The following is a 269,358-nucleotide window of genomic DNA, read 5'->3' on the forward strand; positions in this document are numbered from 1 at the left end:
ACCACCCAGCACCCTTGTGGCTGCCCCAGCACTGGGCTGGGCAAGGTCCTGGCTGGAGGCTCAGCTGCTCCAAGCAGGCTCAGCCCCAGTCCTGAGGCCCTGGTGGGATGGTTACCAGCTCTCTGCTGTCCACACACAGAAGGGGGTGAGTGCTAAAGCACAGTGGGTCTGTACCCCCTGCACTGCTTTCACCCTGCACTGGCCCATGGGCATGGAACTGAGCAGGTCACTGGCACCTGTGAGGTCCCTGCACATCCTGGCTCTGGCCTTGCTCATCACCAAAACTGGGATGGGCCCAGCAGCCCTTGGTGAGACACAGCTGGCTGTGGGACTGAGCTGTTCCCAGGGTGGTTTGGCAGTGATGGGCAGTGAGGGTCAAGGGGGAAAGGCTTTCCCCCTCCAGCCATCCCTGTAACTGGATCATAGAATCATTCATTAAGTTGGGTTGGGAAGGACCTTTCCAGCTCACCCAGTGCAAGCCCTGCAGCCAGCAGGGACAGCTGCAGCCACAGCAGGCTGCTCCCAGCCCCAACCAACCTGCCCTGCACTGCTGCCAGCCATGGGGCAGCTCCCAGCTCTCTGGGCAGCCTGGCACAGGCTCTCCCCACCCTCAGCACCAAACCTTTCTCCCTTCTCTCCACTCTCAGTCTCCCTCTTGCAGTTCCAACCATCCCCCCTTGGCCTGCCCCAACAGGCCCTGTTCAGCAGTCTGTCCCCAGCTCTCTTCTGTCCCCTTGAAGCCCTGCAAGGCCACCAGGAGGTCTCCCTGGAGCCTTCTCCTCTGCAGGCTGCACAACCCCAACCCTCCCAGCCTGGCCTCCCAGCAGAGGGCTTCCAGCCTCCCAGCACTGCTGTGGCCTCCTCTGGCCCTGCTCCAGCAGCTCCCTGGCTGTGCTGAGGGCTCCAGAGCTGCCCCAGCCCTGCAGGGGAGGTCTCAGCAGGCACAGCAGAGGGGCAGGATCCCCTCCCTGCCCCTGCTGCCCACCCTGCTGGGGCTCAGCCCAGGCCAGGCTGGGGCTGGGCTGGCAGCACTCAGGGCCAGCTCTGCACCCCCAGCACCCCCAAGGCCTTCTCTTCTTTTGCTCTAAGCCCTTCCCCCCCAGGCTGGATTTGTGCTTGGGATTGCCTTGCTCCACGTGCAGGACCTTGCACTTGTCTCGGTTGAACCTCGTGAGGTTCACCTCTTCCCCTTCTCCAGCTTGCCCAGGTGGCTCCGCACGGAGCCCTTCCCCCGGGTGCGCCCCCTGCAAACGCGCTGCGGAGCCTCGGTGCCACTGCCCAGGTCATTGGTGGAGAGGCAGGAGAGAGCTGCTCCCAGTACGGGCCCGAGGGACACCACTGCTCTGGACCTGCAGCCGGCAGTGGAGCTGGGGGCTCTGTGGGGGCTCTGAGGCTGCCCTGTGGGAGCCGTGCGGGAGCCCTCAGCGGCAGCGCCGCTGCCACACAGCGCTCCGGGGTCAGGTCCCGCTCCGGGGTCAGGTCCCGCCACGGCCTCGCTGTCCCATCATGCTCCGCGCCGCAGGGCATGCTGGGACCGGCGCTCCGCCCCCGGCCCCGCCCCCACCGGCCACCAGGCCGCACCGGGGTGTGGCCATCTTTGATCGACACCTATCGGAACCTATGGAAACAACACGCCCGCGCTGGGGCGTGGCCAACCTTGACAGACGCGTTTCTGAGCCTATGGAAGGAGTTCAGCTGTACCGGGGTGTGGCCAGCTTTGACAGACGCGCCTCTGAACCAATGAGAGCGGCGGCGGCCGGGCGGGGGACGGTCTGTGCCACCGCCTCTCCTCGGCCCTTGCGGGCGCTGCGCGGAGGCTGCGGCCCTGGAGGGGCTCCGCGGCGCGGCCCGGCCCGGCCCCGGTCGTCCCGGCCCTGAGGTGGGTGAGCGGGCGCGGCCGGCGCTGAGCTCTGGCCCGACGGGCTCGGGCCGCGGGGCTGTGGCGGGGCGGCGGCGCTTTGTGGGGGCGGGCGCGGGGGCTTTGTCAGCGGCGGGGGGCGCTGAGGAGCCGGCGGGGCCGGGCACCTTCTCCTCCCCTCCTCCGCCGCCCCATCTCCTCCTCCTCCTCCTCCCGCCGCAGGTCCCCAGCGCGTCCCTGGGCGGAAGATGCGAGGCGCGGCGGAGGGCCGGCTGTGAGCTGCGGCGGGGGCAGAGGCCCGGCGGTGTCCCCGGAGCGGGGCCGGAGCCCGCCCTCAGGCCGGCGGCCGGAGGATGCGGATCGAGCCTCCCCGCCGATGAGAGGGAGGATGGGAACCCAGGGCAGCCCGGTGAAGAGCTACGATTACCTCCTCAAGTTCCTGCTGGTGGGGGACAGCGACGTGGGCAAGGGGGAGATCCTGGAGAGCCTGCAGGACGGCGCCTCCGAGTCCCCCTACGCCTACAGCAACGGTAAGGGGGGCGGGGGGGGGGCAGGATCCCACCCACCCGCGGCCTCACGGGGGGCCCCGGGCCGGACCCCAGCTGCGGCACCGGGGCCTGGCGGCAACGGGGCCCCGTGCGAGGGGTCGGTACCCTGGGGGGTGCCGCGGCGGGGTGGGAGGGCTCGCTTCGCTTTTTCCTTTGTTTGTTGCGGCTCCCTGGGGGCGCAGCCCGGATTCCCGGGGGCTCTGCGGTGGGGAAGGCCGGGGCTGTGCCGCCTTAACGTCGTCAGCCTTTGCCGGGGGAGGCGGCCGGTGGGGCGGGCGCCGGCGTCGCGGCCGGTGTGATGGCTGGCTGCCCGCATCCCGCGGGGCAGCCGGCCCCTGCCCGGGCAGAGCTGCGGCCGGGCGCCCTGCTGCCGGGCCCGCGGCGGGCGGAGCGCCGGGCCCGGGGCTGCACCGGAGGAAGCCAGGTCTGTAAAACAAAAGAACTGGAGCCTGCCGTCCAGGCCGGAGCGCCTCTCGCTCGCTAGCTGCCTCCCGCGGGCCGCCTCCCGCAAACATCAAGGTTTCTAATGGAGCCCCTGACAGACCATTAACTCCGGTGTCACAAGACCGTAATTAAGAGCCAAGGAGTGGCGCTGTGCTATTTCCTGCGTCCCCTCGCCGCGGCTGAAGCATGACATAGCCTGGCGGGGTGCGGGTCCTGGGGTGGTTTTCAATCTGTCATCCTTCCTGCCCTCCGCCCCCAGCCCTCCGTACCGTCCCCAGGGGCTCGACAGAAGCCGTCCCCTTCGGCGCCTGCATCCTCGCCGGAGCAGGTGGCGCTCAGCGCTGCCTGCAAGCGGCAGGCTGGAGCCAAGCGGGGTGCTGGTCGGCGCTCTGCCTCGGAGCCGGCTGGCTGCGGAGCGGGGCTCGGCTGCTCGGCCTCGGCTCGCTCCTCGCAGCTACTCCCAGCTCTGCGGGAGCTGATGCAAGCAGGCACCTGCTCCGCAGCGCTTCCCCGGGAGGGGGTGACTCAGGAGCCAGGCTGCTTGGGAAATGAGAGCAGCCGAGGTGGGAGCTGGGAGCTTGTGGCAGCGTTCGTCCCCTCGGGTGTGCGGCTGGGCCGCGGTGCTTTGCCTTCCAGGAGGCGCTTTGAGGCTGCCCTGGAGAGAGATGGTGGCTGCGAGGGAGCTGCCTGCGCTGGGGGCTGTGGGGCTGCTCTGGGGGTCAGGGTGGCTAAGCAGAGAGGGGTGAGGAGCGGGGTGGCTGCCAGTGAGGAGTCAGAGCTGGAGCTGGCGGTGGCTGGGGGCGCTGGGCTGATGCGGGAGGCAGCGGTGAGCGCCGAGGGAGTTGGCGGTGGCCTCTGTGGTACCTTCCTAAAGCTTTGCCTCTGTGCCAGCTGGTTTATGACACAGTGCCCCCAGCCTTCCTCTGGGGCTGGAAGGCTCAGTGCACTCCTTTGCAGAAGCTTCTGTGGGCAGCTGACCCCCTTGCTGACCGGGGCAGGAGGTCAGAGGCTGTGTGCTCCCAGGAGTGACTGCTGCGGTGCCCTCTGCTTCTGGTGCCCCTGGGAAGCCTTTGGGACAAGCAGAGGGAGTGGCTTTGAGATCTGTCTGACGCTGCTGATGGTCCTGGCAGCCCTGGCAAGCGAGCTGCCTCCATCCCTGGCACAGCTGGGATGTGTGCAGTGACAGGGCATGGGGCTCTGCCAGCCTGCTGTCAGCCAGCCTGGGCAGGGACCATCCCCAGGCCACTGAGACCCAGTCAGCAGCCTGTGCCTGGCTTCCTTTATGAAACTGTCCCTGAACTGCCAGGGGGCAATGCCACCCAGGGCCTCTTTTACTGCTTGTGGCCAAGGGGGGCAGTGGTCTCCTGGGGTGCATTAAGAAGAGTCTGGCCAGCAGGTCAAAGAGGGTCCTCCTTCTCCCCTTCTACTCTGCCCTGGGGAGACCACATCTGGAGTGTTGTGTCCAGTGTGGGTTCCCCAACTGAAGAGGGACAGGGATCTGCTGGAGAGGCTGCAAGAATGAGGAAGGGACTGCAGCATCTCTCTGGGGAGGAAAGGCTGAGAGCCCTGGGGCAGCCCCAGAGGGGCTCTGATCAATGCCTATAAGCATCTGCAGGGTGGGGGGCAGGAGGAAGGGGCCAGGCCCTTTTGAGTGGTGCCCTGTGACAGGACAAAGGGCAGTGGATACAAACTGGAACCCAGGAGGTTCCACCTCAACACCAGGAGAAAGTTGTTTGGGGTGAGGCTGCTGGAGGCCTGGAGCAGGCTGCCCAGAGAGGTTGTGGAGTCTCCTGGGGTGGAGAGGATTCAAGACCCCTCTGGATGTGTTCCTGGGTCACCCTGCTCTGGCAGGGGGTGGGGGGGGTCAGGCTCGACCTTCAGAGGTCCCTCCCAACCCCCTCCCATTCTATAACTCTTGAGTGCATCCTCAACCCCTTCCAGACCTCACATCCCAGTGTGAATTAACTTTCCTGTCATCTACTACCTGTTGGATCTGTCCACTGTGTTCCAGCTTGATGCTGTGATTGGCACTGAGTGCTCCCAGCCCAGCCCCAGCAGGGTCCTGGCTGATCCCCTGCAGTGTGGGCAGCAGGGAGAGGGAGGGGATTCTGCCCCTCTGCTCTGCTGGGGCCAGCTCTGGAGTGCTCAGCACAGACAGGGACCTGTTGGAGAGGGGCCAGAGACCACCACAGCCCTGCTGGGAGGGCTGGAAGCCCTCTGCTGTGAGGCCAGGCTGAGAGAGCTGGGGTTGTTCAGCCTGGAGGAGGCTCCAGGGAGAGCTCCTGGTGGCCTTGCAGGGCTTCAAGGGGTCAGTCAGAAAGCTGGGAACAGCCTTTGGAGCAGGGCCTGTTGTGAGAGGACAAGGGGTGATGGCTTGCTCTGAAACCTGGAGCCATGGTTTAGTGGTCAGGAGGTGCTGGGTGACAGGTTGGGCTGAGCTGATTGATTCTGGGAGTCTATGACAGCTCCTGTCAAGCTCAGATCCCTGCTGGGGATCTGCTGTGCCCTCTCTGTCTCCTTGGGCTCTGCTGCTGGGGCTGCTGGCCAGTTCCAGCTGTTGTCAGCCAGGGCTTTGAGGTGACATCAGGCAAGGGCTGCCCTTCCAGCTCTCCCAGGGTGAAGCCCTGCAAATGGAGCTCTGCAGTCTTGCTCCTGGCCTCTGGAAAAGGATTTGAGGAGTCTGCAGGGTGGGCACTGGGGTGCTGGAGCAGTGGGCACAGAGGGTGAGGCAGCCCTTGTCCTGCCAGCACTGCCAGCTGCCAGCCTCAGCTTGCTGGAGCCCAGCACCTCAGAGCCTGGCACCCTTCAGGCCTCACAGATGCTTCTGGCCAACCTCTTTGCAGGTCCCTGAGCACCCAGCCCAGGCTGAGAGCTCAGCACCTCCTGCTGAATCAGGCACATCTCAGAGTGGACACTGTGGTTCCTGCTGGCTGCAGCAGGGCCTCACCTGTGGCCTTACTTAAATGCCTGGCAGAAACTCAGCTGCTCCAGAGGAGCTTCTGTGGCCAAGAAGGGCAGTGGTGGCCTGGGGGGCATGAAAAGGAGCGTGGCCAACAGGGCAAGGGAGGCTCTCCCTTTTTACTGTGCTCTGGGGAAGCCACAGCTGGAGGTCTGGGCCCACTTCTGGGCTCCCCAGTTCAGCTGTGGGGTCTCCTAGCTCAGTGTAACCCCAGGACAGGACCAGAGGCAGGAACTGAGACACCCCAAGTCCTGTCTGAGGAGCCCAGAGCTGGACACAGGACTCAAGGTGTGACCAACCCCCAGCTGGCTCCAACCTCCCTGCAGGGAGTTGCAGAGAGCAAGAAGGTCTCCCCTGAGCCTCCTCTTCTGCAGGCTAAGCAACCCCAGCTCCCTCAGCCTCTCCTCCCAGGGCTGTGCCCCAGACCCCTCCCCAGCTTTGTTGCCCTTCTCTGGACACCTTCAAGTCTCTCAATGTCCTTCTTGAGCTGAGGAGCCCAGAGCTGGACACAGGACTCAAGGGGTGGCCTGAGCAGTGCTGAGCACAGGGCACAAGGACTTCCCTGCTCCTGCTGGCTACAATCTGCCTGCTGCAGGCCAGGATGCCCTTGGCCTTCTTGGCCCCCTGGGCACACTGCAGGCTCCTGTTCAGACAGCTGTCCATCAGCACCCCCAGGTCCCTTCCCTTCCCTTTTTTTCCTCTCTCTTGGGGAAGAGGAGGAGGGAAGCAGGGGAAGGATTCTCAGCCTTGCCCCCATCTGAGCTTTTAGGCCCCAGTTAAGGCTCAAATCCCCACAGGGTCCTATGGTGCTGAGCTTCACCTGGAACTGAGTCTTTGCTGCCCCCCCACTCTGGTGGCTTTTTTGTCCACTGGAAGCTGCACTTCTGCCTGGAGCCCTCAGCTCCTTCCTTCCTTCACTGTGCTGTTAATGATGCTGATGTACTCACAGGGCTTGTCAGGCTGGGGCTTGGCTTCCACACTGGAGGTTCTCTGAACAGCTTCCATTCCTTTAGCCACCCATCCAAGCACACTGTGCTGGTGGGCAAGCCCTGGGCTTGGAACCTCTGCCCTAAAAGCCTAAGTAAGATCCATCAGGATTTGCTGCTGCAGCAGCCATGCTGAGGGTAGCTGCTCTCTTCCAGCCCTTCCCAAGCCTTAATGCAGGGTGGGGCAGAGCAGTTCTGCTCTGAGCCCCTGCAGCCTGGCTAAGGACAGGACCTTGCTCCACTCCTGACAGCATCTCACCTTCCTCTCCTGAGCATGCAGGGAGCCAGTGCTGGCTGTAGCTGTGTGCTCTGAAGCCTCAGCTCTGGTGGCTGTGGGGCAGGCTGGGGATGTGCTCTGCCTGCACCTCAGCAAGGCCTTGGACACTGTCCCCCACAGCCAGGGAGCAGTGCTGGGCCCTGTGCTCTTTAAGATCTTCATTGGTGATCTGGAGGAGGGCATTGAGTCAGGCATCAGCAAGTTTGCAGCTGACACCAAGCTGGGAGCAGAGGTTGGTCAGTGAGAGGGCAGAAGGGCTCTGCAGAGGGACCTTGCCAGGCTGGGCAGGGGGGCAGAGGCCAAGGGCAGGAGATTGAACACATCCAAGTGCCAGGGGCTGCACATTGGCCACAGCAACCCCAGGCAGTGCTACAGGCTGGGGGCAGAGTGGCTGAGAGCAGCCAGGCAGAGAGGGACCTGGGGGTGCTGGTGGACAGCAGCTGAACATGAGCCTGCAGTGTGCCCAGGGGGCCAAGAAGGCCAAGGGCATCCTGGCCTGCAGCAGGCAGAGTGTGGCCAGCAGGAGCAGGGAAGTCCTTGTGCCCTGTGCTCAGCACTGCTCAGGCCACAGCTGGAGTCCTGTGTCCAGCTCTGGGCTCCTCAGCTCAAGAAGGACATTGAGAGACTTGAAGGTGTCCAGAGAAGGGCAACAAAGCTGGGGAGGGGTCTGGGGCACAGCCCTGGCAGGAGAGGCTGAGGGAGCTGGGGTTGCTTAGCCTGCAGAAGAGGAGGCTCAGGGGAGACCTTCTTGCTCTCTGCAACTCCCTGCAGGGAGGTTGGAGCCAGCTGGGGGTTGGGCTCTGCTCCCAGGCAGCCAGCAGCAGAACAAGAGGACACAGTCTCAAGCTGTGCCAGGGGAGGTTTAGGCTGGAGGTGAGGAGAAAGTTCTTCCCAGCAAGAGAGATTGGCCCTGGGGATGTGCTGCCCAGGGAGGTGGTGGAGTCCCCATCCCTGGGGGTGTTCCATAGGGGACTGGATGTGGCCCTTGGTGCCATGGTTTAGCCATGAGGTCTGTGGTGACAGCTTGGACTTGGTGCTCTCTGAGGTCTCTTCCAGCCTTGGTGATGCTGTGTTTGATGTCATGAAGGTGCCTGAACCTCCCCTTCAGCCTCTGCTGCCCCAATGCTTTGCCCTCCCCGTGCTGTGCCAGCTGGGTCCCCGCTCTGCATCGTGCAGCCCTTGCTGCTGCAGTGAGATGTGTGTCCACTCCAATGCCCATCCCTGCTCTGCACACAGAAGTTTGCCACTGGCTTGGGGCACTCAGCAGGCAGAAAGCTTGGCCTGAGCCTCTCCCATGCTTGTGTGGGTAACAGCACTGCTTTGCAGCTCTCCTGGGCCCCTCCAGCTCCCCGGTGCTGGCTGCAGGCTGCCAGCCCTGGAGCCCCACGCTTGCCCTGGGCACCTCGTGGGCCTCACCTGGGAGCTGCAGGCCCTGCCTGTGCCCCAAGTGCCCTCTGCCCTCAGCACACCTTCCTGGTGCAGGGGGGGCTGCCCTGGCCCCTCTGCTGTGGGCTGTGCTGTCAGGGCTGACTCAGGGCAGCGGTGCTGGCCGTCCCTGTGGCTCTGAGTCAGGCACTGGTCACTTCCATGCTTCAGCTGCCCCCTGGGCTCTGGCCTTCTCCATCCCCAAGTGCCAAAGCAGGCCAGAAACACAGAATGGTTTGGGTTGGAAGGGTCCTGAAAGACCCCATGGGCAGGGACACCTCCCACCAGCCCAGGCTGCTCAGGACCTCATCCTCCCCTACCTCCAGGGAGGAGGCAGCCACAGCCTCCCTGGGCAGCCTGGGCCAGAGCCTCCCCAGCCTCCCTGCAAAGGATTCCTTCCTCCTCCCCACTCTCAGTCTCCTCTCTCCCAGCTTCAATCTGTCCCTGGTGGCAGGGGGGGGTTGGACCCAGAGGTGTGGTGGAGCTGTGTGTGGCAGCAGGGAGGTGTCTGTGCCCTGCAGGCCCTGGGGCTTTGTCCCATCCCCTCTCCAGCACCCAGCCCTCCCTGTGCTGAAAGGAGCTTGCCCAGCTGGTTGGTTGGCTTGGCTGGGAGCTGCATGCAGGCAGGGTGAGTCAGGAGGGGACTCCCCCCCCCGGGGGAAGCAGGCAGCAGGCACCGAGGGGCAGTGCCCAGAGCAGGCCCAGGGCTGCTGCTGCCACCGCCCGGCCCCGAGGCTGCTGTGCCCCAGCCTCTGCTGCCAGCCTGCCCCCCCAGGAGGGGAGCAGGGCCTGCCAGGGGCAGAGGAGAGCATGCTTCTGAGCTGGTGGCTTTGGCTGCCAGGGGGGTGGATTCTTTGCTAGGGTTTTCCCCCACCACCACCACCCCCCCTGTCCTCAGCTTGTCTGGAGAGAGCGATGAGGACCAAGCCTTGTGGCCATGCTCTGAGCTCCTAGAGATAGAGGAAAGCCTTACCCTGCCCCAGTGCCTTGTTTCCACCCCAGGCCTTAGTGCCTTTGTCACAGGGTGGTAGTGGTTGGAAGGGACCTCTGGAGAGCCCCCAGGGCAAGCCCCTGCCAGAGCAGCAGCCCCCAGGGCAGGGCACCCACAACACATCCAGGGGGGTTGGAAGCTCTGCACACCAGGAGACTCCACAGCCTCTCTGGGCAGCCTGCTCCAGGCTCTGCCACCCTCACAGGGACAAAGGTTTCCCTCCTGGCCCTCTGGCAGCTCCTCTGCTCCAGCTTGCCCCCACTGCCCCCTGTGCTGTGCTTGGCCATCCCTGAGCAGAGCCTGGCTCCAGCCCTGCACATCTTTAGCCCCAGCACTGAGGGCAGCCCTCAGGCTGCTCTGCTCCCAGCTCCCAGCCCCAGCTGCCTCAGCCTGGCCTCCCAGGGAGATGTTGCACTGCCTGCAGCAGCTCTGTGCCTCTGGGCTGGACTCTCTCAAGCACTTCCCTGAGGTCCTTCTGGAGCTGAGGGGCCCAGAACTGGACACAAGATTCCAGAGGTGGCCTCAGCAGGGCAGAGCAGAGGGGGAGGTGAACCTCTCTGACCTCCTCACCACACATTTATTGAGGCACCATCCTTAGAGCCTCTGCTACCCCTCTGCTACCCACATCCCAAGGAGGCAGTGGGCTGAAGGCAGTGGCAGTGTTTGGTTGCAGAGAGCTGCCAGCAGGTCCTGTAGCTCAGCTCCAACCTGGATCTCTCCCAGGAGCTCTGTCCCCACAGCAGCAGTGGAAGGAGTTCTGCTGTTGGGTGCTGGGCCCCAGCTGTGCAGGCAGCAAGGGCTGGGCCAGGGGAGCTTCCTGTCCTCTGCCTGGCCAGAGAGGTGATGGAGGGCAGCTCAGTCCTTGGGGCTGGGCAGGACCCTCCTCCCCACTGCTGTTCCATCACCAGCTGCTCTGTTGCAGTGACCCACACCTCTGGGTGCCTTTTCCCTGGGGTGGGTTCTGTGCAGCTGTCTACATGTGGAGCTCCCTCAGCTCTCCCTTCAGAGGCTCTTTGCTATCACTCTCCTTACCTCCTGTGACCCCCCCCACAGTCCCCAGGGTGCAGCCAGAAACAGCACTTGGAAGGCTGCTCCCCTTCCCCTCCTCTCCCCCCTTCCCCTCCTCTCCCCCCTTCCCCTCCTCTCCCCCCTTCCCCTCCTCTCCCCCCTTCCCCTCCTCTCCCCCCTTCCCCTCCTCTCCCCCCTTCCCCTCCTCTCCCCCCTTCCCCTCCTCTCCCCCCTTCCCCTCCTCTCCCCCCTTCCCCTCCTCTCCCCCCTTCCCCTCCTCTCCCCCCTTCCCCTCCTCTCCCCCCTTCCCCTCCTCTCCCCCCTTCCCCTCCTCTCCCCCCTTCCCCTCCTCTCCCCCCTTCCCCTCCTCTCCCCCCTTCCCCTCCTCTCCCCCCTTCCCCTCCTCTCCCCCCTTCCCCTCCTCTCCCCCCTTCCCCTCCTCTCCCCCCTTCCCCTCCTCTCCCCCCTTCCCCTCCTCTCCCCCCTTCCCCTCCTCTCCCCCCTTCCCCTCCTCTCCCCCCTTCCCCTCCTCTCCCCCCTTCCCCTCCTCTCCCCCCTTCCCCTCCTCTCCCCCCTTCCCCTCCTCTCCCCCCTTCCCCTCCTCTCCCCCCTTCCCCTCCTCTCCCCCCTTCCCCTCCTCTCCCCCCTTCCCCTCCTCTCCCCCCTTCCCCTCCTCTCCCCCCTTCCCCTCCTCTCCCCCCTTCCCCTCCTCTCCCCCCTTCCCCTCCTCCAGGCTCTGCTGACTGCTGCCCAGGGCCAGCACAAGGGGCAGGGGGTAGCAAGTGTCAGGCAGGAGGTTGGAGCTGAGCAGGAGGAGAAAGTTGTTTGGGGTGAGGCTGCTGGAGGCCTGGAGCAGGCTGCCCAGGGAGGCTGTGGAGTCTCTTTCTCTGGGGAGATTCCAAACCCACCTGGCTGTGTGCCTGTGTGCCCTGCCCTGGGTGAGCCTGCTTGGCAGGGGGCTTGGCCTGGATGATCCCCAGAGGTCCCTTCCAGCCCTTCCCAAGCCTTAATGCAGGGTGGGGCAGAGCAGTTCTGCTCTGAGCCCCTGCAGCCTGGCTAAGGACAGGACCTTGCTCCACTCCTGACAGCATCTCACCTTCCTCTCCTGAGCATGCAGGGAGCCAGTGCTGGCTGTAGCTGTGTGCTCTGAAGCCTCAGCTCTGGTGGCTGTGGGGCAGGCTGGGGATGTGCTCTGCCTGCACCTCAGCAAGGCCTTGGACACTGTCCCCCACAGCAAACCCCTGGCCAAGCTGTCAGCCCCTGGCTTGGGCAGCAGCTCTCTGAGCTGGGTTAGGAACTGGCTGGAGGCTGAGCCCAGAGAGTGGTGGTGAATGGTGCCACAGCCAGCTGGCAGCCAGGCACCAGTGGTGTGCCCCAGGGAGCAGTGCTGGGCCCCAGCCTGTTCAATATCTTCATTGATGATCTGGAGGAGGGCATTGAGTCAGGCATCAGCAAGTTTGCAGCTGACAGCAAGCTGGGAGCAGAGGTTGGTCAGTGAGAGGGCAGAAGGGCTCTGCAGAGGGACCTTGCCAGGCTGGGCAGAGGGGCAGAGGCCAACAGGATGGCTCTGGGAGCAGCAAAGGCTGAGAGCCCTGGGGCTGAGAGCCTGCAGAAGAGCAGCCCCAGAGGGCAGCTGAGCAATGCTCAGCAAGAGCTAAAGGAGCTGTGGGGGGCAAGAGGCTGGGGCCAGGCTCTGCTGAGTGCTGCCCAGGGACAGCACAAGGGGCAAGGGGCAGCAAGTGTCAGGCAGGAGGTTGGAGCTGAGCAGGAGGAGAAAGTTGTTTGGGGTGAGGCTGCTGGAGGCCTGGAGCAGGCTGCCCAGAGAGGTTGTGGAGTGTCCTGGTGTGGAGAGCTTCCAACCCCCCCTGGGCACTGTGCTGCTGGGCAGGGTGCTGTGGGTGCCCTGCTGGGGCAGGGCTTGGGCTGGGGCAGCTCCAGAGCTCCCTTCTGATCCCCCTGTGCTGGGATTCCTTCTCTGAAGGGCACTGGGGCTGGGTTAAAGCTCTCTCTGAGTGCTTTGGGGTTTGCTAAGTTCCCTGTTCCTTTGGGGAGAGGTTTCTGGGCCTCACCTGGAGTGCCTCCTGCCCCAGATCTGGGAAGCACTCCTTCTGCAGGCCCCTGCAGAGGCCAGGTGGAGCTGTGGGTGGCAGCCTGCTGCAGCCCAGCCTTCCAGGAAGGTGTCAGCAAAGCCTGCTGAGGGCTTGCTGTGGGCTGGGCCCAGTCCTGCTCATCCCTCTGTGCCCTTTGTGTGGGTGCAGTGCAGAGGCTCTGAGCTGGGGCTGGCACCCAGGGGGTGCCCTTGGCTTGGAGCAGTCCCTAGCCTGCAGGCCTGGCTCTGGCACCACACAGAGCAGGGATCACTTCCTCCTGCACCAGGGGAGAAGCCCCTTGGAAAGCTGGGGGGGGGGCACAGGCTCCTGCTGCTCTGCCTGCTGGGAGCTTCTGCTCACCTCTGCCTTGCCCAGGGAGAAACAACCTTCTGCTGCTCTGCTCTGGGCTGGGGCAGAGTCTGTTTGAGAGCTCCTGAATCACAGCATGGCAGGGGGCTGGAAGGGACCTCTGGAGAGCATCCAGCCCAAGCCCCCTGCCAGAGCAGCAGCACCCAGGGCAGGGCACACAGCTGCACACCCAGGTGGGGCTTGGAAGTCTCCATCTTCCTCACTGGGAGCTCTGGAGCTGCCCCAGCCCTGCCCCAGCAGGGCACCCCCAGCACCCTGCCCAGCAGCACAGTGCCCAGGGGGGGTTGGAAGCTCTCCACACCAGGACACTCCACAACCCCCCTGGGCAGCCTGCCCCAGGGCACTGCCACCCTCACACCTGAGAAGTTTCTCCTCCTGTTGAGGTGGAACCTCCTGGGCTCCAGTTTGTGTCCATTGCTCCTTGTCCTGGCCCTGGGCACCACCAAACAGAGCCTGGCCCCCTGCTTCTTGCCCCCCCCACCCCCTCCCATGTTGGTAGACACTGAGCAGATCCCTCTCAGCCTTCTCCTCTCCAGGCTGCACAGCCCCAGGGCTCTCAGCCTCTCTTCACAGCAGAGGTGTTCCAGGCCCTTCATCATCCTCAGAGCCTGCCTTGGACTCTCTCCAGCAGTTCCCTTTTGAACTGGACCCAGCATTCCAGCTGTGGTCTCCCCAGGGCAGAGAGGGGCAGGAGAGCCTCCCTTGCCCTGCTGGCCACACTTGATGCCCCCCCAGGATCCCACTGCTGTCCCACGGGGAGCTTTGCTGTCCACCAGCACCCCAAGGGAGGTCTTTCTCCATGCAGCAGTTGTCTCCTTTCCTCTAAGCCAGAGCCAAGGATCTGCTGTGCTGGCAGCAGCCAATCTTTCTGGGGCCTCCTTCCCTGGGGGGAATCTGTCTCCTGGAGAGCCCAAGGGCAGCATGGAGCACAACCATCCCTCCTGGCTCTGCCTTTCCCCTCTGCTTTCCCTGCCTCTGCTGGCCTGCTGCCTCCTCCCCCCTCAGGCTGTGCTGTTCCTCCTCCCCAAGAGGAGCCATGGAAGGGATCTCTGCAGCCTGACTTCCACCTCCAGAGCAGGGCTCATTCTGCTCTCCCTTTGCTGGCAGGGTTGTGTGGTGCCAGCAGGGAGCACAGCACAGCATCGGGGAGTGCCAGGCTGGAAGGGACCCCAAGGATCATCTGCTCCAACCCTGGAGCCACAGAAGGGGTTGGGTTGGAAGGGAGCTCCAAGGCTCAGCCAGTCCAACCCCCCTGCAGGCAGCAGGGACACCCTCAGAGCAGCTTGCTCAGGGCCTTGGTGAGCCTGACCTTGATTGTCCCCAGGGCTGGGGCCTCAGCCACCTCCCTGAGCAGCCTGCTGCAGTGCTCCAGCAGCCTCCTGGGGCAGAGCTGCTTCCTCACATCCAAGCTCAAGCTGCTCTGCTCTCATTGCCTCTCACCCTGCCTCTGCAGGCCCTTGGGAGCAATGTCCCTCTGCAGCCTTCCTGTAGCTCCTTTCAGCTCTGAGGTCTCCCTGGAGCCTCCTCCAGGCTGAGCAAGCCCAGCTCCCCCAGCCTGTCCCCTGCATGTCCATCCTCATGACCAGGCTTACAGAACCAAAGCACAATCCTGGCCTGGTGGAAGTGGGGAGGGACCTCCAGGAGCTGATCCAGCCCAAGCCCTCTGCCAGAGCAGGAGCAGCCAGGGCAGGGCAGCCAGGGACACATCCAGCTGGGGCCTGAGGGTCTGCAGGGAAGGAGACTGCAGCAGCCCTCTGGCCAGGCTGCTCCAAAGAGCTGTGTGGTGCTGGAAGAGAGCTGCTTGCAGTCTTGCAGGGCTTCTCCTGTCCCCACTCACACCAGGGGGGACTGTGGGCTGGAGCTGGAGCTCAGCTGAGCTTGCTGGGGGGTTCCTCAGCTGCTCCTGGGGCAGGCTGGTGGGGAAGAGGTCAGAGGCTCCTGGAGCACATCCTGTGCCTTCCCATGGGAAAGGGGCTGGCTCTCTGGGGGCTTCCTTTCACCAACTGGCAGGAGACAAGAAAGGTTTGGAATTCCCTTGGAGCCTTGCCCAGGAGTGTGCCTCCCAGCCCTGCAGAGGGGAGGGGAGTGGCTGGCAGCCCCCCAGGGCTGTGCAGGGCTCCCTCTGCCAGCTCAGCTCCCAGCTCCAGAGGGAGAGGCAGTGGCAGTGTGAGGAGGAGCCCAGAGCAGGGCTGGGATCAGCTGAGAGGCTGAGGGCACCAGGCTGAGTGCTGCTGTCCATCCCCCAGGAGGGCATCCAGAGGGACCTGGGCAGGCTGCAGAGGTGGTGCCCAGGGCAAGCTCCTGAGGCTCAAGCAGAGCAAGGGCAGGTCCTGCACCTCCTCACTGTCAGCACAGGCTGGGGGAGGAGGGCAGAGAAAGCAGCCCTGAGGAGAAGGCCTTGGGGGTGCTGGTGGGGAGAAGCTGGCCAGGGGCAGGCAGGGTGAGATGCAGCACAGGAGGCCAAGGGCAGCCTGGGCTGCACCCAGAGCAGCATTGCCAGAGAGCCAGAGAGGAGATCCTGGCACTGTGCTCTGCTCTGGGCAGACCTCCCCTGCAGGGCTGTGTGCAGGGCTGGAGCCCTCAGCACAGGGAGGACCTGGAGCTGAGGGAGAGGCTCCAGAGGAGGCCAGGAGAATGCTCAGGGGCTTGGAGCAGCTCTGCTGTGGGGACAGGCTGAGGGGGCTGGGGGGGTTCAGCCTGCAGAGGAGAAGGCTCCAGGGAGAGCTCAGAGCAGCCTGGCAGGACCTGAAGGGAGCTACAGGAAGGCTGCAGAGGGACTGCTCCCAAAGGCCTGCAGGGACAGCCCCAGGGGCAATGGCTTCAGAGCAGAGCAGAAGCAGATGGAGCTTGGATGTGAGGAACAAGTTGTGCCCCAGGAGGCTGCTGGAGCACTGCCACAGGCTGCCCAGGGAGGGGGCTGAGGCTCCAGCCCTGGTGAGGCTGGAGAGGGCTGTGGGCAGGCTGAGCTGGTGGAGGATGTCCCTGCTGAGGGCAGGGGTTTGGGCAGGAGGAGCTCTGGAGCTCCCTTCTGGCCTGGAGCATTGTGCTTTGTGTCATGGAGGGGCACAAGTGGCTGACCTGCATCAGCAGCCGCAGAGGTTTTCCATCCTGCTGCTCCAGGACTCTGAACTTCACACCAGCTGAAAAGGAACAAAGCAAAGGAACTAAATCCATGGGTGGAGAAGAGCCCAGGCTGTGCTGCTCAGCTCTGAGGGGCTGGAGCTGGAGCCTGCAGCCTCCCCTTCACTGCTGAACCCTTCCAACCTTTGCAGCAGCTTTGCAGGGCAGTGAGAAGTGATTTGGTTTCTTTGAGCTCCAGCAGGTCAAGGGAGGTTCTCCTCCCCCTCTCCAGGCCTCACCTGCAGAACTGGACCTCAGCAAGGCCTTGGACAGCAAACCCCAGGCCAAGCTGTCAGCCCCTGGCTTGGCCAGCAGCTCTCTGAGCTGGGTTAGGAACTGGCTGGAGGCTGAGCCCAGAGAGTGGTGGTGAATGGTGCCACAGCCAGCTGGCAGCCAGGCACCAGTGGTGTGCCCCAGGGAGCAGTGCTGGGCCCCAGCCTGATCAATATCTTCATTGGTGATCTGGAGGAGGGCATTGAGTCAGGCATCAGCAAGTTTGCAGCTGAGACCAAGCTGGGAGCAGAGGTTGGTCAGTGAGAGGGCAGAAGGGCTCTGCAGAGGGACCTTGCCAGGCTGGGCAGAGGGGCAGAGGCCAACAGGATGGCACTGAACAAGTCCCAGTGCCAGGGGCTGCACTTTGGCCACAGCAACCCCAGGCAGAGCTACAGGCTGGGGGCAGAGTGGCTGAAAGCTGCCAGGCTGAGAGGGACCTGGGGGTGCTGATGGACAGCTGCCTGAACATGAGCCAGCAGTGTGCCCAGGGGGCCAAGAAGGCCAAGGGCATCCTGGCCTGCAGCAGGCAGAGTGTGGCCAGCAGGAGCAGGGAAGTCCTTGTGCCCTGTGCTCAGCACTGCTCAGGCCACCCCTGGAGTCCTGTGTCCAGCTCTGGGCTCCTCAGCTCAAGAAGGACATTGAGAGACTTGAAGGTGTCCAGAGAAGGGCAACAAAGCTGGGGAGGGGTCTGGGGCACAGCCCTGGGAGGAGAGGCTGAGGGAGCTGGGGTTGCTTAGCCTGCAGAAGAGGAGGCTCAGGGGAGACCTTCTTGCTCTCTGCAACTCCCTGCAGGGAGGTTGGAGCCAGCTGGGGGTTGGGCTCTGCTCCCAGGCAGCCAGCAGCAGAACAAGAGGACACAGTCTCAAGCTGTGCCAGGGGAGGTTCAGGCTGGAGGGGAGGAGAAAGTTCTTCACTGAGAGAGAGATTGGCCCTGGGGATGTGCTGCCCAGGGAGGTGGTGGAGTCCCCATCCCTGGAGGTGTTCCAGAGGGGATTGGATGTGGCACTTGGTGCCATGGTCTAACCATGAGCTCTGTGGTGCCAGCTCTTGATGCTCTTTGAGGTCTCTTCCAACCTTGGTGACTCTGTGAACTGTGTCCAGTGCTGGGCTCCCCAGCTCAGGAAGGACAAAGAACTGCTGGGGAGAGTCCAGCACAGGGACACTGAGCTGCTGAGGGCACTGCAGCAGCTCTGAGCAGAGGCTGAGGGAGCTGGGGCTGGGCAGCCTGCAGAAGAGGAGGCTGAGAGGGCTCTGATCAATGCTTACAAACATCTAAGGGGTGTCAGGAGGCTGGGGCCAGACTCTTCTCAGTGCTGCCCAGGGACAGGGCAAGAGGCACTGAGCCCAAACCTGACCATAGGAAGTTCCATCCAAAGGTGAGGAGGAACTTCTGCCCTGAGAGGGTGGCAGAGCCTGGAGCAGGCTGCCCACAGAGGCTGTGGAGTCTCCTTGTGTGCAGAGCTTCCAACCCCCCCTGGCTGTGTCCCTGGGTGCCCTGCCCTGGCTGCTGCTGCCCTGGCAGGGGGCTTGGCCTGGATGCTCTCCAGAGCTCCCTTCCAGCCCTTGCCAGCCTGAGCCCCTGCTGGCAGAGCAGTTTGCTGCAGCAGAGGAGCAGCCCAGGCTTGCTTCCCAGGCAGCATCACTGCCTTGCTTCAGGCTGGATGTGGCTCCACAGGGAGCTGGGCTGGCATCAACCAAGCTGCCAGCCACAGTGGTTCCTCTGCCCCCTGCCCCGGGGCCAGGCAGGGCTGGGGAGGCAGCTGCTGGGGTGGGGCTGGGCTGGGCCTAGGGCTGGGGCCAGGTTGGGGCTGGGGCTGAACTGGGGCTGGGGCTGAACTGGGGCTGGGGCTGAACTGGGGCTGGGGCTGGGCTGGGGCTGGGGCTGGGCTGGGGCTGAGCTGGGGCTGGGGCTGGGCTGGGGCTGGGACCAGGCTGGGGCTGGTTTGCAGGGGCTGGGGCTGGTTTGGGGCTGGGACTGGTTTTGGGGCTGGTTTGCAGGGGCTGGGACTGGTTTGGGGCTGGTTTAGGACTGGTTTGGGGCTGGTTTGCAGGGACTGGGGCTGGTTTGGGGCTGGGACTGGTTTTGGGGCTGGTTTGCAGGGACTGGGGCTGGTTTAGGACTGGTTTGGGGCTGGTTTGCAGGGGCTGGGGCTGGTTTGGGGCTGGTTTAGGACTGGTTTGGGGCTGGTTTAGGACGGGTTTGGGGCTGGTTTGCAGGCACTGGGGCTGGTTTGGGGCTGGTTTGCAGGGGCTGGGGCTGGTTTGCAGGGGCTGGGACTGGTTTGGGGCTGGTTTGCAGGGGCTGGGGCTGGTTTAGGACTGGTTTGGGGCTGGTTTGCAGGGGCTGGGGCTGGTTTAGGACTGGTTTGGGGCTGGTTTGCAGGGGCTGTGGCTGGTTTAGGACTGGTTTGGGGCTGGTTTGCAGGGGCTGGGGCTGGTTTAGGACTGGTTTGGGGCTGGTTTGCAGGGGCTGGGGCTGGTTTAGGACTGGTTTGGGGCTGGTTTGCAGGGGCTGTGGCTGGTTTGGGGCTGGTTTAGGACTGGTTTGGGGCTGGTTTGCAGGCACTGGGGCTGGTTTGGGGCTGGTTTGCAGGGGCTGGGACTGGTTTGGGGCTGGTTTAGGACTGGTTTGGGGCTCGTTTGCAGGGGCTGGGGCTGGTTTAGGACTGGTTTGGGGCTGGTTTGCAGGGGCTGGGGCTGGTTTGGGGCTGGTTTAGGACTGGTTTGGGGCTGGTTTGCAGGGGCTGGGGCTGGTTTAGGACTGGTTTGGGGCTGGTTTGCAGGCACTGGGGCTGGTTTAGGACTGGTTTGGGGCTCGTTTGCAGGGGCTGGGGCTGGTTTAGGACTGGTTTGGGGCTGGTTTGCAGGTGCTGGGGCTGGTTTAGGACTGGTTTGGGGCTGGTTTGCAGGGGCTGGGGCTGGTTTGGGGCTGGATTGCAGGGGCTGGTTTAGGACTGGTTTGGGGCTGGTTTGCAGGGGCTGGGGCTGGTTTGGGGCTGGTTTGCAGGGGCTGGGGCTGGTTTAGGACTGGTTTGGGGCTGGTTTGCAGGCACTGGGGCTGGTTTGGGGCTGGTTTGCAGGCACTGGGACTGGTTTGGGGCTGGTTTAGGACTGGTTTGGGGCTGGTTTGCAGGTGCTGGGGCTGGTTTAGGACTGGTTTGGGGCTGGTTTGCAGGTGCTGGGGCTGGTTTAGGACTGGTTTGGGGCTGGTTTGCAGGGGCTGGGGCTGGTTTGGGGCTGGATTGCAGGGGCTGGTTTAGGACTGGTTTGGGGCTGGTTTGCAGGGGCTGGGGCTGGTTTAGGACTGGTTTGGGGCTGGTTTGCAGGTGCTGGGGCTGGTTTAGGACTGGTTTGGGGCTGGTTTGCAGGCGCTGGGGCTGGTTTAGGACTGGTTTGGGGCTGGTTTGCAGGTGCTGGGGCTGGTTTAGGACTGGTTTGGGGCTGGTTTGCAGGGGCTGGGGCTGGTTTGGGGCTGGTTTAGGACTGGTTTGGGGCTGGTTTGCAGGCGCTGGGGCTGGTTTAGGACTGGTTTGGGGCTGGTTTGCAGGTGCTGGGGCTGGTTTAGGACTGGTTTGGGGCTGGTTTGCAGGCGCTGGGGCTGGTTTGGGGCTGGTTTGCAGGGACTGGGACTGGTTTGGGGCTGGTTTGCAGGGGCTGGGGCTGGTTTGCAGGGGCTGGGGCTGGTTTGGGGCTGGTTTGCAGGGACTGGGACTGGTTTGGGGCTGGTTTAGGACTGGTTTGGGGCTGGTTTGCAGGGACTGGGGCTGGTTTAGGACTGGTTTAGGACTGGTTTGGGGCTGGTTTGCAGGGACTGGGACTGGTTTGGGGCTGGTTTAGGACTGGTTTGGGGCTGGTTTGCAGGTGCTGGGGCTGGTTTAGGACTGGTTTGGGGCTGGTTTGCAGGGGCAGGGGCTGGTTTGCAGGGGCTGGGGCTGGTTTGGGGCTGGTTTGCAGGGACTGGGACTGGTTTGGGGCTGGTTTAGGACTGGTTTGGGGCTGATTTGCAGGGGCTGGGGCTGGTTTGGGGCTGGTTTGCAGGGACTGGTTTAGGACTGGTTTGGGGCTGGTTTGCAGGGGCTGGGGCTGGTTTAGGACTGGTTTGGGGCTGGTTTGCAGGTGCTGGGGCTGGTTTAGGACTGGTTTGGGGCTGGTTTGCAGGGGCTGGGGCTGGTTTGGGGCTGGTTTGCAGGGGCTGGTTTAGGACTGGTTTGGGGCTGGTTTGCAGGGGCTGGGGCTGGTTTGGGGCTGGTTTAGGACTGGTTTGGGGCTGGTTTGCAGGTGCTGGGGCTGGTTTAGGACTGGTTTGGGGCTGGTTTGCAGGGGCTGGGGCTGGTTTGGGGCTGGTTTGCAGGGGCTGGTTTAGGACTGGTTTGGGGCTGGTTTGCAGGGACTGGTTTAGGACTGGTTTGGGGCTGGTTTGCAGGGACTGGTTTAGGACTGGTTTGGGGCTGGTTTGCAGGGGCTGGGGCTGGTTTGGGGCTGGTTTGCAGGGGCTGGTTTAGGACTGGTTTGGGGCTGGTTTGCAGGGGCTGGGGCTGGTTTGGGGCTGGTTTAGGACTGGTTTGGGGCTGGTTTGCAGGGGCTGGGGCTGGTTTGGGGCTGGTTTGCAGGGACTGGTTTAGGACTGGTTTGGGGCTGGTTTGCAGGGGCTGGGGCTGGTTTGGGGCTGGTTTAGGACTGGTTTGGGGCTGGTTTGCAGGGGCTGGGGCTGGTTTGCAGGGGCTGGGGCTGGTTTGGGGCTGGTTTAGGACTGGTTTGGGGCTGGTTTGCAGGGGCTGGGGCTGGTTTAGGACTGGTTTGGGGCTGGTTTGCAGGCGCTGGGGCTGGTTTGGGGCTGGTTTAGGACTGGTTTGGGGCTGGTTTGCAGGGGCTGGGGCTGGTTTAGGACTGGTTTGGGGCTGGTTTGCAGGCACTGGGGCTGGTTTGGGGCTGGTTTGCAGGCACTGGGACTGGTTTGGGGCTGGTTTAGGACTGGTTTGGGGCTCGTTTGCAGGGGCTGGGGCTGGTTTAGGACTGGTTTGGGGCTGGTTTGCAGGTGCTGGGGCTGGTTTGGGGCTGGATTGCAGGGGCTGGTTTAGGACTGGTTTGGGGCTGGTTTGCAGGGGCTGGGGCTGGTTTAGGACTGGTTTGGGGCTGGTTTGCAGGCACTGGGGCTGGTTTGGGGCTGGTTTGCAGGCACTGGGACTGGTTTGGGGCTGGTTTAGGACTGGTTTGGGGCTGGTTTGCAGGGGCTGGGGCTGGTTTAGGACTGGTTTGGGGCTGGTTTGCAGGTGCTGGGGCTGGTTTAGGACTGGTTTGGGGCTGGTTTGCAGGGGCTGGGGCTGGTTTGGGGCTGGATTGCAGGGGCTGGTTTAGGACTGGTTTGGGGCTGGTTTGCAGGGGCTGGGGCTGGTTTGGGGCTGGTTTAGGACTGGTTTGGGGCTGGTTTGCAGGGGCTGGGGCTGGTTTAGGACTGGTTTGGGGCTGGTTTGCAGGTGCTGGGGCTGGTTTAGGACTGGTTTGGGGCTGGTTTGCAGGTGCTGGGGCTGGTTTAGGACTGGTTTGGGGCTGGTTTGCAGGTGCTGGGGCTGGTTTAGGACTGGTTTGGGGCTGGTTTGCAGGTGCTGGGGCTGGTTTAGGACTGGTTTGGGGCTGGTTTGCAGGTGCTGGGGCTGGTTTAGGACTGGTTTGGGGCTGGTTTGCAGGCGCTGGGGCTGGTTTGGGGCTGGTTTGCAGGGACTGGGACTGGTTTGGGGCTGGTTTGCAGGGACTGGGGCTGGTTTAGGACTGGTTTAGGACTGGTTTGGGGCTGGTTTGCAGGGACTGGGACTGGTTTGGGGCTGGTTTAGGACTGGTTTGGGGCTGGTTTGCAGGTGCTGGGGCTGGTTTAGGACTGGTTTGGGGCTGGTTTGCAGGGGCTGGGGCTGGTTTGCAGGGGCTGGGGCTGGTTTGGGGCTGGTTTGCAGGGACTGGGACTGGTTTGGGGCTGGTTTAGGACTGGTTTGGGGCTGATTTGCAGGGGCTGGGGCTGGTTTGGGGCTGGTTTGCAGGGACTGGTTTAGGACTGGTTTGGGGCTGGTTTGCAGGGGCTGGGGCTGGTTTAGGACTGGTTTGGGGCTGGTTTGCAGGTGCTGGGGCTGGTTTAGGACTGGTTTGGGGCTGGTTTGCAGGGGCTGGGGCTGGTTTGGGGCTGGTTTGCAGGGGCTGGTTTAGGACTGGTTTGGGGCTGGTTTGCAGGGGCTGGGGCTGGTTTGGGGCTGGTTTAGGACTGGTTTGGGGCTGGTTTGCAGGTGCTGGGGCTGGTTTAGGACTGGTTTGGGGCTGGTTTGCAGGGGCTGGGGCTGGTTTGGGGCTGGTTTGCAGGGGCTGGTTTAGGACTGGTTTGGGGCTGGTTTGCAGGGGCTGGGGCTGGTTTGGGGCTGGTTTGCAGGGGCTGGTTTAGGACTGGTTTGGGGCTGGTTTGCAGGGGCTGGGGCTGGTTTGGGGCTGGTTTAGGACTGGTTTGGGGCTGGTTTGCAGGGGCTGGGGCTGGTTTGGGGCTGGTTTGCAGGGACTGGTTTAGGACTGGTTTGGGGCTGGTTTGCAGGGGCTGGGGCTGGTTTGGGGCTGGTTTAGGACTGGTTTGGGGCTGGTTTGCAGGGGCTGGGGCTGGTTTGCAGGGGCTGGGGCTGGTTTGGGGCTGGTTTAGGACTGGTTTGGGGCTGGTTTGCAGGGGCTGGGGCTGGTTTGCAGGGGCTGGGGCTGGTTTGGGGCTGGTTTAGGACTGGTTTGGGGCTGGTTTGCAGGGGCTGGTTTAGGACTGGTTTGGGGCTGGTTTGCAGGGGCTGGGGCTGGTTTAGGACTGGTTTGGGGCTGGTTTGCAGGCGCTGGGGCTGGTTTGGGGCTGGTTTGCAGCAGCTCCCTGGCAGGGCATGCAAGCATGCCGTGGCAGGGAGTGGATGTCAGCGTGGGGCTGAGCTGTGCTCGGCTGTGGGCCGATCTCCGGTGGGTCAGCCCCTGGCAGCCGCAGCAGGCAGGGTCTCCAAGGTCCCCCTGGCCGGGTGGTGCTGCCTGCTGCGGGCAGGCCGAGGAGCGGCCCCGGGGCCGTGCCGCCCGCAGCCTCTGTGCGCTGCTGCCACCTAGTGGCTGCCGTGGCTCTGTGCCCCCGGGGAAGGCAGTGCTGAGCCGCAGCTGGGGGGTGGCCCAGGGAAGCACACCGGGGGGCTGCTCAGCTTCCTCACCAGCTGCCCCTGCGGGAGCAGCTCCTGGGCCACAGCTCAGTGGGGCCAGGAGGCTGAAGAGGGCAGCAGTGGTGACTGCCACCGGGCTGGGGCCAGGGCTGGCAGGAGCCCCCTGGCTGAGGCAGCAGTGAGCCAGGAGCACCCTGCACAGCTACACCACCACACAGAGCTCAGGGCCGGGAGGGAGCTCAAGGCTCAGCCAGCCCCAACCCCCTGCCATGGCCAGGGACACCTCACACTGCAGCAGGTTGCTCACAGCCACCTCCAGCCTGGCTGCAAACACCTCCAGGCAGGAGGCTTCCACCACCTCCCTGGGCAGCCTGTGCCAGGCTCTCACCACCCTCCTGGCCAACAACTTCTTCCTCACAGCCACTCTCCAGCTCCCCACTTCTAGTTTTGCTCCATCCCCCCCAGTCCTATCCCTCCCTGACACCCCAGAGCAGAGGGGCAGGATCCTCTCCCTCCACCTCTGGCAATGGGCACTGGCAGCCCAGAAGGCTCAGCTCAGCTGCCCTTGGCCTTCTGGGCTGCCAGTGCCCATTGCTGGCTCCCTGTGCCAGGCCTGAGTCCTGACCCCCTCAGAGGTGTCCCAGACCCCTATCCCTCCCTGACACCCTTGCAGCCCCCTGCAGCTCCTGGAAGGCCACAATGAGGTCTGCTGGGAGCCTTCTCCTCTCCAGCCTGCACAACCCCAACTCTCTCAGGCTGTGCTCAGAGCAGCTCCAGCAGAGCTACACTTGAGAGCTGTGTCCTGCTTTGAGTGCTGAGCAGCTGAAGAAAACCTGACCAGAGACAGCCAAAGCCTGAGGCTCAAGAAGGTCAAGGGTGAAGTGCTGCACTTGGGCTACAGCCATGAGGCAGAGGCTGGGGAGCTGTTGGATGGAGAAGGCCCTGGGGGTGCTGGGTGCCAGCAGCTGGAGAGGAGCCAGGGGGTGCCCAGGGGGCAAGAAGGGCAGCAGCAGCCTGGGCTGGAGCAGCACTGGGGTGGCAGCAGGAGCAGGGCAGGGATTGTCCCCACTGGTGAGGCCACAGCTTGAGTGCTGGGTTCAAGTCTGGGCTCTCACTGCAAGAAGGAGATTGAGGAGCTGGAGCAGGGCCAGAGAAGGGCAAGAGAGCTGGGGAAGGGTCTGGAGAAGAGGGCTGGGGAGGAGCAGCTGAGGGAGCTGGGGGTGGTGAGCCTGGAGAAGAGGAGGCTGAGGGAGACCTCCTTGCTCTCTGCAGCTCCCTGAGAGGAGGCTGCAGCCAGCTGGGGCTTGGGCTCTGCTCCCTAGGCTCAGGGGACAGAAGCAGAGGCAATGGCCTGAAACTGTGCCAGGGGAGGGTTAGGTTGGAGAGGAGGCAAAATGTCTTTGGTGGCAGAGTGGTCAGGGCCTGGCAGAGGCTGCCCAGGGAGGTGGTGGAGTCCCCATGCCTGGAGGGGTTGCAGCAGCTGTGGAGATGGTGCTGGGGGCCATGGCTCAGGGCTGAGCCTGCAGTGCTGGGGGCAGGGATGGGCTGCAGCAGCTGGGAGCTCTCTGCCAGCTGCATGGATGCTGGGGCTGGGAGAGCTGAAAGAGTTCCCCAGCCAAAGGCATTCTGAGATCTGACTGCTCCTGCCCTGGGCTGGGCACTGGCCCTGGGCTGCTGGCAGGGAGGGTGCTGAGGGCTCAGTGCTGGCAGGGAGGGTGCTGAGGGCTCTCTGCTGGCAGGGAGGGTGCTGAGGGCTCAGCGCTGGCAGGGAGGGTGCTGAGGGCTCAGTGCTGGCAGGGAGGGTGCTGAGGGCTCTCTGCTGGCAGGGAGGGTGCTGAGGGCTCTCTGCTGGCAGGGAGGGTGCTGAGGGCTCTCTGCTGGCAGGGAGGGTGCTGAGGGCTCTCTGCTGGCAGGGAGGGTGCTGAGGGCTCTCTGCTGGCAGGGAGGGTGCTGAGGGCTCTCTGCTGGCAGGGAGGGTGCTGAGGGCTCAGCGCTGGCAGGGAGGGTGCTGAGGGCTCAGCGCTGGCAGGGAGGGTGCTGAGGGCTCAGCGCTGGCAGGGAGGGTGCTGAGGGCTCTCTGCTGGCAGGGAGGGTGCTGAGGGCTCTCTGCTGGCAGGGAGGGTGCTGAGGGCTCAGTGCTGGCAGGGAGGGTGCTGAGGGCTCAGTGCTGGCAGGGAGGGTGCTGAGGGCTCAGTGCTGGCAGGGAGGGTGCTGAGGGCTCAGTGCTGGCAGGGAGGGTGCTGAGGGCTCAGTGCTGGCAGGGAGGGTGCTGAGGGCTCAGTGCTGGCAGGGAGGGTGCTGAGGGCTCAGTGCTGGCAGGGAGGGTGCTGAGGGCTCTCTGCTGGCAGGGAGGGTGCTGAGGGCTCTCTGCTGGCAGGGAGGGTGCTGAGGGCTCTCTGCTGGCAGGGAGGGTGCTGAGGGCTCTCTGCTGGCAGGGAGGGTGCTGAGGGCTCTCTGCTGGCAGGGAGGGTGCTGAGGGCTCTCTGCTGGCAGGGAGGGTGCTGAGGGCTCAGCGCTGGCAGGGAGGGTGCTGAGGGCTCAGCGCTGGCAGGGAGGGTGCTGAGGGCTCTCTGCTGGCAGGGAGGGTGCTGAGGGCTCTCTGCTGGCAGGGAGGGTGCTGAGGGCTCAGTGCTGGCAGGGAGGGTGCTGAGGGCTCAGTGCTGGCAGGGAGGGTGCTGAGGGCTCTCTGCTGGCAGGGAGGGTGCTGAGGGCTCTCTGCTGGCAGGGAGGGTGCTGAGGGCTCTCTGCTGGCAGGGAGGGTGCTGAGGGCTCTCTGCTGGCAGGGAGGGTGCTGAGGGCTCAGCGCTGGCAGGGAGGGTGCTGAGGGCTCTCTGCTGGCAGGGAGGGTGCTGAGGGCTCAGTGCTGGGAGCTCTGCAGTGTGAGGCTGGGGAGCCTCCAAGGGCCTCCTGTCCCAGCCCCTGCAGGCAGCAGGCACAGCTCCAGCCAGAGCAGGCTGCCCAGGGACACAGCCAGGCTGAGCTTCAATGGCTCCAGGGATGAGGCCTCAAGCACCTCCCAGGGCAGCCTGTGCCAGAGTCTCCCCAGCCTCCCTGTGCAGAGCTCCCTCCTGGTGTCCAACCTCACTCTGCTCCAGCTCCAAGCCATTGCCTCTGGTCCTGTCCCCACAGCCCCCTCTGAGCAGTCCCTCCCAGCCTGCCTGGGGGTCCCTGCAGGTACTGAAGTGCTTCTGAAGGGGCTGAGGCTCTGGCTCAGCCCCAGGCAGGCAGCCAAGGCTGTCCCTGGGGGGAATGCTGCAGCCTCTTGCATCTCCTGCAGCTTGGCTCCTGCTGCCTTTGCCCAGCACTGGAGGGGGAAGCAGCAATGCAGGGCAGGAGGGAGAGAGCTCCACAAGAGCTTTGCCTTGAAGCAAAGGTCTCTTCCTGTCAAGCCTCTGAGGCCCTCCTCAAGCTTGCAGCAGAACAGGGCAACAACTCCACCAGCTGGGGCCACTTGCACCAGTGGAAGGTGCTCTGCTGCCCAGGGCTCTGGCAGAGGCTTTGCAGGTGGTTGGCTGCATGCCACAGAGCTGCCAAGCAGCTCCCTGCAGCCCTCAGCAGCTCAGGGATGTGCTGAGCTCCACTTGAGGCTGGAAGCTCCTGGCTCTGTGCAGGGGGCTGAACTCCTCAGCCCAGAGCTGGGCTGAAGGCCCTGAAGGGGCTGCAGGAGGGCTGGGCAGGGACTTGGGACAAGGGCTGGCAGTGCCAGGATGATTCTGCCCCTCTGCTCTGCTCAGCCCCCACCTGCAGCACTGCCTCCAGCTCTGGGGCCCCCAGCACAGGAAGGACCTGGAGCTGCTGGAGAGGGGCCAGAGGAGGCCACAGAGATGAGCAGAGGCTGCAGAACCTCCCCTGTGGGGCCAGGCTGGGAGAGCTGGGGCTGTGCAGCCTGCAGAAGAGAAGGCTGCAGGCAGACCTCAGAGCAGCCTCCCAGTACCTGAAGGGCTCCAGGAGAGCTGGGGAGGGACCTGGGACAAGGGCTGGGAGTGCCAGGCCCAGGGACAATGGCTTTGAGCTGGGAGAGAGGAGACTGAGAGTGGAGAGGAGGAAGGAATTGTTTGCAGTGAGGCTGGGGAGACTCTGGCACAGGCTGCCCAGGGAGGCTGTGGCTGCCTCCTGCCTGGAGGTGCTCAGGACCAGGCTGGATGAGGCCCTGAGCAGGCTGTGCTGGTGGGAGGGGTCCCTGCCCATGGCAGGGGCTGGAGCTGGCTGATCTTGCAGGCCCTTTCCAACCCCAGGCACCCCCTGGCTCTGTGGCACCAGCTCTCCCCTGCTGCCCAGCAGCTGGCAGCTCCTCCTTGAGCAGCCAGGGCAGGAGAGGCCCCAGGCTGCAGCAGAGGGCTTCTGCCTCCCCCTGTCCCCCTGCCAGCCCCCTGTTAGGGCCAGCACTGCTCTCCTGCATTCCTGCTAAGAGCTGAGACCTCTTGACTGTGGTCCCAAGGGGGTGCTGAGCTGCAGTGCAGAGCAAGAAGCTTTGGCTTTCTGCCCCTCAGCCCTGCAGGTGGCAGCTGGGGGCTGCTCTGCCTCCTCCAGGGAGGCTGTGGCTGCCTCCTGCCTGGAGGTGCTCAGGACCAGGCTGGATGAGGCCCTGAGCAAGCTGTGCTGGGGGGAGGGGTCCCTGCCCATGGCAGGGGCTTGGAGCTGGCAGATCCTGAAGCTCCCAGCCCAAGCCCTGCTGTGACTCTGTCACCACAAAGTGCTGCCTGGGGGTGGGCAGAGCTGCTGTGGGCTCCAGCTCTGAGGCCCTGCCCAGGCTTTGCTCAGCTGCTTCTTGTTTGCCTTCCAGGGATTGACTACAAGACCACTACTATCTTGCTGGATGGCAGGAGGGTCAAGCTGGAGCTGTGGTGAGTGTGGGGGGTCGGCTTTGGCTCCCAGAGCAGGGGTGCTGAGCGCTGCTGGGAGCTGTGCTGAGCTGTGGGGAGCACAGAGCAGCCCCAGGCATGCAGTGGGGCTTGCTGGGTGATCCTGCAGTGAGGGCAGGGCAGAGCACAGCAGCCATCTCACCATGAGGAAGGACTCCTTGCACCTCAGGGTGCTGGAGGCCTGGGGCAGGCTGCCCAGGGAGGTGCTCGAGCCTCCATCCCTGCAGCCACCCCAAAGCCAGCAGGATGTGGTGCTGGGGGTGCTGCTCAGGGTGAGTCAGGCCTGGCAGTGGGGCTGGGCTGGGGGATATCCAGAGGCCCCTTCCAAGCCCCAGCACCCTGAGACTGTGCAGCCAGATCCCTTTCTGCTGCTGGGGCAGCACAAACAGCCCTGCAGTAGGGTCATGGACTGGGCTGTGTTGGAAGGGACTAGGAAATTCACCCAGTGCAAGCCCTGCAGCCAGCAGGGACAGCTGCAGCCACCCCAGGCTGCTCCCAGCCCCAACCAACCTGCCCTGCACTGCTGCCAGCCATGGGGCAGCTCCCAGCTCTCTGGGCAGCCTGGCACAGGCTCTCCCCACCCTCAGCACCAAACCTTTCTCCCTTCTCTCCACTCTCAGTCTCCCTCTTGCAGTTCCAACCATCCCCCCTTGGCCTGGCCCAACAGGCCCTGCTCAGCAGTCTGTCCCCAGCTCTCAGGGGCAGCAGGGGAGGAGCAGCAGGGGAGGTGCACAGGGGAGGTGCAGAGGGAAGGAGCAGCAGGGGAGGGGCAGCAGGCCAGCTGCAACAGGGGAGGTGCTGCAGGGGAGGTGCTGCAGGGGATTCAGCTCTCCTCCCTTCACAGCTGTCCCTTTCCTCTCTGCAGGGACACCTCAGGGCAGGGAAGGTTTTGCACCATCTTCAGATCCTACTCCAGGGGAGCCCAGGTGAGTGCTGCCCTCAGTGCCCCTTGGGGCTTTTCCTTTCAGCTGTGAGAACCTTCCAGGAAGCAGCCAGCAGTGGTGACCCCCAGGGAGCAGTGCTGGGCCCCAGCCTGGTCAATATCTTCATTGATGATGTGGAGGAGGGAATGGAGTCCATCAGCAGTGAGTTTGCAGAGGACACCAAGCTGGGGGCAGGAGTTGATTTGTTAGAGGGCATAAGGGCTCTGCAGAGGGACCTGGACAGGCTGGGCAGATGGGCAGAGGCCAAGGGCAGGGATTGAACACACCCAAGTGCCAGGGGCTGCACATTGGCCACAGCAACCCCAGGCAGTGCTACAGGCTGGGGGCAGAGTGGCTGAGAGCAGCCAGGCAGAGAGGGACCTGGGGGTAGTGATGGGCAGCAGCTGAACAGGAGCCAGCAGTGTGCCCAGGGGGCCAAGAAGGCCAAGGGCATCCTGGCCTGCAGCAGGCAGAGTGTGGCCAGCAGGAGCAGGGAAGTCCTTGTGCCCTGTGCTCAGCACTGCTCAGGCCACCCCTGGAGTCCTGTGTCCAGCTCTGGGCTCCTCAGCTCAAGAAGGACATTGAGAGACTTGAAGGTGTCCAGAGAAGGGCAACAAAGCTGGGGAGGGGTCTGGGGCACAGCCCTGGGAGGAGAGGCTGAGGGAGCTGGGGTTGCTTAGCCTGCAGAAGAGGAGGCTCAGGGGAGACCTTCTTGCTCTCTGCAACTCCCTGCAGGGAGGTTGGAGCCAGCTGGGGGTTGGGCTCTGCTCCCAGGCAGCCAGCAGCAGAACAAGAGGACACAGTCTCAAGCTGTGCCAGGGGAGGTTCAGGCTGGAGGGGAGGAGAAAGTTCTTCCCAGCAAGAGGGATTGGCCCTGGGGATGTGCTGCCCAGGGAGGTGGTGGAGTCCCCATCCCTGGAGGTGTTCAGGAGGGGCTTGGATGAGGCCCTTGGAGCCCTGGGTTAGCTGTCAGGAGGTGCTGGGTGACAGCTTGGACTTGATGAGCTCTGAGGTCCTTTCCAAGCTCAGTGACTCTCTGATTCTGTGAAGTTAAGAGCTGTGGAGAGGAGCACATCAGGCATCAAAGGAAAGGCTCTGTGTTAATGCCAAGAGGCTCTGGGTGTCACCAGTATGGGATGAGGGGAGGGAAGGGGCTGAGGTGGGTTGAGAAGTGGCTGAGGGACAGAGCTCAGAGTGCAGCTGGAGGCCTGCAGCTCCTTGTGTTCCCCAGGGACCAGCACTGGGTTTGGTCTTCTTCAGCATCAGTGAGCTGGCTGGAGGCACAGAGGGGACCCTCAGCCTGTGTGCTGGTGGCACAGAGCTGGAAGGGTGGCTCAGGCTATGCTGCCATTCAGCATGACCTGGGCAGGCTGAGAGCTGGGCAGAGGGAACCTCATGAAGTTCAAGCAGGGCAAGTGTAGGCTCCTGCCCCTGGGGAGAGCAACCTCCTGCAGCAGGGCAGCTGAGGAGAGACCTGCTGGGAAGCAGCTCCAGGGAGAAGGAGCTGGGAGTGCTAGGGGACAGCAAGCTCCCCAGGAGTCAGAAATGTGCCCTAGGGGCCAAGAAGGCCAAAGGTGTCCTGGGGGCATGAGGAAGAGTGTGGCCAGCAGGGCAAGGGAGGTTCCCCTCCTCCTCTGCTCTGCCCTAGCAAGGCCACATCTGGAGCCCTGGGTCCAGTCCTGGGCTCCCCAGTTCAGGAGGGACAGAGAAGTGCTGGAGAGAGTCCAGGACAGGCTGCAGAGCTGCTGAGGGGCCTGGAGCAGCTCTGGGAGCAGCAAAGGCTGAGAGCCCTGGGGCTGAGAGCCTGCAGAAGAGCAGCCCCAGAGGGCAGCTGAGCAATGCTCAGCAAGAGCTAAAGGAGCTGTGGGGGGCAAGAGGCTGGGGCCAGGCTCTGCTGAGTGCTGCCCAGGGCCAGCACAAGGGGCAAGGGGCAGCAAGTGTCAGGCAGGAGGTTGGAGCTGAGCAGGAGGAGAAAGTTGTTTGGGGTGAGGCTGCTGGAGGCCTGGAGCAGGCTGCCCAGAGAGGTTGTGGAGTGTCCTGGGGTGGAGAGCTTCCAACCCCCCTGGGCACTGTGCTGCTGGGCAAGCTGCTGGGGGTGCCCTGCTGGAGCAGGGGCAGCTCCAGAGCTCCCTTCCAGCCTCCCCCTGCTGGGGCTCTGTGAGGGAGTGCCAGACCTTCCTAGGCTGCTGTGGGAAAAGCCTCCTTGGGGCTCTGCTCAGTTTCTGGAGCAGGACTCAGAAGCTGAGGGCATGGAGGACAAGGCCTGGCCCTGCCTGCCCCTCCCTGTCTGAGCTCCTGCTTTGGGAGCTTTGTCAGGTTGGTTGGATTGGGGCTTCCCCAGGGGAGCTCTTCCAGCTTGTGTTGCCTTCATCAGCTCCAAAGGTAGGAAGTCTCCTCCTTGCATGGTGGATGCAGACTTCAAACTGGAGCAGCTCCTAAAGAAGGCTGCAGAAAACAGCAGACAGAGTTGGCCATTTGGAGCCTCTCCTTGGGGCCCTGCTCCAGAACAGCATCTGAGCAGCAGAGCAGCTTCAGAGCCAGCAGCTGCTGGTGGCTGACAGAACCTCCTCACTGTTGTGTTGTCATCCTTGCAGGGACCCTGACAGAGCTCCTCTGGGACACAGCTGCCCTGAGGAGGTCAACTGCTGCATTTTCCTTTGTGGTGCAGCACTGCCTCCAGCTCTGGGGCCCCCAGCACAGGAAGGACCTGGAGCTGCTGGAGAGGCTCCAGAGGAGGCCACAGAGATGAGCAGAGGCTGCAGAACCTCCCCTGTGGGGCCAGGCTGGGAGAGCTGGGGCTGTGCAGCATGGAGAGGAGAAGGTTGCAGGGAGACCTCAGAGCAGCCTCCCAGCACCTGAAGGGCTCCAGGAGAGCTGGGGAGGGACTTGGGATAAGGGCTGGGAGTGCCAGGCCCAGGGCCAATGGCTTTGAGCTGGGAGAGAGGAGACTGAGAGTGGAGAGGAGGAAGAAATTGTTGGCAGTGAGGCTGGGGAGACTCTGGCACAGGCTGCCCAGGGAGGCTGTGGCTGCCTCCTGCCTGGAGGTGCTGAGGGCCAGGCTGGATGAGGCCCTGAGCAAGCTGTGCTGGTGGGAGGGGTCCCTGCCCATGGCAGGGGGCTGGAGCTGGATGGTGTTGAAGCTCCCTTCCAACCCAGCCCAATCCATGACTCCATGAGCCTGTCCCTGACACCTTCACACTGACAATCAGCAGGAGGTTCTGGGTAGAGGCTGAGGCTCTGCAAGGAGCTTCCCACCAGGAGCACAAGGGGGGCTTGGAGACTGAGTTTCCCAGGAGGGCTTGGGCAGGTTGCCTGGGAGGGCAGCAGGCAGGGTGGCCTCAGCAGGCTGGCAGCTTGGAGGGGAGAGCAGCCCTGGGCTCTGAGCAGGCGCTGCTGGGGAAGGGCCTGCCAGGGAGGGCCTCACGCTCGGCCTTCCCACACAGAGCTGAGTGTTCCTCCAGGGCAGTGTTGGACCTCCTGAGGAGGCTGCAGAGTGGCAGAGCAGTGTGCAAGCACAGAGCACACCTCCAGGGGAGCTCTGCTCTCCTCCCCAGCACAGCCTCAGGCTTTGCCCAGGCTGGGCTGCAGGCTGGGCCCTCCCCAGCCAAGCGACTCCTGCGGGGCACTCGATGCCTTCCCCAGCACTGCCTCCCCCCCAGCTGCCTGCTCACACAGCCACAGGCTCTCCCTGGCCAGCAGGAGCTTCCTCCTCTCCAAAACAGCTGGAGGCAGGCAGCTGGGCGGGGCGGGGCGGGGCTGGGCTGGGCAGGGCTGGGATGAGCTGGGCTGGGCAGGGCGGGGCTGGGCTGCACTGGGCGGGGATGGGCTGGGATGGGCGGGGCGGGGCGGGGCTGGGCAGGGCTGGGATGAGCTGGGCAGGGCGGGGCTGGGCTGGGCTGGGCTGGGCTGGGCTGGGCTGAGCAGGGCGGGGCTGGGCTGCACTGGGCAGGGATGGGCTGTGATGGGATGGGATGGGCGGGGCGGGGCGGGGCTGGGCTGTGCTGGGCAGGGCGGGGCTGGGCTGGGCTGGGCAGGGCTGGGCTGTGCCAGGCTGTGCTGGGCTGGGCTGGGCCGGGCTGGGCCAGCTTGGGCTGGGCAGGGCTGGGCTGGGCAGGGCAGGGCTGGGCTGTGCCGGGCTGGGCCGGGCTGGGCTGGGCTGGGCTGGGCAGGGCTGGGCAGGGCTGTGCTGTGCTGGAGGAGCTGGTGCAGAGGGGCATCAGTCTCTTCCTGCAGCTCTCTCTGCCTCAGGAGCTGCTGTCAGGAGCCCTGATCAGCCTGCCCTGCCCTGCCCTGCCCTGCCCTGCCTGCCCTAGCAGCTCCTCTGTCTCCTCAGTGATGCAAGGAGCTCCTTGCCACAAGCCTCCCCCCTGAGGCACACTGCAGTGCCTGTGAGCCTTCTCCTCTCTGATCATTGCTCCCCTGGCCTTTGGATTTCCCTGCTCCCATCTCTGCTGCTTTCCTCATCCCTTCTCTCCTTGGGTCTGCTGGGCCAGCAGCTCCTGACCAGGTCACTCTTGACTCACAGAGTGCCCTGGGCTGGGAGGGAGCTCCAAAGCTCACCCAGCCCAACCCCCTGCCCTCAGCAGGGACATCCTCCACCAGCTCAGGCTGCCCACAGCCCTCTCCAGCCTCACCTTGATCTCCAGGGCTGGAGCCTCAGCCCCCTCCCTGGGCAGCCTGTGGCAGTGTTCCAGCAGCCTCCTGGGGCACAACTTGCTCCTCACATCCAAGCTCAATCTGCTCTGCTCTGCTCTGAAGCCATTGCCCCTGGGGCTGTCCCTGCAGGCCTTTGGGAACAGTCCCTCTGCAGCCTTCCTGTAGCCCCCTTCAGGTCCTGGCACCACAGAACAGAATCATTTTGGTTGGCAAAGGTCTTTCAAGCTCATCCAGTCCAACCATTCTCCAACTGTGCCATGGCTGGTGCCAAACCATGGCCCTCAGCACCACAGCTCTGCCCCTTGGAAACACCTCCAGGAGGAGGGAGGCAAAGCCTGCACTTGTGGAGCTCTCTCCCTCCTGCCCTGCATTGCTGCTTCCCCCTCCAGTGCTGGGCAAAGGCAGCAGGAGCCAAGCTGCAGGAGATGCAAGAGGCTGCAGCATTCCCCCCAGGGACAGCCTTGGCTGCCTGCCTGGGGCTGAGCCAGAGCCTCAGCCCCTTCAGAAGCACTTCAGTACCTGCAGGGACCCCCAGGCAGGCTGGGAGGGACTGCTCAGAGGGGGCTGTGGGGACAGGACCAGAGGCAATGGCTTGGAGCTGGAGCAGAGTGAGGTTGGACACCAGGAGGGAGCTCTGCAAAGGGAGGCTGGGGAGACTCTGGCACAGGCTGCCCTGGGAGGTGGTGCAGGCTCCATCCCTGGAGCCACTGAAGCTCAGCCTGGCTGTGTCCCTGGGCAGCCTGCTCTGGCTGGAGCTGTGCCTGCTGCCTGCAGGGGCTGGGACAGGAGGCCCTTGGAGGCTCCCTCCCAGCCCAGGGCAAGCTGTCAGTGTGGCCTCTGCTCAGGCAGCTGGTTTGGGTAGCTGCTGCTGAGCTCCTTCAGGGCTCCTCAGCATGCAGGGAGCTGGTGGAGGCTGAGCTGGAGGCTCTGCTCTGCCTTCCCTGCTTGCTGCAAGTCCCTTACCTGCCTCAGATCCTTTCAGTCAGGCTGCCCAGCTGCTGGAGGAGTCTCCCCCTTGCCTGCCAAGATGTTCTATCCAAAGCTGAGTGATAAATGACCCCCCTCCCCATCCCCCTCAGTGTGGTGAGCTGGTGGGAAGTGCTTTGGCAGCAGGACACAGCAGCCCAGGAGCCAAGGCCTGAGGTGCCAGCTGGAAGCCATGGCCACACGTAGCTCCCAAGGAGCAGGCAGCAGAGACAAAGTGTTCTGCTTGCTGTCAGCCCTGGGACCTTTTGTTTGTGCTGTCCTTCATCCTGTGGGCCAGAGAAACCCAGGCTGGAGGGGTCCTCCAGGCTTCTTCCACAGCAGCTCTGTGCCAGCAGGGGAGAGCAGCAGCGAGATCTTCCCTGGCCACCTCCTGCTCTGCCCAGGCTGAGCTGAGCTCCCTGGGGGAGCCCTGGCTGCCCCCCAGCACAGACCTGCTGTGCTTGTGCAGGGAGAGGCAGCTCTGGGAGCATCTGAGAAGCCTTTGTGGAGAAGTCTTCTTGGCCCTGTTGGGTCAGCAGGCTGCTTCCCTCCCACCCTGAGCTGCTGCTTGCTTGCAAGCCTGCTGTGAGCCTGCAGGGGAGAGGCCAGAGGAGGCCCCAGAGATGCTGCCAGGGCTGGAGCAGCTCTGCTGGGAGCACAGGCTGAGGGAGCTGGGGCCGTGCAGCCTGCAGAGGAGAAGGCTCCAGGGGCTCCTCAGAGCTGCTGCCAGCACCTGAAGGGATCCTGCAGGAAGGCTGCAGAGGAACTTTTGCTGAGGGGGTCTGAGCCAGGCCAAGGGGGAAGGGTTTGGAGCTGAGGCAGAGCAGGGTTAGAGTGGAGCTGAGGAAGAAGTTGTGGAGTGTGAGGCTGGGGAGCCTCTGGCCCAGGCTGCCCAGGGAGGCTGTGGCTGCCTCCTGCCTGGGGGTGCTGAAGGCCAGGCTGGATGAGGCCTTGAGCAAGCTGTGCTGGTGGGAGGGGTCCCTGCCCAGGGCTGGGGGTTGGAGTGGATGATCTCTGAGGTCCCTTCCCACCCAAACCAGACTGTCAGTGTGTTGGAAGCCACCTGGGCACTCAGGGAACAATTCCTGCTGCTCCTCTGTCATGTTGAGTGAGTTCCCATCCTGAGCACACTCTCCCAAGCAGAATTCTGTGAGGATCCTGAAGAAGGAGACAGCTCTGCCTTGGGAGGCTCTGCAGAGGGGGAGCAGCCCCCTGCCTGTGTGCTGCCTGTGTGCTCTGCTCCCCAGGGCTGCAGATGGCAATGACAGAGGCTTTGGGATGTGTGCTCTGGAAACCTGGGGTCTGCAGCGTGCCAGAGCTGCTGGGAAGAAGCAGGAGGTGATCTGGCAGCACCATCAGCTGGCCAGAGGTCTCTCAGCTGCTGCCTCCATCTGCTGCTGGGCCTAAAGCCCATGGTGGGGAGGCTGAGCACAGAAGCTGTGTCCAGCTCTGGGGCCCACAACACAAGAGACAGAGACCTGCTGGAGAGGGTCCAGAGGGGGCCACATCCTCTTTAGCATCTTCATTGATGAGCTGGAGGAGGGCATTGAGTCAGGCATCAGCAAATGTGCAGCTGACAGCAAGCTGGGGGCAGAGGTTGGTCAGTGAGAGGGCAGAAGGGCTCTGCAGAGGGACCTTGCCAGGCTGGGCAGATGGGCAGAGGCCAACAGGATGGCATTCAACAAGTCCCAGTGCCAGGGGCTGCACTTTGGCCACAGCAACCCCAGGCAGTGCTACAGGCTGGGGGCAGAGTGGCTGAGAGCTGCCAGGCAGAGAGGGACCTGGGGGTGCTGATTGACAGCTGCCTGAACATGAGCCAGCAGTGTGCCCAGGGGGCCAAGAAGGCCAAGGGCATCCTGGCCTGCAGCAGGCAGAGTGTGGCCAGCAGGAGCAGGGAAGTCCTTGTGCCCTGTGCTCAGCACTGCTCAGGCCACAGCTTGAGTCCTGTGTCTAGCTCTGGGCTCCTCAGCTCAAGAAGGACATTGAGAGACTTGAAGGTGTCCAGAGAAGGGCAACAAAGCTGGGGAGGGGTCTGGGGCACAGCCCTGGGAGGAGAGGCTGAGGGAGCTGGGGTTGCTTAGCCTGCAGAAGAGGAGGCTCAGGGGAGACCTTCTTGCTCTCTGCAACTCCCTGCAGGGAGGTTGGAGCCAGCTGGGGGTTGGGCTCTGCTCCCAGGCAGCCAGCAGCAGAACAAGAGGACACAGTCTCAAGCTGTGCCAGGGGAGGTTCTGGCTGGAGGGGAGGAGAAAGTTCTTCACTGAGAGAGAGAGATTGGCCCTGGGGATGTACTGCCCAGGGAGGTGGTGGAGTCCCCATCCCTGGAGGTGTTCAGGAGGGGCTTGGATGTGGCCCTTGGAGCCCTGGGTTAGCTGTCAGGAGGTGCTGGGTGACAGCTTGGTCTTGATGACCTCTGAGGTCCTTTCCAACCCCACTGATTCTCTGAGAACCTCCCTGGCCCTGCTGGCCACACTTCTCTCATTGCCCCCCAGGGTCCCATGGGGGGGAAGTGCAGGAGGTGCAGGTGGCAGCTGCCAGCAGGCTGAAAGGCTCTGTCCTTGAGCACCTTCCTGGCAGGAGCAGCCTGCACCAAGGGGGTCCTGGCCTGCTCCTCTTGGCAGGAGGGACCTGTCAGTGCAGAGACTCAGCAGACTTCCCTGCCCTTGCTGGCAGTTTGTCTTGGAAGGGACTCCCCAAGCCCTCTGCTTTGCTGTTCCCTGGCTCTCCTCCCTCCACATGTGCAGCCTTGGAAGCTGCAAGTGGAAAGAGACACAGCAGAAGGGAACAGAAGGCTCAGAGCCTCTGGGTTCTCTCCAGGCTGCATTTGCAATGGGAGGGCTCCTGCTGGAAGAGGCTTCTTGGTTGGCTTCTGGGGAAGCAGCTTTGGGGTAGTGGAGTTTTTCAGCTGTGGAGAATCAGGAGTGGCTTGGGCTGGACCTTCCCAGCTCACCCAGTGCAAGCCCTGCAGCCAGCAGGGACAGCTGCAGCCACCCCAGGCTGCTCCCAGCCCCAACCAACCTGCCCTGCACTGCTGCCAGCCATGGGGCAGCTCCCAGCTCTCTGGGCAGCCTGGCACAGGCTCTCCCCACCCTCAGCACCAAACCTTTCTCCCTTCTCTCCACTCTCAGTCTCCCTCTTGCAGTTCCAACCATCCCCCCTTGGCCTGCCCCAACAGGCCCTGCTCAGCAGTCTGTCCCCAGCTCTCTTCTGTCCCCTTGCAGCACTGCAAGGCCACCAGGAGGTCTCCCTGGAGCCTTCTCCTCTGCAGGCTGCACAACCCCAACCCTCCCAGCCTGGCCTCCCAGCAGAGGGCTTCCAGCCTCCCAGCACTGCTGTGGCCTCCCCTGGCCCTGCTCCAGCAGCTCCCTGGCTGTGCTGAGGGCTCCAGAGCTGCCCCAGCCCTGCAGGGGAGGTCTCAGCAGGCACAGCAGAGGGGCAGGATCCCCTCCCTGCCCCTGCTGCCCACACTGCTGGGGCTCAGCCCAGGCCAGGCTGGGGCTGGGCTGGCAGCACTCAGGGCCAGCTCTGCACCCCCAGCACCTCCCCCCCAGGCTGGATTTGTGCTTGGGATTGCCCTGGCCCAGGGGCAGGACCTTGCACTTGGCCCTGTTGAGCTCCATGAACATCAGTGATATGAACAGTGGGGTCAAGGCACCCTCAGCAGCTCTGCAGATGGCAGCCAGCTGGGTGCTGGGGCTGAGGGGCCATCAGGGGTGGGATGGCTGCCAAAAGGCCCTGGGAAAGCTGGAGAGGTGCAACAGGAGCAAGGGCAAAGCCCTGGATGCCAACCCAGGCTGGGGGTGAGGAGGTTGAGAGCAGCCCTGCAGGGAAGGGCTTGGGGGTGCTGGGGGTGGGGAGGAGCTGGGCAGGAGCCAGCAATGGGCACTGGCAGCACAGGAGGCCAAGGGCAGCCTCAGGGCTCCTGTGCTGCCAGTGCCCATTGCCAGGGTTGGAGAGAGAGAGGATCCTGCCCCTCTGCTCTGCTCTGGGGAGACCTCACCTGCAGGGCTGGGGCCAGGTCTGGGACCCCCAGCACAAGAGAGACCTGGAGCTGCTGGAGAGGGGCCAGAGGAGGCCACAGAGATGCTCAGAGGCTGCAGAACCTCCCCTGTGGGTCCAGGCTGGGAGAGTTCAGCCTGGAGAAGGCTGCAGGCAGACCTCAGAGCAGCCTCCCAGGACCTGAAGGGCTCCAGGAGAGCTGGGGAGGGACTTGGGACAAGGGCTGGGAGTGCCAGGCCCAGGGCCAATGGCTTTGAGCTGGGAGAGAGGAGACTGAGAGTGGAGAGGAGGAAGAAATTCCTTGCAGTGAGGCTGGGGAGACTCTGGCACAGGCTGCCCAGGGAGGCTGTGGCTGCCTCCTGCCTGGAGGTGTTGAGGACCAGGCTGGATGAGGCCCTGAGCAAGCTGTGCTGGTGGGAGGGGTCCCTGCCCATGGCAGGGGGCTTGGAGCTGGCTGATCTCTGAGGTCCCTTCCAACCCACCCCAGAGCATTCTGTTCTTCAGGCTCAGCTCCAGGCATGACTCTGGGTGAGGTTTGCAGTGGTTCTGTGGCTCTGCCCTGGCCCTTTCCCCCCCACCATGTGCTGCAGTTGTGCCCCTGCTGAGTGTTTTGCCCTGCCTGGGGGAGTTGTCAGGTCCATGGCTCTGCTCAGGCTCCCACCCTGTGCCTCACAGCCTTTGGCAGCAGCACATCCTCAGGGCTGTGTGCCAGCAGCTCTGGGGAGTTTGTGTTTCCCATCTCTCTGATGGATTTTCCAGTTCAGGGCCTGAAGGAGCAGCTCTGCTGGGGCTGGGGGGGCTCTGACTGGTACCAGGACACATGCTGGCAGCTCCCTCCCTCACTGTGCTGTCTGTAGGAGCCCCTCAGGGGTCAGGACTGGGAGCAGGGCTGTGGAACATCTCTGTCATCCCCATGGGCACTGGGGTTGGGGCACCCTCAGCAGCTCTGCAGATGGCACCAAGCTGTGTGGCTCAGCTGGCAGCTGGAGGGAAGGATCCATCCAGAGGGACCTGGACAGGCTGGAGGGAAGGGATCCATCCAGAGGGACCTGGGCAGGCTGGAGGGAAGGGATCCATCCAGAGGGACCTGGGCAGGCTGGAGGGAAGGGATCCATCCAGAGGGACCTGGACAGGCTGGAGGGAAGGGATCCATCCAGAGGGACCTGGGCAGGCTGGAGGGAAGGGATCCATCCAGAGGGACCTGGGCAGGCTGGAGGGAAGGGATCCATCCAGAGGGACCTGGGCAGGCTGGAGGGAAGGGATCCATCCAGAGGGACCTGGGCAGGCTGGAGGGAAGGGATCCATCCAGAGGGACCTGGGCAGGCTGGAGGGAAGGGATCCATGCAGAGGGACCTGGGCAGGCTGGAGGGAAGGGATCCATCCAGAGGGACCTGGACAGGCTGGAGGGAAGGGATCCATGCAGAGGGACCTGGGCAGGCTGGAGGGAAGGGATCCATCCAGAGGGACCTGGACAGGCTGGAGGGAAGGGATCCATGCAGAGGGACCTGGGCAGGCTGGAGGGAAGGGATCCATCCAGAGGGACCTGGGCAGGCTGGAGGGAAGGGATCCATCCAGAGGGACCTGGGCAGGCTGGAGGGAAGGGATCCATCCAGAGGGACCTGGGCAGGCTGCAGAGCTGGGCACAAGGCAGCCTCATGCAGGTCAGCAAGGCCAAGGGTAAGGTCCTGCAGCTGGGGCAGGGCAATCCCCAGCACAAACCCAGGCTGGGTGAGGAGTGGCTGAGAGCAGCCCTGAGGAGAAGGCCTTGGGGGGGTCAGTTGGTGACAGAGTCCCCAGGAGCCAGCACTGGTCCCTGGCAGCCCAGAGGCAGCTGAGTGCTGAGCTGCAGCCAGAGCAGGGAGAGCAGCAGCACAGGGAGGGGATTCTGCCCCTCTGCTCTGCTCTGCTCAGCCCCCACCTGCAGCACTGCCTCCAGCTCTGGGGCCCCCAGCACAGGAAGGACCTGGAGCTGCTGGAGAGGCGCCAGAGGAGGCCACAGAGATGATCAGAGGCTGCAGAACCTCCCCTGTGGGGCCAGGCTGGGAGAGCTGGGGCTGGAGAAGAGAAGGCCATTAGGGCTGGCTGGCTGAGGCCCTGAGCACCCTGGGCTGGGGGGAGGTGTGTTGGGAGTAGAGGATCTTTAAGGTCCCTTCCAAACCAAACCAGTCTGGGATCTGTGTTGGACCAGGCTGCAGCTGAGGCTCTCCTTTGCCACCTGAGCACCCCTTCTTGCCTCAGGGACTTGCCTCAGGGCCAGCTGTTCCTGGAGGATCTCCTCAGTTCAGAGGGGACTGATGGTGCTGAGCTTGCTGCTGAATGCTCTGTTGCCCTGCAGCCAGCTCAGCCTGGTTTGCCTTACCCTCAGCCTGCTCTGACTGCCCCTGGGCCTCTCAGCTGGTGCTGCCTGCCCCACCAGGCTGCTCCTCCTGCAGTGCCAGCTCCTCCATGGGTCTCACTTCAGGGCCAGTGCAGCTGCCCTGCTGCAGAGTAACTGTGTCCAGCTCTGGGCTCCTCAGCTCAAGAAGGACATTGAGAGACTTGAAGGTGTCCAGAGAAGGGCAACAAAGCTGGGGAGGGGTCTGGGGCACAGCCCTGGGAGGAGAGGCTGAGGGAGCTGGGGTTGCTTAGCCTGCAGAAGAGGAGGCTCAGGGGAGACCTTCTTGCTCTCTGCAACTCCCTGCAGGGAGGTTGGAGCCAGCTGGGGGTTGAGCTCTGCTCCCAGGCAGCCAGCAGCAGAACAAGAGGACACAGTCTCAAGCTGTGCCAGGGGAGGTTTAGGCTCTAGGTGAGGAGAAAGTTCTTCCCAGAAAGAGGAATTGGCCACTGGGCTGTGCTGCCCAGGGAGGTGGTGGAGTCCCCATCCCTGGAGTTGCTCAAGAGGGGCTTGGATGTGGCCCTTGGAGGCAGGGGTTAGTAGTGATGAGGTCTGTGGTGCCAGCTTGGACTTGATGCTCTCTGAGGTCTCTTCCAACCTTGGTGATGCTGTAACCTTGGAGAGGCTGCTGTGTCCCTGCCTGCCAAGCAGAGTGACAAGAATTCAGGAGGGTGAGGGGAGAGCTGCAGCCAGGCTGCTGGATGTGCACAGCTGGCAGCGAGTGGCAGCTGCTGGGGGCCCTGCAGGCCATGCTCAGCCTCCTCCCCTGCTGTCCTGCTGCCTGGCTGGCCTCAGAGCTGCTGTGGCTCAAGGACAGCTCCCCCAGCAGGAGCTGCTGGGGCAGTGGTGGTGGCCAGCAGGCTCTCTGTGGTCCTGAGCCCGGCTTTAGGGTGAGGATGGAGGCTCTCCAAGGCGCTGCTCCACGGCTGCAGGCACAAACCTCCCTCGAGCGGTGCCTGCGTTGGTGCTGCAGCTCAAGAGGTGGTTGGGAAGTGAGCTGTGGGTGGGGGCTGACGGTCAGGAAGGAGGATGTGGGCCTGAGGGTTGGGGGGAAGGCCCTAGAGTGAGACCTTTGAGCTAAGCCTCTGGAGTTTGCCACCACTGTTGTGCTTTGTTCGTTCTCTGCTGGTGCAGAGGTGACCCAGAGCCACAGAGAGCCTTCAGCAGAGCCCAGCCTGCAGGGGCAGGGAACTGCTGGGGAGGGTCCAGGGCAGGCTGCAGAGCTGCTGAGGGGCCTGGAGCAGCTCTGGGAGCAGCAAAGGCTGAGAGCCCTGGGGCTGAGAGCCTGCAGAAGAGCAGCCCCAGAGGGCAGCTGAGCAATGCTCAGCAAGAGCTAAAGGAGCTGTGGGGGGCAAGAGGCTGGGGCCAGGCTCTGCTGAGTGCTGCCCAGGGCCAGCACAAGGGGCAAGGGGCAGCAAGTGTCAGGCAGGAGGTTGGAGCTGAGCAGGAGGAGAAAGTTGTTTGGGGTGAGGCTGCTGGAGGCCTGGAGCAGGCTGCCCAGAGAGGTTGTGGAGTGTCCTGGTGTGGAGAGCTTCCAACCCCCCCTGGGCACTGTGCTGCTGGGCAGGGTGCTGGGGGTGCCCTGCTAGGGCAGGGCTTGGGCTGGGGGAGCTCCAGAGCTCCCTTCCAGCCTCCCCCTGCTGGGGCTCTGTGAGGGAGTGCCAGACCTTCCTAGGCTGCTGTGGGAATAGCCTCCTTGGGGCTCTGCTTAGTTCCTGGAGCAGGACTCAGAAGCTGAGGGCATGGAGGACAAGGCCTGGCCTCCAAGGAGGGTGAGCTCCAGAGCTCCCTTCCAGCCCCTGCCATTCCCTGATTCCACGAGTGCAGCTCTTCTGTGAAGGGGGAGAAGCTGAGGACTGTTTGTGCCTCTGTGAGTTTGCGGCAGATTTGTGACAGGAGACTCTTGTGCTCCTCCACATCCACAGCCATCAACCTCTTCTGCTCCTCCTGTGCAGGGAGACTGTCGGAGCCCACAGCAGGACCTGGGACCGAGTTAGCCCAGATCTGTTGTGGCCGTTTGTGCCCCAGGAAGCGCCCAGAGAGCGCTCCTGGAGCCCTGCTCCGCCCTGCAGCCCTTCGTGGCAGCTGCCCCCGGGGCCCTCGGCTGACGCTGCCGTTCCTCCCCCAGGGCATCCTCCTGGTGTATGACATCACCAACCGCTGGTCCTTCGACGGCATCGACCGCTGGATCAAGGAGATCGACGAGGTGAGAGCGCAGGGCTGGGGCGGCTGCTGCAGGGCCCCCACAGGCGCCCGGGCACGGCTCCCCGGGGCTGCCGCCTCCGACGTGGGCGCGGCTCTGCCGTGGGCGTGGCTGTGCTATCGGCATGGCTCTGCCGTGGGCGTGCCTCTGCCGTGGGCGTGGCTGTGCTATCGGCATGGCTCTGCCGTGGGCGTGCCTCTGCCGTGGGCGTGGCTGTGCTATCCGCATGGCTCTGCCGTGGGCGTGCCTCTGCCGTGGGCGTGCCTCTGCCGTGGGCGTGGCTGTGCTATCAGCATGGCTCTGCCGTGGGCGTGGCTCTGCCGTGGGCGTGCCTCTGCCATGGGCATGGCTCTGCCATGGGCGTGGCTCTGCCATGGGTGTGGCTGTGCTATCAGCATGGCTCTGCTATGGGCAGGCTCTGCCATGGGCGTGGCTCTACTACTGGTGTGGCTCTGCCATGGGTATGCCTCTGCCCTAGGCGTGGCTCTGCCCTGGGCGTGGCTCTGCTATGGGTGTGGCTTTACTGTGGGCGTGGCTCTGCTAAGGACATGGCTCTGCCATGGGCACAGCTCTGCTGTGGGTGTGGCTCTGTGGGCATGGCTCTAGCGTGGGCGTGGCTCTGTTGTGGGCATGGATCTGCCATGGGTGTGGCTCTGCCATGGGGGTGGCTTTACTGTGGGCGTGGCTCTGCCATGGGCATGGCTCTGCTAAGGACATGGCCCTGCCATGGGCATGGCGAGCTCCACAGGTCCCTTCCAGCCTGCTGACCCCCCCTGGCTGCTGGCCCCCCCTGGCTGCTGGCACCCCCCTGGCTGCTGGCCCCCCCTGGCTGCTGGCCCCCCCTGGCTGCTGGCACCCCGCGGCTGCTGGCCCCCCCTGGCTGCTGGCACCCCCTGGCTGCTGGCACCCCCTGGCTGCTGGCACCCCGCGGCTGCTGGCCCCCCCTGGCTGCTGGCCCCCCCCGGCTGCTGGCCCCCCCCTGGCTGCTGGCCCCCCCCGGCTGCTGGCACCCCCCCGGCTGCTGGCACCCCCCCGGCTGCTGGCCCCCCCTGGCTGCTGGCCCCCCCTGGCTGCTGGCCCCCCCCGGCTGCTGGCCCCCCCCCTGGCTGCTGGCCCCCCCCGGCTGCTGGCCCCCCCCTGGCTGCTGGCCCCCCCTGGCTGCTGGCCCCCCCCTGGCTGCTGGCACCCCCTGGCTGCTGGCACCCCCTGGCTGCTGGCCCCCCCCTGGCTGCTGGCACCCCGCGGCTGCTGGCACCCCCTGGCTGCTGGCCCCCCCTGGCTGCTGGCACCCCGCGGCTGCTGGCCCCCCCCCTGGCTGCTGGCACCCCCCCGGCTGCTGGCACCCCCCCGGCTGCTGGCACCCCCTGGCTGCTGGCCCCCCCGGCTGCTGGCACCCCCCCGGCTGCTGGCCCCCCCCTGGCTGCTGGCACCCCCTGGCTGCTGGCACCCCCCTGGCTGCTGGCCCCCCCCTGGCTGCTGGCCCCCCCCTGGCTGCTGGCACCCCCTGGCTGCTGGCACCCCCTTGGCTGCTGGCACCGCAGCCTGGCTCTGATCTCTCCCCTCCTTCCTGGGGTGTTTTGCAGCATGCCCCCGGGGTGCCTCGGATCCTGGTGGGGAACAGGCTGCACCTGGCCTTCAAGAGGCAGGTGCCCACGGAGCAGGCCAGGGCCTATGCAGAGAAGAACTGCATGACCTTCTTTGAGGTCAGCCCCCTCTGCAACTTCAACGTCATCGAGTCCTTCACCGAGCTCTCCCGCATCGTCCTCATGCGCCACGGCATGGAGAAGATCTGGAGGCCCAACAGAGGTCTGCCGGGACGGGGAGGCAGGGGCAGGGCTGTGGGCAGCAGGCTGGGAGGGGGAGGCAGGGGCAGGGCTGTGGGCAGCAGGCTGGGAGGGGGAGCCCTGGGCAGGGCTGTGGGCAGCAGGCTGGGAGGGGGAGGCAGGGGCAGGGCTGCACACAGCAGGCTGGGAGGGGGAGGCAGGGGCAGGGCTGTGGGCAGCAGGCTGGGAGGGGGAGGCAGGGGCAGGGCTGTGGGCAGCAGGCTGGGAGGGGGAGGCAGGGGCAGGGCTGCACACAGCAGGCTGGGAGGGGGAGGCAGGGGCAGGGCTGTGGGCAGCAGGCTGGGAGGGGGAGGCAGGGGCAGGGCTGTGGGCAGCAGGCTGGGAGGGGGAGGCAGGGGCAGGGCTGCACACAGCAGGCTGGGAGGGGGAGGCAGGGGCAGGGCTGTGGGCAGCAGGCTGGGAGGGGGAGGCAGGGGCAGGGCTGCACACAGCAGGCTGGGAGGGGGAGGCCTGGGCAGGGCTGTGGGCAGCAGGAGGCAAGAGGGGCTCCAAGGGAGGGGTGGGTCCAGATGCGGCAGGGAGGGAGGAGTGCCCTGGGTGAGAGGAGCTGCAGCAGAGCCAGGAGCTGCAGCTGAGCCAGGAGCTGCAGCTGAGCCAGGAGCTAGAGCTGAGCCCTGCAGGAGCTGCAGCTGAGCCAGGAGCTGCAGCTGAGCCCTGCAGGAGCTAGAGCTGAGCCAGGAGCTGCAGCTGAGCCCTGCAGGAGCTAGAGCTGAGCCAGGAGCTGCAGCTGAGCCCTGCAGGAGCTGCAGCTGAGCCAGGAGCTGCAGCAGAGCCAGGAGCTGCAGCGGAGCCCTGCAGGAGCTGCAGCACAGCCAAGCTGCCTGCGCTGGTGCAGGAGCCTGGCAGGCAGCTCGGGAGGGCAGCTCCGCATGTCTGGGACCTGAGTGGCTCGGGGGGAATCCTCCAGCTCTCCTCTTACTCCGGGTGAGGCAGAGGGCAATTAAGTTCACAGCTTGAAAGCACCTGAAGCCAAAGCCGGTGTGGGATGAAGCCCAGCTCAGGAGCTCTGTCCTTACCCCTCCCCAGCCTCTGCCCCCTCGTTTGGAGGGCCAGGGAGGCAGGGGGAGCTCCAGGAGCAGGGAGGGACTAAAGTGCAGCCCTTCAGCATGAGCCAGGCACAAGAGCTGCAGGGTGCAGGCTCCAGGGGAAGGCTCAGCCAAAGAGCCTTAACTCCATGCAGCAGGAGAGGTGAGGAGAGACCTGCTGGGAAGCAGCTCCAGGGAGAAGGAGCTGGCAGTGCTGGGGGACAACAAGCTACCCAGGAGCCAGAAATGTGCCCTGGGGGCCAAGAAGGCCAAAGCTGTCCTGGGGGGCATGAGGAAGAGTGTGGCCAGCAGGGCAAGGGAGGTTCCCCTCCTCCTCTGCTCTGCCCTAGTGAGGCCACATCTGGAGCCCTGGGTCCAGTCCTGGGCTCCCCAGTTCAGGAGGGACAGAGAACTGCTGGGGAGAGCCCAGGGCAGGCTGCAGAGCTGCTGAGGGGCCTGGAGCAGCTCTGGGAGCTGAAAAGGCTGAGAGCCCTGGGGCTGAGAGCCTGCAGAAGAGCAGCCCCAGAGGGCAGCTGAGCAATGCTCAGCAAGAGCTAAAGGAGCTGTGGGGGGCAAGAGGCTGGGGCCAGGCTCTGCTGAGTGCTGCCCAGGGACAGCACAAGGGGCAAGGGGCAGCAAGTGTCAGGCAGGAGGTTGGAGCTGAGCAGGAGAAAGTTGTTTGGGGTGAGGCTGCTGGAGGCCTGGAGCAGGCTGCCCAGAGAGGTTGTGGAGTGTCCTGGTGTGGAGAGCTTCCAACCCCCCCTGGGCACTGTGCTGCTGGGCAGGGTGCTGTGGGTGCCCTGCTGGGGCAGGGCTTGGGCTGGGTGAGCTCCAGAGCTCCCTTCCAGCCTCACCCTGCTGGGGTCCTGTGACCCCCCCCCGTGCCTGCCTGGAGCTCTCAGTGTGCCCCACTGGCAGCCTGGGCAGCAGCAGCTTTGCCATCCTTGATGGGGAACCCTTCACATGGATCCTCAGCTCCTGCTCCCTGTTTGCCAGCCCTGGGCACCAAACTGTCTGCCACTGGCCTGGCTGCCAGGCTGGCTTCTCCAGCTGCTGCAGGGCTGGTGAGCAGGGTCTGGGCTGCACTCGGACCCCTTCCCGAGGCAGGGCTGTGGGGCTGCCCCCGGGGGCTGCGGCGCTGCCGCCCGCGGGCAGCAGCCTGGCGCCGGCGGCAGGCCAGAGGTGAAGGGCGCCCTCGTGTGGCCGCTGGCGGGGAAGCCCCCTGCGGGCAGGCTGCCCGCGGTGTGCAGGCAGCTCAGGGGACTCTGGGAAGCCTGGAATAGGGCAGGGACTTCTCCTGTCTTGGTGGCATCTCTGCTGCTGGAGGTGCTCTGCAGAGGGCAGACCCTTTGGGTGCTGCTCCCCATAGCAGGCCCCAGGTGAGACTCTCCTGCTTCAGGGTTTGCTGACCTTGCTGCCTTCTTCCCTGGGCATCTCCTGGTGGCCAGAGGATGGCCTGGAGAGTTCAAGTGTCTTACAGGAATGTGAGCTGGCTGCCCCAGGCACTGTGCACAGAGGGAGGGTGGCAGGATCTGAGCCCTGCCTGCACACCGAAGCTGGGGTCTCTCAAAGCACTAAGCTGTGACAACAGAGCCTGCCTGGGGTGTCCCCAGCTTTTGTCCCAGCAAAGCTGCTCCCTCTCCAAGGCTCCACACAGTCACTGTTAACATCTCTCCCTGAACAAGCAGGAGTTGCACAGCGCAAGGGATAGCTGTGGGGAGAAGAGACCCCTGGAAAGGACAGAGTGGTAGGGGTTGGAATGGGCCTCTGCAGATCACAGATCAGAGGATGTTAGGGGTTGGAAGGGACCTCAGGAGGTCTTCCAGTCCAAGCCCCCTGCCAGAGCAGGAGCAGAGAGCCCAGCACAGGGCACACAGAACACATTCAGACAGGGCTGGGAAGGCTCCAGGCAAGGAGACTCCACAACCTCTCTGGGCAGCCTGCTCCAGGCCTCTGGGAGCCTCCCAGGGCAGAAGTTCCTCCTCCTGTTGGGGTGGAACCTCCTGGGCTGCAGCTTCCATCCACTGCCCCTTGGGCTGTGCCAGGGTGCAACTGAGCAGAGCCTGGCCCTGTCCCCTCCCTCCTGACCCCCAGCCCTCAGCTATTGATAGGCATTGATCAGATCCCTCTCAGCCCTCTCCTCTCCAGACTGAGCCCCCCCAGGGCTCTCAGCCTCTCCTCCCCAGGCAGTGCTGCAGTCCCTGCAGCATCCTTGGAGCCTCCCTTGGCCTCTCTGCAGCAGCTCCCTGTGCCTCCTGAGCTGGGGAGCCCAGAACTGCCAAGGAGGATCACCCAGAGCAGGTCACACAGGAACTCATCCAGATGAGTCTTGAAGCTCTCCACACCAAACAACTTTCTCCTCCTGCTCAGATGGAACCTCCTAGGGTCCAGTCTGTGCCCCTTGCCCCTTGTGCTGTCCCTGGGCAGCACTCAGCAGAGCCTGGCCCCAGCCTCTTGCCCCCCACAGCTCCTTTAGCTCTTGCTGAGCATTGCTCAGCTGCCCTCTGGGGCTGCTCTTCTGCAGGCTCTCAGCCCCAGGGCTCTCAGCCTTTGCTGCTCCAGGCCCCTCAGCAGCTCTGCAGCCGTTCTGTGCCTCCCTGCTGTTGAGGTGGAGCCTGCTGGGCTGCCGCCGCTGCTCCTCCCCCGCCGCTGAGCCGCCTGCTCTGCTCCTCTCTCCCGGCAGTGTTCAGCCTGCAGGACCTGTGCTGCCGAGCCATCGTCTCCTGCACGCCGGTGCACCTCATCGACAAGCTGCCCCTGCCTGTCACCATCAAGAGCCACCTCAAGTCCTTCTCCATGGCCAACGGGATGAACGCAGTGATGATGCACGGCCGCTCCTACTCGCTGGCCAGCGGCGGCGGCGGCGGCGGCAGCAAAGGCAACAGCCTCAAGAGGTCCAAGTCCATCCGGCCGCCCCAGAGCCCCCCACAGAACTGCTCCCGCAGCAACTGCAAGATCTCCTAGCAGGACCCCGGCAGCCCACCCGCGGACAGCTGGCGGCAGGCTCAGCCCTCTGCCTCCTCCTCCCCGCCCCCGCTCCAGGGCGCTGCTCACCTCGGGGCTCGGCGCTGGCAGGGGCAGGGCCCTGCCGAGTCACCCTCCCAAGAATGCTTTGGGCTTCGCCTCTTGGCCTGGGGTGGAAAATTCAGCAGCTGCCGGGTTGGGCAGGGAGGGGGGGGATGGGGTTTGGGGTTGGAGGTGGTGGGGGGAAGGGAGGGGGCAGGAAACTCATCCAGTCTGAAGGGAGAAATGGATTTAATGGAGGCTTGAGAGGCTTAAGGGAGCAGGCGAGGAAGGGTCTGTGCTGCGCCGTTAACTCTTGGCCTCCTGAACAGACTGCTGGTGCAATAGGGGTGCAGCCCTCGGGTGGAGGAGAGGACAGAAGGGCCAGGGGAGCAGGGACAGTCCTCCCCAGGGTGTGAACCTGCTGTTGCCAAAAAACCAGCCAAACAAAGGAAGGAAGAAAACGAAACAGAGCGGCCAAGGCAAGGAGGCAAGAGGCGGCCGGGCAGAAGGGGGGAAGGAAGCAGGCTGCTTGCCCTCTGCCTGGAGCTGTGTAAATATTCTCTCTCTCTGTATATGTATGTATGTATGTACACAGCACTTGTTTTGTAAGGGGTTTTTTAAAGAAGCAGTCAGGGAACATTTTGTGCAGCCATGTAAATAGCAGCTCTGGGTCTGACCTCTGCCGCTGCCAGCCGCGGGCAGGAGCAGAAGAGAGCCCCCCTCAGAACGCACCCAATGCTTCCAGAGACTTGGAGATCCCCCACCTGGGCTCCTGCTGGGCTTAGAAAGAGCAGCTCCTCTGTCTGTGTGTGTGTGTCCCCAAGCTGCTTGTTCCCATCCTTCCCTGCAGCTGAAGGCAGGCTGGATGGAGGGAAGGGGCTGGAAGGGCCAGGATGAAGGAGCAGCTCTGGGCCCAGACCAATGCTTTGCTCACTTTGCATCCCCTGATGGGAGGGGCAGAGGGTGGAAGCATCACACCTGAAGCTAGAGGGAAAAGGCTGAGTCTGGTCCCTCGTTGCTGCAAAACCTCAGCTGTCATCTCCAGAGCCCTGCAGCCCCCCTGGGCCGCAGCCCCCAGCTCCTGCCTGCTGCTTACTTGGCCACAGGGCTCCTGCCGGAGCCGGCGGCGCTGCAGCTCCTCCTGCATGAAAGTGAGGAAAGCACAGGAGCAGCTTCCCCACCGGAGCGGGAAGGAGGCAGGCAGGGGGAAGGTGGAGGAGGTTTGTGTGGGGGGAGAGCAGACTCGGTGGGTCCCACCGGGGGGAGCACGCTTGGCTCTCCCGGCAGCGGCAGCAAGCTGGGACGCGAGCCGCTGGGCTCCGCAGGGCTGCTCCCGGAGCTGGCAGGAGCTCGGCCTGAAGAGCGTGAGCTGTGCACGTGGTGTGGGGATCTGGTGTCGAGCAAGAGCACGTGTCCCACGGCTGACCTCTGCTGCAAGCTCACCTGGAGGCTCAGCAGCAGCACCCAGCCCTGCTCACCAGCTAGGTGGAGCGTGGTGGTGGCACTGAGCTGTGCAGGTGGACTCTCAGAGGTGGCCAGGATGGGTAGGGTGTGGGTAGGGTGGTGGAAAGGGAACTCCTCCAGCTCCTCCTCGGCGAGGAGAGAAGCCACTGCAGTGCTGCCATCTTCCTCCTGCTGTCAGCAGCTCCCCCAGGCCTGGGGCACGCTCCTGTGCCCCCTCCCTCCCCCAGGAGCAGCTTGTTGCATCGCATGGGCAGAATGAAGCCGCGGGGGCTGCAGCGCGGCCGACAGACCCTGCTTTGTGCAGGCACATCCCTCCCTCCCTCCCTCTCCCTGCTCCTCGGCCAACCTGGGAGCTGCAGGAGCTGTCCCCCTCCCCGCAGGACACCGAGTGCTTCAGGGGTAGGTGCTTTGTGCAGGCAGCCTGCAGGGCACATCCATCCCTCCCTCCCCCTGCTCCTCAGCCAACCTGGGAGCTGCAGGCGCTGTCCCCCTCCCCGCAGGACGCAGGGCGGTTCAGGGGTAGGTCTCTTGGCTCATCCCCTGCGTGCTTTATTTAAAGCCCAGCTCAAATGAGCGAGGAGAGAATTCAACCCCAGGCAGATGGAGGGCAGGGAGAGGAATCCTTTGTAGTGGTGGCTTGGCTCGAGAGCAAAGGCGCAGCCCAGCTCAGCGCCAAGGCCGGGGGGATTTGGAGGACCTGTCTGGGAGGGCCGGCACCTGTTCCCCATCACTTAACACACAGCACAAGACAATCGCTGGCTCAGCAGCGCCGGGGATATACTGCCAACAGGTGACGGGCACCGCGGAAGGCAGCGGCTTCCCCTGGCAGGCACCGGCCGGGCACCGCGGGGCCCCTGTGCCAGGCTGCCCGGGCCGAGGAGGGGGGGAGGTCTCCTCGGGCGAGCCCAGGGAGCTGCTGCATGGCCGGAGAAACTCCTCGTACCTCTGCCGGGGTCGGCTGGGCCACCCGGGACGCCTCCCTTTGCCCTTCTCCCCCGTGCTTGGCTCGGGTTTGGCTGGGGGAGGTCTCGGTGGTCTGCAGCGGGGGTGGAAGATTGACCTGGAGGCGCTGCTCAGCGAAGCCACAGCAGACCCAAGCACAACCCCCGGCCCAAGCCCCAGCCTTAGCTTTTGTACTTCACATTATTTAAGCAGGAAAGGTTCTTGCATCTGATGTCAACACTACTCTGCAGCTGCTCTCCCACACTCGGACCATTCCTCAGCTGGGTTTTGGGGTTGGTTTTGGGGATCTGTTTTGGACTCTCCTTTGATTGATTATGTTTCTCCTTTGTATTCCTTTGTACAGTCAACGTCGTTCAGCTGATCCCTGCCCCCCACCCCGGGGTTGTTTTGTATAAATTAAAGCCTCTTTTTTGTTGTTGTTGTCGGTTTGAACTGCCACTGGAAAGGCTGCAGAAGCTCTCTTCGTTTGCATGGGGGCTGGGGAAAACGGGAGGTTTGCCCCCAAGCTGCCTCTAGTGGTGCAGGCACAGATCCAGGCTGGCTGCAGAGTGGGTTGAGAGCAGCCCTGAAGAAAGAGCCCTGGGGGTGCTGGGTGCTGAGCAGCTCCCCGGGAGCCAGCAGTGCCTCCTGCAGCCCTCAGGCAGCTGTGTGCTGGGCTGCAGCCACAGCAGGGTGGGCAGAGGGCAGCAGAGGGGATCCTGCCCCTGGGCTCTGCTCTGCTCAGACCTCACCTCCAACCCTGCCTCCAGCTCTGCTGGCCCCAGCAGCAGAAGGACACAGAGCTGCTGCAGAGAGGCCAGAGGAGGCCCCAGAGATGCTGCCAGGGCTGGAGCAGCTCTGCTGGGAGCACAGGCTGAGGGAGCTGGGGCTGTGCAGCCTGCAGAGGAGAAGGCTCCAGGGGCTCCTCAGAGCTGCTGCCAGCACCTGAAGGGATCCTGCAGGAAGGCTGCAGAGGAACTTTTGCTGAGGGGGTCTGAGCCAGGCCAAGGGGGAAGGGTTTGGAGCTGAGGCAGAGCAGGGTTAGAGTGGAGCTGAGGAAGAAGTTGTTGAGTGTGAGGCTCCTGAGCCTCTGGCCCAGGCTGCCCAGGGAGGCTGTGGCTGCCTCCTGCCTGGGGGTGCTGAAGGCCAGGCTGGATGAGGCCCTGAGCAAGCTGTGCTGGTGGGAGGGGTCCCTGCCCAGGGCTGGGGGTTGGAGTGGATGCCTTGAACTGCCTCTTTGGGTCTGGGTGGTCCTTGGGGAGTGGGGAGCAAGAGCTGCAGCAGTGTTCACCCAGCCTGAAACTAGCTGGCAGCAACCTGAGAAATGTGACTTTGACATGGGGAACACCACAGAGTGCCAGGGTGGGAGGGACCCCAAGGACCTCCTGCTCCATCCTCTCTAGGTCCCAGAGCAGCTGAAATGAGCTGGCCCAGCCCCTGCCAAGCTGAGCCTGCAAAGTGCCCAGTGCAGGGCACTGCCCTGCTGCCCCTGGGAGATGATTCCAGTGCCTGCCTGTGCCCATGGGGAAACATTTCCTTCTGGAGCCCAAGGGGAGTCTCCCCAGCAGGAACTTGTCCCCAGCACCTCTTGTCTTTGCCATTGACTCCTTGGACAAAGGCAGACTCCATCCTCCTGGGAGCCACCCTGTGTGTCCTGCTCCATGCTGATAAGGTTTGCTATGAGCCTTCTCTTGTCCAGGCTGAGCAAGCCCAGCTCTCCCAGCCTGTCCCCACATGGGCTGCAGGGAGCATCCCTCTCACATCAGCCTGTCGCTGGGGTGGCATTTGGAGACACTGACTGGGGCTGAGAGCTCCAAAGAGTGGGATTTGGCTGCTGTGGTGGATGGAGGGGAACTCTGCCTGAGCTTTTCTCTCTTGCTCCCAGCCCACCTCCCCATGACCTCCCTTTTCCCCTGCCTGCTGGCTTCCCTGGGATCAGATTTTCCACTTCGTACCAGACTGGCCACGCTTGTTTTAACAGCTTAAGGAGTAATTGGCAGGGCTGGGAGGGGGCAGGGGAGAAATGAGATCGTGTCTGCAGCCGGGAATACCCTGGAGCTAAGGTGAAAGCCTGAGCAGGGAAGAGTCACGGAGCCTTTGCTTTTTTTCTCTCTTCCCTTTCCAGGGGGGTTCTGGCAGTGTCTGGCCGGCAGAGCCGAAACAAAGGCTGTGTGTGGTTTCAGGTGGGGTAGGGGCCAGCCAGAGCCCATCCTGCTGGAGCAGCCTGGCCTGCAGCTGTCTGCTCCCAGCAGCAGGGCAGGAGAACACCCGGAGCGTCGGGGAGAGGCTGGGGGAGCCGCAGGGATTCCTGCTCCCTGGGGCAAGCAGAGGGAGCAGGTTGCCTCGGGCTGCTCCAGGTCTTCCCTGGCGGAGTGTGTTTTGCTGAACCATACAGGCTGGGAAGAAATGCTGACCTTCATCTGTCTGGTGGCGCCTGGGATGCTTGAAACTGAGGCTGCAGCCCCCCACGGGTGCACTGAGGAGGCAGGAGCCCTGCCTGGCTGCAGAGGGGCAGCAGGGAGGGGGCCACATGCTGCTGTGCCTGTCCCTCAGGGGATGGGGTGCTGAGCTGCTGCAAGGGCTCCCTTGGCTCAAGGGGAGAAGCCATAAACTCACATCCGTGTCTGGAGCTTCAAAAGCGACCCCAAAAGCTGCGTGTTTGGGGGTGTGCTGGGGGCTTGGGTGGGTGGAGGTGACCGGTTTGGAGAGACTGAAGTTGTGGCTGCTCTGAGCCTTTCAGATGGTGAAAGGTTGCTGTGGCCTTGCCCCATTGGAGGGGAAGTCACTTTCTCCTTTCATCTGCTGCTGAAGGAAGTCTGGAAGAGGCTGGACAGCAGTCCCCAGGCGTGGGTGAAGGTGTTCAGATCTCAGGGGCTGCATTTCCAACCATGCCACATCCTTCCAGCCTCACATTGCAGCGGTTCCTGGTCCGTGCCTGCCCTGGCCTCGGTGCTTTTGATCTCAGTGACATGGGGATGAGACATCTCAGGCTCTGGTGTGAAACGTGGACACCCCCCAGGGGCTGCTCCCCACATGCAGTGTGAGCTGCTCCCCACATGCAGTGTGAGGAATGGGCCACCCCCAGGGGCTGCTCCCCACATGCAGTGTGAGGAATGGGCCACCCTCAGGGGCTGCTCCCCACATGCAGTGTGAGGAATGGGCCACCCTCAGGGGCTGCTCCCCACATGCAGTGTGAGGAATGGGCCACCCCCTGGGGCTGCTCCATCAGCTCCAGTGTGAGGAATGGGCCACCCCCAGGGGCTGCTCCATCAGCTCCAGTGTGAGGAATGGGCCACCCTCAGGGGCTGCTCCCCACATGCAATGTGAGCTGCTCCCCACATGCAGTGTGAGGAATGGGCCACCCCCAGGGGCTGCTCCATCAGCTCCAGTGTGAGGAATGGGCCACCCCCTGGGGCTGCTCCATCAGCTCCAGTGTGAGGAATGGGCCACCCCCAGGGGCTGCTCCATCAGCTCCAGTGTGAGGAATGGGCCACCCCCAGGGGCTGCTCCATCAGCTCCAGTGTGAGGAATGGGCCACCCTCAGGGGCTGCTCCCCACATGCAGTGTGAGCTGCTCCCCACATGCAGTGTGAGGAATGGGCCACCCTCAGGGGCTGCTCCATCAGCTCCAGTGTGAGGAATGGGCCACCCCCAGGGGCTGCTCCATCAGCTCCAGTGTGAGGAATGGGCCACCCTCAGGGGCTGCTCCCCACATGCAGTGTGAGCTGCTCCCCACATGCAGTGTGAGGAATGGGCCACCCCCAGGGGCTGCTCCATCAGCTCCAGTGTGAGGAATGGGCCACCCCCAGGGGCTGCTCCCCACATGCAGTGTGAGGAATGGGGCCACCCCTCAGGGGCAGCTCCACCAGCTCTGGAGAGGGGCTACAGGGCAGGAGCCTACCCAACCCCCCGTGCCAGCATCTTGGCATCTTCTTGGGCCGTGTTGCTGTGGCCATGCGGAGCCTGGTGTGGGATGGGAGGAGCTGAGCTCCAGGTTTTCCCTTCCCCCTCTTGTCTTCCCTCCCGCACCAGCGCCCTCGGAAGGCTCCTCGGGCACCCCAAAGCGGCTGTGTGCCCCAAGGCTGCATCCATAGGGAGCGAGGTGCCGTGGCAGCCCAGCACGCTGCCTCCCAGCGGGGTGGGTTTGGGGATCAGGGGTCTCCACGTGCAGTGCTGCTGCTGGCCGCTGGAATTGGCTGGGTGGGTCCAGGAGGCTTGGGGCTGCCAGGGCAGGCAGGGTACAGCCCCTGGCATCTCCCGGGCTGGGTTGTCCTGATGCGCTTCCCTGTTTGCAAAACACCTCAGCAGCCTCCCCACCGGAGTCCCGGGACAGCATAACCTTCCCTCTTCATCCAGGGCTGGCCAGACCCTCGGGAGGCTGCTTAGCCGTGAAATGGTCACGGCGGGCACAGCCACGGGCCACGCTCTGTCCCTCCAAAGCGAGCCGGTGGGAGCCTGACCGTGCCATGGGGTTTCACAGGCACGGAGCCCTTGTGCCAACGCCGGCGGACGCCCGGGCAGGGCAGCGCCGGCGGCCGGAGGTTGCGGCGCTGTGTCCGCGGCAGCGGCGGGAGCTCAGCGCGCCGGGACAGAGCGGCCGTGCCCCGCTCATGCCACCTTGGAGGGCGTCGAGGGACCAACCCCCCCCGGAACGCCCGGCCTGCTGCAGTGGGGCTTCATCCCCCGGGAGCTGCAGGCTGGGGGAGCACCAAAGCATTGTTTCCAAACGACCTCCGGGGGGCAGGTGCGTTGGCGACCCCTAAATAGGCTCCCCCCGGTTTTTTACCCCCTCCACCACCTGCCCCCCGCCGGTTTACTGCCCTGCAGGGGGGAAGCTGGAGGCGTTGAGCTGCTCCCCCCCAGGAACAAAACCCCCTCGGGGGGGCTGGCTGCTTGCCAGGGGCTGAGGCGGTGGGCGAGGGCTCTGGCCAGCGCCGGAAGGGTTAATGCTCCCGCAGTGCCATGAAATGCTCCTGCTGCAGGTCAGTCTCCAGCGGGGATTAGGCAAATCTGGCCGGGGAGTCCGGGCCGGCTCCTGCCAGCTTAGGGCCGGCTGCGGAACGTGCTCAGAGAGGCAGTGGCTGCAGTGAAGCCCTGGCACAGTGTGCCCATCCAGTGCCACCGGGGGCTGGCATGGCCAGGCGCTGTCCTCCAGCCCAGGGAAAGCCAGCCTGGCCCTACACCAGCGCGGAGGGAGGGCTGGGTTAGGGTTAGGTTTGCCACGGTGAGCCCCTCCGGGGTGGCTGGGGTGGGCACTCACCCTTCTAGGCGAGCCAGGGTCCCATCCTGGGCAGGGGCATGTGGCACCGGTGGGTGGCTGGCTGGAGAGTGGGATGGGCAGGAGGGACACAAACTCCTGGGCTGCTGGAGTGCTGGTGGGTGCCCAGGGGTGAGGTGCGGGGTGAGGGGCTCCCAGGCCAGCCCACTGCCCACATCCCCGCGGAGAGGGCTCTACAGGTCGCCCCGCCGGTGGCCCTGTCCGAATGGGCCACAGGCTCCGGCTGTTTTCTCATCCTGCTGGAATTCGTCTCCATGGGCCGGGCGGGTTCTTTTGTGTCCCCCCCACCCCTCCTTTCACTCTCCCTCTTTGGAGGCTTTCCGCATTCTGCCTTTGATCTCCCCCCCGTGTTTGCCCAGCCGATCGCCGGGCTGGCCGGGGTTAGAGGCTGAGGTCAGCGCCTTTCCCATTCCAAACACCCAGAAACATCACTGGGAAGGGAGGGGATTCAGATTACAACCTTCCCGTCCACCCCTTCCACCCCACTCCCGAAGCAGCGGGGAGCCGGGGATGGACTGAGCCCCCCTCACCAAGGGGACATCACGGCCGCCGTGTCCCGGCACCCCGGCAGCCGAGCGGCCACGATGGATGGAGGTGGCGGACGGCATCGCCGGTGGTCCAGCCGGCGCTGGGCGTGCTGAAGGGCAGAGGTTTGGTCCTCTCCTCCTCCTCCTCCTCTTTGTCCCCCTGCCCGCCCGCCTTCTCCCTCATCCCCTCCATCCTGGATGCGATTTATCCCGAGCGAGCCAGGCTGGCGGCGCGGGGTGGCCAGATGCCTCCTCGTGGGAACTGCGGCCAGCCGGGCCGGGGCCGGCGAGCGGGTGGGGGGCAGCGTGTCCCCGTGGGCATCGCGCTCCTCCTGCTCCTGCTGGCAGCAGCGGCGGCGGGGCTGAGCCTGCAGCCGGGCAGGATGAGGCACCTGGGGGTCTGCCCCAACCAGCTGAACCCCAACCTGTGGGTGGATGCGCAGAGCACCTGCGAGCGGGAGTGCCAGGCTGACCAGGTGAGCAGGGCTGCGAGGGCTGGGGGCTGCGGGGACCAGGATGGGGTTTGGGGGGGTGGGGGTGGGGGGTGCCCAGATCCTCCATGCAGAGGCTTGGGGGTGCAGGTCCTGAGCTCAGGGTTGCAGCTGGCTCAGCTGGTTTGTTGCAAAGGGCTCAGCCCGACTGCTTCTCTACCCCCTGATGTCAGCTGGCATCAGGGGTGCCCAGGGGCTGCTCTCTGCCCCCTTCCCCCCCCAGCAGGCACACAAACTGCTTGCTGCTCCCATAAGGTGGTCCCCCCCCCGGCCACGCACATCCCCTCACAGCATCTCCAGGCTGCTCCCACCCGGTGAGGGGCTGGGATCAGAGGAATGTGTGCTCTGGGACAGGGCACTGCCCTGGAACATGCACAGACACCCCCTGACCCCCCCCGCAGTTATTCCCTGAGGGCAGAAGCCCACCCACGAACCATCTGCCCATCTGGAGAGCCCCAGCTCCAGGTTCCACAGTGGCGAGCTGGGGCACTGGCAGCTCCCTGGGGTCAGTTAGGGTGGACCCTGGAGGAGACTCCTCTACAGTTCCTCTGTGTCAGTTCCTCCGTTGCTCCTCAGCCAGCGAAGGCTGAGAGGGCTGAGATGCTGTCTGCCGGGGGGGAAGCGTCTCTCCGCCCTGCAGCGCACCCCTGAGCGTGGACCTGGGGGCTCCGAGGGTGGGTGGTAACCACCCTGGCAGGTCTGCCTCTTACCTGGAGTCCAGCAATGCCAAGGGTGCACAGGACTGGGCGCGGGGGGACACCTGCCCACCCGAAACTCCACGGGGCAGGGAGGGAAGGAGGGGGGAAGCGGGCAGCACCCACAGCCTTTTCACCTCCGTGTTATCCATCCCCCTCCTCTCCAACCTCCTCTCCCCCACCACGGGCAGGACTGCGAAGGCTTTGAGAAGTGCTGCACCAACGTGTGCGGGCTGCGGAGCTGCGTGGCCGCTCGCTTCGCCGACGGCAGCGCCCCGGCGCCGGCGCTGGCCGCCGCCGCATCCTGCGAGAGCTTCGTGTGCGCGCAGCAGGGCTCCGACTGCGACATCTGGGACGGGCAGCCGGTCTGCAAGTGCAAGGACCGCTGCGAGAAGGAGCCCAACTTCACCTGCGCCTCCGACGGCCTCACCTACTACAACAAGTGCTACATGGACGCCGAGGCTTGCCTGCGCGGCACCCGCCTCACCACCGTGCCCTGCAAGCACATCTTCACCTGGCCGGACACCAGCCCCGTGCCGCAGGAGACCACGGCTCAGCCCACGCCGGGGGCAGGCCCCGAGGTGCCGGTGCCCCCCGCCCTCTACAGCAACCCCTTCCACCAGTCGGTGCGGGCCGGCGGCACCGTCAGCTTCCGCTGCGACGTGAGCGGCCGCCCGCGGCCGGACATCACCTGGGAGAAGCAGAGCGAGCGGGAGGAGAACTTCATCATGCGGCCCGACCAGATGTACGGCAACGTGGTGGTCACCAACATCGGCCAGCTGGTCATCTACAACGCTCGCCACGAGGACGCCGGCATCTACACCTGCACGGCCCGGAACTCGGCCGGGCTGCTCCGCGCCGACTTCCCCCTGTCGGTGGTCAGGCGGGAGCCGGGCGGCACCCTGCGGGCCGGCAGCTCCCAGCCCTTCCCCAGCGCCGAGTGCCTGAAGGAGCCCGACCGGCGGCGCTGCGAGGCGCTGGAGGTGCGCTGGCACTTCGACGCCAAGCAGGCTGCCTGCCTCACCTTCCGCTACGGCGGCTGCGGGGCCAACAGGAACCACTTCGAGACCTACGAGGAGTGCCGAGCGGCCTGCCTGGGCAGCGCCCGCCCCACCTGCCTGCTGCCCATGGTGCAGGGCCCCTGCCAGAACTGGGAGCCCCGCTGGGCATACAACCACCTGCTGAAGCAGTGCCACTCCTTCGTCTACGGGGGCTGCGAGGGCAACACCAACAACTTCAAGAGCAAGGAGACCTGCGAGGACGTCTGCCCCTTCCCCAAGAGCCTGCAGTGCAAGGCCTGCCGCCTGAAGAGCAAGATGGTGCTGAGCCTCTGCCGCAGCGACTTCGCCATCGTGGGCCGGCTGATGGAGATCGTGGAGGACCAGGACTCCGGCATCGCCCGCTTCGCCCTGGAGGACGTCCTCAAGGACGAGAAGATGGGCCTCAAGTTCTTCAACATCAAGTACCTGGAGGTCACCTTGACCGACATGGACTGGAGCTGCCCCTGCCCCAACATGACGGCGGAGGAGGGGCCGCTGATCATCATGGGGGAGGTGCACGACGGCATGGCCACGCTGGACCCCAGCAGCTACGTCCGGGCGGCCAACGACAAGAGGGTGAAGAAGATCTATGAGCTGATGGAGAAGAAAACCTGTGACCTCCTGAACCGCTTCCAGGACTAGGGGGAGCTGGCACACGCCGCCGGGGGGCGGGGGGGAAGGGGTGGGAGGGGGAAGGGGTGAGGGGGCAGGCTCGGGGCGGGGCGGGGCGGCCCCCACGCCGCTGCCTGTCTCTAGGCGATAAGCACTGCTGGGTAGCTCTCTCCAACCCTGCGGTGAGCCCCAGCCCAGCTCCCACCTTCCCTGTAATTTATCTGCTGTGTTCCCCCCTCCTTGTACCACCCCCAGCCTGGCCAGCAGCAATAAAGGGCTGGGCTGGGTTGTAGCGGAGTGGGAGTACCCCCCACTCACCCCTCCCATGAAAGCCTTCCCTGAAGCCTCTGGGCCCAGTGTAGCACCCACCGTGAGCTCCCACTGCAGGGTCTGACCCCTCACTGGCACTGCTGGGGAGGGGACTGGGGATGTCCCCCCACAGCATCAGTGCTGAAAGCATCAGCGAGCTACTGGGAGTGGGGGGCAAAGGCTTGGAGTTTATTGGGGGGAGCAGCAGCACAACCCTGGGGAAGGGCAACAGGTCCCCCAAACATTGGCACAGTGTTGTCCAGGGAAACTGGCACCAAGCAAGAACTGTCTTCCATGCCTGGGACTGCTCTGCTCCTCCTCTGTCCCCCAAGCCCCCCCTGCATGGCAGCTGCGGTGGCCTCTCCGGGCCAGGCTGGGACACCCCATTGCAAAGGCAGCTCTGAGGGGGCGGGGGGACATGGAACCGCCCCCAGGCCACCAGCCAAGCCCAGCCCAGGCTGGGGTGAGTGGGCCACTGTCCTGTCCCCGGTGCTCCTAGCCCTGCCTGGGGCTGGCATGGGGACAGTGTGACACCCCCCCGAGGAGGCACCAAGGGAGCAGGGCAGCCGTGCCGGGAAGCTGCCGGGAGGCTGCAGAAGGAGCCGCGGGCACAGGTCACAGCTTGCGGAAGATGAGGCTCTTGTTGTTGGCCGGCATGTCCACCTGCAAGCAGAGAGCTGAGGGGCAGAGCCGCCCCGGGGGGCTGAGGACTGCCCCCCTGCTGCAGAGCCCAGCACCTACCATCCTCTCCAGGCACAGCCCGTTGGCATGTGCCAGCTGCCGCAGCAGCGCCGTGTCCCGGAGGCCCCACGCGGGATTGCTGCCGGGAAGGGAGGCGTGGGTCAGACACAGGACAGCTCCCCACAGCTGCCTCCACAGCTCCTGGGACCGGGGGGGCTCCCTGGTGGCTGCTTCACGTCTTGTGGTGAAGGACCACACTGCGAGGGGGAGGTCCTGTGGCTGCAGGATGGGGTCACCAGCAGCCCTGTCCCACTCCCCGCCATGGTGTCCCCCAACCTACCTCTGCCTCAGGCTGTGGTCGAAGTCCACATTGCTCTGGGGGCTGATGTGACCGTCCACGGCGTAGGGCTGTGGGACACGAGAGCCAGCGCTGCAGCTATGAGCCCCCTGTGTGACCCTCACCAGCCCCCAGACTGCTGTGCCCACCACACGTAGAAAGCAAGCAAGAAGGGACACAGCTCCCAAGAGGGACCACGGGTCCTGGCAGCCCCAGACCCTGCCCCAGATGGGGTGAAGGAGGACAGGATCCCTCCTGCCATAGAATCAGAGCTGGCAGGGCTGGCAGGGAGCTCAAGGCTCAGCCAGCCCCAACCCCCTGCCATGGGCAGGGACACCTCACACTGCAGCAGGTTGCTCACAGCCACCTCCAGCCTGGCTGCAAACACCTCCAGGCAGGAGGCTTCCACCACCTCCCTGGGCAGCCTGTGCCAGGCTCTCACCACCCTCATGGGCAACAACTTCTTCCTCACAGCCAATCTCAATCTTCCCACTTCTAGTTCTGCTCCATCCCCCCCAGTCCTGTCCCTCCCTGACACCCTCCAAAGTCCCTCCCCAGCTTGCTTGGAGCCCCCTGCAGATCCTGGAAGGCCACAGGGAGGTCTCCTGGGAGCCTTCTCCTCTCCAGCCTGAACCCAAACTCTCTCAGCCTGGCCTTGGGGTGAGCAGCCAAAGCCACCCCATGCAGGGCTCAGCAGGTCCCAAAAGGCTGAGATGCCCTCAGATCCATGCCCCTTCCATTCCCAGGCCCCCACCCTGCCATGCCTGCCAACCTTCTTTGCAACCCCCTCAGCATCATCCCCAGAGACACCCCCAGCACCCACCCCATAGGTGAAGAGCACACCTCCAGGCTTCAGCAGCACCCCAGCACCCTTGAACAGACCCTGGAGAGAAAAAGAGGAAGGGACACGGTCAGAGGGATGGGGACAGCCCCCCAGGAGCCCCTTCCTTGGTCCTGGGAGCCGTGGGGCAGGGGAGGCGGCTGCGGCTCCGGCCCTGCCCTGCTCACCTCGGTGCAGCGCAGCTCGGCGATGTGCATCATGTTGATGCTGACCAGCAGGTCCAGGGTGCCAGGCTGGGCACCCCCCCAGCTCTCCCAACCCTGTGCCACGTCCAGCGGGATGGGGGGCAGCAAGTTGGGCACCCGCGCGGCCTCCACGTAGGCAGAGATGCTGCGGGCACCAAACCCCACGTCAGCCCTGGCTGGGGCATTGCCAGCCCCCTGCCAGCCCACGCTGCGGGCAGGCCCCAATCCCGCCCCGGCGGCGCGGCCCCGGCGGCGCGGCCCCGGCGCAGTCCCCGGTGTCAAGTAACAAGGTTGCGCTTGTGACACACCCTGGGGAGGGGCTGCAGAGGGCCAGGGGGCTGCCGCTGCCAGGCTCTTCGCTTGGCAACAGGCAGCTGGAGAAGCAGCAGCAGGCAAACGACCAATGGTGCAAGAGGGCACCGAAACTATGCCAGCTCACCACTGCCTCCCAGCAGGGCAGCTGGAGCATGCTGCCCTCCCAGCTGCCTGCTCAACCTGCCTGCAGCACTGTCAGTGCCCCTGTGCCCAGGCTGCCCACACACTGCCCATGGGCATCCACATGCCCACCCTGCCTACAGCTCTGCCCTCATGCTGCCTGCACCCATGTGCCTGCACACTTGCCAGCACCCATGGGCCCAGGCTGCCTGCATGCTGCCTGCACCTACATGCCTGCCCTGCCTGCACCCAAGGGACCCAGGCTGCCTGCATGCTGCCTGCACCCACACACTCACCTCACCTGCAGCACTGCCTGCACCCAGGGGCCCAGGCTGCCTGCATGCTGCCTGCACCTACATGCCTGCCCTGCCTGCACCCAAGAGACCCAGGCTGCCTGCATGCTGCCTGCACCCACTCACCTTGCCTGCAGTACTGCCTGCACCCAGGGGCCCAGGCTGCCTGCATGCTGCCTGCACACACACACTCACCTTGCCTGCAGCACTGCCTGCACCCAGGGGCCCAGGCTGCCTGCACCCACACACTCACCTTACCTGCAGTACTGCCTGCACCCATGGGCCCAGGCTGCCTGCACTGCCTGCACCCAGGGGCCCGTGCTGCCTGCACGCTGTGTGCACTCACAAGCCTGAGCTGCCGCAGCCCTGCCTGCACCCCTGCTGCCCACACGCCCCCAGCACTGCTGCACCGTGTGGTTTTGGGGTGATTTCCATCCTTTTTGGTCCATGCACCAGCCAGCTCTGGGTGAAACAAGCTCCCAGCACCGGGATCCTTTCTAAGCAGGGCAGTGTGTGCTGGGTGCCAGCGCTGGGGAGGTTCCAGGTGGGCAGGGCAGCGGCTGCCAGCCCCCTGGCTGGGCACTGATTTTGGCCCCTTCCCAGCAGGTTTGTTTCACTCCTGGGGGGGAGTCCTCCCCGTGCTGCAGGGCTGGCTGTATTTCTGTTTCCTGAGGGGAAGCTGAGCCTGCCGAGCCGGGCACTGCCACGCCTGGAACGGGCAGCTGGCCACGGCCGGAGCCACGCGTGCCAGCACAGAGCAAACCAACACGGCCCAGGGTGGATCACTGGGGTGGCACAGTGCCAGGGGCAGAGTGTGAGCCACCCACCCCGTGAGCTGGGCATCAGGCCTGGCATCACCATGGGTAAAGGGAGGGCAATGAACGGCTGAGTGCTCTGCAAGCAGGACCTGCTGGCTGGCTGGATGCTGGGGAGAAGTGAAGGACTGAGCAGGGGAGCCTGGGCTGCTTGGGAGGGGAATCTGGGGGACTTTTAGGGGGGCAAGTATGGACTTGGGGAGCCAGGGCTGTCTGGGAGCTGAATCTTGTGGGTTTCCTGGATGAAAAACATAAATGAGGGATCCAGGTGGGGAGGATGGATCAGCTGAGGCACAAAGAAAGCAGCGGGCTGAGGAGCCTGGGGCTGAGAGTTCCGTGTTGGGGCATGAAACTGGGTGAAAACAAGCATGAAACTGGGGAGCCCAGGCTGGCTGGGAGCTGGATCCTGGCGCTTCCCAGCTGCGGAGCCCAGCCGGGCCAGCCGCTGCTCTGTTGGCCGGGGAGAGAGGTACAGGCGGTGGGAGGGAGCTCAGGCCATGGGGAGGGGTGCAGCCTATGGGGGAAGGGGGGACTCAAACAGTGGGAGGGGTGGGGGCTCAGGCTGTAGGAGGGGAGGGGGACACAGGAAGGTGCTCAGTCCGCGGGAAGGGAGGGGGCGCAGGCCGTGGGGCGGGGTGGAGGCTACGGGAGGGGAGGGGGCTCAGGCCGTGGGAGGGGGGAGGGAGTGCAGTCTGTAGGAGGGGAGGGGGCTCAGGCCGGGAGAGGGGAGGGAGTGCAGCCTGCAGGAGGGGAGGGGGCTCAGGCCGGGAGAGGGGAGGGAGTGCAGCCTGCAGGAGGGGAGGGGGCGCAGGCCGGGAGAGGGGAGGGAGTGCAGTCTGTAGGAGGGGAGGGGGCTCAGGCCGGGAGAGGGGAGGGAGTGCAGCCTGCAGGAGGGGAGGGGGCTCAGGCCGGGAGAGGGGAGGGAGTGCAGCCTGCAGGAGGGGAGGGGGCTCAGGCCGTGCACCAGCACGCCCCCGCGACCTGCTCACCTGCGGAGTGCCCGCGGGTCGATGTCCGAGGGCTGCCAGCGAGTCTGCGGCAGGGCCCGGGCGAAGTGCGCGGCGTGGAGCCCCGCGCCCGCCCCCACCTCCAGCACCCGCAGGCTGCCGGGCCCCGCCTGGGCTCCGCACCCCGCGTACTCCCGCAGCACCTCCAGGATCGGGCCCTTGTTGCGCTCCGCGGCCGCCGGCACTTGCATGGCTGGGGAGGGCCGGGAAGAGGACTACAGCTCCCAGGCGGCCCCGCGGGAAGGGAGCCGCCTCCCGCGACGCGAGTGGGGCCGCCCACGGGATGAGGAAACAAAACCAACGCCGAAAACACCCCAACCAATCAACCAACCCCAAAGCCCCAGAACAAGCGCCTCCCCCTGCAAAAAATCCCAACACCCCCCCAAAACCCCCAACCCAAACCACAAAAAGAACCCCAAACAAAAACCACCAAACAAAAACCAAACCGGGGGAGGGGGGGATCGCAAAACAAAAGAAATGGGGGGAAAAGGGGCAAAAATAACCCGAAACCGACTACACATAAACCCCCCAAACCAAATCAAAACCAAGCCGAGCCCAACCCCCCCTCCCCCAAACCCACAACATCCAAAAGCACTAAAAAAAACCCGCCACCAAAACCAACCCCCCCCAACCAACCCCCCCCCCAACGCCAAACCAAACCCAAATCCAAACGAAGCCCAAACCAAAACAGAAACCACAACCATCAACAACAACAAAAGAGCCTCGAACCAAGCAAGCAGAACAACGACAACAAAAAGCAAAGCCCCGAAACAAGCACAACAACGACAGGAGAGCGGAATGAGTGCACCGCACCCCACCACCCCCGGGGGGAAAAGGAAGGCCTCGGTGCGCCGCCCGGGAATCGAACCCGGGTCGCAAGAATGGGAATCTTGCATGATACCACTACACCAGCGGCGCGCTTGCTTCGCGCATCGCCCTGGCGGCCCTCGGCTCCCCACCCACCGCCACGGGGGCTGCCCCCTGCGTTGTTGCTGCTTGCTTTGCAGTCCACAGGGTTACGGATCGCAGTGACCCCCCCGCAAGGATGCTGCGGGCCCGGGGGGTGATGCTGGTCCCTACCACCCTGTCCCCAGCACCCCCAAGCAGGAGCGGGTTAAGGTGCACCCGAGGATGGTGCGTGCCAGGAGCGGGCAGCGGGGTCACCCCGTGGTGTGACTCCGGCCCGTGGGGCTGGCAGTGACCCCACCCAGCTGCCCCCCACACCCCCCTGCAGGGTGGGCACATGGAAGGGTCCTGATAGAGCCTGAAGACCTGGGGCTCAGAGCTTCCTAGGGGCTGTACCCACCAGTGCCCCACAAACCTTTGGCTGGGGAAACTGAGGCACAGCCCCGCCCCGAGGAAGAGCCCTGTGACAAGGCAGGGCGCAGCTATGTGACAAGGCAGCGGCAGGTCCCCGAGGGTCACAGCTGTGTTTAAGGGCAGTAACAAGAGACACATGCTGCAGGGCTGGGGGGACATTGAGGCTGACAGCTGCAGGTGCCCCCTGTGAGGTGCCCAGCACCCCGCAGGACCAGGCCCTGCTTTGCAGGATGCTAGGTCGGAGGGGCAGGCACCCCCAGCAGGGCTGTGCCACCATGGCCACATGGCAGGCTCACACCGCACGGCCAAGGTCACCCACGTGGGGTGGCTCTGGTGCCCCCAGAGCATGCCTGAAGTGTGCCCAGAGCCCTCACTCAGTTTGTCCCACGGCCTGTCCTCCAAACCCTGGGTGCCCCCCAGCTGCGGGTGACGCCGCTGGGTGCCCGGGAGCTGTCTGAGGGTCCTGTCCCGGGGCTGCAGGTCCCGCCACGTGGGGACACCTGGGTGCACTTTCCCTGCTCCAAAGGTCACCACGGTGGCTGGGACGTGGCCGCCCGCCCCAGCTCCATGCCCTGCGGGGCGGCCCGCGGCTCACGGACAGGGCTCATCAGGCTTGCCCCAGCGCTGTGCCCACGGCGGTGCCACCCGAGCGCCTCCTCGCAGCTCCCTGCATGTCTCCTGCCTGTGTCCTGCGCGCCCCGGGAGCGACTCCTATGTGTCCCACGGCTGCAGTATCCCCTCTGTCCTGAATGCTGCCGTGTATGTCCCCCGGGTGCATGTGCCACCTTCTGTCGCGTGACTCCTGTAGCCTACATGCCCTCTGTGTGTGCCCACGTCCCTTTCACCCCTGTGTCCCATCGGTGTCCTGAGCCTTCAGCATGTCCTACATGTACCCTCTGCGTCCTGCATGTGTCCCCTGTGTGTTCCCCTATGTGTCCCCTGTGTGCCCCCTGTGTACCCCCTCTGTGTCCCCCACCCTATGTGTGCCTCTGATGTGCTGCACATTGTCCCCTGTGTCCCCGTGTGCCCCGCGGCTCTCCTGGTGTTCCCTCACATCTCCTACACGTCCTTGATGTGTCCCTTGTGTGTCTGTGTCCTGTGTCTACTCTGTGTCCCACGCACGTCCCCCGTGTGTCTCCACTGCCCATGTGTGCCCCCAGTGTGCCCCCATGTCCCCTGCATCCCCCGTGTGCCCCATGCAAGTCTCCTGTGTGTGCCCCCCCAACCCTGTGTACCCCTGAGGTGTCCTGCACCCCATGTGTCTCCACTTCCTATGTGCCCCAAATGTGCCCACAATGTCCTGCCTGTGTCCCACGTGTGTCCCCACACCCCGTGTGCATCCCCCTCCTGCGTCCCCATGTTCCCCCCAGTGTGCTCTGCATGTCCTGTGTCTGCCACATATCCCCTCCACGTGTCCTGCATGTGCCCCCATGTCCCGTGGGGGCACCGCTGTGTCCCTGTGTTCCCCTGATGTGACCCCATGTCCTCTGTGTCCCAATGTCCTCTGTGTCCCCATGCTCTATGTGTGTCCCTTATGTGCCTCTCCTTCCCACCTGTGTCCCACCTGCATCCCACCTGTGTCCCACCTGCATCCCACCTGCATCCACTGTGTGTCCCTACATCCCATCTGTTTCCCCTCTGTGTTCCCTCTGTTTCTCAGGTGTCCCCATGTCCCATGCTCTCCCCTATGTGTCCCCTGCGTGTCCCCATGTCCCATGCACTCCCCTGTGTCCCCTGCATGTCCCCATGTCCCATGCTCTCCCCTATGTGTCCCCTGCGTGTCCCTATGTCCCATGCACTCCCCTGTGTCCCCTGCGTGTCCCCATGTCCCATGCACTCCCCTGTGTCCCCTGCATGTCCCCATGTCCCATGCACTCCCCTATGTGTCCCCTGCGTGTCCCCATGCCCCATGCTCTCCCGTGTGTCCCCATGTCCCACGTGTTCCTGTCTTGCATGTCCCATGTGTTTCCCTGCTTGTCCCCTGCGTGTCCCCTGCGTGTCCCCTGCGTGTTCCATGTGCCCCACTCTGTGTCCTGTGCGTGTCCCGCGTGTGTCCCATGTTTTGCTGTGCCCCACGTGTACCTCCATGTTCCTCTACGTGTCTCCATGTCCCCTGTGCTCCTCGCTGTGCCCTGCGTGTCCCCACGTCCCATGTGTTCCTGTGTCCTGCGCGTCCCACGCGTTTCCCTGTGTCCTCTGCGTGTCCCGTACACCCCAGCCTGTGGCGTGCATGTGTCTTGCGTGTGTCCCCACGTCCCACGTGTTTCGCTGTGCCCCACGTGTCTCCCCGTGTTCCTCTACGTCTCCCCACGTCCCTCTGTGCCCCGCGTGGGTCCCCACCTCCCGTGCGTTCCCCTATGTGTCCCGCCGGGGCCCCGCGGCGCGGCCCCGCGGCCGTGTCCCGTCCCCCGCAGCCCCCACATGTGCTCGCCGCCGCGGTCCCTTTAAGGCGGCCGGGGGCGTGCCAGGCCCGGCCCGGCCCGGCCCGGCTCTTTAACTGCCCTGCGAGAGGGGCGCGCCGCACTTCGGGCAGGGGCGGCGGGGCCGTGGCGCGCCCGGGGCCGGTCCCGGTGCCGCAGGGATGTACACGCTGACGCGGGGCCCCAGCAAGCTGGCCACGCAGCGCCGCACAGGTACCGGGCAGCGGGAGGGGTGCGGGCTGGGGAGAGGACCGGGGTGGTTGTTGGAGGGAGACTGGGACAGCAGGCACCGGCCCGTTCCGCTCCCCGCTCCCGGGGCCGTCCTGACGCCGCTCCCCCCTCCCCCCGCAGGTCCGACGCAGCAGGCGGTGGAGAGCAGCAAACTGGGCGAGCTGCGGGGCCGGCTGCAGCCCGGTGCTTGGCCCCCCGCCAGGTGAGCCCCGCGCCGCCCGCCGTGACCTTGGGGAAAGGTTACCGGGGCGGCCGGGCCGCGCTGCCGGGGGAGGGGCCCTCGGGGGGAGCGGGGGAGTGACCGGGAAGCGCCGCTCGGTGCCCGCAGGCCGGGCAGTGTCGGGGCGGGGGGTGCCGTCCTGCTGGTGCCCGCCCGCGTCCCACCGGGACCGTGTCCCCGTGCTGCAGCGCGGGCGGCGGGACGCGCCGGAGCGGCTGCGTCCCACCCCCGGAGGGGCGGTTCGGGCAGAGGTTGCTTCGTAACAGCGCCGGGGGACGGGAGCTGGGAGCGGGCAAGGTGCAGGGGGCTGGCTTCCCCCGCTCGGGAGGCGGCTGGGGCATGCCCCGCGGTCCGGAGGGTCCCCGCTGCAAGGGCCCCGCTGGTACCGGCACAGACGGAGCCAGGTCAAGGGCCCCGCTGCCCCAGGCGCCGCTGGTGCCGGCAGGACCGGTGCGAGGCCAGGGGCTCCGCTGCCCTGAAGGGTCCAGCAGCCCCCGGGGTTCCGCGGCCGGTGCCGGGGAGAGCCCGGACCAGGACGAGCAGGGATTGTGCAACGTCCCCCAGCCAGCCCCGGGGGAGGCACCGATTGCACAAACCCGTTACCGAACCGGCGCCGAGCCCCTAGTGTGCGACCGGGTAGGGCCCAGCCTGCGGCCCCGGCCCCCTCGAGCTGACCCGCGGCAGGGGCTGGGGGGTGTCCCTTGTCCCTAAAGCTAGGAGGGGTAGCGTTTGGGTACAACTGCCCGATGCCAGCAGAGCTAAGAGGGGCTGCTGGGCAGCCGCGGGAGGGGGCTCGGGCGGCTGCAGGGGTGATGGTAGCTTCTCTCGAGGAGGTCCTTTCTCGGCCGGAGAGTTGAGGGCAAACCCAGCCTGGCACAGTTGGCAGCTTCCCTCCGTGGGGTGCCTGCAGCTCTGTCCATCCCCTTCATCTTCCAGAGATGGGTGAGAAAAGCCTCCCCTCCAGTCCCCCCTCCAGCTCCCCTCCTTCCTGGGATCTCTATCTGCTGTGGCTGCCACCACATTGCCACCTTCAGGGCCCGCTGCTGCCCTACCTGCTGACCCCCAGCCCTGTGGGGTTCGGGGTGTGCTCCCCAGGCCCTGCCTGCAGGGAGGTGCAGGCAAGAGGCTGCCTGCTCAGTCCTGCCTGCTCCCTAAACCATAACCCATCTGCGTTCCTTAACCCATCTGCGTTCCTGGGGCCCCTTAGACTTTGTCCCCTGAGAAGCGTGGCTGTGGCAGAGCTGTCCTGCCCTGAAGCTGGGCAGAGAAGCCAAAATGCTGGAGTTTGGCATCAGAGGTGCCCCCAGCTCTCTCAGAGGTGCCCCCAGCTCTCTCAGCCTTTCCCTTTGCTCTGCCTGCTTGTGCTGCTCCCGAGCTGAGGCTGGCTTCAAGTGCCCTGCTCCCAGGAGGGGATCCCGGCTCTGAGGAAGCCTGGTGTGCTCCCAGATGCAGTTGTGTCCCAGTCCAGGGAGGCCTTGGGGGTGTGCTGGGGGGTGGGGAACGCCTGGGTGCTTGGCCTGCGGAGGGTGCCAGCCCCTGCCCAGTGCCCAGCTGGCTTTCCCACCCCTTCCCTGACCTGCCAGCAACTTCAGGGACAGACTTTATTGTAAGGACTCTCTTTGGGGCTGGAGGATGGCTGGGAGCTGGGCAGCTCCTGCTTTTCCCTGGGGAGCATGCACCTCTCCCCCTGCAGGACCCCCTGCCCTTGTGTGACCTGGCTCCTTCGTGGTGCCCTCCCTCGGGGGCGGGAGCTGTGCCCCCGGCCCGGCTGGGGCTGCGGGTGGGTGTGCGCGCCGCGGGCAGCAGGGCAGCCCCCGTGCTGGCTCCAGGCTGTGGTGGGCAGAGCCGGCTGCCCCCTCCCCTCACCCCCACCTTGCTTCCCTGGCCAGCCCAGCCCAGAAGCTGGTCTTCAACAGAGTGAACGGCAAGAGGCCGCAGGTGCTGCTGCCGCAGGTCTCTGCCCCCGAGGAGTGCTACACCCTGGCCCACGAGGAGAACGTCCGCTTCATCTATGAGGGTGAGGGCAGGGCACCCCCCCCGGGCAGGGCACCCCCAAGGCAGGCACCTGCTTGCTTGCCACATCCTAGGGGGGAGGCTGGAACACGTGGGGCCCCCTCTGGGACCGCCGCATCCTGCCGGGGCCCTTCGGTGGCAGGGATGGGGTCCCCGGGCCGGCTGGTTCCCTCCTTTGCACCACCACCTGCTCCTCTCCCGCAGCCTTCCTGGGCTGGGAAGGTGCCCTCCCAAAGCCACCCACTGCCTGTTTGTGCCCCCTCCCCAGCCTGGCAGCAGGTAGAGCAGCAGCTGGATGGCAGCCGGAGCGGGGAGAGCGCCTGTGGGCCTGTGCAGTACGTGGAGAAAAACCCCAACCCCGGCCTGAAAAGTAAGTGGGGAGCAGTCAGGGCTGCAGTGAGTTGGGCTGGGCTCAGCTGGGCACCTGAGCAGGGCTGCAGGGGGGAGGAGGAGCAGCAGCATTCCAGTGCTGGATGGGCCAGAAGGGTTGGGTTGTGTCTGAGGCTGCTCAGGGGGTGCTGGGGGGCAGCTGGCTCCTGGCAGTGTGGTGGGGATGGGGCTGCTGAAGGAGCCCTGGCAGGCAGGACAGCTTGGTGGCTCCTGCAGCCACCGAGGGGGGGTCAGCATCCCAGCTCCTGCCACGGGGACCTCCCTGGCCCCAGGCCGAGCAGGCCCAGGCCAGAGTGCAGCAGGGCTGGGGAAAAGGCTTCTCAGCAGCTGGAGCAAGGGCTGCGAGCACAGCCTGGGGGGGGTCCTGCAGCAGCTGAGAGAGCCCCAGAGAACAGCCAGGCCCCTGTGAGCCCTTCTGGGGACGGGGTTGGGCTTAGGGGACACTGCTGGAATGGGCAAGAAGCGTGGCACAGTGCCTGGAGACACTGCCAGGCTCAGGGGGTGGGTGAGAGGTGTGCCAGGGGGGTGCTGCCAGGCTCAGGGGGTGGGTGAGAGGTGTCCCAGGGCGCCAGGGGGGTGCTGCCAGGCTCAGGGGGTGGGTGAGAGGTGTCCCAGGGCGCCAGGGGGGTGCTGCCAGGCTCAGAGGGTGGGTGAGAGGTGTCCCAGGGCGCCAGGGGGGTGCTGCCAGGCACAGGGGGTGGGTGAGAGGTGTCCCAGGGCGCCAGGGGGGTGCTGCCAGGCTGAAGGGGTGGGTGAGAGGTGTCCCAGGGCGCCAGGGGGGTGCTGCCAGGCTCAGAGGGTGGGTGAGAGGTGTCCCAGGGCGTCAGGGGGGTGCTGCCAGGCTGAAGGGGTGGGTGAGAGGTGGGGGTGACCGATGGTGTGGCTCAGGGGGGGCTCTTGGCTGGTTCTCCAGCTGCCCTGCGAGGTTCTCCTCTCTCCCTGCCCTCTCTTTCAGACTTTGTTCCCATTGACCTGGACGAGTGGTGGGGACAGCAGTTCCTGGCCAACATCCAGAACTCCTAAGAGGGAAGGGAAGGGAAGGGAAGGCGTTTGGCTTCGGCCGGAGGAGGAAGCGAGGCTGGGATGGGAGCTCCGCTCCGCTCCGCAGCCCGGACTCGGGGGTGGCGTTCCTGGAGCCGCCTGCCGGAGAGGTGACTGAAACGAAGTGACCCTGAGCCGCCTGCCCGGCCGGGCCGGCCCAGGGCCCCCCAGCCCTGCCCGCCGGGGAGGAGCAGCGGCTGGCCCCGGCCAGCATTCCCCAAGTGCCAGTTCCGGGCTGCGGCGGCCCCCGGGGACGCTGCGGTGCCGCGCCGGGGGCCAGGGAGCCCACCCCCCCCTGCCCCGCGGCCGTGCCCGTGGGGAGAGGGCCCCGGGGTGCCCTGGCAGCACCCCCAGACAATAAAGAGCTGAAACTGCCTGTGGAGAAGACCCTGCGGGACGGGGAAGAAGCCTGCAGGAGCTGCAGCCTCGAGCCCTGGGGTGCTGATGCCCCTGGCAGAGCCCTGGTGCCTGTGGGTGCCATGCCCCCAGGGGGCAAAGGCCTTGGAACATCTCTCCCTGTCTTCCTTGGAGCTGCATCCTTGCCCCAGCTCTGGGGGTGCCATCCCCTGGGGGGCAAAGGCCTTGGAACATCTCTCCCTGTCTTCCTTGGAGCTGCTTCCTTGCCCCAGCTCCGTGGGTGCCATCCCCTGGGGGGCAAAGGCCTTGGAACATCTCTCCCTGTCTTCCTTGGAGCTGCATCCTTGCCCCAGCTCTGGGGGTGCCATCCCCTGGGGGGCAAAGGCCTTGGAACATCTCTCCCTGTCTTCCTGGCAGCTGCTTCCTTGCCCCAGTGCTGCCCCAGCTCCATGGGTGCCATCCCCCGGGGGGCAAAGGCCTTGGAACATCTCTCCTCATCTTCCTTGGAGCTGCTTCCATGCCCCAGTGGTGCCCCAGCTCCGTGGGTGCCATCCCCCAGGGGGCAAAGGCCTTGGAACAGCTCTCCTCATCTTCCTGGCAGCTGCTTCCTTGCCCCAGTGGTGCCCCAGCTCCGTGGCTCAGCCAGGGGCTGTGCTTGCCTTGGGGGTGTGTTTGTGATGGGGGTGGGGGCTGAGCATGCTGGCAGTGCTCCAGGGCCAGGCTCTGCAGGGTGGTGGAGGGGCAGAGCAGCAGGCAGGAGGGTGCCAGGGCCAGCCCCTTGGCACTGCTCTGACAGCTCTCTGGTCAGAGCTCGGGCATTCCTCTTTGAGCCTCTAGGTCCTCTTGCCCTCTAGCTCTGGGGGTGCAGGGGGGAGAGCCTGAGGGAGGAGGGCTGTGGTGGATGGGAGGAGGATCTCCACCTCTGCTCTGGGGGGCAGCTGGCACAGCACAATTCCTCAGCCCCTGGGGCCCTTGGGGCCGGGCTGAGGTTTTGGAGGACAAGCTCCTTGCCTCAAGGCAGAGAGCAGGAGGCCTGGGCAGCCCAGGGCCAGCAGGGCTGGAGCTGCTCTCTGCCTCCCGAGGAAGCCAGGCAAACACCCACGGGGAAAAAACTTTCTCTTTATTAGCCCTCTGCCGGCAGCCAGGGGAGAGGAGGAGCAGCAGCAGCAGCTGCCTGGCACCCCCGGGGCAGCTGCCAGGCCTGGGCACCGCCGCGGGGCAGGCCGGAAGGTTGCCACACCAGCAGCCCTGGCATTGCCAACACAACCCCCCCCCGGCTGAGCTGCAGCAGCAGTGCCCATCCTCTGGGCACTCCTGGGCCTGCTGGGCACTGGGGCAGCTGCCAGGGAGGCAGCAGCTGCCAGGGAGGCAGCAGCCCCCTGCCCAGCTGGCACCTCCTGCCTCTGGCAGGGGAGGGTGGCTGCAGCACCTTCTGCCCCAGAGGTTGCTTCACTGAGGCAGAGCTTTGCCCAGGAGGAGCCCAGGGCTGGTGCCAGGAGGTGCCATCCTTGCCAATGACTCCTGCCCCCTGCTCTGCCACAGAAGGCTGTGGTGGGTAGCACTGGCTCTGTGCCACCTGCTCCAGGGCCAAGCTGTGCAGGAGGGCACAGCAGCCAGTGTGCCATGGGCTGGCATGGGCCAAGCTGTACAGGAGGGCACAGCAGCCAGTGTGCCATGGGCTGGCATGGGCCAAGCTGTGCAGGAGGGCACAGCAGCCAGTGTGCCATGGGCTGGCATGGGCCAAGCTGTGCAGGAGGGCACAGCAGCCAGTGTGCCATGGGCTGGCATGGGCCAAGCTGTGCAGGAGGGCACAGCAGCCAGTGTGCCATGGGCTGGCATGGGCCAAGCTGTACAGGAGGGCACAGCAGCCAGTGTGCCATGGGCTGGCATGGGCCAAGCTGTGCAGGAGGGCACAGCAGCCAGTGTGCCATGGGCTGGCATGGGCCAAGCTGTGCAGGAGGGCACAGCAGCCAGTGTGCCATGGGCTGGCATGGGCCAAGCTGTACAGGAGGGCACAGCAGCCAGTGTGCCATGGGCTGGCATGGGCCAAGCTGTGCAGGAGGGCACAGCAGCCAGTGTGCCATGGGCTGGCATGGGCCAAGCTGTGCAGGAGGGCACAGCAGCCAGTGTGCCATGGGCTGGCATGGGGTGACTGTGTGCAGCCTGTTGCTGCTGTGGTCATTTGTTGTCTTTACCTCCTGCAAGCCCTCCTGCACCTTCCTGCTGCTGCCCAGCCCAGGCAGAGCTGTGCAGGTTCTGCTGCATCCTGCCAGCTCTTCCCTTCCACACCAAACCCCACTCCTGGCAGTCCCAGCAGCCCCAGGGGGCTCTGAGGAGGTGCTGGGGAGCAGACCCTCCCTGCCAGCAGCTCCAGGGGGCTCTGAGGTGGTGCTGGGGAGCAAGCCCTCCCTGCCAGCAGCCCCAGGGGGCTCTGAGGTGGTGCTGGGGAGCAGACCCTCCCTGCCAGCAGCCCCAGGGGGCTCTGAGGTGGTGCTGGGGAGCAGACCCTCCCTGCCAGCAGCCCCAGGGGGCTCTGAGGTGGTGCTGGGGAGCAGACCCTCCCTGCCAGCAGCCCCAGGGGGCTCTGAGGTGGTGCTGGGGAGCAGACCCTCCCTGCCAGCAGCCCCAGGGGGCTCTGAGGTGGTGCTGGGGAGCAGACCCTCCCTGCCAGCAGGCCCAGGGGGCTCTGAGGTGGTGCTGGGGAGCAAGCCCTCCCTGCCAGCAGCTCCAGGGGGCTCTGAGGTGGTGCTGGGGAGCAGACCCTCCCTGCCAGCAGCTCCAGGGGGCTCTGAGGTGGTGCTGGGGAGCAGACCCTCCCTGCCAGCAGCTCCAGGGGGCTCTGAGGTGGTGCTGGGGAGCAGACCCTCCCTGCCAGCAGCTCCAGGGGGCTCTGAGGTGGTGCTGGGGAGCAGACCCTCCCTGCCAGCAGCCCCAGGGGGCTCTGAGGTGGTGCTGGGGAGCAAGCCCTCCCTGCCAGCAGCCCCAGGGGGCTCTGAGGTGGTGCTGGGGAGCAGACCCTCCCTGCCAGCAGCCCCAGGGGGCTCTGAGGTGGTGCTGGGGAGCAGACCCTCCCTGCCAGCAGCTCCAGGGGGCTCTGAGGTGGTGCTGGGGAGCAGACCCTCCCTGCCAGCAGCCCCAGGGGGCTCTGAGGTGGTGCTGGGGAGCAAGCCCTCCCTGCCAGCAGCTCCAGGGGGCTCTGAGGTGCTCCTGGGGAGCTGTTTACCTGCTGACTAATAAAAACCACACAGCAGTAAGATCCAGGGAAAGTCTTAGTAAGGTGATGAGCACCCTTCTGAACAACAACATTAGGCCGAGGTGGGGGTGAGGGGGTGGAGGGGAAACCAAATCACCCCCCCTCCAAAAGTGGAAGAGGAAAGGCTGAGTCAGTCACACAGGAACATAACAAAACAACCCCAAAATAATGGCCCAGGCCCTGCCAGTGGCAGCAGGGGGAGGGCAGCAGCAGCCCTCCCCATCCACCTTCCTTCCCCTTCTGTGCAATTCTGTGGCTCACTGTAGTGCAAATCGCTCTGCATTGGTCTCAGGGCAGCCAGCCCCCGGGGGGGCTGCCCCAGGTGACACAGGACAGACAAGACTCAACATGGATTGAGAGCAGATGAACAAAGACAGACACTTCCCCCAGCCTCCCCCACCCAGGGCAGCCCAGCCCCTGGGAAGCACCAAGAAGGAAAGGATCCCAGCTGCTGCCTCCAGCCTGGCATGGGCACTGCCATGCTGTGCCCAGCGGTGCCACCAAGGGCAAGCCCCTGGCCTTGGCTCCAGTGTGGTGTGGAGGGGCTGGGGACAAGGAGTGGGGTGGGGGGAGACACAGATGAGATGGGGGTGGGCTGTGAGGGGAGAGCACAGCAGGACATGGGCCCAGGGAGAGCACCTCTGGCTTCCAGAGCTGCTCCAGCTGCTGGCACAGCTGGCTGAGGGGCAGAGCTGCTGGGGAGTGGTGAGGCCAGCAGCAGCCCCAGGCTGCCTCTCACATCTCTCACCCCTCCCACCAGCGGTCCCAGGCCCCCTGCAGCACCTCCTGCCCATCCCACTGTGCCTGTCAGTGGCCTCAAGCCCCCTCTGATACCTCCCACCCCTCCCACCAGCGGTCCCAGGCCCCCTGCAGCACCTCCTGCCCACCCCACTGTGCCTGTCAGTAGCCTCAAGCCCCCTCTGATACCTCCCACCCCTCCCACCAGTGGTCCCAGGCACCCTGCAGCACCTCTCACCCCTCCCACTGCACCCATCTGTGACCTCAAGCCCCCTCTGATACTTCTCACCCAGTGGTCCCAAGCCCCCTGCAGCACCTCTTACCCATCCCAGCAGTGGTCCCAAGCCCCCTGCAGCACCTCCTACCCATCCCACTGGTGGTCCCAAGCCCCCTGCAGCACCTCCTACCCATCCCACTGGTGGTCCCAAGCCCCCTGCAGCAGCTCTTCCCCCTGCCACTGTTCCCAGCAGTGTCCCCAGCCCCCCTGCCCCGCTCCCTGCCGGTGCCAGCAGCCTCCCCCTCCCGGTGCCCCTCCCCCCGCCTCTGGCGGTGCCCATCACGTGCTGTGCCAGGGGCTGAGCCCTGGGCACCTCTCCATGAGCAGGTCCCTCCCCTCAGGCGGTGCCAGCTGCCTCTGCCCCGCTGGGGCCGCTGCCAGCTCCGGGGCGGGCAGGCAGAGGGAGCGGAGCGCTGGGGGAGGTTAAAGGGGCCGGAGCCTCCTCCCTGCCACGCTGGGGCCAGGAGGGAGGCTTCCTTGGCCCCTCCAGCCAGACACAGCCCCCAGCAAAGGCTCTGGAGCTCAGCCCCCTGCTGAAGCACGAGGAACCACCTTAGCAGACAAACACAGGGACGAAGACCATGCAGCAGTGTCCCTAAAGGTGCAGGGATGAGGGGCACGGCGCTCCCCCTCTGCCCACCCCCATCCAGGCTTCTTCCCTTCTTTTTTGTTTTTGGGCCTGTTGGTGGGGTGTGTTTTTTTTGCTGTGTGGGGGGGATGAAGGCTGGAGAGCAGAGGTGTCAGAGAGGGGCAGGCAGCAGGCTGGAGGCCATCCTCTCTGCCCTCCCTGCGGAGCAGTTCCTTACGCTTCTACATGACCGAAGACACGCCGATAGATAAATTACTGTCCCTAGGTATACTATGTATAGGTGGCAGGGCCAGTCTGTGCTGAAGGGCCTCCAGCTGGGGCTCCTGCTCACTTCCCCCTGTCCTCTGTGTAGTGCTGGAAGCGAGTGAAGCTCATGAAGACCTGCTCCAGGGAGATCTGGCTCACCGAGTAGTCTTCCAAGCGGTACTTCTCTTTGGCTTTCTCCAGGGCCCCGAAGACCTGCAGGGGATGGGATGGGATGGGCTGGGATGAGCTGGGGGTGCTGGCTGCTGCAGGGGGGCAGAGCAGAGGGAGCTCCAGGGAGGGCAGGGTAGGGCAGGGAGAAGCCTTCATGGGCAGGAGGGTGAGGAGAAGCCAGGGGCTGGGCTGGCAACAGAGAACCTGAGGCCTTTTGTGTAGAGAGAGGATTTGCACCTGGATCTAGACAGGACAGAAAGAGGCTTTGCACCTGGATCTAGACAGGAGAGAGAGAGGCTTTGCATCTGGATCTAGACAGGAGAGAGAGAGGCTTTGCACCTGGATCTAGACAGGACAGAGAGAGGCTTTGCACCTGGATCTAGACAGGACAGAGAGAGGCTTTGCACCTGGATCTAGACAGGAGAGAGAGAGGCTTTGCATCTGGATCTAGACAGGACAGAGAGAGGCTTTGCACCTGGATCTAGACAGGACAGAGAGAGGCTTTGCATCTGGATCTAGACAGGAGAGAGAGAGGCTTTGCACCTGGATCTAGACAGGAGAGAGAGAGGCTTTGCACCTGGATCTAGACAGGAGAGAGAGAGGCTTTGCACCTGGATCTAGACAGGAGAGAGAGAGGCTTTGCACCTGGATCTAGATAGGATATATAGAGAGGTTTTACATCTAGATCTAGGTAGGCTAGAGAGAGGTTTTGCATATGGATCTAGATTGGGGAGAGAGAGGTTCTACATCCAGATAGAGCCAGGATAGAGAGAGGTTTTGCACCTAGATCTAGAGAGGATCTATAGAGAGGTTTTACATCTAGATCTAGCTGTGCTGCATACCATAGCTATGTGATATACACATGTTTATGTATGTAACATGTGTGTCTGGGCACTTCCAAAGCCATACATCTGTGTTTTATGGAGAGGTGTATGCCCAGGCTGGGATCCCAGCCCCAGCCTTGCCCTCAACACATCATATACATGTTGGATATATTTAACTGTATTGGAAAACCTTCTCCCTGTGCAGACCTCTCCAGATGCTGTGCATAGCCATCTGCACATAGGTGGTGGGGTGAAGTTTCCCCTCAGCACCACACAGTCTACAGAGAGTGTTTATCTGTAGTTCTATGAGAGAGAGAGACTTTTTGTGTCACCTCTACACTGTGCCCTCTCTATAGAGTAGGAATAGAATAGAATAGAATAGAATAGAATAGAATAGAATAGAATTAACCAGGTTGGAAAAGACCTTTGAGCTCATCCAGTCCAACCTCTCCCCCAGCACCATCTGATCAACCAAACCATGGCACCAAGGGCCTCAGCTAGGCTCTTCCTAAACACCTCCAGGGATGGGGACTCCACCACCTCCCTGGGCAGCACAGCCCAGTGGCCAATCTCTCTTGCTGGGAAGAACTTTCTCCTCCCCTCCAGCCTAAATCTCTCCTGGCACAGCCTGAGACTGTGTCCTCTTGTTCTGCTGCTGGGTGCTTGAGAGAAGAGCCCAGCCCCCACCTGGCTCCAACCTCCCTGCAGGGAGTTGCAGAGAGCAAGAAGGTCTCCCCTGAGCCTCCTCTTCTGCAGGCTAAGCAACCCCAGCTCCCTCAGCCTCTCCTCCCAGGGCTGTGCCCCAGACCCCTCCCCAGCTTTGTTGCCCTTCTCTGGACACCTTCAAGTCTCTCAATGTCCTTCTTGAGCTGAGGAGCCCAGAGCTGGACACAGGACTCAAGGTGTGGCCTGAGCAGTGCTGAGCACAGGGCACAAGGACTTCCCTGCTCCTGCTGGCCACACTCTTCCTGATGCAGGCCAGGATGCCCTTGGCCTTCCTGGGCACACTGCTGGCTCTTGTTCAGCTGCTGTCACCCACCACCCCCAGGTCCCTCTCTGCCTGGCTGCTCTCAGCCACTCTGACCCCAGCCTGTAGCACTGCATGGAGTTGGTTTGGCCAAAGTGCACTTGTTGAATGCCATCCTGTTGGCCTCTGCCCATCTGCCCATCCTGGCAAGGTCCCTCTGCAGAGCTCTCCTACCCTCTAACAGATCAACTCCTGCCCCCAGCTTGCTGTCCTCTGCAAACTCACTGCTGATGGACTCAATGCCCTCATCCAGATCATCAATGAAGATGTTAAAGAGCACAGGGCCCAGCACTGATCCCTGGGGCACACCACTGGTGCCTGGCTGCCAGCTGGCTGTGGCACCATTCACCACCACTCTCTGGGCTCAGCCTCCAGCCAGTTCCTCACCCAGCTCAGAGAGCTGCTGGCCAAGCCAGGGGCTGACAGCTTGGCCAGGGGTTTGCTGTGGGGGATGGTGGCAAAGGCCTTGCTGAATTCCACAGACAGTATCTGCAGAGACTCTATGCTGGATGCATGCCTGCACAGACACTCTAAATCATATATAGTGTCTACAGAGATTCTGTGCAGCATTTACAGTCTAGAGGGACAGACTCCACACAGTGTCTACAAAGGTTCTGTATACAATATACAAAGCCTATATGGACTCTATATGCCATACACAGCCTATATGGACACTTCATATATTAGGTAGTGTCTAGAGAGCCTATATGCTATATCCAGTCTACACAGACACCTATATACTATAGACAGTGTCTACAGAGCCTATATGGTATATGCAGTCTCTATAGACACCTATATACTATAGACAGTGTCTACAGAGCCTATATGGTATATGCAGTCTCTATAGACACCTATATACTATAGACAGTGTCTACAGAGCCTATATGGTATATGCAGTCTCTATAGACACCTATATACTATAGACAGTGTCTACAGAGCCTATATGGTATATGCAGTCTCTATAGACACCTATATACTATAGACAGTGTCTACAGAGCCTATATGGTATCTACAGTCTCTATAGACACCTATATACTATAGACAGTGTCTACAGAGCCTATATGGTATATGCAGTCTCTATAGACACCTATATACTATAGACAGTGTCTACAGAGCCTATATGGTATATGCAGTCTCTATAGACACCTATATACTATAGACAGTGTCTACAGAGCCTATATGGTATATGCAGTCTCTATAGACACCTATATACTATAGACAGTGTCTACAGAGCCTATATGGTATCTACAGTCTCTATAGACACCTATATACTATAGACAGTGTCTACAGAGCCTATATGGTATCTACAGTCTCTACAGACACCTATATACTATAGACAGTGTCTACAGAGCCTATATGGTATATGCAGTCTCTATGGACACCTATATACTATAGACAGTGTCTACAGAGCCTATATGGTATATGCAGTCTCTATGGACACCTATATACTATAGACAGTGTCTACAGAGCCTATATGGTATATGCAGTCTCTATAGACACCTATATACTATAGACAGTGTCTACAGAGCCTATATGGTATCTACAGTCTCTACAGACACCTATATACTATAGACAGTGTCTACAGAGCCTATATGGTATATGCAGTCTCTATAGACACCTATATACTATAGACAGTGTCTACAGAGCCTATATGGTATATGCAGTCTCTACAGACACCTATGTACTATAGACAGTGTCTACAGAGCCTATATGGTATCTACAGTTTCTATAGACACCTATATACTATAGACAGTGTCTACAGAGCCTATATGGTATATGCAGTCTCTATAGACACCTATATACTATAGACAGTGTCTACAGAGCCTATATGGTATCTACAGTCTCTACAGACACCTATATACTATAGACAGTGTCTACAGAGCCTATATGGTATCTGCAGTCTCTACAGACACCTATGTACTATAGACAGTGTCTACAGAGCCTATATGGTATCTACAGTTTCTATAGACACCTATATACTATAGACAGTGTCTACAGAGCCTATATGGTATATGCAGTCTCTACAGACACCTATATACTATAGACAGTGTCTACAGAGCCTATATGGTATATGCAGTCTCTATAGACACCTATATACTATAGACAGTGTCTACAGAGCCTATATGGTATATGCAGTCTCTATAGACACCTATATACTATAGACAGTGTCTACAGAGTCTTTTCCAACCCAAGCAATTCTATGATTCTAATCATCTGGATTTGGGTCAGAGAGTGGCTCTGGAAGAAGAGGAAGAGGAAGATGAAAGCAAAGCATCCACAGCAGGGCCAGGGGCAGGAATGGGGCTGCCCCTCCAACCTCTGCCCACACAAGGGTGGGACATGCTCCAACACCCCCTTACCTGTGCCCAGCTGAGGTTCTTGTTGGTCAAGTGATAATGCACCATGCCCTGGTGCTCGTGTTTCAGGACACTGCCTGGGAGAGACCAGCAAGGAGAGCATCTGAGTTAGGAGACTGGGTGTAGCCCACAGCCAGCATCCTGCCCTCCCCACCCTGCTCCAGCAGCTCAGGCATGGTACCTGGGAAAGTCTTCTCCACAAAGGCCTTGAAGGCCTGCAGCTCGCCCTCCTCCTCGCTCCGTGTCTTGGCCAGCAAGGTGTAGCCACTGCCAAACTTGCTTTTGAGGTGCTGGGGGCTGCCCAGGCACTTGAACTGCCCATTCACCATGATGGCCAGCCTTGTGCACAGGGCCTCACACTCCTCCATGCTGCAGGACAGGACAGGACTTGGTTAGCAGGCCAGGAGCACCAAGGCACAGCAGTAGGAGCTGCTGGGAAAGGGTTGGAGGTGGATTCCCTCCTCTCTGCGGCTTTTGAGAGAGGGACTTTTGGGTCAAGCCAGCTGCAGTGGGCTGTGGGACAGGACAGGACTTGGTTATCAGGGCAGGAGCACCAAGACACAGCAGTAGGACCTGCTGGGAAAGGATTGGAGGTGGATTCCCTCCTCTCTGCAGCTTTTGGGAGAGGGATTTTTGGGTCAAGCCCGCTGCAGTGGGCTGCAGGACAGGAGAGGACTTGGTTAGCAGGCCAGGAACACCAAGGCACAGCAGTAGGAGCTGCTGGGAAAGGATTGGAGGTGGATTCCCTCCTCTCTGCAGCTTTGAGAGAGGGACTTTTGGGTCAAGCCCGCTGCTGTGGGCTGCAGGACAGGAGAGGACTTGGTTAGCAGGGCAGGAGCATGAAGGCACAGCAGTAGGAGCTGCTGGGAAAGGGTTGGAGGTGGATTCCCTCCTCTCTGTGGCTTTTGGGAGAGGGACTTTCGGGTGAAGCCAGCTGCAGTGGGCTGCAGGACAGGAGAGGACTTGGTTAGCAGGGCAGGAGCATGAAGGCACAGCAGTAGGAGCTGCTGGGAAAGGATTGGAGGTGAATTCCCTCCTCTCTGTGGCTCTTGGGAGAGGGATGTTTGGGTCAAGCCAGCTGCAGTGGGCTGTGGGACAGGAGAGGACTTGGTTAGCAGGGCAGGAGCACCAAGGCACAGCAGTAGGAGCTGCTGGGAAAGGATTGGAGGTGGATTCCCTCCTCTCTGCAGCTTTTGGGAGAGGGACTTTAGGGTCAAGCCAGCTGCAGTGGGATGCAGGACAGGACAGGACTTGGTTAGCAGGCCAGGAGCACCAAGACACAGCAGTAGGAGCTGCTGGGAAAGGGCTGGAGGTGGATTCCCTCCTCTCTGTGGCTTTTGGGAGAGGGACTTTCGGGTGAAGCCAGCTGCAGTGGGCTGCAGGAGTGCCCACTCACCACTTTCTGGAGGTGGGTCCTACCCAACGGACCTCCACACCCCTGCACCCACCCCCAGGGGGTCACCTGTGGGAGGTGAAGATGATGGACTTGCCGCACTCGCGCGTCCGCGTCACCGCGTCCCAGAGCAAGCGCCGGGCCACGGGGTCCATGCCTGTGGAGGGCTCATCCAGGAAGATCACAGGGGGACCACCGATGAGGGCAATGCCAGCACTCAGCTTCCGCTTGTTCCCCCCGCTGCAGGACGCAGGGACGCAGGCAGAGACCCAGCGGAAGAAGAGAGAAAGAGACCCTGGTAAGGAGATGGCACGGCTGGAGAGGGGCCAGAGGAGACCATCAGAGGGCTGCAGAACCTCCCCTCTGAGGACAGGCTGGGAGAGTTGGGGCTGTGCAGCCTGGAGAAGAGAAGCCTGCAGGCAGACCTCAGAGCAGCCTCCCAGTACCTGAAGGGCTCCAGGAATGCTGGGGAGGGACTCTGGACAAGGGCTGGGAGTGCCAGGCCCAGGGCCAATGGCTTTGAGCTGGGAGAGAGGAGACTGAGAGTGGAGAGGAGGAAGAAATTCCTTGCAGTGAGGCTGGGGAGACTCTGGCACAGGCTGCCCAGGGAGGCTGTGGCTGCCTCCTGCCTGGAGGTGCTGAAGGCCAGGCTGGATGAGGCCTTGAGCAGCCTGGGCTGGTGGAAGGTGTCCCTGCCCATGGTGGGGGAGGCTGGAGCAGATGGTCTTGAAGGTCCTTCCAACCCAACCCAACCCCTTCCATAGGGGGGAGCCCCAGGCAGGGGGAGCCCCAGGCAGGGGGAGCCGAGGGGGGGAGGTGCCTGCATCTCCGCTGCCTCACCTGTAGGTCCTGACCAGCTTGTCGGCGTGGGGCTCCAGCAGCAGCCCCCGCAGCATGTTCTCCACGCAGCTGCCGCTGTAGCGCTCGGGGATGCCGCGCAGCCGCGCGTACATGGCCAGGGTCTCGCGGCCGGTCATGTGCTCCAGCAGGGCGTCGAACTGCGGGCAGTACCCGATCCGCTGCTGCACCTGCCGCGACAGCCGGGCAGCGGCATCAGCCCCAGGGCCAGCAGCCGCTCCGCGGGCATCGGCCGCCCCGCGGGCATCGGCCGCCCCAGGGGCATCGGCAGCCCCGCGGGCATCGGCAACCCCACGGGCATCGGCAGCCCCCCGGGCATCGGCAGCCCCGCGGGCATCGGCAACCCCCCGGGCATCGGCAACCCCCCGGGCATCGGCAGCCCCGCGGGCATCGGCAGCCCCGCGGGCATCGGCAACCCCCCGGGCATCGGCAACCCCCCGGGCATCGGCAGCCCCGCGGGCATCGGCCGCCCCAGGGGCATCGGCAGCCCCAGGGGCATCGGCAGCCCCGTGGGCATCGGCAACCCCGCGGGCATCGGCAGCCCCCCGGGCATCGGCAACCCCACGGGCATCGGCAACCCCACGGGCATCGGCTGCCCCGCGGGCATCGGCAGCCCCCCGGGCATCGGCAGCCCCACGGGCATCGGCAACCCCCCGGGCATCAGCAGCCCCCCAGGCATCGGCAGCCCCCCGGGCATCGGCAGCCCCCCGGGCATCGGCAGCCCCGCGGGCATGGCAGCCCCGCGGGCATCGGCAACCCCGCGGGCATCGGCAACCCCGCGGGCATCGGCAGCCCCCCGGTCATCGGCAGCCCCAGGGGCATCGGCAGCCCCACGGGCATCGGCAGCCCCAGGGGCATCAGCTGCCCCATGGGCATTGGGTGCCCCATGGGCATCAGCTTGCATGCAGCTCCCCGCAGCACCTTGCCAAGCCAGCTGCTGCCGCGGAGCTTGCAGGGGTTTGGCTGCACCTCCAGAGGTGGTGGAGGAGGGAGAGTGGCAGAGGAGGGAGAGGGGGAGAGGAGGGAGAGTGGCAGAGGAGGGAGAGGGGGAGAGGCAGGGAGAGGGGTGGAGGAGGGAGCCGGGTAGAGTGAGAGCGGTAGGGGCAGTGATCCCTGCTGCCCTCTTGCTTTCCCACAGTTTGTGGGCAGTTCCCAGCACAGAGACCTCTAGCAGGGGGCTCAGAGGGTTTGACCTGCTGGTTTCGGTGCCCACCACCCAGCGGTGCTCACTCCCTCTCAGCTTTCCAGCTGGGGAGCTAACCCCTTGGATGAAGTCTGCCACCCTCCCAAGCGCTGGCTTCCATCTCTTTCACATCTCTCATCCCACCGGAGAGGGGACTGCTTCCACGTGCCCAGGCAGCAGGCAGCTGGGCCACACAAGGACCCAACACCCCTGAGACACCACCTCCAGCCCTGGCAACTGCAACTGTGTGCTCCTCAGAGGCAGCTGCAGGGTGGGCCAGGCCGGCTGGACACAGGAGCCTTTGTACCGGCACCCTCAGGCCCTGCAGCCCCGGGTACCTTCTTGATGTTGGCCAGAATGCTGTGGCCGTCCACAAAGGCGTCCCCCGAGGTGATGCTCTCGTCCCCAGTCAGCATCTTGAAGGTGGTGGTCTTTCCTGCTCCGTTGAAGCCAAGAAGGCCAAAGCATTCCCCTTTGCTCACTGCCAAGGAGATCCTGTCCACTGCCAGCAGGGACTCCCTGCTGTCGTACACCTGGTGGAGACACCGCGCAGACCGTGCTGCTCACCGCCCAAAGAGGCCAGGAGGCTCTGCCAGCCCTGGGGGGACCCCAGCTGAGCTGGCACAGCAGGGTGCTGAGGATGGGCCACGCTCTCCTCACCTTGGTGAGCTCCTTGATGACCAGAGGGCTGCTGAGAGAGGACAGCAGCTCCGGCGGGGACTCCAGAACCTTCTTCCTCTCGTCTGCCACGTCCCGGTCCTCTGGCAGCGCAGACACCCTGTTCAGCAGGGCCACCTAAACACAGGGCACAAACAGCACTCTGCCACCTTGCTGCTGTGGCACAAATGACTTCCCCCAGCACCCCCAACCCGGGCAGGATCCATCCCTTTCACCAGTCACCCCTGGGAACAAGCCTTTGCTGCTCCATGGGCTCAGCTGCAGCCTGCCTGGGGTGCGGATGGCATGGAGCTGATGCAGGGGCACTGGCCCAGCACTGGGACCTATTCTCCTCTCTTGTCTCCTGCTAGCAGCTCTCACTCCCACCATGGTCTGCAAGGGCAGAACTAGCTCTTGCCAGAGGCTCTGATGCTGCTGAAAGGCCACCTTGCCAAATTTGCCAGCAAAATATATCACAGGCTCAGAGGATGTCAGGGGCTGGAAGGGACCCCCAAAGATCATGGAGTCCAACTCCCCCTGCCAGAGCAGGAGCAGAGAATCTAGAGCAGGACCATTTGGAAACTGCACACAAAACCTTCCAGCTGCCAGAGAGTCAAAGTCCCCTGGAATCTGAATCATAGACTCACAGAGCTGGCAGGGTTGGAAGGGAGCTCAAGGCTCAGCCAGTTCCAACCCCCCTGCCATGGCCAGGGACACCTCACACTGCAGCAGGTTGCTCACAGCCACCTCCAGCCTGGCTGCAAACACCTCCAGCCAGGAGGCTGCCACCACCTCCCTGGGCAGCCTGTGCCAGGCTCTCACCACCCTCCTGGCCAACAACTTCTTCCTCACAGCCAATCTCCAGCTCCCCACTTCTGGTTCTGCTCCATCCCCCCCAGTCCTATCCCTCCCTGACACCCCAGAGCAGAGGGGCAGGATCCTCTCCCTCCACCTCTGGCAATGGGCACTGGCAGCCCAGAAGGCTCAGCTCAGCTGCCCTTGGCCTTCTGGGCTGCCAGTGCCCATTGCTGGCTCCCTGTGCCAGGCCTGATTCCTGCCCCCCTCAGAGGTGTCCCAGACCCCTATCCCTCCCTGACACCCTTGCAGCCCCCTGCAGCTCCTGGAAGGCCACAATGAGGTCTCCTGGGAGCCTTCTCCTCTGCAGCCTGCACAACCCCAACTCTCTCAGGCTGTGCTCACAGCAGAGCAGCTCCAGCCCTCTGCTCCTCCTCCTGGCCCTGCTCTGGACACCTTCCAGCCCCTCCAGAGCCTTCCTGGCACAGAGGCTCCAGAAGTGGAACATGCTTCAGCTCACCCATTTCCTCCGCCTGCAGATGCCACAGACCACAGTTCTCAGCCTCCAGAGGAGGTTTGTCTCGATGAGGAAGAGGAGGAAGAGGAAGGAGAAGCCCTGGATGCTCAAGGAGGTCAGGTAGCGCCCGATGCCCGGCGGCTCCCAGGAGAAGTAATTCATCTGGTAACTGATATCTGAGCAGGGAAGGCAACACAGCAGGGCCTGAGGTGGGGCAGAGGAGCTCCAGGGGAGGCTGTGAGCCCAAAGCTTTGCCAGCCTCACCTCCAGCCCACCCTGCCTCCCTGCCAGCTCTGCCAGCCTCACCCCCAGCCCACCCTGCCTCCCTGCCAGCTCTGCCAGCCTCACCCCCAGCCCACCCTGCCTCCCTGCCAGCTCTGCCAGCCTCACCCCCAGCCCACCCTGCCTCCCTGCCAGCTCTGCCAGCCTCACCTCCAGCCCACCCTGCCTCCCTGCCAGCTCTGCCAGCCTCACCCCCAGCCCACCCTGCCTCCCTGCCAGCTCTGCCAGCCTCACCCCCAGCCCACCCTGCCTCCCTGCCAGCTCTGCCAGCCTCACCCCCAGCCCACCCTGCCTCCCTGCCAGCTCTGCCAGCCTCACCCCCAGCCCACCCTGCCTCCCTGCCAGCTCTGCCAGCCTCACCCCCAGCCCACCCTGCCTCTCTGCCAGCTTTGCCAGCCTCACCTCCAGCCCACCCTGCCTCCCTGCCAGCTCTGCCAGCCTCACCTCCAGCCCACCCTGCCTCCCTGCCAGCTTTGCCAGCCTCACCTCCAGCCCACCCTGCCTCCCTGCCAGCTCTGCCAGCCTCACCCCCAGCCCACCCTGCCTCCCTGCCAGCTTTGCCAGCCTCACCTCCAGCCCACCCTGCCTCCCTGCCAGCTTTGCCAGCCTCACCTCCAGCCCACCCTGCCTCCCTGCCAGCTTTGCCAGCCTCACCTCCAGCCCACCCTGCCTCCCTGCCAGCTTTGCCAGCCTCACCTCCAGCCCACCCTGCCTCCCTGCCAGCTTTGCCAGCCTCACCTCCAGCCCACCCTGCCAGCTTTGCCAGCCTCACCCCCAGCCCACCCTGCCTCCCTGCCAGCTTTGCCAGCCTCACCTCCAGCCCACCCTGCCTCCCTGCCAGATCTGCCAGCCTCACCTCCAGCCCACCCTGCCTCCCTGCCAGCTCTGCCAGCCTCACCTCCAGCCCACCCTGCCTCCCTGCCAGCTCTGCCAGCCTCACCCCCAGCCCACCCTGCCTCCCTGCCAGCTTTGCCAGCCTGATCTCCAGCCCACCCTGGCTCCCTGCAGCTCTTTCCAACGCTTCCCAGAGGAGGATTCAGCTCTGGAGGAGATCTGGCAGAAGATGCCAACTGGAGATGCTGTCACTGTTGGGACTGGGATTTCTTAACTTGGCTACAGAACCCTGGCCCACATTTTCCTCCAGATCACCCAGATCCCCATTCCTCCACATCCTCCAGTAAGGAAGAGCCCTGGACTAGATCACCCACAAGTGTCAAACACAGCCTAGTTTGGCTTTAAAATGGTACCTGGAGCTACTGCTCAGGCTGGGGAAAAAGGCCTCAGGAGGCTGCCCAGCTCCCCCACCCTCCCCAGAGGGACTCCCCAGTCTGGCTGTGGTAGGATGGGCAGCATGGGCAGGTGAGGACCAGCACAGGGACTCACTGAATGCCTTGCAGATGAAGATGGCTTCAACAGAGGAGGTACAGAACTGAATGAATTCATAGTTCTGGTAGAAGTCACTGATGCATTGGCCCAGGCAGTAATTGGGTAAGACAAGGAAGACTTTATCCAAGGTTTTGGAGAGGTCCATCAAGCCCAGCTCTGAAAGAGGAGAGGAGGATCAACAGGTTGGAGTTAGCTGTGTTTAGAGCAAGGCCCTGAGACTTCCAGCTTCAGGAGGAAACCCAACAAAGCTGCCATGTTTGGTCAGAGAATCACAGAACTGGCAGGGCTGGCAGGGAGCTCAAGGCTCAGCCAGCCCCAACCCCCTGCCATGGCCAGGGACACCTCACACTGCAGCAGGTTGCTCACAGCCACCTCCAGCCTGGCTGCAAACACCTCCAGCCAGGAGGCTGCCACCACCTCCCTGGGCAGCCTGTGCCAGGCTCTCACCACCCTCCTGGGCAACAACTTCTTCCTCACAGCCGATCTCCAGCTCCCCACTTCTAGTTCTGCTCCATCCCCCCCAGTCCTATCCCTCCCTGACACCCCAGAGCAGAGGGGCAGGATCCTCTCCCTCCACCTCTGGCAATGGGCACTGGCAGCCCAGAAGGCTCAGCTCAGCTGCCCTTGGCCTTCTGGGCTGCCAGTGCCCATTGCTGGCTCCCTGTGCCAGGCCTGATTCCTGACCCCCTCAGAGGTGTCCCAGACCCCTATCCCTCCCTGACACCCTTGCAGCCCCCTGCAGATCCTGGAAGGCCACAATGAGGTCTCCTGGGAGCCTTCTCCTCTGCAGCCTGCACAACCCCAACTCTCTCAGGCTGTGCTCAGAGCAGCTCCAGCCCTCTGCTCACCCTCGTAAGATGATGGGTAAGAAAGGATGGCAACAGCTTTGTCTGCCAGTGTGGGCACATCCCTGGGGTGAAAGAGTGCCCTTGGGGGTTGGATGTGGCTGGTGCTGGCAGGGTGCAGTGCTGGCAGGCAGGGAGGGCAGCGACCCACCTGGGATGCTCATGATGGTGACGGCCAGGAAGGTGGCAGTGCCCGAGAGGATGTTGAAGATGGTCAGGCGAGTGTAGGCTGTGGCTGCCACGGAGAAGAAGAAGCTGAGGAGGTACATGAGGGGGATGATGGCCCAGCCATAGAGGAGGAAGATCAGCATCACATCCACCAGGTGGCTGTCTTGGGTGAAGGCTTGCACGTCGAAGGCTTGGAATATCACCTGGGGCACAGCAGCACAGGTTTGCCTTGGCCAAAAGCCGTGGCTCAGAGAGCCCCTGGAGTCCCCAGGGAGGCTGTGGAGTCTCCTTCTCTGGAGACCCTCCAGCCCCATCTGGATGTGTGACCTGCACTGGATCCTGTGGTCCTGCTCTGGCAGGGGGGTTGGACTTGGATGATCTCCTGAGGTCCCTGACATCCTGTGAGCCTGTGGCTCCTCGTCCCCGTGGCCCAGGCAGCAGCACAGCACTGTCCCAGCTAACCCCTCACAGCTGGCTCCCACCAGCAGCCCAGGACTGTCCCCAAGAGAAGACCTCTCTCCACACACTGGGATGCAAAAAGGCAGGTTTGGGGAACTCCTCTCCCTGCTCCCCTGGTTGTGAGACTTCCCAGTGCCCACCCAAGCGCTGAGGTGCCAGAGGCTGCGGGCTGGGCACGGCCCAGCTGCCAGCAGGACCAAGGGACAGCTCTCCTGCTGGTCAGCAGCGCCAGCAGCCCCACCACAGGCAGGAGCAGCGGCCCCCAGAGCTCCCACCCGCAGGAGGGCAGCAGGGTGACTCACCAGCATGAGAGCACAAGGGATGAGGAAGTTGATGATGTCCCAGAGCAGGGCAGAGAGCCAGAAGTTGACCACGTAGACGCCGCTGACGAACTGGACGTGCTTGGCCTTGATGGCTCTCTCGCTGACCAGCAGCAGGGCGAAGGTGCTGGCGAGGGAGGCCATGCCATAGAGCAGGTTGATGGCAATGGCAAAGCCAGTCTGGCCTCTGTGGGGGACAGCAGGGGCACAGCTCAGCACGGGGACAGCTCAGCAAACCCACCCCGAGGCTGGGTGGGGCCAGCACATCCACGCCACGCTCCAAGCCAGCAGGCAGGAGCAGCCCCCCGGGGGGAAGTGGGGCTCCCCCACACAGCACACCTCAGACCTCCACCCTGCCTCTGGCACTGGAGATGGGGGAAGAAATTCTTCCCAGTGAGGGTGGGGAGACACTGGAACAGGTTGTGGATGTCCCCTCCCTGGAGGTGTTCAAGGCCAGGCTGGATGAGGCTTTGAGCAACCTGGGCTGGCTGAATTTGAGGCCGAGGAATGCATCCAGACAGCAAAGCTGGAGCGGTGTAGAGAGCTCAGAGCAGCCTCCCAGCACCTGAAGGGCTCCAGGAATGCTGGGGAGGGACCTGGGACAAGGGCTGGGAGTGCCAGGCCCAGGGACAATGGCTTTGAGCTGGGAGAGAGGAGGCTGAGAGTGGAGAGGAGGAAGAGATTCTTGGCAGTGAGGCTGGGGAGACTCTGGCACAGGCTGCCCAGGGAGGCTGTGGCTGCCTCCTGCCTGGAGGTGTTGAAGGCCAGGCTGGATGAGGCCCTGAGCAAGCTGTGCTGGTGGGAGGGGTCCCTGCCCATGGCAGGGGCTTGGAGCTGGATGATCTTGAAGGTCCCTTCCAACCTTTAAGGTCTCTTCCAGCTCAAGCCATTCCATGATTCTATGACTGTTTCTGCCTGTCTCCCCCTGTGCTCTAATCTCCTGTGGAAAACCAACCCCAACCAGCATCCTGAGGGCAACATCCAACCATTGAGACACAGACATGGAGGGTGGCAGGGGGGCCAGGCTCAAGCAGGAAAGCCTTCTGCACAGCTTTGCTCTCCTGACCTTCTGAGCACAATCACAGCTGCATTTGGGCCTGAGAAGCTGCAGCCTGGCTCCTCACACCACTGACAGCACCAAGCCCATCTGCAGCCAGGGAAGGAGGGCAGGAGGGCAGGCAGGAGGGCAGGCAGGAGGGGAGGCAGGAGGGGAGGCAGGAGGGCAGGAAAGAGGGCAGGAAAGAGGGGAGGAAAGAGGGGAGGAAAGAGGGGAGGAAAGAGGGGAGGAAAGAGGGGAGGAAAGAGGGGATGCAGGAGGGCAGGCAGGTGAGCAGGCAGGATGGGAGGCAGGAGGGAGTGCAGGAGGACAGGCAGGAGGGGAGGCAGGAGGACAGGAAAGAGGACAGGAAAGAGGGCAGGCAGGAGGGGCTACAGGAGGGCAGGCAGGAGGGCAGGCAGGATGGGAGGCAGGAGGGGAGGCAGGAGGGGCTGCAGGAGGGGAGGCAGGATGGGAGGCAGGAGGGGAGGCAGGAGGGGCTGCAGGAGGGGAGGCAGGAGGGGAGGCAGGAGGGGAGGCAGGAGGGCAGGCAGGAGGGGAGGCAGGAGGGCAGGCAGGATGGGAGGCAGGAGGGGATGCAGGAGAGCAGGCAGGAGGGCAGGCAGGATGGGAGGCAGGAGAGCAGGCAGGAGGGGAGGCAGGAGGGGAGGCAGGAGAGCAGGCAGGAGGGCAGGCAGGTGGGCAGGCAGGAGGGGATGCAGGAGGGGATGCAGGAGGGCAGGCAGGAGGGCAGGCAGGAGGGGAGGCAGGAGGGCAGGCAGGATGGGAAGCAGGATGGGAGGCAGGAGGGGAGGCAGGAGGGGATGCAGGAGGGCAGGCAGGATGGGAGGCAGGATGGAGGCAGGAGGGGATGCAGGAGGGCAGGCAGGATGGGATGCAGGATGGAGGCAGGATGGAGGCAGGAGGGGATGCAGGAGGGCAGGCAGGATGGGATGCAGGAGGGCAGGCAGGATGGGAGGCAGGATGGGAGGCAGGAGGGCAGGCAGGAGGGCAGGCAGGAGGGCAGGCAGGATGGGATGCAGGAGGGCAGGCAGGATGGGAAGCAGGATGGGAGGCAGGAGGGGATGCAGGAGGGCAGGCAGGAGGGGATGCAGGAGGGCAGGCAGGTGAGCGCGGCGCCGCCAGACCTACTCCATCAGCTGGTCCTTGGCCTTCTCGGTGATGTTGCGCGGCTGGGGGTAGTTGGTGACCGTGATGGAGGCATTGGGGCCCACCAGCGCCCTGAGGAGAGCGTTGTCAGCCAGCATGAGGGCCGTGGCAGGGGAGTGGTAGGCCTGGTTGTTGAAGAGGGCAGTGACCAGGGTGCGGTTGGCGTCCCCCCGGAAGGCGGCGGCGGCGATGTAGTGCTCGTTGAAGGCTCCTCCCTCCTGGGAAGCTCTGGAGATGAGGAACTCCTCCAGGCCCCCTGCAAACACCACCACTGCTGGCAGCAGCCCCCAGCACACCACACCTGCCCAGGGACTGCCGGCCCTGCTGGCCCCACCCGGCCCCCACCCCACTCAGCTCTGCCTGGAGACTCTCTGCTGCCAACGGGCACAGCCCAAGGGGCAGTGGATGGAAACTGCAGCCCAGGAGGTTCCACCTCAGCAGGAGGAGGAACTTCTGCCCTGGGAGGCTCCCAGAGGCCTGGAGCAGGCTGCCCAGAGAGGTTGTGGAGTCTCCTTCCCTGGAGCCTTCCCAGCCCTGTCTGGATGTGTTCTGTGTGCCCTGGGCTGGGTTCTCTGCTCCTGCTCTGGCAGGGGGCTTGGGCTGGATGATCTTCCAAGGTCCCTTCCAACCCCTGTGCTCCTGCAGCACACAGGTTGGGGCTGTGCAATGCTCACAGCACTTTGCCAGCAGAGCCCCTGCCTGGCTGAGGAAGGGGCAGGGCAGGTTGCTGCTGGGACAGGCTCCTGCCCTCCCCCTCTTGGGCAGCATCTGCCAGCCCTCCAGGCTGGGGGTTTTTGCCTCCTGACAAAGCTCTGCTGCCTGGCTGTGTTCCTGTGTGACCTGTGCTGGGTTCTAGGGGGTTGGACTGGAAGGTCTCCAGAGGTGCCTTCCAACCCCTAACATCCTGTGAGCCTGTGAAGGAGGGGGCAGGAGCAGCCCCACACAGGGGCCAGCCCTGAGGGCAAGGTTGTGCTCCGGTGAGCCGTGCCGGAGGGCAGGTGAAGGGGCACGCCGGGTACGCCGCAGCCGGCGCCGCGGCCACCCACGCCGAGGGCCCTGCCAAGAGAAGGCCCTGGCTCCTGCAAAGCCCACCAGGCATGGCACGGGCTGCTGCCCAGGTGCCCTGTGAAGCCTCACCCAGCACCTCCAGCGGCGACTGGCGCTGGGCAGCCAGCAGCTCCTCGTACTGCTCCGCCAGCCTCTGCGCCAGCCCCGAGGAGGCCGAGACGGAGAAAGGCACCACGGTCTGGCCGTAGGGCTCCAGGCTCAGCCTCAGCTGGCAGGAGTCCCTGGGCCCTGGGAAGGTCTTGGCCACGATGAGGGCAAAGGCAGTGAAGATCAGAGGCACGAGGAACTGCGCCGCCACCATCTTCCAGTTGCGCCAGCTGTACATGGCTCTCTTCATGAACATGGCGTAGAACTGCTGGCAGCACAGGTAGAACTGGCAGGGGAGAAGGCAGGTCAGTGCCAGCCATGCCAGCTGCAGACAGCCCCACCAGCCACCCCCCCCCCCCCCCCCCCACGCAGCTGGTGGGGGGCAACGACCCCCCGGCCACCTCCCTGCCCCACGCGCGGCAGCCAGCCCACAGCAGAGCCTGAGCAGGGCAGCAGCTCCAGGGCGGCAGGTCAGGGAAACCCACACTGGGCTGCGTTGGAAAGGACCTTTCAAGGTCACCCAGTCCAACCCCCTGCAGCCAGCAGGGACAGCTGCAGCCACAGCAGGCTGCTCCCAGCCCCAGCCAACCTGCCCTGCACTGCTGCCAGCCATGGGGCAGCTCCCAGCTCTCTGGGCAGCCTGGCACAGGCTCTCCCCACCCTCAGCACCAAACCTTTCTCCCTTCTCTCCACTCTCAGTCTCCCTCTTGCAGTTCCAACCATCCCCCCTTGGCCTGGCCCAACAGGCCCTGCTATCTGCTCAGCCCCTGAAGCACTGCAAGGCCCCCACAAGGTGTCTCTGGAAAGCTAGCCCAGCAAACTGAGGCAGCTGGGGCAGCCCATCACACTGCCCAGCTTCCCAGCAGGCTGCAGTCCCTCTGGGATCTCAGGTGTTAAAAGCAGCTTCAGCCACGACCTTTACCTTCCTCCAGCTCTCAGCATCTGAGGTTCACAAAGAGGCTTACTGCAGCTGGGCTGCCTGCCAACACCAGGGGTGAGACACCCAGCAGCTCCCAGCCTGGCTCTGCAAGCACCTGCTTGGCTTTTGAAGCCCAGAACCTTCCTTCTCTCCTCCTGCCTCGGAGCCATGCCCTTGGGAAGCAGGGGAAATGCATCCCAGGGGTGCAGGCAGCAGGCCAGGAAGGGCTGCCAGGGCTGGGGAAGGAAGGTGGCTTTGCTCTGCTGGAAATCTCAAGTGAGGCACCAAGAGCTGCAAACCCCTTTAGATCATCTGGGACACCTTCAAGAGCATCTCTGTAGACCTCAAGGCTAACATGGAGAGGGTGGCAACAACCAGCCCCCAAAACAATCAGCCCTGGAGATGTGGCTTCCAATGGGACCTCCCAGTTTGACCTCCCAAACCAACGGCAGCCACCGTGGGGGAGACTCCAGCTGCTGGCCCTGCTCCAGAGGCCTCCTGCAGAGGTCCTCTCCCTGCTCCCACTGCATCATTTCCCCCCCCCCAGCACCAACCCCAGTGTTGAGCTTGATGCTGGAGCAGTCCTCAGTGATGAGAGCCCCACTGTCATCTGTCAGGTCTGTCATGCCACTCAGGCTGCTGGAGTCGTCCATGGCCCAGTCGTTGGAGCGGCGCTCGTGCTGGTACTGCAGGGCAGGCAGCTGGATGGCCTGGATGTCCATGCTGGAGTCCACCAGCTTCCCAACCCTGCAGCAGGAGGGAAAGGAGGGGAGGAAACACTTGGTCAGGCCAAGCCCAGGCACAGATCCAGGCTGGGTGCAGAGTGGGTTGAGAGCAGCCCTGAAGAAAGAGCCCTGGGGGTGCTGGGTGCTGAGCAGCTTCCCAGGAGCCAGCAGTGCCTCCTGCAGCCCTCAGGCAGCTGTGTGCTGGGCTGCAGCCACAGCAGGGTGGGCAGAGGGCAGCAGAGGGGATCCTGCCCCTGGGCTCTGCTCTGCTCAGACCTCACCTCCAACCCTGCCTCCAGCTCTGCTGGCCCCAGCAGCAGAAGGACACAGAGCTGCTGCAGAGAGGCCAGAGGAGGCCACAGAGATGCTGCCAGGGCTGGAGCAGCTCTGCTGGGAGCACAGGCTGAGGGAGCTGGGGCTGTGCAGCCTGCAGAGGAGAAGGCTCCAGGGGCTCCTCAGAGCTGCTGCCAGCACCTGAAGGGATCCTGCAGGAAGGCTGCAGAGGAACTTTTGCTGAGGGGGTCTGAGCCAGGCCAAGGGGGAAGGGTTTGGAGCTGAGGCAGAGCAGGGTTGGACTGCAAGTTCTTCAGTGTGAGAGTGGGGAGATGCTGGTAGAGGCTGCCCAGGGAGGCTGTGACTGGCTCCTCCCTGGGGGAGCTCAAGGCCAGGCTGGATGAGGCCTTGAGCAAGCTGTGCTGGTGGGAGGGGTCCCTGCCCATGGCAGGGGGTGGAGAAGATGACCTCTGAGGTCACTTCCAACCTGAGCCATTCCAGGACTGAATTCTATGACTGAAACAGCCCCAGCCAGGAGCAAGCTGTTCTGAGCTGGAGAAGCCAAACTCAGGAGCCAAAAAACAAACCCAAGAGCCAAAACCCAAACTCAAGAGTTAAAACCCAACCCCAAGAGCCAAAACCCAAACTCAAGAGCCAAAACCTAAACTCAAGAGTTAAAACCCAATCCCAAGAGCCAAAACCCAAACCCAAGAGCCAAAACCTAAACTCAAGAGTTAAAACCCAACCCCAAGAGCTAAAACCCAACCCCAAGAGCCAAAACCCAACCCCAAGAGCCAAAACCCAATCCCAACAGATGAAACTCAAACCCAAGAGATAAAACCTAAACCCAAGAGCCAAAACCCAAACCCAAGAGCCAAAACCCAAACCCAAGAGCCAAAACCTAAACTCAAGAGTTAAAACCCAACCCCAAGAGCTAAAACCCAACCCCAAGAGCCAAAACCCAAACTCAAGAGCTGAAACCCAATCCCAACAGATGAAACCCAAACCCAAGAGCCAAAACCCAAACCCAAGAGCCAAAACCCAACCCCAAGAGCCAAAACCCAACCCCAAGAGCTGAAACCCAATCCCAACAGATGAAACTCAAACCCAAGAGATAAAACCCAAACTCAAGAGCCGAAACCCAATCCCAAGAGATAAAACCCAAGCCCAAGAGCCAAAACCCAAGCCCAAGAGCCAAAACCCAAGCCCAAGAGCCAAAACCCAATCCCACAAGCCAAAACCCAACCCATGCCCCAAGAGCTGTGCAGGACAATGCTGTCCCCAGAGGCAGCCCCAGCAGGGCCAGCCTCCCTGCTGCCCACCTGAGGAAGACCTCCTCCATGGTGGTGACGGAGGCTCCGTAGCTGGCGATGCCCAGCTCCTCGCGCCTCTGCTCCAGCTCTGTGAACAGGGCCTCGAACCTGGGGGGAGATGCTTGGCATGAGGCACTGCCCCTCAGGAGGTGGGCACTCACAGCTGGAGGCATTGCCCCTGCAGCTGCTTTCAGCCCTTGCAGCCAGCTCTGAGCCTGCCTGCAGCACCTCAGCACCCCAACAGCAGCTCTTGTGTTCCACCTTCTCCGGGCCACAGCTGTCACCAGCTGCTGGTGGCCTTGCAGGGCTTACAAGGGTTAATCAGAAAGCTGGGAACAGACTTCTGAGCAGGGCCTGCTGGGGCAGGCCAAGGGGGAATTGTTTGAGCTGCAAGAGGGAGACTGAGAGTGGAGAGAAGGAGAAAGGTTTGGTGCTGAGGGTGGGGAGAGCCTGTGCCAGGCTGCCCAGAGAGCTGGGAGCTGCCCCATGGCTGGCAGCAGTGCAGGGCAGGTTGGTTGGGGCTGGGAGCAGCCTGGGGTGGCTGCAGCTGTCCCTGCTGGCTGCAGGGCTTGCACTGGGTGAGCTCTAAAGGTTCCTTCCAACCCAAACCACTCTGAGATTAGATAAATAGGAGGCCAAAGGCCACCTAAGCTGGGAAGGTGCCTTCTGACCAACCCAGTCTGGGGTTCTATGATCAGTAAGTGCTGTCCCATGCAGCTGCTACACAGGGGGCGACATGGTGGGCATGGGGACATGGGAGTGATGTGCCAGCAGGCACAGGGGGAGGACAGCAGTGACTGGAGGCACCAGATCCCATTTTCCAAGGCCAGCACTGACCCAGAGTGCAGCTCCACTTCCAAGCAAGCCCAGGAGGACAGCACATGAGGGGACCCACCTGGGGTCCCAAGGAGGGCCAGCAGGGGAGCAGGCTGTTACCTGTGAGTGCTCTCCTTGGGCAGGATGAAGGACAGCTCTGCCCCAGCGTTGCTCTCCATGGTGGCGTTGGGCACGTAGTGACAGATGAGGCGAGAGATCTCCCCCAGGTTACAGTAGGGCTCCTTCACCATCACCATGTGGTACCCTGCCCCTGGGCACAGCCACAACACAAGGGACAGCAGGCTCAGGGGCAGCCCAGGAAGGGCAACCCTGGGGTGCTGGAGCAGGGGGATGGACACTGAGGCACCGCAGAGGGGTCAGTGTCAGCCCAGGCTGGCCCTGGGGTGCTGGAGCAGAGGGATGGACACTGAGGCACCGCAGAGGGGTCAGTGTCAGCCCAGGCTGGCCCTGGGGTGCTGGAGCAGAGGGATGGACACTGAGGCACCACAGAGGGGTCAGTGTCAGCCCAGGCTGGCCCTGGGGTGCTGGAGCAGAGGGATGGACACTGAGGCACCACAGAGGGGTCAGTGTCAGCCCAGGCTGGCCCTGGGGTGCTGGAGCAGAGGGATGGACACTGAGGCACCACAGAGGGGTCAGTGTCAGCCCAGGTTGGCCCTGGGGTGCTGGAGCAGAGGGATGGACACTGAGGCACCACAGAGGGGTCAGTGTCAGCCCAGGCTGGCCCTGGGGTGCTGGAGCAGAGGGATGGACACTGAGGCACCGCAGAGCTTCCACAGCTTTGCCTGGGCCACGGACACGAGGCAGGAGCAAGTGTGAGGACAGGCAAGGCGCAAGGGGTCCCGTTCCCTTCCCGGCGCCGCCCTGGCGCCGCCCCCGGGGTGGGAGGAGGCAGGGAGCTCCCGGCCGGCCGCTGCCTTACCGTACTTGCGCTTGAGGAAGAGTGCGGAGCCGCAGCACTGCAGCTCGCCCTTGGCCATGATGGCGATGCGGTCCCCCAGCAGGTCTGCCTCGTCCATGAAGTGCGTGGTCAGCAGGATGGTTCTCTGGCTCCGCTGCTGCTGCAGCAGGTCCCAGGTGGCCCTGCGGGAGGCTGGGTCCATCCCCGAGGTCGGCTCGTCCAGCATCACCACCTGCGGGCCGCAGGGGGGCGCTGCTGAGGCGGCGCTGGGAGAGGGGCAGGGGGCACACGGCCTAGGGGGCCTCCCAGCACTGCAGTGCATCCTCCCAGTGCTGCAGCCTCCCAGCGCTGCAGTGCAACCCCCCAGTGCTGCAGCCTCCCAGCGCTGCAGTGCAGCCTCCCAGCACTGCAGCCCCCCAACACTGCAGTGCATCCTCCCAGCACTGCAGCCCCCCAGCACTGCAGCCTCCCAGCACTGAAGTGCAGCCCCCCAGCACTGCAGTCCCCCAGCACTGCAGTACAGCCTCCCAGCACTGCAGCCCCTCAGCACTGCAGCCTCAGAGCTGTCCCACTTTGTGGGGGGGCTCCTGGCCCCTCCTTCACAGGATCAGAGGATATCAGGGGTTGGAAGGGACCCAAAGAGATCTTCCAGTCCAAGCCCCCTGCCAGAGCAGGAGCAGAGAGCCCAGCCCAGGGCACACAGAACACATCCAGACAGGGCTGGGAAGGCTCCAGGGAAGGAGACTCCACAACCTCTCTGGGCAGCCTGCTCCAGGCCTCTGGGAGCCTCCCAGGGCAGAAGTTCCTCCTCCTGCTGAGGTGGAACCTCCTGGGCTGCAGCTTCCATCCGCTGCCCCTTGGGCTGTGCCAGGGTGCAAGTGATGCTGTCCCTGCATCTCCCACTGGCTCACCACAGGTGAGGAAGGACCTGAGGGGTGCCAGGAGGACCTGTGCTGGCCCCAGGGAGAAAGGCTGGAGGTGAGGCCCCTCAGGCACTTGCCTTGGAGTCGCCTATGAGGGCGATGCCAATGGAGAGCTTCCTCTTCATGCCCCCCGAGAGGGCCTTGCTGAGGGCATGGCGCTTGTCCTCCAGGTTCAGGATCCGCAGGATGTGGTTGATCTCCTCGGGGCACTTGGAGGCTGGGTACCCCTTCAGCTGCCAGGCAGGCAGAAGGGAGGGTCAAAGCCTGCCTGCAGGGTCTGCCAAAGATCCCTCCCAACACACTGGCCACTGCCTGCTGAGCCTCAACCACGCTCCCTGCTCCCAACCCAGGCAGCAAAGTTGGGGAGCACAGGACTGGGCTCCTGCCCAGCCCCCAAGTTGCTGCCACAGCTGGGGGAGGGCTTTGCACAGAGCCATGCTGCACATGACCTCTCCACTGCTCTACCAGCCAGGCAGGGAGCTCCTGCTGCCCCTGAGGTGGAACGAGGAGGCAAGGGCTGTGCTGCTTATTGTGGACTGGTTTGGGTTGGAGGGGACCTCCAGAGCTCACCCAGTGCAACCCCCTGCAGCCACAGCAGGCTGCTCCCAGCCCCAACCAACCTGCCCTGCACTGCTGCCAGCCCTGGGGCAGCTCCCAGCTCTCTGGGCAGCCTGGCACAGGCTCTCCCCACCCTCAGCACCAAACCTTTCTCCCTTCTCTCCACTCTCAGTCTCCCTCTTGCAGTTCCAACCATCCCCCCTTGGCCTGCCCCAACAGGCCCTGCTCAGCAGTCTGTCCTCAGCTCTCTCCTGGCCTCTTGAAGCCCTGCAAGGCCACCAGGAGGTCTCCCTGGAGCTGGTGCCAAGGTGTCCCCACTCTCAGTGTCAACCATCTTTTCCTTCTCTCCAGTCTGAGTCTCCTTCTAGTTTAAACCATCACCCCTTGCTCAGCAGTCTGTCCCCAGCTCTCTTCCGTCCCCTTGAAGCCCTGCAAGGCCACCAGGAGGTCTCCCTGGAGCCTTCTCCTCTGCAGGCTGCACAACCCCAACCCTCCCAGCCTGGGCTCCCAGCAGAGGGCTTCCAGCCTCCCAGCACTGCTGTGGCCTGCCCTGGAAGGCCCTCCCCAGCCCTCCCCAGCCCGGGGGGGGTGCAGGGAGCCTGCCCTGCCCGCGCTCACCCCTGCATAGAAGCGGAGGTGCTCCTCCACGGTCATGTTGTCGAAGAGGACGTCGTGCTGGGGGCAGAGGCCCAGGCTGCGGCGGATCAGCACCATGTCCCGCGAGATCTCGTAGCCGTTGATGTAGGCCTGGCCGCCGCTGGGCGAGTGCAGGCCTGCCGGGGGCGGCAGCTCAGCCTGGGGCCGCCCTGACACCCCCGCGGGCAAAGGGCTGCGGGGAGGGGCTGCCGAGCGCCCCCACGGCGGCGCAGCCCCCGGCCGGCAGCCGCAGCCGGGCCGGCGGCTTTGGCCCTGGGCATCCCCGAGGGGAGGAGCACCTGGGAGTGCTGCTGCAACGGGCAGGCAGGGCTGCATCCAGCCTGCATCTGGCATGGCTCTGGCCTGGCTCTCACACCTGGGAGTGCTGCTGCAAGGGGCAGGCAAGGCTGCATCCAGCCTGCATCTGGCATGGCTCTGCCCTGGCTCTGAGACATGGGAGTGCTGCTGCAAGGGGCAGGCAGGGCTGCATCCAGCCTGCATCTGGCATGGCTCTGCCCTGGCTCTGAGACATGGGAGTGCTGCTGCAACGGGAAGGGCTGCATCCAGCCTGCATCTGGCATGGCTCTGCCCTGGCTCTGAGACATGGGAGTGCTGCTGCAAGGGGCAGGCAGGGCTGCATCCAGCCTGCATCTGGCATGGCTCTGCCCTGGCTCTGAGACATGGGAGTGCTGCTGCAAGGGGCAGGCAGGGCTGCATCCAGCCTGCATCTGGCATGGCTCTGGCCTGGCTCTCACACCTGGGAGTGCTGCTGCAAGGGGCAGGCAGGGCTGCATCCAGCCTGCATCTGGCATGGCTCTGCCCTGGCTCTGAGACATGGGAGTGCTGCTGCAAGGGGCAGGCAGGGCTGCATCCAGCCTGCATCTGGCATGGCTCTGCCCTGGCTCTGAGACATGGGAGTGCTGCTGCAACGGGAAGGGCTGCATCCAGCCTGCATCTGGCATGGCTCTGGCCTGGCTCTGAGACATGGGAGTGCTGCTGCAAGGGGCAGGCAGGGCTGCATCCAGCCTGCATCTGGCATGGCTCTGCCCTGGCTCTGAGACATGGGAGTGCTGCTGCAAGGGGCAGGCAGGGCTGCATCCAGCCTGCATCTGGCATGGCTCTGGCCTGGCTCTGAGACATGGGAGTGCTGCTGCAATGGGCAGGCAGGGCTGCATCCAGCCTGCATCTGGCATGGCTCTGGCCTGGCTCTCACACCTGGGAGTGCTGCTGCAACGGGCAGGCAGGGCTGCATCCAGCCTGCATCTGGCATGGCTCTGCCCTGGCTCTGAGACATGGGAGTGCTGCTGCAAGGGGCAGGCAGGGCTGCATCCAGCCTGCATCTGGCATGGCTCTGGCCTGGCTCTCACACCTGGGAGTGCTGCTGCAACGGGCAGGGCTGCATCCAGCCTGCATCTGGCATGGCTCTGCCCTGGCTCTGAGACATGGGAGTGCTGCTGCAATTGGCAGGGCTGCATCCAGCCTGCATCTGGCATGGCTCTGGCCTGGCTCTCACACCTGGGAGTGCTGCTGCAAGGGGCAGGCAGGGCTGCATCCAGCCTGCATCTGGCATGGCTCTGCCCTGGCTCTCACACCTGGGAGTGCTGCTGCAACGGGCAGGCAGGGCTGCATCCAGCCTGCATCTGGCATGGCTCTGCCCTGGCTCTGAGACATGGGAGTGCTGCTGCAAGGGGCAGGCAGGGCTGCATCCAGCCTGCATCTGGCATGGCTCTGGCCTGGCTCTGAGACATGGGAGTGCTGCTGCAAGGGGCAGGGCTGCATCCAGCCTGCATCTGGCATGGCTCTGCCCTGGCTCTGAGACATGGGAGTGCTGCTGCAAGGGGCAGGCAGGGCTGCATCCAGCCTGCATCTGGCATGGCTCTGGCCTGGCTCTGAGACATGGGAGTGCTGCTGCAAGGGGCAGGGCTGCATCCAGCCTGCATCTGGCATGGCTCTGCCCTGGCTCTGAGACATGGGAGTGCTGCTGCAAGGGGCAGGCAAGGCTGCATCCAGCCTGCATCTGGCATGGCTCTGCCCTGGCTCTGAGACATGGGAGTGCTGCTGCAAAGGGCAGGGCTGCATCCAGCCTGCATCTGGCATGGCTCTGCCCTGGCTCTGAGACATGGGAGTGCTGCTGCAAGGGGCAGGCAGGGCTGCATCCAGCCTGCATCTGGCATGGCTCTGGCATGGCTCTGAGACATGGGAGTGCTGCTGCAAGGGGCAGGCAAGGCTGCATCCAGCCTGCATCTGGCATGGCTCTGCCCTGGCTCTGAGACATGGGAGTGCTGCTGCAACGGGCAGGCAGGGCTGCATCCAGCCTGCATCTGGCATGGCTCTGGCCTGGCTCTGAGACATGGGAGTGCTGCTGCAACGGGCAGGGCTGCATCCAGCCTGCATCTGGCATGGCTCTGGCCTGGCTCTCACACCTGGGAGTGCTGCTGCAAGGGGCAGGCAGGGCTGCATCCAGCCTGCATCTGGCATGGCTCTGGCCTGGCTCTCACACCTGGGAGTGCTGCTGCAAGGGGCAGGCAGGGCTGCATCCAGCCTGCATCTGGCATGGCTCTGGCCTGGCTCTGAGACATGGGAGTGCTGCTGCAAGGGGCAGGCAGGGCTGCATCCAGCCTGCATCTGGAATGGCTCTGCCCTGGCTCTGAGACATGGGAGTGCTGCTGCAAGGGGCAGGCAAGGCTGCATCCAGCCTGCATCTGGCATGGCTCTGCCCTGGCTCTCACACCTGGGAGTGCTGCTGCAACGGGCAGGCAGGGCTGCATCCAGCCTGCATCTGGCATGGCTCTGGCCTGGCTCTGAGACATGGGAGTGCTGCTGCAAGGGGCAGGCAGGGCTGCATCCAGCCTGCATCTGGCATGGCTCTGGCCTGGCTCTGAGACATGGGAGTGCTGCTGCAACGGGCAGGCAGGGCTGCATCCAGCCTGCATCTGGAATGGCTCTGCCCTGGCTCTGAGACATGGGAGTGCTGCTGCAACGGGCAGGCAGGGCTGCATCCAGCCTGCATCTGGCATGGCTCTGGCCTGGCTCTCACACCTGGGAGTGCTGCTGCAAGGGGCAGGGCTGCATCCAGCCTGCATCTGGCATGGCTCTGCCCTGGCTCTGAGACATGGGAGTGCTGCTGCAAGGGGCAGGCAGGGCTGCATCCAGCCTGCATCTGGCATGGCTCTGGCCTGGCTCTCACACCTGGGAGTGCTGCTGCAACGGGCAGGGCTGCATCCAGCCTGCATCTGGCATGGCTCTGGCCTGGCTCTCACACCTGGGAGTGCTGCTGCAACGGGCAGGGCTGCATCCAGCCTGCATCTGGCATGGCTCTGCCCTGGCTCTGAGACATGGGAGTGCTGCTGCAAGGGGCAGGCAGGGCTGCATCCAGCCTGCATCTGGCATGGCTCTGGCCTGGCTCTCAGACCTGGATCTAGCCTGGCTCTATCCTGGCTCTCAGCCTGCCTCTAGCCTGCCTCTAACCTGGCTCTATCCTGGCTCTCAGCCCGTCTCTAGCCTGGCTCTATCCTGCCTCTCAGCTTGGCTCTAGCCTGGCTCTCAGCCTGGCTCTCAACCTGGCTCTCAGCCTGGCTCTCAACCTAGCAGCGGTCCCAGTGAGCCCAGGGCAGACCTCCAGGGAAGCTGCCATGAGCACCCTGAGCTGGCAGGAGCAGCACAGTGCCAGGGAAGAGAGAAGCAGCAGAGGTCCCCATGCCCTCCATGCCACAGCAGGCTGCCCACAGCTCAGCAGCTCAGGATGAAGACCACTCCTTGGTGAAGGCTACTCCTTGGTGCCAGCCCTCTCTGGGCCATCCTCTGTGGGGCTCTTTGTCTGCCAAGGGCTCTGCAGCTGTCACTTGTCCCCGCAGTGATCCCCTTGCACAGGGCCAAGAAGGGACCTCCGCCCTGCCTCCCTCTCCCCAGGCAGTGATCTGCCTCTCTCTCCCCCAGCACCCCTGGCCAAGGGCTCAGTGAACCCAAAGTGCTGCAGGGAGGAGGCAAACCCCTTCCCCAGGCTCAGAGGTGGAGCTCAGCCCCTCTTTGGCAGCCCAGCCATCAGCCCTCGCCCAGCCCCCGCCAGCCCCTGCAGCAGGACGTGGCCTCTACCTGTAAGCATGGACAGGGTGGTGGTCTTCCCAGCACCGTTGTGTCCCAGCAGGACAGTGATCTGCCCTTCATACATGTTCACTGTGAGGTCCTTGACTGCCTCTTTTGTCTTGTTGCCCACTTTGAAGACCTGTGGAGATGCCAGGATTGAGCTGATGCTGGACTCAAGCCACTGTCCCCTCCCCTCCATCTGGCAGTCAAAGCCCCCGGGGATCAGGTGGTGCTGGGGTGCAACTCAGGTTCAGCTCCCTTGCCAACGGGTTCAGCACAGATGTGACCACAGCTGTAAGTACCCAAAGCTTCAGCCCACCACAAAATGCAGCCAGCTCTGGAGAAGAGGCTCAGGTGTCCCACCCAGCCCAGGGCACGGAGGGCAGTGGGATGCTAAGGAAGGTGCCCGCAGGCAGCAGTATTGCCCCTGAGCAACACTCTGATCTGCCTGTGCTGTGCTGGGCAGTTGGTACCTTGGAAAGGTGCTTGATTTTGATCCCTGACACCAGGTCTGCAGGCTCCTCCTCGATGTATTGGCTCTTCAGAGCTTTCTCAGGGTCCTCCTCCTCCTCCTTCTCTTTTCCCACAACCGTCCTGGGGCGCCCGCACCAGTACGAGGGCTGAGGGCACAGAGAGCATCTCAGACACAGCACCAGGCCACCCCTTCTCCCCAGCCTTCTGCACCCCCCTCCCACAGAGGTGCCTCCCAGGGATCTCCAAGACCACTCTCCCTGGCCTGGGAATGGCCAGCCAGCACATCTTCAGCAGGCAGGTAGGTCAGACTGGGTGAGACTGCTCCTCCTGCCCTGCTGCCCTCCTCTGCCTCTCCCTCAGGGCAGGATTGGCTCCTGCAACAGAGTCACAGAGCTGGCAGGGCTGGAAGGGAGCTCAAGGCTCAGCCAGCCCCAACCCCTGGCCATGGCCAGGGACACCTCACACTGTGTGAGGCTGTGCTCACAGCCACCTCCAGCCTGGCTGCAAACACCTCCAGGCAGGAGGCTTCCACCACCTCCCTGGGCAGCCTGTGCCAGGCTCTCACCACCCTCCTGGCCAACAACTTCTTCCTCACAGCCAATCTCCAGCTCCCCACTTCTAGTTCTGCTCCATCCCCCCCAGTCCTATCCCTCCCTGACACCCCAGAGCAGAGGGGCAGGAGCCTCTCCCTCCACCTCTGGCAATGGGCACTGGCAGCCCAGAAGGCTCAGCTCAGCTGCCCTTGGCCTTCTGGGCTGCCAGTGCCCATTGCTGGCTTCCTGTGCCAGGCCTGATTCCTGACCCCCTCAGAGGTGTCCCAGACCCCTATCCCTCCCTGACACCCTTGCAGCCCCCTGCAGATCCTGGAAGGCCACAATGAGGTCTCCTGGGAGCCTTCTCCTCTCCAGCCTGCACAACCCCAACTCCCTCAGGCTGTGCTCACAGCAGCTCCAGCCCTCTGCTCCTCCTCCTGGCCCTGCTCTGGACACCTTCCAGCCCCTCCAGAGCCTTCCTGGCACAGAGGCTCCAGCACTGGCCCCAGAACTCCAGCTGTGGGCTCAGCAGAGTGGAGCAGAGGGGCAGAGGAAGGGTCAGCCCAGCTGACAGGGTGACACTCATCACCCAGCTCCTGGCAGGAGCACCTGGGGGCTGCAGACCCCTCAGGCCCACCCCTGGGCAGGCAGCACTCAGGGAGTTTCAAGGGACTGGATCTGGTTGCTCAGGCCTGGGGCTTCTCTCCAGTGCCTTCATGGAGACACCCAACAACAGCCTGTGTGCCAAGAAGGCTTGGCACACAGATGCCAAACCCAGATGACCTCCATGCTCAGTTCAGAAATGCAGCTGCAGCAGACACCCTGCAGAGCCCTGGACTTTGGAGGCCACATCCACAGATTCATAGAAGGGTTTGGGTTGGAAGGGACCCTAAAGATCATCCAGCTCCAAGCCCCTGCCATGGGCAGGGACCCCTCCCACCAGCACAGCTTGCTCAGGGCCTCATCCAGCCTGGTCCTGAACACCTCCTGGGTGGGGGCAGCCACAGCCTCCCTGGGCAGCCTGTGCCAGTTTACTGCAGGGCAGCCTCCAAAGCTACAGCAGACCATGTTTTGCTGGACTCATCTCCAGGAGCCAGGCCCAGCATGGTCCCAGCTGGTTGGTGGATGAAGGAACCAAGGTCTGGAGAAAAATCAGCTCCAGGACAAGTTAATGGCCAAAATTCACACATTCAGAGATCACACTGGGCAGGAAGGGAGCCTCCAAGGTCATCCTGTCCAACCCCCCTGCACTCTGCAGGGACACCTCCAGCTACAGCAGGCTGCCCAGGGCCACATCAAGCCTGACCTTCAATGTCTCCAGGCATGGGGCCTCAAGCCACTGGGCTCCAGTGCCTCCCCACCCTCATTCTGCCCTTTCCACTGGGCTCTGCTGCTGCTGGGGGTGGCCAGCAAAACCACCCAGCAATGCCACTCTGATTGCTGGTGCTGCCCTTCCCCTGGGGCCACAAACACCTTCAAATCACAGCACAGAATCAACCAGGTTGGAAAAGACCTCAGAGATCACCAAGTCCAACCTACCACCCAGCACCTCCTGACAGCTAACCCAGGGCTTCAAGGGCCACATCCAAGCCCCTCTGGAACACCTCCAGGGATGGGGACTCCACCACCTCCCTGGGCAGCACATCCCCAGGGCCAATCTCTCTTGCTGGGAAGAACTTTCTCCTCCCCTCCAGCCTAAACCTCCCCTGGCACAGCTTGAGACTGTGTCCTCTTGTTCTGCTGCTGGCTGCCTGGGAGCAGAGCCCAACCCCCAGCTGGCTCCAACTTCCCTGCAGGGAGTTGCAGAGAGCAAGAAGGTCTCCCCTGAGCCTCCTCTTCTGCAGGCTAAGCAACCCCAGCTCCCTCAGCCTCTCCTCCCAGGGCTGTGCCCCAGACCCCTCCCCAGCTTTGTTGCCCTTCTCTGGACACCTTCAAGTCTCTCAATGTCCTTCTTGAGCTGAGGAGCCCAGAGCTGGACACAGGGCTCCAGGGGTGGCCTGAGCAGTGCTGAGCACAGGGCACAAGGACTTCCCTGCTCCTGCTGGCCACACTCTGCCTGCTGCAGGCCAGGATGCCCTTGGCCTTCTTGGCCCCCTGGGCACACTGCTGGCTCATGTTCAGCTGCTGCCAACCAGTACCAAATCTTCCTACTGAAAGCACCATGGAGGGTAGGCAGCCCTGGTTAAAGCCATGTGGTTAAAGAAAAGCAAGCACAACAAATCACATCTTCTGCAGCTCAGGAGGCTGCTGCCAGCCTTGTATCTTGGGTACAGAGGTGCAGAGGTGGCACAGAAGTGGGACCCCCCCCAAGCAATCACAGAACCACAGAATGTTAGGGGTTGGAAGGGACCTCCAGAGCTCATCCAGTCCAACCCCACTGCCAGAGCAGGAGCAGCCAGGGCAGGGCACACAGGAATGCATCCAGGTGGGTTTGGAATAGCTCCAGAGCAGAAGGCTCCACAACCCCCTGGGCAGCCTGCTCCAGGCTCTGCCACCCTCACAGGGGAAAAATTCCTCCTCCTGTTTCCATGGAACTTCCTCTGCCTCAGCTTGCCCCCACTGCCCCTTGTGCTGTGCTTGGCTAGCCCTGAGCAGAGCCTGGCTCCAGCCCTGCACATCTTTAGCCCCAGCACTGAGGGCAGTCCTCAGGCTGCTCTGCTCCCAGCTCCCAGCCCCAGCTGCCTCAGCCTGGCCTCCCAGGGAGATGTTGCACTGCCTGCAGCAGCTCTGTGCCTCTGGGCTGGACTCTCTCAAGCACTTCCCTGAAGTCCTTCTGGAGCTGAGGGGCCCAGAACTGGACACAATACTTCAGATGCAGCCTCAGCAGGGCAGAGCAGGGCAGGAAAACCTCTCTGACCTGCTCCCCACAGCCCTTCTAATCCAGCCCAGGCTGCCTTTGGCCTTCCTGGCCACCAGGGCTCATTGCTGGCTCATGAGCAGCCTTCTGGCCTCCAGGACCCCCCAGGTCCTTTTCCCCAGAGCTGCTGTGCAACAGCTCAGCCCCCAGCCTGTCCTGGTCCCTGGGGTTGTTCCTCCCCAGATGCCAGTCTCTCCCCTTGGCCTTGTTGGATTCCATTCCATTTCCTCCTGCCCCAAGCCTCCAGCCTGCCTGGAGCTGGCTCCTTATGCAGTCTTCTGCAGTGGCCCTTCTGCAGTGGGAGCTTCCCACGTGGCAGCACAGCAGCGCTGCTGCCCACCTGGGAAGGCTAAGCAGCATTTGTCCAGCCTCTGGTGAGGAAGGTGAACTCCATCAGGTGAGGAGGTGAGAGCAGGGGTGATGATTGCACACACAGAAGAGACCCCAAGGCCCTCCTGCTCCAACCTCTCCAGGTCCCAGAGCAGCTGGAACGAGCTGCTTGGCCACGAGCACACTGCCGGCTCACGGGCAACCTCCCATGCACTAGGACCCTCTTCCTCTTCACTGCTCTCCAACAGGTCAGTCCCCAGCCTCTCCTGGGGTCGTTCCCCAGCTGCCCCAGGGCCCCTGGCAGGGGCTGGCAGCAGTGCTCACCGTCAGGAAGAAGTAGCAGGGCTGAGGCACTCCGTACTCGCCGGGGAACACGGCCTCCACGTACCACGTCACCAGCCCGTACAGCACCGAGTCCAGCAGCAGCATGCCCAGCACCTGGGCCAGGGTGAAGTTGTCATCCACACTGATTGGCTTCATCAGGTCCCTCCACTGGATGCCAGTCCCTGCAACACACACAGGGCACTGCCCACCTGCACCAGGGCAGGCCAGGGGATGCCCCACTGGAGAGCAGCACCGTGGAGAAAGACCTTGGAGTGCTGGTGGGCAGCAAGCTCTGCCTGGGCAGCAATGTGCCCTGGGGGTGAAGAAGGCCAAGGGGATCCTGGGGGGCAGCAAGCAAAGTGTGGCCAGCAGGGCTGGGGAGGGTCTGCTCCCCCTCTCTGCTCTGCCCTGCTGAGAGCACAGCTGCAATCCTGTGTCCAGCTCTGGGCTGCCCAGCTCAAGAGGGGCAGAGACCTGCTGGAGAGAGTCCAAGGGAGAGCCAGGAGGAGGATTTGGGGACTTGAGCCTCTCCCCTGGGAAGAGAGGCTGAGAGCCCTGGGGCTGTTTAGTCTGGAGAGGAGAAGGCTGAGAGTAGATCTGATCAATGCCTATCAATAGCTGAGGGGTGGGGGGCAAGGGGAGGGGGCCAAGCTCTTTGGGGTGGTGCACAGCAATAAGCCAAGGACCAATGGAGACAAACTTGGACAGAGAAGGTCTCACCTCAGCAGGAGGAGAAACCTTTTTGGTGTGAGGGTGCTGGAGGCCTGGAGCAGGCTGCCCAGGGGGGTGGTGGAGTCTCCTTCTCTGGAGACTTTCCAGCCCCAGCTGGCTGTGTTCCTGTGTGCCCTGCCCTGGGTGCTCCTGCTCTGGATGAGCTCTGGAGGTCCCTTCCAACCTCTACCATTCTGTGATCCTCCAGGCTGCTGGATGGCATTCCCCCATCCCCTCTTGGTGATGAGGAGCACACAGAATCACACAATGCCAGGTTGGAAGGACCTCCAGGATCTTCCCTGCCCAAAGCATGGTCCAGACAAGCTGGCCCAGCACCTGCCCAGCTGCATCTGAGCAGTGTCCCACGCTGGGGACTCCCCCACTGCTCTGAGATCATTCCAGCAGCTGATTGGTCTGAGGGTGGAAAATCATCCTCTTGTGTCCTAGCAGTGCCTTGTCCCCACCACCCCTCATCCTTTTCTTGTCAGAAGGGAGTCTCCATCTCCTTTGAACACTGGAACATGGGGAGAGGATCTGCCCTGAGCCTTCTCTTCTCCAGACTGACCAAACCCAGCTCTCAGCCCTTCCTCACAGGGCAGCTGCCCAGCCCTTGGATCATCTTTGTGGCCCTCCTCTGGACCTTCTCCAGCCTGTCCATGTCTTTTCCTGTACAGCAGGGACCAAAGATGAACACAGTATTCCAGAGGTGGCCTGAGCAGTGCTGAGCAGGGTGGGATAAGGACTCTTCATCCCTGCTGGGCATTCCTCAGACCAGAGCTGGCTTGGCAGCCACAGTGGTGATGGCATTTTGCACAGCCCAGGGCTGGAGCAGCAGAGCCCTGGTGCTGGTAGGAGCTGCATGAGCCACCAGCAATCAGCCTCTTGCTCTCATCAGGAGCAGGGAAGGGCTTCTCCCTGACCTCTTTCCACCCTTCATACCAGGCACAAGCCAGTCCCAACCCACCACCAGTGAAGCTGCCTCCTCTCCTGAGGGCCAGGAGCTGCTTGCTCACCTTTTCCTTCAAACATTCCTATCAGCTGTGCCCCCATGGCCATGGCCACGTTGGAGATGAGGCAGGAGGCCAGCTTCTGGCTGTGGGACATCAGGTCGTAGCGTGGAGAGATGAAGAAGTAAGGGATGTAGGAGAAGAAGTAGAGGAAGCCCCCAGCAGCTGCTGCCACGTTTGCTGCCAGCACAGGAGAAGCAGGAGGGCAAACGTCAGTAACACAGGAGTGCCACCAGCCATGTCCCACCAGAATGCCACCCAGCTTGATCACAGAACTGGGGTGGAAGGGACCCTAAAGATCATCCTGCTCCAGCCCCCTGCCATGGGCAGGGACCCCTCTCACCAGCACAGGCTGCTCAGGGCCTCATCCAGCCTGGCCCTGAACACCTCCAGGCAGAAGGCAGCCACAGCCTCCCTGGGCAGCCTGTGCCAGAGTCTCCCCAGCCTCACTGCAAACAATTTCTTCCTCCTTTCCAGTCTCAATCTCCCCTCTCCCAGCTCAAAGCCATTGTCCCTGGGCCTGGCACTCCCAGTCCTTGTCCCAAGTCCCTCCCCAGCTCTCCTGGTGCCCCTTCAGGCTCTGGAAGGCTGCCCTGAGGTCTCCCTGGAGCCTTCTCTCCTCCAGGCCTTCTGCACAAAGCATGGACACAGGGCAGCAGGACAAGGGCAGGAGGAGTGCTGGCCCCAGAGACCCACGGTGGGCAGCTGCAGGACCCTACCCCCATCCCACCCCGAAGCCAAGGCAGCCAAGGCCCTAATGCAGGAGCCTGTCTGCTTTGGGAAGTGTTGGCACACATGTCCCTTCCCATGCAGCCAAACCAGGGAAGAAAGCCCCCCACACACACTCTGCAAGGGGAAGCAGCTTCTCCAAGCCAGAGCCCTGTGCCACCTCTGGAGCTGGCCCTGCTCTGAGCAGGATGAGATCAAGGACCTCCAGAGCTGCCTCCCTACCAACACCAAAGATTTCACAGCACCAAAGGCACAACAGCTCCCTCCACCCCCCAGGGGTCAGCAAGGCAAGGAGGGACTCACCTCTGGAGAAGAAGGTGCTCACCATGAAGTTGAAGGAGATGGAGGAGATGGAGAAGATGGCGAGGAAGGTGAAGACCAGCGTGGGGTCGCTGTTGGTGAGCACCGCTCCCTGCTCGCTCACCTGCCAAGAGAACCTCCTTACACCCAGGGCTGGCAGCTGCCCAGGGCTGCAGCAGCCTCACCTCATCTTCTCCACGGCTTGGAGACAAGCTGAGAGATGAGTGACAATGCCCAGACCCACCTAGACTACTCTAAGGGTTGCCCATGTGTGCCACAGAGTCTGAGAGGCAGGAGACACTTTGCTTGGCATCCAGGAGGCCACCTCCTGCTTCTCCAGGTGTGGGGCCAAGGGGAGAGCAGAGCGCGAGGCCCTCCAAAGGCACACATGGCTGAGGGAGCAGGGTGGTCCTGCTGGGCATGGAGTGTCTGGGGCTTCCCAGCAGTGCTCAAGGGGCTCCCACCCCCAGCCCCCAGCCCCCTCCTGGGGAGGTGACCCTGGCCCCGAAGGCAGCTGTGGGCAGCAGCGTCGCCCACCCGGCTCTGCACAAGGCCAGCTGCAGCCTGCGGTGCACAGCTGGAGGAGCCATGAGACGCCCAGCCCCGGGCAGCAGGGCCTTGTCACGGCTGTGCCCACCCAGCTCAGGGCTGCTGGCCTGCAGAAAGCTGCTCACCTTGACACAGAAGAGCAGGGTGACGAAGAACACAGACACCAGGAGGAAGAGGAAGAACATCAGGAACCAGGCGCTCCAGTGCAGCCAGTTGCTGAGGCCCATCATGTGCATGTACTCCTGTCAGGAGGTCACTCTGTCACCACCACGCCTGGCCAGGCCTGAGGTGAAGGCCCTGGTCAGGGTCATGGTGGTGGTGGTGGTGGCTTTGCCCTGAAGCAGTGGTGAGGGGGGCAGCAAGCCCAGGTCCCACCAGAGCAGCCCTGTGTAGCCTGCAGCAGCACAGGAGAACATCTGCCCAGAGAGCTGAACCCCAAACCATGGCAGCTGAGGGCAGCAGGGCCAGCAGCAGGGCCACCCAGCAGCAGGGCCAGCAGGGCCACCCAGCAGCAGGGCCACCCAGCAGCAGGGCCACCCAGCAGCAGGACCAGCAGGGCCACCCAGCAGCAGGGCCAGCAGGGCCACCCAGCAGCAGGGCCACCCAGCAGCAGGGCCAGCAAGGCCACCCAGCAGCAGGGCCACCCAGCAGCAGGGCCAGCAAGGCCACCCAGCAGCAGGGCCACCCAGCAGCAGGGCCAGCAGGGCCACCCAGCAGCAGGGCCACCCAGCAGCAGGGCCAGCAAGGCCACCCAGCAGCAGGGCCACCCAGCAGCAGGACCAGCAGGGCCACCCAGCAGCAGGGCCACCCAGCAGCAGGACCAGCAGGGCCACCCAGCAGCAGGACCAGCAGGGCCACCCAGCAGCAGGGCCACCCAGCAGCAGGGCCAGCAGGGCCACCCAGCAGCAGGGCCACCCAGCAGCAGGGCCACCCAGCAGCAGGGCCAGCAGGGCCACCCAGCAGCAGGGCCACCCAGCAGCAGGGCCAGCAGGGCCACCCAGCAGCAGGACCAGCAGGGCCACCCAGCGGCAGGGCCACCCAGCAGCAGGACCAGCAGGGCCACCCAGCAGCAGGACCAGCAGGGCCACCCAGCAGCAGGGCCACCCAGCAGCAGGACCAGCAGGGCCACCCAGCAGCAGGACCAGCAGGGCCACCCAGCAGCAGGGCCACCCAGCAGCAGGGCCAGCAGGGCCACCCAGCAGCAGGGCCACCCCGCAGCAGGGCCACCCAGCAGCAGGGCCAGCAGGGCCACCCAGCAGCAGGGCCACCCAGCAGCAGGGCCAGCAGGGCCACCCAGCAGCAGGGCCACCCAGCAGCAGGGCCAGCAGGGCCACCCAGCAGCAGGGCCACCCAGCAGCAGGGCCACCCAGCAGCAGGGCCAGCAGGGCCACCCAGCAGCAGGGCCACCCAGCAGCAGGGCCAGCAGGGCCACCCAGCAGCAGGGCCACCCAGCAGCAGGGCCAGCAGGGCCACCCAGCGGCAGGGCCACCCAGCAGCAGGACCAGCAGGGCCACCCAGCAGCAGGGCCACCCAGCAGCAGGACCAGCAGGGCCACCCAGCAGCAGGGCCACCCAGCAGCAGGACCAGCAGGGCCACCCAGCAGCAGGGCCACCCAGCAGCAGGACCAGCAGGGCCACCCAGCAGCAGGACCAGCAGGGCCACCCAGCAGCAGGGCCACCCAGCAGCAGGACAATCAGAGAACCACAGAATTGTCAGGGCTGGAAGGGAGCTCAAGGCTCAGCCAGCCCCAACCCCCTGCCATGGCCAGGGACACCTCACACTGCAGCAGGTTGCTCACAGCCACCTCCAGCCTGGCTGCAAACACCTCCAGGCAGGAGGCTTCCACCACCTCCCTGGGCAGCCTGTGCCAGGCTCTCACCACGCTCCTGGCCAACAACTTCTTCCTCACAGCCAATCTCAATCTTCCCACTTCTACTTTTGCTCCATCCCCCCCAGTCCTATCCCTCCCTGACACCCTCCAAAGTCCCTCCCCAGCTTTCTTGGAGCCCCCTGCAGATCCTGGAAGGCCACAATGAGGTCTCCTGGGAGCCTTCTCCTCTCCAGCCTGCACAACCCCAACTCTCTCAGGCTGTGCTCAGAGCAGAGCAGCTCTCCTCAGCTCAGGAGGAATGAATTCATTGCCTCCTTGGCTTGACAATGCTCGGGGAGCCTCCCCCTTGGCCGGGCGCCGTTTTGCGCCGGGGCAGTCTCTCCTCCCCGCAGAGTTTGCTTAGCGCTGCCGTGTTGGCCTCAGTGCTGCACACTCCCAGGGCAAAACACAGCTTCCAAGCAGACAGGAAGCCTTTCTGACAGGCTTCGGGGGCAATTCTTCATGGTAATTAATCTCATTAGGATTCTTTAGTAATATGCTATAGACTAGTTACATTAATACAATCATAAAACAGACTCATTCTATTAATCAATCCTAATTAATAGAGAATAAAGAAGTATGAAGCATTAAACAGTGGTGATGTTAATTAATAGATCATGTTAATTAATATAGTATTAATTACTATATTAATATAGTATCAATAATTATTAATCTATATATTATTAGTTATTAGTTATTAATTAATCCTTAGTTAATATAGTATTTATATAACATTAATCAATAAAATTAATATTATATTAATATGTTAGTTAATGTATTATTGTATTATTATATGCATTATTGTATTATTAATAATATAACATAATCTAATCTAATATAAATATTATATAGAATATTATTAATAATATACATAGAATATAGAATACACAGAATACATAGAATAAACCAGGTTGGAAGAGACCTTCAAGATCAATGTGTCCAACCCATCAACCAATCCAACACCACCCAAACAACTAACCCACGGCACTAAGCACCCCAGCAAGTCTTCTCCTGAACACCTCCAGTGATGGTGACTCCACCACCTCCCCAGGCAGCCCATTCCCATGGGCAATCATTCTGTCTGTGTAGAACTTCTTCCTAACATCCAGCCTGAACCTCCCCTGGCGCAGCCTGAGACTGTGTCCTCTTGTTCTGGTACTGGCTGCCTGGGAGAAGAGACCAACCTCTGCCTGTCTACAGCCTCCCTTCAGGTAGTTGTAGACAGCAGTAAGGTCACCCCTGAGTCTCCTCTTCTGCAGGCTAAGCAACCCCAGCTCCCTCAGCCTCTCCTCACAGGGCTGTGCCCCAGACCCCTCAACAACTTTGTTGCCCTTCTCTGGACTCGTTCCAGCAGCTCAACCTCCTTCCTAACCTGAGGAGCCCAGAGCTGGACACAGGACTCAAGGTGTGGCCTAACCAGTGCAGTGTACAGGGGCAGAATGACCTCCCTGCTCCTGCTGGCCACACTGTTCCTGATCCAGGCCAGGATGCCATTGGCCCTCTTAGCTGCCTGGGCACACTGCAGGCTCATGTTCAGCCTACCATCAACCAGCACCCCCAGGCCCCTCTCTGCCTGGCTGCTCTCAGCTACTCTGCCCCCAGCCTGTAGCACTGCCTGGGGTTGCTGTGGCCAATGTGCAGCCCCTGGCACTTGGATGTGTTCAGTCTCCTGCCCTTGGCCTCTGCCCCTCTGCCCAGCCTGTCCAGGTCCCTCTGCAGAGCCTCTCTGCCCTCCAGCAGATCAACTCCTGCCCCCCAGCTTGGTGTCAGCTGCAAATTTACTGATATATTGTTAATAATAGTATAATTAATCAATAATGTATTAAGAGTGCATTATTATATTATATTAATACTAATTATTAATTAATTAATAGCATAAATACCATCTGTTAATAGAAGTGATTAGTATTTTAAATACTGTCATATTAATCTATTATATTATCTCAATAATTTTAATCCAAGATATTAATCATAATCTATTATCATATATTACTAATGTCAATCAATTACAATTAAGTAACATAGAATAAATAATTAACTTCTAAGCATATTTGATATGTTTGGGGCAATTTTTCATGTTAATAGAAGTATTTTTTATTAGCATAATAATATTACTATAATATAGTGTAATTACATCAATATAATAATATTAATATGATACAGTAATTACATCAATCTATCATAACTAATATATAATAGAGTAATTATTGAATGTTAGTAATAATTATTAATGCACTAATCCTTAATTTTAATTAATGTAATAAATGGAACTGTATGCTACTAGAAGTTAGTAGTATTTTTATTAATATATTAATACATTATAATATAATAATAACTAATATATAGTAAATACTTATAGCTAGAGTAATTATTAAATATTAGTAATAATTATTAATACACTACTCATTAATAATTAATATCTCAGATAAATGGAACTGTATGATAATAGAAGTTATTAGTATTTTTATTAATAGAATATTAATATATTATTATATAATAATAACTAATATATAATAAAAGCTTAGAATACTTAATAATTATCACTGATGATTATTAATACACTACTCATTAATTATAATTAATATCACAGCTAAATGGAACTGTATGCTAGTAGAGGTTATTAGCATTTTTATTAATAGGATATTAATATGTTATAATATAACTAATATGTAACAAATATAGTTAGAGCACTTATCAAATATTAGTAATAATTATTAATACACTACTCATTAATTATAATTAATATCACAGCTAAATGGAACTGTATGCTAGTAGACGTTATTAGTATTTTTATTAATAGGATATTAATATGTTATAATATAACTAATATGTAACAAATATAGTTAGAGCACTTATCAAATATTAGTAATAATTATTAATACACTACTCATTAATTATAATTAATATCACAGCTAAATGGAACTGTATGTTAATATAAGTTATTAGTATTTTTATTAATATAGTATTAATATATTATAATGTAATAATAATTAATAGCTAATAAATATTTAGAGTACTTATTAAATATTAGCAATAATTATTAATACACTACTAATTAATTATAATTAATATCATAGATAAATGGAACTGTATGCTAGTAAAAGTTATTAGTATTTTTATTAATGGAATATTAATATATTATTATATAATAATAACTAATAGACAATAAATACTTAGAGTATTTATTAAATATTATTAATAATTAGTAACACACTACTCATTAATTATAATTAATATCCTAGATAATTGGAACTGTATGTTAATAGAAGTTATTACTATTTTTAGTAATATAATATTAATGTATTATTATATCAATATTAAAAATGTGATCTCCTATATTGATGGTATTAATATATTATTACTTCATATTCATTACATGGATCAATTATATTTAAGTAATACATAATAAACAATTAACTCAGTATTATTATTGTTGTTGTTGTTGTTATTGTTATCAAATAAGTAACAGATAATAAATCATTATCTCCTAACCATACATCAAAGCTATTTGCTGTGTTTTTGGGCACTCTTTCCTGTTAATAAAAGCCATTAGTATTTTTAATTAACACAGCAATGTTAATACACATTAATTATACTGACATAACAATGCTAATACAACATTATTATTGATTATAACATTAATCTAATACTATAAATAGAAGACATCATGGAATACTAATGCTATTAAACCATTACTACTAATAAAGAATCGATTGGTAAATGCATAGTATTACTTATTGGATATTATTAATTATTAATTACTGTCACATACACAGAGCCTGGTATCAGTTTCTGTTCCTCTTTGCCACCTCTTACTTATCCACTCATCCCCAGGGGGACGTTTGGCTCCCAGCTTGCCTGCAGCCTCCCTCGGGAGCGGCCCCAGGGGCAGAGGAGCACTCAGCCGTCCCCTCCCCCCCCCAGCCCGGCCTCACCTTCAGCTTCTTCTCCTTCTCGTGCACCACGGCGCGGACGATGTTGAGGGAGGTGTAGGTGAAGCTGAGCATGAGCAGGAGGGGCAGCTGGTTCTGGATGGCCAGCAGGAAGAGGTCGTTGACGTAGGCAGGGTAGGGGAAGCGCTGCACCAGCAGGGTGATGCCGTCCAGCAGGCGGCTGGCGCTGGCGTTGGCGTGGTACCGCACGATGGCCATGTCCACCGCGTGCTGCACCGCCAGGAAGCCCTCCCGGATGTAGCCTGAGGGCCGAGGAAGGACAGGGGGCAGCAGAGGGGGGGCTGGGCTGTGGGGAGAGGGGCACCACCCCTGGGACTGTTCAGGCAATGGATGTGGCACTGGGGGAGCGGGGCAGCGGGATTGAGTAGAATGAGAATAAGGAGGTGGTTGTGTCCCTGGGCTGGGCACTGCTGGGGTCACAGCTTGAGTCCTGGGCTCAGTTCTGGGCTGCTCAGTCCAAGGCTCAGTTCTGAGTCCCTTGACTCTCAGAAGGACATTGAAGAGCTGGAGCAGGGCCAGGGAAGGGCAACAGAGCTGGGGAAGGGTCTGGAGAAGAGGGCTGGGGAGGAGCAGCTGAGGGAGCTGAAGTGGTTGTGTCCCTGGGCTGGGCACTGCTGGGGTCACAGCTTGAGTCCTGGGCTCAGTTCTGGGCTGCTCAGTCCAAGGCTCAGTTCTGAGTCCCTTGACTCTCAGAAGGACATTGAAGAGCTGGAGCAGGGCCAGGGAAGGGCAACAGAGCTGGGGAAGGGTCTGGAGAAGAGGGCTGGGGAGGAGCAGCTGAGGGAGCTGAAGTGGTTGTGTCCCTGGGCTGGGCACTGCTGGGGTCACAGCTTGAGTCCTGGGCTCAGTTCTGGGCTGCTCAGTCCAAGAACAACATTGACAAGCTGGGGCAGGTCCAGAGAAGGACAACAGAGCTGGGGAAGGGTCTGGGGAAGAGCAGCTGAGGGAGCTGGGGGGGTTGAGCCTGGAGAAGAGGAGGCTGAGGGAGACCTCCTTGCTCTCTGCAGCTCCCTGAGAGGAGGCTGCAGCCAGCTGGGGCTTGGGCTCTGCTCCCTAGGCTCAGGGGACAGAAGCAGAGGCAATGGCCTGAAACTGTGCCAGGGGAGGGTTAGGTTGGAGAGGAGGCAAAATGTCTTTGGTGGCAGAGTGGTCAGGGCCTGGCAGAGGCTGCCCAGGGAGGTGGTGGAGTCCCCATGCCTGGAGGGGCTCCAGACAGCGTGGCCATGGCACTTGGGGCCATGGCACTTGGGGCCATGCTGGTGGCCATTGGAGCGAGGAGCCCAAACCTGACCCCAGGACTCGAGGTGTGGCCTCCCCAGTGCCCAGCCTGTGCCCCACCTGGTTATTTCTGTGTGGGATTTCTGCCACCTATCCCTGCAATGGCCTCAAACCCTGCCTGCAATGCCCCAGAGGAGCATTTTGAAAGCTTGCTGCTCAAACTGGCCTTGAGAGAGGAGGAGAAAGTCAGAACCTGAGCTCGTGAGCCATGGTTTATATTAACCAATCTACTAAACAAACATGGTGCTGAGGGAACTGAGCCCAGCTGCTGGTCAGCCTGCCCTGCAGAGCTTCTGGACCAGCAGACACCATCCCCTTGGGCACAGATCTACTTAGACTGCCTGAGCAAAACCTGAGCACTGCTTCCTTGGCCTCCCAGCCCTTGACATTGCTGTAGTCACAGAACCACAGAACTGGGGAGGTTGGAAGAGACCTTTGAGCTCATCAAGTCCAACCTCTCACCCAGAGCTCACAACCCCAACAGTGCTGCTGAGCCACTACCCCACCTCCCTCAGCACCACCTCCCTCAGCACCACCTCCCTCAGCACCACCTCCAGGAGGCTTTTAAACCCCTCCAGGGATGGGAACTCTACCACCTCCCTGGGCAGCCTGGGCCAGGGCCTGAGATCCCTTGCTGGGAAGAAATTGTTCCTCATGTCCAACCTGAAATTCCCCTGGCACAACTTGAGGACATTTCTTCTCCTCCTGTCCCTTGTTCCTAGGGAGCAGAGCCCAAGCCCCAGCTGGCTGCAGCCTCCTCTCAGGGAGCTGCAGAGAGCAAGGAGGTCTCCCTCAGCCTCCTCTTCTCCAGGCTCAACACCCCCAGCTCCCTCAGCTGCTCCTCCCCAGCCCTCTTCTCCAGACCCTTCCCCAGCTCTCTTGCCCTTCTCTGGCCCTCCTTCAGCCTCTCAATGTCCCTGCCCATGGCAGGGGGGTTGGAACTAGATGATCCTTGTGGTCCCTTCCAACCCTGACTGCTTCTATGATTCTTGGATGGAGTGGCCCAGAACTGAACCCAGCACTCAAGGTGCAGCCTCCCCCGTGCTGAGCACAGGAGGCCAATCCCTGCCCTGCTCCTGCTGCCACATCATCGCTGATCCAGGCCAGGCTGCTGCTGGCACCTGAGCACGCTGCTGGCCATCAGTCAACACCTAATGGAGTGGCAGAAGGAGAAAGCCAACCCCCCGAGGGGGTTATCCCTCTGCAGCCACAGAGGAAGCTCCCAAAGAGCAGCTCCTGGGCCAGCGCCAGCCCCGTGCCCGCTGCCTCCGGCTGGCTGGGCTGGCATCTCCTCCCAAACCACAGAGTGGCTCTGGTTAGCCTCCCAGCAGCACCAGAACCACTGAGCACTTCCAGCCCCCCAGGGAGGTTTTTCCATTAAAATCCTTGGAAAGAAAAAAAAAGCAGGACAAGAAATGAATGGAGGTTTTAAAACCTGGAGGGGAGGGAAATTGATTCTCCTCCCAACCTGCTCGGAGGAAGCTACCCAGAGGCCAGTGGTGGCCAGGAAGTCACAGGGGGGAAATGGAATGAAATAGGATAAAAAGTAAACAAATAGTAAAAAAAAACCAACAAAAAAAAAGCTGCATTGAATAGATTAATTGAAAAAAAAATCATCAGAATTCCTTTAAGAGAATTCATTTAATTACTTCAAATGAATTACTTAAAAGCTCAGTGAATCCCTTTTGGCCTGGATCAGCAGGAGCAGGGCAGTGACTGTCCCCCTGTGCTCAGCTCTGGTGAGGCAACACCTTGAATGCTGGGCTCAGTTTTGGGGCCCTCACTCCCAGAAGGACCTTGAGGAGCTGGAGCAGGGCCAGAGCAGGGCAACAGAGCTGGGGAAGGGTCTGGAGAAGAGGGCTGGGGAGGAGCAGCTGAGGGACCTGGGACTAGATGACCTTTGGAGGTCCCTTCCAGCCCAGCCCATTCTATGACCTGGGGGTGTTGAGCCTGGAGAAGAGGAGGCTCAGGGGAGACCTCCTTGCTCTCTGCAGCTCCCTGAGAGGAGGCTGCAGCCAGCTGGGGCTTGGGCTCTGCTCCCAGGCAACCAGCACCAGAACAAGAGGCCTCAGTCTCAAGCTGTGCCAGGGGAAGTTTAGGCTCTAGGTGAGGAGAAAAGTTCTTCCCAGAAAGAGGAATTAGCCACTGGAATGTGCTGCCCAGGGAGGTGGTAGAGTCCCCATCCCTGGAGGTGTTCAAAAAGGAATTGGATGTGGCACTTGGAGCCATGGGTGACTGACAGGTCAAGAGGAAATGGCCTCAGGTTGTGCCAGGGGAGGTTCAGGTTGGCCATGAGGAACAGTTCCCTCCCCAAAAGGGTTGTCAAAGCCTGGCCCAGGCTGCACAGGGCAGTGCTGGAGTCCCCATCCCTGGAGGTGTTTGAAAGCCATGGGGATGTGGTGCTGAGGGTATGGTTTGGTGGTGACCTGGCAGAGCTGGGTTAAAGCTCTGAAAGGTCTCTCCCAACCAAAGCCATCCTGCAACTCTGCAAGACCACGCTGCCCTGCAGCAGAGGCCATCACCTCCCCTCTCTGGCCCTGCAGCAGCCCACAGCAGAGGACAGGAGGCCTCACCTGGTGTCCCCCCATCAGCATACTTGGCCTCCCGGGGCCCAGGCAGCTGGAAGAGGGGGAAGAGGTAGCTGGTGTGCCAGTCCCGGTCCAGGTTGGGGTTCAGCCCCGTCTGCTCGCTGCGGGGCGCGTTCCGCGGGCTGTACTTGAAGCGCAGCTCATAGCTGACCTGCAAGGAGAAGCCACAGCCTCTGAGGGGTCCAGCCTGCCCAGGGAGCTGGTGGAGGCCCCACCCCTGCAGGCATTCAAGATCAGACTTGATGTGGCCCTAAGCAGCCTGATCTAGTTGGAGATATTCAGACAGATCCCCAAGTTCACACTGGGAGGTCTGGGATTGTTCAGTCTGGAGAGCAGAAGGCTCTGAGGAGGCCTTCTGGTGGCCTTCCACTGTCTGAAGGGGGCTACAAGAAAGCTGGGGAGGGACTTTGGAGGGTGTCAGGGAGGGATAGGCCTGGGGGGGATGGAGCAGAACTAGAAGTGGGGAGATTCAGACTGGCTGTGAGGAAGAAGTTGTTGCCCAGGAGGGTGGTGAGACCCTGGCACAGGTTGCCCAGGGAGGTGGTGGAAGCCTCCTGCCTGGAGGTGTTTGCAGCCAGGCTGGAGGTGGCTGTGAGCAACCTGCTGCAGTGTGAGGTGTCCCTGGCCATGGCAGGGGGTTGGAGCTGGCTGAGCCTTGAGCTCCCTTCCAACCCTGACCATTCTGTGTTGTTGGAAGGGACCTCCAAAGCTCATCCAGTCCAAGCCTCCCTGCACTCAGCAGGGACATCCTCCACTAGCTCAAGCTGCCCAGAGCCCTGTTGAGCCTCACCTTGAATCTCTCTAGGGATGAAGCCCCAAGCACCTCCCTGGACAAGCTGTTGCAGTGTTCCAGCAGCCTCCTGGTGCAGAACTTGATCCTCACATCCTATCTGAATCTGCTCCTCCCTCCCTGCTGCCTGCAGGGTTGTTGGACAGGAAGACCTCGGAGGGTCCCTTCCGACCTGGTGCAATCTGCGAACCTGTGCTGTGTGGGGCAGGGGGGTGCTGCCTGTCCCACCCCCATGTCCTCAGCCCCCCTGTGCCTCTGTGCCCCCTGTCCTGCTCACCTGGAGGGGCAGAGGGGCTGTGCTGTGGGGGAAGTGGTGCCTGAAGACGATGGCAGCCAGCACGCTGCCCGAGCGGTTGTCGGTCCTGATGTAGTCCTCAAAGTCCTGCTCCGAGGCGAAGCCCTGAGCTGCAGAGAGGGCAAGGAAGGCAGATGTGGGCACACAGCATGGCAGCTCCTCAGGGGCTGATGTTCAACCACCCCCAAAAACAGCAGGGCAAGGGAGGTTCTTCTCCCCCTCCACTCTGCCATAGCAAGGTCACATCTGGAGTCCTAGGTCCAGTCCTGGGCTTCCCAGCTCCAGAGGGACAGAGAACTGCTGGAGAGAGTCCAGGGCAGGCTGCAGAGCTGCTGAGGGGCCTGGAGCAGCTCTGGGAGCAGCAAAGGCTGAGAGCCCTGGGGCTGAGAGCCTGGAGCAGAGCAGCCCCAGAGGGCAGCTGAGCAATGCTCAGCAAGAGCTAAAGGAGCTGTGGGGGGCAAGAGGCTGGGGCCAGACAGCAGGAGGCAGCTCCCCTGCCAGAGCAAACCCTGACCACTGTCACTCTGGAACAGGAGGAGCTGAAACATTCAGTGCAACAAGACCTCCAAAACTACTTTGTCCTTGGGGAACTGACGCCCTGGGCCCCGCTCACCCCGCAGGCAGCCCTGGGCCCCGCTCACCTCGCAGGCAGCCCTGGGCCCCGCTCACCTCGCAGGCAGCCCTGGCCCCGCTCACCTCGGACACAGCCCTGGGCCCCGCTCACCCTGCAGGCAGCCCTGGGCGCCGCTCACCCCGCAGGCAGCCCTGGGCGCCGCTCACCCCGCAGGCAGCCCTGGGCCCTGCTCACCTCGCAGGCAGCCCTGGGCCCCGCTCACCTCGCAGGCAGCCCTGGGCCCTGCTCACCCTGCAGGCAGCCCTGGGCCCCGCTCACCTCGCAGGCAGCCCTGGGCCCTGCTCACCCCGCAGGCAGCCCTGGGCCCCGCTCACCTCGCAGGCAGCCCTGGGCCCTGCTCACCCTGCAGGCAGCCCTGGGCCCTGCTCACCCCGCAGGCAGCCCTGGGCCCCGCTCACCCCGCAGGCAGCCCTGGGCCCCGCTCACCCCGCAGGCAGCCCTGGGCGCCGCTCACCCCGCAGGCAGCCCTGGGCCCCGCTCACCTCGCAGGCAGCCCTGGGCCCTGCTCACCCTGCAGGCAGCCCTGGGCCCTGCTCACCCTGCAGGCAGCCCTGGGCGCCGCTCACCTCACAGGCAGCCCTGGGTGCCGCTCACCCCGCAGGCAGCCCTGGGCCCCGCTCACCTCGCAGGCAGCCCTGGGCCCTGCTCACCCTGCAGGCAGCCCTGGGCCCTGCTCACCCTGCAGGCAGCCCTGGGCGCCGCTCACCTCACAGGCAGCCCTGGGTGCCGCTCACCTCACAGGCAGCCCTGGGCCCCGCTCACCCTGGAGGCAGCCCTGGGTGCCGCTCACCCCGCAGGCAGCCCTGGGTGCCGCTCACCTCACAGGCAGCCCTGGGTGCCGCTCACCCCGCAGGCAGCCCTGGGTGCCGCTCACCTCACAGGCAGCCCTGGGTGCCGCTCACCTCGCAGGCAGCCCTGGGTGCCGCTCACCCCGCAGGCAGCCCTGGGTGCCGCTCACCTCACAGGCAGCCCTGGGTGCCGCTCACCCCGCAGGCAGCCCTGGGTGCCGCTCACCTCACAGGCAGCCCTGGGTGCCGCTCACCTCGCAGGCAGCCCTGGGTGCCGCTCACCCCGCAGGCAGCCCTGGGTGCCGCTCACCTCACAGGCAGCCCTGGGTGCCGCTCACCCCGCAGGCAGCCCTGGGTGCCGCTCACCTCACAGGCAGCCCTGGGCCCCGCTCACCCCGCAGGCAGCCCTGGGTGCCGCTCACCCCGCAGGCAGCCCTGGGCCCCGCTCACCCTGGAGGCAGCCCTGGGCGCCGCTCACCCTGGGCACAGCTCACCCTGGGCACCACTCACCCCGGAGGCAGCCCTGGGTGCCGCTCACCCTGGGCACCACTCACCTCGGATGCTGATGGGCAGAGCCCTCTCCACCGCCTCGGCGATGCTCCTGGCGGCGCTGCTGTTGGAGGGGACGTAAGCCAGCTGCCAGGGGTTGCCGGGGGGGCGGCGGTGGAGGAAGGCTGGGAGGTCATCCAGGGGCTGGGGCGGGTAGAGGGTGCCGTTGGGGTGGCTGATGGAGTGCACTCGGTGCCGCAGGGCGATCAGGATGGCGGCGAACAGCAGCGGCAGGCAGACCTCGATCAGCGTCACCAGGATCTGGCGCTTCTGCAGGGGGCAGAAAGGGATCCAGGGTGAGATGGGAACGCTGCAGCAGACCCAGCCAGGGGCTGCAGGCAGTGCAGGCAACACCCAGCTGAAGCTTTGCTGCCTTTCAGAAGGTTTCACAACCTGGGGTCTTCCGGAGCCTGGGAACAGCAATGCCTCTGCTCTGCTCTGCACTAGGGAGGCCACATCCAGAACATGGGACCTGGTCTGGGCTCCCCAGCTCAGGAGGGACAGAGAACTGCTGGAGAGAGTCCAGGGCAGGCTGCAGAGCTGCTGAGGGGCTGCTGGGAGCAGCAAAGGCTGAGAGCCCTGGGGCTGAGAGCCTGCAGAAGAGCAGCCCCAGAGCAATGCTCAGCAAGAGCTAAAGGAGCTGTGGGGGGCAAGAGGCTGGGGCCAGGGTGCTGCCCAGGGACAGCACAAGGGGCAGAGAGTGGCAGGCAGTAGGTTGGAGCTGAGCAGGAGGAGAAAGTTGTTTGGGGTGAGGCTGCTGGAGGCCTGGAGCAAGCTCTGGGTGCAGGGCTTCAGGATGCCAGACCTCCATCCCTGCAGTGACAGCTCCTGAGGTGTCCCCAGGAGCAGGGAGCAGCTCTGGGTACAGGGCTTCAGGGCTGCTCTCTCAGAACATGTGCCCAGCAGCATTAACCTCTTGTGAGGGCTCTGGCTAAGAAGGGCTTTACAAGGCAGGGGGTTTGCCACCCTGCCCTCTGCCAGGCTGGAAAGAGGAGGGACAGCAGGCAGGAGGAGTACCAGGAGGTTTACTCTCACTATTCTGCCAGCTCAGCAGCTGGGTTGGATGCCACAGCAGAGCCTCTCCCTGGCAGCGCTGCAGACTCAGTGTTGCTTACAGCACCTCCTGCAGTGCCAGGGCCTGGATCACCAAAGATCACTGTGCTGGGCCAGGATGGCACAAGGAGCAGCTCTGCAGAGGTCAGGCACCCATCCCAGATGGCATGGATCTGTGCCCAGCAGGGCTCTTCACTGCTCTGCTCCCCTGCCTGCACCAACCAAGGGCTGCAGGCAGCAGCACATCTGCCACCAGAGCCCCTGCAGCTCTCAGCTGCCACCAGAGCCTCTCAGCTGCCACCAGAGCCCCTGCAGCTCTCAGCTGCCACCAGAGCCCCTGCAGCTCTCAGCTGCCAGGAGTGGAGCTGTGCTGAGCATGGAGCTACACTTCTCATCCCTCTGCAGAGTGGAATCATAGAACCCAGACTGGTTTGCCTGGCAAGGGACCTTTAAAACTCCTCTACTCCAACAGCCAGAGCAGGCTGCTCCCAGCCCCAACCAACCTGCCCTGCACTGCTGCCAGCCCTGGGGCAGCTCCCAGCTCTCTGGGCAGCCTGGCACAGGCTCTCCCCACCCTCAGCACCAAACATTTCTCCCTTCTCCCTACTCTCAAGCTCCCTCTTGCAGTTCAAACCATCCCCCCTGGGCCTGGCACAACTGCTCCAAAGTGCTTCCCCATCAGGTTTTATTCTTCAAACTGGGGGGGGGAAGCAGCAGCTGAGGTCACACCAAGGTGGGCAGAGCCTCCGTGGGGCAGGAGCTGATCAGCTGAGAGCAGCTCAGCCCTCAGGCAGGGGCCCAGCCCTGCTTTGTCAGGAGGGGGCACAGGGGGTGTCCACCCCTCCCCACACCACCCCAGCTCTCAGCAGCCCTGCCAAAGCCAAAGGCCCCAGAGGAGCTGCCCTCTCTGGCCCTGGCAGCAGCCCTGGCAGCATGGCCAGGAGGTGGCAGCTGCAGGCAGGGCAAGGAGAAGCCTTTCCAAAGGCCGCCCTGATGGAAGCCAAGGCTGCAGATGTCTGATGGGTTTCTAAGTGCAGCTCTGGAGGACCGGCTGCCTGCTGCTGATGTACTACCGAGCTCCTCCCCCCCAGCCTCCCTGCTGGGCTGTCTCCAGAGCGGCTCCCCGAGGGCTCAGCCTGCGGCACAAGCCACAGTCTCAGTCTCACAGTATAACTAAGGTTGGAAGAGACCCCAAGGATCATCCAGTCCAACCTGGCACCACAGACCTCATGACCAGACCATGGCACCAAGTGCCACATCCAAGCCCCTCTTGAACACCTCCAGGGATGGGGACTCCACCACCTCCCTGGGCAGCACAGCCCAATGGCAAATGACTCTCTCTGGGAAGAACTTTCTCCTCACTTCGAGTCTAAACCTCCCCTGGCACAGCTTGAGACTGTGTCCTCTTGTTCTGCTGCTGGCTGCCTGGGAGAAGAGCCCAACCCCCACCTGGCCACAACCACCTTTCAGGTAGTTGTAGAGGGCAATGAGGTCACCCCTGAGCCTCCTCTTCTGCAGGCTAAGCAACCCCAGCTCCCTCAGCCTCTCCTCCCAGGGCTGTGCCCCAGACCCCTCCCCAGCTTTGTTGCCCTTCTCTGGACACCTTCAAGTCTCTCAATGTCCTTCTTGAGCTGAGGAGCCCAGAGCTGGACACAGGGCTCAAGGGGTGGCCTGAGCAGTGCTGAGCACAGGGCACAAGGACTTCCCTGCTCCTGCTGGCCACACTCTGCCTGCTACAGGCCAGGATGCCCTTGGCCTTCTTGGCCCCCTGGGCACACTGCAGGCTCATGTTCAGCTGCAGGTCCCTCTCTGCCTGGCTGCTCTCAGCCACTCTGCCCCCAGCCTGTAGCTCTGCCTGGGGTTGCTGTGGCCAAAGTGCAGCCCCTGGCACTTGGACTTCTTGAATGCCATCCTGTTGGCCTCTGCCCATGTGCCCAGCCTGGCAAGGTCCCTCTGCAGAGCCCTTCTGCCCTCTCACTGACCAACATCTGCTCCCAGCTTGGTGTCATCTGCAAGCTTGCTGATGCCTGACTCAATGCCCTCCTCCAGGTCATCAATGGAGATGTTAAAGAGCACAGGGCCCAGCACTGCTCCCTGGGGCACAGCACTGGTGCCTGGCTGCCAGCTGGCTGTGGCACCATTCACCACCACTCTCTGGGCTCAGCCTCCAGCCAGTTCCTAACCCAGCTCAGAGAGCTGCTGCCCAAGCCAGGGGCTGACAGCTTGGCCTGGGGTTTGCTGTGGGGGATGGTGTCAAAGGCCCATCTCAGCTGCCCTGCTCCCGAGCTGCCAGGGGGCACTCTCCATAACCACCACCTCCCCCCAGCCAGGGCTGCCCAGCTGGGAGCCAGCTAGCGCCCCACGGCCGCCTCCGGACCTCAGGAGCTCAGCATCCTCAGCAGCAGCCGGGCTGGGGGGCAGGTGTGGGGCAGGACAGGGCCTGGCTGGGGGGCAGGGCAGGGCCTGGCTGGGGGGCAGGTGTGGAGCAGGGCAGGGCCTGACTGGGGGGAAGGGCAGGGCCTGGCTGGGGGGCAGGGCAGGGCCTGGCTGGGGGGCAGGTGTGGAGCAGGGCAGGGCCTGGCTGGGGGGCAGGTGTGGAGCAGGGCAGAGGCCTGGCTGGGGGGCAGGTGTGGGGCAGGGCAGGGCCTGGCTGGGGGGCAGGGCAGGGCCTGGCTGGGGGGCAGGTGTGGGGCAGGGCAGGGCCTGGCTGGGGGGCAGGTGTGGAGCAGGGCAGAGGCCTGGCTGGGGGGCAGGTGTGGAGCAGGGCAGAGGCCTGGCTGGGGGGCAGGGCAGGGCCTGGCTGGGGGGCAGGTGTGGGGCAGGGCAGGGCCTGGCTGGGGGGCAGGTGTGGAGCAGGGCAGGGCCTGGCTGGGGGGCAGGGCAGGGCCTGGCTGGGGGGCAGGTGTGGGGCAGGGCAGAGCCTGGCTGGGGGGCAGGTGTGGGGCAGGACAGGGCCTGGCTGGGGGGCAGGTGTGGGGCAGGGCAGGGCCTGGCTGGGGGCAGGTGTGGGGCAGGGCAGGGCCTGGCTGGGGGGCAGGTGTGGGGCAGGGCAGGGCCTGGCTGGGGGCAGGTGTGGGGCAGGGCAGGGCCTGGCTGGGGGGCAGGGCAGGGCCTGGCTGGGGGGCAGGTGTGGGGCAGGGCAGGGCCTGGCTGGGGGGCAGGGCAGGGCCTGGCTGGGGGGCAGGTGTGGGGCAGGGCAGGGCCTGGCTGGGGGGCAGGTGTGGAGCAGGGCAGAGGCCTGGCTGGGGGGCAGGTGTGGGGCAGGGCAGGGCCTGGCTGGGGGGCAGGGCAGGGCCTGGCTGGGGGGCAGGTGTGGGGCAGGGGGGATGGCAGCCGGCTCAAGAAGCACAGCAGCGAGAGGCTCCCTGGCCCCGGAGAATGCTGCTGTGCCCCCTGCAGAGCAGGGCTTGGGAGGGAGCTCTGGAGAGCATCCAGGCCAACCCCCCTGCCAGAGCAGGGGCACCCAGGGCAGGCCACACAGGAGCACAGCCAGAGCACCCTACACGGGTCTGGGGTGCAGAGGGGGATGTGCAGGCGCCCACCACCCCCACGGAGCACGCTCCTGGCTGCAGATCAGCCCTGCTGCACCTCCCTCTGCTCACACTCTGCTGCTGAAAGGCACCAAGGCAGCAGCCAGCACAGGCAGCACAGCACAGAGCACAGCACAGGCAGCAGCCAGCACAGCACAGAGCAGCACAGGCAGCACAGCACAGGCAACAAGCAGCAGGCAGCACAGGCAGCAGACAGCAGAGCACAGCACAGGCAGCACAGCACAGAGCAGCACAGGCAGCACAGGCAGCAGACAGCAGAGCACAGCACAGGCAGCACAGCACAGAGCAGCACAGGCAGCACAGGCAGCAGACAGCAGAGCACAGCACAGGCAGCACAGCACAGAGCAGCACAGGCAGCACAGCATAGACAGCACAGCAGAGGCAGCACAGCACAGGCAGCCCAGGCCAGCAGAGGCAGCACAGCACAGGCAGCACAGCACAGGCAGCACAGGCAGCAGGCAGCAGAGGCAGCACAGCACAGGCAGCCCAGGCCAGCAGAGGCAGCACAGCACAGGCAGCACAGCACAGGCAGCCCAGGCCAGCAGAGGCAGCCCAGCACAGGCAGCCCAGGCCAGCAGAGGCAGCACAGCACAGGCAGCACAGCACAGGCAGCCCAGGCCAGCAGAGGCAGCACAGCACAGGCAGCACAGCACAGGCAGCAGGCAGCAGAGGCAGCACAGCACAGGCAGCACAGCACAGGCAGCCCAGGCCAGCAGAGGCAGCACAGCACAGGCAGCACAGCACAGGCAGCCCAGGCCAGCAGAGGCAGCACAGCACAGGCAGCACAGCACAGGCAGCCCAGCACAGGTAGCCCAGGCCAGCAGAGGCAGCACAGCACAGGCAGCACAGCACAGGCAGCAGGCAGCAGAGGCAGCACAGCACAGGCAGCACAGCACAGGCAGCACAGGCCAGCAGAGGCAGCACAGCACAGGCAGCACAGCACAGGCAGCACAGGCAGCAGAGGCAGCACAGCACAGGCAGCACAGCACAGGCAGCAGGCAGCAGAGGCAGCACAGCACAGGCAGCACAGCACAGGCAGCACTGGCCAGCAGAGGCAGCACAGCACAGGCAGCACAGCACAGGCAGCACAGGCAGCAGAGGCAGCACAGCACAGGCAGCACAGCACAGGCAGCAGGCAGCAGAGGCAGCACAGCACAGGCAGCACAGCACAGGCAGCAGGCAGCAGAGGCAGCACAGCACAGGCAGCACAGCACAGGCAGCACAGGCCAGCAGAGGCAGCACAGCACAGGCAGCACAGCACAGGCAGCACAGGCAGCAGAGGCAGCACAGCACAGGCAGACCAGGCCACTTCCTCTTGTTTATTTTTGAAGCCCACATCTGCAGCAGGGGGAGTGCCAGTGCCAAGCCAGGAGTGCCAGTGCCAAGCCAGGCTGTGGTGAGCTCTGCTCCCTCCTCTTCCTCCAGCCTCTGCCAGGCCTGGCTCTGGGTGCCAGCGGCTGCCCGCAGCCTGCCCCGCGGTGTAAAAGCCTCCTCCAGCAGCAGGCAGATGCTGCCAGTCAGCAGGCAAAGAGCCCCTGGAGGACTCAACATCCTTCTTCATTAGGGAGCTGCCACACAGGGCTGGGAGAGATGCCAGGATGAGGCTGGGTTCACTTTTTAAGCCCCCCCCAAAGATGCTTGTGTGGGAGGACAGAAAACCTGGGCCCTGGGGGTCTGGGGGCACTGTGCAGAGAACCAGCCAAGGGGTTGGGCTGGAAAGGACCTTCAAGGTCACCCAGTCCCACGCCCTTGTCAAGGGCATGGACAGATCCTACCAGCCCAGGCTGCTCAGGGCCCCATCTGGCCTGACTTTGGGGGGGGCAGCAATCAGCACCTCCAGAGGAGCTGAAGAACGCCCCCAGGAGGCTGTCCCTGGAGCAGGGGGAGCTGAGCTCACAGCTGGGTGGCAAAAGGAAGCAGCAGCACAGTGTGTGCCAGAGGGCACAGGGACACATAGCTTTGCCCAACTCTCCCTGGCACAAGATGACACCATGGGCACAGACCAACCAGCTGGCCTCCAGGAGATGCCCTGGGCCCTGGTGGTGAAGGCCTGCTGGGGCATCAGGCTGTGCTGTGCCCAGCAGCTCGGTGCCAGCCTACCTGCAGGATGTAGTTCTTCCAGAGCAGCAGCCCAAACTGCCTGAGCACAACCATCCTCCCATCAGAAGGGGACCACTGCTGCTCCTCAGCACCCTGCAAGAGAGGAGAGGGGTGAATGCCCCTCAGGGGAGGGCAGCACCCCACCTCCCACTCCCCAGCACCCCACCCCATCTCCCACCCCCAGCACCCCACCCCACCTCCCACCCCCCAGCAGCCCCTGGGCAGCTCTCTGCCTCCAGCCTGGCTCCAAGCAGGGGAACAAAAACTCTTGTGTTCCCTCTCCAAGGGTCACTGCTGACCCTCAGGGGCCTGAGCTTGTGCTTCCTGCTGCAAGCCACCAGAGTGACCCCAGCTGCTCCTCAGAGCCCCAGCCTGGCAGGCTCAGGGAGCCCTCCCCAGCAGCAGGCAGGCAGGGAAGAGCTCTCCTTAGGCATGGGGAGCACTGAAAGCCAGAACAGCAGACAGCAGCCTGGAGAAGCCACAAAGCCCTTACAGCCCAGGGGTAAAGCCCTTACAGCCCAGGGGTTTGGGCCTGGTGAAGATCCCAAGCTGTGCCTCCTCCTCTGGGCAGGGAGAACCAACTGCAGCAGCAGAGGCTGGGAGGGGATCTGCTGGGGAGCAGCCCCAGGGAGAAGCAGCTGGCAGTGCTGGGGGGCAGCAAGGGCTGCAGGGCACAGCAATGTGCCCTGGGGGCCAAGGAGGCCAAGGGGGTCCTGGGGGGCATTCAGCAGAGTGTGGCCAGCAGGGCCAGGGAGCTTCTCCTCCCCCCCTGCCCTGCCCTGCTGAGACCTCCCCTGGAAGCTTGCAGCCAGCTCTGGGCTCCCCAGCTCAGGAGGCACAGGGAGCTGCTGCAGAGAGGCCAAGGGAGGCTCCAAGGATGCTGCAGGGCCTGGAGCACTGCCTGGGGAGGAGAGGCTGAGAGCCCTGAGGCTGGAGAGGAGAAGGCTGAGAGGGATCTGATCAATGTCTATCAATAGCTGAGGGCTGGGGGTCAGGAAGGGAGGGCCAGGGCCAGGCTCTGCTCACTGTGCCCTGGGATAGGCCAAGGAGCAGTGGATGGAAACTGCAGCCCAGGAGGTTCCACCTCAACAGGAGGAGGAACTTCTGCCCTGGGAGGCTGCCAGAGGCCTGGAGCAGGCTGCCCAGAGAGGTTGTGGAGTCTCCTTCCCTGGAGCCTTCCCAGCCCTGTCTGGATGTGTTCTGTGTGCCCTGTGCTGGGTTCTCTGCTCCTGCTCTGGCAGGGGGCTTGGCTCAATGATCTCTTTGGGTCCCTTCCAACCCCTGTGCTCCTGCAGCACACAGGATGGGGCTGTGCAATGCTCACAGCACTTTGCCAGCAGAGCCCCTGCCTGGCTGAGGAAGGGGCAGGGCAGGTTGCTGCTGGGACAGGCTCCTGCCCTCCCCCTCTTGGGCAGCATCTGCCAGCCCTCCAGGCTGGGGGTTTTTGTCTCCTGACAAAGCTCTGCTGTCCCACCAGGAGCCAGGGCTGTGACTGCACACTCACAGTGAGTCACCAGCAGCGTGGCACAGAGACAGGGCAGCCCTGGCACCAGCAGAGCCACCTGCCCACGCTGCCCCAGCCCAGCAGCCCCCAAGGGCAGCCCCCCTCTTCCCACAGCAACGGGGCCCAGCTGGGTCACAGCAGCACCCCTCAGCCTGGCTGCACCCTGCCTGGGTGGGCAGCTGCCAGGCTCACCTTGCAAGCCTGGGCTCCAAAGCCTGACAGCACCAAAGATGGTTGGAATGGATCACAAAAGGTCCTTCCCAGCCTAAATGCTTCCATGGCTCTGTGGAAGCTGCTGCAGAGACAAGGGGGGAGCAGCACTGCCCCAGCAGAGGCTCAGCAGCAGCTTATGCAGCCCCAGGCAGGAGGGTTGCCAGCTCCTTAGCCCCAGGGAGCTGAGAGTGCCACAGTGAGAGGAGAATCATAGGATCAGAGGATGTCAGGGGTTGGAAGGGACCTTGGAAGATCATCAAGCCCAAGCCCCCTGCCAGAGCAGGAGCAGAGAACCCAGCACAGGGCACACAGAACACATCCAGACAGGGCTGGGAAGTCTCCAGGGAAGGAGACTCCACAACCTCTCTGGGCAGCCTGCTCCAGGCCTCTGGGAGCCTCCCAGGGCAGAAGTTCCTCCTCCTGCTGAGGTGGAACCTCCTGGGCTGCCATTTCCATCCTTGTTCTAACACAGGGTGCAATGGAGAAGAGGCTGTGCCTGAGCCCCAGAAGGGGTGGGAAGGGAGCCTGGCAGCCCCAGCTGGGCTCCCAGCACGCCGTGGGCAGAGCCCTGGCAGCTGGCAGCCACCGAGCCGTGGCGAGAGCAAGCCACGAGCCTCGGAGGGCTGCAGGAAGGCAGCCAGCAGCCAGCCACCCATCCTGCCCTGTGCCACCAGCTCCTCAGGCCCCCCAGGAGCTGCCTTCTGGCTTGGCTGAGCACCTTCTCATTCCCAGCCCTGCAGCCCAGGCCAAAATCAAAGCCAGCTTCTGTTTGCCACTCCAGGCAGGGGGGGCAGATTTCCACAGCAGCAAGGGCTGCCTGTGCTGGAGGATCCTGCTCTGGGCAGCAGACAGCAGGACAGGGCCACCCCTGCAGCCCAGGTCCACCCCTGCAGCCCAGGCCCAGCCCTGCAGCCCAGGCCCACCCCTGCAGCCCAGGCCCATGCCCACCCCTGCAGCCCAGGCCCACCCCTGCAGCCCAGGCCAACCCCTGCAGCCCATGCCCACCCCTGCAGCCCAGATCCACCCCTGCAGCCCAGGCTCACCCCTGCAGCCCAGGCTCACCCCTGCAGCCCAGATCCACCCCTGCAGCCCAGATCCACCCCTGCAGCCCATGCCCACCCCTGCAGCCCAGATCCACCCCTGCAGCCCAGGCTCACCCCTGCAGCCCAGATCCACCCCTGCAGCCCAGGCCAAACCCTGCAGCCCAGGTCCACCCCTGCAGCCCAGGTCCACCCCTGCAGCCCATGCCCACCCCTGCAGCCCAGGCCCACCCCTGCAGCCCAGATCCACCCCTGCAGCCCAAGCCCACCCCTGCAGCCCAGGCCCACCCCTGCAGCCCAGATCCACCCCTGCAGCCCAAGCCCACCCCTGCAGCCCATGCCCACCCCTGCAGCCTAGAAGTGTCTGTCAAGGACCCACTAAACAGGCAGCAGGGGTGGGAGGGCACAGGAGGCCTTGCAGGGGCAGCTGCTGCTGGGTTCCAGCTGCCCCCCTGGAGCTCAGCACAGAGCGCCGTGCCCCCTGCCAGCTCGCTGTGCCCCCTGCCAGCTCACCGGTGCCCCCTGCCAGCTCGCCGTGCCCCCTGCCAGCTCACCGGTGCCCTGCCCGAAACGCCCCTGGCAGCCCCGCAGCAGGGCCCCGGCCCCACACCCCACACCCCACAGCCAGCAGGGTCTGCCACACCTCCAGATGAACCCCCCCAGGAGCAGAGCCCTTCCTCCCCTGCCGGCTGGAAGGGAATCCACAGCGACTGGAGGCCATCGAAAGGCTTCTCTGCTCCTCTCAAAGAGCACAAAGGGGACAGCGGCGGCTGGCGAAGGCTGCTGGGCTCCCGCAGCTGCCACCTCCTGCCCCCAGGGCCCTCCTGGCTGCTTGCCCTACCACACCCTCAAAGAGGAAGCTGCCCCCCTCACCCCCCAAATGCCTGCCCCAGGTTTGTGGGGCCAGAAGGTCGCTGAGAAAATGTCAAGCAGCTCTTGGCCAGCACAAGCACCACACAGAGGCTGCTGCAGGGCTGCACAAACACTCCAGGAGGGCAGCAAACTGCCACCAGTGCCAGGAAACTGCCCCCAAGCTCTGAAGGGTTCCGAGAAAACCTGGGCTGGACCTTTCACCCGGGGGGGGGGAAGGAAGCTGCTCAGCTGCAAGGGAGCTCCTCTGGCCAGCTCACAGAATCACAGCCTCACAGTCTCACCAAGGTTGGAAGAGACCTCAGAGAGCATCAAGCCCAACCTGGCACCACAGACCTCATGACTAACCCATGGCACCAAGTGCCACATCCAATCCCCTCTGGAACACCTCCAGGGATGGGGACTCCACCACCTCCCATGACAAACAACTCACTCGGTGAAGAACTTTCTCCTCACCTCCAGCCTAAACCTCCCCTGGCACAGCTTGAGACTGTGGCCTCTTGTTCTACTGCTGGCTGCCTGGGAGCAGAGCCCAACCCCCACCTGGCTCCAACCTCCCTGCAGGGAGTTGCAGAGAGCAAGAAGGTCTCCCCTGAGCCTCCTCTTCTGCAGGCTAAGCAACCCCAGCTCCCTCAGCCTCTCCTCCCAGGGCTGTGCCCCAGACCCCTCCCCAGCTTTGTTGCCCTTCTCTGGACACCTTCAAGTCTCTCAATGTCCTTCTTGAGCTGAGGAGCCCAGAGCTGGACACAGGACTCCAGGGGTGGCCTGAGCAGTGCTGAGCACAGGGCACAAGGACTTCCCTGCTCCTGCTGGCCACACTCTGCCTGCTGCAGGCCAGGATGCCCTTGGCCTTCTTGGCCCCCTGGGCACACTGCTGGCTCCTGTTCAGCTGCTGTCCACCAGCACCCCCAGGTCCCTCTCTGCCTGGCTGCTCTCAGCCACTCTGCCCCCAGCCTGCTCTGCCTGGGGTTGCTGTGGCCAAAGTGCAGCCCCTGGCACTGGGACTTGTTGAATGCCATCCTGTTGGCCTCTGCCCATCTGCCCAGTCGGTCGAGATGTGGAGGGTGGAAATGGTTCTGCAGGCTCTGGGCAGCCACAGGGATGATTTTCAGGGTGTTTGTTTGTTGGTTTTTCAATCCAAAAGAGAAAACCTTTTTGTGTTTTGTTTTTGGAAGGTGCTGTCTGGATCAGCCCTGAGATGCCTGGGAGCAGCCCTCCAGGACCACCGCCTGGCAGCAAGGGAGAGCTGGGCACAGATGGTGCCTCAGAGGCCACAGATGGCCTCAGACCACTGCTTGTGCCTGGCAGGACAGCTCCTGACCAGCAGCAGGGCAGGTTGTGCCCTCTGGAGATGCTCTGCTGCCTGACCCCACCACTGTGTGCAGCAAGGCAGGAGGGCAAGCAGAGCAACGAGGCTGGGGAGGGGTCTGGGGCACAGCCCTGGGAGGAGAGGCTGAGGGAGCTGGGGTTGCTTAGCCTGCAGAAGAGGAGGCTCAGGGGAGACCTTCTTGCTCTCTGCAACTCCCTGCAGGGAGGTTGGAGCCAGCTGGGGGTTGGGCTCTGCTCCCAGGCAGCCAGCAGCAGAACAAGAGGACACAGTCTCAAGCTGTGCCAGGGGAGGTTTAGGCTGGAGGGGAGGAGAAAGTTCTTCCCAGCAAGAGGAATTGGCCACTGGGCTGTGCTGCCCAGGGAGGTGGTGGAGTCCCCATCCCTGGAGGTGTTCAAAGGCTTGGATGTGGCACTTAGTGCCATGGTTTAGCTCTCAGGAGGTGTTAGGGATTAGGTCACAGGGTGGACTTGATGATCTCTGAGGTCTTTTCCAACCTGGTTGACTTCTAACTCCCTTCCCCTGCTCCCAGGCCAGACCAGGGCAGGAGGAAGAGTCTCAGAGGTTCAGAGAATCACAGAATGATTTGTGTTGGAAGGGACCTTTAAAGACCAACCAGTTGCAGCCCCCCAGCTGTGGGCAGGGCCAGCCTGCTGAACAGGCAAGTGTGGACTTGCCCTGGCTGTGCCCAGGGAGCTCAGTGAGGAAGGAGACCTCACCAGTGTTAAAAGAAGAGTCCTGAGAGGCTGGAGCCAGGCTCTGCTGGGTGGTACCCAGTGACAGCAGAAGAAGCAATGGTGGAAGTTGAGGCAGAGGAAGTTCCATGGAAGCAGGAGGAAGAATTATTTCCCTGTGAGGGTGCCAGAGCCCTGGAAGAGGCTGCCCAGGGCAGGTGTGGAGTCTCCCTCTCTGGAGATACTCAGGACCTGCCTGGATGTGTTGCTGTGTGTCCTGCCCTAGGTGCTCCTGCTCTGGCAGAGGGGTTGGACTGGATGAGCTTTCAAGGTCCCTCCCAGCCCCTGAAATTCTGTGGCTCTGTTGAGAGCCTCCTGGGCTGCTGCCCACAGCCTGGACAGGGGGAAGCCAGGCAGGGCCTCCCTCGCTGCCCGGCCAGCGCCACCACGCAGCGCAGAGCCCCCCTGTGCCAGCTGCCAGCCTCCTGCCAAGGGCTGGGGACGAGGATGGGCAGAGATGAAGGCACAGCACCCTGGGCCCATCTCCTGCCCCACTTCCACGCGTGGCTGTGGCAGGGTGAGGCGAGCAGAGGCCACGTGCTGCCGGCAGCTATTTTAGAGCCCTCGCTGCAGCTCTGCTCTTCTGGTGTCCTGTTCCCATAGAAACCAGGCTGCAAATGGCAGACACTGCTCTTCCCTTTTTGTTTCCTCATCTAAAATCAGCATTTCTCCTCACCCACAGGCACTGTGTCAGCCCTGCAGACCTTGCTGAGTGCCTCCTCCAGCCCCATGGTCACGACGAGCACCAAGCGGTGCCCAGGATGGTGGCACCCAGCGGAGGTCAGGAAGGGATCTGCTGGGAAGCAGCTGGCAGTGCTGGGGGGCAGCAAGGGCTGCAGGGCACAGCAATGTGCCCTGGGGGCCAAGGGGGTCCTGGGGGGCATTCAGCAGCGTGTGGCCAGCAGGGCCAGGGAGCTTCTCCTCCCCCTCTGCCCTGCCCTGCTGAGACCTCCCCTGGAAGCTTGCAGCCAGCTCTGGGCTCCCCAGCTCAGGAGGCACAGGGAGCTGCTGCAGAGAGGCCAAGGGAGGCTCCAAGGATGCTGCAGGGCCTGGAGCACTGCCTGGGGAGGAGAGGCTGAGAGCCCTGAGGCTGGAGAGGAGAAGGCTGAGAGGGATCTGATCAATGTCTATCAATAGCTGAGGGCTGGGGGTCAGGGAGGGCCAGGGCCAGGCTCTGCTCACTGTGCCCTGGGATAGGCCAAGGGGCACTGGATGGAAACTGCAGCCCAGGAGGTTTCACCCCAACAGGAGGAGGAACTTCTGCCCTGGGAGGCTGCCAGAGGCCTGGAGCAGGCTGCCCAGAGAGGTTGTGGAGTCTCCTTCCCTGGAGCCTCCCCAGCCCTGCCTGGATGTGTTCTGTGTGCCCTGTGCTGGGCTCTCTGCTCCTGCTCTGGCAGGGGGCTTGGACTGGATGATCTCTTTGGGTCCCTTCCAACCCCTGACATCCTGTGATCTATAGCTGGTACCTGAGTGCTCTGCATGCTGCAGCTGGAGCACAAAACTGCTCCCTGCAGGGCCCATGCTGGCAACTGGAAGCCCCCAGGGCAGGAGGAAGGCCTTGGCTTGGCCACACTCAGGGGAAGAGTGAGGGATTCCCGCAGCCTGCACGCCCTGCAAGTCCCCTCTCCTCCAGCCAGCTCCTGCCAGAAACCACCAGGGCTGCTGGCCCCTGGACCAGCCACAGGTGTCCAGTGACACACAGCCCTCCCTGCTGGCATTTCCTTCCCTCCTGCTGCTGATGGAGGCAGGAGAGTCACAACACTGCCCATAAAAACCACTCCTGCAGTGCAGGAGGTTGTGCAAACAGCAATAAAACTTTGTGGGCACCAAGGAGCTGGGTGGGGTGAGAGGGGCTGCTGGCACCCCCCTGCCAAACCAGCACCCCACTGCTCCCCACTGGCTCTGCTTGCTCCCCAGAGAGGAACTTCAGGCTGTGAAACAGAGAAGCAAAGACAAACAGCACCGAGGCTGGGTCCTCTTTCCAGCGCTGGGCAGGGGGGGAGGGTTGGGGCTTCAGGCTGCTGCCCCAGAGCAAGGTGAGGAGGGGGCTGGTGGGTCTGGGGAGCTTGGCAAGCTCCTGGGTTATATCCAGAGTGTGCCCCCACGCTCAGGCAGCAGCAGGAGAGGAGGGAAGAAGCTGCTGCATCAGAGCTGGTGCTTTGTGCCCACCATCAGTGGCGAGGCCAGGGACAGGTCAAGAGCCAAGCCGGTGGCCTCCTGGACCTGGCAAAGGAACCAGGACTGGAGCCCAGGGAGGACTTCGTGCCAGCCGCGGTGCAAGCCACCCCCAGCTCTGTGCCACCCAGGACATGCAGTGAGCCCACGGCAAACCCACCCTCGGCGGGGGCTGCCCGTGCCGGGACCGTGTTTGCCGAGGGCTAAGCAGAGCAGAAACAGCTCCCCGGAGCCGGGGCTCGGAGCCCCGAGCCGCGAGTGCGGCCGGGCTGTAGCTGCGGGAGGAGCCGGCGGTGCCCGATGGCGGCAGCCCCGCGCTGCGGCGCCTGCCAGCTGTCACCTGCTCGGTCACCGGCAGCCCCACGGAGCGGCGGGGAGGGGTGGCAAGGGCAGGGGCGGGTGGCAGCCGGGTCACCGCCAGCCCGCGGCCCTTCTCCCGGCTATCGGGGGTTTCACCCGCCTGCAGGGGCTGGCAGGCCGTGCGGGCACCCCCGGCGGGGGCTGGCAGGGGCTGGCAGGCCGTGCGGGCACCCCCGGCGGGGGCTGGCAGGCCGTGCGGGCACCCCCGGCGGGGGCTGGCAGGGGCTGGCAGGCCGTGCGGGCACCCCCGGCGGGGGCTGGCAGGGGCGCGGAGCTACCCGCCGGGGATCCGGCCGTGCGGACGCCTCCTGCTCCCGCTGCGTCTCGCCCCCGGCCCAGCATCCCGGGCCCGGGCCGGGGGACCCCTATTGGGCCCGGACCGGAGCGCGGCGCCTGCAGCGGGCGGAGCCGAGCGAAGGGCCCCGGCGGCTGCCGCAGCCCCGGGCGGGGCCGCCCCGAACCGGCAGCCCAAGGGCCGCTGCCCCCCCGCGAAGGGCCTCGCCGATACTCACCCTCCGGTCCCGCTCCGCGATCAGCCGCTGACCGGGCCGGGAGGCTCCGGCTGCGGTCCCGGCTCCGGCTCCGGCTCCGGCCCCGGCTCGGTCCCGCGGCCCCGCCCCGCCCCGCAGCGGGACCCGCCCCGCACGCGCAGGCGCCGCGCGCCGGGAGGGGCCCCGGGGAGGGAGGGGGGAGGGGGGGCGCGTGCGTCACCGGCCGGGAGTGACAGAGCCAGGGTCAGGGACGGGGACGGCGACAGCGCCGGGGTGAGGGACCGGGACAGTGCCAGAGGCACAGAGACAGCGCCAGGGTGAGCGACAGTGCCACTGACAGAGTGCCAGGGACAGGGACAGGGACAGGGACAGCGCCGGGGTGAGCGACAGGGACACCGACAGAGTGCCAGTGCCAGGGTCAGGGCGAGTGACAGTGCCACTGACAGAGTGACAGTGCCAGGGTCAGGGACAGGGACACCGACAGAGTGACAGTGACAGTGCCAGGGCGAGTGACAGTGCCACTGACAGAGTGACAGTGCCAGGGTCAGGGACAGGGACACCGACAGAGTGACAGTGACAGTGCCAGGGCGAGTGACAGTGCCACTGACAGAGTGACAGTGCCAGGGACAGGGACAGCGCCACGGTGACAGTGACAGGGACACCAACAGAGCGACAGTGCCAGTGCCAAGGCGAGTGACAGGGACAGCGCCGGGGTGAGTGGCAGTGACGCTGACAGAGTGACAGAGACAGTGCCAGGGTCAGGGACAGGAACAGAGACAGCGCCGGGGTGAGTGACAGACTGGGTGACAGTGTGACAGTGCCAGTGCCGGGGTGAGTGCCAGTGACAGTGTCAGTGACAGGCTGGGTGACAGTGTGAGTGACAGTGACAGTGTGAGTGTGAGTGCCAGGATGAATGACAGGGACACTGACAGAGTGCCAGTGCCAGTGCCAGTGTGAGTGAGGGTGAGTGGTGTGTGTGAGAGAGTGTGCCAGGGATCCCTGTGTGTGCCAGGGGCCATGTGTGTGCCAGGGATCCCTGTGTGTGCCAGGGGCCATGTGTGTGCCAGGGGCCATGTGTGTGCCAGGGATCCCTGTGTGTGCCAGGGGCCATGTGTGTGCCAGGGCCACCTGTGCCCACGGACTCCCAGCTGTGTTCCGAGGGCTGCTGTGCTGAAGGCTGCCCGATGCCCGGTGCAGGGCCTGTGCCAGCGTGTCTGTCCATCTGTCTGTCCATCCCAGCGCTGCACACCATGGCCCTTTGGGTGCCCACTCCAGCTCTGTGCCAGCCCCGGCTGGGCAGTGTGCGTGGGAACGCTGCCCTCCCTGCCCGCTCCCTCTGGGCAGCCTGCGTGGGAGCCCCACACTTGTGCCCACTCTGCCTGCTGCTGAGTGCCACCTTCCAGATAAGGATGAAAGTGCCTCCAGCCCTGCCCAGCCCTTGCCAGCCCTGCCTGCTCCTGCTGCCAGCTGCCAAGTTGGCAGGCAGAGGGGCTGGAGGAGCCAGGCTGGCTGCTGCTGCCAGGAACAGCAGCATGGGGAACGCTTGCAGAAGCAGAGGGTGGGGATGAGGGACTGGCACAAGGACAACCGGGACTTGGCACAGGTCTGCTGCATGGCAGGGGGCACGATGTGCCCCTCAGGCAGCTGCTTGGGGTGCCACAGGGACCCTCTCCGTGCCTGGGTGACAGCAGGCCAAGGGGAAGGGCAGCCTCAAGCCTCGGCCTGCCTCCACAGGACAGAGAGGAGCAGTTGTGCTTGGGGGGTCTCCATCTAGCTGCATGCTGCAGTGCCCAGCAGGGAGGTGGTGCCTGCTGCCACCTTCTCATCTGGGGGGGTTGTAGTCACCTGCTGTGCCCCAGAGAGACAGAGCAAGAGCCAGGGCAAGGTCAGGCTCCAACACCACCCATGGAGGATGGAGGGAGGGATGGAGGGAGGGAGGGATGGATGGATGGGTGGGAGGGAGGGAGGGAGGGAGGGATAGATGGAGGGAGGGATGGGTGGGAGGGATGGGTGGGTGGAGAGATGGAAGGAGGGGACAGCAGTGACTGCACTGCTGGTGTCTGGAGAGCTGGAATCATAGAATCACTGAATGGGGTTAGGTTGGCAAAGCCCTCCCAGAGCAGCCAGGCCAACACCAACCCAACCCCACCATGGCCACCAAACCCTGGCCCCAGCTGCCATGGCCACAGGGCTCTGCAGCCCCTCCAGGCATGGGGACTCCACCACCTCCCTGGGCAGCCTCTGCCAGGCCCTGACCACTCTGCCACCAAAGACATTTTGCCTCCTCTCCAACCTAACCCTCCCCTGGCACAGTTTCAGGCCATTGCCTCTGCTTCTGTCCCCTGAGCCTAGGGAGCAGAGCCCAAGCCCCAGCTGGCTGCAGCCTCCTCTCAGGGAGCTGCAGAGAGCAAGGAGGTCTCCCTCAGCCTCCTCTGCTCCAGCCTCAACACCCCCAGCTCCCACCTCAGTCACTTTGCTCCTGTCACTGGCACAACCCAAAGTTTGGCTTCCTAGGGCACCCAGAGTGAGCTGCAGCCCTGGCTCTGGCCCCACAGCAGTCTCCTGGGGGGCTTCTCCCTGCTGGCTGTGCTCTGCTTGGGGGCTGGTTCCACAGACACCAGTGGAGCTGCAGCTGGGCTGCCAGGGAGCAGCCACCAGCCCAGAGCAAAGGGCTCCTGCTGGCACACATCTGCTCAGCAGCATCCAGCACAGCTCCCTGCAGGGCTTGGGGGCAGGAAGGAGCTGGCCTGGGGACAAGAGCTTGTGCCCTGCAGGGTGACCGAGGCAGCCTGGCTGGGAAGCAGCTCCAGGGAGAAGGAGCTGGGAGTGCTGGGGGACAACAAGCTCCCCAGGAGCCAGCAATGTGCTCTCATGGCCAAGAAGGCCAATGGTGGCCTGGGGGGCATGAGGAAGAGTGTGGCCAGCAGGGCAAGGGAGGTTCTGCCCCTCTACTCTGCCCTAGTGAGGCCACATCTGGAGTCCTGGGTCCAGTCCTGGGCTCCCCAGTTCAGGAGGGACAGAGAACTGCTGGAGAGAGCCCAGGGCAGGCTGCAGAGCTGCTGAGGGGCCTGGAGCAGCTCTGGGAGCAGCAAAGGCTGAGAGCCCTGGGGCTGAGAGCCTGCAGAAGAGCAGCCCCAGAGGGCAGCTGAGCAATGCTCAGCAAGAGCTAAAGGAGCTGTGGGGGGCAAGAGGCTGGGGCCAGGCTCTGCTGAGTGCTGCCCAGGGCCAGCACAAGGGGCAAGGGGCAGCAAGTGTCAGGCAGGAGGTTGGAGCTGAGCAGGAGGAGAAAGTTGTTTGGGGTGAGGCTGCTGGAGGCCTGGAGCAGGCTGCCCAGAGAGGTTGTGGAGTCTCCTGGGGTGGACACATTGCAAACCTGCCTGGATGTGTTCCTGTCTCTGCCCCCTGTGGAGAGAGGCTGAGAGCCCTGGGGCTGTTTAGTGTGGGGAAGAGAAGGCTGAGAGGGGATCTGATCAATGCCTATCAATACCTGGGGTGGGTGGCAAGTGGAGGGGGCCAAGACAAGGCCCAGTGGAGACAAACTTGGACATAGAAGGTTTCAACTCATGGGCACTGTGCTGCTGGGCAAGCTGCTGGGGGTGCCCTGCTGGGGCAGGGGCTTGGAGCTCCAGAGCTCCCTTCCAGCCCCTCCCTGCTGGGGTCCTGGGGTGAAGGTCTCCCCCTGGGTCTGCACCCCAGCACTCCCCACAGTGTGGGGTCTCTGGCCCCGTCTCAGCTGCCCCCTGCAGCCAGCTGCTTTGCTACAGGTGGTTGTGGTGCTGGGCAGGATCTGGGGCAGTCAGTGCCCGCGGGGCCAGGCTGGAGCCTGACGCTGGCCTGGGCTGAGCCGCTCACCCACACCCCTGCTGGAGCCTGAGTGTGATCCTCCCCAATGAGAGCCTCCTGGCTCTGCCCGGGACCTTCCCTCTTGCCTCCCGCAGCTCCTCTGGGTGGCCTCCTTTGAAGGCAGCCGCGTGGTGAGAGCCAAAGCGAGCCTTGCCGAAGCGAGCCTTGCCGAAGCGAGCCTTGCCGAAGCGAGCACTGCCAAAGCGAGCCTTGCCGAAGCCTTGCCGAAGCGAGCCTTGCCGAAGCGAGCACTGCCAAAGCGAGCCTTGCCGAAGCGAGCCTTGCCGAAGCGAACACTGCCAAAGCGAGCCTTGCCGAAGCGAGCCTTGCCGAAGCGAGCACTGCCAAAGCGAGCCTTGCCGAAGCGAGCCTTGCCGAAGCGAGCACTGCCCAAGCGAGCCTTGCCGAAGCGAGCCTTGCCGAAGCGAGCACTGCCAAAGCGAGCCTTGCCGAAGCGAGCCTTGCCGAAGCGAACACTGCCAAAGCGAGCCTTGCCGAAGCGAGCCTTGCCGAAGCGAACACTGCCAAAGCGAGCCTTGCCGAAGCGAGCCTTGCCGAAGCGAGCCTTGCCGAAGCGAGCACTGCCAAAGCGAGCCTTGCCGAAGCGAGCCTTGCCGAAGCGAGCCTTGCCGAAGCGAGCCTTGCCGAAGCGAGCCTTGCCGAAGCGAGCCTTGCCGAAGCGAACACTGCCAAAGCGAGCCTTGCCGAAGCGAGCCTTGCCGAAGCGAGCCTTGCCGAAGCGAGCCTTGCCGAAGCCAGCCTTGCCGAAGCGAGCCTTGCCGAAGCCAGCCTTGCCGAAGCGAGCACTGCCGTGCTGCTGCTGGCCGCTGCGAGGAGGGGCAGGAGGTGTCGCAAGCAGCGGCCCCGCCGTGACTCAGCTCCACCCGGGCCGGGCAGCGTGCTGGGGACCCGCACCGAGCAGGGACCACGCTGCCAGGAGAGGGCTGTGGGGTGTCAGGCAGCTGGGGGGGGGGGCTTGCCTGGGGGGTGCCCCTCGCTGAGATCTTCCATCAGCGTCTGAAAGGAGGAACCGGCCCCTCCCAGCCTGCCCCCTGCTCCTGCAGCCTCCGCTGGCCTGCGTGTCCCGGAGATCCTTGGCTCTGCTCTGCCACCTGCCCACCTCCCGTGGGGTCACTCCCAGGGGACAGCTGCTGGGGCCACCCCCTGCCCGGCACAGGGACACCCATCACGCTGCTGCTGCCCCTCTGCCCGATTCAGAGCCCCCAGCCCTTCAGGCTTTAGAATGGAATGGAATGGAATGGGATGGGATGGAATGGGATGGAATGGGATGGAATGGGATGGGATGGGATGGGATGGGATAGGATAGGATAGGATAGGATAGGATAGGATAGGATAGGATAGACCAGACCAGGTTGGAAGAGACCTTCAAGATCACCAAGTCCAACCTCTCCCCCAGCACCATCTGAGCAACTCAACCATGGCACCAAGGGCCTCAGCCAGGCTCTTCCTGAACACCTCCAGGGATGGGGACTCCACCACCTCCCTGGGCAGCACAGCCCAGTGGCCAATCTCTCTTGCTGGGAAGAACTTTCTCCTCCCCTCCAGCCTAAGCCTCCCCTGGCACAGCTTAAGACTGTGTCCTCTTGTTCTGCTGCTGGGTGCCTGGGAGCAGAGCCCAACCCCCAGCTGGCTCCAACCACCCTGCAGGGAGCTGCAGGGAGCAAGAAGGTCTCCCCTGAGCCTCCTCTTCTGCAGGCTAAGCAACCCCAGCTCCCTCAGCCTCTCCTCCCAGGGCTGTGCCCCAGACCCCTCCCCAGCTTTGTTGCCCTTCTCTGGACACCTTCCAGCAGCTCAACCTCCTTCCTAACCTGAGAGGCCCAGAGCTGGACCCAGGACTCCAGGTGTGGCCTGAGCAGTGCAGTGTGCAGTGTACCTGTTTGAAAGGTGCTGCCTGGTGTCACCCTCTGCCCGCTGAGGCCTCCCTCCACCACCCTGACCACATCTGAAGCGCAGGACAGGCTGGCAGGGGCACCTTGGGCTGAGGCCCCATGCAGCCATGCCAGCTTGGACACATGGCCACAGCTGGCACAGGCTGTGCTGCCTCCTGGGAAAAGGGCCACAGCTAAGTGACTTCTCTGGTTCCTCTGCTTTCCCCACAGCCCTGCTGCCCCAGGGCAGGATCTGGGCAAGGACTATGGTTCAGGGTTCATTATGTGTGCCACACACCCTCGTGTTGCTGCTCACCCTCCACCCTCACCTCCTGCAGCCCAGTTGCTCCCTGCAGGGGCAGAAGAGAGCCTGAGCAGGGCAGACCCCCTTGCAACGCCCAGCAGCACCTTCCAGGGCAGCTGGTGGCCTGGGGACGTGCCCCCCGGGGCTGCCCTGCCCACCACATGCCCGGAGCTGCTGAGGGCATTTCCCATCTTGTTCCTGGGCTTTGCTGCAGAGCTGGGTGGTGCAGTCCTGGCATTTTTGACTCTCCAGCGCCCCTGCCCAGCAGGCAACCCCCGGGAGGCTGCTTCCCGTGCAAGGGGGGAGCGGGTCCAGCCCCTGCCGCTCCACCGGAGGATTCCTGCTGCCATCTGGCAGCCCCGGGAGAGCAGCCAGGCGCTGTCAGCAGCGCAGCATCAAGGGCCTGCTGCTGCAGAAGGGGGTGGGGGTGCACCCAGAGGCTCAGCTCCTCACTGGGCACGGGCAGGGGGATCTGCTCCCCACAGCCAGGCACGCTGGGAGCCCAGCAGCTCTGATGGCAGCAGTGGCTGCAGAAAAGCAGAAGGAGTGGGGGTCCCGTGGGGGCTTGCTCCTGGGACAGCTGTGTTGTCACTTCCCAGGCAAGCTGCTGCAGCTTGGCTTGTCCTCCTTGGTAGCTGCAGAGCTGGGCTGGTGGTGAAGAGGTTCAACTTCTCAGCCTGCCTATGAGACCACCACGGGGGGGGCTGGGGAAGGAGAGAATCAGAGAGTTGTTTGGGTTTGAAAAGACCTCCAAGGCCATTGAGTCCAACTATCAGCTTCAGGCCAGCATGGCCACTAAGCCATGTCCCCAGGCCCCGTGTCCACGTGCTTCTTGAGCACCTCCAGGTGGTCTGAGAGCAGGAGGGATGTGGGAAGGCTCTTCCCCAAATCTGGGGGGAAGGAAATGACCTTGCTTGAAGTGACCAAATCCCCCGGGGGTGCATTGCCTCTTCCCTTGTCCTGCAGGCATTCCAGTTCTGGCTGCCAGGCTGAGGTCTCCTGGTCCGTCCCCCTGCTCTGAAGCTGTGGGAAGATGTGCAGGGAAGAGGGACTCCCCTTGCAGTGCTCTGGCACAGGAAGACTTCCATGGGATGGGAAGGCTGCTATGGAATGGAGCTTGCCAGGATCCCTTGCTGTGCTTCCCAGTCCCTGCTCCCCTCGAAGGCCAATTCCCCTGGCAGTGCCCTGCAGGGAGCTGGTGCACACCAACACCCCCAGGCTATCCCTGCCCTGTCCCTGTGTCCCCACTGGGCTTACAGACCTCAGTGCCCTTGACAGACCCCAGAGCACCACCGGCAGCTACCACTGCTCCTCCGTGCCTGGGTGGGCAGAGAGGCAGAGGACAGAGCCGCGGGGGCAGCACAGCCTGGGACCTGTGTGGGCAGGCCCTGCCCGCACTGCCCACTGCCCCCAGGGCAGGCAGGTTGCCCCTTCAGCCCTGAGAAGCAGCTGGTGTCCCCCAGGGCCACCTCCCATGGGTGTGCAGTCAGCCCTCCTGTGCCAGCAGCCAGCACCTCTTGGGGCTGCTGGATTGGAACCGGCAGCTTGGAGCCGAGAAGCCCTGGAGGGCTCTCCAGGGTCTGTAGCCGCCCTGCACAAGTGGCATCACTCCAGGATCAAAGGGGTGTGTAAACGCACCTGAACGGCCTCTTTGCACCCAGAGCCACTGAAGAACTGGCACTTGGGGCACTCTGCAAGCTCCTAGCTCCCTGCCAGCACCTCCACTCCACAAGTCATGTGCCCAGGCTGCTGGCAGCCCTGCTGGGAAGCCAGGGGTGAGGTGAAGGAGGCACAGCCCCATGCACCAGCACAGGTTGGGGACTGAGCTGTTGGAGAGAAGCTCTGAGGAAAAGGACCTGGCAGTGCAGGCAGTCAACGGGATGCCCAGCAGCCAGCAGTGTGCCCTCATGGCCAAGAAGGCCACTGGCATCCTGGGGTGCATGAGGAAGAGTGTGGCCAGCAGGTCAAGGAAGGTTCTCCTCCCCCTTTACTCTGCCCTGGTGAGGCCTCACCTGGCTCCAGTTCTGGGCTCCCCAGCTCAGGAAGGAGAAAGAACTGCTGGGGAGAGTCCAGCACAGGGACACTGAGCTGCTGAGGGCACTGCAGCAGCTCTGAGCAGAGGCTGAGGGAGCTGGGGCTGGGCAGCCTGCAGAAGAGGAGGCTGAGAGGGCTCTGATCAATGCTTACAAACATCTAAGGGGTGTCAGGAGGCTGGGGCCAGACTCTTCTCAGTGCTCCTCAGTGACCAGGGACAATGAGCCCAAACCTGACCATAGGAAGTTCCATCTAAAGATGAGGAGGAACTTCTGCCCTGTGAGGGTGGCAGAGCCCTGGAGCAAAGACCCAACCTGGCTGTGTCCCTGGGTGCCCTGCCTTGGGTGCCCCTGCTCTGGCAGGGGGGCTGGCCTGGGTGATCTCTGGAGGTTCCTTCCAAGCCCTCCCATGCTGTGATTCTGTGAGAGCCCTGAAGAGTCCTCGTGGGTGCTTCACCTGCATGCTGTGGGCTGATAACCCAGGGAAAAGGGCATCAGGGAGCAGCTGCTGGGATGTGTGAGTGTGGGCTGCAGGGGACAGAGCCCCAGGAGGTCCAGGTGCCTTGGAGGTAGAGGAGCAGCCAAGCAGGGAAGTGGAGCAGCTCCCATCAGGGAGAGAATTTGGTGTAAGGTGCAGGGCCACGGGAAAGGATCTGGTCAAGGATCACTGAGAGGGGGAAAAAGGGAAGAGTGCTTTGATCATCCTGTGATGGTCAGCAGCAGATGGTTTGAGGGACCTGGGGCTGTTCAGCCTGGAGAAAAGGAGGCTGAGGGGAAGACTTTCTGGCTCTCTACAGCTGCCTGAAAGGAGGCTTGAGCCAGGTGGGGGTTGGGCTCTTCTACCAAAGAACAAACGACAGGGCAAGAAGCAGCAGCAGCAGCTTGACCTCAAACTGTGCCCCAGGAGAGGTTCAGGTTGGATATGAGGAACAATTTCTTCCCCCAAAAGGGTTGCCCAGGCCTGGCCCAGGCTGCCCAGGGCAGTGGTGCAGTCCCCTTCCCTGGAGGGGTTCCAGAGCTGTGTGGCTGTGGTGCTGAGGGCCATGGCTCAGTGCTGCCCTGGCAGTGCTGGGCTCAGGGCTGGCCTGGATCATCTGAAAGGTCTTTGCCACCCAAAGGACTCTGTGACTGTCACGAGGGAAGCGTTGCCCAAGCTGTGCATTTCCACCCTGTGGGAGGCTGCCTCTGCCACGGGGATCTGATGTGCCAGGGGATTCTGAAGGGATCAGAAGGGTGCAAGAGGGTTGGGCTGCCAGGGCTGCAGCGAGTCCGGGATGCTCCCAAGCCCCCCCTGGCTGCTGAGGAGAAGATCTCTGTTGCTTGCCCTGCCTCACCTTTTGAATGTTCCCAGGGCTCCCCGGCCCAGCCTTCCCCTCCTACAGCCAGTGGCACTTCCCCCAGAGCTCCCCAGCCCCTCATCCCACCCCTGTGTGCCCTGCCAGCCCTTTGGGACACTCCAGGCCGGGGTCTCCCTCACTCATTCCTGAGGCTTGGGAGCCCAGAGGTACAAAGCTGCAAAGCTCGACCTCACAGCCTGCTCTGTCCTGCTCTCCAAAGGCTCTCCAGGAGTTTTGATTCCTCTCTGCAGCCCCAAACCCAGGCTGGGTCTCAATGTCCAAGGGAGGGAGGAGGGAAGCAAATTGCTGCTGAGCTCAGTCAGGAGGCGCAGTGCCCACGGCCCCTGCTGCGGGCTGCCAGCTCACCCTGCTGTGCCAATCACCCGTGAGGAAGTGGAGGGAAAGGCTCTTCCTGCTCCCAGCCATTAATTAGGGATCTCCTTTTTTATTGCTAATTATTCCCTTCAGTCCCTCAGTGAAGCAGGGTGGGGACTCCTTCCTGGGCTGCCAGCTCTGGCTAGTCTGGAGTGGCTCTTGGGATGGTGGCTCTTGTTTTGGCTGTTGTTCCCCAGGTTTTTGTCTGCCTTGCCCCCATCATTTCTTTTTTTCCTCTGACTTTTAGCTTTTCTTCCTGGGGTTTCACTTTTTTTTACTCACCAGCTCCTGTAGCTTCCTGCTTGTTTCCTTCTCAGCCCAAGCACAAGCAGGTGGGGATGGATGCTTCCCAGGCAACCAGCAAGGAAATCCCAGGGCTGTGGGCAGGAACGAACTCTGCACAAGGAGGACCTGGAGCTGCTGGAGAGGGGCCAGGGAAGGCCATGAGGACGATCAGAGGGCTGCAGAACCTCCCCTGTGGGGCCAGGCTGGGAGAGCTGGGGCTGTGCAGCCTGGAGGGGAGAAGGTTCCAGGGAGACCTCAGGGCAGCCTCCCAGTACCTGAAGGGCTCCAGGAGAGCTGGGGAGGGACTTGGGACAAGGGCTGGGAGTGCCAGGATGAGGGACAATGGCTTTGAGCTGGGAGAGAGGAGACTGAGAGTGGAGAGGAGGAAGAAATTCTTTGCAGTGAGGCTGGGGAGACTCTGGCACAGGCTGCCCAGGGAGGCTGTGGCTGCCTCCTGCCGGGAGGTGTTCAGGACCAGGCTGGATGAGGCCTTGAGCAAGCTGTGCTGGTGGAAAGTGTCCCTGCCCATGGCAGGGGTTGGAACTGGATAATCTTTAGGGTCCCTTCCAACCCCTTCTGTGGCTCTGTGGAGATGGTAGGGAGGAACAGAAGCTGCCCTGCTGCTCTTCACAGTGCTTTGGGGAAATGCCCCAGCAAGAAGCTGCCACCCTGCCGAGCTGTGGCTTCGCTGGGACTCTTCCCTGTGCTCAGTGAACATCAGGAACACATTTGGGTGTTTGGAGGGACTGGGAAGGGGCAGCTGGCAGGGTGAGGGCTGTGAAGAATAAAGACCTTGTCTGGAGACACCTCTCCAAGCCCCAAAACTGTGTTGGGCTCAGAACGGGCACTGGTTCTCTGCTCTCTTATTGCACCTCCCACTGCTGCTCCCCTCACCAGCCACACCCCAAGCTCACACCTTGCTGCCCACCAAGCTTCCACCACAGCCACTGCTGCCTCTTGGCTCTTCATCACCTGAGCTCAAGGGATGCTAGGGGTTGGAAGGGAGTCCAAGCCCCCTGCCAGAGCACAGGTCACACAGGAACACATCCAGACAGGGCTGGGAAGGCTCCAGAGGAGACTGCACAACCTCTCTGGGCAGCCTGCTCCAGGCCTCTGGCAGCCTCCCAGGGCAGAAGTTCCTCCTCCTGTTGGGGTGGAACCTCCTGGGCTGCAGTTTCCATCCACTGCCCCTTGGCCTATCCCAGGGCACAGTGAGCAGAGCCTGGCCCTGGCCCTCCCTTCCTGACCCCCAGCCCTCAGCTATTGATAGGCATTGTTCAGATCCCTCTCAGCCTTCTCCTCTCCAGCCTAAAGAGCCCCAGGTCACCTTCCAGGTCCCTTTTGCTCCTGTTTGCATCCCATGGCCGTGGTGCTCAAGTGGCTCACCGGGACCCAGGCTTTGCAAAGCCACATCATGAGCTGGGAGATGTTCTGTGGAACAAGAATCTCCAGCTCCTTACTCACCCCCTTCTCCCCTGAGCCATGGGGCCTCGTGTGCTGGGCACCTTCCCCAAGCCAGCCTAGGCACTCACCTTGCCAGGAGGCAAAGCTCAAGCTCCACCTGGGCTTTTCTTATGGTAATGTCTTGGTGTGTGCTTGTGGCTTGTAGGTGCACATGAGACAGCACATGCTGCATTGGTTCCTCGTCCCTGCCCTATGCCACTGATTAACTCCAGCACTCATTAACCTGCAAGAACCTGTTCTGCAGGCCCAAGGTCTGCTGTTAAGCAGCTGGCTTGACAGAATTTCTCAAGCAGCTCCAGAGGGAAGCACAGGAGTCACCAACTGCTCCTGCCTAAGGGAGCCCTGAGGGGAGCCCCAGAGTGGCTGCAGGTCCCACTGGGACAGCTCCTTCCCCTTCCTCCAGCTTGGCCTCACAGATAGCATCCTGCCTGCCTGTCCCTTCTGCTGTCCAGGCTCATGGATAGCATCCTGGCCGCCTGTCCCTTCTGCTGTCCAGGCTCCTAGCAGCCTGGCTGCCTGTCTCCCCTGCTGTCCGGGCTCCTAGCATCCTGGCCGCCTGTCCCTTCTGCTGTCCGGGCTCACAGACAGCAGCCTGGCCGCTTGTCCTTTCTGTCCAGGCTCCTGGGCAGCAGCCTGCTCGCCCGTCCCCGCTCCAGCGCGGGCTCACCCAGGGCACTCTCCCGTCCCGTCCGTGCTCCAGCCCGGGCTCACCCGGGGCACCCTCCCCGCCCGTCCGCGCTCCAGCCCGGGCTCACCCGGGGCGCCCTCCCCGCCCATCCCCGCTCCAGCCCGGGCTCACCCGGGGCACCCTCCCCGCCCGTCCGCGCTCCAGCCCGGGCTCACCCGGGGCGCCCTCCCCGCCCCAGCCCGGGCTCACCCGGGGCACCCTCCCCGCCCGTCCCCGCTCCAGCCCGGGCTCACCCGGGGCGCCCTCCCCGCCCGTCCCCGCTCCAGCCCGGGCTCACCCGGGGCGCCCTCCCCGCCCGTCCGTGCTCCAGCCGGGGCTCACCCGGGGCGCCCTCCCCGCCCGTCCGCGCTCCAGCCCGGGCTCACCCAAGGCGCCCTCCCCGCCCGTCCGCGCTCCAGCCCGGGCTCACCCGGGGCGCCCTCCCCGCCCGTCCCCGCTCCAGCCCGGGCTCACCCGGGGCGCCCTCCCCGCCCGTCCCCGCTCCAGCCCGGGCTCGCCCGGGGCGCCCTCCCCGCCCGTCCCCGCTCCAGCCCGGGCTCGCCCGGGGCGCCCTCCCCGCCCGTCCCCGCTCCAGCCCGGGCTCGCCCGGGGCGCCCTCCCCGCCCGTCCCCGCTCCAGCCCGGGCTCGCCCGGGGCGCCCTCCCCGCCCGTCCTCCCCCAGCCCAGGCAGCGCTTCCCCCGGCGCGGCCGGGAGCCGTTTCCCCGCCGCGGCCCCGGCGCATGCGCGGCCGCCCGGTGCGCGCCGTGTCCGTGTCCGGGGCGGGCGCAGGGTAACGGCTGCCGGGGCAATGCGCGGCCGGGGCCGGCGGAGCCGCGGTCGGCCGGGGCCGGCGGGAGCGGCGGCGGCAGCGGAGGAGCAGCAGCAGCAGCCGGAGCAGGCAGTGCCGTCGGCGGCCTGCGCCTCGCCGAGGTGGTGGCGCTGGCGGTGGCGGGGCGGGGGTGCGGGGCGCAGGGGCGGGCGCTGATGGCTGTCCCCGCTGTGCCCGCAGGGTGAACCGGTTCTGCCCGCAGTGCGGGAGCGGCGTGGAGCCTGCCTTCCGCTTCTGCCCGGCCTGCGGACAGAGGCTGCCCGCGCCGCCGCCGCCGGAGGAGGACACGGAGCAGCCAGCGCCGGCCCCGCCGCAGCCCCAGCCCCAGCCCCCCGCCGCCTCCCCGAGGGCTTCCCCGCGGGCTTCCCCGAGGGCTTCCCCAGCCCGGCCCTCGGTGGCGGCGGGGCCCAGCTGCCGCTCGCCCCGCAAGGCGCGGCCCGGGCCGGTGGTGCCGCTGCCGGCCGAGACCGTCCTGACCGACCAGAGCGGCCGGCAGTGGAGGCTGCTGCGGCTCCTGGAGCAGGGCGGCTGCGGGCTGCTCTACGAAGGTGTCCGAGGGTCCCGGGCAGGGGCAGCGGGAGGGCAGGGGCTGGCCACAGGCTGCGCTACGAAGGTGCCCGGGGGTCCCGGGCAGGGGCAGCGGGAGGGCAGGGGCTGGCCACAGGCTGCGCTACGAAGGTGCCCGGGGGTCCCGGGCAGGGGCAGCGGGAGGGCAGGGGCTGGCCACAGGCTGCGCTACGAAGGTGCCCGGGGGTCCCGGGCAGGGGCAGCGGGAGGGCAGGGGCTGGCCGCGGGCTGGGGGCAGGCTGTTAGCCAGGGCTCCTCGCCGGGCCCCGCTGTCGGTGCGGGATGTCCCTAACCTGCTGTGAGCAGGCCGTGGGAGGGGGATGATGGCCTGCGGGGGTCCTGCAGGTTGCCCCCGGCCCCCACCGTGAGGAGAGCAGAGGCTGGGCTGCCGTGGGCGGTGTCATGCCGGGCGTCCGGGGCCGCGCTTCCTCTGTCTGGTTTTTGGGTGCAAAACCCTAGGAGGTGCCAGCACCGTGCAGGAGTTGCAGGTTGTTGGTGGCCTCAGCATCAGCTAAGGGTGGCCTCTGGGTTCTCAGCCTGGTTTGGGGGCCAAAAGGAAGCAGCTAAACCACCTGGGCTGCTTCCCAGCGGCTTTAGCGACTGCTGCTGTGTGCTCTGCAGCCCGGGGGGGAACTTCCCTAGGAAAGGTTTCACTCTTAGTCCCTGGTTGTGACTTGGCAGCACTGTTCAGGAGGCATTTTTCTGTCCTTTCCTAAGCTTGGCCTGGTGCTTGGCTTTGGTTTCTTGTGCTGTTACAAAACTAAGTCACAGAATGGCTTAGGTTGGAAGGGAGCTTCAAGACCATCCAGCTCCAGCCCCCTGCCACGGGCAGGGACCCCTTCCACCAGCACAGCTTGCTCAGGGCCTCATCCAGCCTGGCCTTGAGCACCTCCAGGGAGGGCACATCCACCTTCAAAGAGATGTGCTGTTGGAAAAGGAGAGCATCAATGGAGGCTGCTTTTAGAGAGGCTCCTTCTGGGTGATCAGCAGCAGGGGGCTGAGAGCAGGAGAAGGGCAACCACCCAGGGCCAAGTGATGGTGCAAAGCTGTCTGGAGAGGGAAGGAAGGCCACCTACAGCTCTGACACCTGTGCAGAGGAGAGCAGAAGGACATCCCTTCTGCTGGCATCTCTTCCAGGCCTGACAGGCTACCAAGGGAGCTGGAGAGAAGGCTCAGCAAATTAAATGGGAGGTGGCTTGGAGGTTCTGCTGCTGATTTGGTCTCTGCATGCCACCTCCCAAGCACCCCCAGCCCTGTAGCTGTGCCTGGGCACTTCTGTGGCTTAAGCAGAGCTGCACTCAGAGCATGGGCAGGGGGCAGTGCCTCTGGAGCAGGTAAGGATGATCCTGTAGTGCCCTGGGAAGAGGAGGATGCTCTAGCAGGGGCCAGGAGAAAGCAGCAGGGGATAAGTAAAAGCTGCACAAGGCTGTGTTTGTGATGCTCAGGTGCCTCAGAACAGGAGCCAGCAGGGTGCCCAGGGGGCCAAGAAGGCCGAGGGCATCCTGGCCTGCAGCAGGAAGAGTGTGGCCAGCAGGAGCAGGGAAGTCCTTGTGCCCTGTGCTCAGCACTGCTCAGGCCACCCCTTGAGCCCTGTGTCCAGCTCTAGGCTCCTCAGCTCAAGAAGGACATTGAGAGACTTGAAGGTGTCCAGAGAAGGGCAACAAAGCTGGGGAGGGGTCTGGGGCACAGCCCTGGGAGGAGAGGCTGAGGGAGCTGGGGTTGCTTAGCCTGCAGAAGAGGAGGCTCAGGGGAGACCTTCTTGCTCTCTGCAACTCCCTGCAGGGAGGTTGGAGCCAGCTGGGGGTTGGGCTCTGCTCCCAGGCTGCCAGCAGCAGAACAAGAGGACACAGTCTCAAGCTGTGCCAGGGGAGGTTTAGGCTGGTGGGGAGGAGAAAGTTCTTCCCAGCAAGAGAGATTGGCCACTGGGCTGTGCTGCCCAGGGAGGTGGTGCAGTCCCCATCCCTGGAGGTGCTTAGGAAGAGCCTGGCTGAGGCCCTTGGTGCCATGGTTGAGTTGCTCAGATGATGCTGGGGGAGAGGTTGGACTTGATGCTCTCTGAGGTCTTTTCCAACCTGGTTCATTCTGTGTTCTCTTTTCTGTGCTCCTGTAACCACATCATCTCTTCATCCTTCCACAGCACAGTCAGCATCTGGAAGCTGTCCCCAAAAGCCAAGATACCTCCTCAAACTTGTGAGTTTTGATCTGCTTGGGTAAGGAACTGTGCAGAGTGCACTGTGGCCAGGGCCTGACTCCTTTGGCTTGTGTGGCTAAGAGTCTCCCAGGGGCTCAGAGAAAGTGGTCCTAGGGGCCCCTTCTGGCTTAGGAGATGGATGTCACTCCCTGAGAGTCATGGTTTGGTTTAGGGGAACTGAGGGTGTGAAGAAAATAGTCACAAGTGGCCTTCCAGGATCTGCAGGGGGCTCCAGGAAAGCTGGGGAGGGACTTTGGAGGGTGTCAGGGAGGGATAGGACTGGGGGGGATGGAGCAGAACTAGAAGTGGGGAGCTGGAGCTTGGCTGTGAGGAAGAAGTTGTTGCCCAGGAGGGTGGTGAGAGCCTGGCACAGGCTGCCCAGGGAGGTGGTGGAAGCCTCCTGCCTGGAGGTGTTTGCAGCCAGGCTGGAGGTGGCTGTGAGCAACCTGCTGCAGTGTGAGGTGTCCCTGGCCATGGCAGGGGGTTGGGGCTGGCTGAGCCTTGAGCTCCCTTCCAGCCCTGACAGTTCTGTGAGTCTATTCAGAATGGTAGGGGCTGGAAGGGACCTGTGAAGGTCATCAGCTCCACCCCCCCTGCAGGCAGCTTCACCTGGAGCAGGTCACAGAGGAACACATCCAGGCAGGTTGTGAGTGACTCCACCACCTCCCTGGGCAGCCTGCCCCAGGGCTCCAGCACCCTTCAGTTCAAGAAGTTCCTCCTCATGTTTGATGAACTTCTGATGCTGCACTTTGTGCCCCTTACCCCTTGTCCTGTCACTGGGCACCACTGCACAGAGCCTGGCCCTGTCCTCCTCCTGCTCCTCACCCTGTAAGTGCTGGTCAGCATTGGTGAGATTCCCCTCAGCCTCTCTATTCCAGCCCCAGTCCTCTCAGTCCTTCCTCAGCAAAGAGCTGAGGAAGAGTCTTCCTCAGCTGAGTCCTTCCTCAGCAAAGAGAGGAAGTTCCAGTCCCCTCAGCACCAGAGGGATGAGAGACCCACAGAGCCTCCAGCACAGATGCTTGCCTCTGGTCTGCCAGGCTCAGTACCCTCCAGAGCTGTGCTGGGTGGTGTGAGGTGGAGGTCTTGATTCCAGAATGTCAGAGCTGCCCTTTCCCTCCCTGCTCCAGTCTGGGGGCAGTGCAGAGGTTAGACCTTGGTGGCTGTGCTGAGGCTGTGTGGGGGAGCAGCACAGAGACCCTGGCAGGTCAGAGCACATCTTTCAGACCAACTCTTGCTTACAGTTGGAGCTCTGAGGCAGCTTCCTGGCACTTGCCAGTGCCTGAGGCTCTCCAGAAGATGCTCTGCTGAAGTGGGAATGCCCCAGCTCACAGAGCAGAGACTTCTGTCTGCTGGGGCTCCTGGGCTGTGCTCCTCTGAGCTTGTTCAGCCTGGAGCAGAGGAGGCTGAGGGAGACCTCCTTGCTCTCTGCAGCTCCCTGAGAGGAGGCTGCAGCCAGCTGGGGCTTGGGCTCTGCTCCCTAGGCTCAGGGGACAGAAGGAGAGGCAATGGCCTGAAACTGTGCCAGGGGAGGGTTAGGTTGGAGAGGAGGCAAAATGTCTTTGGTGGCAGAGTGGTCAGGGCCTGGCAGAGGCTGCCCAGGGAGGTGGTGGAGTCCCCATGGCTGGAGGGGCTGCAGAGCCCTGTGGCCATGGCAGCTGGGGCCAAGGTTTGGTGGCCATGGTGGGGTTGGGTTGATGCTGCCCTGGCTGCTCTGGGAGGGCTTTTCCCACCCAAACCATGCCATGGTTGTGTAGGAAGCCAGTGCTGACTGATGGCTCTGGGAGGGACCTGGGGGTGCCCACTCTTGCAGGCACTTGAAGTGCCACCCTTCCTCTTGGCAGAGGAGAAGGAATGCAGTGCTGGTGAGGAAGGACAGCTAAGTGCCACACAACTAGAGCCACAGGTGGGAAGCTGCAACCACTTCAGCAGGCTCCCAGCTCCCTGTTTGCCCCTTTGGCATCTCCTGGCTTTTCCTTTGGCAGTTTGGTGCAGTGGCAGAGGGCTGCAGGGCTGTGGTATGGCACACAGGGGCATTGTGCCTCCTGTGTTGGCTGGCTCAGAGCAGCTCCCCAGGCAGGCTGCAGGATAAGAGAGCCTCTGGCCTGTGCTTGGGTGTGTGGTCTGCAGCCTGCTGACCTTCCAGCTCCTTTGGCCACTTGTGGGCAGGGCTTTTGGTGTCAAACCCAGCTGGAAACCAGAAGTGCTGCCTGCTCCTGTGCATGGCCCTTCATCTGGGAAGTGCAGAGGCCTGCAGCTGGGCAGGGAGAACCAACTGCAGCAGCAGAGGCTGGGAGGGGATCTGCTGGGGAGCAGCCCCAAGGAGAAGCAGCTGGCAGTGCTGGGGGGCAGCAAGGGCTGCAGGGCACAGCAATGTGCCCTGGGGGCCAAGGGGGTCCTGGGGGGCATTCAGCAGAGTGTGGCCAGCAGGGCCAGGGAGCTTCTCCTCCCCCTCTGCCCTGCCCTGCTGAGACCTCCCCTGGAAGCTTGCAGCCAGCTCTGGGCTCCCCAGCTCAGGAGGCACAGGGAGCTGCTGCAGAGAGGCCAAGGGAGGCTCCAAGGATGCTGCAGGGCCTGGAGCACTGCCTGGGGAGGAGAGGGTGAGAGCCCTGAGGCTGGAGAGGAGAAGGCTGAGAGGGATCTGATCAATGTCTATCAATAGCTGAGGGCTGGGGGTCAGGAAGGGAGGGCCAGGGCCAGGCTCTGCTCACTGTGCCCTGGGATAGGCCAAGGGGCAGTGGATGGAAACTGCAGCCCAGGAGGTTCCACCCCAACAGGAGGAGGAACTTCTGCCCTGGGAGGCTGCCAGAGGCCTGGAGCGGGCTGCCCAGAGAGGTTGTGGAGTCTCCTTGCCTGGAGCCTTCCCAGCCCTGCCTGGATGTGTTCTGTGTGCCCTGTGCTGGGCTCTCTGCTCCTGCTCTGGCAGGGGGCTTGGGCTGGAAGACCTCCTGAGGTCCCTTCCAACCTGTGAGCCTGTTAAGACCATCCAGCTCCAACCCTTGCCATGGGCAGGGACCCCTCCCACCAGCACAGCTTGCTCAGGGCCTCATCCAGCCTGGTCCTCAACACCCCCAGGCAGGAGGCAGCCACAGCCTCCCTGGGCAGCCTGTGCCAGAGTCTCCCCAGCCTCACTGCCAAGGATTCCTTCCTCCTCTCCACTCTCAGTCTCCTCTCTCCCAGCTCCAAGCCATTGGCCCTGGGCCTGGCACTCCCAGCCCTTGTCCCAAGTCCCTCCCCAGCTTTCTCATGGCCAGGGGGAGGCAGCCACTGCCCTGTCCTGTGCTGGAGCTCAGACCTTGCTTGGCTGTTAGGTGCAGCAGTCACTAACCCCCAGAGCCCTGAGCTCTCCTCAGCTCTGTTGATTTTTGGGGGGGAGTTATTTCCTAGAATCCTAGAATGGTTTGGGTTGGAAGGGAGCTCCAAAGCTCACCCAGTCCCCCCCCTGCCCTCAGCAGGGACATCCTCCACCAGCTCAGGCTGCCCACAGCCCTCTCCAGCCTCACCTTCAATAGCCCCAGGGCTGGAGCCTCAGCCACCTCCCTTGGGCACCCTGTGGCAGTGCTCCAGCAGCCTTTGAGCTGTGAGTGAAGCAGTGCTGGGGCAGCCCTGGCCTGGTTCCCCCTCCCTGAGGTGCTGCTTGTCCTTCCTCTTGCCTTCAGGGTGTCAAGGATGGCAGAATCTACAACGAGCAGAACTTCTTCCAGCGAGCTGCCAAGGCAGCCACAGGTTGGTGCAGGGGGGAGGCTGCTTGCCAGGGCAGCCAGCAGCCCTCTCTCATCTCTCCTGGGGAGGCCTTTGGGGGGCCAGGATAGAGGCAGCTGAGTCACTGCTGGGTTGGTGTCCCAGTGCTGAGAGGCTCAGCCAGGAGCCTGCTGTCCCAGGAGGCCCTCAGGACCCCTCAGTATTGGCACTTTGAAGCTTTCTTGCTCTGCCCAGCACTTTGTCTTGATCCCCCTGGTGGCTCTTCAGCCCTGCAGCCTGAGCTGCCTGGGCTCCCTCTCTCTCCTCTGCCCCTTCCATGGCTGTTTGTTAGCTGCTGTCTGAGGTTTACTCCACTGACCCCAAAACCCTGAGCTAAGGCAGAGAGGGCCTGGCTGGAGGGGTCCCTGGCACACCTGCACTTCTGGGAGGGCTGGCAGCATCTGCTCCTCCATCCCTCCCTCTCTCCCTGTTGCCCTGGCACTGCCAGCTGCCCTGCCCTGCTCTCTCTCCTCCCAGCACCTCGCTGCCGGTGCTCTGGGCATTGACACCCATCTGGTGCCAGCAGCCCTGCTCCTCAGGCTGGCATTCCTGGGGAGGCATTGCTCTGAGAGAGGCCTGCAGCTGCCCAGGGCAGAGCTGGCAAGCCTGGGGGAGCTCCTTGGCAGTGTCTGCTGCCCCCTGTCCTCCTCTCTGCCCTTGCAGTGGAGAAGTGGAAGAAGGGGCACTCGGTGCCGCTGCTGGGGATCCCCACCTGCCTTGGCTTTGGACTGCATGCAGACAGCTACAGGTGAGGTGACTGCAGAGCACACAGCTGAGCTCTCCTCTCCACAGCTGCCACCCTCCTGGGCTTTTCCTCCTCTCCTTGCTGCCTGCTCTGCCCTTGCTGCTTGTCCTCAGGGCTCCCAGCCTTGTGCCCTGCTCCTGGCTCCCTGCCCCCTGGATGGTTTGCTGCTCAGCCCTCCTGTCGCTGGGGGAAGCCTCTGCTTGTGCTGCTGCTGCCCCTCAGCCCAGGGGACAGCTGCTCCCTGCCCTCTTGGGCCTTCAGGGGCAGGCTCAGGCTGTGCATCTGCAGCTCCTCTCTCCCTTGCTCAGGAAGCTTTCTCTCCCCCAGAGTTGAGGAAACCTTTTTGTTCTGAGGTCAGCCTGGGCTTGGGGAGAGCTCTGAGCCAGGTGGATGGCCTCTGGAGTGGCTGGTGCAGGGCTGCCACCCCAGGGAGGTGCTGCCAGGTGCTGAGCCTTGCTCTCTTGCAGGTTTTTGGTGTTCTCTGACCTGGGGAGGACTCTGCAGTCTGTGCTGAGTGATGGCTTACAGCTCCTGAAGGAGAAGGCAGCTTCCCAGCTCGCAGTCAGGCTGGTAGGTGCCAGCCCCCAGCCAGGGCTTCCACAGGAGCCTTCTGGGGGTCATCCAGGCCAACCCTTCCCCCAGCACTGCCAGGTCACCTCTAAACCATGGCCCTCACCTCCACATCTCCATGGCTTTAAAACCCCTTCAGGGATGGGGACTGCCCTGGGCAGCCTGGGCCAGGCCTGGACACCCCTCCTGGGGAAGGAATTGTTCCTCTTGGCCAACCTGAACCTCCCCTGGGGCACTTTGAGGCTGTTTTGCTCTTGGCCTTTCTAAGAGGCTTTCCCACAGAAGACCTAAAACTGGCTCCTGGGTCTTTGAGAGGGGTTCCAGAGCTGATCCAGGGGGTGGCTGGGGGCTCTGAGGAGCACCTCTCAAGCCTGTTGTACACTTGAGTAGTGTCCTTGGAGGAAAACATCACCATGAAGGAATTTGGGGTCAGGAGAATGAGAGAAACCTGACACTGCAGAGCTGGAGGCCCTGGGACCTGCTGCCCTTTGTGCTGCAGGCCCTGGGAGGAGAGGCTGAGGGAGCTGGGGTTGCTTAGCCTGCAGAAGAGGAGGCTCAGGGGAGACCTTCTTGCTCTCTGCAACTCCCTGCAGGGAGGCTGGAGCCAGGTGGGGGTTGGGCTCTGCTCCCAGGCAGCCAGCACCAGAACAGGAGGACACAGTCTCAAGCTGTGGCAGGGGAGGTTCAGGCTGGAGGGGAGGAAGAAATTCTACAGAGAGAGAGAGAGAGAGATTGGCCACTGGGCTGTGCTGCACAGGGAGGTGGTGGAGTCCCCATCCCTGGAGGTGTTCAGGAAGAGCCTGGCTGAGGCCCTTGGTGCCATGGTTGAGTTGCTCAGATGGTGCTGGGGCAGAGGTTGGACTTGGTGAGCTCTGAGGTCTGTTCCAGCCTGGCTGATTCTGTGTTCTGTATCCTTCCTCCCACGGCTGTGGGCAGCTGGGGAAGGTGCAGCTCAGCTCCTGGCAGGGTGCTGGAGGAGTCTGTGTGGCTCTGATAAGCTCTCCTCCTGTGTTCCCTCCCAGCTGGACTGCCTGGAGTACATCCATGACAATGAGTACGTGCATGGGGACCTCACTGCTGACAGCATCTACCTGAACCCAGCTGACCTGGCCCAGGTGGGGAGCAGCTGGCAGTGAGGGGGGGGCTGGGGGCATGGCAGAGAGCAACACCCCAGCTGCAGCTGCTGGGCAGGGCAGCACACTGCAGGGTCAGAGAACTGATTGGGATGCAAAAACCCTCCCAGAGCCTCCAGTCCTACCAGCAACCCAACCCCACCATGGCCACCAAGGCCTGGGGGGGGTCTCCATCGAGCTGAATGCTGCACTGCCCATGGTGGAGGTGGTGCTCTGCTGCCACCTTTTAATCCTGGGGGGGTGGTAGACACCTGCTGTGCCTCAGAGAGGAGACAGAGCAAGAGCCAGGGCAAGGGCAGGCTGCAAAATCAGCCAGGGAGGGAGGGAGGGATGGATGGGTGGATGGAGGGAGGGATGGAGGGAGGGATGGGTGGATGGAGGGAGGGATGGAGGGAGGGATGGGTGGAGGGAGGGATGGGTGGAGGGAGGGAGGGATGGATGGATGGGTGGAGGGATGGATGGGTGGGTGGAAGGAGGGATGGAGGGAGGGGACAGCAGTGACTGCACTGCTGGTGTCTGGAGACCTGGAATCATAGAGTCACTGAATGGGGTTGGTCTGGCAAAGCCCTCCCAGAGCAGCCAGGCCAACCCCAACCCAACCCCTCCATGGCCACCAAACCCTGGCCCCAGCTGCCATGGCCACAGGGCTCTGCAACCCCTCCAGCCATGGGGACTCCACCACCTCCCTGGGCAGCCTCTGCCAGGCCCTGACCACTCTGGCACCAAAGACATTTTGCCTCCTCTCCAACCTAACCCTCCCCTGGCACAGTTTCAGGCCATTGCCTCTGCTTCTGTCCCCTGAGCCTAGGGAGCAGAGCCCAAGCCCCAGCTGGCTGCAGCCTCCTCTCAGGCAGCTGCAGAGAGCAAGGAGGTCTCCCTCAGCCTCCTCTGCTCCAGGCTCTCCCCCCCAGGTGCCTGGGCTGCCCCTGTGAGCAGGGCTGAGCCCAGAGGTGCCCAGCTGTGTGCTGGATGTCCCCTAGGTGACCCTGGCAGGCTACGCCTCGGCCTTCCGCTACTGCCCGGGCGGGCGGCACGTGGCCCAGCGGCAGGGCAGCAGGACCCCCCACGAGGGCACGCTGGAGTTCATCAGCTTGGACAGCCACAGGGGAGCAGGTGAGGCTCAGCTCAGAGCTCAGCTGCAGCTCTGCCTCTGGCTGCAGCTCCTTGCTCAGCAGTGTTTGCCCTTGCTGCTCCCCAGGCGTTTGCCAAGCGCCCGAGCAGCAGGCTGGGCCCAGGGCAAGCTCCTGAGGCTCGAGCAGAGCAAGGGCAGGTCCTGCACCTCCTCACTGTCAGCACAGGCTGGGGGAGGAGGGCAGAGAAAGCAGCCCTGAGGAGAAGGCCTTGGGGGTGCTGGTGGGGAGAAGCTGGCCAGGGGCAGGCAGGGTGAGATGCAGCACAGGAGGCCAAGGGCAGCCTGGGCTGCACCCAGAGCAGCATTGCCAGAGAGCCAGAGAGGAGATCCTGGCACTGTGCTCTGCTCTGGGCAGACCTCCCCTGCAGGGCTGTGTGCAGGGCTGGAGCCCTCAGCACAGGGAGGACCTGGAGCTGAGGGAGAGGCTCCAGAGGAGGCCAGGAGAATGCTCAGGGGCTTGGAGCAGCTCTGCTGTGGGGACAGGCTGAGGGGGCTGGGGGGGTTCAGCCTGGAGAGGAGAAGGCTCCAGGGAGAGCTCAGAGCAGCCTGCCAGGACCTGAAGGGAGCTACAGGAAGGCTGCAGAGGGACTGCTCCCAAAGGCCTGCAGGGACAGCCCCAGGGGCAATGGCTTCAGAGCAGAGCAGAGCAGATTGAGCTTGGATGTGAGGAACAAGTTGTGCCCCAGGAGGCTGCTGGAGCACTGCCACAGGCTGCCCAGGGAGGGGGCTGAGGCTCCAGCCCTGGTGAGGCTGGAGAGGGCTGTGGGCAGCCTGAGCTGGTGGAGGATGTCCCTGCTGAGGGCAGGGGGTTGGGCTGGAGGAGCTCTGGAGCTCCCTTCCAGCCTGGAGCATTCTGTGGTTCTAACAGCCCCAGGAGGAGCCTGGGGCCAGCTGCAGGCAAATGTGCTGCTGTGGGGAGGCTTGTTCAGGTCACTCAGGGGCTGCAGCAGGAGGTGCAGGGATGGTTCTGCTCCACCTGGAGCCTTGGCTGCTGCAGGCCTGTGGTGAATGGCCACTGGAGCTGCTTCCTGCTGCCTTAGCAGGGACCTGTGTCGAGCCAGCCTGGATCCCTGCCCCAAGCTGCTTTGCATCAGGCCCTGCTCTGACCTTGAGGCAGTGGGAGCTGGAAAGGCCTTTAACTGAGCCACTTCTTCTGCTGGCTGGGCTGTGACTGCCCTCTCCCAGTGTTCAGTCTGGCCCAGTCCTCTGCCAGAAGCTGGGAGGTGATTCCTCAGCCCTGTGAGCTGCAGCCTGCCCGGGGCCTTGGTGCCCTAGGGCACATCCTCAGAGCTGCCTGTCTCCCAGAGGGGACATCTCAGCTAGAGACTTCCAAGGCTGTGCAGAGTGCTGGAGCCCTCTGGGGGAGTGGCAGAGCCCTGGGTCTCTCCTGGGATGGCTCCCAAAGCCTTTTCTCCCCTGGCAGTGTCTCTCCTTCCCCTCAGGACCATCGCGCCGGAGTGACTTGGAATCCCTGGGCTACTGTCTCCTGAAGTGGCTCTGTGGCTCCTTGCCCTGGTCTGATGAGCTGGACAAAGTACAAACTGTGGTGGAGAAGAAGGAAAAGTAGGAGAAATCACCTTAAGTCTGGTGGGAACTGCTCAGCAGGAGGCAGTGAGGGAGGTTTTGTGCCTGAAGAGCCGTGGGCTGTGGGCAGGTCCCAGTGCAGAGGCTGAGCCTGGCCTCAGGGGGTTTGGTGCACCCCATGCCTGCTCCATCCAGGATGTGGCCAGCTGAGCTCAGCCTGCCTGAGGTGGTCTTCTGTGTCCCTTGTTGCCAGAGGCAGGCTGCTCAGTGCCTGCTGCCTTGCTGCTGGGCTGACAGCACTCTGCACTGATTGTTCCAGGTACAGGAAGGATGTGAGAGGCCTTCTCCAGCTGTGCTTCAGGCAGAGAGCCGTCCCAGGTATGGCACTGTGGCACCTGGGGAAGCAGGAGCTGCAGCTCTGGAGCCCTCAGCACAGCCAGGGAGCTGCTGGAGCAGGGCCAGAGGAGGCCACAGCAGTGCTGGGAGGCTGGAAGCCCTCTGCTGGGAGGCCAGGCTGGGAGGGTTGGGGTTGTGCAGCCTGCAGAGGAGAAGGCTCCAGGGAGACCTCCTGGTGGCCTTGCAGGGCTTCAAGGGGACAGAAGAGAGCTGGGGACAGACTGCTGAGCAGGGCCTGTTGGGGCAGGCCAAGGGGGGATGGTTTGAACTGCAAGAGGGAGACTGAGAGTGGAGAGAAGGGAGAAAGGTTTGGTGCTGAGGGTGGGGAGAGCCTGTGCCAGGCTGCCCAGAGAGCTGGGAGCTGCCCCAGGGCTGGCAGCAGTGCAGGGCAGGTTGGTTGGGGCTGGGAGCAGCCTGCTGTGGCTGCAGGGGTTGGGCTGGGTGAGCTCTGAAGGTCCCTTCCACCCCAGTCCATCATTCTGTGGCTGACTGTACCTGGAGCTGGAACCTTCTGTGTGCTGGGTGCTGCTGCAGGATGGTTTCCCAGGGGTGCTGGTGGCCCTGTGCTGCATGGGGTGCTCAGCATGGATGAGGATTCCTCCACAGCTCAGCAGGGAGGGCTGCAGCCTTGCTGGAGGGGCAGAGGTGGTGCTGGGTTAGCAGGGGCAGTGGTTGGAGCCAGAGCTCATGGCCCCAGCGCCTCTTGCAGCTCCCTCTGAGGCTGGGCTTGGCTTTGCCTCTCTGCAGCTTGGCAGGCAGCAGCAGGGGAAGGGCCTGCAGGGAGAGCAGCCTGAGGAGGCTGCCTGGGAGCCTGCTGGGCAGGGCTGGCTCTGCTGCCCCAGGCACTGATGTTCCTTTGCTTTGCAGATGCCCTGCAGGGCTACCTGCAGCAGGTCATGGCCCTGGAGTACGAGGAGAAGCCTGACTATGAGGCCCTGAGGCAGCACTTCAGGAGAGCACTGGAAAAGATGAAAGCTTCTGCCTATGACTCTCTGGATCTCAAAATGGTGCCCTGAGTAAGTGCCAGAGCCACAGGATCAGCACACAACAGCAGCAGGGCTTGGAGGGGACCTCCAGAGGTCACCCAGTCCATCCCCCTGCCAGAGCAGGGCACCCAGGAACACAGCCAGGGGGGGTTGAATGTCTCCAGAGCAGGAGACTCCACAACCCCCCTGGGCAGCCTGCTCCAGGCCCCCAGGAGCCTCACACCAGTGAAATCTCTCCTCATGCTGAGTCAAAACCTTCTGTGTCCAAGTTTGTCTCCATTGGGCCTTGTCTTGGCCCCCTCCACTTGCCACCCACCCCAGGTATTGATAGGCATTGATCAGATCCCCTCTCAGCCTTCTCTTCCCCACACTAAACAGCCCCAGGGCTCTCAGCCTCTCTCCACAGGGGGCAGAGACAGGAACACATCCAGGCAGGTTTGCAATGTGTCCACCCCAGGAGACTCCACAACCTCTCTGGGCAGCCTGCTCCAGGCCTCCAGCAGCCTCCCACCAAACAAGCTTCTCCTCCTGCTCAGCTCCAACCTCCTGCCTGACACTTGCTGCCCCTTGCCCCTCACCCTGTCACAGGACACCACTGACAAGAGCCTGGTCCCTTAGATGGAACTCTGCTCCACCCTGGTGAGACCCCACCAGGAGCTCTGGGTCCAGTTCTGGAGCCCCTGCAATAGGAAGGCTCTGGAGGGGCTGGAAGGTGTCCAGAGCAGGGCCAGGAGGAGGAGCAGAGGGCTGGAGCTGCTCTGCTGTGAGCACAGCCTGAGAGAGTTGGGGTTGTGCAGGCTGGAGAGGAGAAGGCTCCCAGGAGACCTCATTGTGGCCTTCCAGGAGCTGCAGGGGGCTGCAAGGGTGTCAGGGAGGGATAGGGGTCTGGGACACCTCTGAGGGGGGCAGGAATCAGGCCTGGCACAGGGAGCCAGCAATGGGCACTGGCAGCCCAGAAGGCCAAGGGCAGCTGAGCTGAGCCTTCTGGGCTGCCAGTGCCCATTGCCAGAGGTGGAGGGAGAGGATCCTGCCCCTCTGCTCTGGGGTGTCAGGGAGGGATAGGCCTGGGGGGGATGGAGCAGAACTAGAAGTGGGGAGCTGGAGCTTGGCTGTGAGGAAGAAGTTGTTGGCCAGGAGGGTGGTGAGAGCCTGGCACAGGCTGCCCAGGGAGGTGGTGGCAGCCTCCTGGCTGGAGGTGTTTGCAGCCAGGCTGGAGGTGGCTGTGAGCAACCTGCTGCAGTGTGAGGTGTCCCTGGCCATGGCAGGGGGTTGGGGCTGGCTGAGCCTTGAGCTCCCTCCCAGCCCTGCCAGCTCTGTGGTTCCAACTTCAGTGCTCAGTTGTTTGCAGCAGCAGCAGCAAGCCCTTGAGGTGCTGCAGGCAGGCAGGGGGTGAGGGCTGCAGTGGGGCTGTTGGGCCTAGAGGCTGCTGCAGAGCTGTGGGGGAGCCTGTGTGCCCAGCACAGGGCTGCTCAGCATCTGGCCAAGCTTGTCCCTGGAGGAGCAAAGGCTGGAGAGGGCCTGCAGGGCCCTGGGTGTGCTAACAAAGTGCAGGCTGCTGCAAGCTGCTCCTTTGGCAGTGTTCTAAGGAGAGCTGAAGCTCTGGGCTGCAGCTTTGCCTTGGCCTCAGCAAGCAGCTTGTGGGCCTGGCTTTAGCACCTCAGGGCCTGTGGCTCTGCAGGCCCAGGTGCAGATTGAGCCCTGAAGCCCCTCCAGGGCTGAGGCTTGCTGCAGACAGAGCTTGGCTGTGCTGCAGGGCTGCTGGAAGATGGAGCTGGCTGCTCCTCACCTGGGTGAGGCCACAGCTGGAGAGCTGTGCCCGGTGCTGGGCTGCCCAGGCCAGGAGGGGCAGGGAGAGACTGAGAGGGGCCAGGGCAGGTTGTGAGGATGATGAAGGGACTGGAACAGCTGTGTGAGAAGAAAAGGCTGAGAGCCCTGGGGGTGCTTAGCCTGGAGAAGGCTGGGAGGGGATGTGATCAATGTTTTATCAGCATCTGAAGGGTGGGAGGCAAGAAGGTGGTGCCCAGGGACAGGACCAGGGGCAAGGGACACAAAGTGGCAGCCAGGAGGTTCCCCCTGAGCAGGAGGAGAAGCTTGTTTGGTGGGAGGCTGCTGGAGGCCTGGAGCAGGCTGCCCAGAGAGGTTGTGGAGAGCTTCCAACCCCCTCCTAGATGTGTTCTGTGTGCCCTGCCCTGGGGGGCCCTGCTCTGGCAGTGGGCTTGGGCTGGATGATCTCTGGGGGGGGGGGGGGGGTCCCTTCCATCCCCTCCCATTCTGTGCTTCTCTTTCCTCTTGCTGGGCAGGAGTGGGACTGCTGCATGCTGCTGTTTTGTGCCTTTCAGCTCAAGAGACCTGGCACTGGAAGAGGCAGAAGCTCTGCAGCCTGAGGCCTTTCCCACAGCTGTTTTACCTCTGCCTTGGGTGCTTTTAGAAGTGTTTTGCCCTTTCCCACCCCCCCTACCTCCTTCCCTTCCCAGTTTTAATGTGACCCAGTGCTGAACGTTTGAGCAGCTGCTGGCACAGGCTTGATGTGAAGACAGCTTCTGCAGGGGGAGGCTGTGGCAGCTGCAGGCACTCCAGCAGAGCCTCCAGAGCTGAGCCTCCAGCAGGAGGGTGAAGCCTGGCCCAGGAGAACCAAATCAGGGATTTTTCTCTCTCTCTCCTTTTTAAACTAGTTGGCAGAGGCCTAGTTTTGTAATAAACTTTGTGGACAAGCAGCAGGGCTGCTGCCTCTGGCTTGCTTGCTACCTTCAAGGCCTTCCTGAAGGCTCTGTCTGGAGGTGTGGTGTGGGGCCTCTGAGCCAGCTCTTCTCCCAGGTGCACAGGGAGAGGTTGGAGGGGCCCCAGAGAAGGGCAAGGGAGCTGCTGAGGAGCAGCTGAGGGACTTGAGGCTGGTTCAGCCTGGAGGAGGCTGAGGGAGACCTCCTTGCTCTCTGCAGCTCCCTGAGAGGAGGCTGCAGCCAGCTGGGACTTGGGCTCCAGGCCCCTCAGCAGCTCTGCAGCCTGCCCTGGGCTCTCTCCAGCAGTTCTCTGTCCCTCCTGAACTGGGGAGCCCAGGACTGGACCCAGGACTCCAGATGTGGCCTCACTAGGGCAGAGTAGAGGGGCAGAACCTCCCTTGCCCTGCTGGCCACACTCTTCCTCATGCCCCCCAGGCCACCATTGGCCTTCTTGGCCATGAGAGCACATTGCTGGCTCCTGGGGAGCTTGTTGTCCCCCAGCACTCCCAGCTCCTTCTCCCTGGAGCTGCTTCCCAGCCAGGCTGCCTCGGTCACCCTGCAGGGCACAAGCTCTTGTCCCCAGGCCAGCTCCTTCCTGCCCCCAAGCCCTGCAGGGAGCTGTGCTGGATGCTGCTGAGCAGATGTGGTAGCACATAAGACCTTTAACGGGGAAGGTCGTGAGTTCAAGCCTGCAGTGGGCACTAGTGTCCTCCCTACTCTAGTCATGAGGTCTGTGGTGACAGGTTGGACTCGATGATCTTTGAGGTCTCTTCCAACCTTAGTGATACTGAATACTGAGCCCTTTGCTCTGGGCTGGTGGCTGCTCCCTGGCAGCCCAGCTGCAGCTCCACTGGTGTCTGTGGAACCAGCCCCTGAGCAGAGCACAGCCAGCAGGGAGAAGCCCCCCAGGAGACTGCTGTGGGGCCAGAGCCAGGGCTGCAGCTCACTCTGGGTGCCCTAGGAAGCCAAACTTTGGGTTGTGCCAGTGACAGGAGCAAAGTGATTGAGGTGGGAGCTGGGGGTGTTGAGGCTGGAGCAGAGGAGGCTGAGGGAGACCTCCTTGCTCTCTGCAGCTCCCTGAGAGGAGGCTGCAGCCAGCTGGGGCTTGGGCTCTGCTCCCTAGGCTCAGGGGACAGAAGGAGAGGCAATGGCCTGAAACTGTGCCAGGGGAGGGTGAGGTTGGAGAGGAGGGAAAATGTCTTTGGTGGCAGAGTGGTCAGGGCCTGGCAGAGGCTGCCCAGGGAGGTGGTGGAGTCCCCATGGCTGGAGGGGTTGCAGAGCCCTGTGGCCATGGCAGCTGGGGCCAGGGTTTGGTGGCCATGGTGGGGCTGGGTTGGGGTTGGCCTGGCTGCTCCCATGGAACAAGTGAAAGGAAGAGAGGAAACAGCTCAAGTTGCCCCAGGGGAGGTTTAGGTTGGACATGAGGAATAATTTCTGCCCTGAGAGGGTTGTGAAGGCCTGGCCCAGGCTGCCCAGGGCAGTGGTGGAGTCCCCAGCCCTGGAGGGGTTCCAGAGCTGTGTGGCTGTGGTGCTGAGGGCCATGGCTCAGTGCTGCCCTGGCAGTGCAGGGTTAAGGGCTGCACTCTGAAAGCTCTCCCAAGCACCAGGCTTCTGTGCCCGGAAGCTAAATCTCCTGCAGGCAAACTGACTTCATGCTCAGAGCCTGGCTGAGAGCTGAGCTCTGCCTTCTCCCCCCAGCCCCCCCAGCAAGAGATGGAGGCAGCTGGCTTACAAAACCTTCTCTTTATAAAAAGTTGACTCCACTGCCTGTGGCTGAGCTGCTGCCACCTGCCACAGGGAGCCCTGGGGCAGTCCAGTTCCAGTGTTCAATGCAGTGCTGGCTGCTGGCAGCCTGGTACCTTGGTCTGTCAGGGAGGAGAAGGGTTGGGGCCTGAAGGAGCTGGAGCCCAGGCTTGCTGGGCTGAGGTCAGGGGAGGTGGATCCTTCAAACTCCTACTGAAGCAGCACAGGTTGGGGTTGTGTGGGCAGCAGAGAGGCAGCTGCTTGCCCTCAGAGATCAGGAGGCAGCAGCCAGGCCGAGCTGAGGGCTCCCAGCAGGACAAACTGCCTGCCCTGCCTGCACTGCTGCCTGCTGCTAGTGTTCAAGGGAGGGAGGCCTTCCTTGTGGGCAGGAGTGGAAAGAGCAAGGAAGGCTCTGCAGGACAGGGGGTGGAAGGTGGCCACTCCCCTGCAGTCCCAGCAGAGAGCAGCAGGTCACAGAGGTCCTGGAGGAGGAGGCTCAAGGCAGTTAAGGCACAGGAGGAAGATTTTTTTCATGGCAGCTAGAGCCAGAGAGGCAAATGGGCTTTAAAAACCACAGCTGAGAGGTAGGTAAGAGAGCAGCTCAGGCCTGCAGGGAGCCTTCATTTACCTCCTGCTCGTATCCATTCAAACCCTTGGTGTCAGTGCAGCAAATGGAACAGACAGGGAGAGGGAAGCAGCAGCTGAGGGAGAAGGGAGCCTGGCAGCACAGCCTCAGGAAGGGCTTCCCAAGTGGAGGGCTTCAAGCCTAGTGTCACATCCACTAACCAGAAGCAAAGGCAGTTCCTTGCTGCTGGAGGGTGCCAGGGCCTCAGAGCAAAGCAAGGGACAGGACAGGGTCTCTTCTTTTCCCTTCCCCTCTCCCCAGGGGAGGGGGAGGCAGAGGCAGGACAAAAAGGGAGCTCTAACATTTCCTAAGAGGAGGAAGAGGCAGATTAGTTTGCAGAGGATCAGACAGCAGGGAGTACTTTCAAAGGCAGCTAGGGAGGAAGGAGAGGGCCCAGAGAGGGCAGGGAGAGGCAGGGCCGAGGGGAAGGACTCTTCCCGGAGGTATTGATTCGCTGTCACCCCTGCACCCCCCGGGACAGGAACACTGCTTCCAGGGAAGGGGGGAGGGGAGGCAGCATCAGAGGCTGAGGAAGCCCCAGGTGACCCTTTCTTCACTGTGTCCTGCCACGTTTTTCCTCTTCACTTGCCTCCTGTCACACTTGGCCTGGCCGGGCAGGGCCCGGGGGGGCTGTAAACAGGGCTGCGGGGAGGGGGCCGGGCAGGGCCCCCTGCTCAGAGCCAGCGCTGAGGTAGGTTTGAGAGGTGCTCCAAGGCTGCCTTCTAGAGGAGATGCAGGGCTGGCACTGTTGACAGAGGAGTAGCCTGAGCTGCCCTCCAGCTGGGGGGGGCTGCAGGGGGCCCAGGCTGCAGCCAGGCTGTCCTCGTCGCTGGAGTCCTGGCAGCAGTGCTCCGCGGGGTCCATGTACACCACTGTCACGTCCAGGATCCCACTGGGGGCTGTCACTGCAGGAGCAGACAAGCCAGAAAGGTTAAGCTGGGGTTTGGGCAGCACCAAGCCAGCCAAGGAAGGGGGTGAGGCACTGGGGGAGGTCTGGCAAGGGAAGCCTGGAAGGGTTCAACAGCGGCTGCCCAGGGAGGTGGTGGAGTCCCCAGCCCTGGAGGTGTTCCAGGCACGGCCCTTGGGGACAGGGCTGAGTGGCCATGGTGCTGGTGGGGTGATGGTTGGACTTGATCCTGGAGGGTTTATTCCAGCCCAAACAATTCTGGGACATGGCCTAGAGCAGCCTGGTCCAGGAGGAGCAGCCCTGCCCATGGCAGAGGCTTGGAACTGGATGATCCTGAAGCTCCCTTCTAACCCAACCCCATTCTGACTCTGATTCAGCACAGACTCAAGAGCACAAAGCTTAACATCCCCTTGCACTGGGAGGAGAGGGCAGAGCACTGAGCTCTCACCCTGCTTCCCAACAGGAACTTTCCCCCAGCTCACAGAGTTTTGATGGGTACCAAGAGGTGCTCAGAACACAAAGAGCCAGCCCCAGAGCCAGCAGAGCAACCAGGGCAGGTTTGTCTCTAGCTCAGCAGCTTCAGTGCACTATCAGCAGGATCTCAAAGCACTTGGAAACAAAAAGCCAGCCACAAAAGCCAGCTGGGAGAGCTGGGGCTGGTCAGCTGCTGAGTGCTGAGCTGCAGCCAGAGCAGCAGCACAGGGAGGGGATTCTGCCCCTCTGCGCTGCTCAGCCCCCACCTGCAGCACTGCCTCCAGCTCTGGGGCCCCCAGCACAGGAAGGACCTGGAGCTGCTGGAGAGGGGCCAGAGGAGGCCACAGAGATGAGCAGAGGCTGCAGAACCTCCCCTGTGGGGCCAGGCTGGGAGAGCTGGGGCTGAGCAGCCTGGAGAAGGCTCCAGGGAGACCTCAGAGCAGCCTCCCAGTACCTCCAGGATTGCTGGGGAGGGACTTGGGACAAGGGCTGGGAGTGCCAGGCCCAGGACCAATGGCTTTGAGCTGGGAGAGAGGAGACTGAGAGTGGAGAGGAGGAAGAAATTCCTTGCAGTGAGGCTGGGGAGACTCTGGCACAGGCTGCCCAGGGAGGCTGTGGCTGCCTCCTGCCTGGAGGTGTTGAAGACCAGGCTGGATGAGGCCCTGAGCAAGCTGTGCTGGGGGGAGGGGTCCCATGGCAGGGGGCTGGAGCTGGATGACCTCTGAGGTCCCTTCCACCCCAACCCATTCCATGACTCTCTGGAGCCCTTCCCCAAGCTCAGCAGCAGCACAGAGCAGATAACCTCTGCAATCCCTCTGACAGCTGCAGCCCCAGGGCAGAGCTTGTCTGCAGCTGCAAGCTGAGGCTTCTGCAGCCTGGGAAACAGCTGCTGCAGCAGGCCAAGGGGAGCAGAGAGCTTGAGCTGCCCTGGCCCAAGGGCAGGCAGACCCTCACCGTCTCCATCCCGCTCGCCTTCGCTTTCCTGATCCCCCTCATAGCCAGAGCAGCTGTCCAGGCTCCAGTCCAGGAAGTTGTCCAGGAGGCTTTCCTCCTGGGTGGAGAGCTCTGCTGTGGGGGTCGTCACAAAGCTGCCTCTGTCATCCTGAATGCTGTCTTCCCTCCTCCTGCAGCAAGAAGAGGCCAGAAGGCAGCTGTCAGAAGCCAAGCTCTTCACCTCCACCTCCTTCAAGAGGTTTGTCAAGGGCACTGCAGGAGAACTGAGCCCATTCGGAGCCCAGGGGGGGCAGAGAGGGGGCAGGGCTCCTGCTGGCCCCCAGCAGCACTTCCAGGCCTGGCTGACACTGACCTTTTAGTTCTCTTGCCACAGGGAGAGCTGAGGAAAGGCTGAATTTCCACCACAGCCCTGTGCAAGGGGCTGGGCTCTGGGTCCTCCTGTTTCACACCCAGCAAGGAGCAGAGCTGGCTGTAGCTCATCACCTGGAAAGCAAAGAGAGCCTCAGAGCCAGCAGATAGATGCCCAGGAGGAGGCTGTTTGCCACAGCATCCCACAGAGTCCCACAGGCCCAGCAGGGGGAGGCTGGAAGGGAGCTCTGGAGCTGCCCCAGCCCAAGCCCTGCCCCAGCAGGGCACCCCCAGCACCCTGCCCAGCAGCACAGTGCCCAGGGGGGGGTTGGAAGCTCTCCACACCAGGACACTCCACAACCTCTCTGGGCAGCCTGCTCCAGGCCTCCAGCAGCCTCACCCCAAACAACTTTCTCCTCCTGCTCAGCTCCAACCTTCTGCCTGCCACTTGCTGCCCCTTGCCCCTTGTGCTGGTCCTGGGCAGCACTCAGCAGAGCCTGGCCCCAGCCCCTTGCCCCCCACAGCTCCTTTAGCTCTTGCTGAGCATTGCTCAGCTGCCCTCTGGGGCTGCTCTTCTGCAGGCTCTCAGCCCCAGGGCTCTCAGCCTTTGCTGCTCCCAGAGCTGCTCCAGGCCCCTCAGCAGCTCTGCAGCCTGCCCTGGGCTCTCTCCAGCAGTTCTCTGTCCCTCCTGAACTGGGGAGCCCAGGACTGGACCCAGGGCTCCAGATGTGGCCTTGCTAGGACAGAATAGAGGAAGAGGGGAACCTCCCTTGCCCTGCTGGCCACACTCTTCCTCCTGCCCTCCAAGGCCACCATTGGCCTTCTTGGCCATGAGGGCACATTGCTGGCTCCTGGGGAGCTTCTTGTCCCCCAGCACTCCCAGCTCCTTCCCCACTGAGCTCCATCTTGAACTGGGGAGCCCAGGTCTGGACCCAGGACTCCAGATGTGGCCTTGCCAGCACAGAGCAGAAGGGGAGGCCCTGGGCAGCCTGCTCTGGTCGGAGCTGTCCCTGCTGCCTGCAGGGTTGGACAAGGTGACCTCTGAGGGCCCCTTCAGCCCAGTGCAAGCTGTGGCAGAGGGGAAGCCTCTCCCTCTGCTGTGTACTTTCCAGGAGCAGATCTCCCCCCGGGGAGCCCTTCCCAGCCGGCCTCGGGCAGAGCAGCTCTGTCACAGTCTCACAGTATCACCAAGGTTGGAAGAGACCCCAAGGATCATCCAGTCCAACCTGTCCCAACAGACCTCACAACTAGACCATGGCACCAAGTGCCACATCCAAGCCCCTCTTGAACACCTCCAGGGATGGGGACTCCACCACCTCCCTGGGCAGCACATCCCAATGATGAATGACTCTCTCTGGGAAGAACTTTCTCCTCACCTCGAGTCTAAACCTCCCCTGGCACAGCTTGAGACTGTGTCCTCTTGTTCTGCTGCTGGCTGCCTGGGAGCAGAGCCCAACCCCCACCTGGCTCCAACCTCCCTGCAGGGAGTTGCAGAGAGCAAGAAGGTCTCCCCTGAGCCTCCTCTTCTGCAGGCTAAGCAACCCCAGCTCCCTCAGCCTCTCCTCCCAGGGCTGTGCCCCAGACCCCTCCCCAGCTTTGTTGCCCTTCTCTGGACACCTTCAAGTCTCTCAATGTCCTTCTTGAGCTGAGGGGCCCAGAGCTGTCCCCGCGGCTCCAGCTTCGCCTCCCGCCCCAGGCCTGCGCCCAGCCCCCTCTGCCCCCCGCCGGGCGCCCCCTGCCCCGCGGCAGCCGAGGGCTGGGCGGCAGAGCCGAGCAGGGACCCCCAGGCCGCCGCCCACCTTGTCCTTGCCGATCTCCTCGTAGCGCTCGTCCTCGAAGCGCTGCTTGACGGCGGTCAGGGACACCTGCCGGTAGTCCTTGGGGATGGCGTCGTGGAAGCTGGGGGGGAGACGGCGCTCAGCCCCCAGCACGGCCCCCGCCGGCCCCGGGAGCAGCCTGCCCCCCGCCGCCCTCCCCACCCCCTCCCCCGCTTCCCCCTGCCCCCCCCCCTTCAGCGCCCTCTCTGCCCCCGCCCCCCCCCTTCAGCGCCCTCTCTGCCCCCGCCCCCCCCTTCAGCGCCCTCTCTGCCCCCGCCCCCCCCCTTCAGCGCCCTCTCTGCCCCCTCCCCCCCCTTCAGCGCCCTCTCTGCCCCCTCCCCCCTTCAGCGCCCTCTCTGCCCCCTCCCCCCTTCAGCGCCCTCTCTGCCCCCTCCCCCCTTCAGCGCCCTCTCTGCCCCCTCCCCCCTTCAGCGCCCTCTCTGCCCCCCCTCCCCCCTTCAGCGCCCTCTCTGCCCCCTCCCCCCTTCAGCGCCCTCTCTGCCCCCCTCCCCCCTTCAGCGCCCTCTCTGCCCCCCTCCCCCCTTCAGCGCCCTCTCTGCCCCCGCCCCCCCTTCAGCGCCCTCTCTGCCCCCTCCCCCCTTCAGCGCCCTCTCTGCCCCCTCCCCCCTTCAGCGCCCTCTCTGCCCCCTCCCCCCTTCAGCGCCCTCTGCCCCCCCCCCTTCAGCGCCCTCTGCCCCCCCCCTTCAGCGCCCTCTCTGCCCCCTCCCCCCTTCAGCGCCCTCTCTGCCCCCCCTCCCCACTTCAGCGCCCTCTCTGCCCCCCCTCCCCACTTCAGCGCCCTCTCTGCCCCCCCTCCCCACTTCAGCGCCCTCTCTGCCCCCTCCCTCCCTTCAGCGCCCTCTCTGCCCCCTCCCTCCCTTCAGCGCCCTCTCTGCCCCCTCCCTCCCTTCAGCGCCCTCTCTGCCCCCCCTTCAGCGCCCTCTCTGCCCCCCCTTCAGCGCCCTCTCTGCCCCCCCTTCAGCGCCCTCTCTGCCCCCCCTTCAGCGCCCTCTCTGCCCCCCCTTCAGCGCCCTCTCTGCCCCCCCTTCAGCGCCCTCTCTGCCCCCCCTTCAGCGCCCTCTCTGCCCCCCCTTCAGCGCCCTCTCTGCCCCCCCTTCAGCGCCCTCTCTGCCCCCCCTTCAGCGCCCTCTCTGCTCCCCGCCCCCCCTTCAGCGCCCTCTCTGCTCCCCTCCCCCCCTTCAGCGCCCTCTCTGCTCCCCTCCCCCCCTTCAGCGCCCTCTCTGCCCCCTCCCCCCTTCAGCACCCTCTGCCCCCTCCCCCTCCAGCGCCCTCTCTGCCCCCCCCGCCCCTATCTCTTCTTCCTGCCCTCCCTACCCCCTTTCAGCTCCCCCTGCCCCTCTCTGCCCCCTCACTTCCCCCTGCCCCCTCTCAGCTTCCTCTCAGTTCCCTCTCTGCCCCCTCTCGCCCTCCCCACCCTCACCTCCTCCTGCTACTCTCTGCTCCTCTCACTTCTCCCTGCCCCCTTTCAGCTCCCTCTCTCTCCCCCCTGTCCCTCTTGCCCCCTTTCAGCACCCTCTCACCTCCCCCTAACCCTCTCTGCCCCTCCTGCTTTCCCCTGCCCACTTTCAGCTCCTTCTTCCCTTCTGGGCTCCCCCCTGTCCCCCTCCCTGAGCTCCATGCTAAGCAGGTTGGTGTCAGCAGAGCTGCTCAGCAGACACTTGGGATTCTGAGCTCCTGAGCATCTACCTCCATTATTGGTCATAGAATAGACTCACAGAGCTGGCAGGGCTGGAAGGGAGCTCAAGGCTCAGCCAGCTCCAACCCCCTGCCATGGCCAGGGACACCTCACACTGCAGCAGGTTGCTCACAGCCACCTCCAGCCTGGCTGCAAACACCTCCAGGCAGGAGGCTTCCACCACCTCCCTGGGCAGCCTGTGCCAGGCTCTCACCACCCTCCTGGCCAACAACTTCTTCCTCACAGCCAATCTCCAGCTCCCCACTTCTAGTTCTGCTCCATCCCCCCTAGTCCTATCCCTCCCTGACACCCTCCAAAGTCCCTCCCCAGCTTTCTTGCAGCCCCCTGCAGATCCTGGAAGGCCACAATGAGGTCTCCTGGACTGACCAGCCCCAGGCCCCCAGCCATTAGTGCCTGTGGTGGGGCAGCAAGGCAGCTGCCAGAGCCAGCCCCTTCCTTCCCTCTGAGCGTCCAGACACAGCAGGTCTGCCAAGAGCTGGAGCCCAGCCCCTGCTCTGGGCTCCCCAGGGGGCTCCCCAGACCCTTACCACTTCTGGTAGAGGCTCAGCACGCAGGGCAGGAGGTCTTCCAGGGAGAAGCCAGTGCAGTCAGCCAGCTGGCTGCTCCAGGGGTGTGCTGGAGAGGGGAAGAGGGGTCAGGAGCCATGGCAGCAGCTCTGCAAGCCTGGCAGCTCTGCCTGCACACAGCTGGTGCTTGCTTGGAGGACCTGCACAAGGCTTGCTCAGAGGTAGCTTCAGGCATGGCTTTAATGGCCCAGCTGAGGGCAGAGCCCAGCACAGGAGGCTTCAGCCTCCCTTCAGCCTAAAGCTTGCACAGCCTGATGCTGCTGCTGCTCTCCAGCAGCACTACTGAGAGGTGAAACAGGCTCCAGTCCACAGCCCCTGCTGAGGCCTCACACCTCTGTCACCTCCTTCCTCTTCACCCCTGATCCCCCAGGCCAGCCAGAGGCATAGAATCAGCCTGGGCTGAGCAGGACCTCGAGGATCATCCAGCTGCAAGCCCCTGCCTCAGGCAGGGACACCTCCCACCAGCCCAGGCTGCTCAAGGCCTCATCCAGCCTGGCCCTGAACACCTCCAGGCTTGGAGCCTCTCTAACTTCTCTGATCCACCTGCTCCACTGCCTCACTTCCCTCATGGGGAAGAATTTCCTCCTAGTGCTTAATCTAAGCCCAGCTCAAAGCCATCACCCTTGTCCTGCCACTCCATGCCTTTGACTCCCCAGCTCTCCTGGAGCCCCTTCAGGTACTGGAAGCCTGCTCTAAGGTTTCCCTGAAGCCTTCTCCTTTCTAACCCTCCCAGCCTGGCCTCCCAGCAGAGGGCTTCCAGCCTCCCAGCACTGCTGTGGCCTCCCCTGGCCCTGCTCCAGCAGCTCCCTGGCTGTGCTGAGGGCTCCAGAGCTGCCCCAGCCCTGCAGGGGAGGTCTCAGCAGGCACAGCAGAGGGGCAGAATCCCCTCCCTGCCCCTGCTGCCCACACTGCTGGGGCTCAGCCCAGGCCAGGCTGGGGCTGGGCTGGCAGCACTCAGGGCCAGCTCTGCACCCCCAGCACCCCCCCCCCCAGGCTGGATTTGTGCTTGGGATTGCCCTGGGCCAGGGGCAGGACCTTGCACTTGGCCCTGTTGAGCTCCATGAGGCTGGCTTGGGGCCAGCTTCCAGCATCTAAAGACAAAGTGACCCAAAAAACCCACCCCCAAACCCCAGCCCAAAGGCTCCCTGCAGGGCCCAGGCAGCCCAGCCTGCCCTGCAGCCTCTCCAGCACAGGAAGGAGGTTGCTCACCTTGCCTGTGCAGGACCTTAGCCAGCAGCAGTGCAGCAGCAGCCAGCTGAGCTGGAGAGTACACACAGAGGCTGGTGTTGAGGACTGAGAGCTCACAGATGAAGCTGTAAAGGTGCAGGGTTCTCCTCTCCAGGCAGGCTATGTTTGCCAGCACCTCCTTGTAGTCCACAATGGTAGGGATCTGGTGCAGAGGAGAGCAGAGGTTGGAGGCACAACACAAGCACCAAGCCTGTGGAGCTTTGAGGAGGTGCTGATTCCACAGCCCCCCAGCAGGGAGGGGCTGGAAGGGAGCTCTGGAGCTCCCCCAGCCCAAGCCCTGCTCCAGCAGGGCTCCCCCAGCACCCTGCCCAGCAGCACAGTGCCCAGGGGGGGTTGGAAGCTCTCCACACCAGGACACTCCACAACCTCTCTGGGCAGCCTGCTCCAGGCCTCCAGCAGCCTCACCCCAAACAACTTTCTCCTCCTGCTCAGCTCCAACCTCCTGCCTGCCACTTGCTGCCCCTTGCCCCTTGTGCTGGCCCTGGGCAGCACTCAGCAGAGCCTGGCCCCAGCCTCTTGCCCCCCACAGCTCCTTTAGCTCTTGCTGAGCATTGCTCAGCTGCCCTCTGGGGCTGCTCTTCTGCAGGCTCTCAGCCCCAGGGCTCTCAGCCTTTGCTGCTCCCAGAGCTGCTCCAGGCCCCTCAGCAGCTCTGCAGCCTGCCCTGGACTCTCCCCAGCAGTTCTCTGTCCCTCCTGAACTGGGGAGCCCAGAGCTGGACTCAGAGCTCCAGATGTGGCCTTGCTAGGGCAGAGTAGAGGGGCAGAACCTCCCTTGCCCTGCTGGCCACACTCTTCCTCATGCCCCCCCAGCCACCATTGGTCTTGGCCATGAGAGCACATTGCTGGCTCCTGGGGAGCTTCTTGTCCCCCAGCACTCCCAGCTCCTTCTCCCTGGAGCTCCATCTTGAACTGGGGAGCCCAGGTCTGGGTCCAGCAGCCCTGTAGCCCCCCCTGGAGCAGGGATGTTTTCACCCTACTGGGCAGCTCTGCTGCTTTGTTTCACTGATGCACTGACCCTGAAACAGTCTCCAGGGAGAGCCTCAGGTGGCCTCTGCAAAGCTAAGTGAGAGGCTCTGCAGAGGGCTTGGAGCCTGCATGCTCTGGAGCACAAATGCACAAACCCAGCATCTTAGGGCAGGAGAAATGCTCATCCCAGAGTCATGGAATGGCCTGGGAGGGACCTGCAAGATCCCCCAGCTCCAACCCCTCTGCCATGGGCAGGGACCCCTCCCACCAGCACAGCTTGCTCAGGGCCTCATCCAGCCTGGCCCTCAACCCCTCCAGGGAGCCCAAGGGGTGAAAGAGTGCATCCAAACTCACCCTTATCCTCCCTTCCAGGGCAGAGATGATCTCCCCCATCATCCTCACCAGGTCTTCATACTTGTAGGTGTTGTCTGTCAGCCACACAGCCTCCCTGATGGTCAGGATCTCCTTGCTGATGAAGCTGGGACAGGAAAGAACAGAGGTTTGAGACCTGGGGAAGCCTTTCCAAGCTCACTGAGTCCAACCACTGCCCCAACACTGCTGGGACAGGGAAGAACAGAGGTTTGAGACCTGGGGAAGCCTTTCCAAGCTCACTGAGTCCAACCACTGCCCCAACACTGCTGGGACAGGGAAGAACAGAGGCTTGAGACCTGGGGAAGCCTTTCCAAGCTCACTGAGTCCAACCACTGCCCCAACAGTGCTGGGACAGGAAAGAACAGAGGCTTGAGACCTGGGGGAGCCTTTCCAAGCTCACTGAGTCCAACCACTGCCCCAGCAGTGCTGGGACAGGAAAGAACAGAGGCTTGAGACCTGGGGGAGCCTTTCCAAGCTCACTGAGTCCAACCACTGCCCCAACACTGCTGGGACAGGAAAGAACAGAGGCTTGAGACCTGGGGAAGCCTTTCCAAGCTCACTGAGTCCAACCACTGCCCCAGCAGTGCTGGGACAGGAAAGAACAGAGGCTTGAGACCTGGGGGAGCCTTTCCAAGCTCACTGAGTCCAACCACTGCCCCAACACTCCTGGGACAGGAAAGAAGAGAGGCTTGAGACCTGGGGAAGCCTTTCCAAGCTCACTGACTCCAACCACTGCCCCAACAGTGCTGGGACAGGAAAGAACAGAGGCTTGAGACCTGGGGGAGCCTTTCCAAGCTCCCTGACTCCAACCACTGCCCCAACACTGCTGGGACAGGAAAGAACAGAGGCTTGAGACCTGGGGAAGCTCTTCCAAGCTCCCTGACTCCAACCACTGCCCCAACACTAAGTCCACTGCTCAAGAGGAACAAACAGCCCCAGAAGACAGAGTTTGTGCACCTCTACACAAAGGGTTTTGTGGCAGGATAAAGGCAGCCAAGGAGACCAAAGGGTTAAACATCTCCAGGAGGGAGTTGTGGAACAGCTTCAGAAGGGAATGTCCCAGATACAGACCAGGAGCTCCTCATTTCTGCCTCCTTGAAGCTGGAAGCACTGCTGGGATCCCAGAGTGGCTTAGGCTGGAGGGAGCTCAGAGATCATCTACTGCCACCCCCTGCCTGGGCAGGGACCCCTCCCACCAGCACAGCTTGCTCAGGGCCTCATCCAGCCTGGCCTTCAGCACCCCCAGGGAGGAGGCAGCCACAGCCTCCCTGGGCAGCCTGGGCCAGAGGCTCCCCAGCCTCACTGCCAACAATTTCTTCCTCCTCTCCACTCTCAGTCTCCTCTCTCCCAGCTCAAAGCCATTGGCCCTGGGCCTGGCAATCCCAGCCCTTGTTCCAGGCCCTCACCACCCTCATGTGGAACAACTTCTGCCTCAGCTCCAAACCCTTCCCCCTTGGCCTGGCTCAGACCCCCTCAGCAAAAGTTCCTCTGCAGCCTTCCTGCAGGATCCCTTCAGGTGCTGGCAGCAGCTCTGAGGAGCCCCTGGAGCCTTCTCCTCTGCAGGCTGCACAGCCCCAGCTCCCTCAGCCTGTGCTCCCAGCAGAGCTGCTCCAGCCCTGGCAGCATCTCTGGGGCCTCCTCTGGCCTCTCTGCAGCAGCTCTGTGTCCTTCTGCTGCTGGGGCCAGCAGAGCTGGAGGCAGGGTTGGAGGTTAGGTCTGAGCAGAGCCCAGGGGCAGGATCCCCTCTGCTGCCCTCTGCCCACCCTGCTGTGGCTGCAGCCCAGCACACAGCTGCCTGAGGGCTGCAGGAGGCACTGCTGGCTCCTGGGGAGCTGCTCAGCACCCAGCACCCCCAGGGCTCTTTCTTCAGGGCTGCTCTCAACCCACTCAGCACCCAACAGAACATTGCCAGTTCCCATTCCCTCTCCCAGGCTAGGATGCAAGAGAGCAGGCAGCTAACTCAGGAGAATGCTTTGCCCCAGCACCTTGCTGGGGGTGGCAGCCTGCAGGGTGTGACACCAGCCTGCAGCTCTTCCTGACAGGGTTTGTCCTGCTGACCATGGGGTGAGAGCCTTCCATGGCTGATGGAATGCAGTGAGACCAGCAGAGGGCAGCAGCTGGAGTCTAGGGGGGGGAGGCCATGGGATGGGGGGCGGCAGGGGGGCCCACAGAAAGAGGGGGGGGGGGGCCACAGAGGGAGGAGGAGAAGGGGGGGGGGCCACAGAGGGAGGAGGAGAAGGGGGGGGGGGCCACAGAGGGAGGAGGAGAAGGGGGGGGGGGGGGGCCACAGAGGGAGGAGGAGAAGGGGGGGGGGCCACAGAGGGAGGAGGAGAAGGGGGGGGGGGCACAGAGGGAGGAGGAGGAGAAAGGGGGGGGGGGGGGCCACAGAGGGAGGAGGAGGAGAAAGGGCGGGGGGGGGGGGGCACAGAGGGAGGAGGAGAAAGGGCGGGGGGGGGGGGGGGCACAGAGGGAGGAGGAGAAAGGGCGGGGGGGGGGGGCACAGAGGGAGGAGGAGAAAGGGCGGGGGGGGGGGCACAGAGGGAGGAGGAGAAAGGGGGGGGGGGGGGCACAGAGGGAGGAGGAGAAAGGGGGGGGGGGCCACAGAGGGAGGAGGAGAAAGGGGGGGGGGCCACAGAGGGAGGAGGAGAAAGGGGGGGGGGCCACAGAGGGAGGAGGAGAAAGGGGGGGGGGCCACAGAGGGAGGAGGAGAAAGGGGGGGGGGCCACAGAGGGAGGAGGAGAAAGGGGGGGGGGCCACAGAGGGAGGAGGAGAAAGGGGGGGGGCCACAGAGGGAGGAGGAGAAAGGGGGGGGGGCCACAGAGGGAGGAGGAGAAAGGGGGGGGGCCACAGAGGGAGGAGGAGAAAGGGGGGGGGCCACAGAGGGAGGAGGAGAAAGGGGGGGGGCCACAGAGGGAGGAGGAAAAGGGGGGGGGGCACAGAGGGAGGAGGAAAAGGGGGGGGGGGGCCACAGAGGGAGGAGGAAAAGGGGGGGGGGGGGCCACAGAGGGAGGAGGAAAAGGGGGGGGGGGGGCCACAGAGGGAGGAGGAAAAGGGGGGGGGGGGGCCACAGAGGGAGGAGGAAAAGGGGGGGGGGGGCCACAGAGGGAGGAGGAGAAGGGGGGGGGGCACAGAGAGAAGCAGGGGGGGGCAGCTCTGCCAGGTGTGGCTCAGCCAGGTGTGGCGGCAGCTCAGCCGGGTGTGGCTCGGCCAGGGGGGGGGGGGGGGGCAGCAGCTCAGCCGGGTGTGGCTCGGCCAGGGGGGGCAGGGGGCCCAGCCCAGGCAGGGCCCTACCGTGTGCAGATGACCATGCAGGCTATGCCCAGCAGCTGCAGCTGGGCCCTGGGCACGGCTCGCAGCTTCAGGTACCGATCCACGCAGCCCACCGTCATGTGCAGGCACAGGCTGGAGAAGTCCTTCATGGTGGCCACCTCCACCAGCCAGTCGATCAGGATGTACCTGCAGGGGAGGGATGGATGTGAGCTGGGCAGCTGGCAGCCCCCCCAGAGCCCTGCTGAACACACAGCACCAAATGCGCCAGGCTGGAAGAGACCTCAGACACCACCAAGCCCAACCTCTCCCCCAGCACCATCTGAGCAACTCAACCATGGCACCCAGGGCCTCAGCCAGGCTCTTCCTAAACAGCTGCAGGGGTGGGGACTGCACCACCCCCCTGGGCAGTGACTACAGCTCCTAACAGTCACACAGGGGCTCCAGGTCTCCCACAACTTGCTAGTCTTAAACTCAAGACCTTAGAGGGGACACAGAAGCCTCTCCCACCTCATTTCATTTCCACAGGGCTTGAAATACCAGCTCTGAGGCCTCCTCCCTCAGCAGCTCTGTGCTTCTCTGCCTGTGCAGAGCCTCTCCCAGGAGAGGAAAGCAAAACATTCAACAGGCTCACCAAGGCTGGAAGAGGCCTCCAAGATCGAGGCCAAGCTGGCACCACAGACCTCATGACTAACCCATGGCACCAAGGGCCACATCCAAGCCCCTCCTGAACACCTCCAGGGATGGGGACTCCACCACCTCCCTGGGCAGCTAACAACTCTCTCAGTGAAGAACTTTCTCCTCCCCTCCAGCCTGAACCTCCCCTGGCACAGCTTGAGACTGTGTCCTCTTGTTCTGCTGCTGGCTGCCTGGGAGCAGAGCCCAACCCCCAGCTGGCTCCAACCTCCCTGCAGGGAGTTGCAGAGAGCAAGAAGGTCTCCCCTGAGCCTCCTCTTCTGCAGGCTAAGCAACCCCAGCTCCCTCAGCCTCTCCTCCCAGGGCTGTGCCCCAGACCCCTCCCCAGCTTTGTTGCCCTTCTCTGGACACCTTCAAGTCTCTCAATGTCCTTCTTGAGCTGAGGAGCCCAGAGCTGGACACAGGACTCAAGGGGTGGCCTGAGCAGTGCTGAGCACAGGGCACAAGGACTTCCCTGCTCCTGCTGGCCACACTCTGCCTGATGCAGGCCAGGATGCCCTTGGCCTTCTTAGCCCCCTGGGCACACTGCTGGCTCCTGTTCAGCCAGCTGTCCACCAGCACCCCCAGGTCCCTCTCTGCCTGGCTGCTCTCAGCCACTCTGCCCCTAGCCTGTAGCACTGCCTGGGGTTGCTGTGGCCAAAGTGCAGCCCCTGGCACTGGGACTTGTTGAATGCCATCCTGTTGGCCTCTGCCCATCTGTGCAGCCTGGCAAGGTCCCTCTGCAGAGCCCTTCTGCCCTCTCACTGACCAACCTCTGCCCCCAGCTTGCTGTCAGCTGCACATTTGCTGATGCCTGACTCAATGTCCTCCTCCAGATCATCAATGAAGATGTTAAAGAGGATGAGGCCCAGCACTGATCCCTGGGGCACACCACTGGTGACAACCTCCCAGCAGTCCTCATTCTGGATCTTTTTCCCCCTTCTACAGATTAGCTGAGGCTGGGAGAGCTGGGGCTGTGCAGCCTGCAGAAGAGAAGGCTCCAGGGAGACCTCAGAGCAGCCTCCCAGGACCTGAAGGGCTCCAGGAGAGCTGGGGAGGGACTTGGGACAAGGGCTGGGAGTGCCAGGCCCAGGGCCAATGGCTTTGATCTGGGAGAGAGGAGACTGAGAGTGGAGAGGAGGAAGAAATTCCTTGCAGTGAGGCTGGGGAGACTCTGGCACAGGCTGCCCAGGGAGGTGGTGGAAGCCTCCTGCCTGGAGGTGCTGAGGGCCAGGCTGGATGAGGCCCTGAGCAAGCTGTGCTGGTGGGAAGGGTCCCTGCCCATGGCAGGGGCTAGGAGCTGGATGATCTGGAAGGTCCCTTCCAACCCAACCCATTGCAGGACTCTGTGAGTCTCTGCCAAGGGAAGGGGCAAAGGTTTCTGCTGTGTTCTCCACTGCTGGATCCAAGTCCTTACCTCATGGTTTCATTCATTCCTTTCTGCACAGTGAAGATACTTTGCTTGCTGACAGGCAGGGAAGCTTGAAAGATCTGGGAGACCATTTCACTGGAAGATTTGGCTTCTAATCCTAGCTGGTTTCCATTCCCACAGGCTTTGGCTAAAGCAATCTGCAGTAGAGAGAACACAGAAGGAAAGAGTGGAGAGTTTTGGTTAGCAGACTCAAAGCAGGAGCCAGCAGAGCCCCAGCAGGCAGCTGTGTGCTGGGCTGCAGCCACAGCAGGGTGGGCAGCAGAGGGGATCCTGCCCCTGGGCTCTGCTCTGCTCAGACCTCACCTCCAACCCTGCCTCCAGCTCTGCTGGCCCCAGCAGCAGAAGGACACAGAGCTGCTGCAGAGAGGCCAGAGGAGGCCCCAGAGATGCTGCCAGGGCTGGAGCAGCTCTGCTGGGAGCACAGGCTGAGGGAGCTGGGGCTGTGCAGCCTGCAGAGGAGAAGGCTCCAGGGGCTCCTCAGAGCTGCTGCCAGCACCTGAAGGGATCCTGCAGGAAGGCTGCAGAGGAACTTTGGCTGAGGGGGTCTGAGCCAGGCCAAGGGGGAAGGGTTTGGAGCTGAGGCAGAGCAGGGTTAGAGTGGAGCTGAGGAAGAAAATTCTTCAGTGTCAGGGTGGTGAGGGCCTGGAACAAGGGCTGGGAGTGCCAGGCTGAGGGCCAATGGCTTTGAGCTGGGAGAGAGGAGACTGAGAGTGGAGAGGAGGAAGAAATTCTTGGCAGTGAGGCTGGAGAGACTCTGGCACAGGCTGCCCAGGGAGGCTGTGGCTGCCTCCTGCCTGGGGGTGCTCAAGGCTAGGTTGGATGAGTGCAAGCAAGTCTAGCTGAGGTGTCCCTGCCCATGGCAGGGGTTGGAGTAGATGACCTCTCAGGTCCCTTCCTACCCAACCTATTCTATGAACTGAGTGCCTGAAGCAGTGCCCCTTACTTTGGCTGAGCACAGCCACTCTGTGGGACAGGCTTCTGAGCCCATCCAGAGATGCATCTTCACACACAGACTCCAGCATGGGGAGGGGGTCAGAAGGACCCTCTGGGGCTCATCTAGGCTACCCCTCCTGCTGAATCAGGGGCACCCACAGCAGCTGACTGCAGCACAGAGCTGCAGAGCAGCACAGCCATGCATATGGAGACAGGCTTCAGCACTGCTGGCCCTGAAGGCAGGAGGCTAAACTTCCAAAGGCAGCAGAGAAAGGACCCAAAAGACTCCTCTCCTGGGGGCAGGGGGGAGGAAATCACTCTTACCTGTGCTTCCCAGCAGCCCTTCGCTGCATAGTCTCGTAGCTTCCTGAGGCTTTGGAGGTATCTGCCAGGGTCTGACATCTGGAGAGGAATTGCAAACAGATTTACTCCAGCAGCAGCAGCAGGCCTGGAGTCCAACAGCCAGAGAAGGCTCCAGGGGCACCTCAGAGCTGCCTGCCAGGGCCTGAAGGGATCCTGCAGGAAGGCTGCAGAGGAACTTTTGCTGAGGGGGCTCTAGGGACCAAGGGGGAAGGGTTTGGAGCTGAGGCAGAGCAGGGTTAGAGTGGAGCTGAGGCAGAAAATTCTTCAGTGTCAGGGTGGTGAGGGCCTGGAACAAGGGCTGGGAGTGCCAGGACAAGGGACAATGGCTTTGAGATGGGAGAGGGGAGACTGAGACTGGGAGGGAGGAAGAAATTCTTGGCAGTGAGGCTGGGGAGACTCTGGCACAGCTGCCCAGGGAGGTGGAGGCTCCATTCCTGGAGGCATTCAAGGTCAGCCTGGATGTGTCCCTGGGCAGCCTGCTCTAGCTGGAGGTGTCCCTGCTGCCTGCAGGGGGTAGGACAAGATGAGCTTTGAAGGTCCCTGGCAGCACAGGCAGCCCCCTCCTGCTCCCACAGTGTCTCCAGACAGCAGTCCCTGTGCCTTCAGCAGGAGCTTCTGCTGGCACCATGGCTACAACTGCCTGGAGACTCACTTTGAACAGCCAGGCAGACACCAAAGCTCAGCTGAGAGAGCTCTCAGTGCTCTCCATGGCTCTGAGGGAGGGAGGCTGAGCAGCAGCCCCTGCTCAGTGCTCTCCTTGGCTCTGAGGGAGGGAGCCCTGAGGAGCAGCCCCTGCTCAGTGCTCTCCTTGGCTCTGAGGGAGGGAGCCCTGAGGAGCAGCCCCTGCTCAGTGCTCTCCTTGGCTCTGAGGGAGGGAGGCTGAGGAGCAGCCCCTGCTCAGTGCTCTCCTTGGCTCTGAGGGAGGGAGGCTGAGGAGCAGCCCCTGCTCAGTGCTCTCCTTGGCTCTGAGGGAGGGGAGCCCTGAGGAGCAGCCCCTGCTCAGTGCTCTCCTTGGCTCTGAGGGAGGGAGCCCTGAGAAGCAGCCCCTGCTCAGTGCTCTCCTTGGCTCTGAGGGAGGGAGCCCTGAGGAGCAGCCCCTGCTCAGTGCTCTCCTTGGCTCTGAGGGAGGGAGCCCTGAGGAGCAGCCCCTGCTCAGTGCTCTCCTTGGCTCTGAGGGAGAGGAGCCCTGAGGAGCAGCCCCTGCTCAGTGCTCTCCTTGGCTCTGAGGGAGGGAGGCTGAGCAGCAGCCCCTGCTCAGTGCTCTCCTTGGCTCTGAGGGAGGGGAGCCCTGAGGAGCAGCCCCTGCTCAGTGCTCTCCTTGGCTCTGAGGGAGGGAGGCTGAGCAGCAGCCCCTGCTCAGTGCTCTCCTTGGCTCTGAGGGAGGGAGGCTGAGGAGCAGCCCCTGCTCAGTGCTCTCCTTGGCTCTGAGGGAGGAAGGCTGAGGAGCAGCCCCTGCTCAGTGCTCTCCTTGGCTCTGAGGGAGGAAGGCTGAGGAGCAGCCCCTGCTCAGTGCTCTCCTTGGCTCTGAGGGAGGAAGGCTGAGGAGCAGCCCCTGCTCAGTGCTCTCCTTGGCTCTGAGGGAGGGAGGCTGAGGAGCAGCCCTTGCTCAGTGCTCTCCTTGGCTCTGAGGGAGGGAGGCTGAGGAGCAGCCATTTCTCTGTGTTCCTTCCCCACACAGAACAGAGGCCCAGAAGTCAGAGTGCAAATGCTTTGAGACAAAGCCTACTCACAGCAGCCTTTCTGTTGCTTTCCCAAAGGAGGTAGGAGCTGTTTAAACAACCCTGCTTTGAGGACTCTTCAAGCATCTCAAGGGATTCTTTTCTCTTCTCTTCATCCTGTGAGGAAAAGCCATGCAGGTGGTGTCTGCTGCCCAGCCAGCTGCATGCCAGCTCCCACCACCCCTGCTGAAGCTGCAGAGCAGGATCCAAGCAGCTGGCAGTCCCCTGAGGGCTCTCAGAGGTGCTCCCCACATCCACTCAGGGCTGCTGTTGGGAGACCCAAGCTCAGCAAGCAGCCACAGCAAAGCTTTTGGCCTGGCTGGCCACTGAAGGGTTTGATTCTGGAGGTGCACCATGAGTGGGAGGCTGAACACAGAGCACTGCAAGCCAAGGTTCACTTCAGCCTGGGAAATTCAACAAGCTGAGCAGTGAGGGAAGCCCCTGAAGGCCACCAGCCCCTGAGCCCCCCTGAAGGATGGATGGATGATATCAAAGGAAGGCAGCATTAGCATCACCAAAGCAAGGACCCCCAACACATCACTGCTCACCTCAAAGAGGCTCAGGACCTTAGCCAGGCAGTGGAGGATGGATCCCTTCTGAGCCTGCAGAGAGCATCAAGATAAAGCAAGGTTACAGACAAACAAAGCAGCAGAGCAATCTTTGCTGCTCATTCAGGCTAGGGTTTGGTTTGCCTTTCAACCTTCCCTCACCCTTGGGTTCCTCCTCCTGGCAGTCCTCACTCCCCTTTCTTACCCTCAGCTCATCAGGCATGCAGCCAGGTTTGGTCAGAGTCTGAGTCCCAGCAGGATAGGGGTTGGAAGGGAGCTCTGGAGCTCCCCCAGCCCAAGCCCTGCCCCAGCAGGGCATCCCCAGCACCCTGCCCAGCAGCACAGTGCCCAGGGGGGGTTGGAAGCTCTCCACACCAGGACACTCCACAACCTCTCTGGGCAGCCTGCTCCAGGCCTCCAGCAGCCTCACCCCAAACAACTTTCTCCTCCTGCTCAGCTCCAACCTCCTGCCTGACACTTGCTGCCCCTTGCCCCTTGTGCTGGCCCTGGGCAGCACTCAGCAGAGCCTGGCCCCAGCCTCTTGCCCCCCACAGCTCCTTTAGCTCTTGCTGAGCATTGCTCAGCTGCCCTCTGGGGCTGCTCTTCTGCAGGCTCTCAGCCCCAGGGCTCTCAGCCTTTGCTGCTCCCAGAGCTGCTCCAGGCCCCTCAGCAGCTCTGCAGCCTGCCCTGGACTCTCTCGAGCAGTTCTCTGTCCCTCCTGAACTGGGGAGCCCAGGACTGGACCCAGGGCTCCAGATGTGGCCTCACTAGGGCAGAGCAGGGCCAGAACCTCCCTTACCCTGCTGGCCACACTCTTCCTCATGCCCCCCAGGACACCTTTGGCCTTCTTGGCCACATTGCTGGATGCTTGGGAACTTGTTTTCCCCCAGCACAGTCAGCTCCTTCTCCTTGGAGCCTTTTCCCAGGAGGCCTCTCCCTTTCCTCAGAGTTTTGCTCTGAGACAGAACCTCTCCCCAGGGCCAGCAGAAGCCTCTGGCCCTCCTGAGAGGTGAATTAGAGAGTGGCAGAAAACTCCTCCCAAGGGTTGCTCCACACTCACTGAAAGCAGGAGCAGCAGAGGAGCTGCTTGGGGTAAACTGAAACCCTCCCTGGGAAGCCAAGAGCTGCAGCTTGCAGCTGAAGGGCAGAAGGAGCTCTTACTTTCTGCAGCTGGCACTCTGCCTTCAGACTCTCATAGACCACAGCCTTGCAGCAGCTTCCACTCAGGGACCAGGGGGGCCGGATGAAGAGCCAGATGAAAGGAGCTGCAGCCACATTCAACCTCTCTGCCAGGCTGAAGAAGTGAGAGGCCTTCAGTCCATTCACCTCTGCTCTTCCCTCATCAGAGATGGACACTGGGCAAAGAGAGAGAGGCAGAGGTCAGGCAGCTCCCCAGGGCACGGTGGCAGCCTGGCCCTGGGGCAGGCAGAGGCTGAGCATCGAATGGTTGGGGTTGGAAGGGACCTCCAAAGGTTCATCCAGTCCAAATCCACCACTGGATCAGGTTGCTCAGAGCCTTGCTTGAGCCTGGCCTTGAGTATCTCCAGGGAGGAGGCCCTCAACCACCTCCCTGGGCAGCCTGTGCCAGTGTTCCACCACCCTCCTGGTGCAGAACTTGCTCCTCACATCCAATCTCAATCTGCCCTTCCCTCATTTCAAACCCTCCCCCAAGAGCCCTAAAAATCATAGAATCACTGGCAGGGCTGGGAGGGAGCTCAAGGCTCAGCCAGCCCCAGCCCCCTGCCATGGCCAGGGACACCTCACACCGCAGCAGGTTGCTCACAGCCACCTCCAGCCTGGCTGCAAACACCTCCAGGCAGGAGGCTTCCACCACCTCCCTGGGCAGCCTGTGCCAGGCTCTCACCACCCTCCTGGCCAACAACTTCTTCCTCACAGCCAAGCTCCAGCTCCCCACTTCTAGTTCTGCTCCATCCCCCCCAGTCCTATCCCTCCCTGACACCCCAGAGCAGAGGGGCAGGATCCTCTCCCTCCACCTCTGGCAATGGGCACTGGCAGCCCAGAAGGCTCAGCTCAGCTGCCCTTGGCCTTCTGGGCTGCCAGTGCCCATTGCTGGCTCCCTGTGCCAGGCCTGAGTCCTGCCCCCCTCAGAGGTGTCCCAGACCCCTATCCCTCCCTGACACCCTTGCAGCCCCCTGCAGATCCTGGAAGGCCACAATGAGGTCTCCTGGGAGCCTTCTCCTCTCCAGCCTGCACAACCCCAACTCTCTCAGGCTGTGCTCACAGCAGAGCAGCTCCAGCCCTCTGCTCCTCCTCCTGGCCCTGCTCTGGACACCTTCCAGCCCCTCCAGAGCCTTCCTGGCACAGAGGCTCCAGAGCTGGCCCCAGAGCTGCAGCTGTGGTCTCAGCAGAGTAGGGGAATCATGGAGATGGCAAGAGAGGAGAAAATTCTTACTCCAGTTGCTCTTTGGGAACACATCACCCTGAGCTGGGGGCTGCTGGGAGGTGCTCTGCCAATGCCAACCCTCAAAGCAATGTTAGTTTCGTCTCAGGGCAGAAGCAGAAGGCTCTGCAAACCACCCACCCTGCCCTCTGCAAGGAGCCTTCTGCTGGCACTCCTCAGCTCCCCTTGGCACACTCATCAGGTGTGGCCAGGTTTGGTCAGAGTCTCACAAACCCAGCAGGGAAGGGAGCTCTGGAGCTCCCCCAGCCCAAGCCCTGCTCCAGCAGGGCACCCCCAGCACCCTGCCCAGCAGCACAGTGCCCAGGGGGGGTTGGAAGCTCTCCACACCAGGACACTCCACAACCTCTCTGGGCAGCCTGCTCCAGGCCTCCAGCAGCCTCACCCCAAACAGCTTTCTCCTCCTGCTCAGCTCCAACCTCCTGCCTGCCACTCTGTGCCCCCTGCCCTGTTGCCAGGCAGAGAGTTGCACTTCTGAGTGTGAATTGTGCAGTGGCTGCTCTGGCACAGCTCTGCCCTGTGCTGGCACAGCCAGCAGGGCAGTGGCACCCAAAGGTGGAGCTGCAGAGGCAGGGAACCATTGAATAGCTTTAGTTGGAAGAGACCTTTAGGACCACCCAAGTCCAACCATTAGCACTGCCAGCTCACCTCAAAGCCATGGCCCTCAGCACCTCCACAGCTCTGAAAGCCCTCCAGGGCTGGGGACTGCACCACTGCCCTGGGCCAGGCCTGGACAACCCTCCTGGGGATGAAATTGTTGCTTGTGTCCAACCCAAACCTCCCCTGGGGCAGCCTGAGGTTGTTTCCTCTCATCCTGTCCCTTGTTCCTCAGGAGAAAGCCTGACCCCAGCTGGCTCCAACCTCCTCTCAGGGAGTTGCAGAGAACCAGGTGGCCTCCCCTCAGCCTCCTTGGCACAGACAGTGAAACCTAAGCAGGCACTGAAGGCAGCAGCCTGGCTCTGGGTACTAAAGCATCCCTGCTTGAGGGGGAGGACACAGCAGAGCCAAGCAGAAGCTTCCCCACTTACAGCCTTCATTGTAGAGGTAGGCAATGCCCAGCTTGACAGCAGCTTCAAAGTTGCCCCTTTCAGCAGCCCTGGGTGGGAAACAGAGAAGATATTTGCAGGTTGGAATCTGGAGGAGCTTCCAAGCCCACACCTTCAGAGCAGGCAGCTCAGCAGGCTGTGGGGATGGGGAGCACCAGCCCCAGACCCACAGCATGGGAGGGGCTGCAAGGGACCTCTGGAGCTCATCCAGTCCAAGCCCCTGCCAGAGCAGCAGCCCCCAGGGCTGGTCACATCCAGGGGGGTTGGAAGCTCTCCAGAGAAGGAGACTCCACCACCTCTCTGGGCAGCCTCTTTGTGCCTTCACTACACAAATGAAGCCTAAATGGTGCTGCAGCTCCCCTTGCTGGGAGCCTCTCTCATGCCAGCACCCAGGGGCAGCCCATCCAGGGCAGCTGCTTCCCAGGCCCCCAGCACACCCCCAGCCCCAGCAGGCTCTGACACCTTGGGTGCTGGGCCCCTCAGCTACACACCAAGCCCCTGGGCTGCTCCCTGCCGAGCTGCTGTGCACAGAGAGGGCTCCTCCAGGCAGGACATGGAGCAGGCACCAGGGCAGCACTAGAATCAGAGCCTCAGAATGTTAGGGGTTGGAAGGGACCTCTGGAGAGCCCCCAGGGCAAGCCCCTGCCAGAGCAGCAGCCCCCAGGGCAGGGCACCCACAACACATCCAGGGGGGTTGGAAGCTCTCCACACCAGGAGACTCCACAGCCTCTCTGGGCAGCCTGCTCCAGGCTCTGCCACCCTCACAGGGACAAAGGTTTCCCTCCTGGCCCTCTGGCAGCTCCTCTGCTCCAGCTTGCCCCCACTGCCCCTTGTGCTGTGCTTGGCCAGCCCTGAGCAGAGCCTGGCTCCAGCCCTGCACATCTTTAGCCCCAGCACTGAGGGCAGCCCTCAGGCTGCTCTGCTCCCAGCTCCCAGCCCCAGCTGCCTCAGCCTGGCCTCCCAGGGAGATGTTGCACTGCCTGCAGCAGCTCTGTGCCCCTGGGATGGACTCTCTCAAGCACTTCCCTGAGGTCCTTCTGGAGCTGAGGGGCCCAGAACTGAGCACAAGATTCCAGAGGTGGCCTCAGCAGGGTAGAGCAGGGCAGGAGAACCTCTCTGACCTGCTCCCCACAGCCCTTCTAATCCAGCCCAGGATGCCTTTGGCCTTCCTGGCCACCAGGGCTCATTGCTGGCTCATGAGCAGCCTTCTGGCCTCCAGGACCCCCCAGGTCCTTCTCCCCAGAGCTGCTGTGCAGCAGCTCAGCCCCAAGCCTGTCCTGGTCCCTGGGGTTGTTCCTCCCCAGATGCCAGACTCTCCCCTTGGCCTTGTTGGATTCCATTCCCTTTCTCCCCACCAGCTCCCAGCCTCTCCAGGTCTCACTGAGTGGCAGCACAGCTCGAGGGGAGGTCAAGCACTGCTCCCAGTTTGGTGCCAACAGCAAACTGGCTGGCAGTGCCCTCTGTGCCCTCACCCAGGGTGAAAGGTCCTGGCCCCAGGGCTGACCACTGAGGGACTCCACCAGACAGAGGCCTCCAGGCAGACATCTGCCTTCAGGCCCAGAGGAGCCTGGCTCTTGCAACTCACCTTTCAAACATCTTCAGGTTGTTTGGAGAAGGCCAAATCTCCTGGAAGCTGGCACAGGCCCACACACTGGCATGGTTGTCCACTAGGTACTTGAGATGGGAGTGCACCTGCCAGGTGGATAAAGGAGGACTGAACTAAAGAGACCACCAGCAAGCCAGGTCTGAGCTAATTACAGCCAGCCAGCTGATTAATCACAAGCTGATCACAGCTCATTACCTGCCTCATCAAGCTAATTGGCTGAGCTACAGGGCTGGAGCAGCACAGCTCTTGCAGAGGACACACAAAGGAGCCCTCCAAGCACTGCTGCTGAGCTCCTGGAGCTGGGCTGCTACAAAGGAAGCTGCTGCTGGGGGACACAAAAATCGAGGTGCTGCCTGCTTTTGGTTTCATAGACCCACAGAATGCAGCAGGTTGGAAGGGAGCCTCCAAGGGCCTCCTGTCCAACCCCCTGCAGGCAGCAGGGACAGCTCCAGCCAGAGCAAGCTGCTCAGGGCCACAGCCAGGCTGAGCTTCAGTGGCTCCAGGGATGGAGCCTGCACCACCTCCCAGGGCAGCCTGTGCCAGAGTCTCCCTGTGCACAACTCCCTCCTGGTGTCCAACCTGAACCTCCCCTGCTCCACTTCCAAACCACTGTCCCTCATCCTGGCACTCCCAGCCCTTGTCCCAAGTCCCTCCCCAGCTCTCCTGGAGCCCTTCAGGCACTGGGAGGCTGCTCTGAGGTCTGCCTGCAGCCTTCTCTTCCCCAGCCCCAACTCTCCCAGCCTGGCCCCACAGGGGAGGTTCTGCAGCCTCTGCTCATCTTGGTGGCCTCCTCTGGCCCCTCTCCAGCAGCTCCAGGCCTCTCTTCTGCTGGGGGTCCCAGAGCTGGCCCCAGCCCTGCAGGTGAGGTCTCCCCAGAGCAGAGCAGAGGGGCAGGATCCTCTCTCTCTCCAACTCTGGCAATGGGCACTGGCAGCACAGGAGGCCAAGGGCAGCCTGAGGCTGCTCCTCCTGTGCTGCCAGTGCCCATTGCTGGCTCCTGTCCATCTCCTCCCCACCCCCAAGCCCTTCCCTGCAGGGCTGCTCCCAACCTCCTCACCCCCAGCCTGGGTTGGCACCCAGGGCTGGCCTGCCCCAGCTGCAGGGCTTTGCCCTTGCTCCTGTTGCACCTTGTTCACCTGGGCCCAGCTCCCCAGGTGCCTCTGGATGGCCTCCAGCCTTTCCTTCCCTCCCAATCAGCCAGCACTCAGCTGGGTGCCAGCTGAGGCTGCCTCAACCTGTGGCACTGATGAAGACACCGAACAGCTCTGGTCCCAACAGGGACCCTTGAGGGACCCCCATCTCCATCTGGACACCCAAGCTGCTGACCCCCCACCCCTTGTCCTCCCAGGAGCTGTGCCCAAGGCCCTTCCCCAGCTTTCCTGATCCCCCTACCCGACCCTCCCCTGGCACCGCTGGAGGCTTCCAGCCGGACCCCGGCCGGGAGCAGGCAGCCCCCGAGGCAGGGCTGCAGCAAGGTGCAGGGCAGGGGAGGCAGCAGCAGCAGACTCACAGCTCTGACTGAGAGGATGTCCTCAGCAGGAAGGCCTCTCAGGACATGAAAGAGGACATCCTCAGGCAGGCTCAGGAGCGTCAGGACACGAGGCCTCTTCCGGACCCGCCGCTTGGAAGGGAAGGCAAAGCACCTGGAGCACCTACAGTGAATCACTGGGGAGGAGAAGCAGGGGAGAGCCCAGTCAGGGATGGAGCAGCACAGAGGGGAAAGGCACCACAGAAAGCTCAGGGCTGGATGGGACCTCCAGGATCAGCCAGTTCCAACCCCCCCCCCAGGGCCTGCTGCAGCTGACGCCCACTGGGGCCAAAGCAGTCGGCCAGGTGAGCTCCTGAGGTCCCTTCCAGCCTGACCCCCCTCTGAGTGAAGCAGCAGCTGCAGGTTCCCCTCTCAGTCCCTGCCCTTTCAAACTGACTTTTCCCTGCCCTGAGCTGCCCAGGGCACCCCATGCTGCTGGGCCAGCCAGCTCTGCATGGGATTGAATCACAGAGCTGGCAGGGCTGGGAGGGAGCTCAAGGCTCAGCCAGCCCCAACCCCCTGCCATGGCCAGGGACACCTCACACTGCAGCAGGTTGCTCACAGCCACCTCCAGCCTGGCTGCAAACACCTCCAGGCAGGAGGCTGCCACCACCTCCCTGGGCAGCCTGTGCCAGGCTCTCACCACCCTCCTGGCCAACAACTTCTTCCTCACAGCCAAGCTCCAGCTCCCCACTTCTAGTTCTGCTCCATCCCCCCCAGTCCTATCCCTCCCTGACACCCCAGAGCAGAGGGGCAGGATCCTCTCCCTCCACCTCTGGCAATGGGCACTGGCAGCCCAGAAGGCTCAGCTCAGCTGCCCTTGGCCTTCTGGGCTGCCAGTGCCCATTGCTGGCTCCCTGTGCCAGGCCTGATTCCTGACCCCCTCAGAGGTGTCCCAGACCCCTATCCCTCCCTGACACCCTTGCAGCCCCCTGCAGCTCCTGGAAGGCCACAATGAGGTCTCCTGGGAGCCTTCTCCTCTCCAGCCTGCACAACCCCAACTCTCTCAGGCTGTGCTCACAGCAGAGCAGCTCCAGCCCTCTGCTCCTCCTCCTGGCCCTGCTCTGGACACCTTCCAGCCCCTCCAGAGCCTTCCTGGCACAGAGGCTCCAGAACTGGACCCAGAGCTCCAGGTGGTGTCTGAACTTGAGCACCTCTTGACTGCAGCTTGGGAGACTTCAGACATAGCAATCATGGAGAGATGGAGCACAGGACACAATGCAGTGAGGTGAAGCCACAAAGCAGGGAGTGACTCATTCCCTTGGGTCAGTTAAGAGAAGAGGCTCACAAGGGCTGGCTCCTGCTCAACTCCTCTTCATGGAATGAGAATAGAAGACATCTTAAAGATCATCCAGCTCCAAGCCCCTGCCATGGGCAGGGACCCCTCCCACCAGCACAGCTTGCTCAGGGCCTCATCCAGCCTGGTCCTCAGCACCTCCAGGCAGGAGGCAGCCACAGCCTCCCTGGGCAGCCTGTGCCAGAGTCTCCCCAGCCTCACTGCCAAGGAATTTCTTCCTCCTCTCCACTCTCAGTCTCCTCTCTCCCAGCTCAAAGCCATTGGCCCTGGGCCTGGCACTCCCAGCCCTTGTCCCAAGTCCCTCCCCAGCTCTCCTGGAGCCCTTCAGGTGCTGGGAGGCTGCTCTGAGGTCTGCCTGCAGCCTTCTCTTCTGCAGGCTGCACAGCCCCAGCTCTCCCAGCCTGGCCCCACAGGGGAGGTTCTGCAGCCTCTGCTCATCTCTGTGGCCTCCTCTGGAGCCTCTCCAGCAGCTCCAGGTCCTTCCTGTGCTGGGGTCCCCAGAGCTGGAGGCAGTGCTGCAGGTGGGGGCTGAGCAGAGCAGAGGGGCAGAATCCCCTCCCTGTGCTGCTGCTCTCCCTGCTCTGGCTGCAGCTCAGCACTCAGCTGCCTCTGGGCTGCCAGGGACCAGTGCTGTGCTCCAACAGGGAGCAACCCTCTGTGCCCTAACCTCACCATCTGCCTGTGTGTAGTTAAAATGTTGCCACTACAACTTCATTTACTTCCTCCTCACCCCAAGTCTTCCTTCCCATCCTCACACTGAAGAACTTCTTCCTCAAATCCAGTCCAACCCTGCTCTGCCTCAGCTCCAAACCCTTCCCCCTTGGCCTGGCTCAGACCCCCTCAGCAAAAGTTCCTCTGCAGCCTTCCTGCAGGATCCCTTCAGGTGCTGGCAGCAGCTCTGAGGAGCCCCTGGAGCCTTCTCCTCTACAGGCTGCACAGCCCCAGCTCCCTCAGCCTGTGCTCCCAGCAGAGCTGCTCCAGCCCTGGCAGCATCTCTGTGGCCTCCTCTGGCCTCTCTGCAGCAGCTCTGTGTCCTTCTGCTGCTGGGGCCAGCAGAGCTGGAGGCAGGGTTGGAGGTGAGGTCTGAGCAGAGCAGAGCCCAGGGGCAGGATCCCCTCTGCTGCCCTGCTGCCCACCCTGCTGTGGCTGCAGCCCAGCACACAGCTGCCTGAGGGCTGCAGGAGGCACTGCTGGTTCCTGGGGAGCTGCTCAGCACCCAGCACCCCCAGGGCTCTTTCTTCAGGGCTGCTCTCAACCCACTCTGCACCCAGCCTGGATTTTTAGCTGGAAGAGTTTTGACTCAAATGAAAGCAGCAGGGTGAAAAGAGTGGTACCAGGAAAGACCCCAAGCCACCCCATAATCACCTCTGAAGCAACCCAAGGCAGAGCTGTGAGGTCTTACCAGGTCAGGGGGGGTCAAAGGCATAAGCTGAGAGAGTGGAATGATTGTAAAAATCACTCAAGGCCAGGTTGGATGAGCTGAGAGATCTCCCTGCCCATGGCCTCTGAGCTTACTTCCAACCTAAGCCATTCTAAGCTTCAGGCTGGAAAAGGGCCTTGAAGATCACTGAGTCCAACCAGGAACCCAACAGTGCCAAGGCCATTGCTCATCTGTGTCCCTTAGCACCAAAAAGCAGCTCTCAGAGTGGCTGTGAGGAAGAAGTTGCTGCCCAGGAGGGTGGTGAGAGCCTGGCACAGGCTGCCCAGGGAGGTGGTGGCAGCCTCCTGGCTGGAGGTGTTTGCAGCCAGGCTGGACGTGGCTGTGAGCAACATGCTGCAGTGTGAGGTGTCCCTGGCCATGGCAGGGGGTTGGGGCTGGCTGAGCCTTGAGCTCCCTTCCAGCCCTGTGAGTCTATATTCATCTCCAGCTCTTCCCACACAGCTTCAGTGAGGGAGCAGTGAAGCCTCTCAGTGCATTTCTCTTGGAGCAGGTAGGAGCCACAGCTCTCAGCAGCTGCAGCCAGTCACAGCCTCACCTCTTCGAGCTTGCTGGCCCTCAGGACCAGGAGGGTCCAGACCTGCAGGGCCTATGTGAAGGTCACAGCCTTGCTGAAAGCAGAATTGCTGCACCAGACTCCCTTCATGCAGGGTGTTCTCTTTGCAGTGCTCTGGCAGGGTCCTCAAGAGGAGCCAGCAGATTCCTAAGAGGTCCATAAGCCATGGCTAGCACTAGCCCAACACCTCTTCTTCTGTTCATAGCAGGTCCTTAGCACCTCAGGTTTGATGGAGAGAACTCCCAGCCTGATGCAGGATCAGACTCATGGAATGGTGGCACTGGAAGGCACCTCCAGAGATCACCCAGTCCAACCCAAAGCACCCAGGACAAGCCACACAGCAACACATCCAGGTGGGTTTGGAAGATCTCTGGAGGAGACTCCACTACCTCTCTGTGCAGCCTGCTCCAGGCCTCCAGCACCCTCACACCAAAGAGGTTTCTCCTCCTATCGAGGTGGGGAACCTCCTGGGTTCCAGTTTGTGTCCTTTGCCCCTTGTCCTCTCACAGGACACCATTGGAAGGAGCCTGGCCCCTACCTCTTGTCCCTCACCCCTCAGATATTTGTGGACATTCATAAGATCCCTTCTCAGCCTTCTCTCCTCCAGCCTGAACAGTCCCAGCTTGCTCAGCCTTTCCTCATCAGGGATCCCAGTGCCTTCATCATCCTCATCACACAAAGCAGCAACCAACACCTCACCAGAAGCCTCCCCCTGCTAGAAGCCTGTGTTTGCAGCCAGGCTGGAGGTGGCTGTGAGCAACCTGCTGCGGTGTGAGGTGTCCCTGCCCATGGCAGGGGGTTGGGGCTGGCTGAGCCTTGAGCTCCCTTCCAGCCCTGGCAGTTCTGTGATTCAATCCCATGCAGAGCTGGCTGGCCCAGCAGCACGGGGTGCCAGGGCAGCTCAGGGCAGGGAAAAGTCAATTTCAAAGGCCAGGAAGTCAGAGGGAAACCTGCAGCTTGCTGCTTCACAAAACGAGAGGGGGTCAGGCTGGAAGGGACCTCAGGAGCTCACCAGTCCGACTGGTCTGGCCCCAGTGGGGACAGCTGCAGCAGGACCAGGTCCAGTCGGTTTGGCTCTGCCAGGATGGAGAGCCCACAACCGCTCTGGGCAAACCCGTGCCAGCCATCCTTAGAGCCAAATCCACTTCTCGTCCTGTTGAAAGGGGTCTCCCACACATCAGCGTGCACCTAGAGAAGGTGAAGGCGTCCTAAAGGTTACTCCACAGGCGATGGTCGCTTCCTAACGCCTGGCTTCAGAGGGCGAAGCAAGGAGAGCCCAGACCCAGCCGCGGCTCCTCGTAAAGCACGGCCCGAGGCACGGCAGCGAGGCACCGAGCGCCGCGGCGGCGGCAGGCAGCGCTCCGCGGGCCGTTGGGGAGCAGGAAGCCTCCCCGCCGCCGCCCCGTACCGCTTCCCCCGGCAGCCCCAAGCCCGCTGCGGGCCCCGGCCCCGCCGCCCCCCGCGGCCCCGCCGCCGTTTGAATTTCGGCGCGCAGCCGCCAGCGCCCCGCCGAGCCGCCGCCGAGCCCCGCAGCCGGGCGGTCCCCGGGGAGGGGTCCCGGGGAGGGCTCCCAGGGAGGGTCCCGCTGCCCGGTGCGCGGCTCCCTGCCACCCGTACAGCCCACTCTGGAGGGGCTCGGAGCGGGGCTGGGGGCAGAGGCCGCCTGGGGTCTGCTGGCACTGCTTGGGGCTGAGGGGAGGGAGGGGGAGAGAGGGAAAGAAAGGGCGCGGCACCCTCAGAGCCCCGAGAGCAAGCCCGCACTCACCTCCCGCCTTCATCGCGGCGCGCAGCGGGGACCGAGCGGGAACCACCTGCACCGCGCCCGGACCGGCTCCGAATGAGCGGCACCGCGAGGGGGCGGGCCCGCACCGGCCGGCGGGGCGGGGCTCAGCGAACCAGACCACGCCCCACCGAACACGCCACGCCCCTGTGGCGCCCAGAGCGGGTCATAGGGAAGGCGCAGGCCGCGCGCCCCGCCCCAAGCCCCGCTCGCCGGGGCAAGCATCCCGCCCGCGATTGGCCAGGCTCGCCCGGGCCACGCCCCCCAGCCGCGCGCACTTTTTTTTTAAACCCAGCAGGCGTTCTGATTGGCCTGAGAGGCGGAGGAGGGGCGGGAGCCCTTCTCGAACCGCGAGCTGTGATTGGACGCGCAGGATGCGAATTCGAATTGGGGCAGTTGGCGGTCCTCGCGGGGACGGCGCACGCGCATGGAGAGAGCCCGCCTCCGTCCCCCCCCCCAGCCCTTCCTCTCCACCCCCCCCACCCCCCCGTCGCTGTTGCCATGGCAGCAGCGCGCGGCCGATCCTGTCCGCGGCGCTGTCAGCCCCGGGCCCGCAGCGAGGTCACAGAGCACAGCGCACAGGGGGCCACAGAACCCAGCGCAGGTCACACAGAACACATCCAGGCAGGGCTGGGACGGCTCCAGGGAAGGAGACTCCACAACCTTACTGGTCGATGGTAGACTGAACATGAGCCTGCAGTGTGCCCAGGCAGCCAAGAGGGCCAATGGCATCCTGGCCTGCATCAGGAACAGTGTGGCCAGCAGGAGCAGGGAGCTCATTCTGCCCCTGTACACTGCACTGGTTAGGCTGCACCTCGAGTCCTGTGTCCAGGTCTGGGCCCCTCAGTTTAGGAGGGAGGTTGACTTGCTGGAACGAGTCCAGAGAAGGGCAACAAAGTTGGTGAGGGGTTTGGAACACAGCCCTGTGAGGAGAGGCTGAGGGAGCTGGGGTTGCTTAGCCTGCAGAAGAGGAGGCTCAGGGGAGACCTTCTTGCTCTCTGCAACTGCCTGAAGGGAGGTGGTAGCCAGGTGGGGGTTGGGCTCTGCTCCCAGGCAGCCAGCAGCAGAACAAGAGGACACAGTCTCAGGCTGTGCCAGGGGAGGTTTAGGTTGGATGTGAGGAAGAAGTTCTACACAGAGAGAGTGATTGCCCATTGGAGGTGTTCAGGAGGAGACTTGATGGGGTGCTTAGCTGTTTAGGTGGTGTTGGATTGGTTGATGGGTTGGACGCAATGATCTTGAAGGTCTCTTCCAAGCTGGTTTATTCTCTTCTCTTCTCTTCTCTTCTCTTCTCTTCTCTTCTCTTCTCTTCTCTTCTCTTCTCTTCTCTTCTCTTCTCTTCTCTTCTCTCTCTTCTCTTCTCTTCTCTTCTCTTCTCTTCTCTTCTCTTCTCTTCTCTTCTCTTCTCTTCTCTTCTCTTCTCTTCTCTTCTCTTCTCTTCTCTTCTCTTCTCTTCTCTTCTCTTCTCTTCTCTTCTCTTCTCTTCTCTTCTCTTCTCTTCTCTTCTCTTCTCTTCTCTTCTCTTCTCTTCTCTTCTCTTCTCGCAGCCTGCTCCAGGCCTCTGGCAGCCTCCCAGGGCAGAAGTTCCTCCTCCTGTTGAGATGGAACCTCCTGAGCTGCAGTTTCCATCCAGTGCCCCTTGGCCTATCCCAGGGCACAGTGAGCAGAGCCTGGCCCTGGCCCTCCCTTCCTGACCCCCAGCCCTCAGCTATTGATAGACATTGATCAGATCCCTCTCAGCCTTCTCCTCTCCAGACTGAGCCCCCCCAGGGCTCTCAGCCTCTCCTCCCCAGGCAGTGCTCCAGGCCCTGCAGCATCCTTGGAGCCTCCCTTGGCCTCCCTGCAGCAGATCCCTGTCCCTCCTGAGCTGGGGAGCTGTGGTGGTGAGAGAAAGTTCAGTTCTCCCCCCCACACACAAAGAAACCACGGCTAGCTCAGTGGGAGAAGCAGAGATGAATTAAAGCTATATTTACAAGCAGGAGGAAATGCAGTGAATATATACACAATATACAATATTTACAATATGTACAGAAATATCCAGCAAAGAACATAATACAGAACAAAGCTTTCCCTCCTCCAGCCAGAGGAGGGTCCCCCCTGTACTCCCTTCTCTCCCCCTACCTCCCTTTTCCCCCAAAAAGGGGTAGAGAGAGAGAGAAAAGGGAATTATTAAGGAGGAAATCCTATTAGCTCAAAGCCTATGCAAGAATTAGTTTCTGATCTGTTAGCTCAAGGTCAACTCCATCCCACACAGCTGTTGCTCAGGGAGAGGCAGAAACAGACAGGCTGAAAAAGACAGTGTGCTGGGTCGAGGCAGACCCCCTCCCCACCACGGGCAAAACATAACAACCCAGACAATCGGATTGCCAACCTGAGGGAAAGTTTAAATGGAGACCAGTGAATGTTTACAGACAGCCCGAAGCGCAGCGACAAAGAAAGATCCCAAAACAGACCCAAAAACATCCCATCCCCACCTGAGGGTACACCCAAGACCCCCAGGGCTCCTTCTTCCCCCCCCCCCCCCCCCCCCCCCCCCCCTGCTAGGCTAGTCTCAGCTGGCCAGATCTGAGACTGCCCAGCCTAGCCAGGCCCAAGGCTGGGAGGCATCTCCCCCAGTTACCGGGTGACAGAGGAGGAAGGAAGAGGAAGTGCCAGACCCTGCACTGGATTTTATAGTGGTGCAGTGAATTATGGTAAGAAATACCCAATTTCCTGTGCCCACCCTCTGGGCTGGACCTCTGGACACAGGAAGCCCCTCACGTAGCAGAGGGCACCCAGCCCAAACTGCAACAGACAGACTGAACTGACTGAGATTCCAACTGGACTAACACTTAAGGCTGCATTCTACCAATCTACCACTGAAATTCGTTTAGAATATCTTGTTTGCATTGTCTTCACCAACACATTCAGCCAGAGTGTCCCAGCCACTGTCCCTTTCTCAGGGGCACAGCCTCAAACGCTCACACTCCACCCCTTCTAAACGATTTCATTGGCTGTTCCTGCTGTCCACCCAATCTGAAACGGTATCTACAGTTTGTAAGTGAAGTTCATAGTCCACTCTGGCTATCCTCAGGTGCAGATGATTCAGAAGTCCAAGAAAATCAGGAAACAAGGCAATGGAAAACAGTCTCAGGCTGCGCCAGGGGAGGTTTAGGTTGAAGGTTAGGAAGAAGTTCTATAGAGAGAGAGAGTGATTGCCCATTGGAATGGGCTGCCTGGGGAGGTGGTGGAGTCACCATCATTGGAGGTCCTCAGGAGGTTGAGTTCAACTCATGGTTGAGTTGCTCAGATGGTGCTGGGGGAGAGGATGGACTTGGTGATCTCTGAGGTCTCTTCCAACCTGGTTAATTCTATTCTATTCTATTCTATTCTATTCTATTCTACTCTACTCTACTCTACTCTACTCTACTCTACTCTACTCCATTCCATTCCACTCCACTCCACTCCACTCTACTCTACTCTACTCTATTCTATTCTATTCTATTCTATTCTATTCTATTCCACTCCATTCCATTCCACTCCACTCCACTCCATTCCATTCCATTCCATTCTATTGTATTCCATTCCTTTCCATTCCATTCCATTCCATTCCATTCCACTCCACTCCACTCCACTCCACTCTACTCTACTCTACTCTATTCTATTCTATTCTATTCTATTCTATTCTATTCTATTCTATTCTATTCTATTCTATTCCACTCCATTCCATTCCACTCCACTCCACTCCATTCCATTCCATTCCATTCCATTCTATTGTATTCCATTCCTTTCCATTCCACTCCACTCCATTCCATTCCATTCACTGGCTAGTGGAGAGCCTTCCCTCCTGCAGTCTTCTCCTTCACCCAGGGTCTGGAGTTCCCAGGGGAGTTCAGGCTCAGGAGTAAAGACTGGAGCAAAGAAGGCACTCAGCAGCTCTGCCTTCCCTGCCTCCTCAGCTCTCAGGGCTGCCTCCTCCCTTGCCTGCCCTCTTCCTTTCCCTCCTGACAGATTTGAGGAAGCCCTTCTTGTTCTCTTTAACTTCCTGTGCCAGTCTTCGCTCCAAGAGGGCTTTGCCATTCCTTGTTGCTTTCCTACCTGCCCTGGCAACTACTCTGTCACAGAAACACAGAATTATTGAGGCTGGAAAAGACCTCTGAGGTCCTCAAGTCCCAGCCTACGACCCACCACCACCACAGCAGCTGAACCCTGCCACCAAGTGCCACATCCAATCTCCTCTTACAGACCTCCAGGGATGGGGACTCCAGCACCTCCCTGGGCAGCACATCCCAGTGCCTAATTGCCCTTTCTGTGAGGAATTGCTTCCTTATATCCAACCTAAACACTGGCACAGCCTCACACCATGCCCTCTTGTCCTGTCACTGGTTGCCTGGGAGCAGAGCCTGATCCCCACCTGGCTACAGCTTCCTCTAAGGTAGTTGTAGAGAGTTCTAAGGCCCCCTCTGAGTCTCCTCTTCTCCAGGCTGAACACCCCCAGCTCCCTCAGCCTTTCCTCATCTGACTTTCCCTCCAGTCCCCTTCCCATGCTGGTCACTCTCCTCTGGACCATAGCTGTGCCCAGTCCCTTCTTCCACCAGCTGGAAGTATCTTTCTTCCATGAGATGTGCCCTGCAGCAGCTGCACAGGGCACAGCATGGCCTGGGATCTCCCCTGCCCAGGGATTCTCTTCCTGGCCCTTACCCACAGCTGCCTGCAGCCTGCCTGGCCCCTGCACTGCTGCCCACCCACAGCCACCTGCCCTGGCACTGCCAGCCACCAGCTTGGCCAGACATGGGAGCAGCACCAGGCAGCTGCTGAGGGGAGGCTTTGGTCTGGTTTAATCAGAGAATCCCAGGCTGGGTTGGATTGGAAGGGATCTTCAGAACCCACCCAGTGCAACCCCCTGCAGCCAGCAGGGACAGCTGCAGCCACAGCAGGCTGCTCCCAGCCCCAACCAACCTGCACTGCACTGCTGCCAGCCATGGGGCAGCTCCCAGCTCTCTGGGCAGCCTGGCACAGGCTCTCCCCACCCTCAGCACCAAACCTTTCTCCCTTCTCACCACTCTCAGTCTCCCTCTTGCAGTTCCAACCATCCCCCCTTGGCCTGCCCCAACAGGCCCTGCTCAGCAGTCTGTCCCCAGCTCTCTCCTGGCCTCTTGAAGCCCTGCAAGGCCACCAGGAGGTCTCCCTGGAGCCTTCTCCTCTGCAGGCTGCACAACCCCAACCCTCCCAGCCTGGCCTCCCAGCAGAGGGCTTCCAGCCCTCTGAACACCTAATTTAGTTCCCCCCTGAGTTATCCAGAGCCTAAGTGTGTCAGTGCTGGAGCCAGAGGAGCAGGAAGGACATGTCCTGAGCTGCAGCATCTCCTCATCCCCCCACAGCCCTGAGCTCTGCTCTGGCCCCTTCATGGCCTTGTGTGAAGGTGAGGGGGAATTAGGAAGACAATTGGGAGGCAAAGGTCAAAAGCTGAGGCAAGGAGTCAGAGGAGACCCCTGACCCTCAGAGGGCAGGGAGCCACCAGGATGGGTGGCAAGCAAACAAAGCAGTGCAGGGAAGCTCAGCTTTAGCTCACCTGCAGGCTCATATGGGTCCTTTAGGAGAGAGCAGCAGGGAGGGAGCTGCTGTTTCACAGAACCACAGCATGGCAGGGGCTGGAAGGGACCTCCAGAGACCATCCAAAGCAGAACACCCAGGGCAGGCCACACAGGAACACATCCAGGTGGATTTAGAAGCTCTCCACACACACAAGGAGCCTGCTCCATGCCTCCAGCACCCTCACACCAAAGATGTTTCTCCTCCTGTTCTCATGGAACCTCCTGTGGCTGAGTTCACATCCACTGCCCCTTGTCCTGTCCCTGGGTATCACTGCAAAGAGCCTGGCCCCAGCCTCCTGCCAGCCACCCTGCAGATGTTTGTAGACACTGATAAGGTTCTCAGCCTTCTCTGCTCCAGGCTCTCAGCCCCAGGGCTCTCAGCCTTTGCTGCTCCCAGAGCTGCTCCAGGCCCCTCAGCAGCTCTGCAGCCTGCCCTGGGCTCTCTCCAGCATTTCCCTGTCCCTCTTCAACTGGGGAGCCCAGAGCTGGACACAATACTCCAGATGTGGTCTCACCAGTACAGAGTAGAGGGCAGGAGAAGCTCTCTCAACCTGTTGGCCACAACATTAATAGATGAAGGCTGAGCAACTGACAGCATTAACCTGGACCTGAGCAAAGCCTTCCACACTGTCCTGCACCACATCCTGCTCTCCAGGCTGGTGCAGGATGGGTTCCATGGATGGACCATTCAGTGGGTACAGAACTGGCTTGATGGCTGCACCCAAAGGGTGGCTGTCAATGGTCCATGGCCAAGTGGAGGCCAGGGACAAGTGGAGTTCCTCAGGGATCAGTCCTGGGACCAGTCCTGTTTGACATCTTTGTTGGTGACATGGACAGAGGCATTGAGGCTCCCTCAGCAGGTTTGCTGATAGCACCAAGCTGTGTGGTGCAGCTGACAGCTGGAGGGAAGGATCCATCCAGAGGGACCTGGGCAGGCTGGAGGGAAGGGATCCATCCAGAGGGACCTGGGCAGGCTGGAGGGAAGGGATCCATCCAGAGGGACCTGGGCAGGCTGGAGGGAAGGGATCCATGCAGAGGGACCTAGGCAGGCTGGAGGGAAGGATCCATCCAGAGAGACCTGGGCAGGCTGGAGGGAAGGGATCCATCCAGAGGGACCTGGGCAGGCTGGAGGGAAGGATCCATCCAGAGGGACCTGGGCAGGCTGGAGGGAAGGGATCCATCCAGAGGGACCTGGGCAGGCTGCAGAGCTGGGCCCAGGACAACCTCAGGAGGTTCAACAAGACCAAGGGCAAGGTCCTGCAGCTGGGGCAGGGCAATCCCAGGCACTGCTAGAGGATGGGCAGGGACTGGCTGGAGAGCAGCCCTGAAGGAAAGGCCTTGGGGGTGCTGGGGGAGGAGAAGCTCAGCAGGAGCCAGCAGGGAGCACTTGCAGCCCAGAGAGCCAAGCAGAGCCTGGGCTGCAGCAAGAGAAGTGTGGCCAGCAGGGCCAGGGAGGGGATTCTGCCCCTCTGCTCCACTCTGCTGAGACCACAGCTGCAGCTCTGGGGCCAGCTCTGGAGCCTCTGTGCCAGGAAGGGTCTGGAGGGGCTGGAAGGTGTCCAGAGCAGGGCCAGGAGGAGGAGCAGAGGGCTGGAGCTGCTCTGCTGTGAGGACAGACTGGGGGAGTTGGGGTTAATCACACTTTTGAGCCTCTTTTCTTTTCCTGCTTGCACATACAAAACACAGAGTAGTGTCTTGGGGCTGTTTTGGATGATCAGAGGCTGGAGAGAACCTCCCCTGTGGGCCAGGCTGGGAGAGCTGGGGCTGTGCAGCCTGCAGAAGAGAAGGCGGCAGGCAGACCTCAGAGCAGCCTCCCAGGACCTGAAGGGCTCCAGGAGAGCTGGGGAGGGACTGGGGACAAGGGCTGGGAGTGCCAGGCCCAGGGCCAATGGCTTTGAGCTGGGAGAGAGGAGACTGAGAGTGGAGAGGAGGAAGAAATTCCTTGCAGTGAGGCTGGGGAGACTCTGGCACAGGCTGCCCAGGGAGGCTGTGGCTGCCTCCTGCCTGGAGGTGCTGAGGGCCAGGCTGGATGAGGCCCTGAGCAAGCTGTGCCGGTGGAAGGGGTCCCTGCCCATGGTGGGGATGTTGGAGCCGATGGTTTCTGAGGTCCCTTCCGACCCGAGGCATTGCAGGCCTGGGCTCTGTGCGTGCCCTGCAGCCCCATGCAGCGAGCAGGGGCCGGCCGCTGCGGGCAGGCAGAGCCCCGGCGGCAGCAGCCCGGAGGTGCTCTGCTCCCGGCACGGGCAGCAGCTGCCGGCCGGCGAGAGGAGCAGCGGCACCCCCGGGGATGTTTAGTTGCTCTTTAGGCCGAGGAGGGTTTGGAGTGACAGAGTTAATCAGGCTGTCAGCTTTTGTTCCTGATGCCTCCTCCCCCTCACAGCTGCTTCTGTCGACTCAAAGTAAGTTGAGCCAGCGATCAGAGCCCAGAGAGCCGGCCCCAGGCAGGCTGCAATGGCAGCAGGAGATGCTCCTGAAGGGCTCAGGTTGGAAGGGACCTTCAAGATCATCCCTCCCACCAGCACAGCTTGCTCAGGGCCTCATCCAGCCTGGCCTTCAGCACCTCCAGGCAGGAGGCAGCCACAGCCTCCCTGGGCAGCCTGTGCCAGAGTCTCCCCAGCCTCACTGCTATCAATTTCTTCCCCCTCTCCACTCTCAGTCTCCTCTCTCCCAGCTCCAAGCCACTGGCCCTGGGCCTGGCACTCCCAGCCCTTGTCCCAAGTCCCTCCCCAGCTCTCCTGGAGCCTTTCAGGTCCTGGGAGGCTGCTCTGAGGTCTGCCTGCAGCCTTCTCTTCTCCAGGCTGCACAGCCCCAGCTCTCCCAGCCTGGCCCCACAGGGGAGGTTCTGCAGCCTCTGCTCATCTCTGTCGCCTCCTCTGGCCCCTCTCCAGCAGCTCCAGGTCTCTCTTGTGCTGGGGGTCCCAGAGCTGGCCCCAGCCCTGCAGGTGAGGTCTCCCCAGAGCAGAGCAGAGGGGCAGGATCCTCTCTCTCTCCAACCCTGGCACAGCTGGGCTGTGTGCTCTGCAGGCCCAAGCCCCCTCCAGGACTGAAAGCCAAGTGCCTGTGATCTTGCAGAGCTGCATGGAAGGCAGTTAGCCAAGCTGGAACCCAGTGGCAGCTGCAGCAACCTCCCAGCTCTGCTGCCTCCAGCATCCAGCATCCTGCTGGCTCTGGTGTGATGCCATTGCCAATATGAGGCTAGGGAGAGAGCCTTCAGCAGGGAGTGGTTTGGCTGCCACTTTTGCCACCTCTGGGATTCTTCAATCCCAAACTGCTGCTTTTGTGCTGTGGCAGCTGGGGAAAGCCTCCAGGCAGCTCTGCAGTGGTCTCTGTGCCATGGTTCACAGGGCAAAGGGAAGCAATCCAGGCCAGCCACTGGATGAAAGGCTGAACCACAGCAGAGTTTTCCTGCCATAGCACAGCAGCATGGAGTTGTTTGGGTTGGAAAAGCCCTCCAGGATCATCCAGACCAGCAGCAACCCAACCAGGGTTGTCAGGGTTGGGAGGGAGCTCAAGGCTCAGCCAGCTCCAACCCCCCTGCCATGGCCAGGGACACCTCACACTGCAGCAGGTTGCTCACAGCCACCTCCAGCCTGGCTGCAAACACCTCCAGGCAGGAGGCTTCCACCACCTCCCTGGGCACCCTGAGTCAGTGGGGGGACAGGAGACAGCAAAAGGAGAGACAAAGGCAGAATAAGCAGAGGGAATTTAGAGCCAGGGAATGGTTTGGGTTGGCAAAGCCCTCCCAGAGCAGCCAGGCCAACCCCAACCCAACCCCACCAGGGCCACCAAACCCTGGCCCCAGCTGCCATGGCCACAGGGCTCTGCAACCCCTCCAGCCATGGGGACTCCACCACCTCCCTGGGCAGCCTCTGCCAGGCCCTGACCACTCTGCCACCAAAGACATTTTGCCTCCTCTCCAACCTAACCCTCCCCTGGCACAGTTTCAGGCCATTGCCTCTGCTTCTGTCCCCTGAGCCCAGGGAGCAGAGCCCAAGCCCCAGCTGGCTGCAGCCTCCTCTCAGGGAGCTGCAGAGAGCAAGGAGGTCTCCCTCAGCCTCCTCTGCTCCAGGCTCAACCCCCCCAGCTCCCTCAGCTGCTCCTCCCCAGCCCTCTTCTCCAGACCCTTCCCCAGCTCTCTTGCCCTTCTCTGGCCCTGCTCCAGCTCCTCAAGGTCCTTCTTGGGCTGAGGGCACAAATCATTCTCTGCTGTCATAAAGCTAAAACAGAGAGAGGGCAGGAGAGCAAACCCTGTCCTGAGTCCTCAGCTGCAGCAGTGGTAGCACTCCTTGCAGCTCCTGTCCCACTGTTAAAAGGCTGATGTAACTCAACCCTTGACTACTCTCTTAGCTCTCAGTCTCCTCCTGCACCTTTAATACCTCCATGCCCCTCCGCTCTGCCCTGCTGAGTCTGGCATCTGGGGAGGAACAACCCCAGGGACCAGGACAGGCTGGGGCCTGAGGAGCTGTTGCACAGCAGCTCTGGGGAAAAGGACCTGGGGGGTCCTGGAGGCCAGAAGGCTGCTCATGAGCCAGCAATGAGCCCTGGTGGCCAGGAAGGCCAAAGGCAGCCTGGGGTGCATTAGAAGGGCTGTGGGGAGCAGGTCAGAGAGGTTCTCCTGCCCTGCTCTGCCCTGCTGAGGCCACCTCTGGAATCTTGTGCTCAGTTCTGGGCCCCTCAGCTCCAGAAGGACCTCAGGGAAGTGCTTGAGAGAGTCCAGCCCAGAGGCACAGAGCTGCTGCAGGCAGTGCAACATCTCCCTGGGAGGCCAGGCTGAGGCAGCTGGGGCTGGGAGCTGGGAGCAGAGCAGCCTGAGGGCTGCCCTCAGTGCTGGGGCTAAAGATGTGCAGGGCTGGAGCCAGGCTCTGCTCAGGGCTGGCCAAGCACAGCACAAGGGGCAGTGGGGGCAAGCTGGAGCAGAGGAGCTGCCAGAGGGCCAGGAGGGAAACCTTTGTCCCTGTGAGAGTGGCAGAGCCTGGAGCAGGCTGCCCAGAGAGGCTGTGGAGTCTCCTGGTGTGGAGAGCTTCCAACCCCCCTGGATGTGTTGTGGGTGCCCTGCCCTGGGGGCTGCTGCTCTGGCAGGGGCTTGCCCTGGGGGCTCTCCAGAGGTCCCTTACAGCCCCCTCTGTGGCTCTGTGACCCCTTCTCCAGTCTCTGTTCCTCTGCCAGCAGGACAGGCAGCTGCCAGGAGGTGGCATCAAAGCCTCGCGGAGCGGGGCCGGGGCTCTGCCTGCCCTGCTCAGCACACCTCGGGGCGGGAGTCCTCCCCCGGGAGCCCTGCTCCGATGCTTCAGAAGCAGAGGCTCTGCCTTTACGAATCCTCTTCTTGCCCAGTACTGCTGCGAGGGAGTTCCCCCCCGCTCGGAGCGGTCCCTGCTCCCCGGCAGCAGGTGAACGCGAATCAGAGCATCCCCGAACCGGAGGGCTGGGGAGGTTGGAAGAGACCTTGGAGCTCATCAAGTCCAAGCACTCACCCAGAGCTCACAACCCCAACGCTGCTGCTGAGCCCCTGCCACCAAACCACCTCCGGGAGGCTTTGAAAGCCCTCCAGGGATGGGGACTCCACCACCTCCCTGGGCAGCCTGGGAAGCCCTTCCTGGGGCTGGCCACAGCCGTGGGGAGGGAGGCACAGCTGATGCAGGGTGGCACTGACCCCATTCTCTGCCCCAGGACCTGGCATCCTGTCACCAGGCTGGGGCACAGGAAGAAGATCCTCTCCAAGATCAGCTCTGGGCTCCTCAGCTCAAGAAGGACATTGAGAGACTTGAAGGTGTCCAGAGAAGGGCAACAAAGCTGGGGAGGGGTCTGGGGCACAGCCCTGGGAGGAGAGGCTGAGGGAGCTGGGGTTGCTTAGCCTGCAGAAGAGGAGGCTCAGGGGAGACCTTCTTGCTCTCTGCAACTCCCTGCAGGGAGGTTGGAGCCAGGTGGGGGTTGGGCTCTGCTCCCAGGCAGCCAGCAGCAGAACAAGAGGACACAGTCTCAAGCTGTGCCAGGGGAGGTTTAGGCTGGGGGTGAGGAGAAAGTTCTTCCCAGCAAGAGAGATTGGCCACTGGGCTGTGCTGCCCAGGGAGGTGGTGGAGTCCCCATCCCTGGAGGTGCTTAGGAAGAGCCTGGCTGAGGCCCTTGGTGCCATGGTTGAGTTGCTCAGATGGTGCTGGGGGAGAGGTTGGACTTGGTGATCTCTGAGGTCTCTTCCAACCTGGTTAATTCTATTCTATTCTATTCTATTCTATTCTATTCTATTCTATTCTATTCTATTCTATTCTATTCTATTCTATTCCATTCCATTCCATTCCATTCCATTCCATTCCATTCCATTCCATTCCATTCCATTCCATTCCATTCCATTCCATTCTTTCTATCAACAACCTCAGCATCCCCCAGTGGCTGCCTGAGTACAAGCCAGGAAGGGCTGTGTGGGGCTGGGGACATTGGAGCCACATGCAGGGTGGCAGCCAGTCCCCTCTGCCCTGTCCCCTCCAGGGAGGGGGTGGCACAAGGGGGTGAGGGTGGGAGCTGGCACACTGCAGCAGGATGATGCCCACACCCTGTGGTCCCAGAGCTGTGCACATCCCCTCCTGACAGCCTGGAGGGAGGCTGGGGAGACTCTGGCACAGGCTGCCTGGGGAGACTCTGGCACAGGCTGCCCAGGGAGGCTGTGGCTGCCTCCTGCCTGGAGGTGTTGAAGGCCAGGCTGGATGAGGCCCTGAGCAAGCTGTGCTGGTGGGAGGGGTCCCTGCCCATGGCAGGGCTTGGAGCTGGGTGATCTGGAAGGTCCCTTCCCCCCTAACCCACTGCATGAATCTGTACCTCTGGGTGGGCTCCTGAGGCGCTGCAGAAGCTGGGGCCACACTCTGCTCAGCACAGAGATCTCAGCAGCCATGAATGCTGCTGGGGCAGATGGGGTGGGGAGGCACAGTGATGCTGCAGGGACTCCATGGAACAGGGAGCCATGAGGAGAGCTGCTGGGGGGCTCCTGGGGGCTGACAGCTCTGTGTCCCATGGCAGTGTGGGGGACAGGACTGCAGTGGCTCAGCCAGGCTGCAGTTACCACCTCCCCTCCCCTGGCTGAGGGAGTTGGGGTTGTGCAGGCTGGAGAGGAGAAGGCTCCCAGGAGACCTCATTGTGGCCTTCCAGGATCTGCAGGGGGCTCCAGGAAAGCTGGGGAGGGACTTTGGAGGGTGTCAGGGAGGGATAGGACTGAGGGGGATGGAGCAGAACTAGAAGTGGGGAGCTGGAGATTGGCTGTGAGGAAGAAGTTGTTGGCCAGGAGGGTGGTGAGAGCCTGGCACAGGCTGCCCAGGGAGGTGGTGGAAGCCTCCTGCCTGGAGGTGTTTGCAGCCAGGCTGGAGGTGGCTGTGAGCAACCTGCTGCAGTGTGAGGTGTCCCTGGCCATGGCAGGGGGTTGGGGCTGGCTGAGCCTTGAGCTCCCTCCCAGCCCTGACCATTCTCTGATGCTCAGCCTCAGGCAAGGCCATGGAGCTGTGATGGATCCCCAGAGCTTCCAGGCTCACCCTGTGCCTTTCCCATCCCCTGGCTGGTTGCAAAGCTTCTCTGTGAGGACCCTCAGTGGGGCACCTCTTACCCCCACACCATTCAAGTGGCAACTTCTCACCAGCCCAGCAGCAGCCAGGGAACTTCCAGACAATGGCTGATGGCCTTTGAGCTCCTGCATTTCAAACCCTTGGGGAGGATCACTTCCCACAGGAGCACCCTGGTGTGGGAGGGAGGGAAGTGCTGGACTGGAGCCAGAAGTCCTTGCTCAAGGCAGGCAGACAGAGCAGGGCTTTACCTGCCAGACAAGCACTGCTGTCCTAGCAGCAAGGCAAAAGCATCCTGTGACCAGAATGTCTGCTCTGGAGGCTCTTGCTGGCAGTAGACCCTCAATGTATAGCTTTGGAATAGAATGGAATGGAATGGAATGGAATAGAATTAACCAGGTTGGAAAAGACCTCAGAGCTCACCAAGTCCAACCTCTCCCCCAGCACCATCTGAGCAACTCAACCATGGCACCAAGGGCCTCAGCCAGGCTCTTCCTAAACACTTCCAGGGATGGGGACTCCACCACCTCCCTGGGCAGCACAGCCCAGTGGCCAGTTCTTCTCTCTGGGAAGAACTTTCTCCTCACCCCCAGCCTAAACCTCCCCTGGCACAGCTTGAGACTGTGTCCTCTTGTTCTGCTGCTGGCTGCCTGGGAGCAGAGCCCAACCCCCAGCTGGCTCCAACCTCCCTGCAGGGAGTTGCAGAGAGCAAGAAGGTCTCCCCTGAGCCTCCTCTTCTGCAGGCTAAGCAACCCCAGCTCCCTCAGCCTCTGCTCCCAGGGCTGTGCCCCAGACCCCTCCCCAGCTTTGTTGCCCTTCTCTGGACACCTTCCAGCAGCTCAACCTCTTTCCTGACCTGAGGGGCCCAGAACCCTCCAAAGGTGTTCAAGATAGCTCCTGCAGCTCCTCAGCAGGGTTGAGGTGCCAGGGTGAGGCTGTTGCACTGGGCCCAGGGTAGCTGAGGCCACTGGGGGTGCTGGGGAAGGTGAGCAGCAAGCTGGCTCTTGTCTGTATGAACAATTCTCTTTGCTCCCTGGAGACCTCCCCTGCAGGGCTGTGTGCAGGGCTGGAGCCCTCAGCACAGGGAGGACCTGGAGCTGAGGGAGAGGCTCCAGAGGAGGCCAGGAGAATGCTCAGGGGCTTGGAGCAGCTCTGCTGTGGGGACAGGCTGAGGGGGCTGGGGGGGTTCAGCCTGGAGAGGAGAAGGCTCCAGGGAGAGCTCAGAGCTGCCTGCCAGGACCTGAAGGGAGCTACAGGAAGGCTGCAGAGGGACTGCTCCCAAAGGCCTGCAGGGACAGCCCCAGGGGCAATGGCTTCAGAGCAGAGCAGAGCAGATTGAGCTTGGATGTGAGGAACAAGTTGTGCCCCAGGAGGCTGCTGGAGCACTGCCACAGGCTGCCCAGGGAGGGGGCTGAGGCTCCAGCCCTGGAGATCAAGGTGAGGCTGGAGAGGGCTGTGGGCAGCCTGAGCTGGTGGAGGATGTCCCTGCTGAGGGCAGGGGGTTGGGCTGGAGGAGCTCTGGAGCTCCCTTCCAAGCCAGAGCATTCCATGACTCTTTCCCTAGAGGTCCCTAAAAGCCACTAGAGAAATCTGGGCCCTGTGACTCCAAGGACAAACCTTCAGGGGTGAAAGCTCCTGGACCCCTCCATCACCTCTTTCACCACAGAAAGTGATTGCTGCTGGCTCTTCCTTTCCTGGCCAGGCTGAGCACCCAGGCTCCTTCCTGTGCCTGAATCCATCCCTGGAGGACTTCTCTCTCTCCCACCCTCCCCTGGGAGACCTCCTCACTGTCATCCCTCCAATCCCTCCACTTCCCTCTCCTCCTTCAAAGGCCATGGGGGAGCTGTTTGCTTTCCCTGCTGTGCAGCAGGGAAGCACAAACCCAGTGTCCTGCTGGGATGGCCTGGGAACATGGGGTGAGGAGGGCTGTCTGGACCACTGAGCTCAGCCCCCTCCTGTGCACAGCATCCATCCTGTGGGGTTGCTTTGGGAGAGGCTCCAGAGCTGCTTCACTGCACCTCCTGGGGCACTCTGTGCAAAGGCAAAGCCTCCCAGAGAGTCAAGGAACAGCTTGGGCTGGGTTGGAAGGGATCTGAAAGCTCAGCCAGCTCCAAGCCCCTGCCATGGACAGGGACCCCTCCCACCAGCACAGCTTGCTCAGGGCCTCATCCAGCCTGGTCCTGAACACCTCCAGGCAGGAGGCAGCCACAGCCTCCCTGGGCAGCCTGTGCCAGAGTCTCCCCAGCCTCACTGCCGAGAATTTCTTCCTCCTCTCCACTCTCAGTCTCCTCTCTCCTCCAGCTGTTTCTCAGATTTCTGAGCAATGCTCAGCAAGAGCTAAAGGAGCTGTGGGGGGCAAGAGGCTGGGGCCAGGCTCTGCTGAGTGCTGCCCAGGGCCAGCACAAGGGGCAAGGGGCAGCAAGTGGCAGGCAGGAGGTTGGAGCTGAGCAGGAGGAGAAAGTTGTTTGGGGTGAGGCTGCTGGAGGCCTGGAGCAGGCTGCCCAGAGAGGTTGTGGAGTGTCCTGGTGTGGAGAGCTTCCAACCCCCCCTGGGCACTGTGCTGCTGGGCAAGCTGCTGGGGGTGCCCTGCTGCTTAAGCTGGGTCTCAGCCTCCCATCTCCCAGCTCAAAGCCATTGTCCCTCATCCTGGCACTCCCAGCCCTTGCCCCAAGTCCCTCCCCAGCTCTCCTGGAGCCCTTCAGGTCCTGGGAGGCTGCTCTGAGGTCTCCCTGGAGCCTTCTCTCCAGGCTGCACAGCCCCAGCTCTCCCAGCCTGGCCCCACAGGGGAGGTTCTGCTCCCCTTGATCAGCCCCAAGCTCTCTACTCTGTGTTTTCTAAGTGCAAGCAGGGAAACAAGAGAGGCTCAAACATGTGCCTGAGCCACTGCCAGGCTCCAGCTCAGTGCTTCCCAGCAGCCTGGGGCCCTGGGAAGCCCTTGCCCACGCTTCATGTGGAGCCTTGGAATGAATCCTGAGTAGCTTCATTACAGCTCCAGCACAACCTGCCACGGTTGGTTACTCATCTTTACACCTCAGCACTGAGAGATACAGCCCTGTGCAGGCTCCAGGCTTGGGGCAGGCTGGCTGCAGAGCAGCCCAGCAGAGCAAGGGCTGGGGGTGCTGCTTGGCAGCAGCTGAAGATGAGCCAGGAGGTGCCCAGGTGGGCAGGAAAGCCTGGGCCAGGCCTGGACAACCTTCCAGGGGAAGGAATTGTTCCTCATGGCCAACCTGAACCTCCCCTGGGGCAACCTGAGGCCATTTCCACTCAGTTGTTCCTCGGGAGAAGAGCCCAAGCCCCAGCTGGCTCCAGTCTCCCTTCAGGGAGCTGTAGAGAGCACTGAAGTCTCCCTTCAGCCTCCTCTTCTCCAGGCTAATCAAGCCCAGGGGTGACCTCCCCAGTGGAGGCTGAGGGCTGGCTCCTGCCCTTGGGGCACAGCCACCCCAGGAAGGCTCCAGGCTGGGGGCAGAGGGGCTGCAAAGTGCCCAGCAGAGAAGGCCCTGGGGGTGCTGGGTGCCAGCAGCTGGAGAGGAGCCAGGGGGTGCCCAGGGGGGCAAGAAGGGCAGCAGCAGCCTGGGCTGGAGCAGCACTGGGGTGGCAGCAGGAGCAGGGCAGGGATGGTGCCCCTGGGCTGGGCACTGGGGAGGCCACAGCTTGAGTGCTGGGTTCAGCTCTGGGCTCCTCACTGCCAGAAGGACCTTGAGGAGCTGGAGCAGGGCCAGAGAAGGGCAAGAGAGCTGGGGAAGGGTCTGGGGAAGAGGGCTGGGGAGGAGCAGCTGAGGGAGCTGGAGGGGTTGAGGCTGGAGCAGAGGAGGCTGAGGGAGACCTCCTTGCTCTCTGCAGCTCCCTGAGAGGAGGCTGCAGCCAGCTGGGGCTTGGGCTCTGCTCCCCAGGCTCCCTGGATAGCCCAAGTTATTCAAGGCCTCATCCAGCCTGGTCCTGAACACCTCCAGGCAGGAGGCAGCCACAGCCTCCCTCAGCTGCTCCTCCCCAGCCCTCTTCTCCAGACCCTTCCCCAGCTCTGGTGCCCTTTGGGGAGGAAGGAGGTGGCTGAGGCTCCATCCCTGGAGGCTCTGGGCATCCTGAGCTGGTGGAGGATGTCCCTGCTGAGGGCAGGGGGGGAACTGGGTGAGCTCTGGAGCTCCCTTCCAAGCCAGAGCACTGTGTGAGTGTGTGAAGGAGCACTGCCCAAGCCCGGTGTGGGGGCTGGCTGGCACTTGGATGGATGGTGTGGGCTTGTTTGGAGTGCCTGAGTGTTTGGCCAGCAGAGCAGCTGGGAATGACAAGTGTGTGCACACAGGGCTGCTGCTGGGGCTGCTCCTGCTGCCAAGGAGAGGGCAGAGCTGGCATCAATCATCACCTCCCCAGGCTGCTGAGCTGCTGCTGCTGCTTGGAAATCAGCTGGGTGGAGAAGGCAGGGCCCAAAGGCCAGGCAGAAAATGTGCTCCCAGCTGGAACCAGAATGGGAGGAGAGCTGATGGTGCAAACAGATGAATGCTGGCAGCCCCGGGGCCATGGAGCCCTGACCCAGACCCTCTCCAGGCTCTGTGAGGCCAGAGGCATCCCCAGGGCTTGAGGAGGGAAAGGAGGCACAAGCAAGGCTCAGCAGTGTGTCCCTGCACTGGGTACTGGGGTCAGGTCCTGCTCCAAGGAGGACTTTGAGGAGCTGGGGCAGGGCCAGGGAAGGGCAAGAGAGCTGGGGAAGGGTCTGGGGAAGAGGGCTGGGGAGGAGCAGCTGAGGGAGCTGGGGGGGTTGAACTTGTTCCTCACATCCAATCTCCATCTGCTCTGCTCTGCTCTGAAGCCATTGCCCCTGGGGCTGTCCCTGCAGGCCTTTGGGAGCAGTCCCTCTGCAGCCTTCCTGTAGCTCCCTTCAGGTCCTGGCAGGCTGCTCTGAGCTCTCCCTGGAGCCTTCTCCTCTCCAGGCTGAACCCCCCCAGCCCCCTCAGCCTGTCCCCACAGCAGAGCTGCTCCAAGCCCCTGAGCATTCTCCTGGCCTCCTCTGGAGCCTCTCCCTCAGCTCCAGGTCCTCCCTGTGCTGAGGGCTCCAGCCCTGCACACAGCCCTGCAGGGGAGGTCTGCCCAGAGCAGAGCACAGTGCCAGGATCTCCTCTCTGGCTCTCTGGCAATGCTGCTCTGGGTGCAGCCCAGGCTGCCCTTGGCCTCCTGTGCTGCATCTCACCCTGCCTGCCCCTGGCCAGCTTCTCCCCACCAGCACCCCCAAGGCCTTCTCCTCAGGGCTGCTTTCTCTGCCCTCCTCCCCCAGCCTGTGCTGACAGTGAGGAGGTGCAGGACCTGCCCTTGCTCTGCTCGAGCCTCAGGAGCTTGCCCTGGGCCCAGCCTGCTGCTCGGGCGCTTGGCAAACGCCTGGGGAGCAGCAAGGGCAAACACTGCTGAGCAAGGAGCTGCAGCCAGAGGCAGAGCTGCAGCTGAGCTCTGAGCTGAGCCTCACCTGCTCCCCTGTGGCTGTCCAAGCTGATGAACTCCAGCGTGCCCTCGTGGGGGGTCCTGCTGCCCTGCCGCTGGGCCACGTGCCGCCCGCCCGGGCAGTAGCGGAAGGCCGAGGCGTAGCCTGCCAGGGTCACCTAGGGGACATCCAGCACACAGCTGGGCACCTCTGGGCTCAGCCCTGCTCACAGGGGCAGCTGAGGGAGCTGGGGGGGAGAGCCTGGAGCAGAGGAGGCTGAGGGAGACCTCCTTGCTCTCTGCAGCTCCCTGAGAGGAGGCTGCAGCCAGCTGGGGCTTGGGCTCTGCTCCCTAGGCTCAGGGGACAGAAGCAGAGGCAATGGCCTGAAACTGTGCCAGGGGAGGGTTAGGTTGGAGAGGAGGCAAAATGTCTTTGGTGGCAGAGTGGTCAGGGCCTGGCAGAGGCTGCCCAGGGAGGTGGTGGAGTCCCCATGGCTGGAGGGGTTGCAGAGCCCTGTGGCCATGGCAGCTGGGGCCAGGGTTTGGTGGCCATGGTGGGGTTGGGTTGGGGTTGGCCTGGCTGCTCTGGGAGGGCTTTGCCAACCTTGATGATTCCATTTATCTGTGATTCTGTATTTGAATGTCCCAGGAAATAAAACATTTGCAACGGAGCTCTGGCTTGAGAGGAGGAAGTTGCTGGTGTGAGGCCCTCCTGCAGCCCTCAGGCAGCTGTGTGCTGGGCTGCAGCCACAGCAGGGTGGGCAGAGGGCAGCAGAGGGGATCCTGCCCCTGGGCTCTGCTCTGCTCAGACCTCACCTCCAACCCTGCCTCCAGCTCTGCTGGCCCCAGCAGCAGAAGGACACAGAGCCGCTGCAGAGAGGCCAGAGGAGGCCCCAGAGATGCTGCCAGGGCTGGAGCAGCTCTGCTGGGAGCACAGGCTGAGGGAGCTGGGGCTGTGCAGCCTGCAGAGGAGAAGGCTCCAGGGGCTCCTCAGAGCTGCTGCCAGCACCTGAAGGGATCCTGCAGGAAGGCTGCAGAGGAACTTTGGCTGAGGGGGTCTGAGCCAGGCCAAGGGGGAAGGGTTTGGAGCTGAGGCAGAGCAGGGTTGGAGTGGAGCTGAGGAAGAACTGGTTCCCCATGAGGGTGGAGAGGGCCTGGAACAAGGGCTGGGAGTGCCAGGCCCAGGGCCAATGGCTTTGAGCTGGGAGAGAGGAGACTGAGAGTGGAGAGGAGGAAGAAATTGTTGGCAGTGAGGCTGGGGAGACTCTGGCACAGGCTGCCCAGGGAGGCTGTGGCTGCCTGCTCCCTGGGGGTGTTCAGGACCAGGCTGGATGAGGCCTGGAGCAGCCAGGTCTAGTTGAGAGCTGTCCCTGCCCATGGCAGGGGGCTGGAGCTGGTGCTCTCTGAGGTCCTTCCCCCCTGAGCCACTCTGTGCTTTACAGAGGAGCCCCTGAGGAGTGATTGCTGCAGGGGGCTGAGGCAGCAGCCTGGGCAAGCAGAGCTGAGGAGCCAAGCATGGGGATGCCCTCCAGGAGCTGCCCTGGCCTCAGCCTCTGGAGCATGGCACAACCAGCTGGCCAGGGGCACAGCAAAGCAGTGCCAGCTCCAGGCCTCCACCAAGCCATCTGCAACCCAGCCCCAGCAGGCTCAGAACCAGGACGTGGCCAGGGAGTAGGCAGAGAGAGTCTGCAAGAGGAAGGAAGAGAAGAGCAATGCACACAGATGTGGAAAAGCAGAGGGGAAGGCTCTGCAAGGCAGGGTGGAGAAGGGGCAGCTGAAGGACAGCAAAGGAAGTGGAGGAGCTCTGGAGACAGGGATCAGCTGGAGAGAGTCTAAGGGAGGCTGTGAGGGTGGCTAAGGAACTTGAAGAGCTCTGCTGGAGGCTGAGCCCAGAGAGTGGTGGTGAATGGTGCCACAGCCAGCTGGCAGCCAGGCACCAGTGGTGTGCCCCAGGGAGCAGTGCTGAGCCCCAGCCTGTTGAAGATCTTCATCGATGATCTGGAGGAGGGCATTGAGTCCATCAGCAGTGAGTTTGCAGAGGACACCAAGCTGGGGGCAGAGGTTGAGCTGTTAGAGGGCAGAAGGGCTCTGCAGAGGGACCTGGACAGGCTGGGCAGATGGGCAGAGGCCAACAGGATGGCATTCAACAAGGCCAAGTGCCAGGGGCTGCACTTTGGCCACAGCAACCCCAGGCAGTGCTACAGGCTGGGGGCAGAGTGGCTGAGAGCAGCCAGGCAGAGAGGGACCTGGGGGTGCTGATTGACAGCTGCCTGAACAGGAGCCAGCAGTGTGCCCAGGGGGCCAAGAAGGCCAAGGGCATCCTGGCCTGCAGCAGGCAGAGTGTGGCCAGCAGGAGCAGGGAAGTCCTTGTGCCCTGTGCTCAGCACTGCTCAGGCCACCCCTTGAGTCCTGTGTCCAGCTCTGGGCTCCTCAGCTCAAGAAGGACATTGAGAGACTTGAAGGTGTCCAGAGAAGGGCAACAAAGCTGGGGAGGGGTCTGGGGCACAGCCCTGGGAGCAGAGGCTGAGGGAGCTGGGGTTGCTTAGCCTGCAGAAGAGGAGGCTCAGGGGAGACCTTCTTGCTCTCTGCAACTCCCTGCAGGGAGGTTGGAGCCAGCTGGGGGTTGGGCTCTGCTCCCAGGCAGCCAGCAGCAGAACAAGAGGACACAGTCTCAAGCTGTGCCAGGGGAGGTTCAGGCTGGAGGGGAGGAGAAAGTTCCTCCCAGCAAGAGAGATTGGCCACTGGGCTGTGCTGCCCAGGGAGGTGGTGGAGTCCCCATCCCTGGAGGTGCTTAGGAAGAGCCTGGCTGAGGCCCTTGGTGCCATGGTTGAGTTGCTCAGATGGTGCTGGGGGAGAGCTTGGACTTGGTGAGCTCTGAGGTCTTTCCCAACCTGCTTGATGCTATGATTCTGTGATTCTGTTCCATGCTGTGAGGAAACCCTGAGGGCCCTGGGGCTGTTCAGCCTGGAGAAGAGCAGGCTGAGAGAGGAGCTTAGCAGTGCCTGTGGAGGGTGGATGGCAAGGCAAAGGTGCCAGGCTCTGAAGTGGTGCCAGGTGATAGCACAAGGGGCAGTGGGCACAAGCTGGAACCCAAAGAGCTCCACCTCAACCTGAGGAGAATCTTGGAGGGCTGAGGGGCCTGGAGCAGGCTGCCCAGGGGGCTGTGGAGTCTCCTTCTCTGCAGCCTTTCAAAGCCCACCTGGCTGCTTCCCTGTGTGACCTGCCCTGGGCACAGGGCTTGGGCTGGAGGAGCTCCAGAGGTCCTCCTGTGCCCTCCTGAGCCCTGCTGTGATTCTTGGAAAGAGGAGGCAGGAACAGACAGTGGGAAGGAAAATCAGCTCAAACCATTCTGTGAGTCTAAGAAGCTGTGACTCAGACTCCTTCCCAGAGCCCAGATCATGATCACAGCATCACCCAGTCCAAGCTGCCACCCAGCACCTCCTGACAGCTAACCCATGGCTCCAAGGGCCACATCCAAGCCCCTCTGGAACACCTCCAGGGATGGGGACCCCTCCCCCCAGCACAGCTTGCTCAGGGCCTCATCCAGCCTGGTCCTCAGCACCTCCAGGCAGAAGGCAGCCACAGCCTGCCTGGGCAGCCTGTGCCAGAGTCTCCCCAGCCTCACTGCCAAGGATTTCTTCCTCCTCTCCACTCTCAGTCTCCTCTCTCCCAGCTCAAAGCCATTGGCCCTGGGCCTGGCACTCCCAGCCCTTGTCCCAAGTCCCTCCCCAGCTCTCCTGGAGCCCTTCAGGCACTGGGAGGCTGCTCTGAGGTCTGCCTTCAGCCTTCTCTTCCCCAGGCTTCACAGCCCCAGCTCTCCCAGCCTGGCCCCACAGGGGAGGTTCTGCAGCCTCTGCTCATCTCTGTGGCCTCCTCTGGCCCCTCTCAGGCAGCTCCAGGTCCTTCCTGTGCTGGGGGCCCCAGAGCTGGAGGCAGTGCTGCAGGAAGCAGTTTGCCAGTGGCTGAGCCTGGTGCAGCAGCTGTGGCCTCCATCCCAGGCTGCAAGGACCAAGCATTCAGGAGCTCCACAGGAGCCTTCTCTTGCCCCTGACACAGTGCCCAGCTGGGCTTCACTGGCTTGGACCTCATGTGAAGTGCTTCCAAAGCTCATTTGGATGCACACAGGGAGCAGCAGCTCCATTGAGCAGCTTCTCCCTTCACTGAGCACTCTCCCCACCATCCCCACCGTGCCAACAGGGCTGGGTGAAAGTCATTAGCAGGAGATTGGGTGAGGAAGTTCCCCAGCCAGCAATTTCCTCTCCAGCAGGGCCCAGCACTGCACTCCATCAGACTTCATGGAGCTTGCAGGCACACAGAGCCCACAGGGATGGCTTCAGTTTGCTGGCAGGAAGGTTCTCTGCTCCTGCACTTGTGGGGAACAGTTTTCACCCTCTTCTCTTTATCCCCTTCTTGCAGCCCAGAGGCAGCTGAGTGCTGAGCTGCAGCCAGAGCAGGGAGAGCAGCAGCACAGGGAGGGGATTCTGCCCCTCTGCTCTGCTCTGCTCAGCCCCCACCTGCAGCACTGCCTCCAGCTCTGGGGCCCCCAGCACAGGAAGGACCTGGAGCTGCTGGAGAGGCTCCAGAGGAGGCCACAGAGATGAGCAGAGGCTGCAGAACCTCCCCTGTGGGGCCAGGCTGGGAGAGCTGGGGCTGTGCAGCCTGGAGAAGAGAAGGCTGCAGGCAGACCTCAGAGCAGCCTCCCAGGACCTGAAGGGCTCCAGGAGAGCTGGGGAGGGACTTGGGACAAGGGCTGGGAGTGCCAGGCCCAGGGCCAATGGCTTTGAGCTGGGAGAGAGGAGACTGAGAGTGGAGAGGAGGAAGAAATTCTCTGCAGTGAGGCTGGGGAGACTCTGGCACAGGCTGCCCAGGGAGGCTGTGGCTGCCTCCTGCCTGGGGGTGCTCAGGACCAGGCTGGATGAGGCCCTGAGCAAGCTGTGCTGGAGGGAGGGGTCCCTGCCCATGGCAGGGGCTTGGAGCTGGCTGATCTTCAGGGTCCCTTCCAGCCCAAGCCCTGCTGTGGTTCCCCAGCACTTGTCATGCAGAGGCTGTGGCTCCTCAGAGCCCTGCAGAGTCCCAGAGGTGTTTGCAGGTGTTTCTGTGTTTCCATGGGGAGAACTCTCATGGATTGGTCCTTCCTGAGCTCCCTGCAGTGTTCCTCATCCCCACAGCCCCAGCAGAGCTTTGTGTTCCCTGCCAGCAGACAAATTGCCTTTCTCCTGCCTCATCTCTCCCCAGCCAGGCTCTTTGCTGCTGCTCTCTTACACTTCAGGGCTTTCTGTAATCAGATCAGACCTGTCCCAGTGGATGCCTGCTCCAATTGCTGCAGGAAGCTGCTCCAGCTCCTGAGCTCTCCTCTCACTGGAAGGATTCCTGAATGCCATTGAAGCAGGGCCGAGGCAGGCACAGTGCCCTGGGTGGGCACAGTGCCCTGGGTGGGCACAGGAGCTGTGTGGAAGGGGACTGCCAGAGCCATGGGTGGCACTGAGGTGGAAGGCACAGCCTGAGCTCCCAGCTTGGCTGCCAGGGGCTCAGTAAATGACACTCCTTAAGGTTGCTCTGGGCTTTGGGTTGTGGTGCAGGAAGAGCCCAAGAAGGCTGGGAAGAGGCAGGAGTCCCAGAGGTGGCAGAGCAGGGGGAGCCCAGCAGCTCACCAGCAGCTCAAGCTCAAGACTCAAGCAGAGGGAGATTCACTTCCCCAGTTTTGATCTCCTCACCTCAAGTCCTCCAGGAGCCAGCACTGTGCCCTTGTGGGCAAGAAGGCCAAGGGTCTCCTGGGGGCATGAGGAAGAGTGTGGCCAGCAGGGCAAAGTAGGTTCTCTTCCCCTTCTACTCTGCCCTAGGGAGGCCACATCTGGAATCCTGGGTCCAGTCCTGGGCTTCCCAGCTCAGGAGGGACAGAGAACTGCTGGAGAGAGCCCAGGGCAGGCTGCAGAGCTGCTGAGGGGCCTGGAGCAGCTCTGGGAGCAGCAAAGGCTGAGAGCCCTGGGGCTGAGAGCCTGCAGAAGAGCAGCCCCAGAGGGCAGCTGAACAATGCTCAGCAAGAGCTAAAGGAGCTGTGGGGGGCAAGAGGCTGGGGCCAGGCTCTGCTGAGTGCTGCCCAGGGCCAGCACAAGGGGCAAGGGGCAGCAAGTGTCAGGCAGGAGGTTGGAGCTGAGCAGGAGGAGAAAGTTGTTTGGGGTGAGGCTGCTGGATGCCTGGAGCAGGCTGCCCAGAGAGGTTGTGGAGTGTCCTGGTGTGGAGAGCTTCCAACCCCCCTGGGCACTGTGCTGCTGGGCAGGGTGCTGTGGGTGCCCTGCTGGGGCAGGGCTTGGGCTGGGGCAGCTCCAGAGCTCCCTTTATCCCCTCCCTGCTGGGCCTGTGGGCTGGGCAGCAGGTTGGGTACCCAGATGAGCCCCACAGCTGATCACTCAGCCCAGCACCTGCAGTCCCTCCCCTTAGCCAGGCACCATCCAGCACTGTCAGCCCTGCAGCCTGGGGGCAGATGTGAAGGACTCCATCTGCAGCCCATCCCAGGTGGGAAGCTTTTTGTCTCTGCAGCCTGCAGAGCTGGGGCTTCAGGGGACTCATTTGGAGGCAGCTGTGAAGGCAGATCCAGAACAAGAAGCTGAGCTGCTGCAAGGTGACCCTCACAGGAGCAGCCCATCCCTCTCCCAGAGGAAGCTGCCTCAGACCCCATCAGACAACCTTCAGACAAAGCAGGACCCATGGAGGCACCAGGAGGGAGCTGTGCACAGGGAGGCTGGGGAGACTCTGGCACAGGCTGCCCAGGGAGGTGGTGCAGGCTCCATCCCTGGAGCCATCGAAGCTCAGCCTGGCTGTGGCCCTGGGCAGCCTGCTCTGGCTGGAGAGGTCCCTGCTGCCTGCAGGGGGCTTGGACAGGATGCCCTGGGAGGCTCCCTCCCAGCCCAGGGCAGGCTGTGACTCTGTGCAGGGCTCCTGGTGCTGAAGCTCTCCGGAGCCTGGGCCATGCAGTGAGCCCTGCTCAGGAGAGAGAGACCCCCAGCTGGCCTGGCCTTCCTGCAGCTGAAGAGCAGCACAAGGCAGGCTGATAAAGGAGCAGTGGAAAGCTTTTAGAGAGCTAATTTTAGCCTTTCCCAGCCCGTGGCAAAGCTTCCCAAATGGCAAGGGAGGGCTGTGCCACAAAAGCTTGCTCCCTGCCACTCCTGCCCCGTAGGGGAGCAGAGGTGGGCAGAGCAGGAGACCAGCAGGGCTTCCATTTGTGATGAATCGCCTCGGGGGGGGGCCTCATCACAGCCTTTTAAGCCATCAGCTGCTGCCCCAAGGCACCCCAGCTGCTGCCCCTGAGCTCAGAGCTTCAGCAGGGGGTGGGATGAAAGCAGAGCCCTTTGGCTAAGTCACAGATGGGGACTGGAAGGAGAATGGGAACCGGTTTCAGATGTCCACTTCTGAAGGCAAAGCATCGACCTTTTGCCTCCAACAGGGAGGGAGGATTTGAACTTGGGCTTCCTGATGAGTGTGGAGGGATGAGAGCCTCCACAGGCTGCTAGGGGACAGCAGCTCAGCTTCTTAGAGAGCAGAGCTTCCCTCTCAGGCCCTCAGGTCTTTGCCTCTCTCTCTCTCTCAGCCAGAGGCTGCCTTTCATCTGGGCTTTGCTGAAGCACTGCACAAAGCTCGAGCAAGGGGGTGGAAAGATTCCTGCTCCCAGAGAGGAAGCAAAGGAAAGGTCTCACAGGATCACAGCATCACCAAGGTTGGAAGAGACCTCGAGGATCATTGAGTCCAACCTGGCACCACAGACCTCATGGCTAGACCATGGCTCCAACTGCCACATCCAATCCCCTCTTGAACACCTCCAGGGATGGGGACTCCACCACCTCCCTGGGCAGCACAGCCCAGTGGCAAATGACTCCCTCTGGGAAGAACTTTCTCCTCCCCTCCAGCCTAAACCTCCCCTGGCACAGCTAGAGACTGTGGCCTCTTGTTCTGCTGCTGGCTGCCTGGGAGCAGAGCCCAACCCCCAGCTGGCTCCAACCTCCCTGCAGGGAGTTGCAGAGAGCAAGAAGGTCTCCCCTGAGCCTCCTCTTCTGCAGGCTAAGCAACCCCAGCTCCCTCAGCCTCTCCTCCCAGGGCTGTGCCCCAGACCCCTCCCCAGCTTTGTTGCCCTTCTCTGGACACCTTCAAGTCTCTCAATGTCCTTCTTGAGCTGAGGAGCCCAGAGCTGGACACAGGACTCAAGCTGTGGCCTGAGCAGTGCTGAGCACAGGGCACAAGGACTTCCCTGCTCCTGCTGGCCACACTCTGCCTGCTGCAGGCCAGGATGCCCTTGGCCTTCTTGGCCCCCTGGGCACACTACTGGCTCCTGTTCAGCCAGCTGTCAATCAGCACCCCCAGGTCCCTCTCTGCCTGGCTGCTCTCAGCCACTCTGCCCCCAGCCTGTAGCTCTGCCTGGGGTTGCTGTGGCCAAAGTGCAGCCCCTGGCACTGGGACTTGTTGAATGCCATCCTGTTGGCCTCTGCCCCTCTGCCCAGCCTGTCCAGGTCCCTCTGCAGAGCCCTTCTGCCCTCTAACTGACCAACCTCTGCTCCCAGCTTGCTGTCAGCTGCAAATTTGCTGATGCCTGACTCCATCCCCTCCTCCAGATCATCAATGAAGATATTGATCAGGCTGGGGCCCAGCACTGCTCCCTGGGGCACACCACTGGTTCCTGGCTGCCAGCTGGCTGTGGCACCATTCACCACCACTCTCTGGGCTCAGCCTCCAGCCAGTTCCTAACCCAGCTCAGAGAGCTGCTGGCCCAGCCAGGGGCTGACAGCTTAGAGAGCAGTTTGCTGTGGTCAGGAGGGGCATCTCTGCAAGCCTAGCAGGGAGTGGAAACCCCCAGGAAAGCCCCAAGGCTGAGTCCCTCCAAGGCTGAGAGGACATCAGCAGCAGCTTAGCCTTCAGCTCCCACAGCTGCCTGGAGTGAGAAATGGCCACAGCCTGCTGAGCCCCAAACCATTTCACAGCAGACACAGGGGAAGCCTCTGGGCACTGCATCCTCTCATCCAACCAGGAAGGGAAGCAACAGTGGAGTCTGCTAAGAGCAGGAATGGCCTCATCCTGAGGGTCCTCCTGAGGCTCCTCCTGAGGTCTCTCTGTCCTGCTTGTGGTCTGCACCCCGAGGAGGAGCTGTGTCCTAGGGGCCAGGCCAGGCAGGCTCCACTCCAAAGTGCTTGGCAGGCTGCTGGGCCAGCCCACTGCAGCTAGGCTGTGACCTGGAAAGGTTGGAGCAGATGAGGGGAGGTTTAGGCTGGGTGTTAGGAGGAAGTTCTTCATGGAAAGAGAGATTGGCCCTTGGGATGTGCTGCCCAGGGAGGTGGTGGAGTCCCCAGCCCTGGAGGTGTTTAGGAAGAGCCTGGCTGAGGCCCTTGGTGCCATGGTTGAGTTGCTCAGATGGTGCTGGGGGAGAGGTTGGACTTGGTGAGCTCTGAGGTCCCTTCCAACCTGGTTGATTCTATCCTATCCTATCCTATCCTATCCTATCCTATCCTATCCTATCCTATCCTATCCTATCCTACCCTACCTTACCCTACCCTACCCTTGGGGTCTCTTCCACCCTGACATTCTGTCATTGTGTGAACAGCCTGAGGCACTGGAGCCACCCCAGAGTGTTGGAGGTGTCTTGAGTGGGTGCTGGATTGGGCTGGGGCAGAGTTGATGTTCCTCAGATTCATTGTTATGGAATCACAGAGCTGTCAGGGCTGGGAGGGAGCTCAAGGCTCAGCCAGCCCCAACCCCCTGCCATGGCCAGGGACACCTCACACTGCAGCAGGTTGCTCACAGCCACCTCCAGCCTGGCTGCAAACACCTCCAGGCAGGAGGCTTCCACCACCTCCCTGGGCAGCCTGTGCCAGGCTCTCACCACCCTCCTGGGCAACAACTTCTTCCTCACAGCCAATCTCCATCTCCCCACTTCTAGTTCTGCTCCATCCCCCCCAGTCCTATCCCTCCCTCACACCCTCCAAAGTCCCTCCCCAGCTTTCTTGGAGCCTCCTGCAGATCCTGGAAGGCCACAATGAGGTCTCCTGGGAGCCTTCTCCTCTCCAGCCTGCACAACCCCAGCTCCCTCAGTCTGCCTCCTCTGCTCTTCCTCGTGGCCCTGCTGGGGCTCTGCTTGGCTTTGGTTCCTTGGAGCCACCCCACAGTGATGCTGATGTCCTGAAGGAGTGTGCTGCATTGAGCTGGGGTACAGTTGGTGCTCCTCACACTCACTGTCATGGAGCTCTGCTTGGCTTTGGTGTCCTTGGAGCCACCCCACAGGGATGTCACAGAATCACAGAGCTGCCAGGGCTGGGAGGGAGCTCAAGGCTCAGCCAGCCCCAACCCCCTGCCATGGCCAGGGACACCTCACACTGCAGCAGGTTGCTCACAGCCACCTCCAGCCTGGCTGCAAACACCTCCAGGCAGGAGGCTTCCACCACCTCTTTGGGCTAGGGCAGAGCTGATGCTCCTCATGCTCATTGCCATGGAGCTCTGCTTGGCTTTGGTGTCCTTTGGAGCCACCCCACAGCAGTGCTGCTGTCCTGAAGGAGCCTGAGCCCCCTGGCTCTGACCACCCCCAGCTGCTGTTTCTGTTCTGCTGCCATTGCAGCACTCAGCAGCAGCAGCCCCACAGGGGAGGGGGGAATGGGACTCTGAGGTGGAGGAGTCCCCATGGCTGGAGGGGCTGCAGAGCCCTGTGGCCATGGCAGCTGGGGCCAGGGTTTGGTGGCCACGGTGGGGCTGAGTTGCTGTTGGCCTGGCTGCTCTGGGAGGGCTTTGCCAGCCCCAACCCATTCTCTGATTCTGTGTGAGTGGAGCTGCTTCCCCGGAGCTATGTGGGGGCTGGCAAGGGAGGAAGGTTACCGAACCCCCCTGAGGCTCAGCCCAGGGGCAGCACTCTCTGCGCTGGAGCTCAGCCCCTGCCCGGCCGCGGGCACTGGTGGGCAGCGGGGCAGGGGCACGGCGTGGTCCGGAGGCAGGAGCCCAGCCCCGGGCAGGCTGCGGCAGGGGAAAGTGGAAAACTACAGAACCATCTGAAGAGCTGAGTACGGCCCCGAGGAGGCCGAGCAGGCAATCTTTAAAGCCCCGTTACTATAGCAGCCCTGATGGCCAATTTAGCGGCGCATCTCCTCTCCTCTCCTCTCCTTCACACCCCTCCCGCGACAAGCCCGGCAGATGAGCCTCATCTTCCCCAATTACCTCGTCCCGCTCGTCCCTTCCCAGCCCTCACTAATAGCCCCCAGAGCATCCCCGGCACATCGCCGCCCGGCCCCAGCGCCTCGCCGCATCCTCCCCTGGCGCAGGGAGGGAAGCAGCTTGTTCCAGGAGCATGCCGTGGGGAGAAGGGCAGCGCGGGGCTGCTGGGAGCAGCCGAGCTTGGCCGGAGCTGTGGGCAGGGAACTGGGCTGCTCCAACCCCACCGACACGGCTGGGGGCGGGAGGGAAGCCCCGGAGCAGTGCCAGGGCCCCCACGCTCCGGGTTCAGCTTTGGTGAGCTGCTTGGGTGCTCTTCACCAGAGAGGAGAGTAAGGGCTGGGGTCTGGTAACACCTGGGAAGGCTTGGGGAGAGCAGAGGATGGGGTTCAGGGTCTGGTAACACCTGGGAAGGCTTGGGGAGAGCAGAGGATGGGGTTTGGGGTCTGGTAACACCTGGGAAGGCTTGGGGAGAGCAGAGGATGGGGTTCGGGGTATGGTAACACCTGGGAAGGCTTGGGGAGAGCAGAGGATGGGGTTCGGGGTATGGTAACACCTGGGAAGGCTTGGGGAGAGCAGAAGATGGGGTTCGGGGTCTGGTCACACCTGGAGAGACTTAGGGGGAGCAGAGGATTGGATTCAGGGTCTGGTTCTGTTATAGAGTTTTATTAAACACAACACATCACCGAATAGAAAATTTTGGCAATTTATTAAGTAACAAGGCAGGAGCAAACACAGCGCTGGGCGACAGGGGAGTCTCCGCTCCGCCAACTGCCGCGCTTAACACGAGTTCCCGTCCCCTTTTATAATTCCTCCTTTGATTGACGCCCTCCTTCTCGAAACTTCGTGGCTCTACTCTGCGCATGTGCACCCAGTCTCTTCCAGGTCTCCCCCGCCTCCCGCTGGTCGCAGCGACGAAGATCGGCAGTCCCCCCCCCAGCCGCTCCTCAGATGACAGCCCCGGTCCCACCCCGTGGGCATGCCCAGGCATGCCCATACACACAGAGCAAGGTTTTATGAACAAAACTAATCAGATGGACAAAACCAATCAGGATGTACATCCCATTCTATCACAGTTCCACCTGGAGAGGCTCAGGGAGAGCAGAGGATGGGGTTCGGGGTCTGGTCACACCTGGAGAGGCTCAGGGAGAGCAGAGGATTGGATTCAGGGTCTGGTCTCACCTGGAGAGACTCAGGGAGAGCAGAGGATGGGGTTCAGGGTCTGGTCCCACCTGGAGAGGCTCAGGGAGAGCAGAGGATGGGGTTTGGGGTCTGGTCTCACCTGGAGAGGCTCAGGGACAGCAGAGGATTGGATTCAGGGTCTGGTCTCACCTGGAGAGACTCAGGGAGAGCAGAGGATGGGGTTCAGGGTCTGGTCCCACCTGGAGAGGCTCAGGGAGAGCAGAGGATGGGGTTTGGGGTCTGGTCCCACCTGGAGAGGCTCAGGGAGAGCAGAGGATGGGGTTCAGGGTCTGGTCCCACCTGGAGAGGCTCAGGGAGAGCAGAGGATGGGGTTCAGGGTCTGGTCTCACCTGGAGACACTTAAGGGGAGCAGAGGATTGGATTCAGGGTCTGGTCTCACCTGGAGAGGCTCAGGGAGAGCAGAGGATGGGGTTCAGGGTCTGGTCTCACCTGGAGACACTTAGGGGGAGCAGAGGATTGGATTCAGGTTCTGGTCTCACCTGGAGAGGCTCAGGGAGAGCAGAGGATGGGGTTCAGGGTCTGGTCTCACCTGGAGAGGCTCAGGGGGAGCAGAGGATTGGATTCAGGGTCTGGTCCCACCTGGAGAGGCTCAGGGAGAGCAGAGGATGGGGTTCGGGGTCTGGTCACACCTGGGAGGCTCAGGGAAAGCAGAGGATGGGGTTTGGGGTCTGGTCACACCTGGGAGGCTCAGGGAGAGCAAAAGATGGGGTTTGGGGTCTGGTCTCACCTGGAGAGGCTCAGGGAGAGCAGAGGATGGGGTTCAGGGTCTGGTCTCACCTGGAGAGGCTCAGGGGGAGCAGAGGATTGGATTCAGGGTCTGGTCCCACCCGGAGAGGCTCAGGGAGAGCAGAGGATGGGGTTTGGGGTCTGGTCTCACCTGGAGAGGCTCAGGGGGAGCAGAGGATTGGATTCAGGGTCTGGTCCCACCCGGAGAGGCTCAGGGAGAGCAGAGGATGGGGTTTGGGGTCTGGTCACACCTGGGAGGCTCAGGGAAAGCAGAGGATGGGGTTTGGGGTCTGGTCTCACCTGGAGAGGCTCAGGGGGAGTAGAGGATTGGATTTAGGGTCTGGTCTCACCTGGAGAGGCTCAGGGAGAACAGAGGATTGGATTTAGGGTCTGGTCTCACCTGGAGAGGCTCAGGGGGAGTAGAGGATTGGGTTCAGGGTCTCACCTAGGGGGGTCTTGGGGAGAGCAGAGGATGGGATTCAGGGTCTAGTCCCACCTGGGAGGCTCAAGGAGAGCAGGGGATGGGGTTCAGGGTCTGGTCTCACCTAGGAGGGTCTTGGGGAGAGCCGAGGATGGGGTTTGGTCCTACCCATGGAGGCTCAGAGCCTGTTTAATGCCTGTTAGAATGTAGATGCAAAGAGCTCCATTCCCCTACCCAGATGGTGCCCTTGCTGCAGGGCACCACATACCAGTGTCCTGCCCACCTGGCATGACACAGAGCCAGGCAGCATGGTGGGCAGCCAAGCACAGGCATGGCCAGGTCTGGAGGAGCAGGGGTCAAGGGCAAGGTTCCATGGGCCCCTCAGGGATGCTGCAGCCTCCTCATCCAGTTGCCTGTGCCAGGGCTGTGATGTGCAAGATTGCAGCTGGGCCCTTTCCTGTCCTGAGGGAGCTGTGAGCAAGGATTGCAAGCTCTGGGTGACCTCCAGGTAAAGCTCCCTGCAGGAGAGCTGGGGCAGGCTGGCCAGTCCCATGGCCCCACCACTGCAGCACAGAGTCACAGAGCCACAGAACTCTTTGGGCTGGCAAAGCCCTCCCAAGAGCAGCCAGGCCAACCCCAACCCAGCCCCACCAGGGCCACCAAACCCTGGCCCCAGCTGCCATGGCCACAGGGCTCTGCAACCCCTCCAGCCATGGGGACTCCACCACCTCCCTGGGCAGCCTCTGCCAGGCCCTGACCACTCTGCCACCAAAGACATTTTGCCTCCTCTCCAACCTAACCCTCCCCTGGCCATTGCCTCTGCTTCTGTCCCCTGAGCCTAGGGAGCAGAGCCCAAGCCCCAGCTGGCTGTAGCCTCCTCTCAGGGAGCTGCAGAGAGCAAGGAGGTCTCCCTCAGCCTCCTCTTCTCCAGCCTCAACCCCCCCAGCTCCCTCAGCTGCTCCTCCCCAGCCCTCTTCCCCAGACCCTTCCCCAGCTCTCTTGCCCTTCCCTGGCCCTGCTCCAGCTCCCCAAGGTCCTTCTGGCAGTGAGGAGCCCAGAGCTGACCCCAGCACTCAAGCTGTGGCCTCAGCAGTGCTGCAGACAGCAGCATAATCCCTGCCCTGCTCCTGCTGAATGTCCTCCTCCTTCACCTACTCTGTGGACCTGGAGGCCACCCAGCACTTTGTGCCTCTCTCCCATCCCTTCCTATCTCCTGGAGGGCTCTGGAGTGTGCCTGAGCTCTCCCCAGCAGGGCTGGCATCCAGGTGATCTCTCTTCCTCAATCCTTCTCCTTAGCCCACCCCAGGAGAGGTGATGGGAGCCCTGCCTTCCCTCTTGGTGTGGCCTAGGGAGGAAAGCCTGCTCCTGCCGTGCCTCCTGCACTAATCAACCTAATTACCCATTTCAGTGGCTGCTAATGAGCTTAAAGCTTTCCTGGTCGGCACCTCCCTCAGTCCCTGCGGGAGCTGCAGCTTCAGCCAGGGCTGCTCTTAACTGGAGAGGTTTGGCAGGAAAAGCTTCAGCCAGGGACTGCTGGAGAGAGCCCAGGGCAGGCTGCAGAGCTGCTGAGGGGCCTGGAGCAGCTCTGGGAGCAGCAAAGGCTGAGAGCCCTGGGGCTGAGAGCCTGCAGAAGAGCAGCCCCAGAGGGCAGCTGAGCAATGCTCAGCAAGAGCTAAAGCAGCTGTGGGGGGCAAGAGGCTGGGGCCAGGCTCTGCTGAGTGCTGCCCAGGGCCAGCACAAGGGGCAAGGGGCAGCAAGTGTCAGGCAGGAGGTTGGAGCTGAGCAGGAGGAGAAAGTTGTTTGGGGTGAGGCTGCTGGAGGCCTGGAGCAGGCTGCCCAGAGAGGTTGTGGAGTGTCCTGGTGTGGAGAGCTTCCAACCCCCCCTGGGCACTGTGCTGCTGGGCAGGGTGCTGGGGGTGCCCTGCTGGAGCAGGGCTTGGGCTGGGGCAGCTCCAGAGCTCCCTTTACCCCCAGCAGCTGGGGTCCTGCAGGTCTGGGATTCTGTGCCAGTGATGGAGGATTCCCTTCCTGGGCTCAGCAGCAGCAGCACCTTCCCTTGCTGCATGGCCTGCCTGGCAGCAGGGCTGTGCTGTGTTCAGGGCTCCTGGGAGCTGCAGTCCTTGTGGTGGAGAAGGACAGCAGTGGATGCTCCTCATGATGACACAGAACCAGTCAGGTTGGGAAAGACCTCAGAGATGATCAAGGCCAAGCTGTCACCCAGCACCTCCTGACAGCCATGGCTCCCAGTGCCACATCCAGGCCTTTGCTGACCCCCTCCATCTCCAGCTGAGTGGGGGTCTGCCTGCCCAGCCTGGCTTTCCCCAGACAAGGTCTCCTGGGGGAGGATGAACCATTGCCATCAACAAATGATTCCTTGCACTTGTCCTGCTCATGTCCCCCCTCCAGCACCCCTGAGTCTCCCCAGCCTGAGCCAGCAGCTGAGTCGAGGTCCCCATCCCCTGTGGTGCCATCACTCAGCAGTGCCAAGGTCTCATGGGGGGCTCTGCTGTCCCACCCCCACTTGTGCTGCCCTTCTAGCACAGCACCTCAGCTGCTGAGCAAGGATAACCTTCCTGAGCCAGCTCAGATCCCCCTGAGGGAGCTGCAGTGAGCACAGTGACAGGATTCCAGAATGCACTGGGATGGAAGGGAGCTTCCAGATCTCCCAGCTCCAGCCCCTGCCATGGGCAGGGACCCCTCCCACCAGCACAGCTTGCTCAGGGCCTCATCCAGCCTGGTCCTGAGCACCTCCAGGCAGGAGGCAGCCACAGCCTCCCTGGGCAGCCTGTGCCAGAGTCTCCCCAGCCTCACTGCCAAGGATTTCTTCCTCCTCTCCACTCTCAGTCTCCTCTCTCCCAGCTCCAAGCCATTGGCCCTGGGCCTGGCACTCCCAGCCCTTGTCCCAAGTCCCTCCCCAGCTCTCCTGGAGCCCTTCAGGTCCTGGGAGGCTGCTCTGAGGTCTGCCTGGAGCCTTCTCTTCTCCAGGCTGCACAGCCCCAGCTCTCCCAGCCTGGCCCCACAAGGGAGCTGTTGGCTCTAAAGCTGAGGGCCCCTTGGGGACCCCAGGTCCTCACAGCCTCTTTGGTCAGCCAAGGAGCTGCAAATGGCAGCAGGGGAGTGCAAGAGTTGCTCATGTGGGTGAGAGCTGAGGCTGTGAGGGGCTGAGAGGAGAGCAGAAGGCAGTTTGCATTTCTGCCTGGGTTTAGAATGATAGAAGCAGGGAGCCCTGGGCTGGGCTGGGTTGGAAGGGAGCTTCATTCAGAGCCCAGCCAGAGCAAGGCCTGCAGCCAGCAGGGACAGCTGCAGCCACCCCAGGCTGCTCCCAGCCCCAACCAACCTGCCCTGCACTGCTGCCAGCCATGGGGCAGCTCCCAGCTCTCTGGGCAGCCTGGCACAGGCTCTCCCCACCCTCAGCACCAAACCTTTCTCCTTCTCTCCACTCTCAGTCTCCCTCTTGCAGTTCAAACCTCTCTCCCTTGGCCTGGCACCACAGCCCCTGCTCAAAGGTCTGTGCCCAGATCTCTGCTCAGGCTTTGGAGCCCTGCAAGGCCACCAGAAAGTCTCCCTGGAGCCTTCTCCTCTCCAGGCTGAGCAACCCCAACCCTCCCAGCCTGGCCCAATGGCTGCTGCAGTGCAGCCTGGTACAGCAGGGGATGGCTGGGCCCAGAGCACCCAGAGCTGAGCTGCTGCCTGTGGGTGCTGAAGGCAGCTGCCCCTGCCCAGCTCTGTGCAGAGGGAGCACAGCCCTTGGGGCAAGGCTGCCTCTGTCCATGGGGATGCAGAGGGAGCACAGCCCTTGGGGCAAGGCTGCCTCTGTCCATAGGGATGCAGAGGGAGCACAGCCCTTGGGGCAAGGCTGCCTCTGTCCATGGGGATGCAGAGGGAGCACAGCCCTTGGGGCAAGGCTGCCTCTGTCCATGGGGATGCAGAGGGAGCACAGCCCTTGGGGCAAGGCTGCCTCTGCCCATGGGGATGCAGAGGGAGCACAGCCCTTGGGGCAAGGCTGCCTCTGTCCATAGGGATGCAGAGGGAGCACAGCCCTTGGGGCAAGGCTGCCTCTGTCCATGGGGATGCAGAGGGAGCACAGCCCTTGGGGCAAGGCTGCCTCTGTCCATGGGGATGCAGAGGGAGCACAGCCCTTGGGGCAAGGCTGCCTCTGTCCATAGGGATGCAGAGGGAGCACAGCTCCTGGGGCAAGGCTGCCTCTGTCCATAGGGATGCAGAGGGAGCACAACCCTTGGGGCAAGGCTGCCTCTGTCCATGGGGATGCAGAGGGAGCACAGCCCTTGGGGCAAGGCTGCCTCTGTCCATGGGGATGCAGAGGGAGCACAGCCCTTGGGGCAAGGCTGCCTCTGTCCATAGGGATGCAGAGGGAGCACAGCCCTTGGGGCAAGGCTGCCTCTGCCCCTGGGGATGCAGAGGGAGCACAGCCCTTGGGGCAAGGCTGCCTCTGCCCCTGGGGATGCAGAGGGAGCACAGCCCTTGGGGCAAGGCTGCCTCTGTCCCTAGGGATGCAGAGGGAGCACAGCCCTTGGGGCAAGGCTGCCTCTGCCCCTAGGGATGCAGAGGGAGCACAGCCCTTGGGGCAAGGCTGCCTCTGTCCATAGGGATGCAGAGGGAGCACAGCCCTTGGAGCAAGGCTGCCTCTGTCCATAGGGATGCAGAGGGAGCACAGCCCTTGGGGCAAGGCTGCCTCTGTCCATGGGGATGCAGAGGGAGCACAGCCCTTGGAGCAAGGCTGCCTCTGCCCCTAGGGATGCAGAGGGAGCACAGCCCTTGGGGCAAGGCTGCCTCTGTCCATAGGGATGCAGAGGGAGCACAACCCTTGGGGCAAGGCTGCCTCTGCCCAGTGTCTCCTCAGCTGTGAGCTGAAGGATGCTGCAAGGACAGGCTCCAAGAGCTGGCATCTGGTTGGCTGGAGCTGAGGGGATGCCTGCAGCAGCCCAGGCTGGAGCTGAGTGCTGCAGGGAGCTGTGCTGGGTGCTGGACAGCCCTGGCTGGGGATGAGCTGGGCAGGGTGGTGAGTCACAGTCACTGTCTGTACCTGGCAGTGACTCAGCTCTGGTGTGACACAAGCTGCAATGAGATCCCAGCTGGGCTGTGCAGAGGGCTTTTCACCCAGCCTGCCTCCCAGCCCCCTGCAGGGCTGAGGCCAGCAGTTCCCAGCACAGCCCTGGCTACAGACACCATGTGGAAGCTTCCCAGGAGCTGCCTGTCTGCTGGCCAAGGAGCTGGAGGCTACAAGGCCAGAGATCAGAGCCTGGCATGATCAAAATGCCATGAGAGGAGGCCAGGGCCAGGCCTTGCCTGAGGCTGGGAGGATGCCTGTGTGTGAGGGTGGGAAGGGAAGGCTCTGCTCCTCCTCCTGCAGCTGCAATCCACAGGCCCAGGGCCAGCACAAGGGGCAGCAAGTGTCAGGCAGGAGGTTGGAGCTGAGCAGGAGGAGAAAGTTGTTTGGGGTGAGGCTGCTGGAGGCCTGGAGCAGGCTGCTGGGGGTCAGCCCAGGGGCATGGCTGAGGGTTTGCAGTGCTGCCACCTTCCCTGAGCACCAGCAGCTCCTGAAAGGGCTCCACAGCCTCAACTCCTCTGCAGGCAGCAGGGACAGCTCCAACCTGAGCAGGACACAGCCAGGCTGACCTGCCCCACCAAGGTTGTGCCTTGTCTCCAAGTCACAGAGCCCCAGCAGGGGGAGGCTGGAAGGGAGCTCTGGAGCTGCCCCAGCCCAAGCCCTGCCCCAGCAGGGCACCCACAGCACCCTGCCCAGCAGCACAGTGCCCAGGGGGGGTTGGAAGCTCTCCACACCAGGACACTCCACAACCTCTCTGGGCAGCCTGCTCCAGGCCTCCAGCAGCCTCACCCCAAACAACTTTCTCCTCCTGCTCAGCTCCAACCTCCTGCCTGACACTTGCTGCCCCTTGCCCCTTGTGCTGGCCCTGGGCAGCACTCAGCAGAGCCTGGCCCCAGCCTCTTGCCCCCCACAGCTCCTTTAGCTCTTGCTGAGCATTGCTCAGCTGCCCTCTGGGGCTGCTCTTCTGCAGGCTCTCAGCCCCAGGGCTCTCAGCCTTTGCTGCTCCCAAGCTGCTCCAGTACCTTAACCATCAGGAGCTGGATTCTGGGGCTGGATTCTGGCACTCATGGAACAGAATCAAAGGCAGAAGTGGGCAGAGGCCTTCAGTCCAGTCCAGCACAGCTGGTGTGAGGCATCAGGGCAGATGCAATCCCACCAGAGAGCCCCACAGGGTGGGCACAGGCACAGCAGGGATGTGCTGAGCTGCTGCTGGGAGGTTTCTGACCCTCTCTCTCTCTCTCTTGCCCTCCTGCACCCCAACCACTGTTGGTCCATCTCAAAATGGGAGGATTTGGTGACCCTGAGCAGCTCTGAACTGTGGCAAGTCCCCACTTTGGCTGGAGAGGAAGGGAGCCTGCAAGGTTTCTCTGTCTCCTTCAGCCCAGCAGGACCTGAGCCTCTCTGCTAGGTGGAGCAGGCTGGGAGCTGACCCAGCTGAGGCTTGGCTCAGGGAAAGGCTTCAGGAGGTGTAAAACTCCCAACAGCTCCACTCTGAGCTCCTGCAGAGCAGCTCAGCAGATGGCCTGGAGCACAAGCTCCACACAAAGCCCAGCCAGGAGCTGTGCCAAGCTGGGGCCACCCCTGGCACCCCCATTCCCTGCAGCCTGGGGGGTGTCCAGCCCAGACTGGGGACCTTTGGCAGCCCAGCAGAGGCAGAGCAAAACCAGGCAGCAAAGTCTGACCCTTGTGGCAGGAGCTGGAGCCACAGAGCCCTCAGGTGAGTCACACAATGATGGAATCACTGAGGATGGAAAAGACCTCCCAGAGCATCCAGGCCAACCTTCTACCCACTGCCTCCATGGCCACCACACCATGGCCTTGAGTGCCACATCTGCTCATGTCTGCAGCCCCCCCAGGCATGGGGACTCCACCACCTCCCTGGGCAGCCTCTGCCAGGCCCTGACCACTCTGCCACCAAAGACATTTTCCCTCCTCTCCAACCTAACCCTCCCCTGGCACAGTTTCAGGCCATTGCCTCTCCTTCTGTCCCCTGAGCCTAGGGAGCAGAGCCCAAGCCCCAGCTGGCTGCAGCCTCCTCTCAGGGAGCTGCAGAGAGCAAGGAGGTTTCCCTCAGCCTCCTCTGCTCCAGCCTCAACCCCTCCAGCTCCCTCAGCTGCTCCTCCCCAGCCCTCTTCCCCAGACCCTTCCCCAGCTCTCTTGCCCTTCTCTGGCCCTGCTCCAGCTCCTCAAGGTCCTTCTGGCAGTGAGGAGCCCAGAGCTGAACCCAGCACTCAGGCTGTGGCCTCCCCAGTGCCCAGCCCAGGGGCACCATCCCTGCCCTGCTCCTGCTGCCACCCCAGTGCTGCTCCAGCCCAGGCTGCTGCTGCCCTTCTTGCCCCCCTGGGCATCCCCTGGCTCCTCTCCAGCTGCTGGCACCCAGCACCCCCAGGGCCTTCTCTGCTGGGCACTTTGCAGCCCCTCTGCCCCCAGCCTGGAGCCTTCCTGGGGTGGCTGTGCCCCAAGGGCAGGAGCCAGCCCTCAGCCTCCACTGGGGAGGTCACCCCTGGGCTTGATTAGCCTGGAGAAGAGGAGGCTGAAGGGAGACTTCAGTGCTCTCTACAGCTCCCTGAAGGGAGACTGGAGCCAGCTGGGGCTTGGGCTCTTCTCCCAAGGAACAACTGAGTGGAAATGGCCTCAGGTTGCCCCAGGGGAGGTTCAGGTTGGCCATGAGGAACAATTCCTTCCCCTGGAAGGTTGTCCAGGCCTGGCCCAGGCTGCCCAGGGCAGTGGTGCAGTCCCCAGCCCTGGAAGTGTTTCCCAGCCATGGAGCTGTGGTGCTGAGGGCCATGGCTCAGTGTTGCTGAGGGCCAGGGCTCAGTGGTGCCCTGGCAGTGCTGGCTTCACAGTGCCCTCAAAGGTTCACTTCCACCCCACAGGCTCTTGTGGAGCCATGCTGCAGGGGGGGCTCACAGCAGGCAGAGTGCTCTGCAGGGCTGCTCCTGCTTCACCCATGGCCAGGTCCCTCCCCAGCATCAGGAGTGTGGCCAGCAGGAGCTGGGGACTCATCCTGCCCTGTGCTCAGCACTGCTCAGGCCACCCCTGGAGTCCTGTGTCCAGCTCTGGGCTCCTCAGCTCAAGAAGGACATTGAGAGACTTGAAGGTGTCCAGAGAAGGGCAACAAAGCTGGGGAGGGGTCTGGGGCACAGCCCTGGGAGGAGAGGCTGAGGGAGCTGGGGTTGCTTAGCCTGCAGAAGAGGAGGCTCAGGGGAGACCTTCTTGCTCTCTGCAACTCCCTGCAGGGAGGTTGGAGCCAGGTGGGGGTTGGGCTCTGCTCCCAGGCAGCCAGCAGCAGAACAAGAGGCCACAGTCTCAAGCTGTGCCAGGGGAGGTTTAGGCTGGAGGGGAGGAGAAAGTTCTTCCCAGCAAGAGAGATTGGCCACTGGGCTGTGCTGCCCAGGGAGGTGGTGGAGTCCCCATCCCTGGGGGTGTTCAGGAGGGGCTTGGATGTGGCCCTTGGAGCCCTGGGTTAGCTGTCAGGAGGTGCTGGGTGCCAGGTTGGCCTTGATGCTCTCTGAGGTCTTTTCCAGCCTCATTGCTTCCCTGAGCTCCTTCCCCAGCCCCCACTCTGTCTGCCCTGGCTGGGGAGGGGCTCCTGGCCACCCCCTTCCTCCTGCAGGAGCCTGCTGGAGGGAGCCACCTGTCCCTGGGCAGCCCCTGCTGTGCCACAGGATGCTGAGCTCTCCACACCATCTGCTGCAGGCTGCTGCCAGGGCTGAGGCCACCACAGTGTGCTGGGGGCTGCCCTCCCCTCCATCCCCACTACAAGAGGGAGAAGTTTGCCCCCCCTGCCCCCCAGAAGCAGCTGGGCTCTGGCTGGGCACCGCTGGGGAATGCTGCCAGGCTGGGAGCTGGAGCTGCCAAGCACTGCAAGGCCTCTGCCCAGCCCTCCCTGCCTTGTGCCATCCCTGGCTAGGGCACAGCCCAGCCTCCAGCACCCCCCAGGGGCAGAGCCACCACCTGCATGGGCAGCACATGGTGTCCAGGCTGGGCTTGGCCTCTCTGGTCCTCTGCTGGCCTCAGCTGCTCAAGCAGGGCAGACTTGGGATGGGCACAGCCTGAGAGGGTTGGGGTTGTGCAGGCTGGAGAGGAGAAGGCTCCCAGGAGACCTCATTGTGGCCTTCCAGGAGCTGCAGGGGGCTGCAAGGGTGTCAGGGAGGGATAGGGGTCTGGGACACCTCTGAGGGGGTCAGGAATCAGGCCTGGGGCAGGGAGCCAGCAATGGGCACTGGCAGCCCAGAAGGCCAAGGGCAGCTGAGCTGAGCCTTCTGGGCTGCCAGTGCCCATTGCCAGAGGTGGAGGGAGAGGATCCTGCCCCTCTGCTCTGGGGTGTCAGGGAGGGATAGGCCTGGGGGGGATGGAGCAAAACTAGAAGTGGGGAGCTGGAGATTGGCTGTGAGGAAGAAGTTGTTGGCCAGGAGGGTGGTGAGAGCCTGGCACAGGCTGCCCAGGGAGGTGGTGGAAGCCTCCTGCCTGGAGGTGTTTGCAGCCAGGCTGGAGGTGGCTGTGAGCAACCTGCTGCAGTGTGAGGTGTCCCTGGCCATGGCAGGGGGTTGGGGCTGGCTGAGCCTTGAGCTCCCTCCCAGCCCTGGCAGCTCTGTGGGTCTCAGGGTGGTGCTGGGGGAGCTTCAGAGGTTCATTGCTGTCTGCTTCTGTTCACCCAGCAGAGGCAAAGAGAGGCTCTCAGCCCCAGCTCCTGAGCACACAGCCATGGTGCTGCCTCCCCACACAGCTTCCCTGCTCCAGGGCTGGATGGGCTCCAGTGGCCCTGCCCCAGCCCTGCCCCAAGAGCTGCTCCAACAGCCCAGAGAGGCACAGCAGGGCCTGGGGGGGGAAGGCAGCCTCAGGCTCACTGATCCTGGATGTCCCTTCCAGCCCTGCCAGCTCTGTGGTTCAGTTCTGTGCTCAGGGGGAAGCTCTTTGCAGCCAGAGTGGGAAAAGCCAGGAAGAGGTTGCCCAGGGCCGTGGCAGAGCCCCTGGAGACCCTCAGGGTGAGGCTGGCTGAGGCCCTGGGCAGCCTGCTCTGGCTGCAGCTGTCCCTGCTGGGGGCTGGGGGCTGGGACAGGAGGCCCTTGGAGGCTCCCTCCAGCCTGCTGCACTTAGTGCATCTGTGGAGCAAAGAGCATGGGGAGAGAATGTCAGCAGCTCCTCAGGTCCTGAGCCTCAGCTCCCTCCTGCCAGAGGGAGGAAAGGCCTCCCCTGGGGCCCCCCCAGCACCACAACCTGGCAGCAGGGCTGCCCAAGGCTGGCTGAGGCTCTGGGCACAGCCCCAGGCACCTGGCTGCCAGCAGGGACCTTTGCCAGGGGCTTGGCAGCCCTGGGGGAGAATCTGCCCTGCCTGGGGCAGCTGGCAGGCAGTGCCAGCACTGGCTTGCTCCTGGCAGCTGCCAGGGGGTGCCAGGGGTGGCCACAGTGCTTTGAAGGAGGAGGAGGATAGAGCCAGGGAGCTGGGCAGGCTGGGAGAGAGCTCTGAGCTCAGCCAGCCCAGCACCCACCCAGAGCCCCCAGCCCCAGCCCTGCTGCTCAGCCACTGCCACCAAACCACCTCCCTCAGCCCCCCCTGCCTCAGCCCCCCTCCCTCAGCATCCCCTCCCCCAGCATCCCCTCCCCCAGCCCCCCCTCCCTCAGCATCCCCTCCCTCAGCATCCCCTCCCTCAGCATCCCCTCCCCCAGCCCCCCCTGCCCCAGCCCCCCCTGCCTCCGCCCCCCTCCCTCAGCCCCCCCTCCCTCAGCCCCCCTCCCTCAGCCCCCCCTCCCTCAGCATCCCCTCCCCCAGCCCCCCCTGCCTCAGCCCCCCCTGCCTCAGCCCCCCTCGCCTCAGCCCCCCTCCCTCAGCCCCCCCTCCCTCAGCATCCCCTCCCTCAGCCCCCCCTCCCCCAGCCCCCCCTCCCTCAGCCCCCCCTCCCCCAGCACCCCCTCCCTCAGCCCCCCCTCCAGGAGGCTCTTAAACCCCTCCATTGCTGGGTACTCCACCACCTCCCTGGGCAGCCTGGGCCAGGGCCTGGCATCCCTTGCTGGGAAGGAATTGTTGCTGCTGTCCAACCTGAGCCTCCCCTGGCACAGCCTGAGGCTGCTTCCTCTTCTCCCCCAGCTGGCTGCAGCCTCCTCTCAGGGAGCTGCAGGGAGCAAGGAGCTCTCCCTCCGCCTCCTTTCCCGGGTCCCTCAGCTGCTTGCCTCCAGGCTCTCATGGAGGATGAGCTCTGATGTCATGGAAACAAATGAGGTTAATGAGCTGCAGGCCGGGGCAGCCCTCCGGGAGCCAGCTGCAGGCTGCCCCTTGCCATGGCTCTGGCACAGGGTGGCCCAGGGAGAAGCTGCTCTCCCCCACTCCCTGGGGCTGCCCCCCACCCCTTGGAGCTGCCCCCCACCCCCTGGGGCTGCCCCCAACCCCTGGAGCTGCCCCCCACTCCCTGGGGCTGCCCCCCACTCCCTGGGGCTGCCCCCCACCCCTTGGAGCTGCCCCCCACCCCTTGGAGCTGCCCCCCACCCCCTGGGGCTGCCCCCCACCCCCTGGGGCTGCCCCCAACCCCTGGAGCTGCCCCCCACTCCCTGGGGCTGCCCCCCACCCCCTGGGGCTGCCCCCCACCCCCTGGAGCTGCCAACACCCCCTGGTGCTGCCCCCCACCCCCTGGAGCTGCCCCCCACCCCCTGGGGCTGCCCCCCACCCCCTGGAGCTGCCCCCCACCCCCTGGGGCTGCCCCCCACTCCCTCTAGCTGCCCCCCACCCCCTTGGGCTGCCCCCCACCCCCTGGCTGCCTGGGCAGCAGCCTGCAGGGGAGGTCTGGGTGGGCTCCCTGGAGCTCCTCTCCCCCTGCAGAGCTCCCCAGGGCACTGCCACCTCCCCAGAGCCCTCAGCTGGCTCTCAGCCCCGGGGGCAGGGGCTGTGCAGGGAGCAGGGGGAGCTGTCAGGGGGGAACCAAATCCCCCATGGAGCCCTGCAATGGTTTGGCTTGGGTGGAACCTTAGAGGCCATCCAGGTCCAAGCCCCCAGCCATGGCCAGGGGCAAATTCCACCCCCATGGGCACCAACCCCTGGCCCCAGCTGCCATGGCCACAGGGCTCTGCAGCCCCTCCAGCCATGGGGACTCCACCACCTCCCTGGGCAGCCTCTGGAGCTGCTCCAGCCCTGGCAGCATCTCTGGGGCCTCCTCTGGCCTCTCTGCAGCAGCTCTGTGTCCTTCTGCTGCTGGGGCCAGCAGAGCTGGAGGCAGGGTTGGAGGTGAGGTCTGAGCAGAGCAGAGCCCAGGGGCAGGATCCCCTCTGCTGCCCTCTGCCCACCCTGCTGTGGCTGCAGCCCAGCACACAGCTGCCTGAGGGCTGCAGGAGGGCCTCACACCAGCAACTTCCTCCTCTCAAGCCAGAGCTCCACTGCAAATGTTTTATTTCCTGGGACATTCAAATATAGAATCACAGATAAATGGAATCATCAAGGTTGGCAAAGCCCTCCCAGAGCAGCCAGGCCAACCCCAACCCAACCCCACCATGGCCACCAAACCCTGGCCCCAGCTGCCATGGCCACAGGGCTCTGCAACCCCTCCAGCCATGGGGACTCCACCACCTCCCTGGGCAGCCTCTGCCAGGCCCTGACCACTCTGCCACCAAAGACATTTTGCCTCCTCTCCAACCTAACCCTCCCCTGGCACAGTTTCAGGCCATTGCCTCTGCTTCTGTCCCCTGAGCCTAGGGAGCAGAGCCCAAGCCCCAGCTGGCTGCAGCCTCCTCTCAGGCAGCTGCAGAGGGCACTGAGCCTCCTGCAGGCTGCCCAAGCCCTCAGCTGCTCCCCAGGAGGTGCCTGGCACTCGGTGCCACATCCTCACCCTGGGAAGCCAAAGCCTCCCACACCCAGCCAGGGCAGGAGCTGCATCCCTGCAGACCTCATCCCTGCCGGGGGAGTCCAGGAGCCACTCTGTGAGCCGTGGCTGCAGCCCAGCTGCCTGGGAGGTGCTCAGCCTCCTGCTGGCAGCTCCGGCCTGCAGCCAGGCAGCTGAGCTCGGCCCTCCCCTGGGCTGGCTGGAGCAGAGGCGGCGGAGCCAGGCTCTGCTCTGCTCTGCTCTGCTGCGGGGGCTGTGGCAGGCATGAGTGGCTCAGGCGGTGGAGGCTGCCCTGCTCCTGGCTGGGATAGCAAGGGGAAGGCCAGGCTGGGCTGGGAGCAGGGCCATGGCTGGGCTGGGAGCAGGGCCATGGCTTGCCTGCAGCTCCCCTTCCAGCTGGGAGAGCAGCTTCACCTCCCCTAGCCAGGAGTTTGCCAGCCCTGCAGCACAGGATGGAGGCTGGCAGCAGCAGCCTGGGGTGCCCAGGGGCAGCACAGCTACACACAGGCTCAGAGGGTGTCAGGGGCTGGAAGGGACCTTCAAAGGTCACCCAGTCCAACCCCCCCCCCCCTGCCAGAGCAGGAGCAGAGAACCCAGCACAGGGCACACAGAACACATCCAGGCAGGGCTGAAGGCTCCAGGGGAGACTCCACAACCTCTCTGGGCAGCCTCATTCACTCAGGGACTGGGGGAGTGAAAGCTCTGCTCCAGGGCTTCACCTGCAGCTTCCCAGCCTGCAGAGCCCCAGCTGGCCTCAGAGGAGCTGCCCCAACAGCCAGCAGCTTGCTGAGATAGACAGAGCTCCAAAGCAGGAGCCAAAGCCTCCCTGGTGCCATGCCCAGAGCTGGCAGAAGCACTCTGCCACCTTTTACCTGGCAATCATCACAGAACCACAGAGCTGCCAGGGCTGGAAGAGAGCTCAAGGCTCAGCCAGCCCCAACCCCCTGCCATGGCCAGGGACACCTCACCCCACAGCAGGTTGCTCACAGCCACCTCCAGCCTGGCTGCAAACACCTCCAGGCAGGAGGCTGCCACCACCTCCCTGGGCAGCCTGTGCCAGGCTCTCACCACCCTCCTGGGCAACAACTTCTTCCTCACAGCCAATCTCAATCTCCCCACTTCTAGTTCTGCTCCATCCCCCCCAGTCCTATCCCTCCCTGACACCCTCCAAAGTCCCTCCCCAGCTTTCCTGCAGCCCCCTGCAGATCCTGGAAGGCCACAATGAGGTCTCCTGGGAGCCTTCTCCTCTCCAGCCTGCACAACCCCAACTCTCAGCCTGCCCATCCCAAGTCTGCCCTGCTTGAGCAGCTGAGGCCAGCAGAGGACAGGGGGCTCAGGCTCCTTCAGGACATCAGCACTGCTGTGGGGTGGCTCCAAAGGACACCAAAGCCAAGCAGAGCTCCATGGCAATGGGTATGAAGAGCATCAGCTCTGCCCTAGCCCAAGGAGGTGGTGGAAGCTGCAGAGGGACCTTGCCAGGCTGGGCAGAGGCCAACAGGATGGCATTCAACAAGTCCAAGTGCCAGGGGCTGCACTTTGGCCACAGCAACCCCAGGCAGAGCTACAGGCTGGGGGCAGAGAGGCTGAGAGCAGCCAGGCAGAGAGGGACCTGGGGGTGCTGGTTGACAGCTGGCTGAACAGGAGCCAGCAGTGTGCCCAGGGGGCCAAGAAGGCCAAGGGCATCCTGGCCTGCAGCAGGCAGAGTGTGGCCAGCAGGAGCAGGGAAGTCCTTGTGCCCTGTGCTCAGCACTGCTCAGGCCACAGCTTGAGTCCTGTGTCCAGCTCTGGGCTCCTCAGCTCAAGAAGGACATTGAGAGACTTGAAGGTGTCCAGAGAAGGGCAACAAAGCTGGGGAGGGGTCTGGGGCACAGCCCTGGGAGGAGAGGCTGAGGGAGCTGGGGTTGCTTAGCCTGCAGAAGAGGAGGCTCAGGGGAGACCTTCTTGCTCTCTGCAACTCCCTGCAGGGAGGTTGTAGCCAGCTGGGGGTTGGGCTCTGCTCCCAGGCAGCCAGCAGCAGAACAAGAGGACACAGTCTCAAGCTGTGCCAGGGGAGGTTTGGGCTGGAGGGGAGGAGAAAGTTCTTCACTGAGTATTTGTCATTGGGCTGTGCTGCCCAGGGAGGTGGTGGAGTCCCCATCCCTGGAGGTGTTCCAGAGGGGCTTGGATGTGGCCCTTGGAGCCATGGGTTAGTCATGGGGTCTGTGGTGACAGCTTGGACTTGATCCTCGAGGTCTCTTCCATCCTGGTTGATGATTCTGTGATGCCTGGAGGTGTTTGCAGCCAGGCTGGAGGTGGCTGTGAGCAACCTGCTGCAGTGTGAGGTGTCCCTGGCCATGGCAGGGGGTTGGGGCTGGCTGAGCCTTGAGCTCCCTTCCAGCCCTGCCAGCTCTGTGACCCTCTCAGGGGCAGTGGCCAATGAGGGTTTCCACCACCCCAGGGGGGCCTGGGGGCTGGGTGCCCTGGGGAGGGCAGCTCAGAGCCCCATCTCAGCCAGGCAGCTCCAGCTCCAGCTTGTGCAGCTGGGAGGCAGGCAGCAGGAGCCAGCCCTGTGCCAGCTCAGAGCAGGAGCTTAGGTCAAGCTTATTTTAAGGATCCAGAGGCTTTATTTTTAGGTTCCAGCTCCAGAGCTGTTCCTGTTCCCAGCTCCTCACTCAGATGCTGCAGAGCCTCAGCTTCTCCCTTTTGGCAGCCTGCTCAGGGTTGCAAGAGGCTTTGGGTGGCTCTGGCAGAAACAGGGCAGGAGCTGAATGCATTAGCTGGAGGGGGGAAGGAGGGGGAGAGCAGCCTGAGGGGCAGGTTAGATTGAGGCATGATGTGGAGAAGCTGGCACCCTGGCACAGGCTTTGTGCCATCTTTCCACCCCAGGTGATGCCTCCCAGGGGAGCACAGGGCCTTGGCAGGGGGTGCAGCAAACAGAGCTGTGAGAGGATGGCACAGCAAGGCCAGGCTGGGCTCCTGGTTGGCATGGTTGGGGGCAAAGCAGGTGAGGAGCATCTGCAGGGGGCTCCCAGGAGACCTCATTGTGGCCTTCCAGGATCTGCAGGGGGCTGCAGGAAAGCTGGGGAGGGACTTTGGAGGGTGTCAGGGAGGGATAGGACTGGGGGGGATGGAGCAGAACTAGAAGTGGGGAGATTGAGATTGGCTGTGAGGAAGAAGTTGTTGGCCAGGAGGGTGGTGAGAGCCTGGCACAGGCTGCCCAGGGAGGTGGTGGAAGCCTCCTGCCTGGAGGTGTTTGCAGCCAGGCTGGAGGTGGCTGTGAGCAACCTGCTGCAGTGTGAGGTGTCCCTGGCCATGGCAGGGGGTTGGGGCTGGCTGAGCCTTGAGCTCCCTCCCAGCCCTGGCAGCTCTGTGGGTCTCAGGGTGGTGCTGGGGGAGCTTCAGAGGTTCATTGCTGTCTGCTTCTGTTCACCCAGCAGAGGCAAAGAGAGGCTCTCAGCCCCAGCTCCTGAGCACACAGCCATGGTGCTGCCTCCCCACAGAGCTTCCCTGCTCCAGGGCTGGATGGGCTCCAGTGGCCCTGCCCCAGCCCTGCCCCAAGAGCTGCTCCAACAGCCCACAGAGGCACAGCAGGGCCTGGGGGGGAAGGCAGCTTCAAGATATCCAGCTCCAAGCCCTGCCATGGGCAGGGACCCCTCCCACCAGCACAGCTTGCTCAGGGCCTCATCCAGCCTGGCCCTCAACACCTCCAGGCAGGAGGCAGCCACAGCCTCCCTGGGCAGCCTGTGCCAGAGTCTCCCCAGCCTCACTGCCAAGAATCTCTTCCTCCTCTCCACTCTCAGTCTCCTCTCTCCCAGCTCAAAGCCATTGGCCCTGGGCCTGGCACTCCCAGCCCTTGTCCCAAGTCCCTCCCCAGCTCTCCTGGAGCCCTTCAGGTCCTGGGAGGCTGCTCTGAGGTCTCCCTGCAGCCTTCTCTCCAGGCTGCACAGCCCCAGCTCTCCCAGCCTGTCCCACAGGGGAGGTTCTGCAGCCTCTGAGCATCTTCATGGCCTCCTCTGGACCAGGTCTAGCAGTTCCTTGTCCCTTCTGCTGAGGAGCTCCAGAGCTGGGCAGAAGATTCCAGGGGGGTCTGACCTTGCAAGTCCCTGCCTGCAAAAGCAGGAGGGCAGAGAGGCTTTGCTGAGCCAGGGGATGGCTGCCCCTGCCTGGCTGTGCTGTGCCCCCCCTGTGGTGCCGAGCCAGGGGATGGCTGCCCCTGCCTGGCTGTGCTGTGCCCCCCCTGTGGTGCTGAGCCAGGGGCTGGCTGCCCCTGCCTGGCTGTGCTGTGCCCCCCCTGTGGTGCTGAGCCAGGGGATGGCTGCCCCTGCCTGGCTGTGCTGTGCCCCCCCTGTGGTGCTGAGCCAGGGGATGGCTGCCCCTGCCTGGCTGTGCTGTGCCCCCCCTGTGGTGCTGAGCCAGGGGATGGCTGCCCCTGCCTGGCTGTGCTGTGCCCCCCTTGTGGTGCTGTGCCAGGGGCTGGCTGCCCCTGCCTGGCTGTGCTGTGCCCCCCCTGTGGTGCTGAGCCAGGGGATGGCTGCCCCTGCTTGGCTGTGCTGTGCCCACCCTGTGGTGCTGTGCCCACCCTGTGGTGCTGAGCCAGGGGCTGGCTGCCCCTGCCTGGCTGTGCTGTGCCCCCCCTGTGGTGCTGTGCCCACCCTGTGGTGCTGAGGGGGGGGCCGAGCAGGGGCCGTGCAGGGGCCGGGCGGGGGCCAGGCAGGGGCAGGGCAGGGGCCGGATGGGGGGCGGGCGGGGCCCGGCCGGGGGCCGGGTGGGGGCAGGGCGGGGGCCGGGCGGGGGCCGGGTGGGGGTCAAGCTCACCCCCGGGGCGGGCTGCGCCCTGCCGTGCCGAGCGCTGCCCCAGGCAAGCTCCGCGGGAGTGGGAGGAGAGGGGCAGTTGGGCTCTGGGGAAGGAGGCTTGAAGATCAAAAGGACTGCGATGCCGTGGCCCGATGCCAGCGATGCCAGGCTGGCTGGCACAGCTCCCCTTGGATGCACCCAGACAACCTCTCCCTGCAGCCTCCTCAGAGGTGTTTGTGCTCTGCCGGGCTGGGGGGGAAGGGGAGCAGGATCTGAGCACTTTGAAAGTGAGACAAAGGAGGGCAGGAGGAGGAGGAGGGAGGCTGATGGCCCCAGCCAGGCGCCAGGCACTGGCGATGAGCAAGGTGAGAGCAGAGGAATCTGCAGGCAGCTGCCACTCCCCGTGCTGAAATCTCACAGCAAAGGAGGAGGAAATGGAAATTAGGCTGCAACAAAGCTGCCAAAACTGAGTCAGCAGCTCCAGCTCTCCACAGCTGAGCGCTCTGCTGAGCATCCCCCACGGCACAGGCCGCTGGCTTGGGCACCTTGAGTGAGCTTCAGGTGCAGCCTGAAGCAGCCACCAGGCTTCTGGGGAGCAGCCCGGGCTGGGCACCTGCCAAGTCCTCACCTGGTCCCTGTGCCACTGCCCAGCTCCTCACTGCAACCCTCTGGCCACAGCCGGGGCTGAAACTGCCTCCAAGCCACCCAAACTCCATGGGGGTCTGGACATGGCTCTGCAGGACTGGGACTCTGAGTCCTGGCATCCCAGTGCAGCTCCAGGCTCCATGCTGCAGCAGGCAGCAGCACCTGGGGCTTTCTCAGGGCTGTGGAGCAGGATTTAACCCCAGGGCAGAGCTGCTGGGATGGTGTGAGACCAGCAGGATGAGTGAGGAGATTCTGCCCCTCTGCACTGCCTCCAGCTCTGGGGCCCCCAGCACAGGAAGGACCTGGAGCTGCTGGAGAGGGACCAGAGGAGGCCACAGAGATGAGCAGAGGCTGCAGAACCTCCCCTGTGGGGCCAGGCTGGGAGAGCTGGGGCTGTGCAGCCTGCAGAAGAGAAGGCTGCAGGGAGACCTCAGAGCAGCCTCCCAGTACCTGAAGGGCTCCAGGAGAGCTGGGGAGGGACTTGGGACAAGGCCTGGGAGTGCCAGGCCCAGGGCCAATGGCTTTGAGCTGGGAAAGAGGAGACTGAGAGTGGAGAGGAGGAAGAAATTGTTGGCAGTGAGGCTGGGGAGACTCTGGCACAGGCTGCCCAGGGAGGCTGTGGCTGCCTCCTGCCTGGAGGTGTTGAGGGCCAGGCTGGATGAGGCCCTGAGCAGCCTGTGCTGGGGGGAGGGGTCCCTGCCCATGGCAGGGGCTTGGAGCTGGGTGATCCTCATGGTCTCTTCCACCCCAAGCCATTCTGTGGCTCTCTGTGGCATGGCACAGCCAGGAGGGTGCCAGGCCCCAGCTCCCCACGCAGCCACTGTGAGCTTGGCTTAGCCTCAGCCTGTCCCTGCTTGTGGCTTTGGCCTTGCTGTGTCCCTCCTGCTGTGCAGGGGCAGCCTCCAGCCGGCAGCCTGGCTGCTCTCTGTACCTCTTGGCACCGCTGCCTGTGGTGCAGGAGCCCAGGGAAGGGCTGGGCTGGGGAGGCCCCCCCGGGTGCAGGGCCAGCCTGGGGCAGGGGAGCAGCCCTGGCTCTGCTGCAGCCTCCCTGCCTGGGGCAGGGAGCAGAGGAGCTGCTTCGAGGGCCTCCAGAGGGGGGGCTCCTGTGCCCACCTCTCAGGTTTGATTGTCAGGGTGAAGAGCTGCTGCAGCCCGGAGTTCAAAGCAGGGCAGCAGGCACTTTGGCACCAGAGCAAATAAAAGTGGTGAAGATGTATTTGCTGCTCTTTAATGCACCTCCAGCTCCTCCTCCAGCCACAGAACGGCCTTGGGGCTCCTGCAGCTGGGAGAGATTGCTGTGGGCTCACAGCACAGCCCCCAGACCCCTTCTCAGGCATCCCAGGCAGATGGACCACCCCCTCCTGCCCCTGCAGCGGGGATCTGTCCCCCGGATGCCACCAGGCTGCCTCCTCCGCTTGCCACGCCACCACCAGCACCCCCCCAACTGCTGCTGCCCACGGGGGCCACCCAGCCTCGGGCACTCGCTCCCCATGTCCCCCCCAGACGGTGCCAAGGTTTGTCCCCCCGCCTACACTTAGCTCCCGCCCTCCCCTTGTCCCCCACGCTGTCCCCAGGGGCTCCCGTGCCGAACCTGCCACTCTCACTGCCAGCCCTCCTCTGCCCCTGCCCCGTGCGCAGCCTGCCCCCCGCCTCTCCAGGCGCCGCCAGCACCCGGCCAGCTTCTTCCCAAACTCCTTCTGTCCGAGCCAGGAGAGGGTCCTCGCCCCTGGGAGAAGCCACGAGAGGCCGGGAGCGGCCCCGGGCTCCTCTCGGCCCCAGCAGGGCTTGCTGGGCCGCCCTGGCACCCCCGGCACGGAGCAGGGCGCCGCCCGGTGGGATGGGCAGTGGGTCCGTGCCTGGGGGGCACTCCTCGGGCCGCTCTCCGGGGTCTTTCCGTGCCGGTGCCGAGCAGGCGGGTGGGCTGGAGCCTCCCGTGCGGCCGGGGGCTGCCCGCAGCCCGCGACGGGAGCGGGGAGCGGCCGGGCGCCGGCGTGGCGGAGGGTGAGGGCAAGCTGACCTCGGGTAGGCTCCGACCTCCTCGGGAGCGACAAAGCTGGCCCCCGCTCCGCTGCCGGCCAGGGGGCGTGAGCAGGGGGGTGGCTCCGGGCGGAGCCCAGCCTCTGCCCCAGCCCGGGGGTCACTGAGCTCCCTGCTCCGCGGCCGCCGGCTCCTGGCGCTGCCTCTTGCGCTGCCTCTCCCTCTTGGCCCTCCAGCAGACGTAGGCGGCCACCAGCAGGCCCACCCCGAAGATCAAGGTGGCCACCGAGACCACCTTAGCGATGTCCATTTGGGGGCCATTGATGGTGAAGGTGATGCAGGTGGCCGCCACGCCGATGACCACCGAGACGATGCCGAAGGGGAAGATGCAGCGGTACCAGGACTTCTCCGTGCCGCCGGTGGCCAGCGCCAGCTTGTTCAGCGTGGCCGTGGAGTCGGTGGCCGTGGGCAGCGGCAGCCCTGCTTTGCCTCCCTGCAGGCAAGTGAGGGAGTTGGACTTGCAGCCCATCATGGTGGCGGCCGGGGGCGGCCGGGGTCCCACCGCCAGCTCCTGCGACGCCGATGATGGAGGGAAGCCTCGGCCGGATCCTACATGGTTGGCTTTGTCCGGGGCTTGGGGCTCCTCCTCGGCGCAGGCTGGGATCCGAGCTGGGATCCGAGCTGGGATCCGGGCTGGGATCCGAGCTGGGATCCGGGCTGGGATCTGGCTGCTGCTGCTCCGCTCCCAGCTTCGGCTCCCGGGATCCGGGCTGGGATCTGGGCTGGGACCTGGGCTGGGATCTGGCTGCTGCTGCTCCGCTCCCCGCTTCGGCTCCCGGGATCCGGGCTGGGATCTGGGCTGGGACCTGGGCTGGGATCTGGCTGCTGCTGCTCCGCTCCCCGCTTCGGCTCCCGGGATCCGGGCTGGGATCTGGCTGCTGCTGCTCCGCTCCCCGCTTCGGCTCCCGGGATCCGGGCTGGGATCTGGCTGCTGCTGCTCCGCTCCCCGCTTCGGCTCCCGGGATCCGGGCTGGGATCTGGCTGCTGCTCCGCTCCCCGCTTCGGCTCCCGGGATCCGGGCTGGGATCTGGCTGCTGCTGCTCCGCTCCCCGCTTCGGCTCCCGGGATCCGGGCTAGGATCCGGCTGCTGCTGCTCCGCTCCCCGCTTCGGCTCCCGGGATCCGGGCTGGGATCTGGCTGCTGCTCCGCTCCCCGCTTCGGCTCCCGGGATCCGGGCTGGGATCTGGCTGCTGCTCCGCTCCCCGCTTCGGCTCCCGGGATCCGGGCTGGGATCTGGCTGCTGCTCCGCTCCCCGCTTCGGCTCCCGGCTCTTTTGCTGCCAGGCTGAGCCGGGGCTGGGCCGGGGATTGGAGCCGGCAGCGCTGATCTCATGCGGTGGGAGGACCAGGCAGGGCCTCTCCCTTTAACTCTTCGTTGCTCGGAGCAGGCAGCTGCCTGCAGCCCAGCTGGGATCGCTCTTGGACCTGGTTTTGCAGTTCGCAGAGGGGTTTGCCAGCGCAGTCCCCTGCTGCCCCCACCCCTGACAGCCCACCCAGGGCCACGCTGCTGCAGACACCACTTCAGGCAGCCCCCGGGACAGGGGATCACAGAATCAGGGAGTCACAGAATGAACCAGGTTGGAAAAGACCTCAGAGATCACCAAGTCCAAGCTGTCACCCAGCACCTCCTGACAGCTGACCCAGGGCTCCAAGGGCCGCATCCAAACCCCTCTTGAACACCTCCAGCGATGGGGACTCCACCACCTCCCTGGGCAGCACAGCCCAGTGGCCAATCTCTCTTGCTGGGAAGAACTTTCTCCTCCCCTCCAGCCTGAACCTCCCCTGGCACAGGTTGAGACTGTGTCCTCTTGTTCTGCTGCTGGCTGCCTGGGAGCAGAGCCCAACCCCCAGCTGGCTCCAACCTCCCTGCAGGTGGAAATGCCAAAGGGACCTCCTCAGAGGTTCCTCCTCCTTACTCCTGCCAATGCCATCACCTCCTTCCAAGCTGCTCTTCCTGCCTGTGTCACCCCCTGCCAGCGTGGTCCCCTGGCTCAGGACCCTCCCTGGGAAGCCATAGACTGGGGTTGGACCGGATGAGGCTCAAGGCTGAGACTCAGTGCAGTGGTAGGGACACAGCTGGGGGTGACAGGAGGGGGGTGACCAGTCAGGGGGGCTGGAAGGAAAGGGGCTGCAGCCCAGGTGAAGGAGAGTTTGGGATGCTCACTGTCCAGGCAAGGCAGGGGAAGAGCTGGCAGGGCAGGGCACCGAAGGGCAGCTGAGGGCAGCAGGGAACCAGCAGAGCCACAGTGAGATCCCTTCCTGGTGAGGCTTTGGCAGCCAGCACTGGACCCAGCAGGGGCCCTCAGGCCCAGTGCTCCCTGCTGCCCAGCAGTGGGCACAGGCAGGCCAGGCTGGCACTGCAGCTCAGCCCAGTGCTCCCTGCTGCCCAGCAGTGGGCACAGGCAGGCCAGGCTGGCACTGCAGCTCAGCCCAGTGCTCCCTGCTGCCCAGCAGTGGGCACAGGCAGGCCAGGCTGGCACTGCAGCTCAGCCCAGTGCTCCCTGCTGCCCAGCAGTGGGCACAGGCAGGCCAGGCTGGCACTGCAGCTCAGCCCAGTGCTCCCTGCTGCCCAGCAGTGGGCACAGGCAGGCCAGGCTGGCACTGCAGCTCAGCCCAGTGCTCCCTGCTGCCCAGCAGTGGGCACAGGCAGGCCAGGCTGGCACTGCAGCTCAGCCCAGTGCTCCCTGCTGCCCAGCAGTGGGCACAGGCAGGCCAGGCTGGCACTGCAGCTCAGCCCAGTGCAGAGCCCATGCCCAGCAGCAGCCCCACCAGCATGTGGCACAGCCCAGCCCTGCCCATTGATGCTGCCTGGGGCTCCTGGGCAGGAAGGAGGAGGAGGAAGGGATGGAGGCACAAACAGCCTGGAGAGGGTTGAGCTCCAAAGCCTGCTGCCCAGCCCTGAGCACCAGAAGAGCCTTGGCTTTGTGGGCAGAGGCTTCTTGTGCCATCTTCTCCAGGAGTGGGCCAGGCAGAGGAGGAGGCTGGAGCTGCCACAAGCCTTCCCCAGCTCTGCTCACTGCTTTTTCTTATGGTTCCAAATTGCTTGTCCTGGAGGAGAGAGGGAAGCAATGAGCTATCCCAGCTAACCAAGAGGCCTGGAGCCTTTCCCAGGTCAGAGCTTCCCCCCCTGAGCTGATGGGGCCCAGCTGTGTGCCTGCACCAGCCAAGAGGAAGCCAAAAACAAGGAAGCAAATTCAGACTGGAGCAAGAAGGGAGTTGTGCAGCCCTGAAGGGGGTGGGGAGAGGAGATGGAGGAGCAGAGGAGCTGAGGGGACTGACTCAGAACAGGGAGGTGTGGGCATTGGTCTGCCTGTGGAACACCATCTCCTCCCCTCTTTGGTGGGCATCACTCTTGCCTACACCATCCCTGGGGGAGTCCTCTCACTCCAGGGGAGGGGGAGATCAGGCTTGGGCTCAAGCAGCCTTTGCCCCTCTCCAGGCTGGCTCTGGAGAGCCGGGAGAGACCTTTCAGCATGAAGAGAGGAGCTGGCAGGGTCTGTAGGAGCCTTTGAAATAGAAATAGTGTGGCCTGCAGGAGCAGGGAGCTCATCCTGCCCTGTGCTCAGCACTGCTCAGGCCACCCCTGGAGTCCTGTGTCCAGCTCTGGGCTCCTCAGCTCAAGAAGGACATTGAGAGACTTGAAGGTGTCCAGAGAAGGGCAACAAAGCTGGGGAGGGGTCTGGGGCACAGCCCTGGGAGGAGAGGCTGAGGGAGCTGGGGTTGCTTAGCCTGCAGAAGAGGAGGCTCAGGGGAGACCTTCTTGCTCTCTGCACCTCCCTGCAGGGAGGTTGGAGCCAGCTGGGGGTTGGGCTCTGCTCCCAGGCAGCCAGCAGCAGAACAAGAGGACACAGTCTCAAGCTGTGCCAAGAGAGGTTCAGGCTGGAGGGGAGGAGAAAGTTCTTCCCAGCAAGAGAGATTGGCCCTGGGGATGTGCTGCCCAGGGAGGTGGTGGAGTCCCCCATCCCTGGAGGTGTTCCAGAGGGGCTTGGATGTGGCCCTTGGGGCCATGGCTTAGCTGTCAGGAGGTGTTGGGTGACAGCTTGGACTTGGTGACCTCTGAGGTCTGTTCCACCCTGCTTGATTCTGTGATTCTGCGTTTTGGGAGGGTCTCTTTTTGCCTCTGGGTTTCTTAGCGGCCGGAAGCAGAGGGAGCTGCAGCCTGAGCCTGCAGCGCTGGCGGCAGCAGGAGGCAGGGGGCCGGGGAGCTGGGCACGGAGGCTCTGGGTGGATCAGCGCTGGGGAAGTGAATCCAGCCAGCTCAGCAGGCTGCAGGCTGCCCAGCTGCTTGCTTCCCCCTCCTGAGGGCTCAGTGGAGGGGAAGAGCAGCAGCACCTCCCTGCCAGGCAGAGCCCCTGCAGCGGCGAGACCCCGGCCCGGCCGGTTCCTCCTCTTCCGAGCTCCAGCCCCAGCCTCAGCAAGCTGTGGGACCCCCGGGCAGGCTGGGAGGGACTGCTCAGAGGGGGCTGTGGGGACAGGAGCAGAGGCAATGGCTTGGAGCTGGAGCAGGACAGAGTTAGGCTGGACACCAGGAGGGAGCTCTGCACAGGGAGGCTGGGGAGGCTCTGGCACAGGCTGCCCTGGGAGGTGGCAACAAAGCTGGGGAGGGGTCTGGGGCACAGCCCTGGGAGCAGAGGCTGAGGGAGCTGGGGTTGCTTAGCCTGCAGAAGAGGAGGCTCAGGGGAGACCTTCTTGCTCTCTGCACCTCCCTGCAGGGAGGTTGGAGCCAGCTGGGGGTTGGGCTCTGCTCCCAGGCAGCCAGCAGCAGAACAAGAGGACACAGTCTCAAGCTGTGCCAGGGGAGGTTCTGGCTGGAGGGGAGGAGAAAGTTCTTCCCAGCAAGAGGAATTGGCCACTGGAATGTGCTGCCCAGGGAGGTGGTGGAGTCCCCATCCCTGGAGGTGTTCCAGAGGGGCTTGGATGTGGCCCTTGGTGCCATGGGTTAGCCATGAGGTCTGTGGTGCCAGCTTGGACTCGATGACCTTTGAGGTTTCTTCCAGCCTTGGTGATTCTGTGAGACTGTGGTGCAGGCTCCATCCCTGGAGCCATCGAAGCTCAGCCTGGCTGTGTCCCTGGGCAGCCTGCTCTGGCTGGAGCTGTGCCTGCTGCCTGCAGGGGCTGGGCAGGAGGCCCTTGGAGGCTCCCTCCCACCTGAATGCAGTCTGTGAGGCTGCGATGTGGTGACAACCCTCAAGACAGCCCCAGCCCCTCACAAGGAGGCTGCTGGTCCTACCCCCACCACAGCATCCCCACACCTCCAGCCCCACTGGACTCCCCCTCCAGGGGCTCTTGGCTCCCCCTGAAAGCTGAGGGTGGAAGTGCAGTGGACTGAGAGCTGAGCTGAAGTGCCTGGCCTGGGCGAAGCAGCAGCTGCCACAAAGGAGCTCCAGCTGCTGGGAACCATCTGATCCTCTGGTGCCTCTCCACTGCTGATCCCTGCCTCAGCTTGGATCCTTGACTCAGCACTGCTGCTGGGAGCCTGCTGGAGCAGCCCTGGGCCTCTGCTTGCAGTGGAGGAGACAAATTGTGGCAGCCACTCTGGCCTTGGCAGCTGCCTCAGGAGGTGCAGGAGCTGAGATGTCTGCAGGGATGCAGCTGTGTGACTGCACACATCCAGCTCCTCCACCCCAGCACTGGGAGGTGGCTCCCTGCTGCCTCCACGGGGTGCTGAGCACCCTCTGAACCTCCAGAGATGGATGAAGAGCCCTCTGCTCTTGAAGCACTGACACAGCAGAGGTTGGGTGGGTTGGAAGGGACCTCCAAGCTCATGGAGTCCATCCCCACCATGGCCACCAAACCATGGCCCCAGGGTTCTTGAACCCCTCCAGGCATGGGGACTCCACCACCTCCCTGGGCAGCCTCTGCCAGGGCCTGAGATGCACCAAGGAGAGAAGGCTCCAGGGAGACCTCAGAGCAGCCTCCCAGGACCTGAAGGGCTCCAGGAGAGCTGGGGAGGGACAGAGGACAAAGGCTGGGAGTGCCAGGCCCAGGGCCAATGGCTTTGAGCTGGGAGAGAGGAGACTGAGAGTGGAGAGGAGGAAGAAATCCTTGGCAGTGAGGCTGGGGAGACTCTGGCACAGGCTGCCCAGGGAGGCTGTGGCTGCCTTCTGCCTGGAGGTGCTGAGGGCCAGGCTGGATGAGGCCCTGAGCAGGCTGTGCTGGTGGGAGGGGTCCCTGCCCATGGCAGGGGTTGGAGCTGGGTGATTTGAAGCCCCCTTCCACCCCAAGCCCTGCTGTGCATCTCTGGGTCCCCCACACTCCCAGGCAGGGCCCCAGCAGAGCAGATCCTCACATCCCAGAGGAGAGGCTCTGTGCCCTTGCATCTCCTCCCATGCAGGCACCAGCCTGCAGTCAGCTCACCCAGGGGTGCTCCCAGCTGGCCTCTTCCTGCCCTGTGCTCCCAGGGACAACATTTGGCTCAGCAAACCAGGACCTGAAAGGCATCAGAGCAGCAGGAGGCTCTGGCAGCCCTTCCTTCAGGGAGGGAGAGGAGCAGCACAGCAGGCAGATGGCCCCAGCCAGCCAGGGCCCTCTCCAAGCCTGCACAGCAGCCACAGGGCAGCAGAGCCCCTGGGGCCTGGGTCCAGGGGCAGCAGGCTGCAGTAAGACCAGCAGGGAGAGCCAGGTTCCTCTTCACCTCTACTCTGCCCTTGGGAGGCCACAGCTGGAGCCTGGCTCCAGTCCTGGGCTCCCCAGGGACAGAGAACTGCTGGGGAGAGCCCAGGGCAGGCTGCAGAGCTGCTGAGGGGCCTGGAGCAGCTCTGGGAGCAGCAAAGGCTGAGAGCCCTGGGGCTGAGAGCCTGCAGAAGAGCAGCCCCAGAGGGCAGCTGAGCAATGCTCAGCAAGAGCTAAAGGAGCTGTGGGGGGCAAGAGGCTGGGGCCAGGCTCTGCTGAGTGCTGCCCAGGGCCAGCACAAGGGGCTGGGGCCAAGTATCTCCCAGGTACCGCCTTTGACACTGTCTCCCACAGCATCCTCCTGGAGGATGATCTCTAAGGTCCCTTCCAACCCCTTCTGTGGTTCCAGGAGTGAGAGGAGAAGGCAGCTGGACACTTCCCCTCCATTCCAAGGGGCCCAGAGGCAGGCAAAGCTCTCTGCTCTTGCAGTGGCTTTCTGTAGCCTCAGAAACGTGGGAAGGGAGAGGGGAAGAGGCTCCAGATGGGGCTGCATGGTGTCAGCTCCTCTTGGGAGGTGCTGAGTCTTGCTCCCCCCTGGTGGGGCTGAGGGGTTCCTCCCCCTAGGTGCTCAGCTCCTTGCCTCCTCCTTCCCTGCTGCCCACGGGGGGGTGAGGCACAGCAGAGGCAGAGACATCCCTGCTGGTGACCTCCTGCCTGCTGCCACAGGAGGAGGGGAGAGTGCAGCTGGGGCTGGGATGAGTCAGGGTGCAGGAGCTGAGATGGATGCCAGCCCCTGCACACAGCCTCACACCCACCCAGCATGACTCTGCAGCCCCTGCCAGGTGAGGGGTGGGCAGCAGCAGGGCCCTGGCAGCAGGCAGAGGCTCTGGGCTTGGCTCTCAGGGCTGCAGCAGGCAGCTGGGGAAGGAAAACCTGGGGCTGGAGACTGCATTGAAGAGGAAGAGAATCCAGACAGAGGTTGATGATGGAATTTCCTGGGTGGGAAAAGCCCTCCCAGAGCAGCCAGGGCAGCAGCAACCCCACCATGGGCACCAAACCCTGGCCCCAGCTGCCATGGCCACAGGGCTCTGCAACCCCTCCAGCCATGGGGACTCCACCACCTCCCTGGGCAGCCTCTGCCAGGCCCTGACCACTGTCAGCAAAGACATTTTGCCTCCTCTCCAACCTAACCCTCCCCTGGCACAGTTTCAGGCCATTGCCTCTGCTTCTGTCCCCTGAGCCTAGGGAGCAGAGCCCAAGCCCCAGCTGGCTGCAGCCTCCTCTCAGGGAGCTGCAGAGAGCAAGGAGGTCTCCCCCAGCCTCCTCTTCTCCAGCCTCAACCCCCCCAGCTCCCACCTCAGTCACCTTGCTCCTGCCTCTGGCATAAGCCAAGCTCACCCAGAGTGAGCTGCAGCCCTGGGCTACAGCCCCAGCTGCCATGGCCACAGGGTTCTGCCACACCTCCAGGGCTGGGGACTCCACCACCTCCCTGGGCAGCCTCTGCCAGCCCCTGAGCAGCTTTGGTGGGCAATGGGAATCTTGTGTTTGGAGTGAGGTAGATCCAGGAGGGAAGCAGAACCAAAGTGAGAAGGGACAGGGAGCCCAGGGCCCCCCTAAACCAGATCAGTGCCTCCATTTCAGTGCCCTGAAGCAGGGATGATGCTGAGCAGAACCAGAAGGGAGCAAGGTGTGGGAGGCAACCCAAATAGCACAGCACCTGGTGCAGGGCAGGAGGAAGAAGCTGGCTGGTGGGGGGGTCTATAATTAGCTAGGTAAGCAGAGCCACCAGCAGTGACTTCTGAGAGGAGATGCTGGAGCTCAGATGGTTTGGAGACTGTCAGGAAATGCTGAAGTACAGAAGGCAAAGCCAGGATGCAGCCTCCCACTCCTGAGTGCTCTGCCTCCAGCTCCAGCACCCATGGCCCACCCAGAGGCACAGATTGCACTGGGCTGGAAGGGACCCTCCAAGGTCACCTTGCCCAACTCCTCTGCAGGCAGCAGGGCAGCTCCAACCTGAGCAGGCTGCCCAGGGACACAGCCAGGCTGACCTGCCCCAGCAGGGCACCCCCAGCACCCTGCCCAGCAGCACAGTGCCCAGGGGGGGTTGGAAGCCACAAGGGCTCCGTTTGTGCTGGATGGCAGCACTGAAGCTCTTCTCTCCTCCCAGCCAAGCCCCAGGGGTTAGCCCTCTGCTGGGTGCTGGCTTTGCTGTGTCAGGAGCAGCAGCAGCTCTGCAGGGGGCAGCAGGGCAATGCCAAGGCCTCCTCCATGACCTGGCTTCACCTTGGACCGAGCCAGGCTCTGGAGGCTCTGCTTTGTGAGGTTGTTTTTAGGGGAAGAGCAGAACCAGGAGGCTTCCAGAGGGAGCAGATGTCAAGTGCAGCAGCCCCAGCCCCTGTGCTTGCAAACCCCCCCAGGAGGCCTTCCTGCAGGGAGCAGAGATGAGGCCAAGCCTGAGCAGCCAGCAGCAGGTGATCCATCCCTGCTTTCCAGGGCAAAAGTAAAGGCCTGGCTCTCAGATCCATCTTCTGCCCCAGCCTCCCAGTGACCACATCTGGAGACAAGGCTCAGGGCTGGCTGCCTGCCTGCAGTCAAGGAGCTCTTGGCCTCTTCTGCCTCCTGGAGCCTTTCCAGCTCATTGCTTGCAGCATCTGAACCTCCATACAGTGTGGCCAGCAGGTCCAGGGAGCTCCTGCTCCCCTCCTGCTCTGCCCTGCTCAGACCACAGCTGCAATGCTGGGTCCAGCTCTGGGCTCCCCAGCTCCAGAGGGACAGAGAACTGCTGCAGAGAGTCCAAGGGAGGCTGTGAGGATGATGAAGGGCCTGGAACATCTGATGAGGAAAGGATGGGAGCCCTGGGGCTGGCTGGGCTGGGGAAGAGAAGCCTGAAAGCAGCCCTTCTCAATGACTACCAACACCTGAGGGGGGGCTCTCAGGATGAAGCTGCCAGGCTCCAAAGTGCTGCCCAGTGATAGGCACAAGCTGGACCCCAGGAGGCTGCAGCTGAGCAGGAGGAGAAAGTTGCTTGGTGGGAGGCTGGCAGAGCCCTGGAGGCTGCCCAGAGAGGCTGTGGAGTCTCCTGGGGTGGAGGCTTCCAACCCCCCTGGCTGTGCTCTGTCTGCCCTGCCCTGGGGGCTGCTGCTCTGGCAGGGCCTTGCCCTGCAGCAGCTCTGCAGGTCCCTTCCAGCCCCTCCCAGGCTGTGATTCCCTGGCCCTGGGAAGCAGCCAGCCTGGGGCAGCCTGGAGGAGCTCTGCACATCCTGCATGCCCCAGGCCCAGCTCCCCCAGCCTGGGCTGCACTCCCCCAGCATCATCCCTTGCAGATTGCTCAGGAGCAGAGAAAGTCCCAGACTCATCAACCAGCTTGGGAAAGGCCTCAGAGCTCCTCAAGCCCAGCCTAGGACCTAACCCCTAACACCTCCTGACAGCTAACCCAGGGCTCCAAGGGCCTCAGCCAAGCCTCTTCTGAGCCCCTCCAGGGATGGGGACTCCACCACCTCCCTGGGCAGCACAGCCCAGTGGCCAATCTCTCTTGCTGGGAAGAACTTTCTCCTCCCCTCCAGCCTGAACCTCCCCTGGCACAGGTTGAGACTGTGTCCTCTTGTTCTGCTGCTGGCTGCCTGGGAGCAGAGCCCAACCCCCAGCTGGCTCCAACCTCCCTGCAGGGAGTTGCAGAGAGCAAGAAGGTCTCCCCTGAGCCTCCTCTTCTGCAGGCTAAGCAACCCCAGCTCCCTCAGCCTCTGCTCCCAGGGCTGTGCCCCAGACCCCTCCCCAGCTTTGTTGCCCTTCTCTGGACACCTTCAAGTCTCTCAATGTCCTTCTTGAGCTGAGGAGCCCAGAGCTGGACACAGGACTCAAGCTGTGGCGTGAGCAGTGCTGAGCACAGGGCACAAGGACTTCCCTGCTCCTGCTGGCCACACTCTGCCTGCTGCAGGCCAGGATGCCCTTGGCCTTCTTGGCCCCCTGGGCACACTGCTGGCTCATGTTCAGCTGCTGTCCACCACTACCCCCAGGTCCCTCTCAACCAGGTTGGGAAAGCCCTCAGAGCTCATCCAGTCCAACCTAGGACCTACCCCCCAACACCTCCTGCCAGCTAAGCCAGGGCTCCAAGGGCCACATCCAAGCCTTTCCTGAAGCCCTCCTCTGCCACAGTGTCAGCCACAGCCTGGCCCTGCGCTGGGCCAGCAGGGAAACACCTGAGGGCCTTGGTCCAGAGGGGTGGCAAGGAGCCAGGCTGTGCCCAGGTGGCCACCAGCAGCCTGGCCTGGATCAGCAATGCTGTGGCAGCTGGAGCAGGGCAGGGGCTGTGCCTCCGGACTGGGCACTGGGGAGGATACAGCTTTGGGGCTCAGCTCTGGGCCCCACACTCCAAAAAGGACACTGAGAGGCTGGAGCAGGGCCAGAGAAGGGCAACAGAGCTGGGGCAGGGTCTGGAGAAGAGGGCTGGGGAGGGAGCTGGGGGAGCTGGGGGTGTGGAGCCTGGAGAAGAGGAGGCTGAGGGAGACCTCCTTGCTCTCTGCAGCTCCCTGAGAGGAGGCTGCAGCGAGCTGGGGCTTGGGCTCCCAAGGAACAAGGGGCAGGGCAAGAGGAAATGACTTCAAGTTGCCCCAGGGGAGGTTTAGGTTGGGCTGGGTTTAGGTTCCCTGAAAGGGTTCTCAAAGCCTGGCCCAGGCTGCCAGGGGAGGTGGTTGAATGCCCACCCCTGGAGGTGTTTCCCAGGGGCAGAGCTGTGGTGCTGAGGGCCTGGGCTCAGCCCCAGCCCGGGCAGAGTTAGGGAAGGGTTGGGCTGGATGCTCGGAGAGGGCTTTGCCAACCCAAACACCTCTGGAGCCCAGGGGCAGGATCCCCTCTGCTGCCCTCTGCCCACCCTGCTGTGGCTGCAGCCCAGCACACAGCTGCCTGAGGGCTGCAGGAGGCACTGCTGGCTCCTGGGGAGCTGCTCAGCACCCAGCACCCCCAAGGCTCTTTCTTCAGGGCTGCTCTCAACCCACTCTGCACCCAGCCTGGGTTTGTGCCTGAGCCTGGCCTGCCCCAGCTGCAGGACCTTACCCTGGGGCTTGTCCAGCCTCCTGCAGTGACCTTCTCCCCCCATGCAGCAAGCAGGGGACTCCTGTGGGCAGCAGCACTGCAGGGCTGCCAGGCAGTGGCTACAGGCTGCTGCCAGGAGCAGCTGCAGCCTCCTGGCTGAAGCTGGTCGTGTGCCAGGGGCAGGAACATCTGCAGGTTCGGGTTGCAGGGCTGGCACTTGGTGGTGGTCATTATCCCAGGGTTATGGCTAGCTTGTGCCTGCCAGCCCTGCATGACTCAGGGAGCATCTGCTGCCTGCTGCACAGCACTCCCCTGCCCCTTGGCAGTGGCTCCACAGCCACAGCACAGCTGGGAGAGGACTGCAAAGGAGCCTGAGCCCACAAAAGGGGGGTGGCAGGGAGGGCAGAGGGCTCCCCAGGTCAAGAGGGATGGGGATCTGCTGGGGAGAGTCCAGCAGAGAGCTGTGAGGATGACTGGGGGACTTAGGCATGCATGAGCTGCTCAGGCTGCCCCTCTGCTCCACTCTGCTGAGACCACAGCTGGAGCTCTGGGGCCAGATCTGGAGCCTCTGTGCCAGGAAGGCTCTGGAGGGGCTGGAAGGTGTCCAGAGCAGGGCCAGGAGGAGGAGCAGAGGGCTGGAGCTGCTCTGCTGTGAGCACAGCCTGAGAGAGTTGGGGTTGTGCAGGCTGGAGAGGAGAAGGCTCCCAGCAGACCTCATTGTGGCCTTCCAGGAGCTGCAGGGGGCTGCAAGGGTGTCAGGGAGGGATAGGGGTCTGGGATACCTCTGAGGGGGTCAGGAATCAGGCCTGGGACAGGGAGCCAGCAATGGGCACTGGCAGCCCAGAAGGCCAAGGGCAGCTGAGCTGAGCCTCCTGGGCTGCCAGTGCCCATTGCCAGAGGTGGAGGGAGAGGATCCTGCCCCTCTGCTCTGGGGTGTCAGGGAGGGATAGGACTGGGGGGGATGGAGCAAAAGTAGAAGTGAGGAGATGGAGATTGGCTGTGAGGAAGAAGTTGTTGGCCAGGAGGGTGGTGAGAGCCTGGCACAGGCTGCCCAGGGAGGTGGTGGAAGCCTCCTGCCTGGAGGTGTTTGCAGCCAGGCTGGAGGTGGCTGTGAGCAACCTGCTGCAGTGTGAGGTGTCCCTGGCCATGGCAGGGGGTTGGGGCTGGCTGAGCCTTGAGCTCCCTCCCAGCCCTGCCAGCTCTGTGAGTCTATGAGGGGCAATCTCTTTGGTGTGAGGCTGCTGGAGGCCTGGAGCAGGCTGCCCAGGGAGGCTGTGGAGCTCTTTCTGGAGGGTCTCAAGCCCCAGCTGGATGTGTTCCTGCCCTGGGTGCCCCTGCTCTGGGAGGGGTTTGGACTGGATGATGTCTGGAGGTCCCTTCCCACCCCTGCCAGGCTGGGACTGTGCTTGAGAAGGAAGCTGCCACCCTCCAGGGGTGCAGGGGGTGCTGAGTGCAGGTGGCTGGGCTGGTTGGTGCCCCGGGGGGGCAGTGTGAGTTTATTGCTCTTCCTACACCCTGTGAGGGAGGTTTTATCATTTCCATCAGCCTGGAAGCCTCTAAATCACTTCTATGACTCACTGGTTCAGATGACTCCTGCGCTTCAGCAGAGAGGAAGAGTCAACAGCAACTGCTCTGGGGGGGTGCAGCAGGGGGGGAGGCTGATTGTCAGCATGAAATGTGCCACTGTGCTGGGCCCCCAGAGTCAGCTGGGGAGCAGAGGGAGGCAAGAGAGGAGCTGGGCACAGAGGGACCCAAGGAGGCTCAGCCAGGAGGAGAGCAGAGGCCTGCAGCTGGGCAGGGAGAACCAACTGCAGCAGCAGAGGCTGGGAGGGGATCTGCTGGGGAGCAGCCCCAAGGAGAAGCAGCTGGCAGTGCTGGGGGGCAGCAAAGGCTGCAGGGCACAGCAATGTGCCCTGGGGGCCAAGGGGGTCCTGGGGGGCATTCAGCAGAGTGTGGCCAGCAGGGCCAGGGAGCTTCTCCTCCCCCTCTGCCCTGCCCTGCTGAGACCTCCCCTGGAAGCTTGCAGCCAGCTCTGGGCTCCCCAGCTCAGGAGGCACAGGGAGCTGCTGCAGAGAGGCCAAGGGAGGCTCCAAGGATGCTGCAGGGCCTGGAGCACTGCCTGGGGAGGAGAGGCTGAG

General features: G+C 62.9%; 7 protein-coding genes and 1 non-coding gene across 8 annotated transcripts; 4 read left to right on the plus strand and 4 right to left on the minus strand.

The window, feature by feature from the left end:
* The first annotated feature begins 1,771 nt into the window (after nt 1-1,771).
* Nucleotides 1,772-49,335, plus strand: RAB40C (RAB40C, member RAS oncogene family). The gene is made up of 7 exons (XM_054161359.1): nt 1,772-1,879; nt 2,081-2,388; nt 28,280-28,340; nt 29,224-29,284; nt 43,402-43,479; nt 45,060-45,282; nt 49,029-49,335. Exons 2-7 carry the CDS (start codon nt 2,235-2,237, stop codon nt 49,307-49,309), a joined length of 858 nt encoding a protein of 285 aa, XP_054017334.1. The 5' UTR covers nt 1,772-1,879; nt 2,081-2,234; the 3' UTR covers nt 49,310-49,335.
* Nucleotides 49,336-57,806: 8,471 nt separating this feature from the next.
* On the plus strand, nt 57,807-60,429 carry WFIKKN1 (WAP, follistatin/kazal, immunoglobulin, kunitz and netrin domain containing 1). The gene is made up of 2 exons (XM_054161360.1): nt 57,807-58,037; nt 58,939-60,429. The coding sequence occupies exons 1-2, from the start codon at nt 57,807-57,809 to the stop codon at nt 60,427-60,429; spliced, it is 1,722 nt and encodes a 573-aa protein (XP_054017335.1).
* An 826-nt stretch (nt 60,430-61,255) lies between these two features.
* On the minus strand, nt 61,256-65,592 carry METTL26 (methyltransferase like 26). Its single transcript, XM_054161361.1, has 6 exons — nt 65,285-65,592; nt 62,735-62,897; nt 62,550-62,609; nt 61,730-61,797; nt 61,450-61,528; nt 61,256-61,371 (listed from the first exon to the last, which is right to left on the minus strand). Exons 1-6 carry the CDS (start codon nt 65,491-65,493, stop codon nt 61,324-61,326), a joined length of 627 nt encoding a protein of 208 aa, XP_054017336.1. The 5' UTR covers nt 65,494-65,592; the 3' UTR covers nt 61,256-61,323.
* A 557-nt stretch (nt 65,593-66,149) lies between these two features.
* Nucleotides 66,150-66,220, minus strand: TRNAG-CCC (transfer RNA glycine (anticodon CCC)). Its single transcript has one exon. It is a non-coding gene; the product is annotated as a tRNA-Gly (tRNA).
* Nucleotides 66,221-69,136: 2,916 nt separating this feature from the next.
* Nucleotides 69,137-72,962, plus strand: MCRIP2 (MAPK regulated corepressor interacting protein 2). Its single transcript, XM_054161362.1, has 5 exons — nt 69,137-69,255; nt 69,394-69,475; nt 71,383-71,510; nt 71,775-71,876; nt 72,852-72,962. The coding sequence occupies exons 1-5, from the start codon at nt 69,204-69,206 to the stop codon at nt 72,917-72,919; spliced, it is 432 nt and encodes a 143-aa protein (XP_054017337.1). The 5' UTR covers nt 69,137-69,203; the 3' UTR covers nt 72,920-72,962.
* Nucleotides 72,963-78,240: 5,278 nt separating this feature from the next.
* Nucleotides 78,241-142,270, minus strand: ABCA3 (ATP binding cassette subfamily A member 3). The gene is made up of 31 exons (XM_054180720.1): nt 142,164-142,270; nt 133,429-133,521; nt 126,730-126,994; nt 124,736-124,863; nt 123,654-123,819; nt 119,785-120,044; nt 114,105-114,221; nt 113,434-113,554; nt 112,408-112,581; nt 110,684-110,865; nt 106,639-106,785; nt 106,175-106,304; nt 102,065-102,219; nt 100,966-101,121; nt 99,987-100,197; nt 99,167-99,317; nt 98,240-98,338; nt 96,474-96,666; nt 94,983-95,286; nt 93,828-94,101; nt 91,622-91,826; nt 90,844-91,063; nt 89,845-90,003; nt 88,183-88,355; nt 86,871-87,005; nt 86,549-86,743; nt 85,010-85,197; nt 84,239-84,409; nt 82,958-83,145; nt 82,780-82,853; nt 78,241-78,610 (listed from the first exon to the last, which is right to left on the minus strand). Exons 2-31 carry the CDS (start codon nt 133,480-133,482, stop codon nt 78,479-78,481), a joined length of 5,127 nt encoding a protein of 1,708 aa, XP_054036695.1. The 5' UTR covers nt 133,483-133,521; nt 142,164-142,270; the 3' UTR covers nt 78,241-78,478.
* A 12,848-nt stretch (nt 142,271-155,118) lies between these two features.
* Nucleotides 155,119-170,617, plus strand: VRK3 (VRK serine/threonine kinase 3). The gene is made up of 12 exons (XM_054180721.1): nt 155,119-155,270; nt 155,350-155,717; nt 157,874-157,926; nt 161,584-161,650; nt 162,329-162,413; nt 162,878-162,980; nt 164,003-164,095; nt 165,094-165,226; nt 166,688-166,808; nt 167,089-167,147; nt 168,033-168,181; nt 170,491-170,617. The coding sequence occupies exons 1-11, from the start codon at nt 155,149-155,151 to the stop codon at nt 168,179-168,181; spliced, it is 1,353 nt and encodes a 450-aa protein (XP_054036696.1). The 5' UTR covers nt 155,119-155,148; the 3' UTR covers nt 170,491-170,617.
* Nucleotides 170,618-173,755: 3,138 nt separating this feature from the next.
* Nucleotides 173,756-203,209, minus strand: CCNF (cyclin F). Its single transcript, XM_054161363.1, has 17 exons — nt 203,197-203,209; nt 198,123-198,277; nt 196,592-196,698; nt 194,989-195,056; nt 192,703-192,896; nt 191,542-191,595; nt 191,006-191,110; nt 189,237-189,314; nt 187,965-188,116; nt 185,897-186,061; nt 182,588-182,711; nt 181,229-181,409; nt 179,981-180,068; nt 177,719-177,818; nt 175,924-176,054; nt 175,572-175,741; nt 173,756-174,141 (listed from the first exon to the last, which is right to left on the minus strand). The coding sequence occupies exons 1-17, from the start codon at nt 203,207-203,209 to the stop codon at nt 173,756-173,758; spliced, it is 2,271 nt and encodes a 756-aa protein (XP_054017338.1).
* Nucleotides 203,210-269,358: the final 66,149 nt, after the last annotated feature.

This window comes from Dryobates pubescens, chromosome 4 (genome assembly GCF_014839835.1).
Source record: "Dryobates pubescens isolate bDryPub1 chromosome 4, bDryPub1.pri, whole genome shotgun sequence".
NCBI lineage: Eukaryota > Metazoa > Chordata > Aves > Piciformes > Picidae > Dryobates > Dryobates pubescens.

Coding starts and splice junctions, on each gene's coding strand:
- VRK3 (XM_054180721.1), top strand. CDS start 155,149: ATGCGCGGCCGGGGCCGGCGGAGCCGCGGTCGGCCGGGGCCGGCGGGA. Junction 164,096..165,093: donor ACCCAGCTGACCTGGCCCAG/GTGGGGAGCAGC, acceptor GATGTCCCCTAG/GTGACCCTGGCAGGCTACGC. Junction 165,227..166,687: donor GGACAGCCACAGGGGAGCAG/GTGAGGCTCAGC, acceptor CCTTCCCCTCAG/GACCATCGCGCCGGAGTGAC.
- WFIKKN1 (XM_054161360.1), top strand. CDS start 57,807: ATGCCTCCTCGTGGGAACTGCGGCCAGCCGGGCCGGGGCCGGCGAGCG. Junction 58,038..58,938: donor GGGAGTGCCAGGCTGACCAG/GTGAGCAGGGCT, acceptor CACCACGGGCAG/GACTGCGAAGGCTTTGAGAA.
- ABCA3 (XM_054180720.1), bottom strand. CDS start 133,482: ATGGTTGTGCTCAGGCAGTTTGGGCTGCTGCTCTGGAAGAACTACATC. Junction 106,786..110,683: donor CCTGCTACTTCTTCCTGACG/GTGAGCACTGCT, acceptor CTGTGCCCTCAG/CCCTCGTACTGGTGCGGGCG. Junction 101,122..102,064: donor ACCTCCGCTTCTATGCAGGG/GTGAGCGCGGGC, acceptor CCTGCCTGGCAG/CTGAAGGGGTACCCAGCCTC.
- CCNF (XM_054161363.1), bottom strand. Junction 195,057..196,591: donor AACCTGAAGATGTTTGAAAG/GTGAGTTGCAAG, acceptor TTTCCCACCCAG/GGCTGCTGAAAGGGGCAACT. Junction 176,055..177,718: donor AGGAGATCGGCAAGGACAAG/GTGGGCGGCGGC, acceptor TTTGCTTTCCAG/GTGATGAGCTACAGCCAGCT.
- MCRIP2 (XM_054161362.1), top strand. CDS start 69,204: ATGTACACGCTGACGCGGGGCCCCAGCAAGCTGGCCACGCAGCGCCGC. Junction 69,256..69,393: donor GGCCACGCAGCGCCGCACAG/GTACCGGGCAGC, acceptor CTCCCCCCGCAG/GTCCGACGCAGCAGGCGGTG. Junction 71,877..72,851: donor CCCCAACCCCGGCCTGAAAA/GTAAGTGGGGAG, acceptor CCTCTCTTTCAG/ACTTTGTTCCCATTGACCTG.
- METTL26 (XM_054161361.1), bottom strand. CDS start 65,493: ATGCAAGTGCCGGCGGCCGCGGAGCGCAACAAGGGCCCGATCCTGGAG. Junction 62,898..65,284: donor GACCCGCGGGCACTCCGCAG/GTGAGCAGGTCG, acceptor TGGTGCCCGCAG/CATCTCTGCCTACGTGGAGG. Junction 61,372..61,449: donor GGCTGTGCCTGGAGAGGATG/GTAGGTGCTGGG, acceptor CTCTGCTTGCAG/GTGGACATGCCGGCCAACAA.
- RAB40C (XM_054161359.1), top strand. CDS start 2,235: ATGAGAGGGAGGATGGGAACCCAGGGCAGCCCGGTGAAGAGCTACGAT. Junction 2,389..28,279: donor CCCCTACGCCTACAGCAACG/GTAAGGGGGGCG, acceptor TTTGCCTTCCAG/GGATTGACTACAAGACCACT. Junction 43,480..45,059: donor GGATCAAGGAGATCGACGAG/GTGAGAGCGCAG, acceptor GGTGTTTTGCAG/CATGCCCCCGGGGTGCCTCG.